The sequence below is a fragment of the Calonectris borealis genome, chromosome 6, assembly GCF_964195595.1.
Source record: "Calonectris borealis chromosome 6, bCalBor7.hap1.2, whole genome shotgun sequence".
Lineage (NCBI taxonomy): Eukaryota > Metazoa > Chordata > Aves > Procellariiformes > Procellariidae > Calonectris > Calonectris borealis.
Genome location: NC_134317.1, coordinates 32,901,095 through 33,189,452, shown reverse-complemented (window position 1 = coordinate 33,189,452; position 288,358 = coordinate 32,901,095). Strand labels below are relative to the sequence as shown.

Here is a 288,358-nt window from a genome sequence, read left to right as displayed (position 1 = left end):
CTAAATAAAGTGTTTGACTCTCATGCTCACGGAAGAGGAAGTCTTCTTCTGGGTGAAAGCTTACTTATTGCGGTACAGGCCTAAGTTCTGCTCTGTTCAGCAAAAATCATGGTTTGGTCTGCATTAACTTCCAGCAGGTGTTTATATTTTTTGCTTGTATTGCGAAAGTGTAAAAACAATGTGATTTGTGATACTTACTTCATTGCTTTCCTGAATGGTGCCATAATGCCATTAAATAAAGCTGGTTTTCACCAGTGCTTTAGCTCTCTGAGATTAGTTTCACAATATTTCATAACTGAGTTAAAAAGCATTTCCACAGAGTAATGGTATAACACAAAATCTGTTCATCTAATCTCCTGATCATTTGCAAGTATGACTGGCACTGCTAACACTTGCCAGAATAATAATAACCTTTGTTTCTCAGGACACTTTTAGTGTCTAAAACAAGGAATCTCAGCTTCTGAAGAGTTTTAGAAACATTTTTTTTTTCTTACAAACTTTTAGAAACAACACAGCAAAAAGGGCTGGTGTTTTTATATAGTGTGTGTGTCTTTCTGAGTGCCAATGGCCATTTATCTGACTAACCATGAATGGTAATTAATCACACCAATATTTTCATCATAATATCATCTGCTTTCCCTTTTTAATTCCAAGTGGCTTTCCTGGGCAAGATAAATTTACAAATATAAAAATCCCAGAAATTACAAAGCATAATTGCTCCAGACACTGAGCTTTTCTAAATCTGCTTATTCCTATGACTGTAATTAATAATAATAGTAATAGATATGGTGCCCTTGTCATTGAAGTACATTATTTCTTAAATAAAGCTCAGTGTATCTAAAATACTCTTTCAGATTCAGTACATGAAAGTACTGCTTCTAATGAGGCAGAGAATAACTATTGCAGTTCATTTTACTTGAACAATGCCTCAGCTCAGAATTAGCATACATTTCTTTTAGACAGCTAAATGAGATTACCTCAATATAACTAAAATCAGAATTTAGTCACACACAACAACGTGAAAAAGTAGAAGTTTGTTACCAAGGGTATTACTTGTTTTTATTTCATGTCACTGAACTATGCAGGCATCCAAGAGCACTCAAGTGTGATCATTAAGCACATAAGTAGTACTGAGTATCAGTGACTTAGGAGAAATATGACCTTCAGAGATACAAAAATTTGCATAAACCAATAGTTTGTACAAGATTCTTTGTGTTACAGAATGCCAGCAAACTGCAAATCTAGATATGTTTTTATTATGTAACAATCAACATTAAAAATTCCATTATCAGAGCTAATAGTTTTGTGGTGGATAAGGCATGGTTAGAATATGCTGTCTTTATTGTCTGCATTAATGTCATCTTTCCATTTGCTGATAATACTAAAACCTTTTCTTATTAGGAGATTAGGCAGATTTGGCTTGGAAGATATACATACACTTTGATAGGCGTGATATTGTTGAAGGTGCTTTTTCCTCCTTAAGTTTAAAATGTGTTTTTTCCCAGTAAATTCCCTGTGGTATATACATTTTTGTTTAAAACATGTAGCTGCTTTTCTTCTCTGAGGCAAAATTGCTAGGCAATTGCTTTTTGGTTTAATTTCCTTTTGGATAAAACCTTAATCTACATCTGCTAGAGGCACAAGAAGCTCTAAAGTGGGATTACTCGTGGAAAATTCTTTTGGAATTATTTTTTTCCAGAATAAAATTAAAGTTTGGGGATTTTGTAGACGAGAAGAGGCACCCTACTGCAGCACATCTTCCTCTTGTTGCTTTATACAAGCATATCAAAGTAATATTCCTTTAGCTTTGTTTTCTGTGTATATAGACTTCCAAAACACACCAAAAGTCAACATCATTTTTTAACTCAATTTTCCAGTGATAACAAGTACTGCATCATTCTTACTTTGATGGGTCTAGTATCTAACGCTATGCACCAACAGATGAACCTCAGACTTTTGTCAGTTAGAGAAAAATACAGGTAGCTCAAATCTTTCCTCTTTGAGCAGAAAACGCTGGGAAAGCCAGCTGTTCCCCTCAGCCCTTCCCAAAAGAAGTCCAGAGAGGTTCAGTTCTTTTCCTTTCTCTAATTCACCTGCATGAAGCTATTGTTGGAAATGACGCTCTGTAAAGAGCAGCAATGCAGGGACAACAACAAAGCACAAGGAAGGAGTATCACCTTAAAATACCATTGGCAAGCTGAAATTTATTAGAACCCCATTGAAGAATATGACTGAATTTGAACAGAAAAAGAGAGCTGGTAGTAGAAAATTAACATAAACACACTTAAGTCACTGTACCAGAGTGTGGCCTCTGTTCACGTAAGAAATGTGCTGTCTGGAGATCTTTTTTGCTGCATCTAAATATCCACTGTAGTGGCTGCTAAAATGTCACCTTCTTTCTGCAGAGCACCAGAAGATTGTCCTTTCTTATCGGACTCTAATTTGGCAACAGCGATGCACACACACGACTTTTAGGCTTGATTATTGCAATTCATTATAGCTAGGAATGAAGCCATTTGCCTTGAGACAGCTCCGGTTATATCAGCCCACTCATTCGGCAGCCAGAGCTGCCAGCTCCCTGCTATCAACTTCCCGCCGCCTTCCCTGCCCTGGCTCCCTGCAGAATACACAATCCAATTCCAGGGTCTGATCTTTCCCGATGGGCGCGGGCTGCCTAATCAGAAACCATCACTGAAGCTGGCGCTGACTGGTGCCTGCGTTGGCACCAGCTGCTGAGCGTTGGATGCGCCTGGAGATTGAGCTGACCGCTCCCTTACAGATGGGCTCTCTCCACCTCTTTTCTAAGCCAGCTCCTGCGTTCTTTGCCTACTCAAACCGCCCACTGAAATGAGGATGTTTTGCATGCACTCAAAATGAGCAGGATCCCAATCTCTTTCTTCTTCTGAAGAATATTTAGTTAATTAAGATGCTGAAACAGAACCGAGGCATTTATAGTTATTATCTAAATTATTATTATATGTCAATGTTTTTATCTGAAAATAGTATCTTATGTTATTGGGGTTCATAAAAGACTCTGCAAGTGCTGCTTGCCACTGTTATTATACAAACATAGATTCTGTGATCAGAGACTCATGAGGTTGAACTCACACAGGATGGACCAAAAGTCTCTGACAACAGCTCGTGGCAGATGTCTAAACAAAGAACGTTGAAATTGGGTAAGCATACAGTGACAATTTCCTTGATATTCCTTCCCAATTTCCTACAGTCTTTTCCTTAGGAACTTCCCGAAGGGATTGCCCATTTTTTTGTGTTTAATAGACTTTTGGTATATTATATATAATTTATATATATGTTCTAGAAAATGGTTATGAACAGTCATTCTCCTTGCCAAAGATGTGACAAGAATAGGTGTAAGCGTGAGACTACATTAGTATTGTAAAAACAAAAATCGAAGGGTCATCTGGTCCACAGCAAGCCAAACAGAGATCAAAACTTCAATTTGTTTTCTTCATGCTGCAGTCTGTATATGTTAGCTATCTTAAGGAATGGAAGCTCTGACAATTTTCAAAATCTCTCCTAGGAAGGAATAGCAGCGAGATATATTGATCCTGGTTACTCACACAGTTCAGCCATGCTGAAGCCAGAGCAAGACCAAGGTAAGCATTGCGTACAGACACAGCAAACCCCATTGTGTTAGTAATTAAGGAAGAATTTCAGTCATAATTCTATCACTAGTCTTGATATACCCCATATATAAATATCCTCTCTGTATATATCGCTGAAAATAGGAATGTAGATGGCTGTACTAGGTCACACCAGAGGTGATTTCTCTTCCATCTGTGATGCCACAGGAATAACGTAGGAATAGGTAGAGTGTATGTGTATGTAAAACTAGTATTTCCCAGCCTGCAGACATTTGCAGTCCTGGGGCATTTTGAGATTAGCATAGTTTTGGCAAATGTTTTCCACTTCTAGAGTTCTCTTTTTTGAGATGCAGGCACTAGAAGAGTACCTTCATTCAGTTTGCCTTTCTGACTGTTACTGAGCACTAAGTTGACTTTTTCATCCAACTGTCGTAACACCAAGATTTCTGAGTCATAATGTTCAGTTTGGAACTCATCATTTCATGCATGATTGCTGTGCATCATTTATTTAATTTATTTATATTCAGTTTCACCTGCCATTTTATTTGCCCGGCCATTTAATCTTGTAAGGTTCTTTTGCAATTCTGGCTGTGTTTTTGCAAATTACGCATCTCAGAACAGATAGGAAGTATTGTATGGACACTGAAAATGAAAAAAAAAACCATAGTAGCAATGCCATACAATGAAAAAAAAAGTGTATTTGCATTTTGGGAAATAAATGGAGATCATGTAAGAGCACCAAAATATCAACAGATTTTGACTGATTTATTCTAAAAAAGAGAAGACAGTTTATGCAGCATTACAAGAGGAGCAGATGTGATGCACTATGTTTGGATCAGCTTCTTTTTAAGCAGTAGCACAAATAGTTAAGTAAGAATCTGGTAAGAAAGACCATATTCTGATCACATTATAGGAAGAAGTACTGCAAATCTGGTGAATGTCCTGTCCCATTTTACTCACTCCACAGCCATTGAGCTTTAGATGGTTTATCTCCAAACCTTGGAGATTCTTCTATTACTAATTTTCACACTGGTTATAGAGGAAGTAAGCTTTAATATTTTAAACCCAACCTTTTAATAGCCTAAACAATCGTAGAAAACAAGTAAAGGACAAACAATGGGATCTTTTTTAATGATATTGTTGAATTTTAGCAGGTAGTACACTGTAAATAACTCCTTGGAAATGCGGCCATTAAAGGCAACTCCCTATCACAAAGCTTGGACAAACACAGTTCTAGGAATATTGCTTCCTTTTCACTGTGTAATTGGCATTTCTCAGAGCAAGGATTTTGAATCAGTGACCAAGTAGAAATGTTACTGTGACACCATCCTCCTCAGCTACCTAAATATAACTACCGATGCTCAAGTGAAACATGAGTTACCTCTCTCCTTTGACTGGACAGGTATTATTGCACACAAGCAGGTTAAAAGTCTCTTCTGCTGTTTGGCCCAATTTCAGTGATTGCTGGACTCCTGGCGAAGTCTCGCACCAGCTTACTCCCGAAGTATCCCGTATCGAGGGTATAATAACCAAAGGGTAGGCTAGGCTTGAGCTTGAAGGATAAGACTGCAGCCATGGAAAAGCAGCTGTTTCATCATTGTCTTCCTCAGTGGCTGACATGGAAAGGAAAAGGGTGTGGGATGTTGACTGCAGTAATAATAATCACTTAAAAGGAAAGCTGAAAAGTGTCAAGTGTGTCTGTAAAGTAGATAGAGAAAATCAAAGTGCATTTTAAAATATTAAAACATACATACTTAACATGGTTGGCTAGATTTCCTGCTGAATGCTTTGTAGAGATACTGGACCACCAGATTTCCTGGTTCATCATAATACTGGTGTAATTTATTAGGTTGCCACCTATGTTGTTAGTGCTAGAAGCAGGATTTAATCTGGAAGCAGTGTTCCTTTAAATTCGCATTAGAAATCAATATTCAGAAGACTTTTCAAGGCTAGAATATGATGTGGTTGTAAAGCAAACAAAGGAGCAGCAGCATGAATGACAGCTTTACTAAAACATTAGGCTTCACCTAAGGCAAAAATCATGTGTAAGTGGAATAAAATTGCCAGTAATGATCTTGGTCATTAATGTTTAATTATGCATTTTATTATGTAAAGTTCTTATTATAAAGGAGTTCATTACTAACAATTAGAGTGCCTCTCTTCTAATTTATATGCACCTGTTCTTAATTACCATGGTATTGAAATCAATACTGAAAAATGCTTAGGTACTTTACATTCTACATAACGTGCTGTATACAACTAGGATTAAAACACCTTCAATGAGCTCTGCTGACATTGGATATAACTCCTGCTGTTCAGCACCATACGGTTACTAGCTGAAGACAAAGTTAACTTAACATCTGCTAAAATATGTTCCTCTTTGTTCTAAAATGAGCTCAGATCATATCTTCCTGTAAAATCCAGGTTTCATAGTGAAGGCAGAAGTTACCTGAATGAGTGTTAAATTGATCTTTGTAAGCCATTTTAAAATAATCTTTTCTGTTTTCTATTGTTTTTAACTTCTCCGTTCTAGAGTCTCTGTCACTATTATATACCATTGCTATATATAGTATACATAATATAACTGTTAAGACAACTTTCATAGCATCCATTACCATATGATGTCCCGACAGAAGTAGTTGCTAGGGATAGTAACTATGTGCCAACAGCAAGAAAGCTAGCCTCAAACGTTTCATGTGAGATGACAGACTAAAATCCCATTATCAATTAACTGCGCACACATACCGGTTCGACTCTAAAAATAATTCTTATTCTTTGTAATTTTTCATACATAGCCAGACATCCTATATAGAAAGTCCAGTTTCTATAATATTTAACTTTAAATGGGTAATGGTGCTTTCTCATGTAATTAATGAAAATTTTTCTTGATATGTATCAGTGATTATGTTTAAGAAGCAACCCTTCAACAAGTAAGCAATCCTTAAAATAGTAACCCTTTTAACTTCAGCAAAGCATCAGTGAGGTTATAGAGCTGTGCCCTAAATTGCTCAGACACAGCAACAAACACAGGAGTAGAATGAGAACCCTCCCAAGTTCTCTTTTTCCTCTAGCATTTTGGTTTTGAAACCATATAGCCCACTGAGATTTCAAACGCGTTGCTACTTAAAGCCATTAAAGCTAAGAAATGGTTTGTGGTAAATTGAACCTCAAGCACACCGGGCACCTGTAGGAAGCCAGGCGTGGCTTTCTAGATTGTATCTGATTCCCTAACTGTCAGGCAGATACCAGGCATGCTCCAGGCAAAATGTGGCTTAAGGTGTCCTTCCAGGTACCAGACCTGTTCTGGTTTATTCTTAGGTGTACCTGAGTCAGACCAACCACGCTGCCTTTCTCTTTCTCTCTTCCCTGGCCATCCTCCCACTTATTCACGCTACAGCAGCATTAGAGCAATGGCTCTATGTGATGAATGGTCTTTAAACCACTTAAATCTCTGATCTGATCCATGTGGTCACTCACGTTCGAAGCGAAAGGATTTTGACATATGCTCTCTTTCACCTGTCCCAGAATTCACAGTATGCTCTTCCCCTGTAAAGCAAAAACATGGGAAGTGAGGAAATATCAGCACCAATATAGTAGTAGGAAATATTAGCAATAGTCCATGCAGCCTTTTTAGCACTAAAAAGAAAACTAACCCATGATACACTAATACAGGATACAGAAATAACAGGATCAACCTATTTTTCATAGGAACCCAAATGAAAGTTCATTCCGAGTTATGACTTGAAGGTATGATATGCCCATAATAAACTATAGCATCTTTTTTACATGAGAATGGAGTTCTCAGACACATTCTCTTACACAAATTAAAGTTTTTCACTGCATCCTGTGCTAGATGTACTAAACATTTGCTGGTATCTCACAGACAATTGCCTGTGAGATTCACAAGAAGGTGAAAGAGGGTGAAACTGTCTTCATAATATGAGTCTAGCAGGAGGAACCTTCAAAGAAAAACTAACTGATGCAACAAATACACAAAAAGCATAAGAACAAAGCAATACTCTCGATTGTGGGGAAGTTAGGATTTGGATCTGAACACTTCACTCTCAAGTAAACACTAACAAACCAAATTAGCACTGGCAAACAACAGCTAGGGCTTGCTTCTAGTGCAAATTAAAGGCTATTCTTTGGAGGGTTTTTTCTGAAATATGATTTATAGATGCTACATCTGCAAGCCATATCTTAATTGCATTGCTCTGATGGTCTGGCTTTAATGTACATTTTTAAACATGAAGCTGACAACCCAATAGCATTGACTTAAAGTGTTTATTTAAATTATTGTTTTGTATCCATTTCTTTATTTTTTTTTATTTAAAATAGCCATTCAAATGAACAGTCCTGAAAGATCACTTTGTTCAGAAGGACAATATCAACACTGCAAAAATGTCCGCAATATAATTACATTGTCAATGTTTTTTAAATTTTGCAGATAATTGCAGTTTATCTTCACAGAAGAATACTCTAGACAAAAATAATTGTCAGACGTAATCACAGAATCTACTTAATTCTCTTGCTCAAATATGGCAAGTGTTGTTTTAGGGCTTGTTTTAGTGCTTGTGGAAGACTAAGGAAGAGAAGTGAGTAACATCCTTGCACTGGACAAGCATTCCTGCTTTTACCCACCAGTGCACTAGAGACTGATTGTTTCTATTTCTGGGCCTTTCCTGCGTAAACTGCTAGTTATATTGAACTGTGTAGCAGTTTTGTGACATGCACAAATGACGTATCGGTCTCCCTTTCTCTTTGTACAGAATCCCAGCTTTGTGATGCAGTATAAGGCTTTTGTCTGATTTGGGATCAATCACTGAGACTCTGCTGCTGTAAAGCGGCTGGAATTGTTCATTAATCTTCCAGTCCAATAGTTTTGTCTTTCATGAAATAAAATTGATTTCCTTATCTGAGCTTGTAAAGAACTGGAATGTGCACATTTCTTGATTCATAGCTCAGGATAAGCAGTAATGGAGAAGCTATGAAAGCAGCAGCTTTTAGGACACCAGAAATGGCAGTTTTAGGTGCGGACTGCATAGGTGGGTGGACTGCATATTGCACAGTAACTAGATAGCACTTTGAAAATAGGAGAGTAGTTTTACTTCTGTGATGACAGAAAGTCTCTTCACTCATAAATGGATATTTAAATTTTGGGAAATGAGATCCTTGGGGAGCATTAGCTTTTTTACAGATTTGGTTTATTTATTCTCTGCTGGAGAGCTTCACGACAGTTTATATAGTACGACAAATCTCTTCAGTCACAAGAGGGATAAATTTATTCCACTGTGTTTTAATCAGCTGGGAAAATCAGAAGAAACTTTGAGTTTATCTACTGAGCAATTTATAGCTTCTTTTTCAAGAACCAGCAGACCCAGGAATAGACAGCATTTCCATCTGAATCGTACCTGTTTTCTGGCCAGATGGTAGCAAGAAGCATTGGAAATCTGATTAATATCCTGTGGTGTTTTTTACCAGCTCCATGGTTACTGACCTTTCAAATACTTCTCCAAACCTTTTGAGATTCTTCTGTTAGTAATATTAATACAGGTGGTAGCTGTACCTGATACCCCTTTGGGCCACTACAAAATGGAGTCAAATCTTGGTTCTCCTCTCTGATTTAACTTAAGTTCTGTGACAATCTCCTACCTAGAAATAACATTTGAGGAGCTATATTGTTTCCCATTCCTTTCCAATGTAGTCTGGGGGTGGCTGTACAATCCTTGCATAGCCACCAACACAAATTCTTGAATCAAAGCCAGAAAAAGAGGGTCTGTATTACTTTGAATTTAGTCTAGACTTTAACCTTTTATGTACCATCTACCTCATCTACTTTGCAGTAAAAATGCAAATTATTTAAGCCTAGAGTATAATTAGTGTTCCAGACCTACATCCCAGTTCCACATGGCTGCTCTTTGACTATGTTCTCATTTTGTCCATTTTCTTTCCACTGAGAAGATACTCAAAGCACTGCATTAATGTTCTGTGGACAGAAAAGAAACAGAGATAAATCAGCTAGGTATACCACAATTATTCCCTGATCTGCAAAATAATTGCCTTGATAGCCATTTTTCTTACTGTTTGCTCCTACTTTCAGAACTGTCTGCATTAATAAGGAGGCTGTGCATCTAGGTATTACTATAGCAGGGCATAAGCTCTGCTAAAGTAAAGTTTAACAATCACTGGCTGTGCAAAGATCATGTTCTCTATGGGTTCTACCCCCATGGTTAATTAGAAGAAGCAATAAGGAGTGTACTTGCATCTGTATTGCATCAATAAACAGAGCAGGGAATTTGTACGACTAATGACAAAATATCACACCCACAAAAGGGCAAAAATGTAACGGAGACCTTTGATGGTTCTAAATTCTATTCCTCACTCACGTTACATAGTCCTTTATCCCATGTAAATACTTGTGACTACAGAAAGATAAACATCTTACAGAGGTGTTACCCATGAGATGGTGGTGTCACTGTTTACGATTGTTTCCAGCAGCTGGAATCAACACCTGAAAAGTAAGTCAGACACTGGAAAACTAAAAACTTTGAAAGTGTGTTTTACTGCAGCTTGGAGTTGCAGCACTGGAATCTCTGACCTGTGGACACTTGCAATGTGGGGTCTCCTGACATTGTGGTTCTTCTGTAATTTCTTGTAGCATCAGCAGGACTTAGCTAAGCATGCAAGGAAGGAGCTTGAAATAAATAACCCTTCGTGTTCAACACAGCCAGAGTATGAAGGTCACCTTAGGAAAAAGGAAATCAATATATGCCAAGAACAAAGGACCAACACAAAATATAACATACTATTATCCCAACGCACAGTGCTGTACACAGCTTATTGTCAACAAATGCTCAGAAAGAACAAGAGAGATGGAGTGAAATCCCTCTTATCATAGCTGTTTGGAAAGCAAAGCCACGGGAAACAAACCCATTCCACCAGGGAGAAGTCTTGATCTCCTCCTACGACAGGGCTGACAACTGAGTTGTCTTAGACCAGGGCACAGAAGGGGAACCATAGAGTAATCTGGTTTTTACATTCCATAGTTACTTATTTCTTTGAAATAAATGCACATCATCTTATTACCATAAGATCTACTATGTGTATATTTTTTATGTTATAACCTAGTGGTGTGCTAGATGTAGTTTGAAGGATCTGTTAAAATGCCACTACATGTAGAAGACCCGAACAAGACGAGGTTATAATCAGTAGTGCCTTTTTCTGGATTACGTCTCATCTTCGTTTACCACATTCTTAACTGACTTTCAAATTGTGGTAGAACTGATTGCAGGCTCAGGTCCCCGCAGGACAGATAGGGTAAACAGTGCATAAGACATGAACTCATTCAACTCTGCAGGTATAGAAAGGCTTAAGCAACTGTGCCATTCAGAAGGCATTACCCAAATTCCTCTCAGAGGAGAACTGCACGGCTAATGAACCACACAAAATCTACATGAGATTTCAGAGTGCTAACTGCTTAACCTCAAAAAATCATGTTTTGGTCATCACTTCTGCAGGGATGAGTGAGATGGGTGCTTTTGGAAGTACTTTTGAACAAAAGAACAGATCAGTTGAGAAAATATAACTTTGGCATTTCCCATTTGCTTTGTCAGCTTAATGGAATCAAGATAGAATGAGATATTAAGTATCATTACTATGGGGCTAAAGTGGAAGGCCTTTATTCTACAAATGCCAGCATTAAAAGTGAAAGGAAATCCGACTACCAGTGCAAGGTAAATTCCTGCACAAGAGAAGAAAATCAATGAGCTATGGCAGTTGTCTGAAAACCTTATTAGTTCAATGAATCACATTTATATAGACACTAATAATTATAATATAAATAAGGCAGTCAGAATAATGTAAAATAGCCCATCACATAATACTCAGTATGTCAATGTTATTACCATAGTGTTACAATTACTGAAGTTTAATAGAGAAATATAAGACACACACAGAAAGTAATTGAGATAAAAGAGCACAGTAAATTGGTATAGTACTGCAGAGAGTGATGAGCCACAGTTATTAATTTCAACAATTACAAACTTACAGAGCAAGTTCTTCTTCTCGTATCCCAACGAATGATTGTGTTAAAGCAAATAGTCCACACTCCTAATATAATTCCCCTACTTCATAAATCTGGAAGGTTTGTTAAACATCCCACCTGGATTTTCTGCAACGCTGCGCTGCTTGTGTTTGAGTGTTTCTTCCGCAGCATTAATTGCAGATGGGGAAATTCCTGTAGAGTGCTGTAGAATGTCTCTGCACTTTGAAGTATCTGTCCTGAATGTAGCAGACATGCCATCAGCCTGCCTCAAAGCTAAGGACATTCATGGATCTCAAATGAAATAAACTAATTCTTTTTTGTGTCACCCTTACACTAAAAATACCTCTGCTTTACTACCCCCGGAGTTATCTCATGTGCTCCTGCCCTTTTGAGTGGCTTCTTCGGAGGGAGGTAAAGAAAATTGACTGGCTATCAAAACAGCATTAAGAAAGAAGAAAAAGAAAAGAAAAGGGAGAAAATAATCCAGTAAGATACAGGTAGTGGTCATGTTCCTACATTTCAATGAGAAAAAGCAGGACAGAGGTTTTGCATAACCAAAATAATTGCCCTTATAAGGAACAAGTCAAATCCAGAGAAATACTAGAAGTCTAGCAAGCAAGTCAACCTGACGGCACCTTGGCATGATTTATGTCAGACAACATTCCCTGGAGAAGAATTTCCATTGGAGAGGGACAGGGAGAGGCTCTGCTTGTGGTTTAAGGAGCAAAGGATACTGCCTGACTCGGTTGGCTTTGGAAGTCAGCTGAACGAGATTTTATGATTAATCAGAAAATGCACAAAGTGAAGTGCTTGTATGATAGGATATCCAGCAGAAACCTTGTTGAGCTCCTCCTGTGATAAGCTCCTCCTTGTTGAGCTTACCCATCCTGTGAGCTCTCTCACTTGTCCAGATGTCTGTGACTTTTCTAAAAGCCCCATCAAAACTCTCTGGCCTTATTGCATTACTGGTGTGTGAGTAGTTATCTGGTCTTAAAATAGTCTGAAAAATGAGGGTGACCTAATTTTCGACAACATCCAGCAATTGGTTCTTCTGTTCCCAAAACAATCTTCCCTCCTGCTAGTTGCACATGTGTTCCTTCTCCAGCTTCTTCCTCACGCCACCATCCTTAATCCCAGAGGGCTGCAGAGGATCCTCAGCCTCCACAAAGCAGGAAAAAATGAGAGAAGACAGCATAAGATTTAGTGTGTCAGTTGGGGGCTCAGGGAAAAAAAAAAGATGCGGGTATCCTGAGATACTTCAATGCTTTTAATCAATGAAATTGTACCGTGAATGAAATGCTTTCAAAGAGAGAAGGAAACCATTTTTTAAAAGTTTGCACGTTCAATTTAGTGATGAATACTCTGCATAGATACTAATGGGGGAAGAACTAAGGCTGGATGAGAGTGAAAATACCTGTTCTGAATTTGAATTTTTGCAGGCAATCAGAAAGACGATTAAAAAGGATAATGTGCAAATAAGGAGGGAAGATAACAGCTTGAAAATTCATTAAAGTAGAGCCTCAAAATCTTTTGATTTGCAGAAGCCCTTCAGTATAGTATTTAATAACTTTTGCAGCATTCCTAGGATTTACAGTTGGAAATCTTTAGACTCTGGGAAAGATCAGAGGTTTATGCCTGTTTAACAGTATCACCTATGAGTCTGAATATAAGGAAAAAATATGTAAAGCTGGGAAAGGGAATTACTGCTGGGACATATGTATGCATTTTCCTGCCACTGTAGGAATGTACAGATTATCAGTCTGGGTCACTTTGTCTCTGGAAGAAATTCAAGAATTCATCCATAGACCTTGTTTTTCCAGCTGCTTTTCTTCAAAGGTATCTAAGTGAGCTCTGTCAGCATAAATCTTTCCATGAAAGAGCAGCATCTGCATCCTGCCCCATAATACGCACACTCTTTTTCAGGCTGCTTCATGGGAGATTAGGTGTCATGTCTGACGAGGGGAAGGAGCAGTGTCAATTGCCTGCTGTATGGCTCCTCTGAAAAACTGTACCCAGGATGAGATATTTCACAAACACCAAAATAACTTCTTGCTGTTGTGAGGAGTGTCTTTATGTTTCTCTGCGTCAGCTTAACTAGAATGTGATAGCACTAGTTGCTACTGATAAAGCCAGATCTATCGTATGAAAAACTATAAGTACTATTCTCTTTTGATACAGACCAACTCCTAGGATTTAGTAGAGTAAAATAAAAAGTTGAAATATACTTTATATTAAAACAGAGTCAAAGTAAAAAAAGGCATTACAGTTTCTTAAATGAGCTATTTCAAGCCTGAAATTATTTTCAGAATTGCATTTCAGACACAGAGAATCCAAATCTTAATGTTTCACGCTAGTTCATATCCAAAAGGGATGTAGAAACCTTGAAGTGTTTCATATGATGGAAATCCTTTTCCCCTACTAGTTATACTTTAATCTGTTACTCCCCCTCCTGCCCCCCCCCCAAAAAAAAAAACACCAATAAAAGGAATTCATAATGTTGGTCATTGAGGTATTCATATAAAAATTAAAAAGGGACCTCAGGCTTTTATAATATAATTATGTATGCATTCCCTTTAAAGTCTGATCGAGTATCCACTGACATCAAAGAATAGTCCTCTTCTGGATAAGACTAGTCACTGATGAGATTGGGTGATATTAGTCACTGAAATGAAGATGCTATGTTACCAGACTCTCTGCCCATATTATGAATCTTAGGTGAAGACCCATTATTAGTTCGTGCTTACATCAAGCTTTACAAATTATCACAGTATTATTGAGTTACTGTCTTTAATGTTCAGATCTCTTCAAAATTCTCTCTCTGTTATTAAGAGCTATATGTAAAAATGCTGTTAGTTCACTATCAGGCTGCAAAATTTATACATAAAAAAGCATTTCTCTTTTGATGAAGCTTACAGTAAATTGGAAAAAACAACAAAAATCTGTTTACCCATAAAATTAACACATCGAACTTTATGATTCAAAAGAAAATGTCATAAATACAGAAACTTAAGACATTTGCATAACTCAGACAAGAAATTTCATGTAACCTACTGCCAGTTTTATCAGTGTTGTGTTAAATGGTCCTTTCCTGCATTTGCTTCATTAAACCCTAATAACATTTGTCTGTCTTTCTGAATTGAAATGGTGTTAGCATGACAAACACTAGAAGAGAAATCTGCTGGGTGATTTATGGGAATGATTTATGAGGAAATGTTACAGCAGCTTTTAACAATACCTAATCCTGGAACCTTAGCCATGACCTTCATTAACCAGAGAAATATTGCCAATTATTAAAAAAGATGAACTTCAAATTTTACTTAAAAGCACTAAAAGAAAACCAAAACCAAAACCAAAGAAAAGCAGGTTTGGGAAACAGGAAATCTGCTTATGGGGAGAAAAAAAAACAAATTTCCAAACCAGAGCTGAGTAATTATTGAAGGCCAAATTCTGGATGCCAAAAGCAAGATAAAAACCCCAGATGTGACATGACAGGCAGTTCCCCAGAGGTCATGTCACCAGCAGTGCCACTGTGCCCTGTCAGCTGGATAGCCTTCCTCACTGAGCACTGAAGTCGGGAGGCGTCAAGTGGACCAGAAGCTTTCTGTCCTGTCGGGTTGCTCCAGCGCCCTGCGGAGCACGGACTCAGACCTCACAGATAATATAGTCCTATTCTTTCATACCAGGGCTGTGGAAGAAGGGGGTTGAGATAGCACCCATTCAGGAACCTTTTTGAGAGGCACATCAATAAACTGGAGAATCCATGGGCAGCTAGATCTGTTCTTTTATATGGTGGATAGGTATATTAATACAATACGACATTAAGCACAGCTGTGGTCCACCAAGTCTTTGCAGTAAAGAAGGACGTTTCTTCTCCTGGAGAGAGAGAGATTACTTGGATAGTAAGTGTGGTGAGATCACTGGTTATAGTAGTTATAAGGTCTCCTCTTTCTGCAGGAGAAAACCACTCCTTATCATGCTCTGTGCTGACAGCCTGTGCTTCCTTGAGGACTTTGAACAAGAAGTATGTACATGGCTGCAAACCCAAAGCAGGGCCTCCCCCTCTCCTTGTGGAGGAGCCACAGATGAGACTATGGCTCTTTATTCCTTGGCTGCGACAGATTTGCACACTATCGTATACTTGCTGTGTTTGGTTGCTTTCCTTCTATCAAAAGAAAGATGTTTCAAAACTGTTGAGAGTAGAGTACAAATGAATCCATACTCCATATGTTGCTATTTATATTTATATACTCCTAGGACACCCAGCGGACCTGGTTATGGAGCAGGTCCTTGTTGTGTTCAGTTACTGTTCTGCTCATAACCACTTAACAGCAAACAACTAGATATTGTCGTGTCTGCACTTAAATCGCTCATTGTAATTTCACATCAGCTTCTGTTCTATATCAATTTTCTATGCAACATATTATAGTATCTGCTCATGTATTTTGTGCAGACTGTGTAGCAAGAAGCTTAATCTAAAACATCTGCAGCAAGACAAGATGATTGCATAAACATTATTTCTTGCAGAGGTTCTGTCTATAAACTACGCTGAAGAATGTTTCCACAGCATCAGCACAATCCTACCTTTGCATTTACCTTTTATCATCAAAATGGAGAACAAAGGAAAATAAAATACAAGGGGAAAAGTCAAATTCCCAGGCACATAATCAGTGTGTTTGGACAGAAACTGACAAAGCTCTGAAAATTATGTCCCTAATCTGCAAACCTGTTCAATAAACTGCATTAAATATCACTGCTGAGTATCTATTTATGTGCCTAAATTCCCAGAAAGCCATATGGAAAATTACTTTCTAATGTGGAATCGCCAGAGCTTTTTGATAGTGAAAACTCCCCACACATGCTAAACTGTTCCAGAGTAATTCATGTAGTCACCGATTTGCAATTTTCAGAGCCTAATGGATACAGTAGACACTTAAGGGATACCTCAACTTCAGCAGCAGCATTGTGCTCCATCATATTACCCTGCAATAGAAGCAATGGCACACAACACAGTCTCATAAAAGACGATATAAATCATCCTTGTAGTTGAGATTTAGCCTTGAAGATTGGTATCCATACCCAAGCAATTTCTCTTCAATCATGCCCTTTAGGCATTTTGCAAAGGAGAGGAAAGTTGCTCAGTATCAGACATGTTTCAGCTCTAAAGGTACTTATATGCAGTCTCATCTGCGTATAAAATATAATAAGGATGCAGCTTGCCATCAACACACAAATAGCTTTTGTCAGCAAACATGCTAATTACAAAAATATGTGTTCCAAGACTTTCCATGTTAGTTCCTTAATGGACTAAGCATATTAGGTGTTTTCTCATTACATCATTTTGGATATGAGAATGAATGCAAGTCCCAACACAGGTTTCAGGCACTAGAGAGTGCAAATTATAAAGATTCACCTAATAGCTGAAAAATTTCACAAACAAAAGAATCATTTTTACATAGGAAAATGCTATGAATGGAATATCTGTTAAACACTTAATGCATGCCCCTTGGAAGTCAATGGAGCATTTGGATCCCCTCTTACCTTGTAAGATTTTATTAATAAAAATCTACTCAGTTTGCATGATTTGTAGCCTCCTATTTGATCTTTCTAGTTCAGAATGTTCTTCAGCATCCTCAGTGGAACATAAGCAGAAGAGTTATATATTTGTACTTCTAGATGCCTACGAGGATTTTTCCCTTTTATTATGATCCACCAAACTGGAGTAGGATTTAGTTAATAAAACATACTCTTAACTCCAACTGGCCAATAATATGATAAGTCAGAATATCAGAGCCACTGGTGTAAATGCAAACAGGTAAAAACTTGAATGTCTGGTGACAAGTAATTCATTGGCTTGTATGATTTTAACCAAAATAAATTAATTTTGTGGGGGCAATTTCATAAGTTTTTTCCGAGCAGACTATAAGAAAAAAACTACCCTGGTTTCTGCTGCTCAAGTAGCAAAAGGAGTAAAAGCAACATTTACCAAACAGGAAGCAAACTCAAGGGAAGAAGGCTCATTTTCAAACCTCAAAACTTGGCTCTGTGTAGCAAAGTAAACTGAGGACGCAGTACTGTTAGCCGCTGGTGAATTCTCTTCTCTGGACTTCAAGAAGTCTGGGGATTAAATAACGATAAAAATCCATGGATGATGGGACAGCCTTTGTTTCACGTGGTTATGCAGGAGAAGAAACAGCCCTATGGTACTGAGTTCAATCTCAACTCAGACTGTAGTCAACGCTCCTGCACTTAGTGCCCGGGCAGACCCTCACTGCCAAGGAGAGGTTCCTGCAGGCACAGGCACCGACACGTCAGGTATAATCACTGCGGCTTCAGCAGGGGGAGGAAAGAACTGTGAGAAAAAAAACTTGAGGCCAAAAACTGCCTAGAGCCTAAACACTGGCAATGACTTCACTTTTCTATTTAGGACAGAAAGGAAGGTAGGAAGTCCTATTATGTGCAGGGAAGGAAAAAAGTCCTTGAGGCTCATTGGTGAAGTCTATGAATTGAAAAGTACTAATTTAACACATGGGTAGTAAGTGGAATGATGGCATCTCTTCAAATGAATTCATAAATTAAAAGGTATTTCACATTCTTAAGGGAACATTTTTGTTGGTTATAAAGAAATTAAGAAAACTGAAAACCTCTGAGTAATACATTGTAATTGGATTCACAGGTTATCGCTGAACGCTTGTGTTAAATGAGGAAAATAACATCTACAAAGGTTTTGAGCTTAAAATGAAAACTGTAGCAAGTCATTCTCAAAGACAGTTTAGTTCTTGGCAACTCTTCTAAGAACACATTGACTGATCTCTGCCCACATAAAAGAAGAGCCTATACTTAGTGCCTTCAATAAATTGAAGGTTTGGATATTCCAAGAGGGTGCGGAGAATATGGGGAAAATGTAGATTTTTAAAATAGATTTTTAAAAAATGCAAGGTATTTCCGTCTGTACGGTTACTGTGCTCTATACAGTGAAAGCTGGGTGAAATGCACTGCATATGGAATAGAAGTCAGACTGGGTGAGTCCTTCTGACCTTAAAATGGAGATATAACTTAACTGAGTTTTATGGGACTCATAGGGAACATAGGCATCTGGCCAAAACGAGTTTTGTGAGAGTATTCCTTTGCGTTATAGTTGTGTATTTAATGAGACTTCATACTTCTACTGTAAATTAGTATCTGTATCAAATGACTTTCTTTACCAGGTTGTTTCCCATCTGCTTCTTGTTCCTTTTTGCTTCGTATTTCTCTTCCTTCATATCTTTTCTCCAATTGCTTGTCCTTTTTCACTTTACTGTCCCCAGCTACTTACTTTCTTGCAGTTTTTACTTGCATATCACAATTCATTTCTCTTCCTGTTTCTTTCCATCATCATCATCAGAAAATAGATACTGATAATATGGCATTTTGCTGCTTTGCCTCCATTACTAAACATATTTTACGTCTGGGAGATTGACACAGGTAATAAATAATTTGCTGGTTTGCTAGTGTACCTTTAAAGTATGTGTCACTGCTAAAAACAGAACAGAGATCATCTGCATTACTGGACAAAGCCCTAACTTATAGAACATTTTTCTTCTTTTTTACAAAACTGAAAGAACCTTTATTACACTTGTAAATATAGCATACTCTTTCAGAGATATACGTACCATTTCATCAGCGAGAAGTCCGATAGAACAGTTTTGGAAGGCCTTTCTCTCATTCCCCATCTCTGCTTTTGAGAGGCAGCCACGTTAGATACTCTGCCAGTGTTCAAGTTGGTCAGTAAGCACACTGGCACCACTGCCATTAAATGGAAGTTCTTTTACAAAACTACAACACTTCTAAATCCACTCCCACCTTTTTCATACATTAGTTAAGTTTCATTTCTGTGGTTTTGTCCTCTGCGTTAACTTGTCGTGCCATGCCCCAAATTATGCGTCCAACTGGCTTCCAGTGCACTCTCTACAGAGGATGCAGAAGACACAGAAGTGTCTGACAGAACTCACTGATCACGCTGTGATTTATTATGAGATAATGAAGAAACTGATTGGCATTAGTTTCAAAGCTTTGAATCGGGTCCTTTGAGAATGGATAAAATTGGATTGTATGATATTATAAGCTAGCAGATTTAAAGAATCTTTAACTTTGGGTTGTATTACAAAAGATCCTGAAAATACTTTGTTTTAAAAAAAACCAAACGGCCATTCCGCTATTTGGGAAGGCAAGAAGAGCAAGGCAACCATTTTACAAAGCTGAACTACGCTTCTAGCCAGCTTCCTCATCTATTTTGTAGTGAATTAAATAATTGTTTATACATGTGACATTCTCACTACAGAATTAAATTTGTGATTATTCATTGTACAATTCAAAGTAGAAACACTCATTGAAAATATGAAGGCTCTAATCAAAACTATTTATAAATAATTGGTACTAAAGTAATTTTTCTGTATCAAGGAAACTTTCTAAATTATTTATAACAACACAATTAACTAGTTAATCAAATAATAATTCATTTGCTTCTTCTGTAACTTATTGCTGAGAATTAAAGTGCGTGGATATTAAGCACGGTCTTGTTTCATGGCGGTCACAGATTTTATAGTGCATGAGAAACTGTCTTGTTTTTAATTTAAACATTCATGGCATCTAACTTTTCACGTGAGCCTGCACAGGATCAGCACTTTTTTTTTGTATGGCTCTATGAAATTCCAAAAAGAAAGCCATTTTATTTTGTAAATGAGCATTTATTCGTCTTAAAGCAAATGGCTGAGGGTACACCTTGTTCATTAGTACAATTACTGACCTAGCCAGAATTAAATGAACTCTGCATTTAAACTAATATGCTGTAAACAGCAATGAATAAGGGCACCTAAAGAGCAATTTAAATGCATCCATTTTGGTGGAATGAATATTATAAAAGAGAGACTTTGTTCATATTAGAAATCATTTCCTGCCCATCTCAGCATCTTTATATTATCTCCTGTGCTTATTTACTTTTCATATCATTACCACTGTTGCTTTGCCAGATCTTTTTTTTAATGATAACATCAGTTTCTCTTAGCCAAGAATCTTATTTTCCGTAATTGCTTCTCATATTAGAAATTTTTGGAAATTAATGGCAATTTGGCAATTTGTTGAGGTGATGCTGAGGGCTTTCTAGAGATCCAGAACTAAATATACACTTCCAGAAGAAATAGGGGGAACTAGTCCCACTACCAAATGTAGGTTCCTAATTCAGCTGGTGACGCTGACCATCGCTAAGCCAGCAAGTCCATTCAGGGCATCTCTGAATTCAGCGGAGATAGAAAGGTTCTGTTCACTATTCTCCTCTGTGCGTCATTCAGGCATTCTTTCTGGTGAGACACTTGTGTGCTGCTCATTAGGGTTCATTCTCAATTTTATTTTTTTATATCCATATGATGACTCTTTAAAAAATTAGATTTCTTGTAAAAAGTAAAGGACACTGTTGTTAGAATTATATAACACAGAGAGTAAATCAGGATTTCCCAGAATGGCATTCATAACATTTTTGCAGTAAGAACTGACTTTTCAGAAAAGAGATCAGTTTAAGGCCAAATAAGGTAAGAAACAGTGATTTTACATTTTTATAACTATTGTACTCAATACTGCCTTTTTTCATACTCTGAACAGTCAGAATTCCGTGATGAATGCAATCACTTTTTTTAGAAGTTTAGCTTAACCTGTCATTTACTTTGTATAAGATGGAAAAGTGATCTCTTCATAGTTGGGATGGGACAGATGAGAGTTATACAACTGCCACAAAAGTAATTGCAGATTCAGAAGGCTGACGATGAAAAGACACTGTAGATGTGGAAAGTAATCCTACCATCCTCTCAGAGCTGTGCAAGGCTCAGAGTAGCCCTGAAAGTGGACTGGAATGTTATATCCATTGTACCTACTTAGCCATCTCCTCTCCTGACCCTTCCCAGATCTCTTCCACCTAGAAATATCCATGAAGACTGTAGCAGGTATCTGTGCTGGTTTTGGCTGGGATAGAGTTAATTTTCTTCATAGTAACTAGTTTTGGATTTGTGCTGAAAACAGTGTTGATAACACAGGGATGTTTTGGTTATTGCTGAGCAGTGCTGACACAGAGTCAAGGCCTTTTCTGCTTCTCACCCCACCCCACCAGCAAGGAGGCTGGGGGGCACAAGGAGTTGGGAGGGGACACAGCTGGGACAGCTGACCCCAACAAAGAGATACTCCATATGACATCATGCTCAGCATATAAAGCTGGGGGAAGAAGAAGGAAGGGGGGATGTTCAGAGTGATGGCCTTTGTCTTCCCAAGTAACTGTTGTGTGTGATGGGGCCCTGCTTTCCTGGAGATGGCTGAACCCCTGCCTGCCGGTGGGAAGTAGTGAATGAATTCCTTGGTTTGCGGTGCTTGCGTGCACAGCTTTTACTTTATCTTTATCTCAACCCACGAGTTTTCTCACTTTTACCCTTCTGATTCTCTCCCCCATCCCACTAGTGGGGAGTGAGCAAGTGGCTGCGTGGTGCTTAGTTGCCAGCTGGGATTAAACCACGACAGTATCTTATTTGTTCTCCTCTAAATGAGATGCCAATGGGCAAGTTGAAGCAACTGAACTAATATGACCAAATATAATTTAATTTTGCATGGCAATGCCTTAACTCAGTTCTGTCCTCAGTTACAGCTGTATAAAGCCAGAAAGGTTCCACTTACAAGAATCTGACTGAATGCAGAATTTGATTGATTATTTTTTATATTGAGTTAGGAGGAAATGGCACAAATGTGAAGTTCGCAATCAGTGTCTCCCAACAATCCTTTTCCCACAATGTTTCCTTACAAACTTAGAAAATCAGTGTTTATCTCTATTGGGTATAAACTGGAGGCTGGGAACACTGAAGGCTTCTGGAATAAAAGATGGTGAAGAAGGTTCAGCAACTATTTAGAAGCCCTCAGAAACAACACCTACTGAATCAAAATATTATTATGTTGTAGTACTGACATGTATGGGACACCAACTGGGATATGCACCAGTTCATCCTCAGACCCAAACCTCCCTTGAGCTCACATTGTGACTGTGTACTCATGGTCAAATACATCCTGTAGGTAAGCTTGAGTACCTGCTGCTAAAAATCCACCTATTGCAGCATAGTTTGATGGGCATGCTGCTCATCATATATTCCATATATTCTCTCTTACAACATGCACTGGCCAGTATCAGGAAGAGAAAATGTCCCTTCCTGGAGAAGAACTTGGCATTATGTGATGCAGGGCAGATGAGAGTTCTGGGCAGCTTCGGTTCAGGCTGCTGTTACAGCAACGTGGAGATGAGGTCCTGAAAAACAGCTGCTGTGCATCTAGTATCAAGGATGTGCAGATTCGTGTTTGGTCCCTGTAATCAATGAAAATGTAGTCTGAGTAGTTCTGAAAATAGCCAAGTATGTGTGGGAACACGGAGACATTAAAACCACCCTTCTTAAATTAAGCTGAAAATTAACTTATATTAGCATAAGATCAATCAGATCAAAATCTAACCCAGAGATTCTGTCTGGGAAGACTTTCCCTATGATTGCACTTCATGTTTAGGTCTGCTGATCTATGCTACAGAAATTGCATAACTGTATTTTGGGACTTTATCAGGTGATCCAAATTTCCTTGCAGCTCGGCTGTTCATTCTATAAAGTTATTCACATACTTTAGACATCTTGATGAGAAGCCCAAATGCAGGGGCTAGTGTTCTTAGGCTGTCTATAAACGTTGGCAGCGGGTGGGGGCTATTATAGGACATGGTTCAGGATAACATCTAATTTAGGTTCAAATGGTGCAGCATGAATATTCCCTCTTCCTTTGTGCCTCCCAAAATTGTAATTTAGATGGCACAGTCCAATACTGAGGGAGGACAAAGACAGCCTTATGTTATCCCTCAACTTTCAGGGATGCTCTAGGTACTAAAATGGCACCCCAAATACCGTAGCATAGGCCTAGAGCCGTTTATACCAACCTTACGCTGCTTTTGCACGGGTGGAATCCTGCCCCTTCAGTCCTGAAACCTTTCTGAAGTTTGTGTTCTGGAGTTAGTGACCTGAAGAGTCCTGAAACAGCACGACAGCTTCAGCGTGGTTCAGGGAGCTCAAGGCAGGAACCTCCAGGAGCACAGGTCACTGCAGAGGACCCGGTGGGGAACTGCCACAGGCTGTAAGTGACCCTCGCTCCTTTGACAAACAAAAGCGAAGGTCCAGCCGCAGAACAGCCACAGAACAGCTCTGCTGCTCATCATTCGGGGAACACGGAAGTGCTCCACTGACAGCATTTTGTAACCTTTGACAAGACAAATCTCTACTCGGTCCTGCTGGTTGCTTCACGTGGTAGACTCCTTGCTAGACTGCACTGGAAGTTTGGTGCTTGGAAAGACAGGGCACTTGCCCTGAAGAGCCCTTTGGAGTATGTCAGTGACAATGCTTTTGTAAGCCTGTCTCATTTATTCTTTATTAAGAAAGGGTCTAATATATTCCATGGCACTGTGTGGCTTAATTGCTTGTGTCTTTTTTCCCTCTGACTTTCAAAATGAAGAATGTTATTTCCATACATCCTCACAGGCTATACGCCCTTAATGATCATCCAGGCCACAGCTGTATATTTATTTCTGTGCATGATTTCACACTGTGTCTCTGAAGTCTTTACTTTTAAAGTCATTCATCTTCTCTTGAAAATGTGAATAAGAGGCCAGCTGATTTGTTCCCAAAGATAATCAAATTCTGCAAGAAGTGTCTGTGCTGCTTTTTATACGCTACTCTTGCCTCTAAGGACAGCAGTACTTTTTAAATCTAAGTGTTAAAGCAAGTCAAAGGCAGGAAGGTGAATCAACTAGGCACTTGCATTAGGATGAGATAACTCAATGCTTTCGTACTGCAGGATAGCTATTTCATGATCTTTTGCTTGCGAAGGGAAACAGCAGTTCTGATTAAACACTATTTTATCTGTGCTCTTTGTAAGCATAACTCAGTGAAGATGACGGTATGATATGGCTGAGTTTTGAAGGTTTGTGCTTAAAAGACATATATCTTTAAGGCTAGTACCTTACGTGGATTCTCTCCTAATTAAGAACACCTGTAGAGGCCTGACCAGACCCTGTGGTTCAGCAGCAAAACTGCCGAAGGGCTCTGAAAAGGCAGCAGCTTTGCGTTGTCTTTTAACCTAAATTATAACAGGGTTCAAGCCTGTGCCAAGCAGAGTAAAGCTATATAATTTATGAGCTATGAGGGCAGCTCCGGGCCCCTCTGAGGTGATTTTTATCAGTGCAGTAGCATAAACAGTTCTTCTTTACTTGAACGTTGGGAACAGGGAGCACTGGAAGGCCTGCCGTATAAAGGGGATCCAGCCTGTGCTGTACCTATGTAGCCCACGGATATTCAGGTAAGTCTGTTTGCATTCCTCTTCTGTTTTGAGCGATGGCTGAGGAAGAGGTTACGCTGAGCTCTTCTGCAGCGTGCTGGAGACCGAGCATGGGCTGCATGACTGTACGAGGGGCAGTTTGAAGGCAACAATTTGCTTTTAAAGTTTTCAGCCTGTTAGAGAGGATCTTTTCTACTTGGTTTGATTCATTGTCTGCCTTTGTTTTGGAAGGCCCAGTTGTGCCAAACCTCACCAGTGGTGTAATGGGACTACCCACAGTAACACAAGCTGTACTCAGCTGTAGTGATGGGTTTGGGCCCTTGCTTTGTCTGTCTTTTGAAGACATCTTATTCCTGTGCACAAGCAGGTGTTATTTAAGGACTGGTCCTTGAGTCAAGTCAAGATATAGATAGATATAAGCAGAACATATAAAGAATTATTTTATTTGTTTGCTATATATTATTAATGTAGTTGTATGTAAACCATAAAAGACGGTTTGTAATAAACTCAAAATGACTGTATAGAACAGAAATCAACGTATTATATTTTTTTCTGTCAGGGTTTGGGGGGCTTTGGGAGACTTAAATAATAAGCTATTACTGCAGCTGCATGTTCTTTTCAGCAAATACTAGGCAAGAGGTGAGAAAAGCCTAAAAATATCAGCTCACTGGAAACTGAACTCAGGCAATGTCCAGTTGACCCACCTCCAAAAACAACAGATAGGCTCCAGGAGCATCTGGCTTCTGTCTCAGAAGGTTGGCGTTTTTGTGGTGTGGAGGTTTTGGGGGGATTGGGGGTTTTTTGTTTGTTTTCTTTTTAAACTGTCATTTTGACTCTAATCGTTGTAGGAAAAGAGACGCCTTGAAAATCTTACTGCTTTTTGTTGTTGCATTTATTTCTAGTAGCTTTTGCTCCTTCGTTTGCATCTCCTGCGAATGAAGTTTACAGTAAAGTGAAAACTTTGAAGCCTTGTGTTGTTCAAAAGTGCATCTTTAAGTACATATAGTTAAAAGTCATGTACTTTTATCTGAACAACAGGGTAATCTTGAGAAATCTTTCTTGATACTAGCTGTTACTGGGATATTGATTTTCCTTGGGCATCCTGTTCTGAAAATTTACTTCTGGCCTAGCTGCTTCATGTAGGCACATAAAATGCATGGCAGAACCACCACTATGAGGCATGAGTTCAACTTTTTTTCCACAATGCTTGCTTTAGGAGGAGAAGGGAAAATCTGTTCTGAAATAATAGATCCAGGGCTTTACTCAGTGCTTTCCTTGTTTGAGGTTTTCCAATTTGTTGTGTATCTGATGAAGCAAAACAATGGAACCAGTTCTCAGATAGTGTAAGCACAGTGTCACAGTATATCAATGCGCTGTTAAGATGCGTAGATGTATAGCTGCACTTACAGGCTGCGTTTCTTGAAAAGAGGCTAATTTGATGTATTATTCCTGCCTCTGTAATGGGTCTCTTTCTGTTTCTCTGTCCATTTCCCACATCACTTCCATCCTCTCCCTCTTGGCACTAGAAAGTCAAGAACTTCCTTTGCTGTCTCTTTGCAGATGGGTAAGAACAATACCGCTGAAAGATAGGTCTAGACCTGTAAGTGGGATTACATGCTTTACTTGAGTCCCCATCGCAGATGTGAATTTTGAAATGTATGTTGAGCTCAAGACTTCCTAAAGGCGTACTTATAGTCCATAACATCTTTATCTAGCAAATGTAAGAATGATCTGTTCTGTGTTCTTTGCAAGAGCAACAGATGCAGATATACTGGAGCCCCAGGAAAGTCAGAGGAAACCCACCTTATTGAAGTAGGAAGTGGCTCCTTATTCTTGCTACAATAAATAAAGGCTGCATGTTAATTTTGACAGAGCTTGGTTTAGATGATTTTATAAAAGGCCACTTTGCTAACTGCTGCTGTTCTGTATTGTAGTAGCAGTCAGAGCTTTCCAGTCATGTCAGTACTGCCCCAGAAAGTCTGATTATGCCATCTCAGTTAGGAATAGAATTCAGGCACATTACCAGACCGTAAAACAGCCTTGAAGATCTCCTAATGAGTTTTGGATAACACTCTATGGGAGGTCTGTTTGATCGGGGTATAAGTCAAATATTCTTTAAGACAACACTTGGGACATCAACATTGCTAATGTGTATAGATGTGAAAACCGACTGAAACTTCTGAAAGTTCCACCAAAAAAGAAATTATTTCAGTGTAAGGAACCAGTTTTCAAGCAATGTAAATAAGCACAATTCCACTAATTGCAGCCTAGTGCAGGGGATCTACATTCTAGCATCAGTGGTGCACAACAAGGTCAGCTAGAGCAGGTTGCCCAGGACCATGTCTGGATGGCTTTTGAATATCTCCACAGCTGGAAACTCCACAACATATCTGGACAACTTGTTCCACTGTTTGACCACACTCACATTTGAAAATAATAAAAAAAGAAGTGTTCTCTTGTGTTCAGATTTCATTTCCTATTTTTTAATTTATGCCTATTGTCCTGTCACTGGGCACCACTCTAAAGAACCTGGCTCTGTCCTCTTTATGGCTTGTTAGCAGTAACTTCACCGAGAAAGACAGTGGTAAAGGAGATGATTAAGGCAAGCTAGCTGTGTGCTGTTCTGTTTTGTCTGGCAATTTCCCCAAGGTCCAAAGCAGCATCTGCTTCAGTAAAGATGACCCACTGAGTCCCTCTGCTGTGGTCCCCACCAAAGAGAGAGGTTTGAAATACCTACATCTTAAAGATGGCCGCCTATACGTCAGTAATTTAAAAGCTGTAAAACTTGGTTTCCTGAACTGACTTAAAGAGTCATCACATTCCAAGCATGAGCTGTCTTTCAATTACATGTTGACTCTCTCGGTGTTTGTCAGTTTAAAACCTTAGAAAGTTTGCAGTTCTGCCTGAATTCATTAGATAAGGGAAATGGGTCATCTAAATCTCGGCAAACTTTGGCTGCCTCAGAGATTCCCTATTGCATATCTCCAGCAAGAATAAAATGTAAAATGACCTTAAAAGCCTTTGTTAGTTTTGGTTCCTGGTGGTTACTGTTAAAACATTTGCAATAGTTGGTGTCTTAATTTAAATTTGAAAAAAAAAAAAAAGAAACCTCTTTGAAGTTGCTCTATTTTTTATTTTCTCTGTAATGTTACATGCTGACTGCTGCAAAGGGAGGGGTGGGGAGATACATTTCAGGCTCAGCTTGCCAGTTGCAGCAGAAGGGGACTTGTTATTTAAAAGCTTTTTCTTGATGAAAAGCTGGAGCCCTGCCCACATTAAGCGCTGTCAGTTGGCATAACTCTCTTGTGCTGCCCAGTTATGCCCCGTAAGTCTGGGATAAGAAGCACTTCTTGCTAAATGATTAAGAGGGAGACTCTTGGAAATGTTTTACAACATTATGTAAGAACTGAGTCAGGCTGTAGGTTGTCCTTGGACTTGAAACAACCAGGGCCACAGTTCCAGCCCAAACATGAGCTCGGTGCTCTCATCTTGGAGTTCTTCAAAATTTTAAGCCATTATGGTCTATGACTAACTCTGGAGCTTAGATTGGCACAGTCTCAAAGGAAGGTATTTCCCTGCATCTGGAAAAAAGTGGATGCAATCAATGGCCTTTTAAAGCATACTGCAAGAAAACTATACAACAGCTAGAGGCATCATGTGTAGGTCGTTTAATTTCTTCAGCATCATTATTCTTTTGATAGGTGTGTGCAAGTACCATAATTCTCCTTTCAGAAATCCAGTAGAAGACTAAATGCTTGGCTAGTTCAGGCCAATGACTTCTATGGGTTCTGTACTGTTCTTTGTTGTATATTTAATGCAATGGGTTTGTTCTGTAAACAGAAGATCAAGGTCAGATTTCTCTTGTAGGATCTGAGCATCAAGAAAAGTTAGAGTAGCTTTTGATTAAAAACTTTTAATATGTGAAGTATCCTATCTAATGCTGATAGGATTGTTCATAGTGTGATTGAATAATAGCACAACTTTATACAAACAACACCCTCAAAATATATATGAGTGTATAAAAAAAACATAGAGGGATGGTTTCACTGGGAGATTATGCAGGTCGTAACATCCACTATGGCTCACACTTCATTTTTGTTGTACCTTTCTGCTCATTGTAAGTCTGTTTAGCTTTGATCCAGAAAGCAAAATGAGCATTTGAAATAACAAACAGAAGAGAAAAAATATTATTAAAGGCAGTTTGGAAGTTTCCCTCTCCCCTGTTCCCCAAGACTAGATCTGAGATGGATATTCTCCTTTCTCTGAAAGGAGGAACAGAAAGTTGTGCCTTAAAGCAATTTAATGCTATATCAGACATGCTTTGTCCCTAAAATAAGGTATGCAAGTTATAATAGTTGAGGTGGTCACCTTGTTTATCACTGTGAACAAGCACAGAACACTGGCCAGATGAACCAGGCAGCATTCTCCTTAGATATTTGAAGGTATGTTGCTAGCTGTGGTGGATTTTTCTGTAATACCTCACAGGATGTCTCCCAGAAATAGAAGAATGTGGAATCTGATTCTTCTTTTTTTTTTTTTCCTACGTTGTCCATGTTTTGCCACCTGATGCATAACAGCAGTTTGTATACGGGTTTTCTGTTGCTTTGTGTAGGTCTTCGTTAACCAGGCAAATCTGCTGGTCACATTCCACGGTATGTATGGGTCAGGAATATTTCCTACTCACCAGGTTGTCTAATGTCTGTCTAGACATTGTCTGTTTCAGGATTTTTTTTTTTTTTATTCACATCATTGCTCACCTGACAATTGTGGTGGTCCTAGCACCTGACCGAGAAGCACGTAGATCTCGCTTCTTCTCAGCTTATTTTCGGTAATATTTGCATTTAAGACTCGGTGCTGCTAACAGAGAATTGAGTTGGAATTGATCATAACTAAGACCACTATCTACTGATCTCTACCAAAATGTTCTGAGGACTTTACACTTCAACAAAGCCTCTTCAAAAGGCTATTTGTGCGTAAAGTCAGGTTACTGTGTGAAATAGTTCTTGTCATAGGACCGGACAGTGGTGGTCTGCCAAAATCCTTCACGTCCTTCAAAAGCTTCTTTTGGAGATCCTCTGTCTCGACTTGGCGCTGGGGGCACTGTGTCTGTCTTGTTGGTCATTGTATTGCTGTAACTCTTCTCCAGATCAGACAGAACAAGTAGCTCGCCAAACTGTGCAAGCAAGCTCAGAAACACTATAGGAGACCTCACACCAGGGTATGTACTATAGGGAATATGCGTTCTGTAAAGTGAATGGCCCGCACTTGAATGACAAGGTAGTATCTGTCTAAGATAAGTGCAGTGTGTTGGTGAGTACAGAGGTAAGCCCACCCTGGAACAAAGCAGTGCATGGTGGGGTAGCTGCTGAAAGACTGCTGATAGCAGACATCAGGAATGTATCTTCACACAAACAAAATCCCTGCAAGTGAAAGTAGTGCCGTGACCTAAAAGGCCAAGAAGTCATGCTAAAAAAACACAAATCTGGAAATCATCAACTTGAATCAGTCTACGCTTTGAGGCAGGAAGGGCAGCAGGCTTGGGAAATCTGAGCGTTGTGTGCTTTGCGCTCCTTGTGCTGTAGGGCCTTCAGGGGAGGCAATAACTTTCCGTGGTGGAAGATGATCTGGCTGCTTCCTATAATGAGGTTGTTCTTGGCTATTTGAGCTACAATCACAGCAGGAGTCTTGAAGCTCAGGAAGCGGCAGCACGGTTACCAGGCAGGCACAGCATATCTTCTGTTGAACTTCTGTACCCTGTTTAATCCTTAAGAAAATGAGATGAAATATAGCAGTGCTTTTTAACTAAGAGAATTTTAGATGGCTAAAGGAAAAAATCCTGCTGCTAAAACAGGTCTTGCAGTAGTGAGGCGTCATCAGGAAGGTGCACAAAATCAGGACAGGCTGCCAGAACAGAGCAATGCCTGGTGTGGATGCTGCTACTGACTGGGCAGCTGCCTCCATTAGGCAAAGGGAAATCGGTAAGAAATCGGTGGATGGCTGGGATTATACATGTTCCTAGCATCAAAACCTGAGGAAAGAGGGCAGGAAATATTTGGGGATATGGAGGGAGGCAAACCCATTTTGCACGGAAACGTTTTTTGAAGAGAAAGCCTAAAATGGGCATTGTCAGGCATGGACTACGCAGGCACAGACTACGCAGCATGAAGAGGCATAGTTTCATATAGCACTGTATAGTTTTGGGTTTTCTTCAAAAGAAAACAATAGACAGCTGTCTCCTGGGTAACTGTTAAGGAGAGAGGAAAATGGTGCCAAAAGGACTAAAAAGAAGCAAATCCAAAGTGTGGATTTGTGGATTCTGGCTGTGCACATTAAACTCACAGTAAGCCAGCAATAAAATACGGCTTAGGTTGGCAACCTCATTTAGGGGACAGGGATTACTGTACTGTCATAATTGACTTCAAATGCAGCTTGGTTGATTGAAATGAAAGGACTAGGAAAACTGGAAAAAACTAATTGTATTCTCTGTAAGACTTCTATCATACTCGAGACAAATATTTCAATTTCAGTATTTCAAAATCTATGGATTCCTTCCCTTCTTTACTTAGGCACTTCTTGTATAAAGCTGCTACAACCCTTTCTCTTTATCAGTGTAAAAGTCTGACACTGCAAACTTGCTAGAGAATTGCTTTACCCACTTTCCCTTTCAGCTAAACCAGAAAATTGCATGTGCGTGAAGTAGCTTGTGTGTTTTACAGGATCGGAGCCACACCATGCTAGTGGCTTTAATCCCACAAACTCTTCAGTACTGCAATGGTCTATCTTCCTTGGACATTTCCATTGAGGAGCATTTCTTATTCACAGTAAGCTTCAGCACAGTTCAGCTGGAGCTGCTCTAGTTTTGATCCATTATGCAAACAGAAATGTCAGTGTACTTCCCTAAATGTTAGCTTTGATTTATGATTTCTTCTTAATCTGTGCTAATTTGGGGGCTACTTGGCAGTTATACATAGCTTGAAAAAGAGCATTAATGACTCAAATGTTGTTGCCAGGTTTCTGTGGTTTACTTTTGCCCATACCAAGCATTAAGCAATTAATCTCAAGGTCTTAGGCATGGCAAAACAAAACAACCTCTCAGATGTGGCTTACTGTCAGTTTGAGAAAACTTTCATTGGCAATGAGGAATTTGAAAGAAAGAAGAACAGAATATTTATAAACAATAAATATATGACAAAATGCTTCTGTAAGCAAAGACTAAACTTAGCATCTGCAAGATTTTTACCTGGTTTCTGAGTATTCTGAAGCACAGGTAAGCCATTTGATAGGTCAAACTAAAGGTCTTGTATGAGTTGTCTACAGTTCTTACACGTATGTTTTTACATCATCTTCCTGAAAACTACATGATTTTTTTTTTTCTTTAAAATATTTTTCTCCATTTGAGAAGGTTTGATAGACATGCCTCAGGTGAAAAGTTGTCTTTGAAATTGGTGCCAGGTATTATACAGATGAATTAAATTGCCTACAGCAAATGGTGAGTGAACAGTGGGTATACAGCATATGGCTATCCACACTTAATCAAAGTGACTTTTCCGTTAGTGGGTATAGATAGCCACACGGCACCTACAATGCTGGGAACATTTGATGAGCCACATCATGGTGCATAGCTCAAGCACTGTATTGACTGGTTTTTTTCATGCTACGAAAAAGGAGAAACTCACTGGAAAACAATAGAGAAAGACCACAAGAATTTTTGGGGTTTTCTTACTCTGCACCATCTTAATATGTTGCATATTTTTAATTATGTAAGCCAGAATAAACCAGCTACAGAACCATGTTCAAAGTGTCGGATGACATAGGACAGTAACTACTTGCATATCTGGGCCAGGCATGAACTTTCCAGCACTGCTGCATAACTTGCCTAGCCTATTTAAAACCAGGCTAAACTGTGGGACCTAATAGTTCTCAGGTCCACTAACAAACTCTGCACCGTGCTGAGCTCTGATACTGAGGACACAAGTGTGCGTGCGTGCTGAGGAATGAGTGAAAAGCTTTTTAAAACACTCCTCCTGACAAGCCTCTGAACTGCTCACTGCTGGCTAGAGTTGGGCTGGAGCCTGGCAGCACATGAATGCCTGGCACATGGGACACGGCACCTCTCACCTGAGACGCAAACTCGTGTCACTGGCACACAAGTGCGTGCCAGCTGCCTGTGCCCCGGTCCGGCAGCACAGCAACCAGACAGCTCAGCTGTGACCACAGGTGAACTGGGCTGGAGCACATCAAACTCTCTCCATGGCAAGCAGCGGATGCTGCAGCCTCTGCCTTTCAGCTGAAAGTTGTGCTTCTTCAGCAGTGGTTAAAGACAAGGGCAGCCACTCAGGAAACCACCTCATCTCTTCCATGTTTGCTGCTGAAATAAGTCTTTTCAGCCTTCATTTTGGGTGCACTTGGGCTTCCTCCCCTTCTTTGGTGAGGTCCCAGAACTCTGCCTGAGACCATGCTGAAGTATGAAGTGTGAATGCTGCAAATCTTCATGAGCCAAATCGCATCAGCCTCAAGTGGGTTTTTCTAATGGGTCAAGGTGCCCAAGAGCATGTAGAAGCCCACAGATAGACTGGCCAATGACCAGTGAAAATGCCAAGGCTGGGTGGCCAGGCAGCAGCTCTGGAAAGGCACTTCTCTCTGCTTGATGGCATTCTTTGCTGAGATCCAGGATGAAGTGTGTGTGTAGGTGACAACATATAAAACAAAGGGTATTTAAACCACCAAATTACATGAAGCAAACAAAGATTTTGATGTTACAGGTTGCTTTAAAAATATATCTGTGCCTTCAACGTAAGTACAAACCAGACCTGACGTTTCTCCTTCCCATCTGTCTAGGTATATATTCTGACTTCATGAGGGATTGGAAGGGTTACTTGTTTTTTGGGTTGTTTTTTTCTTCTGAGAAATGAGTGGGACTTAAGGAAAAATGTTTGAACAATACGCTGTTGTTACTGGAAAGCTTCCTAATAATGATAGTTCACAGAAAGCTTAGCAGAGTGTTAGCAGAAGTAATAAAAGGAAGCCAGGTAAAAATGGCTTTTGCAGAGAAGGTGGCAAGTGTTTTTGGATTTCCTGTCATGAGACATGCTTTCAAGTTCTTGTATGGGGAAATCAAAGAGACTGAGAGGAAACTCAACCATTTGTCAAATACTTTCAGTATTTCTAACAGGTGTGCAGAAGGAACATAATCTCTGCTACAGCTTTTGCAAGCTTCATTAGAATGCAAAATTAAGGACCTAAAATAATCAAGGTTTGTAGGATTACATGGTCTCGTTTTCCCCTGGCAGCTTTGGAGATGTTGGCCACTTTCAACCAAATTTGACAGGAGAGTTTTTAAAGATAGTGAAGTTCACCAAAGTTTTATGAGAGCCATTGTATGAGGAGGGAAGAGAGTTCCTATAGCTAGTGCTAGAGAAGTTGCCCATAGATACGTTAGGTGTTGCCCACATTGATCCTGATAGGATTTGAGACAAGCTGCAGTGTCTTCTCCCAATAAGCATGGTGTGGCACAAGAAACATGGGGGAGTAGGAGAAGCTAAGGGTGTGGGTCTGAGTATAAGAGTATGGCTTCTGTTTTTCTAACAGAATTGTTTTGTGCTGCTAATGAAGTAATTTTAAACCAGCTTTTCGTAACAGCTCACTAATGTACCCTGCCAATGCTGTCAACGCCCCAATTAACATTTTGAAAGTTGTGAGGATTCGGGACCGTCATAAGGGGAATTCCTAGCTGGAGACGAGCCTTCTCTCCAAAAAGCAAGGAACATACTTGCCCTGCTGGGGAAAGATCTGTTCTCTCTTCCTAACTGCTCTGCTACTATTTAACAAAGCAAAAATCCCACTTTTCTCCTCCTGTATGATGCAATGGACCCTGCTTTCTTACAGTCTGTCTGCACCACCCCTTTCCTACTTAATACACGTAACCCAAACAAAGCTCAGCTATGTTGTTCCCCAAACCCCCTTCCCCTATCTTCATGTTACCTATTATCATCATCCCATTCATTTTAAATAGTTGGTCTCTATAGTTACCTCTTATCTCTATCCCCTTAGGGATCCTATCTATCCTACACTTGTAGGCCCATTTCCTGTTCTGGTGAGCCCTTGGAGTCCTTTATACCTTTCCATGTACCTGTTTACAAGCTACTTTTGAAGGCCCAGCTGTCACTGTAAGACTAAAGACTGAAACCAAAATTAACTAACTATAGCTGTTCCAGAGGGAAGCACCTTTACTGATAAGGCCACCAAATTACAGGAAAAAATAGAGATGTAGAACATAAGTCCTGTAGAGCCAAGAGCAATTAATGGTATTCAAACAATGGCTTAGCCAGCTGGGTAACAAAACAAGGTTCAATGCAGCCAGGAAAAAAAACAATGCAGCAAACGATTTTAACTAAGTAGTGCTGTTCAGGCAGCCTTGTCTTGCCTCCTAGCTAGATAACTGAGATGTAGTCTGGGCTTTTGCCTGCTTCCGAAAAGGCATGATTATCCCTCAGAGAAGAAGGCCAGCACTGCGGATGTTGAACTATCAAACGTATGATGATGGTGGGTATCTGCTACAGGTGGGACAGGAAGGATAGCCGCTTCAGGAGCGGGCAGAAACTCAAGACGTTTTCCAAAAGACTAGGCTGTTCCTTTCTCTCAACTCTGACCCTCTGTGTACCCTCATGACGAGACACCACAGGGTCATGGGCTGGAAGGAGGGGCTGAGGTAGTCAACAAATGGCAGTTTCCATGTGAGGAATCTGGCTGTATCGGTAACAAGTATATCAACCCTTGAAAGCAGGGCAGTCACAGTAATGTAGATTGGCAAGGACCTCTGGAGATCATCTTGTCATCAACACTGGGTCCAATCAGCCACGGCTTTGTCTACGCAAGCCCTTAAAATCTCCCCAGGAGTGGAGATTCTGCCGTCTCTTTGGATAACTTCTTCTAGTGCTGCACAACAACCCTCCTTGTGAAGCTTTTCCTAATATCCACTTTTAATCTCCCAATCTGCAATTTGTGACCATTGCCCTTTGTCATACCATCTGCCGCTATTGAGAGTAGGTTTTTCAAGGGGGAGGGGGGGAAGCTATTATTTTCCACATGGAAAGCAAAGAATGAACTTGTATGTGTACACTGTGGATCACTAGGAAGTAAGAGCTAGAGTGAATAACATGCCACATCAAATTCACCACTAGTTGTGCCCATAATGGGCATGTACCTAGGAATCCCACCGCTCTCCTCCACCTGAATTCTTGATTTAAAACTGGGATCCTGATGAGGTAAATTCCACAGATTCACTCCATTTAATGGGGTTTGCCAGGGGGCAGGAGGAGGACAGTAAATGAAGAGTCAGGTTTATTTCTACAGCTGCCATTTTAAAGCAATATGGAAATGACAGCTGAAGTGACAGCCCTACAATGACTTGGCTGAGTTGTAGTGGAGAAGCTGTGGAAGGCCAATCATCAGAAAATAGACTGTAATAGAGATGCTAGGTAAGGACAATAAGCTGCAAGATACTATGAAGTCCACAGTTAAAATACCGGCTTGGGATAGGATGGATTGAATTAGCTGATGTGTGTTTAATTTTAAATGTAGGCACTCATTTGCATATTGCTGAGGTTAGGATAAGATTTAGAAAATAAAAGTCTGTACAACCCATTGTGCTGTTCTCTCTTTGTTAGCCTGCAGAGCTAGAAGGAGGGCTGGGATTGGAAGATATATACAGTTTGCATTCATCTTGCTGAGTGTAGGGGTCGCTCATATATTTTTAAGTCATTAGCATCAGGGAAATAAGATTTTCCACACAGAAAAAAAAAAAAAGAGGAGCAGGGAAGCTTGCAGACTGGTTTCCTACACAATTTTGCATGGGGCCTAGCTAGTACAAGGACTCGCTTGTTCACAATCAAATAGCTGATCTATTCTTGCAGACCCTTCCTTGACTTTCATTTCATTTGATCCCTCTTCAAAATACTTTCTGGCCTTCTGCCTTAAAACTGAAAATCTTTTTCCTCCTCTTCCTGAATGTCCACAGGAAGACAATCTTTGAGAGTTTAGGAAAAACTGACAGGCTGCTCCTGCTTTCAGTGCCTGCCCTCGTCCAATGTTAGCTTCACTAGGAATGTCCATCTTTGCCTCTTGACTTAGGGATACACTTTCGAGTCTGAAGAAATATGAATAGACCAAATCAGCTAGGAACTTAAGGAACCTGGGCATAATCAGCAAGTGTAAACCTATACCACTGTCAGATACTAAGATGCTGGGGCAGGGGTGTCCAAGTGGCATTTATGAGCTTCCATCAAAATCTTATAACTTGGCCAAACTTGGATGATTTCCCCCCCCCCCCCCCGCCCCTTGGAACACCACAGGATCCCTCCCTGATAAGTGTTCCTCTCATTCTCTCACTCCATTTTCATATCTGTAGTCTGCTGTGTGAGGCATAGGAAAAAAAATGTTACCATAATTCTTGGTAAATTGCTAGAATTGACAGAGCTTTACACACACACATTTAAAAAACAAAACAACAACAACAAAAAACACAAAAAAAACCCCAACCAAACAAAAAAACCCCATACCACCACCCAAACTCATCCATGCACTGGGCATGGAATATTTAAGCCCAAATGGCTGAAATCTTGCAAAATTATAAGCAATTGTAAATACATCTTGTGAGAAAGAAGTGATGAGCAAGCATATTACTACGTATTAATGTTACAAGCTTTGCCATTAACCAGATTATGCTTTATCTGTTGTGTTCACTTACCTGTTATGAGACTGGTTAAGTGAGAAAGACAAATGAGATTTGATTCTTGGAGGGTTTAAATCTTAACATCTGAAGTGCAGGATGCTTTTGAAGAGTAATTAGTACATATTGGAAAACATCATAAAACACTATCTGTTTCTCTGTAAGTTCGCATCAAATGTGATTAATCTCATAAAATAGTAATAATAAAGTTTTCTTTTAAGTGTTAAGCTTGAATTCAGTCCCAGAATTGAAAGCCAAGATAGGTTGCTTCATTCTGGTTTGTTATCAATAATAAAATGCATGTAGGTCTGCTGCTGGCTGAAAATAAGCAATTATCCTCCCAGCCTCCATGTTTTTGGTGTTTTTTAATGAAGAAAGAGGAAAAAGCAAGTCTTCAGCATATTCTTGGCTGGACCTGTAGAGCTGACAAGATAAAAACTCTTGCATTAGTAAAGGAAGCTGTTAACCTACCAGGATACAGAGTTCATCAGATGCATGAGCTGAATATAAAGGTGAAAGAAAGTAAGATGGAGTACTAGATACTCTGAAATGTGGTATTGCTATTGATTGGTGGTGTTGGAAATGCCTACACCAAATGGTGCAAAGGTAGCGGAGATAGTGAACAACTAGGCGTTAATAAGTTATAATCTCTTCATGTTTTAGAAGCGATAACATAGAGGCAAAGACCAGGAACTCAACTGGAAGTAATGTACTGGCTATATTTTTCTCAGTAGGTATATCAATAAACAACTGGATTTTTCCTAATAAACTCTCCGAAGGTAATCCTACTGGTCTGCATAACTACACTGTGTAGTAAGAGTCAAGAGGGTCAGTGTGCCTTGTGTAGATTTCAAGCCTCCAGCTATGCTTGGTGTTGCTCAGAGAACGTGGCTTCTTACATAGCCTGTCGAATCAAGAAATTACAAAAACTCTAACCATTATTGTTTGGGAAGTAAACGTTCATCTGCAGAAATGAAAACAGGATGTAGACGAGCACGCCTTCTGCAGCACAAAATGTGCTTACAGTAAAGATCCCCTGTGGGACTGTGCACAGCTTTGGGCTAGAGGGAAGCTTGATAGATGGAGCAGTTCGTTTCCCTTTCTCTTGCCAGTTCTCTGTAGGGGAGCAAAGCTTTGAGCGGTTATATACCGATCAGATGCAGTGGGGAGGACAGGAGATGTGGAAGAGATGTTTATTGTAAGAACTGGGTGTAGCTAGGTTTGTTCATCTCTAGCAGTACACTATCTCTATGTATTCAAATATTTATTAGCGATACAACTGAGCCACAGATGTTCGCTTTAAAATTGGTGTAAGGAAATTAGGGGCTGCAATCAAAAAGCTTCCATTTTACGAGTTTTGGGAAAATAAATAAGGGATAGTGGAGAATGAAGACAAAATTAGGCCAGTACAAAAGAGAGTACAGAAATCTCAGCACACAAGCAACACTCCAGGAATCTCATGCAGAGCAGGAAATTACCTTAAAGCTCTTGGGGCTCTCTGCTCCAGTGAAGTAATGGAAATGGACATGGGAGAAGTATTTGACCTCCTTGACCTACAGGTGATTTGAGCCTTGCTACTACTTCAGCTAGTGGTGATCTAGTGACATGAAGCTTGCAGAAGCAATGGTTCAGAGAGAAAGTAGACTTCTGTAACAGAAAGATAATTAAGTTCTTAAGGGGGTGGCAGTTGATGGTCAAGAAAAGGACAGAGAGCAAAACACAAGGCAGGTAAAGGAGAGAGTACTCTTATAAGTGTCCTGATGAAGGGAAAGACAGCGCTCTAGGTTGACATTAGAGAATCTAAATGAGTAAACACACCAGTGAACGAAATCTTATCAGTGCCCCACTGAAAAAGCAAATGCTTTAATCAGAGCCTGAAAGAACGACAAGAAATGGAGCAGTCAGAAGGGAAGAGTTGGCATATGTGAAATATTGAATCGTTCCCTCACTTTCCACCTCCTCAGTCAGATTGTTTTTCTTCTGTTTTTGCTTGCCCTCTCTCCACTTCCCTGTGAAACTCCTCCGTGGTCACAAATGATTAGTCAAGTTTCCTTAGTATCGGTCCTCTCATGATCTGATCTTCTTTTAATCTCGCAGCTGAGAAATATTAACATGGTGGGATCTCAAACATGTTTGGAAAAACAAACAAACACACAAAAAAACCAACTATGCACATGCAGACTATCCTATCTCACCTTAGTTCTGCTTGGTCCAAACAAAAATATTCAGCACTAGATAGGGCCTGATCTGAACAGTGGTGCATTGAATTTGCTTTTGATTCAGTCTCAATGTAACTGACAGGAGAACCAGCTCCTCTCCATTGATGCATTTTTATATCATTAGCATCTAGACGAGCTAGCTGAGATCAGACCCGTTTTTCTAAATATTATGCCCTACACAAAGCAAGACTGTAAAACCTTTGCAATACTAAGATTAAGGATAATCAACCCTTAAATAACAGTCTGTTGGGGAGTAGGCTGCTAGTTGAAAATCTGAAATAAGTGAAAGCAAATCTTTGTTCACAGACTGGCTGAACTGCAGTTTCAGCACACAATAAAATTACAATATTTTACAAATAGCTGCCTGCCAAAATGAATCACAGTAATAGTCTACGTGGACACTCTTCATCTGTCCCTGTAGTGAGGTAATGCAGCTTAGACAGAGCTTGCATGAAAAAAACATACTATGTCTTTGGAAGCAATCCACTTCAATGTAGAAACACATAGTATCAAGGAAGCTGAACAACCAACAAATCATTTTATTGCCTCTTCAATATAAAATTCAAAAGAGAGCTGAAAGTCTTAGAGCATCAGGGAAATAAATTCTGGTGGTCTTTTGACTAAAACACAAGACAAATACTGTGGCAGCGCCCCCAGGAGTGAGTTCTGAAGCTTCCAGAGATATGATACGAATTTTAGGATCAGATGATGTGTACAGTGAAAACTGAAAGTCATCTTTTAAGCTGAAAAATTTTAACTAGGTGAAGTTTATTTCAGTGCTTCTCTCCAGTGAACAAGGAACATACCATTTTACACTCCATGTGACAAATTTGGGGCCTTTAAAGGAATGGAGTGTACAAGGGACTGACGAGTGAAAATCCAACATGCTTAGCTGGGGAACAGATGGGTAAAAACTTGAGTCCATAACCTTTAAAGTCTTCCATGTATGCTTATTTTATGCACATAAATAATCTTTTTTATTTCGCTGGAGTACCTCATATGTAAAGCCAAGTAAGTCTGTGTGTGCAAATACAACGCCGTCTGCTGATTCTGCAGGGACTGACCGCCTCTGTTGTAGAGCGGAACTTCTTGCAAGCCTGTATTACTGTGTTTAATCCTCTGTGTGTATGTGCATCGTCATGTGAGAGTGTTGCGTCCCTGTAAGCATTCCAAAGCATTAACCCACTTCTGAGAACACTTTATTACTGACCTAATGGTAAGCACGCAGAAATGTGGAGAAATGAGCTGCTGATCTACAGGTTAAAAGATTTAATAAACAGGAATTTTCACAGTCAAGTTGCAATAAATATTGTGGGTCTTCAGTAACAGCAGATTGATCTTACTCTGGTGTGAAGCCTAACTGTAGCGTATTTTATCAGTATCATGAGCTATTATCAGCAGTAATTCTTGCTAGAGTTGCACTGAAAAAGGTAAATAAACTTTAGTAATGGGGCCTTTATTTGACATGTAAACATATGATTTAACAGATTGCTGGAACAGATTATATATTAAAATGAAACTGAATTGTGTTACTTCTTTAGAACATTAACTGGGGTTAATAAATGCTGTATGAAGAAAGTCCCCAGAATTCCCGTCAGCAGTTTAAAATGCATTCATCGCTAATTGTATGTGACAAGCATACAAACAACTAACTCTAGTTGGAACAGATCTAGAAGATGGGTTCTTGATTGTGTTGGCAGGTATCTAACATTGTTTTTAAACTGAATGCTGATCCCATGTCCCTGGTGTTGCCATGCTGTTATAAAAGTAAGGGCAATTATTATATCAAACTTATAGAGCATTTGTCAATCTTACAGAGCATTTGTCATCCTCTAGATATTAAAGAATTTTAGCAAGAGATGTGTTAGTTTATGACTTCAGGATGAACAAGGTATGAACTTGGAAAGAAATAAATTTAAAAGTACCTTCTAGCTTTTTGATTCTGAAGCACTTAAAGGAAGGAAACAACAACAAAAACAGTATCACGTCCTGTTTTGTCATTTAGTCATGTCTAGTGCCAATAGCCATTACCATTCCTTCAGCCTTTCTGTCCATATTCCCAGCTGCACTAATCATTAATTAAGCCAAACATGCTGGCTGTAGAAATAATTCAACCCTTAATACAGATACTTAATCATACCTTTGTTATTGAAACCAGTCTGTCTGCTGGAAATGGCATTGGTAACCAGACCTTGCTTCTCCTTTTTGTTCTTTTCTCTTTCTTTATCTCTTATATATAAATAGTTTTGGTTTGTTTTTTGAGTAGTGATACTTTATAGATATGGGTTGAAAAGTAAAAGTAATTTTAAATGTCAGGTAGAAAAACTTAATTCAAGGAACCAAATATGCAAATTGAAATAGTGCTGGGTTGGAGGGGTTGTTGGGGTTTTGTGTGCTTTTTTTGTTGTTGTTTTAAGTATTAAAATGCCCCATAATGTTTGGTTTGTATTTCTATTTCATGGGTAATGTTTTACTGAGAAAACTTAAGAGATCCAATAGCTTACAAAAGCATAATGCCCAACTGTATTTAAAATTGCTTGTATCTGTACAACAAAGTAGGAAACTCAAAGGGGCTAGTTTTTAAATTAAATACCTGAGCCATGTGATCTAGCAAAGCTTCCAAAGAATGAAAAGTATGTTTAATCTGGTAATGACTTGTTTGATCTCTTACTACCAAAGCAACATAATCGGTGTTGATTTCTCAAGAGTTTCTCTCTCAAATCCACTTAACTTTTTTCTCAGTAACCTGGAAAAATCCTCCCTTATACTTCTAAAGCAAAAATTTAAGGCTGAGATTTTTTTCGGAGTCCAGTGAAGCCCAGGTGCCCAATGCCTACTGAATTCTAGTGGAAACAAAACGGACTTTCACAAGAGGCTCAGTCTAATATGTTGTTTTCCAGATGTTTCATTTAAAGACACGTTTGACTTTACTGTGGCTGTAACTGCCATGACAGAAAGCTCTGATGTTTAAAATAGATCTCAACAATCTAGTTATTCTCAGCGTTGCATCTTCGTGCCACCTTGACGTTCTTCTCCCCTGCCCCCCCCCATTCTGCTGCAACCTCTGGAAAAGATCCAGGACATATGCAAAGGACTGGCATCTCCAGCCTATGGCCCATCTCCATGCAAGCGAGCGTAATTCAGCTCTTCTCAAGTATAGTGAACTTGGGAGGGAGCAATTGTACAGGCACACACTTCTCGTGCTGTGCCATACTTCTGTCTAGGCCTGCTGAGGTTTGGGGTTTGTTTGGTTTGGGGTGGGGGGTTTTGCCATATGAGAAACTTGCAGCCAGCGCTCAGCTTGGTGAGTTATCATTGGTACTGCAGTGTGTCCTGCAGAGAATGGATAACCATGGTTCGTCAGTGTTTGAACACCTCATTCCTGTCTTTAATTCACTAAAGAATTGGGGACGGGGGGAAGGTTTCCTTCGTGCTCTTTATCCGGCCTCTGTTTCAGAAGCTACTGTGTATGGTAACTGCTAGTGGCTGTGGTGGTGGTGCCTTCTGCATCGTAACTGATTCTGCCACTGAGGGGATCTCATTCTTAGTTATTCTTTGGTGGAGTTTTTGGGGGGTTGGTTTTCTTTTTTTCTTTTCTTTCTTTTTTTTTTTTCCTTTTTTCCTGCTGGCTTGCTCTCAGTTTCATTTATGGCCTGTAATTGGTTGTATATTTTCAGTAGCTTTATATGGACCTATAGTTAGCTTGGACTCTTTTAGCATCATAGTTTAAAGTATTCCATTCTTTGCTCCCCTACTAGTTTCTCCCGAATGAGTTCATATATATACGTCATTTGATAATTATATATAATATATATATATTATGTAAAGCTGGCAATATAGCCACTCAGAGTTTCTTCTAGATTCTTCATTGAAAATAGATTTATTCTTTGTAGTTTTGGGGTTGTGGTTTGGAGGTTTTGAGTTTGTTTGTTTGTTTGTTTGTTTGTTTGTTTGTTTGTTTGTTTTAATGATCCTGCTAATCTGTTGTTGTTAAATCCAGATGATGCTGGCACATCTGACAACCTCTGAATGTTAGTGAAGCTATTTCTGTGTTCTTATTTTACTTCCTTTCAGTTCAACATTACTAAAAGCTTGTAGTTTTCCCACTTATGATCAAATGAATGCAAAAACTTTTAAACTCTTTCCTGCTATAGGTCCTGCTCAGGTCTGAAATATGATATGCTGCCATCATAATAGTAGTTTGGGTTTTTTACTTGGGGAAATGAAAAGGTGGTATTCCATACCACTTTAACCCTTTCCCACACACACACTCCTGGTTTCCATTTCATATGCCAGTAAAGGCCAATACGAATCTGAAACATGATTTGTTGTCAAATAATAATAAAAAAAGACTCTAAGTCTCCTATTCTTTCCCATCTATGCTTACAGCCCCATTTTAGTTCCTTGTACACCTCCCTTCCATGCAACTGTTAAAACATTTGTCATGAAGATTTTTCTGTCTGCATTCTGGAGAAGTAATAGTTCAAACTCCAGTTCTCTGTAGAAATATTGGTAATGCCACAGGTTTTTCTTCATTAAAATAATATAGCAAGAGATCCCTTAGAATAGCACATTCCTCACGGAAATAAGGTGACAGAGCAATCATTTTTTTTCACATAGCTCTTTGTGAACAGTAATAACAACTACAGCTAGACTCTTCTACAACAGATCCTTCGGTGGCTCAGAAAATGTAGCAAGGAGTGGTGGGAGCAATAATTTTCCTACCTTTTTGACTGCATGACATAAACTTGCATTTCACTCCTTTCCTGTACACAGTGACCTCATCTGCAAAACGATGAGGAGAGAGGAGGAGGGAGAGGAGGAGAATTGTCTTCATTATCCACATGTCCTTTATTAGTACTGCCTTACCATGCTGTAACCTCTGTCCTCCCTTGCGTCTGTTCTCAATTGAGAGGATCATTACCATTTGTAATCAAGTTCAATAATCATTGATGTAGACAGTGAACATAATACCTCTGTATCTTCAGATCTGTAGCTTGATCCACCCCACACGTTACTTCCCACATAGTAAATGGTGCCCAGTCCTACGCAGAGCGCTTGTCTTCAACCCATCATTTCGGGCAACTGTTTTGAATGGTAAAGCTTCCTGTATTGAAAGAAATCAAATGATTCTGTGTGCATGTTTGTGTGTGGCTATCACTTGCTTGTTTGCTGTCTTGCAAACACACACATACGCTATATTAGATCAGGTTTTGTGTTTAAACATATTACATAAAATTCTCAGTTAACAATGGTCATGAGCTGCAGAGCTCCAATCCATAGCTAAGATTCACACACCTCATAGCTGAAGAGTTTCTTAGATTTTGTTTGGGCCCATCTCAAATAAGTCCATGCTAACAGCAATTTTCTGCCTTTTTTTCTGCTGCCACTCCCCCAAAGCATTTACAATACTTGCTTACCTTGGGGCTTGGGAGGGAAGCAGTCTTTCCAGCCAAACTGCTGTGTTAGCCTTTAATCAGTTGTCAGGAGGAGCCAAAGTTAAAACTTTTACTTTTTTCCTAGATTGATGACTTCCTGGCTTTCCTTCATTCTTTGTTTCTTGCTTATAATCCCAAACTTGTGCTTTTAGATCCTCTGAGCACCAAAGGTACGTGGGGCTTTGGAGGCCCATGCAGCAAAGACTGTTTATCTTTTCAACTTAGGAGCTAAAGAGAACAGCAAAGGCTAATCGGGAGCCCAGCTGCTGGACTAGACTGCTTTTATCAAAATGTTTCTACTCTATTTGTAGTGGAGGAAGTCTAAAACATATAAATTGATCAATAGATTTAAAAGCCTGATGGATTCTCTTTCTTTGAAGCTTTTTCCAAAACTGCCTTTCCCAAAAGCACAGGATAACTTTGGAAACTGCAGACATGCTCCCTTCAAGCTTGCTCCATCCAGTCTGCAGCAGAGCTAGTACTTGTGCTGTTTCGATCTTCTTTCTATTTTGGACATGCTAGAAGGAGATTGAGAGCCTAAAGAAGTGGCATCTCAGTAGAATTGTCAGCAAAAATTCCTGTGCTCCGACAGGGCTCTTCCACTACCTCTGAAACTGCCTCTCTGTGAGGATGACACTGTTTTAGCTCCAGCTGTCTCTTAGTAGCATGACAGGCATGACCTTCCTGTTGACAGGCACTCAGGCTTAATATAAGAAAGGACATAGTCCATAAAATGAAGATGATAGTCATAAACTAGGGGAAACAGCTGGGGAGGCGGGGGCAGGAGTTCTCTAAGTTAAGGGAAGAAAATGTCTTCTCCACTGGAAGATATTTTCAATTTTACCAGGAATCACCTCTCTCCTCCTAATCATTAACCAGAGCATCCACAACTAAAATCCATTGCCTGCACCGTCCTCTCCGTCCCCCACATCCAGTCACAACCAAAAGCAATGAGTCGCAGCTACTAATTCCAGTCCTACAGAGCCACGTTTGCCCAGCGACGCTGCCTTCAGTTCTGGTACTCGCCTCAGGATCCTTGCACTACGTTCCAGTATATAATGTAGACAAGTCCTCAAATCATCACACTGCCTTATCTTAAACAGGAGGCTTTTCCTGATTTACCATCATTGATTGCTTTGTCCTGAAGCTCTCTTTCATAGACTGGTCCCTTTTCCTAACTCAAAAGTTGGAAACGTTGTCAAGAGTATATTCCTGCAGAGAAGGACAAGGTAAGGTAACATACAATGCCACTAAATCTAGTGGCCTCTGTTAACGTCTCATGAACATATGCAGTTTGCAGCGACTGCTTTTTAATTCAGCTGATTAAAGAGCCTGCAAACAAATATGTAACACTTAAAACTGTGTATATATATGGGTGTCGATTTTAAGGATGGAAGAGAGCCTAGAAAATTCTTAAACGATACAAGCTTTTTAACTAGGCTTCACAAACTACTTTCCCTTTGGCCTCGAGCCCAGTGTAACCATATTATGATCTCTTGGCATGAAACTGTCTCTGATGGTTTAATTCTTCTGTGAATGACTAACACTTCACCAGAAACTTTATTTAAGCACAGAAGAATGGATGACCTTCAAACAAATCACTTTTCAATACCTGAGAACCTGGCTGGGAACTGTGCCGGAAGCGTGCGGAGCTGGGCATTGTACCGCGAGCACCGTCACTGCCTTTTATCTTGCACCTCACGTCGTCCTTAGGCCCTCTCTGATCGGTGTCACCGCAGCGAAGTATCTCCAGCTTATTCTTTGTGAGAACAAAGGGCTTCACAACCTGGTTGCAAACCCGATTACTTCTTGCAGCCTTTCAAAGTGGTTCGCCAGGTGGTAGTTCTCTTGCCCAAAGGGCCGCTAAGCGCAGCTCCTGGGTTCCTGTTGACTTCCAGACTCACCAGGGACTGGATGGTGCTGAATGCCCTCCAAGTCCTGAGTAAAGCAGAAAGATGCATCCTTGGTTACCAAACATTTATTGTCTCCATTACCCTTTAGCTGCTCATTGGTGAAATAGGTAAATGGCTGTAATGTTTGGGGGGAATGCCGAACAGGAAAACAAACATTTCCACGTTCATGTGAGCTGTTTCCTTGCTCACAAAAGCCTCAGTTCCAAATACGCTGTTCGCATGACCTTTTGATACTAACGTTGCGGCCTTCCGCATAGGAGTGAACTAGGCTTTGCATTACTGTGGGGAAATAGGTGTCTGGTCTGGAAAGGGAGGCAGAAGGTATCAGCAGTAACACCTACACAATTCAGAAACCCCATTTCTTCCAAACCGTCGATAACCTTGCGTGCTAGCAGCTTTCTCTGTCAACAAATCAACTTTTACAGGGACAGCCGCTGAGTGTCAATCAGCTCAAACCAGAGAGCTGCTGGATGAGAGGCGGTGGGTAAGGCATCCTCCTCTCCTTGAGAATCTGCTGAAGCCCCGATTTCAGTGTGGTGCTGCTGCTGGGCATCACAGCTCTGATTTGACTCCACTACATGCAATGAATTACTCTGTTCCCTTCCTTCAACGCTAATTAGCCAAACTCGGATGCAACGCTGCTGAGCGAAGCAGCTTCAGGTATAGGCTCTGTGGAGATGACTTTGTCCTCAGAAAATAGTCCAGATTTTAATCACACTGTGTAGTTGAGTTAAGGCCACTGTGTTCCTAATCTAGGTGATTAATATGGGCCACTGTTAGTCACCTTGGTGGGAGACGGTTCCAACAGCTTGGGATCTTACTGAACCTCAGTACTTCTGCTGGGGGGTGTCCGGTGAAAAACCGGGGAATACTTACAATTTTGGGAACCTTCAACACTGGGCTTCCTGGTTGTGAAATGCAGAGGTATTGCAAAAGGTGCACTTGATAATGAGTGTATTAACTATCAAATGCATACCCTGCAGCATGATGTTCTTTCCAATAAAACAGGCGGTAACAAAACCAGATTGCGCTGGATAGGGAGTGTTCAACAGCCCAAACTGGATTTTGGCAGGAAGAACACCACAAACAGTAACACGCCCCCTCTTGCAAAAAAAAAAAAAAAAAAAAGGCTCAGAAAAAGACATTAAATTGTTAATGACCATATATAATCAAAACTTTGATCTTGATTCCAAGAAAAGGCACCTCAAGCCTTTAGTTGATATCTCAAAAGCAGGCACAGGCATTGGTTTAATAATGGCACAGACAAAGCTTAATGATGCTGTCTGCTGCTGGTTGTCCCATTTTGCTTAGCCTATGCCTACCTACTTAATCTACAAAATCTAAGAGGCTGTTTGTTTTTTATTGAAAAACCAAAGACCCTTACGGTTTTTAAATGCATTCTACAAAACAGATTATAACCCTCTGTACTTCAAGAAAGCATGTTCCATGGTAGTAGGAGGCAGTATGGCTAAATTAGAGTGAATACTTGTTCTCAGCCGAGTTTGATACTGTCTTTATTAAATAATGCCTGTCAAACTTGGGTCGCAGAATTCCTATTGTGACTATAAAATCAGCAAATGATAAACAGGAGGCCATTGTTTCTAGTGAGTATTTAGCATTCTATAAATAAGCTTGGAAGTACTTGTGCGTACCTTGCAGAAGTCGTATCTAAAAACTGAGACCATATGTAAGAAGCTGCAGAATATGAAACCAAATAAATCTAAATACTTACTGGTATGAACATACAACTGCTGCCTGCCACCAGGAGTGAGGAGAGGGGAGGTGGGAACAAGGGTCCCTCGAAAAAATTGCTCAAACTCCAGGGGGGAAAAAAAACCCAACTTGTGCACAAGCTAGGATTTCACTGAGGAGAACAATTCTGGTGAAGAACACAGAATGGCAGAGCAGAGGGATGGAGGGAAGGGACAGAGAGGTCCATGGCCTTCCGAACAACAGAGATCACGATCTAGAAGGGAGCATGGGCAGACAACCCCTCCCATGTGAGTTACTAACAATAAAAGAGCTGACAGGGTGGGTCTGTGTGTGTGCACAGCATTTGTAATGCTCCGGTCCTTTTAACTCCACTGCCTTTGAGCAGTGACCTACTGGATCCAGTCTGCTGGATCCCCACGTATCCAGAGGAAGATGAGTTTATTACTAGAGCAACTTTATACTGACCAGCACAGTAAGAGCGATCAGTTGTACAGCAATGTGCTATCAATGTGCTGTGCAGCATGTGTGTAGTAAATCCAGTCCATGGTCTAACAGATTTCCAGCGGGCAGATGACTTGCGTGTGCACAGTACGCCCATCGGGCTCACTGCAGCCTGTACCTGAGGCTCGTGGAGGACACACTTCAGCCAGACTGAATCAAGTACACAAGCTTTAGTTCAAGTACCTCTAGCCAGAAGTGTTGGTGAAGGCCAAAAAGAGAATGAATGCAAAGTGACACCCGCTTCTTTTCAAAGAAAACCCAGAAGAGAAGAGAGAAGACTGGTGGAAGCAGAAGGAACACTTTGGTTTTATAAATATGAATAGCTGTCACCAGCCAAGCCATCCCTATAGCAAGCATAGAGCTCATGGGAATTGGTGGGGGAAAAAAGGCAGGTATTACCATATTCAAAGATTATGATCCTGTTCAAGTTAATGAAAGCTGAATAGCTCAAATGGCATCTGAAGAGTGAAAGTTTAAATGCCATCATAGCTATATTTAAGATTTTGTCCCAGATCATATAATCACGTGATTAACCAACTACTTCTGGCAATCCAAACCAGTAACTTGCAGAGAAAAGGCATTCACCTTTTTTTTTTTTTTATTCCATGTACACCAAATACATTCCATTTTCTATAGTCAAATATGCTGTGGGGTTTGGGGTGGGGTTTTTGTGTGTGTATTTTGGTGTTCAGTTTTTTTTTTTTTTAAAGTCTTTCCTAAGAAAATGTAAGATCAAGCTCTAGGTGCTCCAATCTCCTGTAGTTTTCACCATTCTAAAACTAAGGCAAATTGCTACTGCTTTTATGAGTTCATTTTCTTCATCCTTCTTTGTTTTGGTCATAGGGCCTGTCCTACTGATTTTTACAAGATACATGCTGTGTTCCTGCTGATTCGTTCCCCTTGGGGGAAAAAAATGTAGCATGTGTCCTCCTGCTCCTTACCTATGGGACGCATCTGGAGGGATGAATTGCAGGTCTCTTTCAGCCATCACTCCCCTTGCTTCCTAAGAAAATCTGAAATGATTATGCCAAAGTTTGCTTTCAAATAGTGAAGTTAATGGATAGCTCTGTTTGGGGGTGTGGGCGTTTTAGTCTTTTAGTGACATGTTACATGTCAAATTCAAAATGTTCCAAAACTGACCTTCATGAAAACAAATTAATTCTCTTGTTATTTCATATTGGGGAAAAAAACATGGTGAAACTGGACATTCTCTGGCCATCCTTCAGACAGCTAAAAAAATGGCTTCCAGGGCTGTGGTTTTAGGGTATGTGGTTTTTTGTAAAACAACTTCTACAGAACTCCTGTCAGCTGGCAAATGCTAGGTGAATTATCAGGGCAACTGAATGACAAGAAAGAAGGGAAAGATTCAACAGAAGCAAACTGAGGCCTTGAAATGACTGGCATTACAGTAAATGTAAAGTACTATGTGTCATTAGAATTCAGGCCTTAAGTAACAGTTTTGATGTTGATGTAGAGGGTTCCTTGCACAGTTGCTGTTTTTCTTCCTAAGCATTTTTAAATATATTAACATCTTAAGTCTATTTTGTGTTGTATTTCAGAAAAAGGGTTGTATTCAAGGGAGATCTTAAAAAGTATAAAATCAGGCCACTACTGTTGTTTCTTATGTAAGAGGCAATTCAGGCGTTTCTTTGCTATAATCCACCCTCATTACACAGTGATGTTCTCCCTAATCACTTTGGCCATTTTAGGTGTATCGTGAACGGAAGGTGTGTCTATTTTTATTTCCCCTGCACTCACATCTCTTTTGTTTCTTTCTTATCAGCAAATATCTATTCATTGGTCCTATCTCGTTGTTTTACATTTATCTGCATTAAAATGTGTGTCACTCATTTCCTCAGGGGTTGCACATAAATCAAAGTCTCCTGCATCTAGCAGTTTTATTCTTTCTGGTTATTGCATCACCTAGAAATAAAATTATTTTTCTTTATAGCAGATACTTGAATTTCTATCCCTTAACTCTTTCTTAATTCAGTCAGTCAATTTTTGCAATTAGATTATGTTGAAGTCCCGTGAGCTTGACAGAGTAATTGCAATCAGAACTTTCTTCTCCTTCCCAACTTGAGGGACCTAGAAATTGGAAAACCCACTTTTTTTTTTTTTGTGAAAGAAAGCAAACGTTTCTGACTCTTTTCTAAAAAGAGCTTTGAGAGTTATTTAGATGGAGAACTCATGGGTTTACAAGCCTGAGCTGTATCAGCCTTACCCTGTAATAAAAGTCCAGCAGCTAGAAGAAGTTAATATTTAAATGTGAATTTCTAGTGAGCTACTTGTTACTGTTTTCTGTCCTAGGAGTCTTCTTGAGAGAAAATCTTTGAGCAGTCCTGCTAACTGCTCTGTAATCATAATGATTTTTTTACTTCTCAGAGTACTAAAATACTCTGTATGTAGGTATGTTCACATTAATTTTTCAATATAATTTAAAAACCTTACCATACATAATGTAATTTCTTGTAATAGCATAAGATGTTCACAGCAAAACATTAAATTATACGGAGAATGCATTAGTGCAAAAATGAAAGGTAAATTTGATTATCTAAATTAGGTCTTGATAATTAATGCTGATCTGTAATCTTTGCCTAATAGATATGTAATAAGCCTTCCCAAAACAGTGGCATCAGATTTCTAGCATTTTATCCAACTAGGGGAACCAAATGCTACTATTATTTGACTCTATAACCATGTGATTAAACAACTCCAAAGCCCACTGATGCTCCGAGAAGGACTTGGATAGTCGAGCCTCTCGCACATAGCACTGAGACCTTCCTGGATGGAGGAACATCCTTTCCTCTGTGCCTCTCTTCTGACTAACAGAACGTGTTGCCTTTGGCCAACCACAGCTACTGTTCCTCCAGACTGACAGGCTGCCCAGTGGGTGCATCGCTTTCCACTGGTGTAGAGGTGAGGGGGATTGTTTATTCCTGGTGTGAAGAAAGTGCTGCTTGACTGGTAACGGCTTCTGGGAATAATGCAAATTTGACGGTGAAAACAACTTAAAACTAGATTAGGAGCATCTGAAAACAGACTTTAGAATTTGGCACAGAATAGCCTGATTTCAGTTCCCAACCATGTCGCGTTTCAAGTAAATATATAACTCTATCCCAGTTGAACAATTAAATATTTAGCACTCAAATATGGTTTTGTAATGGGGAGAGTTTAATTTGTTTCAGTTACCTGTACAAATAACTCTAATCTACAGATCAGTTGCCCTGGTTTGAATAATGTGCATGTTTAACACAGCAAAATACCTGTGTCTGAACTTAGCTTGCCATTTTGAAGCAACTTACTAAGACAGACAGATATTTGACATATATTTGGTATCTTAGATATGTACAACTGATAAGTTTATCATACTTATTCTATTTCGTTAAATGTGCAGTTTTTCCAGCAGAAACACAAAGAATATTAGTATCACGTCTGAACAAACTACCTGTAATTACTTCCTGACAAAATTGACGTAAAAGCAACGGGAAACAAGTTAACTCTCTTAATTCTTTGATATTTGATGTTCTATTGTTTGATGCAAGGAAAAAAAAAAAAGGAAATAATTTACTACTACCATAATCTTACTTCTGTAGCGCAGAAATTACTTCACAATTACATAACCACGTCCTTTGCACACTTTGGTGTCTTTTGTTTGTAAATCATCTCAAGGGAATCCACAAAGCTGCTACTGGCAGTCAGAGAGGCGGGAATTTTACGTAGTTTTCATGACAAGTATTTTCCCAAAAGTGCCCTGTTTCATGGTCAGTTCCTGGTAGCAGTCTCATTTGATAAACATCCTCCATGTTTTTTGGACCTCCTTGTCCATAAAATTTTACCCCAGTCGTCTTCTGTGACACTGCTGTGGATAAGAGGCTTAGGGAATGCTTTACGTATATTAGAGTAAAATCTCTGGTCTCTTTTTTCCCCCTGTGAAGACTGAGTCCAGTCATCTCCAGGATAGCCAGTAAGTATAACAGGATATTTCATTTATTTCTGTTATCCTAGCTGAGCAGACAGCATGTTACCAGGCAATAAAACAGCGAAATATAATAAACTTCTACAGAATTGTTAAGAAAATTGCAGTTGCAGAGCAAGAATTTGAGTCTGCTCTCATCTCCCTAACTCTAAGTCTGTAGGTGTAAACCTGAGGGCAGAATTTTGTTACTCTATTAAACCAGGAGTTACAGGAAGTAAATTAGCTTTTCCTGTCCCACCGACTGTTCATGAAACGTTGGGCGGGCAAAGAGAGAGAAGTATTCCTTCGGCTTGTGAACAGAAGCAATAAACATGGAAATTTAGGATTATATTTTTAGATTGAAATTTGTTGTGGGCATACAATACACTCTGAGGAAGTTGGTTCACAAGTGGGAACCATGCTATCAGATGTAATAATGACATATTGGACTATATCATGTATTACTTCAGCAGTGTTGCAAGTTTTGCAGCTTCTTCACATAGGAGGGTTGGGTGTTAAAGCTCTATGGTGAAGATGGTATGAAAGCCTGTCGCACACTAAATGTACTCAGCAGCTTGATAAATAGCTTGCAGCTGGGTTAGCAGTGTGTATCATTTATTTTGTAAAATAGGCAGTTTGATCAGTAAAGACCTGCTGGATAATCAGAAAAAAAAGAGTAGACACAGAATAAGCGAGGAATATAGCTGAATCAGGTGTGTTAAGCAGTGAGAGAAACGTGGTGTTAGTGGGATTATCATCAGTCTTTAATGACACATCATAACTGTTTTCCCACCATTCGTGTATAGAGTGTTAATGGCATAGGTTCAGAAGCAGCTCAAAAGAAACAATTAAATTACATAATTTCCTCTTGAACTGTTCTTTAGAGTTGTTTGAGACATTAAACAGACAAATAGTAATGTGAAAGTGGTAGAGCAGAAGGTAACTTAGCTTTCCAAAAGGATTCACCAAACGCCTGCATTTAAAAGGGGCTATGGTAAATTTACTACACTCTTACCAGGCAGTGAATGTTATATAGTGTGCTTAAAAGTGTGGGGTTTTTTCTTTTGGATTAAGAAATGTGTTATATAACCGAAAACTTAATTCGCCAGTGATGGATCATCAGTAACTAAAGCCAAGCAAGGGTTAGGGGTGCCACCTCAAGCTAGGTATCAAATCTAGGGGTGGCAAGATCATGGTGTCCCCCAGAAACAATTTTTGGAGGGAAATGGTTCGGGGTGCAGAAGGGGTCATCTTCCCAAACCCATTTTTACAAAATGCTGCAGTGTTTGATTTCAGATAAGATCTGATCTTGAATAAACTGCGAGTTATGCAATTATATCGAATAAAACTGGCAGGTTATGTATGCATGTAAAATATCAGGTTGCATGATAAGCTGTGTGAAAAAAGCATCAGCCTTGGTCTTGAATTCCTTGACAAGAAAGGGCGTTTTGCATCACAGCAGGTTAAAACTTTAGGGTTCTGGAGCACCATTAGCGTAATCTGTTTACTGTCTAGGCAGGTGGTAACTGCTCCCAGATAGGCCTAAGGGAAATGAACATTTTGAAAGCATAAAGAGGCGCTCAGTGGCAAGGAGGGAGGAATTCTGAAGTTACCTGGGACTGAATGAATATTAAGAAATCCTTCTCAGCAGGGTGGAGTGAGGAGGAAGCCTGAATCTTAATAACTCCCCAAGAAGGCTGTTGGTAGTACAAAAAAGGAAGGCTTCCCAAAGCCAGGCTACCTGTATCCCTCAGGATATAAGCTATGCAAAAGGACTGAATCTCTGAACATTAAGAATCTAACAGCATATTGTCTGGACAGAAGGGAAGTAGAAGAAACTTCTGGTCTTGCGATAAGTAGATTTTGTACGGCTCCCTCTCATTTCTGTCCTCTGTCTGTAAATGCTTTGTATGTAACTCAGTTATCTATTTTGGATTTTGTATAAACAATCTTGCTACTTGTTCTTAAATAACCTGGATTTTAATGACTTCAAGACGCCTAACTAATATCAAGGTATTCCACCCTTTACAGGCGCGATAAACTTTAAACTGGGATGCTGGACCATTTTCATAATGTGCCCACCCCACTCCCCTCCAATATCACCCTAAGGTATCCAAAGGATAACCAAGTGACCTCCATTAAGGTGCATGGACTACGGCAGAGATGACAATTCAGAGCTGTGGGTCAAAGAAATATCTTTGGATTGGCAGCATTAGCCAAGCAGCTCCTTGGTATACATTAAGATAGTGGGGCCTCTGCAACTAGTAATACTTAATGTTTCCTGTCACTGAATTTTGGCAGCTTTCTGCTTAGTGTGTCAGCTGCTATGAATGGTATTCCACAACGTATAGGAACATGGGTTGTATTTTAGGGAGAGGATACATTGACTTAGCCATTGAAACATTCACTACGTATATTCTTTTTGAGACTCTAGTCCTAGGTTATGTAGAAGCTTTCAAAACTGTTATCACCTTGCTTAGATTGTGCCCATGTAAATCTTTTTACACATTGACTTCTATATGATGAATATACAGGCTCCTAACCAAAACTGGTAACTAATATTGTAGCAATTCTACCTACAATACCAAAGGTACGGATTAATCAACAATACCCTTTTTTGGCAACTTTGAGGGGATTCAGGAGCAAAGTCATAAGCAAAGAGGGGTTTAGGGTTTTTTCTTTTCCTGAACTGGAACTGTACAAACTCAAATCCTAATCAAAATTGATCTTGATAAATTTTAAAGAGTGTTTCGCCTGTTAAAATGTCTCCTTAAGATTTCAAGTACTATTAGTCTTTCACTCTATCAAACTTGTTCTTTTAAGGTCACTGCACTTGTTCAGTCAACAGAACTTCCCCATGACTTTTTCCCTAATCACTTTTGCTGTCTCTTTCTCAGTTCCCTTTTTCTTTTCATCTCATATGTGCATTTTTAAAATCTATTTCTATTCATCCAATTTACACCCTCATCTTTATTCCAGAATATCCATTGCCTTTATGATTTCTTGGTCCAGCAGACTTTTTTTTTTTTAAAGTATTTCTGATTATCATCTCCCCTCTCCCCCCTCCTCCCATCATTTGGACTATTCTCTTCATTATTCTCTCTAACTCATTTTATTAAGCTTCCATTTAGACATTAATATGTCATTCAAGGTGCAGCTGTGTTAAAGAAGTACTGGCCATTAAATTATTTTAAAGTAATAGGCATGAGTTGTACTCCTTTCTTCTAAAGAAAATTAGGCTTTATTGGCAAGGAGACAGAGTGGAACTGACTGTCAGAAAGTCTATATTTTGTTTCCAGTTGTGCATCTGTCCTGGTACGTCACTTACTGGGATTTCTTGTGCTTCTAATTTCAACCACCAAGCCTAGGTATTACAATGCTTGTCTTAATTCTTGCTAGCGTACTTTAATTATTTGCATTCATTTACAAGTCTTGTTCCTCAGACCCGTAGAAATGATAATGCTAATTCAGTATGTCTAACTTTGAAGCACTAAGTGCACTTTTAGGTCCATACAGGAAATCTACTAAAAATCAAAGATAGTAAATTTTTTAAAATTTGGAGGTAGATATATTAAATGGCTTCTAGTTTTTGCCTCTCCTTTCTCATCACTGGTTTTTAAGTCATTTTTACTGCAGTAAAAATAAGGCTGCAGTAGCATCAGAAATGACAATGTGCTGTTCTTTTTTTATGTCATTGTTTACAGTGCAGTTAATATTAAATTGAAATGTCAAGTTAATGTTCATTGTCCAAAACAAGATCATCTAGATATCATGGGAAGAGAGCTCTAGAAAATCTTTTTCCTTTATGTTCCTGTTAGTTATGGCTCAGTTTTCCATTCCAATTAGGGTGAAAAGACATCATCTTTGAGGTTTTATGCAGGTTCAAGGGCCTGTCTGCCCAAAGCTGACTGTAAGAGGAAGATCTGAAGGACTGTATCTTCCTTTTCTTGTCTGGGGAGAAGTGGCCTATCTGGAAACTCTGTCATACTTCAGGGTTACTGCCTGCCAGTATAAGATGTCTGTGAGGACATTATTGCGAGGGCACCTTTTGCTGTGTCACACAATAAATGTGACACGTGTAGGGAACATCAGACTTCTGCACGTAAGCTGCAATAGGACGCCTGCTCAATGGATGCCACAGATTTCCAGACAAAAGCCAATCATGGGTGAATGAGCTCGTGCTATTGCATGTGTCTGCAATAACCGCACATGAGAACGAGCTCTGAAGCCTTTCACTGAGAACGGGACCATCATATGAAAGTTGTTCGTTCTTTCAAACAAGGTTCTAGCTAGGAGCGGAAGGCTCTTCTGGAAAGCATAAAAGTATCATTGGCCTGATTATCTCACACCAGTAGATATTCCAGTGGATCTCCATGTATGTAATGCATGGATATTAAGAGTGTTAGAAAGTTTGCCATTGCTGAGGTAATTCTCTATTGCTAAAGCAACTTCTTAAACCTTTTCCCAGAGATACAACAGTGGGAGAAATCTGGGAGCAGGAATCTTAATCTAGTCAGAGCCTGAATATTTGGAAGAGGGACGTATGAATGACAAATAGCTAGAACCGCTTTCCAAGAGCTTCAGGGACATTATTGTGCAGTATGAAAATTGCCAAAGCTAAAGATAAAAAGAATTTCTCATAACCTGTGTCACTTCAAAACTTGGTTAAATGTGTCAAATGAGCTACTTTAATGTTCTCAGACACTTCCTTTCAGGCATTCTTCCAGCTCAGTAATACCTTCTGAATTTTCCCTAAAATACTTCCAACATATCTGCCATCCACCTTTGCAAAGGGGGAGGTGGGAGCAGAAGGCTTTTTGACACTGCCAATTCCTTCAGGCACCTGACTCAAGTGCCACTCGTCTGTTCCAGATTAGTTTCCATTTTGCCTCTCTTCAGGTTAAACCTTTTATTTTCTTCTATTAAAGCAGTGAACATATAATCATGTGCATTTTCCACCTCTTTAATTTTGTCTGACCCTTTGGTTTTAATTACCCTGAGACAATCTTGAACTACATTTAAAAACCTTCTGTGAAGCAAGCCCATGCTGTACATCTTAATTGTATTTTTCAAATTGAGGATTCCTGCTGTACAGTCTTCAGATATACTTGAACTGCATCCTGAAATAGAGGTTTGTAGTTAACACCCGCCCCCTCATCCCCCCCCAAAAGTCTTTCTATAGAGCAGTATCTCCAGTTAACAAGAACCCAGTTCCAGTTCAGATGTGGAGTAGCTAGTAGACTCTCTCACGAAAGAAGTGAGGGCAAGGCAGTGCATCTGGTTAAGAGTATTAGTTGTTCACTTTGTGCCTTTCTTCTATTATGATTTTCAAATGTGTACCCATCGTTATAACCAGATTGGACTCATAAGAGCAATTAGATTAGCAGAATTTCAAAACTCGTGGCTTTTTATGACTGTATCTGTCTGGTCTTAGCCAAGAAGAATCATGGTTATAATTCAATCTGCATAAAGGATGCTTACCACCTCCTCAACAATTTGTTCACTATTTTCTCTATTGGTATGCATTCCCATACCCTCCTCCAATTATCACTGGTTGCAAGCTCTGGAGGAAAACGGCAAGAGGCAGGACTAACGGGAGAGTTAAATTAGCCCACTTTCACATGCCACCTTCAGTAAATCTGCACCTGAATAAAAGTCTTAGGTAGCCAGAAGGAAGAACAGAAGGTAAAACTTGTAGCCCTAGAGGCAAATCTGTGACTGACTCCTCAGATGAAGGGCATTGCAGGTATTCCCTGCAACGATGCTGTAAATCCATTTCCTCTCTTACTGCAGGGGAATGTCAGACCTGATGCTACTCGATCCATATCTCTTTGGCGTAATTATTGGCTTAATCTTAGACCTTCCTCTCTCATACAAAAGAAGAAAGCCCCTTGGCTTTGCATAGATGGAGGGTCAGTCCTCTACAGTGAAGCACTACTCCTGTTACTGCAAGAAGAAACCTCATGCAGATAGTGGAATTAAGCTAGTCTAAAAATACAACATCCAGCATCTTCTCTTTAACAGACAAAGGCAGATCACTGCTGGAATTAAAAACCCAGCTTTACTGCCTGAAAGGGTTTTACTTTTTCCTATATTTCATTGTGTGTCCAAAAATTCAATTTGAAAAACTCAGACCTTTAACAGCCTGTTGTGATGACCATAATAAAAGCAAATTTTGTGCTTCTTTTTCAACACTAAATAAATAAAATTACTATTTCTTCTATTTATTCTTGAAGTGTTAAGTAAACTATTATTAACCCAAATCTCTACGTTTGAAAACATTATATCATTGTCCCCCATAAGTAAATGGAAACCATCCTGAAGAATTCATAGGACACTGAAACAGGGGAAAAAAGCAGTGATTATTGTTATAGTGTAGATCTGTATATTTTGGGAAATGCTGTAGGCAGTGTTCTTGTGTTTTTTAAAGTAATTATAAATACTTAAAGGATATTTTGAAGGGTTTTTTTTAACAACACAGTTTTAAATTTGCAAAGTCTTTTCGGTGTGTAGCTTACAGCTGAATGTACAAATAAATGTTCTAAGTAAGGAAATAGAAGAAAATACCATTATTAATTTTAGTTAATGTCCAACTGTTGAGATGAATCCTAAAACAAACCAGTTACTCCCACAACAGATACCCCACTCTGGAAAGAGCGTGGTAATTTATGCTTGACAATACAAAGTTGAATGCATGTATTTTCCAGATTTATACCAGATAAATTGAGAGGCTATAATTCATTTTCAGATTATTGATCTTTAATCTATCTGGTAAAACCCCAACCTTCTAATAAAAAAACCTGATTGTATGAGAAGTGTCAATCAATGGAGACAGAGTCTATTAACAAGATGAATGCTATGTACCTAATTAGGTTTGACTGAGCTAACTGCTCTCTGAACATGTCTTCCTGTGCTTCAGCTAGAAAGCCATCCTCAGGGCACAGCTAGTTTTCTATTTCTGCTGTGCTGCCTTAATCTAGTAAACTTCCACCTCTGAACTCATTAAAATATTTTATTTCCTTACTTACAAGATGCTTGCTCCATTCTTCTGCAGGATCATTTCCCCTGATTCCATCTCTGCATTGAAATTTTTTAGATTTGGGCATATCTAAGCATTAGTGAAACTGAATCAGAATCCATTTTGACTGTGAGTTAAGTGGAGAGGTCTGATCCATGGAAAAGGAGCTGTGCTAGTTTGAGCTAAAGCTAATAAGACATTCTTGTAAGTCTTCAGACATTGCTGGAGTAGTGATGACTTAGATATGGAAAAGGTGCATCCCCAGATTAATAGTTTTTCCTATCAGAAGTATTATAAACTGCCTTGAAGACATTAAGCATAGAATTACAACAGCTAGACCCAGTCTTTTTTTTACCCAAATTCAAGAGAGCATCAGGTTTAGGTTTTTAGCTAACATTGTAACATCATGCAGTGTGGCTAGAAAAGTGGCACTGGGCTTTGATTCTTGGTGGCAAGCAGGGTCTTTGGGTATCGTAGTCTAAGCGTTTTGGTCTTCTGAAAATGGTCATGACTTCACTTTCTATGCTGCATAACTTCATTTAAAATACATTTTAAAGATTTCCATAAAAACTTGCAAAGGTCGGACTAAAATGGCATAGTCAGTCAGATGTGAGGCAGCTTCAAATATTCTGCAGTCCAACTTTTAAGTCTACTGTCATGGCTCAGGAATTCTATGAAACCAGTATCAATGGTTTCTGTTTAGTGTGCTGCACTGCTAGTTCAAGCAAGAAAACTGAGTAGCTGAAAACTAAATAGTTATCTAATATTTTTAATCTTAAAAATTAGGAGGGAAAGATGACCAAAAGAACTGGCTAAACAACGTTGTATTTAGTCTTGCAAAGATGAATTAACAGTGCGCTGCTTTTGCTGGGACTCAGGAAAAAAAGGAGAGTTTACCACCTTTGGAAGAAGGGGCAGGCAACTCAAGAAGAGTACAGGGATCTCGTTAGGTCGTGCAGAGAGGAAATTAGAAAGGTAAAAGCCCAGCTAGAACTCAATCTGGCCACTGTCATAAGAGATAACAAAAAATGTTTTTACAAATATATTAATGACAAAGAGAGAGCCAAGGAGAATCTCCATCCTTTATTGGATGCGGGGGGGAACGTTGCCATCGAGGATGAGGAAAAGGCTGAGGTACTTAATGCCTTCTTTGCCTCAGTCTTTAATAGTCAGACCAGTTATCCTCAGGGTACTCAGCCCCCTGAGCTGGAAGACAGGGACGGCGAGCAGGATAAACCCCCCCATAATCCAAGAGGAAGCAGTTTACGACCTGCTACGCCACCTGGACGCTCACAAGTCTTGGGGCCAGATGGGATCCACCCGAGGGTACTGAGGGAGCTGGCGGAGGAGCTTGCCGAGCCACTCTCCATCATTTACCAGCAGTCCTGGTTAACTGGGGAGGTCCCGCACGACTGGAGGCTTGCGAATGTGACGCCCATCTACAAGAAGGGCTGGAAGGAGGATCCGGGGAACTACAGACCGGTTAGCCTGACCTCGGTGCCGGGGAAGATTATGGAGCGGTTGGTTTTGAGGGTGCTCACGAGCCATGTCCGGGACAACCAGGGGATCAGGCCCAGCCAGCACGGGTTCATGGAAGGCAGGTCCTGCTTGACCAACCTGATCTCCTTCTATGACCAGGTGACCCGCCTCGTGGATGAGGGAAAGGCTGTGGATGAGGTCTGCCTGGACTTCAGTAAAGCCTTTGACACTGTCTCCCACAGCATTCTCCTAGAGAAGCTGGCGGCTCACGGCCTAGACAGGTACACTCTTCGCTGGGTAAAAAAACTGGCTGGATGGCCGAGCCCAGAGAGTTGTGGTCAACGGAGTTAAATCCAGTTGGCGGCCGGTCATGAGCGGTGTTCCCCAGGGCTCAGTACTGGGGCCGGTCCTGTTCAATATCTTTATCAACGATCTGGACGAGGGGATCGAGTGCTCCCTCAGTAAGTTTGCAGCCGACACCAAGCTGGGCGGGAGTGTTGATCTGCTGGAGGGTAGGAAGGCTCTGCAGAGGGACCTGGACAGGCTGGATCGATGGGCCGAGGCCAACTGTATGAGGTTCAACAAGGCCAAGTGCCGGGTCCCGCACTTCGGCCACAACAACCCCAGGCAACGCTACAGGCTTGGGGAAGAGTGGCTGGAAAGCTGCCCAGAGGAAAAGGACCTGGGGGTGCTGGTCGACAGCCGGCTGAACATGAGCCGGCAGTGTGCCCAGGTGGCCAAGAAGGCCAACGGCATCCTGGCCTGTATCAGAAATAGTGTGGCCAGCAGGAGTAGGGAGGTGATCGTGCCCCTGTACTGGGCACTGGTGAGGCCGCACCTCGAATACTGTGTTCAGTTTTGGGCCCCTCACTACAAGAAGGACATGGAGGTGCTGGAGCGTGTCCAGAGAAGGGCAACGAAGCTGGTGAAGGGCCTGGAGCACAAGTCTTATGAGGAGCGGCTGAGGGAACTGGGGTTGTTTAGCCTGGAGAAGAGGAGGCTGAGGGGAGACCTCATCGCGCTCTACAACTACCTGACAGGAGGTTGTAGCGAGGTGGGGGTTGGTCTCTTCTCCCAAGTAACAAGCGACAGGACGAGAGGAAATGGCCTCAAGTTGCGCCAAGGGAGGTTTAGATTGGACATGAGGAGAAATTTCTTCACTGAAAGAGTGATCAGGCCTTGGAACAGGCTGCCCAGGGAAGTGGTGGAGTCCCCATCCCTGGAAGTATTTAAAAGACGTGTAGATGAGGCGCTTAGGGACATGGTGTAGTGGGCATGGTGGTGTTGGGTTGATGGTTGGACTTGATGATCTTAGAGGTCCTTTTCAATCTTAATGATTCTATGATTCTATTCCTTTCGCAGATTCTCATGAAATCTCAGAGAACACATTGCTGGTTCAGGCTTTGTGTATCTTGGGGGGTGGGGGAGCGGGAAGAAAAAAAGGTATTACATTTGAGTTTCTAAGTAGTGTTTTGTTTGTAAAACCAAGTGCCTTTTCTGGTAATAGGCATTACTCCAATACCAGGACTACAGCACTGGGGCTGAAATTACATGTGTTACAAATACAAGTTGTCATAAATTTCTGTGACGCCAGTCAGCAGCTCTAAATGTAGGTTTTGCTTCCTGTAAATCTAGAACCAAGAGATTTTGGTGGATTTGAAACTTAGCAAATTGTTAACATAAACAGAAAGTAATGATAAGAAAATTATCTAAACTTCTGCAAAAATACAAGTACCCATGCTTTTGGACCTATCACAATCTCCCTCTGTATTTAGTTCATATTATTTATTCTCTTATGTATCCTTTTACTTTTAGTGGTATCTTGTTTGTTTATTTTACTTTGAACTTTTGGGGGAAGGGGCCTGTGCTTAATTTATTTGTAGAGAATAGGCTAGCGCATGTGGCTCAATGTGTCTGGAACCGCAGCTCCTGCCTCCTTGACACTATGGATGGTAGCAGCTTCATTCACCTGCTGCCCTTGCCGATTCCAGTTAGACTTCTTCAGCTGATCTACAGGAGTGGGCCTCAAAACAGCAAAGGAAAAATTTCTACAAAGTGGCAAAACAAGAAGAACTCGCTCTTAAATTTAATGTTTCAGCACAGAAATAGAAGGGGTTTTCTTGACAGAGAATTTTCATTATGAGTAAACTGGACTTAATAATCGTAGTTTAATAATATGAACATGAGCAAATGAAGACAAAGCAAAGAGGCAGTGTATTAAGGCAGTACATAATTTCTGGAGTATCTACGCTGCATACTTTTCTGCAACAACTTCTGGCAGTTGAAAGCAATGAAATACCTTACTGCTTACAATGAAATATACTCAGAAATGTTCTGTGAATGGCTTAAAGAAACTAAAAGCCAAAACAATTTTCTTGAAGGGGTGAGAGGGACGGGAACCTTTCTTCATGGGAAAGAAACCAAGCCATGCCATTTAATGATAGCTGTGCATTACTGCTTAATTGTAGATGTTAGTTTTATCTTTTATATTTTTCTCTTCCATTGTCATTTAAAAAATCTCTACTGAAACTGAAACTTGAGAAACAAAACTAACTTTGAAGTTTAATCCAGAGTTCATTGAAGTGAGCATATTAATTTTAGGAGATTTTGCATCAGTCATTTGGTATACTGCTTTTCTCGTAGAGCCACATAATATTTGGGAGCATATACATATATACTTCTCTGCATACTAGAGAGGCTTAAATGTTACTATCAAGTAGAGAAAGAAACAATGTCATCTTGGTTCATACTGAATTCAGTGTGTCTGAAGCATTTCATAAAAAAGCAGATTTGTTATTTGTTATGGTGGTTGTTATGGTGTCACATACCTGGCAGAAATCAAGACTTTTTTTCTTTTTTTTTTAATGTGTATGCAATGTACCTAAAGAAATAACATGGCTTTCAAAATTCCTGGCTTCTAACATCTAAGACTTCTCCAGAAATGGCAGAATCTGGAAAAGATCTAAATCCTTGGTAGTCTCACGGCAGGAAACACACACACACCCCCACACCCCATTCACGCGCACACCAGCTTCATGTCTGCCACGCTCTACCTTCCATAACAAATGCTCTTGTCCTAATTTGGTGTATGGTCACGACCACATTTTTCAGTAATGATTGTGACATGCAAAGGACATGATTCAGCAAGACCCTAAAGCATGTGCCTCACTCGTAGCACATTTACATTCCCATTGATTTGAAAGGAGCTACTAAGGAACTGAGTCCCGGTAAATACTTGCCTGGGTAAAGCCAGCAATATGTTTTAAAGTCTTGAATTGGAGCCTGATAAAGGGTAAGTACCGTGTTCCTTTATAAACTTGTTTTATCATCATTTTCAGGGAAAAAATTAAACGAAGCAGACTCCCTTTGAGTTCACTAGGTGACTACTGGAAATGATTGCTTCAGGGTAATAGAAACCAAATAATCTTTTTTCCACATTCTCTTGGAACTCCACCAGCCACAAGCACAATGGGGGGCGGAGGGAGGCAGGTCTTACATCCCGTTGTCTCCACAGGACTCACTGTTCCCTACTGAACACGAGTGTCAATTTTTCCGATGGCTTACAGATTTGTCAGATGGAAAGCATCTTTCTGCCAAAGATAATGTAAATGTTTGGAGTGTATAGGTAAAGAACAAAATTGTGTCACTCAGATATCGTTCGGTAATCATTCCTACCTTGTAGTTTGTGGATGCTTTGCAGTACTTAAGACTAAATTTATTAAATCCCATCTTCAAACATCTCAACAAAGTAGTATTGCTACAGGTATCACAAAATTATATACAACATTTTTTTTATACCTTTTTTTAAAGATCAATGTCGAAAGTTCTGTAAAAAAGCTCTAGCAGTCAGCTTTTTTTTGTGTGTGTGGGAGGTTTCTGGTGTCTGGTTTTGCTCCTCCTAGAATGTGGCAAAGTGAAACTAAAGGAAAACATTTTTTGCCTCCTCTCTGAACTTATATTAACAACGTGCATTTTTCCGAAAACAGAAGAGAGTTTCAAGACCATACAAATATTATTGCTATGCTTTAATCCCCTGAAAATAAAGTCAGGCTAAAGCAAACAAAGTCCATTGAGGAGAAGCTGTTTTTCCTAGGGCATTACCTTCAGGGCACTGTGACAGGCTGTTCTGGTGGGTCTCACTGTGCAAGCATCAAATAGGAAAGCGTTCTCAAGCTGCTTCTTCCTGTATGATATTGAAGGAAAACTGTTTTAAAACTTAATTCTGTGAAGATTATTCCTTATCAGTATCTCAGGAACAGAATACATATATATTCTATGTCCTCTACGTCACCAGGGCATGGCTGGCTGAGAGAGATGCTCTGTAATAGCAGTCAGTGGTTAGAGACTTCAGAGGCCTGCAGTGAGAAGAGTGACCAGGCAGTGAAGAGAGGTAGATGGCTGAAGTTTTACAGCTGAGCCCTTACCAGCAACGGATTTGTTTTTTCTTATTGATTCCTCTGTACTTGTCACTATTCAGTTACAATTCCACCTTGGCAAATGCTGTCACAGAGGAACCACCAGCCCTAGTTTAAGTACTATGTTTCCTGACCTTCAAAAAAAAAACAAAAAAAAAAACCAAAAAAACTCAAATGAAAATTTGGTCATGTCCTAATACCAACATGACTTTTCTGGAGCTGCATTGGTGATAGTAGGAGGAGAAATTGGAGGAGAGAAGAAGGAGTCAAAGAGGGAAGACTACTTCAGAGGAGGAAATCTATTTTAGAGCATCTCCTAGATTGGATATGTTTGGATGTGTAGCATTCAAAGGCAGTGGTCTGTTGTGAACATGACTGTCCCCATCTTGCACACACCTCACCACCAGCACAGACAACCAATGCATATTTTTTCTGGCATCATTAAAGAGAGAGACTGGTTGGGGGAGCGGGGGGGGCGGGAAGCACACACACAGCCAGGAGCCTGCTGTCAATCATTTCTCCTACTCTTCTATGACACCAACATCTTTTGGTGTCATAGACTGTACAAAAAAAAAAGTCCTGTTTCATTCACCCACGAGCCCCACCTCAGCACAGGGTGTTGAACACAGAAGTAGTATGCTGCTCTGCTCTGCTCTGCCTAAAGAGTAGATGAGTTATTATTTACATTGGGAAATGTTTTCCACCTGCCTCACAGATTAGGTTCTGTTGAAGTATACACTGTCAGAAAAGGACAGGGCAATGCTGTCCCCAGAAGGAATAGAACTGCTGGCCTGTTTCCTACAACTGGAAACCAGAATGTCTGTATCTTTGGGGCCTCTGCACAGATGAGATCATAAATTTGAGTCATGTTGGGAAAAAGAAGGTGGGCTCCTTTGGCTGAGATTCTTGAAAATACAAACTACTGCTTTATGAAGACTGAATCAACTCCGACAAGGTTTCTGTGGCCAAGTTATTTTCACTGTATCTGTCAGAGTTTAGGAAATTAGGCTTCATGAGGACAAGAGAGAGCAGAGTTGTGTGCTGTCTTCACTTAGAGGCATTATAAGCCAAAATGGCTGGTGACCTCGCTGGTGGTTCCAGCCAAAGGGCTGAACATGAGCCATAGCAGGACAGAAAGCTGTAGGATACCAGGGGAAGACAGAATTGCTCTGGGTGCAATGAATAGATAGAGATGGTTTGGGTCAATTCCATCTGCCTGTGCCAAATTCTCAGTGTCTTGTTATTTCTTCCCCATTCAGCTTTTTGAATGATTGCTGATCAGGTTATGTTAGCCTGAAGACTGACTCTCTGCCTCTTGCCCTCGGGAGATCATTGACCTTTGAGATGAATGCTGTTTCTGTGCTGTTTTGCAGTGCAATGCATTTAAAAAAAAATATGGAAAAAGTTGCAGTAATTTTGATCCACCCCACCCTCCCCTGCAAAAATAGCTTTTCTCTGCATTAAGGTTTTAGATTACAATTAAAACTCTCAGCAATAACCTCTGAAAAATAGGCTTCTGCTGCTTTTGCTGTTCGCAGTAACTGGGGCTCGTACGCTGCACACATCTCCGTGCTCAACAGTTAAAAGTTTTGTGCAGCAATTTGAAGTCTCCTTCTGTGAAAGCAGCAGAACTAGAGCACTACCATAATATTGGTTTTACTAGCTCAAGGTTCAATTTCAATATAATAATAAATAAATAAACCCCTGTTCAAACAGCTCCTTAAAAATACAGTAGTTTGAAAAAGAAACTGCATAGATAGCAACTATTCCTGTTGAGGGAAGTGACTACAGGCCATGCAGTCTCTCCCTCCTGTAAATGAGGAAGAGCAAAATTAGAAGAATCAGACTCCGCTGTCCTGAATGATGAAGCTGGCACTCAGCGCCGAGTAAGTGGGCTGATCTGTTCCGTAACGTGTGCGTGCTGCTCTCGGGAAGGGGGTGCATGCAGCAGTCTCAGGTACGTCATGGCTGGCAGTTCATTTTCTGATTCCCTGCTGTTTAGAAGCTGCATGATCAAGTCTGGTTTTGCCTAATTAGTGATAGCTGTGATACTGTCAGTGTCTTCTGAGATAATGGGGCCAAAATTTGTATACCTTTATTTTAGGGTAAGAAGTGTAGATTACATTAAAACCGAAGCCACCTTGGAAAAATAGCAATAAATTCTTGTCATTCTTATGCTATGAATTTGACACATCCTGTAATATAAATAATGTTAACCTGGAATCACACTGTCCAAACTAAGTACTTTTCGGTCATTTGAGATAAACTTAAGTAAAACTCCGTGAGCTGGTTTTGGGATGAGAATTTCCCAGAATCTGGCCTCTGCTTCACATGGGAATTTGGCAATGAGCCAGCCCAGCCCAGCCCAGGTACATGTGAGCCAGGGAGCCCCAAGCAGTCTCTTTTCAAGTAACTAGCTTGCCTAAAACATTCTTATTCCAAGCTTCCTTGCAAATTATTAGTAAGTATTGACTTTAGTTTTAGCTTCTATTTAGTTTTAAGAAACAATGTGTTGAAGCTCCTGTGTACAATTTCCTTCTTTTCATTATATATATTGATTTGCCAAAGGATATTATGTTGTGCTTTGGAAACTTACTCTCAGAATTTTAGCGAACTGGAAATTTTATAGATTACAGGCTTTCAAACTTCAGCTTTACTTGCAATTAATCCAGTGGATTTGTGTCTTGTATACTTAACATTTAATTAATAGAAAAGTAATTCTGAAAATGTGAATGAAATTACAGTGTTTACCCCGTTACAAAGACTTATACTAAACTATCTGCAAAAAATAGAGAAAGATGTAGTAAGTGCTGTTCAAAGTAAGGCTATGATTCAAACAGCTGTGTTAAGGTACTAGGGTTAGGTAACTACATAAGTGGTCTGATAGCCAAAAGCTGCTCACTTTTAATATATAAACAGGGTGAAGCACCTTCATGGGTGATTTTTCTTCTTTTAAGAAATAGCTAAGAAACCTCAGCAGTAACTTATACTGAAAAACCATTCAGAAGTTATACAGATACACTCTTTGCATGTTTAGAGAAAGCCACCTGTTGGAAGTAGTTCCACAAGACACATTTACTGAGCAATGGCACCATGATTAAATGAAAAAATAAGTATCAGTTCACTCCCAAGAACCTTAGATTTTGCCCCCACCTGTCCAAAAGGCAGTAGTATTTGTTTTCTTTTCCAATTAATTTTCAGCCTTGAATTACATCACTGTATGCTTGTGGAGCATTTTGCTATGGATTCAATAATGTAACCTGTTATAAAGAACAGCTTTTGCTGTTTTTTTTTAAATATCCTTGGAATGCACTGCTTTACTAACAAACGGCATGAACTCAAGCTCATATGTTTTTCTTGGAGAAGTCCACAAAAATTTCACTAGAACTATCATAGAGGCTTGTGTGAGTTTGCCCTTTGTGCATATGGGAATGAATTTTTAGTTATATTTATGAAGGGAGAGGTGAGGGATAAGAGAAGGGAAGGTTATCTGAGAGGGGTGGAAAGACATAAATAGTGTGAGTGAAATCAAGCATTTTCAAGCATAACTTTTTTTTTTTCTTCTCTTCCCAATTTCAGTGTTGACAAAACTGGCATTAAGTTTGTCTCAGACTGGTTTGCTTCCCCTGAGTTTGACAGTCTCAGCAATGTTAGTCCAACCCAACCATTGCAGAAATGGCTTTATTTTCCCTCTGCTTCTTTACTGGCATTCCCACCCTTGAGTCTCCTCAGAGCTCTCTCAATGCTCTAATACGTGCCGAACACATCACCTGACATGTCAGCAAAGACGCATGACCACATCCCCACTTCCACAAGCAGTCTCGCTAGTCCCGTGCTCGCTTGAGGAAATGCTTCAAAACTTCTCTTCCTTTTCTGAAGGATAATGGGATCTATTCAGAACCCCGTTACTTTTTTGCTTCTATAGCTTGCTCTCAGTGGAGTTACTACTGGTTTACAGCAACAGGCATCAAGTGAGGTTGCTAAGTCATGCAGCTGAAAAGTAGCAATGAAACAGGCCGCCTCATTTCTCCGCCTCTCTTCCCAGCTTCTAGCTGTGCAACATCCACGTGGCCTGTCTCTCCATGTAATTTCACTGGTATTCATCTCTGGTTTTCACAGTTCTTGTCATTTAGACCATATTCTATGTCTCCCTATGCTTCATCTTTTTGTGTATCAGCTGAAGTTTACTCTCTTCTTTGGAGCTGTTTATGCTTAAATTCACACTCCTACTTGTCATTAAAACTGTAATTACCATCCAACTGTGCAAAGCATTTTGGGGCAGCAACATGGAAGATAAAGCTGCAGCACTTGCTAGTATTGTCAAATGGTTGTAGTTAAAGATTTGGAAATCAGGGTGTTTCCTAATGTCATTCATACTCCTGCTGCCTCCTTATTTATTTTCTGTAGAAATGGGGGGGTTTAGTATGCTTTTACATTGTGGTATGGAACAAATACAAAAAATGTAAATTATGGGGAAAAACCCCAACAACTTCAGTACATGCCAACATTTCAAAGCCAAGGTCATGTACTTTTAACATTGATGGCACCCTGAAGGCCAGCATCCTACTGCTGCTCCCTCTAATTCCCATTCATGTAATTATCAGGCATGGAAGGATAAACATAGCTAAGCTTAAGCTAATTCTTGCCCTAAACTATCAGCCAGTCATCAATAATTTTGATTTTGAGAGCCTTTCTGTTGATTTTAGGTTTTGCTACTGGTACAGTTGCAAAGAAAAGAAACAACAAAGAAAAACAGAACAACAAAACACCCGTTTCATAATTTGCTTTATTTCTGCAAACAGTATCTTTGTTTGTTTTCCCTGCCAGTGCATATTCTTGTCTCCTGTCTTCTCTGTAGGTGTCCCTTTGAGGCTTCAGATCTGTGATAAGGAAGGGATGAGCCTGTACAACGTCCCTGCCCATTCATTCAAGCTTAAGTTACTGAAGCATGTCCACAATAGCCGATACTGGCTCCCCTTTCCACTGCTGAAATTTCATAGATGATCAGTCCCTCCTGAGGTATTCAAAACAGGTAGCCAGTAACTTAAGGATGTCTTGGCTTCCTGATTCTGCTGCTCATAATGGAGGAATTGCGGGCGTTCTTAAAATTTGTCATTTCCACTTTCATGTGCAACAGAGGTGAAAGAAATGGGGAACTTCACCCCAGCTGCCTATTAAAATCCAGCTTTAGAAGAGCTGTGCTTGTATTACTCAGCTAAGTCTAGGTCATACATAAAGACTGCCATTCACCAAACTAGTGGTTAAAAATTGGCAGGGACTGACATAAAAGATACTGACCTTCATTTTTTTTACTTTAATCTGCTCATTGATTCTTTCAAATAATGTCAGGGACAGTATCATTAAATTTTTCCATTCTGTTTGAGAAGAGGGCGTAAAACAAATTTCCTCAGCATGGAAAGAGATTACGTTAAAGTCAATATTTCCTCTTTGGTGAGGTGGGTCAGTTTTGGAATCGATCCAGTTTGCTTTCATAAGTGTCTTTCATAAGCCTTTAGAGGAATTGTCAGTTTACCCCACCCAGCCAGCTAACACAGCTTTGTTTAATGTTTTGAACCCTGCCTGGCTCCAGCAGAGAATATCCCGTATTTATTGATACAGAGCTCTTCTATGGATATGACCATAAGTTCTTGGTGCTCAACAATCTCACCCTGGTCACGTGCTGAAGGAAGCAGCTGACTGGCCTTTCCCTCCCATCATGACATTTTTACTGTGTTGTCGTAAAAAAAAAAAAATAAATAATCTCATAACCATATGAGATATCAATTAATCCAAAACCTACGTTCTGCTTGCTTGTTCTAAGAAGTGAAAGGCTGAAGAGGAAAAGGCGTGAGGGAGCAGTATCAACTATGCACGTGGCAAATCGTACAATACAGCATACAGTCTGGGTCATATCCTTTGGTATGAAGATGAGATCCTTCTGCAACCAGTGCATACAGGTGTTTTCCAACAGGCAGGAAGGAAGGGAGAAAAATAAACAAACCCAAGTCTGCAAGAGAGGAAGGAGGCTGTGACACGCTGTCCTCATTTTCTAATATCTTCCATTTTAAATCTTACCGTAGCCCTGCTACCAGCAAATCCTGTGTGTCTCGGACCCAATGAAAGGGCTTTTGGCTGCTTTAGACAGTAGGACTGGCAAGTTGTGTTTAAAACAAATAATAACAAAACAAAGGGAGACTCTAGTAAAGTAAAGTTTGCCCAGCAAGAGCTTTCCTGTGGATAAGCTATACTAGCATTTGCTAGCTTTGCAAAATTAACCAAAGATCTATGAGTCATATTGGCTTTTTCCATATTGCAGAAAAAAAGCTTTGTGTGAAACGAATACTTAAGTTGTTGCTGCAGCATCACGCCCTTTTGCTTATGTCCTTTGATGTTTATGTAACCTTAGGTCTAAAGCCAATGAAAAAGGTTTTAATTGTTTTTCACTAAAAATGTCAGCTTGTGTTTAAAAACAAAACCAAAAAGCCCAGCCCGTTCCCACAAAGAGGCCAACTCCAAAACTTTTGAAACAAAGATCTTTAAAACCTGTATCTTGTTTTGGCAAGTTTAAAAAAAAATCATGAGATTCTGTTTAAACTAATCTCCTGTCAATATTACACATAGTACCATATTTAAAATCATGCAGACTGTGTCATTGACATCAATACTTTTGCTTCAAAACCTACACATATGCCTATACATGTATATATACTGTCTGAACAGGGGAGTATGTACGTTGTTGTAAGAGAAGGGGGGCAAGTATTGTCTTAAAAAAGAAAAAAACCAACCAAACAAACAAAAAAAAGCTCAGATGGATTTCCCTTTTTGTCTCATGAGTAAAGAAACTTTCAAATTACACTTTCTAGTTGGTGCAAAACTAGCCAGATCTACTTTGAATTATCATTGGAATTTATACAGTTGAAGCCAATTAGAACAAACTAAACAAATCTGCCAAGCAAAGGCTTAAACAAGATCACCCAGTTTAGCAGGAATGTGAAAAAAAGCTTGTATAGTCTCTACTAAAAGTACCATTTTTATATATGGCCTTGCAGTTAAATAAACTCGGGCTTTAAATTCATTGCAAACAAGCGAAGTAGTCCTGAGGCAGTGAAATCGCCCAGGGGACATCACTGCCTATTTCCAAGCATGAGCTTTAATTACAGAATCACTACTTGCTTGTGGCGATACTTAAGCTCACCTTGATGCTTAAACACCTTCACTTACGTCCTTGCCATAAGCAAAGTTTTTGCTGCTTCAGGACCCGCTCTCAGTGCCCTCTTATATAGCCTGGGAATGAGGACATATCAAACCTATACCAAATAGTGAAGGTACAAATAAATCTGTACGATACAACTAACCACAGATGGTTATATAGGAAGTACATTGGTAAATTCAAAGCAGAAGGGACAACTGTCAACAGGTCATATTTTGGGATCCTGATTAGGAAATTATATAATGAGGAAAGAAAATGTCTTCTATATGATTTCCTGATATTTCACTTCAGCAGCTCTTGTCAGTGCTCTTCTGAGCAAAGCCGCCTGTAGTAAAGTGCTTTCACTCCTAAGGAATTTGCTTCTGCTTGGCAAGTCGGCATCGACAATAGCTGTGCCCTGCTAGCCATTCTCTACTCCTCGAGGTTAATTCTGCCACTTGCAATCTCCATTAATCTCTTCAGCAAGCTGAATAATACTTGTTGGCCGTTGTCAAATAAGAAATGGCATTTCTGACTTTGATTCAGGCCCTTAGAATGAATGAAAGGCAAGGACAGAAGCTAGAAAAATGTTTTAAAGAACAGGAAAGAAAATATACATGTAACATATACACCACAAATACAGCTACATTGGCATTCAAACTGACCTAAATTGATTAAATCTTTGGACAAGATGATTTCAAATGAAGGAGGAAGTTGATGTTTCAAGCCGTCATCTTGGCTTTTTCTTGAGACATCAATATTTCAAAAATAAGAAAATTAAATCGGGTTCTTCAACCGAAGTAGTTGAATTTGCCAGAGACTTGTGCTTTAGGGGGTAAATTAATAGGGAGTAAAAACTTGCTTCTAAACAAACTACTTTTGTGTGTATGTATATATGTCAATCTTCTATCCCTCACATGCAATAGGGTTGTTACGAGGGAGGATAGGAAATCAACGTATGAGATCTGTCAAACTGCCCAATCTCACACATCTTCTCTTTAGGCCTGCATCTCACAACTGAAGCACGACACTATATCCTGTCCTTCCTTTATCATCTTCTGTGCCAACACAGCTAGCTGACCTAAACGAGGGTCTGCTGATGAAATGCATCAGGTCCACGGGCTACTGGAAAGAGGTCATAGCACTGTACTGGAGCTGGAGATGTGCCTCTAGACAGGACCCCGTCTTGAGATGAGCCCTGCTAGGAGCCACAATCTGCTTTTGCAGCATTATACCCCAAGCCCTTCTATATTACTTGATAGGCTATATTCCCTTCCTGCAGCCCCATGTACGAGCGTGTACCGTGCAGTGTTACTCAAAAAGTGCGTGCCCTGTGAGAGGAGAGGGGAAAAAAAAGACAGTTCTGTTCTAAAAGTACAGTAACATATCGTTCTGTTTGAAGCTTGAAAAGTCAGTCTGGATTTGTTGCATGCTTTTGTGTTATCTCAAGCTATCAGCGCTCTTGCAGTGCTGGCTACCCTGCCTTGCTGTACCAATTTCCCTGCAGCATAGAAAGTTGTTCCACATGCTTTACAGGGGAGCATAATTCTCAGCTGCATGCTTTTCATAGTAATGCCCGATTTAAGTTTTTGTTCGGGGTTTCTGAAGCTGAGGTATAGAAACTCGTACTTTCTTTTCTTTAAGTATTGATGTGCAGGGCAGTTTGTGTACCAAAATATATAGTTAAAAACTACGGAGAAGTAACCTAACTGCAAGATACAATATACACCCATAGGGAAAATACTCTAAAAATATTCTAGATACATTGAAAAGCTTGTTTGTATCAAGAGAAAGCCATCAGCAGACTAACTGGGAAGGTTATAACCTAACTCAAAATAAAAATGAGACTCTCATTTCTTAACAGGAAAGAATACTCTATCTCATAGTGCTGGCAGGCCTACTGATGGTCCCTTCTGGCTTTAAAATACACAAATATATCATAGAGCGTGTAACAGCTGGAGAGGAGGACATCTCCTGCATAGAGAAGCCACTAATATAGAGTTTTTATTGGTATACCTTGTTTGGGTGAATCTCTGGAAAGTAGCTATGTGGCATCAGTACCTCCACAATAAGGTAAAGTTGCCTTCAGAAAAGCTTCCTTACCCACCTACCTAACTTTTCCAAGTTTTCTAAATACAGTAAAACTAGTACCAAATCAATCAATCCTGAAATTTCAAAGAACCTTTCTGTATTAAACATCTTAATTTCAATTCATCCACTGTAGGACTCTTACTGGAGTTCTTGATTTTGAGAGTTTTTTAATGAGATTTTTACATTATTTGAATTTTACTCAGAAAAACTAACAAGCCCCATATGCTCTATTTTATTACCGTGTACAATTCACTCAGAATAAACTCTGAAGGAAGAAGATACAGAACTTTACATTTTTTACATTCTTTGCACTCAGTAGTTTTCTTTCTAGACCAAACAGCAACACAAATCAGTCACGCCTAGTGATCAACACTGGCTATTGTGGTAGGTGTCTAATGACCGATGTCAGAATCAGATCTGTATTTTATTTGCTGTAAAAAACCCTGAGAGATAAAGGACCTGCTTTGAGGCAGAAATCATTCAAATCGTACAGATGATCTGGTGCAACACTTTGGTATAGGACCTCATAATCCCTTTTAACAGTCTCTAAAACTTGACCTGAGCAGAGGTTGTCAAATTTTTTGACTAATATGGTTTGTATTCTAGTGATTTATTCAGTAAGATATTTGGAAAAAAATGAGGGAGGGAATGTAGATGTTATGTTTTCCCCTCAAAATAAATACTAAAGAGAGAAAAAGGTGTTGGAGGAGATTTGAAATTGGAAAGTCTGTCACTGGGACTTGAAATGATAGCAAAAAAAAAAAAGAGTAATTGGAAAAGTTCAGTAAAGGTTCGGCATCACATACCAAAAGATTGGTGTAGCATAGCACACAAAGCTGACGTGGTCTTAGGTCCAGAACTGTTTGATAGGTCTACAAGTCTCTCTCTTTATCAGTTTGTTACATTATCTGCATATAATGAATATTTATCTTATCTAGAAAAGTTTACTCTGCTTTTCTTTTGCACTATGAGTTCAGTTTTATGCTTACTTGTTCTTTGGAGTCTTAGAGATACCAACTTTCCTTTGGTTCCTAAACAAACACTATTAATCCTTTACTTTTTTAGTATTTTAAACTGGTTTTGTTTTCTAGGGATATGTCACCAAGCAAAATTTCACGTAATGACTTTGGGAGCTATCAGGGTGGATAACCATGGGGCAAGCCTTGGATTGAGATAGGACTATGGACAGGATTGGATTCTGGCTCTGCCAGGTCAGACTTAGGGTAGTGCTGGTGTGAATCATCTGGTTTAACAAGGGACAAGTTTAGAAAGGACTAGGTGAATTAGTTCAGTAATCTAAGTGTCTAAAAGAAAAATGCATGTCTCCTTAAGAAATAGCAGGGAGGTTGGTTTGCTTGTAGAATGAAGCCTGCTATGGAAACATCAGTTATTTTTGGAGGAAAATGTGGTGAAAATTGTATGCAAATTTCTCAGGAAAAAAAAATGGAACAGCCTAAAACTTACTTGAAATGTTCATACAACTGCACTTCAGCCTTTGAACATACTTTCTATAAATAACCATTACAAAATAAGCTCATCTACTTCAAAATAGTATTTGATGTGAAAGACTCCTATGTGTTGTAGGTCTTATGTTATAAACCAAGATGTCCACTGATCCTCAGTGTTGTCCTAGTAAACGTTGCAATTTACGTAAGGTGTTTTTTTTTTTTTAGTTCTATAGTTGTTGTGTAGGAATCAAATGTATCGTGATGAAGGGCCCGACCTTGAAGAAGGGGCTTGTTTATCATCTAGATAAACAGGTTTTGCTTTTATTTCATGAGGGAGCCCGACAGGACTTTCTAGAGTTAAATAAATGGGGGGCATCTCGTTCTCGGAACGGTACCTCGGTACGAACGCCAAGCTCTACCCATGAAATATCCCTTTATTCCTGAGAGACCCCTTCTCCCCGCGCCAGCGGGAGCCCAGACAGCTCCGCGCCGGCAGACGCGGACGCGAAGGCCCGGCCCCGACTCCACCAGCAGGCCCGGTTCCGCGCCCAGCGGCCGGCTCTGCGCCGCCGGAACAGCGGCCCAGGCCGCCCTCCGCGCAAGCGGCCAACGGCGCCGCCGCCCGCCCTGCCGCCGGCTTCCCCCCCCCCCCGCCTCCCCCCCCTTCTCCCCCCCCGCCTCCCGTCCGGGGGACCGCAAGGCTCTTGGCCGGGGGCTCGCCCGGGCCCCCCGGCCGTTGTGCGACAGCCGACATCGCGGCAGCGCTTGGCGCCAGCTCTGACCAGCGCAGATGGCGCAGGCGGCACGGCTACCGCCGGCGCTGCTCGAAGCCGGGGGTCCGCCGCCCTCCTGCCCGGGGCCGCGTCCCGCTTCCCGCGCCGACCGCCTCCCATGGTCGCTTGAGTGATGAGCGCAAGCCGCCGCAGGGAGGGGAGGGGGGGCAGACACTCGCTACGCCATTTTCGTAGTCCGTGGTGGAGCAGGGGAGGGGGGAGTGAAGCGGCGGGGGGGGGAGGGGAGGAAATGGCTCCGCATTGGGCAAAGCGGGCTGCGGGGACGCGTGTGTAGTCCGATCCGCATGGTGCGTAGGGGTGAGTGTGGAGAGCGCGCCGGGGCTTGGCGTAGCCGTGATTGGTGAATAGCGTATCGGCGGCGGCGGCAGGAGCTGCAGGAGGAGGAGGAGGAGGCGCCGCGGCGGTTTGGTACCGAGCGGAGAGGGAGATGCACACGGCACTCGAGTGAGGTAGCTATAAAACCCCATTTGTTTACATTCCCTCCCCCACAACCGGCCGGCGCTGCGGTGAGGGTGGCGGCCGGCCCCGGGCTGGCGGCGGGGGGGCAGGGGTTGCGGAGGAGGAGAAGGAGCCGGTGACGATCGGCAGTAACGGACACCACCTTCCCCGGGATGCGGAGCGGCATGCGGGGGACACGGCGGTGCGGCCGCCTCATCACGTGGCGGCGCCGAGACCCGCCGTCGGGCCTGGGGCTGCGCGGGTGGGCGAGGGAGGCCGGCGGGGGCCGGGGGGGGCGGCGGTCGGGGGGGCCGTGCCCGGCCTCCCCCCCTGAGGCAGCGGAGCACGAGGCGCCGCCGCCGCGGCCCTGGCGTATGCCCCCACCCCCTTTCTTCCTTCTCCTGCTCTTGAGGCGACCATGCGGCAGGTAAATCCTCCCCGCCCCCCTCCCCTTTAACGGGGGGATTGGGACGTGGCGGCGGCTGCGGGGCTGCAACTGCCTTGGCTGTTCTGGGCGGAGAGGGAAGGGGGGGGCGCCGCGGGCCCCCGCTGCGGCCTGTGGGCGCGGGTGGCCGGCGCAGCGGGCGGCCCGGCCCGCGGCGGGCTGGGCTCTGTCCAGGGAGGCCTGTGTCGCCTCGCGGGTCCGGCGCGCACGTAGCGCTCTTCGCGTCTGCTCTTCCATTTCCCTTGCACCCTTCCTGTTCGGAGTGCGGTTTGGGAGCGCCTCATCCCCGCGGAGCCGTCTGTGCGCGGCCACGTGGAGGCCCCGGGTGTGGGCAGAAGGTGCTGTCCCTTCCCGTTTGGCACAGGGTGCTGCAAAGAAAGAGTCGCGTACAGGGGGTGAGCTTTGGTGGCGCGTTTGTGAAGGACTCTCGTAGTAGTTTGCTGTATTTGTTCGGGGGCAATATGGTGATCGCGGGTGATGAACAAGCCATGCGAGTAAATCTCGCTTGACTTGAAGTCCCTCGTTAGCGTTAACAACTGCAGCAATTGCACTCGGGCTGTAACCTGCACGTAACCTTAAAGGTAAGAGAGGGTCAGGAGACTTTGTCACTGGCTGTAGTGTACCGTACACAGAAATCATGAGTGAAAGGAATTGATTTACTGTTCTCAACCATTTCTGCTGTTTATGCTGCATCCTTTGGAAACCTATCCTTAACGTTGAAACTTTGGAATAAAATTACTCTTTAAAATCTTCAGTTATCTTTGTCTTTTTTGGGGGGCTTCTGTAGAAGTGTTCATACCTGCTAGCTCTTAAATTCTTGCCTCTGAGCAAGAGTTGCCCGAGTTAGAAATAATTCTGGTTTCTAGCACTCTAAACACTATGTATTTAACAACCACGATTTTTTTTTATTAAGATAGGATGTCATACCATAATACTGAGGGAACCTGTGATACGTGGAGCCTGATACAGCATTGAGAAATGCACACTGGAAGGCCCGGTTAGTTTTCAGAAATGTGGAAGCAATTGCTGTCTAACAAAAATAATTCCTGGGGTGTGCCAACTAGTATGTTCTAGTGTCACTTTGGGTAGTAGTAAGTAATACAATGACATGAAATAGAAAACTTTCTGTACGAAACAGGTATCCTATTAAGTTTTAAAAGTTCTATTTTAGAGAACACACTCGGATTTTCCTTCACTTAAGAATGTGCTTTCCATTAGATGCATAGGGGAATAGGTATCCTGTGTGGACTGGTGAGGCATACTGCTTGACTCGAAGAAATAGACTTAACTAATGGTTACTTCTGAGGCTAGTACTCTGGTATGATAATATAAGAAAGTAATGTGAAAAATTTCTGCAGCACTTCTTTTTAAACTGCTTTCAACACTTAAATACTTTTGAGGAAAAAAGTATGCAGCCATGCAATCTATTTCTAAAAGAGAATAGGGCGTGTATATAGGCTGTGAATTAATTGTGTATGTGTTTTATGAGATTTATGGTGGCAGTTCCATATGGAAATGTGCCTTAGTGTCCACAGAAGGTGGATGTAGAAGGATTGTACACAACTGCCTATCTGGAATAGGCAACATGAAAGGAGATTCTGCCTATTAAAATTCTCCAAAACAATGAGGTTTGTTTTAATTAATATTCCTTGCTTTCATGTAGGTCTTTGTACTTGCCAGGTTGTCTTAAATAAAAACCAGGTACTAAGTTTGGAGTATGTATCCAGTCAGTCATAAAATGTGCAATTATAGAAAAGTTGTGGTTTAAAATGGCGCAAATACGCTCACAGGCTTAGCTGTCCTAACGTTTGTTTCTCCCATTACAAAAAAAAAAACAGTGAAATTGGCATATTCCAGAAGGCTGACCTTTGTCTACTACAGTGCTTGGAAATACTCCTTTTTAATTAGTGATCTCAAGATTTATGTGACATTGTAACAATGTCCCATCTTCTGGAGTTGGATGGTGAAAAGTCAGCAGGAGAGTATTGAGTGCATATGGTACTTAGGCCTTAAAGTTAATAAACCATTCCTTTTGAATATTCAGTAGGAAACCTTCGTAAGATACGTACTTTTTGTGTAGTTGACTTGCACAAATAAGGTAAATGTATACACATGGAAAAATGAGTATATCCAACCTGGCATAGATTTCCTTCTTCACTAAGTCAGTCAAGCAGCTGTAATTTCGATACTTCTATTCGTAACACATTTTCTGCAAAGGAATGGCTGATTCAAGTAGGAAGAAACTTTAGGTAGTGCACAGATCACATGGACTTCAAGCTTGGGTGTATATAGACCCAAAGGGAGCATGTTTGGACTTCTTTACTTTGGCTGTCCAGTTTTAATGTCGTTTGACTCTCAACTGTCAGAACATCTGCTATTTTATAGATTGTTATTTTATAGAATGTCTTCAGAATTGTCAAATGAACGTATCCTGACTTTTTTCTTAGCCCATTTAAAAATGTCAGTAGAAATTTCAAAGAAGGAAAGCTTAATTGCAGTTATGTTCCTTGTGTAGGTATGCTTTTCACAGAACTGAGCTTTAGGTGCCCGGAGAGTTCTGTGAATACTACGAATTTATGCCTTTCAGGAGGCAGTTTTTGTTGTAATGTGAAGAAAATCATTGTAACTTCTTCTGGAAGTCCAACTTAATTTAGAAAGCAATTATTTAAAACAATTTTATCATACGAAAAGTATTCATCTTTGGGGGTGGGCTACTGAATTTATCTTAGCTTGCTGATAAAGGCCTGAAGTAACACCTGATGCAGAAAGAATTTAGATTATTTTTAGATCATTCTTAAATCACAACTGAGATATTATTTGAAATATACCTAATAAAGTCTGGTAACAAAACGTGTACCAATTGGGCAAAGCCAATAAAAACAAATGTTTTTTTTTAAGTTTCAAAAACTGATTTAAATGCTGGAAACCATGTCCTGCCTACATTGTAATCTCCTGAAGGAAAGAAAGGTACGTGCTGCATCAGGCCACTTATACATAATATTTTATGTGCTATTGCATCAGTGCCATTTCTCCAGTTTTTTTGATGTAATAGAAAGTAAAGAGAAGTAAAGACGTTAAAAAATAATTGTTTGAAGTCACTTGTGTTTTGTTACCTCTTGTGATAATCCAAACCCTGTACAGGTTTTAATACCCAAAAAGCTGGAAGCCAGCATGAATGACTGGGAAGATGGTGGTTTCCTGATGTCGGTCTCAAAAACTTTTGAGAAGAAGGGATGTTGAAATTATAGTTAGGGTCTTGTACCCATGCTGGGGGACACAGTTTGTTACACTGGAAATGTTTTCATCTTCTAGGTATCACATCGTGCTACCTCATCGTCTCTCCGTTTTCTGACTTCCTTCTCTGTTGCTGCAGAGGAGGAGTGACTCAGCTGTTGTCTTTTCTCTCTCAGCTGCTGATGACCTAAGAGCTTCATTCTCATCTGGCTATCACCTTTTCTATAGCTGGCTGCTTTCCAAAGCAGTAGGATGAGAGTGAAGAAAATCTGCTGGGTTTACTAATGCAAAATGAGACTGCTACTAAAACGGATGGACCTGTTACAGAATTTATACTGCATTGTCTATTGGAGAGCCTGAGTGTAGGTGTATTTGTCTGTTACTGCTGCTCTGTGAACAACATGAACAGATCTTGATCATCAGCAAGATGAACCTAGCAAGCTGTGGATCAGTTTGCTTGTGTTCATTAGAAATTTTTGGCAGTAGAAATTAATAAAATTAATCTCCAGGTTTGTGGGGTTTTGTTTGGTTTTGGTTTTTTTTTTTTTTTTTTTTGAAGAGTAGCCCTAAGAGAAATCTTGTTTTCACTTGTGAGGAATATATCCGTAGTCTTATGAAGTTTGCTATAGAAACCTCCCCCTCTTTTTCTTCTGTGTTGACAGTCATATCATCTCAGTATTAAACAAAGTATCAAGTATGTACAAAATGTGGAATATTAACCAGGGAGGAGTTAGAGCTCTATAGCTTCTGAACTGTTAAGAGGTACAGAAAATTGTATGCTGTAAGCATTCGATTTGGTGCTTAAGTGACAGACTTACTTTTGTAGTCGTTGGTATTACGTAGCTACATCGATTAGAATTGAGGTAAAGTCTGCAAAAATACTGGAAGTTAATGAATAACTGATCATGTCTGAAACTCATCAGTCAAATGAAATCCTGTAAAAGTATTCCTGTGGTTAGTCTTTTTGTAAGATAAAATGCATATGTGAGATAAAAAGCTCTTCAGATTAAGAATCTTCGAAGGAAGTTTTATGCAAGATTGCAGGATTTGCATAAAATTATAAATATGTTTCTCAACAGAGACTTTGTGTAGTGTTTCTGCATATAGGTTATAAACACTTTAGAAATAGTTTCCAATCACAGCTCCTAATGAAGACCACTATAATGAAATGTGAATTCCAGTGCTGTCATACAGTTTATACATAGATATCTCAAGATTACCTGACTTGTACCACATTCATAAAGTGATCTTTGTGCATTTTTATTACAGCTGCGTTTTTATTACTTCAGTGTGATGATTATTAATGGACAAAAATAATACCTTGAGTTCTGAAGGATAACTAAATGATAGTGGATTTACAGCTGGTGATTGGATATCTATAAATAGTTCCTCTTTTAGGCAAGCTAATTGCTGATGATAGCATGCAGCCATACTTAGGTTGGAGTATCAAAGCAAAACAAAGGAAAAATACACGTAATCTCCAAGGCAGTTTCCTCGAATAGGTGTTACTCAATGTGATTCTTGATGTGGATTTTTTTTGAGTAGTATTTATATCTTTGATAATACTGATTTTCATTTTAAGTGGGACTGAGTAGCACTGTATTCCAGGATGACTGGTTCTAAGGTTGTTCACGATAGGAACCATATGTCATTTGTACAACTGACAGCTGAGTTTAACTCAACTTGCAAAGTAACAATAATACCACAACTGAGTGTTTCCTGTAAGGGGAATAGTGAGCAGGTGTGCATCTAAGTCTGACTAAGTCTTACTTTGCCACTCTAGGCACCACTTCATTCAGTCCAGAAGAGCTGCTTTACCGTCAAGTGGAATATTGTACTGTGTGTTTTAACTGATGATTATATTACTTCTCAAGGCTCTCTGCAATTTCTGTAATCCATTCCTGTAAAGAAAGACCTCTTTTCATCAGGGCTCCACTTCCTTGATAAGTACTCTCTCTCCATGAAAGGCAGACAATATCATTTAGGCCATATTTATTGGCTAGTTCTGTTTGCAGAACATAGAAGCATTTTATTTATTGCTGACCTGAATGTCTGTCTATGGAAGAGAGTATCTCAGCCTAAAAGTACAGTTCTAAATTGTACTAGCTTACATTAAAAATTAAGAAATACGCTACTTAGCTGCCGTCCCAAATAATGTGGTAGCCTTGTATTGCTACATTTTTATGCTAAAAATAAAATATTCCCATTTATTTGATGTCTGATATGATACGTAAACAGGATAGACTTTCCGTCATTCCTGTTCTGAACTGCATATTGAGGCAGAGGCATTGTATTATATTAACAGTGCATGAATTGTCCAGTTGCTCTTAAGGCTTGTGCCATATATACAGTAAATATACAGTAGTTGCAGCAGGATGTATATACAAAATCTAGCTTTTTATTGTAATATTCCTATAGCTAATTTCTTGATGCTTGTAATATATTCCAGACTTATATTTTGTTTGCATGTTATTGAAGAAAAACAGCCTAAATTGCCTCCCATGCTAAAACTTTGTTTTTTACACAGTTACTATCTTTGTATTACAGGTAAGAAATTGAGTTTTGTAAAGTGTGTAGTCTAAATTTATGCATCTGCATCTTGCAGAGTAAGGTACAGAGTCCCAGCAGAAGTTTATTTTTAGTGGCTCTGGGCAAAATTTCTCATGTTGGCTTTTGCTCACTATGTATGTTCAATAGTAGGGAGAGGAATATGAGGGTTTTATGCTAAGTCTTAAAAGAATGGATTAGGATGAGATGCTTTAATAAGAATGCAGCAACAATAGCAAATTATTATTACTCACTTCAGTTTTCTACTTTGTATCAAACTTTGTGGTTCAAATTAATTGCAGTAAACAGTTATGCTAGGCAATGTAAAAATACGTTCACTGTCTTTGAAGACCATACTTTGTTTTCTATTCCCCATAGAAACTGCTGTTTTGTCAGTGCTAAGTGGCTGCATTTGTCTAATGAACGTGTGTATTATGGTACTTTTTAGCCTTTGATGCATAGGAATACATCTCATAGTTTAACTGTGGTATAGTTTAAGCCAAAAATCCCTTAAAAATTTATGGATTTAATATTTAAATAGGTTTTTTTGTTAATTGGACTATGGACAAATCAAAGTGGTGTTTTGGTATAAGACAATTTATTGTTGTGGAGTTCTTAAAATAGTAATAAAATTGAAGAAGGCAAATTGTCGCTTCTTCAGGGAGGATTCTGAGTTTCTACAGATAAATTCATTTACTGGAATTTTCTCTCTTACGGTAGCTTAATTGTTAACAGTAAATTCAGAATGTGGACATGAAAGGCGAAGGATTAATTATATTTTATAAACAAAATATTCTCAAAGTGAAACATTGAGAGGAGTACATTGTTCTTCAAATAAAAGGAATGTATTTTAACTATGAAAAAATACATTTTTTGCTGAATTTTTCCCATATCTTATCAAATTTCATGCAGTCGTTCCAAGCAGTGATTGAATAATAGTGAAATACTGAAATGATACCTCCTGCGCTTTGCTGTTTTCTATTCTGTACATAACAGTTACGGTTTGCTTTGGTTGTACTTTTCTTGACAATAAGCAAAGCCTGATCCTTAACATTTCTACCTCACAGTCCTATTACCAGTAATATACGTTTTAAATGTTACATTATAAATGTACTAGTACATTATACATGTACTAGAAAGTACATGTAGTTTGAGCAGAAATTTATAAATAGTGAACTTAGCTTATCAGACAGGAAAATGTTTTTTCGTTTTTTTGCTTATTTGTTGTGCTTTGCTTTGAGGATACAGTTATGTTAGCCAAAGATAAGATACATTGTTAGCCTTGCCAAATTTCTAAAAAAAAGGTATTTCAACTTTATTATTCAGGCATCAGGTTATAAGATTTCCCCCTATATTGAAAACTTCTCTGATCAGGGACTGTGGTACAGCATTAGCTAGATATGGATGCCAAATATAGGTTTAACTGTCCAATAGCCAACATTTATTGAAGTATTTCAGTTTCTTAACCTGGCAATGAGGTGGCCTGCCAGAAGACAGCATGTTATTCTAGGGACTAGATATCATAAAAACTTCAATGACTATGAAGAGAATCAGAGGATTCACAAGAAACTGTTGTGCATCTAGAAATAAGAAAAGTAAAGCCTCAGACTCTTTTAACAGCACACAAATGTTTAGGTATCTTCAGCTGTGGTTCATGGGAATTCAAAGTTTGTCTGTTCTCAGGATTAAACTCTCATACTGTTTATGTTTAATGATATTTTAAACTGAGCTATTTTAGATGTTAAAAATAAAATAGGTTTGGAGGCGTAGATGGACTGTAACTGTCTTGATTCTTAACCAGTTCTTCCAGTAGATTTTAATTTTGCTGATGTGTATCAGTTTGATAGATTTCTGTCAGTTTACCCTGGTGGTTTAAGCAGTCTTCTACCACAAGTCTGTTTTGCAGTCTGTTACTTAGTTAAACACGTAATTTGAAACACAGTAGTTTTAATTGGCTTGATTTTGTAGAAAAGATGTGCAACCCTGATCACATAATGCATTTACTTTGGATAGCTTTCATATGATCACAGTCAAGTATTTTGTAATATGACTGTGATGTGCTCAGCGGACCCTGGAAGGGGGTGATGTACTTTCAACCACCATAGCAAAAGGAGAGGGAAGGAGGGAGGATGTTTTTAACAAAAAATGTTGGCTCCGCTATCCATGGAACAGTAAAGCTTTTGTTACAGAAGCTCATGTTTACATTCTGTGAATCTTAAATATTTTTGAAGTTGAACCTGTGAAATAATGGTTACAACCAACTATTGAACCTTTGACTTTAGAGGTAGAGTCCAGTTTTTATTTGGTTTCAGCTATCACTGGTAAAGAGGATAAAACATTTTCTCGGAGAAATTTGATAACCCATAATTTCAGTGGTAGGCTGCCAAACCATTTCTGTTTGTCAAAAAGAGACAAATTACAAATATTTTAGACCACCCTTTGCGGAATGTGCCTCTTGATTAGTCAGGATGGTCTTGTTCTTCCAAAATACTGGATTTGTTTCGAGATACACTTACTGATCACTTGGGTTAAAGGTCAGAGACAGCAAGTAGCTCCCTTTTTTTTTTAAAAAAAAAAACCAAACAAAAACTGTTTCTTGTACCATAGTGTGACAGTAGAAGCAATTTTAAATTTTAATACTGAAAAAATCACAAGAAGTTGGTTCACTTGCTTATTAACTAAAATTGACAGGTTTCAGGTAATTGGGAGGATGTATCAAAGTAGTGGGTTCCTGATAAAAAGTGTTTCTTTACAGAAATGGCTTACAGAAATTACATAGAGCCTTGAGAAGTAATTCAATCATGTAAAATGAAGAAAGCCCCAACAGCAAGGGAAAACAATAATGAAGATGAAAGATGTCAGAGATCCAAGCAGTGACATAGGAAACATTAATGTCCTAGTGATCCCACTGAGAAGGGTGGTGACCATAATAGTATTGAATCAAATCAGCAGTTAGTCCAGAAAATCCTTATAATTAAAATTATAATGAAAGGAAGAAGACATGGTGACGCTCAAGGAAAATGATAGGGGAGCATCCATGTTTCAGGAGAGGTACTAGAAGAAGAATGTCCTGAATTACAGTTACTGTAAATGCCAGGAACTGATATTAGATCCAATTATAATGCTACACGACATAGTCTAGGTTAGATATATCTAATTGTAATGTAGTTTCAGAAAAACTAGTAACACAGTCTCACTTTCCATAGTATCTGTCCTTGCTTGTCTGTGTTGCTATTAGAATGTACCTGCACTTGCAAGGTGGTAGACACAGAGAAGTACACGTACATAATGGTATTTTTAAGATTTCAGTTTTAGCACATCAGTATTTTTAATTTGATTGGCTAAGAAGACATCTCCGCTTGCATTTTAGATTAAGGCTCTAAGGATTCTGCTTTCTTTCACCTTTTCTGTCTCTAATCTTGCAATAAGAGTAATATTGGGTGTTAAAAACTACATTTTCATTTGTTCACCTCAAAGTTGTGTCCCTTCAAAGCTGCTTTAATACCTTGTTAAGAAAGGTTAGTAGTTCATGGTGAGTGACTTTTGAAGCCAATCAGTTGGAATGGTTGCCTCGATCATCACACAGACCTGTAATGGTAGATCTTTAACAATAATCTTGGCTAAAATAAATGAGAGCTAGGCAATGCCATGACTTCTGTTGAGGTCTTACTTGGAATGTGATGGAAATAACACATTTTGGTTCAGCTGGGCATTTTCTTGGTGGATCTGCCTGTTGAAATGTGTACGATTATTTTATGTCACACGTCAGACTGGTTAAGTGTTACTTCTGAATCTGCCGAGATGTCTTTACGAACACTTTTGTCTCCCACAATTATTGAACAAAGACAGCTTTGGGAGCCCACTAACTCAAGATGTGAATGGTTCCAGTAGTTGCCTGTTGTCTCCCAAATTTCCTTTACACCCGGAGGAAAAGACGTCTGTGTTCTTGCCTAAGAAGAATAATAGTTCTCTTGGTTTGTACGCTGACTGAATATGCTAAGAAGAATTTGAATGGCATGTTGACAGAGGGCCTTATAAAAGTCTGTGATGGTGGTTCATTAATTAAATCTCCTATTTAAAAATACAGATTTGAATCAATGGTGTATGTTGTCAAGTAAAAAATTTGCAACCTCTAAATTCTAGAAGTGGACTTTAATAATCATAATCCGCCAGGCACTAATTTGGCATAGCACATGTAAAAGAAACATGCTTTAGTCCCATTTTTCAATGGACTTCTATACTTGATAGCTTCTGTAAATTTTTTTTTTTTTTTTTTTAAAAAAAGTGAGAGAAGTCTTCGGCTTAATAGTAGACAAGCATAATTCCTTTTTGGATTGTAGGAGTGATAGAGGGGTTTTTGTTGTAATAGTGTAGGAATTAAACACATATCAAAGACATGCCTTTAATGCCTTTTAACATATCGCAAGTATTTTAACATAGCACAAGGATGAAATAGGTATAGTGTTTTAAGTTACAGGAAGAATAAAAATACTGCAACTGGTTTTAACACTTTATTGCAAACATTGTGTTCTGTGTTGAAGGGAAAGTTGGAGGAATTATTCTTAAATGGCTTTCAATAGGAAATTTGTCCACTGCTACTTTTTCAATGTTACTTGAGTACATTTTGAGGTGGCCAGTTGTTTTATTTGTGCTATAGCCAAAATACTCTGGTAGGCTGCAGATCAACCAAATCCGTAAGCTGCTGTTGCCTCCAAAACCAAGGTTGCTCTTTTTTGTGTGGACTGTGGTGTTTGTGCAGCTGCACAGTGAACCAGATAGGAAAAGTAATCTGTCTTGAAAATAATCTTTTCTTCTTTTTCTAGGCTATTTTTCAGCAGAATCTAGTACAGCTGCATAGTGATCAGCAAACAAATGTGCTGGTATACAAAAATGGTTTTGTGGGAATGGGAATGAATGAATGAAGCAGTGGGGGAGGGCAGGACCGCTGCTTCAAGTGCAACACCATCTTAAAATATTTGTTGAGCTTCAACCTTAGTTCTAACAAAAACATTTGCTTACTCTCAGTAGAAAAATAGAATATTAAAATGCAGGTGTAATTGGTTCATCTTTTCAAGTATTTCATTCTTACAAGCACTGGTATCTTAACAGGACCTAATTGAACAGTAGAATATTGGCCCAAAATCAAACCAGCTCCCTTATAAATTTTGTGCATTAATAAGTGTTTTATGGACTACATACAGTTTATATATGAAAGGCTGAAAATTAATTCTTGGTAAGCAGAACTAATACTTACAGAAATTCCAAGTCTTTTGATGTTTTTATATTCTTTTGAGCTCTGAGAAGGATCGCGTACTCGGCATTTTCTTAGAAATAGCTGTCCTTTTGAAGAAGGCTGTCCAGGTTTTTTTGGTTCAAAATAAAATAAATGCCCCTTTCTGGATAACTGAGCGGGTAGATTGCTACTGTATTAGTTTAGGATAATTTTCTAGTATGCATGGGATTTGGCATTTCAAATACTTCACATTTCAGATTTTCAAAAAGTTTTCATGGTGTGTTCAGTTATGCATAAATGCTTTCTGTACTATTTAAGTCTTATCTGGTATTAACTTAGCAAATATGGCTTGGATCCATTAGTTAATGGTCTGTTCTTACAAAGTGCCCCTCCTACTGGGCTGTAGATTTTCAAATGAATGAGTTTTACTTAAATCCACAGACCTGTTTCACTGAAATTGAAGAGGGAAGAAAATACAGGAGATGGGTGAGAACTAAATTTAGAAATTGTTAATTGTAACTTTTTAGATCTGTAGCATGTTTTCCTATTTGTATATCTAGAAGCTAATGTCAGCGTAAGACTGATAAAACAAAATGAGATTATTATTTATTTAAATGCTTTTATGGCTTTCTTAAAGTGTCTTTTAATAACAGCAGTATATTAATTTCATATTAATAATTTTTTAAAATTTATCTTTAAAATGTGTGCTAGATTAATAGGACTTTATATTCTGGCAGTTGTTAAAAACTTGAAATTTAGGAAATAAAGAATAGGTTCATTTGGATTTCGAGATTCCAGCCTTTTTTTGAACTGAATATTATTATGAAATAGTGCACAGTTGCTGGAGTGGAAGGGGGGGGGGGCTGCAGGCATCTCTCCTGCATGTACATTGGAGTAAATACCTGCAGTATAAGAAAGAATTTAATTTTCAGGAATTGTAAGAAAAACTGTCTTTATGTAGTCAGTAGCTTTATTTCAAGAAATATTTATCTCTTCTCTTTTTAAAAAATTGCCATTTCTCATAGAGCTCTTACTCTGAGCAGTTCTTAATAGAAATGAATGACATAAGTGCTTAACTTCTCAGTGCTGAACAGAGAGGATATCTTAGTTTGGTAAGAATATTGCTTTGTCTTTATTTTTAACATCTTTTGTCTTTCTCAGCTCTCTCTTAGCTGAAGTGTGTGTTTGGTATTTTTGTTTGGTGTGAAACTTTTGGTTGCCCATGAAGTCTTGCTAAGGCACTTTAGTCATTGTGGCATTCAAGCTGAGTAACTCCTTAGAGGAGTCAGAGGTATTTTTTGAAGATCTCTTCTGCAGATAGAAAAAACAAAAAGGCAGAACATCCTTCAGAGAAATCAAGGAAAGAAAGTTGAACAAAAAGGGAGAGAAACTAAAATAACTTGGGAAGGAGCGTGGGAAGGGGAGAAATCCAGTGCATTTATGTTACATATATTTCAGATTATTAAAATTGTTGGGAGCAGACAGGAAAAAGGGTGGGGGGAAGAAAGTTGGGCACTTAAAATATTCTAGTCAGCATTGTACACGAACAAAAAATGCTGTAGTATGTGGGTTGCAAACACTAAAATGGTAGATGTGACTTTCAATTGAGTTTGAATTTTGTACGACTACATTATTTGAATCAAAGTTTCTTAAGTAAAGCCTGACTATTGAACTAGCTTTCTAGTTTCAGTGAAGCAGTTGGTGATAAACAAAAACATCCTCCAAAATCATGTTCATATTCCAGGCTTTAAATGAAGTCTTCTCAAAAATAAAGTGCTATAAAAGAAGAACACTTGAAATAGTAGGCACTGTGGAGAAGTTTGAGGAATCCAAGGGAAATCGAATGAAAAAGGCTGTAAAAAAAAAAACCCAACTTTCATCAGAGGTGCATTTAGTTTAATAGATGAAACACCATAGGCAGACAATGGTTTAGCATAGAGATATTGTGAGTTTTCCATACAGAAAAGATACCTCTTTGCTGACGTATAGCTCAGGTATTTTGACCTCAGGCCTCTGATTTAAAAACCTTGTATATGGATATGCAATTAGTACTGCATTTAGTATGAATGATTTGCTTGCACTGATGAATGAGGAGGGGAGGAGATGCATTTGGCAGCACTGTGCGCGTTTTCTGAAATGTGAGTTGGTGTGGCAGAACTATTTGTCTTATCCACTGTAAATGTACACGTTGGTTCCAACTTTGCAGCTTGACGAGGGGTGGGGTTGTCCCACTGCCTGAGTGCGTCCTGAAAGACTTGTCTTGTTCTTGTTTGCAGTTCAACCAAACGTAGTAGGTGCTGTTACTTCCAGCTCTGGCCGACGAGTGTTGTAGTTTCTTACCCAACACATAGCTAGGAGATGTTTTCCCTCATGTCTCCGGCTTCTAGGTGCCAGACCATCACTGAGCTATGGAGGGAAGGAGGGGAGGCAGCAGGGAATCAAATAAGGCAAAGGCTGAGAGCAATAATAGCCGGAATCTTTTTCAGCCTTGGTGTAGCCTTGTCCTCAAGCTGCCCTTCCATATTCTTTTGAAGGGATTTGAGTCTTAATGTTCTTACGCTGAGATCAGCTATATACAATTCTGTGCCACTGAAATGTATAGAATTTGGATTTCAGCTTTCCAGTATTTTACACATACGAATACTGCCTGACAGGTTAAAGATGGCAGATATTTATAATTGCCTAGAGAATAATGAAGCTTGTTTAAAAAGAAACAAATAAATAATCAACTCGTAATAGTTGTAATGTTTGAGACTTTTTATGATGGGTACATTTGTTTTGTAAGCATCTTTGTTCTGTAACAAGAATAACAAAAGAAGATACAGAAGATTATCTAATAGATTAAAAATATTGTGCTAGGGTTCTTACTATTTTAATTGAAAATAGTGAGACCTCTAGTTGATTTTGAAATTGGTCTGATAATGCTCAGCTCTTGTATTTCAGCAATGAATCGTGATCATAGGTTACAAATTATTTTAACCATTAGGGCATGGAGAAAAGGTACCATTCAAAGCTAAACACCACAATTAAGGATGCATGACTGAAGTTTCAAAGTAATGTATTAGTAGTATTGTATGAGACAGTCACATGAAAAAGATCATGAGGTTGTGAAAAGGATTATGATCATGCTTTAGTCATGAATTTTGTGGTAGAGATATTTTAGTCTGGATCGTGCTTGTTTAAATTAGAATAATTTGACTTCGCTTGTTCTGGTTATATTACCATTATGTGGCAAAGGGTGTCTTATCTACAAAAGTAGTATCCTTTGAGTAACTGAATTTTACTTAAACTGGAGATGCTGTTTTCAGAACTGAGAAACTGAAGTTAAAAAGATGCTGAACAATTTGCTAGAGCATTACAGTATACTGCATGTACTTACCTGCTGCTGCCGTCTTCTGTGCAAGCATATGTAAGTTCGTCTTTCTCCCAGGGCTTTCATTTGTCTCGCATGTACCTTAACTGCTTATTCCAGATCCTGAACCTGCTCTTCACATTAAGTAACATTCAACATTGTAAATCCTCAGTTGATGAAAATCAGCATATTCCTATAGAAATGTGGAGCTCTGATCTGTCACCAGCCGTACTCCTGACCCAGTACCTTTACTTACTGTCAGAATGTTGGGATGATGTAAGTCATAGAGCCCAGGATCTCAGCCTGTGTGACGAAGACCATATGTTCTTTATTTAAAGGGTATGGAGTGAGTTTCCAGGCAATCATACAATCTGAAGGTTGACTCAGTCCAGTGACTCTTAGATAAAGATTTGCAACCTGTTTCTTTCTACTCCACCAGTAACAACTCTGTACTTACCTGTTTCCTCAAAGGAGAATGGAAAAAGCTGCTGGAAGGTGCTTTGAGATGCTTTTAATGTTTCTGTACTAATCCCAGTGATGTATTTATAAGAACATTAAGGATGCCTTAAATAGAGTCTGTGAGTGAAAAAGACTATATGAAAATAATATCTCAGTAAATTTTAGGGATGAACTTATCATACTAAATTACTTGAAAAGGTTCATCACAGCCCTTAAATCAGTAACTGGAATGTAGGTGATTGAACTGGAGACAAACTGCAGTCATTCCAGACTGAGGATTGAACAGTTGTTTATAAAAATAGAACAGTAGTATATACAGTGATTAGCTATCTGATGTCCCTGGAATCAATTTTGATGCAGATGCCACATTTGACAGGTATTTTTCTGATCTTGCATCTGTAACTGGGTCGGTTACAAAGAGAGTTCTGCTTTTCTTTAATCTTGCAAGCATTTGAAGCTCCAGTGAAAAGTGAATTTTCATCTTTTGTATTTATAGAGCTTAACAGGAAAAACTTTTTCCCCAGTCTTCTGTCTTAACTCATTTATTTGCTATATAAAGCCATTAAAAGGTAGCCCTTTCCTCTTTTTCCTCTGATTCCTTTTCTCTGCAAGTATCGGAGCTTCCAATAGATTTTTTTTTTTTTTTTGGTGCAATAATGTGGTTGCAAGTGCTTAAGCGCAAAACATCAAGCTAATATTTTAGGAAATTAAAATGGACTTTAAATGTTTGTGGTTTGCTGCAAAGCACTTTCCTGACTGATTTCATGAAGCACGTTTTAGTTAGCAGCTGGGGTGGCCCTGCGAAGGACAACTAAATTTACCATTTCTGGTCTGAAAGTCAGCAGCGTTTTAGGATGTGTTGACCAGGTCACTTGCATCTTTGTGAATGTAGGGTCAGTCGCAGCTCTAGTCAAGGTGTGCATAAGTGTGCTTTCAGTGTAAAAAGAGATGAAAGCATACTTGGCCTGTTTCTCTATTACTTTACATCCTTGCACTCGCTGCAATGTTTTGGTAGCCTCTGAGTATACAGAAAGCAGGGTGGATGGAGTCTGTCCTCACCCTTTCTATCAGCTCTCATTTCCTTCTCCGTCATATTCTACATTTAACTAGTTGTGTGTAAAAGCCCTACTTCTGTGCTTGGTTCCTTTGTCTATTTTAGTCAACTCTGTTAAACTGTTCAAAACAGTCATTCAACTGTTCAGACTGATTGGGAAGCTCCATGCTCCTTTATTTTTGTGGTCTGCTCCTTTGCTGGTAGGAGGGCTTGATTATCTACTACATGTATCTAGCAGAACTGTTCTCAATGTTACACATTTTAGTTGGCTTGGTACCACGCAGAACGATTTAAGTGTTGCTAGAAAACGCTGGCAGTATTTAAATGATTTTTTTTTTAAAAAAAAAAACCATGTATTTTAGAGGTTATTCTCTACCCAAAACAAGTCTCTAGAAAACAGAAGTCCTAAAGTACGGTTCTTGGCTTACCTTTAGCTTTCTAGTTTGATAACACTTTCACATATACTTGATTTTTTTTTTTTCTTAGAAGTTGCTTTTATAATAATTATTCCGGTTTTACATATGTTTTTGCTAGCAGATGTAAACAAAACAAAGCTTGTCATATTTTGTAAAATAGTGAATTGTTTTCAACTCTGAACACGAGATAGACTTCTGCAGTGTCCTCTTCATTACCTGATGTTGAATAGTAAGTTTCTTACATTTAATACTAAATTGAAAACCACATTGTCTAAATGGTATAATTTCTAAAAATCAGTACTAACTACTTTGAGCTAGAGTGTGTCAGCATTAACAGCATTTTTTGAGTTGCATAAACAGATGTTTTCCATATAACCTTATTTTTAAATTAACATCCACGTAGATCTTTGAAATCAGTAAACTCATGTAAGTAAAAAGTACTAAAAATACAAACATTTAAGCAATACATTGAAGTTGGTTAATGACAACTTGTTTTTAAATCACTAATTACCCATCAAAATAAGGAATTGTGCAGTGTGTGTGTTTAGTGGAGATATTTTAGCAACACATAAGAGAACAAATGATGTGTGGGTTTTCAGCTACATTATCTGCCTGTCATCCCCATAAATAAAAAAATACAGACAGTATTATTGTTTTAAAATAATTTTTATTCTTTTGTAACTTGTATTTTAACAAGATTTTCAATACTATAGGTTATCATAAGCATAGATGCCTCTGAAAATGTACACAGAAAATGTACACAAAAAATGTTCTGTTATGACTGACTGTAAACGCTGATCTTTTTCTTGTAATTGCCTCTGTAAGTGTGGTATGTAAGACTGCATCTCTAAAATACACAGGGCCTATCTTACTGTTGGATAAGAAAAGTACATTAATACAATTTCTGCAGTACAAATACTGCAATTGTTATTCTGTTAACGCCAACATCTAAAAAGATCTGTGAGTCATTCAATTGGTACAAATAAGTACCAGACTGATACTCGTGTAGTACAAATGTTGAGATTGCTTTTACACCTAAGCGCTTCCCCTTGTGTTTCTTGTAGGAAACAGAGATGAAGGTACACATGCACACAAAATTTTGCATCATTTGTTTGCTGACATTTATCTTTCATCAGTGCAATCATTGCCATGAAGATGGACATGACCATGGTCCTAAGGAGAAACGCGTACACTACCATAATGACTATCAGATCTCAAATGCATCCTACTTCCAGAATGGAGGAACAGAATCTATGCCGAGTAAATTTTCAACGCTGGAAGCTGAAAATGAACAAAAATACTACATTGAAAAGATTTTTGATCGTTACGGTGAAAATGGAAGATTATCTTTTTTTGGCCTGGAAAAACTGTTAATAAGCCTTGGTTTAGGAGAGGTAAAAGTAGTGATGATAAATCATGATGATATTGGCCATGACCATGTTTCTCACTTATATGCTTTAGAAGTACAGGAAGGAAAGCATTCTCACTCTCATAACCATCCTCATAGCCACTCAGATTCAGAAAACCAAACCACGATCGGTATGGCTGCAAAGAGAAATCATAAATGTGACCCTGAGAGAGAGGCAGTAGTGCCATCAGTAAAAGATGATGGCAAACACATTCATGACCAGAGTCGCCATCACCATCATCACCACCCTCGTCTACATCATCATGACCATAATGGTACACATCATTCTCGTAATGATTCAGTTAGTCATAGTGAACATGGAGAACAGAACCATGAACCTTCAACAGAGACAAACACAACTCAGGATCAGCCAGAAAGAAAACAACGGAAACAGAAGAAGAAGCAGAAGAAGATCAGTGAGACTTCAGGAGATGCTACACGGGATTATGCCCCAGATCATGATCCAGGTGATCAGTATGAGCACAATCGTGTTCATAAACATGATCATGTACATGATGCATCTCACTTGCATGTACACCATCATGAACACAATAGTGATCGTTCTACTAGTCATGGACATCAAGATTCCAGTTTAGGTAATGAGGATGGACACCACCATACCAGCAAGCGAGAGGCACCTCATAAGCAGGTTAGTGTAAGAAAACATGCTGTTTTTTCAACGCATAGTCATAAGGATCATAATGAAGATGGACGTGATCGTGAAGAGGTGAGTATGAAATGGAGAACTGGTAAGTTCACTTTCACTGTTGTTACATAATAATTGAAGGTGCATACCCACAAATAACGCAGAAGCACGTTTGCAATCATTGTGTAATACAGGTAGCAGAGTGAGAACGTTACAGGTCACTGCCACAGTTTTGAGTTTACTTTATGGGTTTTCATTTCTGTCTGCCCATTAGCCATCTTTTCTCAGAGATCTATCTTCTTGCCTATTTATCTGTGTAAAGGAGATACTTAAAGCTTTCTGAGATACCATGCTTACAGGTGGGGTTTTGTCCCCTTCCCAATGTTCACGAATATTTTCCACATCCACACATTTTTGGGGCTTCTTTCTAAATCTAAGTTCATTAGCATTTTTGGAAACTGCACAGAGACTCTTTCCTAAAAGAAACAGCTGCATCTTTTCAACATGCTTCTAATTTCTTTGTCCTAAGAGATTGTGAAGCAATGTAGATGTAGCTTCTGTAGCACTGTGCTCAGTGTAAGGTCTTCTGTTTCTCCCTTCAGCATCTATTATTTCTGCCAGGACCATAAATGTACTTTCCCTTCCCCCTTGCAGTTAACTACAGAAGCAGGACATTTTGATGTGATGGTTTTAAACTAGAAGTCAGGATAGGAAAGGATGGGGGGAGTGCGGAGTTTGAGGTTTTAAACTGAATTACAAAGTGAAACTCCAAACACAAAAGGTTGGTAGGTAAAGAGAAGTGTGAGAAAACCTATTTTGGATTTATGTTCTTCCACTCCTTTCCTGTTGCTCTTTTTTCATTGCTTGTACTGTGTAATGGTAAAGAATATGGAAACTAAGTTTCATTGACATTTATCAAAAATTACATAGGTGTTTGGAGACTGAGTTTGTAGTGCAGATATTTTTACTGTTTCTTTCCCCTCGAAGCCACTTAGATCATCTTAGACATATTTTAGCACTGGTGGAATGTTGTGGGCCAGAGTTTCTACTCTCTGTTTGTGTTCTCAAATTATATGCTAAATTTTCCGTAACTGTAGTTTTTTAATGAAATAGTTGCTTTCATATTTAATTGTTTGTATAATTTGCTTGCAGTGCTTAAATGTTACCCAGCTGCTACGGTACTATGGTCTGGAAACCAGCTCTCCAATATCTCCTGAATTGTTTATATACATGTGTCCTGCTTTGCTATACCAGATTGAGAGAAGGCTTTGTATTGTACATTATGATGAGCTTGAAGATTTTATGAAAAGTAAAAATGCATCAATTGAGAATAAAGATAAAACAGGTGCATCAGGTAGGTGTGTAACATCTAAAGCCTTCAAAATTATTTTGCATTGTAAATATTAACTTCAAAGTTTGAAATGTCATAAAACTTAGCATTGACTGTAGAGTAAAGGAATGGTTGAAATTTAACATATTTACTAGAAGAAATTTGAGACAGCGTGCTCCTTTAGATCAGGAGACATAGCATCCTGTTTGGTGATATAATAGCTTCTCCTAAGTAACCATGACGCAGGGAGGCATACCTTCCTTCCTTGCACCTTTTTATCCTTTTTCATTTTTTTCACTTTTTATTTTATGTTTGCTTATTTTTACTTCTTTTTTTTGCCTTGTATCATTGAGGTCTAACGTCCTATCATTGGGCCTATGGCCCAGGCATTTTGGCCTGGATTCTTCCCACATATCTTTAGACGTTGGACTCTTTTGTAGTAGGAACATAGGCAAGGTACGGAATCTTTGGCAATAGAAGGACCTCTAGGGATGAGCAAGTCCACCCGCAGTTTGGATTATTTCCATTATTTAAAATATGTTATGTCTTTTCTCTTAGTGTGACTGAGGTGGTCCATATGTTTATCTCAAAGTTGAAAAGTTGCAGTGTTTCTTTGGCACAAATTTCTTAATAAATTTGACCTGGATGTATTCATTCAGGAATAGAGAACAGCACTTTTCCTTACAGTTCATTCACTGGAAAATATGATTTCAGGTGTTACTGTTTTTATGTTCTAGCAGTAATGTAAATTCGTAGAACAGACATCCAGATTTTTTTGTGAACTGAAGAAATATAAAGACTTAAGCAAGATGCAGGAGCATTTAAATTGCCATTTCTGACAACAGTTCCCTTTTCTAACTTCCAATGTCAATTATTCTATACTACTCCTCTCTTAAGCATATGAGAAGTATTCAATCAAAATCCTCTGTTGGCAGTTTTAATTTTTTTGTGTGTGTGCCTTGAGTAAAAATCAGTAGACTTCTTTTTCTTCTTACCATAGTTCTAAACTAAAAATATTTTTACCATTGTTAAAGCAGTTACTTTAAGGACAGCATCCATTGTTGTGATTTCATAACTGAGTATACTTTTAAAATATCTGTTTACCAATGCTATCTTTCATAAATTATAATGGAGCTGTTGACAGATGTTTAGCTGCAGTGAAATATTAAAAATCTAAAAAACTTGGGTACAATGTCCATGTTTTGAAAATAAAAATATTGGTAATTGTGAATATTGATTAGTACATAGGTGCTTATTAGCATCGTTAGAAATAAAGCTTGAAGTAACTACATTCTCATAGATGTTAATAACTGTTGGAAGCAATGCATTGCTGGTAATCTTTCTTAACAACGCTGGAGTCATTAAGATAATTAACCTGTTATACATAAATCTCCTATAGTGACACAGCTACTATCTTGTTAACTGTTCAACGATTGCTGTAAATGGAATACACTGTGTGTTTTATGTGGCAGCAAATTGTTTTGTGGGGCAGTCTCAGTCTCATTGGAGTAAGAGTTGACCCCTGCCTTATTACCAAGAGGATTTGCAGAGTAGCTCTAAGCATTTTCTGCCAATTAAAATGTTGAAACCATGTACAAAACTGTCATGTTTCACATGCTTTGAACCAGTTTAATTAGAAAGTTTCTACAGATGAGTGCTTCTTTTTAAAAGAATGCATTTTCTTTCTCTGTAATGAGTAAGGGAGTTGATGAATAGCTCAGCTTGAAGATCTTTAACATTTTAAGAGACTTAATTTGCAAAATTAGTGAAGCTTATTGTGAACATTTAACATGTTTTATGGCATCTGATATCTTGAGTATAAATAACACATTTGCCAGTTAATTGTAAAAAATTGGGTCTTAACTTATGATTTGGGTCTGAAAACAAACCTCTAAAACAGGTCAACTTGATTAGGTAATGATAAATCATTCTTCATAACAATTTCCTGCATACTGTTGTATTAACTACAGTGAGACTTCAGTTGATGTAAGAATCATTTTCCCTTATTAAGTAAGGAAGTGAATCACAGAATAACATATCTTAACTGGTATGTGGGGATTGTGGGAGGTGTAGGACAAACGTCAGTCATAGAGTAACTTAACCTGCAGGTTGGAGGATTCTACTAAAATGAAAATGTGTGCTTACCCGAGCTAATGTAAACATTTTTAGATCGCAATACTTGCCAAAGTTAGGAGGATGCAGACATTTTCAAAGTTTTAAAACTTTCCGTGGTTTTCTTTAGTTTTAATTGAAGCTTTCAAAAAAACTTAATAGACCAGTGCTGCTTCTATTCATTGATACGAACCTGTAAGGTTTCCATTAGTTATGATAGTGCAGTTTTCTAAAGCAAAGTCATTTAATTAACTGATGACCAAAAACTTGTGAAGCCATGTTGGGTTTTCTTCCTGTAATTTACAGATAGTTTTGTAACATCTTTTGAGAGAGGATTTTCAAGGGCTTATACATACAACTGAGCTTTCACAATGTACCTATTGGAAGAGGCGGCGTTGGTATCATTGAGGGCTGGTAAACAACAACTTAAAAGGAAAGGTACTATGATCAAGCTAATAGAATTGATACAAGTAAACAGTGAGCAATTTTTTTAAAGATGGAGACCAGTTAGAGCTGTTGATTAAAAGTATTTCAGATCAGATATATCTTGTAAATCTGCCTGTGCAGATGCCAGTGTTCCCTGGACCTTACAATTCCCTGAACCCAGGAAGGCTTTGCTTCAGTGGAGCCTTTCTGTTAGCTTGCTTGCTTTCAAAGCTTGCAGGTAGCTAACTGTTCTCAGCCTTCCAAAGAGTCTACCTTTCTACCCTTTTAGTCTGTTTTAATTTACAGATAGCTGTCCAAATCCGCTGCGAGCAGCTGTCTTTTGTTTGCTACCCACTGTTTGAACAGAGGTCCCTTACTAAAGAAATTGTCAGTCACCTCCCTCTTGGTTTTTTTCCGCAGAAATATTGTATAAGCCAGTGCATAACAACTTCACCTCATTGACCCAAGCTTTAGACAGTATTCCTAGGAGTGTTATACACCGAGATCTGCTATAACTTAAGAGCTCTTGCGGTGTTCATAATATTGCATATTAGTTCCTCTTCCATAGTATTGTAGTGTTTTGAACACTACAGTGGAATGAAATCCTGCAATAAAATTTTGTGTCAGAATTTTGTCAATAGTCCTTTTTATAGTAACTATATAATAGTTACATATGTGTAACTGTGGGGTCATGCACAGCTTTTGTATATAATATATTTTTTATCTTTGACTTGACAGCAACCTTTTGCTGATAATTTTGGTTCCATACCACTTTTTGAGAGTTTAAACAGAAACAGAAGCTGACGACCAAGATCTGAGAGATGCACAGATTCCGTATTCTGATTCTCATGTGCCTCATCTTAATCATGGTGCCTTCTTTAGATACTGTATCATTCATAAGAGTATGTAAGCCCTTCAGAGATGCGTTTGCCAAATATCTGCTATGACGTATGAAACTTAAGACAGTTTGCATAATCTCCTTTCCATTTTTCTCCATGTAAGGCTGTTGGTCATTTAACCTGGCATAACATCCGTGTCCAGATCGGAGATCCATTGTCCTGCCAAATGTCCGTGTAATTTTTATTTGGGCTACTTGTGCATGTGTGTATTGCATTACAAGTCCATGTATGCTGTTTCTTTCAGCAGAGCCTGTTAATCCAGAGTTCATGATCGAAGTGCTCTGGGGATGAATCAAGGCTGCATAGTGGCAGTATTTTGGTCGGCAGGGTCCTGCTTCCACTCTAGACCTACTTTTGTATTCCCATTTTCCAACTTCTGTTTTCTAGTTCCTGATCTGATGGCAACCTTTGCCTTTTCACCAGCTCTGTTTTCCTCTCGGTATCAATGTGCATTTCAGCGTCGCTGCATACTTCCTAAAGCTTTTTCCAATCAGTTTCTCCTGGTGGATGTGCTCTTGTACCCTTTGCGTTTGAATTGGATTATTTCCTTTTCTGGACTGTTGTGGAATGACAGCTACAGACTTCGTAAGAATGAATGTCCCAAACTAAAATTTAAACCAGAGATGTTGTAAGTTTTGGTGTTGTACGAGACCAGGCCTGCATTAGCCACAATTCTAGTGGCAAAATCTTGCCAAATCTGACCTATAGCATTTTTGGTACATTCTTGGGACATTTGTCTGCTACATTATAAAATTCATTGAGCAGCTACAACATATTTATTTCTCCTCTCTTTATTTCTCCTCTCTCCCCATCCCTCCCATTTCCCAGGATGTTTTCCCCCACTTGATCAAAAATGAGTGGACCTTCATAATTGTAAGGAAAGTCGGATCATGCACCAAAGTATGGAGATGCTAATGATTTTATATCAGGAGTTGTTAACTTTCATTAAAGTTGGCAAACTGTGTAGACATTTTTATTAAGAATGAAGCCAGGAAAAAACCTGGAAAAACCTGAAGCATTTAGGCTAAAACTTAAATAAAGAAAAAAAAAGTTCAGATTGAGGAAATCATGTTCATGAAAGATCTCAGGCCAAACAGTTAATGTTTGTCAAATAGGAGCATCAACTATTCCTGTCTTTGGGACTGTGAACCTTTTGAACTCTATTGTTGGAATTAAAAAGTTTGTATTTACTGTTCTTTGAAGTTTCTCTGACGGGAAGAAACAAGACAAGTGATAGAGAAGCAGAGAGGGAGGAAACAAAAAACCCAACAGTTTGGGTTAGCCTTACTGACGACTTGAAAAAGTAGAAGAAAAAATATTTTATTAGGGTGAGATGCTGACTGCAAGAGCCGTGCTTCTTTGCTTATAGGATCTGTTCCTTGTGTAATTCCTCCTTTTCCATATCATATAGAAATTTGCACGTTTTCCCTAATCAACAGGATTATGTTGAGTGTACCATATCCCATTATCACTTTTTCTTCTGATGACAACAGTAGAGGTTCTCAGAAAAAATAAATACTGCTTTTTGTTGGTAGCAAGTTGCTTTCAGCTCTTCAAACTCTTATTAGAGCATTTGATTTTAAAGTTCCTCTGTCAAAGGTTGAGTCTTACTTATTTCTCATAAATAAAAATGTATGTTTCAAAGCACCAGGTGAAGAGAATGGTGCCTAACTGAACATGTTACTCCTAACAAAGGAGGAGAAATATTGATTCCAGTTAAATTTTGCATCAGAATGTGTTAAATGTTAAATATGAATTAGTGCTCGTAGAGCCCTAGTAAGTTAAGTAGCAGAGATGTGTTTGTTCCAACAGGAAATCTTTTGCTTTTTGTATTTCATTAAGGGCCATAGAGCTAAGCCCGGAATTTACAATCAGGAAGAATTGCTGGGCTCTTTTTAGCTGATTGTCTTCTGATGTCTTTCACTGTATTGTACTGTACTATGAATAAGCCTGTGTATTTTTTGCTGTGGACTTCAGTACTGCCTTTGTGTTTTGCAGCACCTTTTGAACGAATTGTGAATCACACGATTTAGGTTAAAGGAAAGTAATCTTCTTAAGAGAGAGTTGAAAGTCATGAATCAGTCTGAAAAGTTTTACAAGTGTTGTTCTGATAACCTTTCTGTATTCATTTCTTCCCACAGCCTGGTTTTGTGGTATCATCTCTATCACCGTCATTAGCCTGCTTTCCTTGCTAGGTGTGATCTTGATTCCCATCATTAACCAATGGTGCTTCAAATTTCTTCTAACTTTCTTGGTAGCTCTGGCTGTGGGAACAATGAGTGGAGATGCACTACTCCATCTGTTGCCACATGTAAGTGTTGTTTCCTTACCTTTTATTCTTAATTGTAACTGTATATAGAATTTTCAAAGAATTATTTGACAAGTATCAACAAATAAATATTCACTGATGTGGATGTAGATTGACTTATCTATGAGGGACATCCTGAAACAGTGTTTGAGACTTTCTGTTAACAAAAAGAAAGGAAATGTGTGTTTCTTAAAAGGCAAAAAAAAAAGGAAAAGAGAAAAGTAGTTGTATGTTCATAGTTTAACTTCTGTCACATATTTTAAAACATCTAATGAGATCAACAAGTGTATTTTAAATTTAGCAGTATTACTGTCTCTTGTCTACTGATACTTGTCTATCAGTACCACCTAAAAGTATTTCAGGGGGATTAACCTTGCTGGTTACTAGCTTTTGGGGAGAAAGTAGCCTCTAACTTACTGAATCAAGAAGCTGTCCAAGTTCCTGGGAAGGTAAGCAGTTTTTAATTTGTGATGGTACACTGTAATTCTTAGAAGGGGAAATGTTTTCTAAAATTTTACCCCCCTTAATTCTTTTAGCAAAAAGACTAATGTTTACATGTTTTCTTTGTGTAAATTTTAATACAAATTTTCGGTCATGTATTTTTTTTGAAAGCTTGTATTTCAGATCAGAATTAAGGCTGTAATTGACTGTAATAGAAAAAAATCATGAAGTTTGGTTGCTAATGGCAGTGTAGGAATGATAATTGCTTGTGACATTTCTGAGTGTTAGTCTCATTATCTTTAGCAATGTGACAGAAAAAAGCTGAAGCTAGATTATTTCCCCCTCCCCGCTAAAAATTTCCCAGAGAAATATTTTTTATTGATTAGGGTAATGAATAGTCTAATGAAAAATTTCTATAGTAAAATGTGTTTGTATTTAAAAAAAAAAACAGCAAACAAAAACAAACAAAAAACAACCCACAACACAACTTTTAAAGTCTTTTTATGCTACTTTTCTGCAAGGTTACATATTTTGTCATCTGAGCTCAGAGCCGTTTCAGTCTCCTGATTGCACCAGGTCATGCTGTGTTATTATTTTCTCTCCTAATAGTCACATGGAGGCCACAACCACAGTCACCACCATGGCCAAGGTCATGTTCATGAACACAAGCGCTCTCATCGACATGCCCACGGACATGGAGTACGGACGGAAGGCTTTCTAGAAGAAAATGATCCAGTGCTTAAAGGTCTTGTGGCACTTGGAGGCATTTATGTTTTGTTCATCATTGAACATTGTATAAGAATGTACAAGCATTACAATAAACAAAAGGTACGCACTAAAATTGCATGCAATTTTAAAATATGTTACCTGAACTCTGAGTGTTGAGGAGTTGTCTGTGTGACGATCCATTATTCTGTGAACATAACAAGTGCTGCTGATCTGCATTCTGTTTGATTTTATGTGAGGGAACCCTTTTCTAACAGAGGTTGCTTTTCTTAGCAAGGTAATTTGGGAAGACAAAGTGGAAATCTGATGGGGGAGGTTGCAGCTTTTTGGCCAGATATATTTGGAGGTAGATCTAAGTAGAAGAGATTACAGCTTTCTCTAAAGTGCCATGATCTTTTTGCAGAAATATGAAATGCAGTATGTAAGAAAGAACTGGTAATAGAGCCAGACAATTGTCAGACAATTTACGAGAAATGTAACTGTACACTGTTAGCCAATGATGCCAGTGTAACAGGGGTATTCAGTTTTTCCACATGAGAAAATGCCAAAATTTGCAGACCTCCTGTTTTCTATAAAGTGCCAATCAAATTTTAACTTGTTTCTCTGAAAACGATTGGATTTTTAGGGCTGGGAGCATGCTGTATTCATGATCGTGGTATAACAGGAGAGCGAGTACCTCAGGGGGAGTGTGACAGTGGGTAGCAGTTCAAGCCACCAAAGAGCCATATTCTTTCAACCGTCATTATAAATACACTTATAACTTTTGTCTCCATCATTCGATTTTGAGGAGAAAATCATTTTGGTGAAACTGTAACTGCTTCTCCCAAAATGAGTGCGAAAAAATTTGAAGTTCTCTGTTTCATGTCAGACTTGCTGCCTCAGCTGGACAGGCAGCAAAAGATGTTCTATGTTGGAGGAGGCATTTCTTAGATCTTCTGATAAAGAGATAAAAGCTGTCACATTGAGCGTGTCTTCTTTGAGATTAATTAAATAATTAAATCCCCTAGGCTGCTTTGGCAAATCTATGATCTCTGTTGTATGGGCTGCAGACAGGAAAGTAGCAAGCTTTTCTCTGAAGGCAAATACAAGGAAGTTACAGGAGTATAAAAGTTGAACAAAGCAGAGGAGCTGTTCTTGCTGCATGCGTGCTTTCTTGAACAAAATAAGCAAGTATACTAACTCTAGACACGTGTTTCTGGGCTGCCAGAGCAATCCTTGTCATAATGTACTCTGTTATTCAAGTGATGTATTGTCTGTGTGTGTGTGCGTGTTTGTGAGATTCCGAGGTAAGAATTTCCACTGGCATGGGTATCGTTGCTGAGCCTTACAAAGATTAATATGCTGTAGTCACATACTTCTGTTAGGCATATTAAGAGAGAGTAATTTAGTCTATTTTGAAGAGATTTTTTGACAACATTTCAGTTTCTTTTATTTCCATCGATGTCCTTTTACAAACCAGACGTTATCTGTTTCCTGTTGCAGAGTAAGCAGAAATGGTGCAAGAAAAAACAGACTGAAGAATCGCCAATTGGAAGGAAACTTTCCGATCACAAGTTAAATAATAGACCAGATGCTGACTGGCTTCAGCTCAAACCCCTTGCAGGTAGGCATTTATTTTCAGAATTTTCTCTGATTACGAGATTCAAAGTAATGGCATGTAGCATGTAACCTCTTGTACAGTTTTGCTGCTATTATGCAAATCATTGTTAATAAGACTTAATAGGCTTTCCCTATTAAATCTTTTTTTATTTTGTTTTCCTTAGATCTGAGAGCACTCTGAACACTTCCTAATATGCTGTACAAATGGTTCTCAGACTTCAGAAGCAGTCAGGTTTTGGGTGGCTGTGGTTCTTTGGGGGTTTTTTAAACTTGTTTAGTTTGGGGGTGTTTTTTGGTTAAGCTGTGCCTGACGAGCTCAGCCTTGGCAAAAATTAGATCAAAAATGAACACACACAACCTGAAAGGGGATATCTGTTACACTTTGAAGATTCCAGCCTCTGACCAATTATATAGTTTGGCTGAGAAGGCTAAACAAAATTAATTTCTTTTCATAAATACCACAAGTGTCCCGAATATTCCTCAAGTATCCAAAACAACTTTCACATACTGTTCCTTCATGACAGTCTGAATGCTCATGCAGCATGTACCCAGAAGGAATGCCGTATCGCCCGTCTTGAAGGGGTGAGGGAAGGGGAAGGGCTTTGCTTCATAAGCTTCCCTTTCCATTGCCTGCATGGCTGCTGAATTAATTTGTTGATGAAGGATCCATAGGCTATATTTATACAAATGCAATTTTGTTAATTTGAATAGTTTGTAGAAGGGAGGGTTAGGACTGTAGCCATCTCCGCTCAAACAGCTTAAAATGGAATTTGGGACATTGACAAATAACATAGAAAGACTTTCAGCTGTGAGGATGGTGGTACATATATTTGAAATGTCTTCATTTTCTTTTAACGGGCGATCAGAGGAATTTTGCTTCTAATAACATGGAGCACGTACTGGTTTTATAACACTGTGCCACTGGAAGTGCACTCTTCTGGTCAGTAAATCATTCGTACTACAGGCACTGGAGGCCTATGCTGGATTTGAATTTTGAACTGCAGTGCCACGACCACTGACCTGAATGGCCATTCCATTTCTTTTTAAACAGCCTCCAAATGATGTTTAAGAGCCTGTTTATCTAGAACTCTTTGTCTGCTGCTTGGGTACTCTGGGCCTGCTTTTTTAATTCCGCTTACTGTTTGCTTATTTTTGACTCTGAAATATTTTTGCTGAATTATTGTGAGCTAATAACTTCATCATCCAGAACTGCTTTTTTCCCACAACGGTTTTGTTTCCTGGAGCATAGATTGCCAGTTTCATTCATTTATTAATACTTCAGAAATATTAGTAGACTTAAAATTCATGCATGTATGCCTTCTGCATTGTTTTCACTTTGTATTTCTTTGTAAAAATGGCTTTGATTGCTAGCAGGGTAATAAGCTACATTGAAGGAGCTCACTGTATGACACAAGTGTCTAACAAAGATGCATGCAATACAGAAACTATTTAAAGATCTGTTGTATCAGTGGCAGATCCTGGTATGCTTCAGTGAAGGCTAAGCTGTGACCTGTATGGGCATGCATAGAGAGCAGCCAGTTAAGGTTTCCTGTAGATTCCATCTACAGCATATGAGACATTATTATCATTCTGGCAACTTTCTTTTTCCAGTGTTGAACCACAAACTTCATCAGTAGCAAAATTACAGACACAAGCCTAGGTTGGGCTAAAACTGACTTTGTGTGCTATGGATACAGTGCTGTTGCCTTGTAGTGAAGACTTCTATATGCTGTACATGCAAATAAAAGAAAAAATGGGGCAGTGAGAAATACATTTTTTTTGGCTGAATGTTGACAACAAAGTTAGTAGATTGGTATGTGTTAAAATACTTCTTTTGCTTTCGCAAAGCAGTTAAATTCTTAGCTCAATGCTGCAGTAGTTGCTGGTGATATTTTAAGTAAGAACTAACGCAGTGTCTCTCCCAACTGGCTTCAATGTAGGAGCAGACGACTCAGTTTTATCTGAAGATCGACTCAATGAAACTGAACTCACTGATTTAGATGGCCAGCTGGAATCCCCTCCCAAAAACTTCTTGTCTGTAGAAGAGGACAACAATATGCACCATTCTCACAATGATGTCTCACACGCTGCTCAAGAGCATGATCTTCATGATTCAGAGTATGACAGCCATGGCGAAGATAAAATGATAGCTAGAAAACACGGTCACCACTGGCATCACAAACATTCCCATCATTCCCATGGCCACTGTCATTCTGGAAAAGACCTGAAAGATACTGGGATAGCTAATATTGCTTGGATGGTAATTATGGGAGATGGCATTCACAACTTTAGTGATGGCTTAGCAATCGGTAAGCAAAAGCACTGAGTATTTCTCAACAGTTTCGTCTTACTTTTAGTAACTTTGGTAATATTTTACTTATCAGTGATCACAGGTAAGGCTTCCAGTTAGCTCCTGTGGTTAGAGGCATTGTTTAATCTCCTTCAGAGCAGAAATTAAAAGGCCATGAGTTGTCATAGTCTTCCCTTTGTTAATACTCTGTGACTTTTTCCACCAAGATTGCTGTGTTGATAGTAGCAGTAGCAATCTGTGCCAAATAAAGATAGGTGCAGGCAAATCTCTGTATGAATTATGGAGCGCATATAATGCACATTTGTTGTTTGGGTCTTAGTATTTGCCTTTGCATAATAAGTAAGTTCCTATCAGTCTTATTTATAATGATGTTTATTTATAATAATAATAATAATAATATTTCTATTATTATTAATACATAGAATTATACTGTACTTGTAAATAATAAATGTACTATGAGTCAGGTTACTGAAATAATAATTAAAAAAAAGTACTACTAAGGATAATTTAATTTTTGTTTCAGCAAAGTATTGTTTTGGCTTATGGTCAGTATAGATTTATTTCTGGCCAAATGTAGAAGAAATTGAAGTACCAAACAGATTTTATTAGATTTATTAAATCAACTTTGATTCACATAAACCTCTAAATGTGATTTGAACTGTAAAACACATTCATTTGAATATATGTCATACAAGTCAAGATGATGGTGAGAGTACTGAAGTGCGCACTTTTAATTTTTTACTAAGGTAGCTACTAAGAGTGCACAGGGTTCTGAACTACTAGCAGAAGGAACATACCCATTCTGAAGGATGGGGGATAAGCTGCTTATTAACTGCAGTCTGCAGTTAACAATGGAATCTACTACAGTTTCTCCACTTTCTCCAAACAATTTCTAAAGAAACTAAACGCCATAAAAAAAAACTTTTTGCTTATTTTCACGTTAAACAGGCAAGGCATTTAGAAGTGGCTTCTAAGGCCAAAAAGGGTCACTACGCCATCTGTTGAGAGCTTCACTGTATTGAAACTCCATTTCTAAATATTCCTGTGTCAAGCCCAAACAGCTGATTCTTTGGTAAAATGTAGATTTTAGAAAAGCATGTTCATCTTTTTAATACATCAAGTTATGAGGAATCCAGAGGAAAGTTAAATTTCCTCTCTGTCTTCAGATCATGTCTTCTCTTTCTACTTTATTTTGCCTGTTTGGACTGCTCACTGCAGGCTCTTCTTGTGCCTTTCTCTGTTATGGCACAGAAATTTAATACCAGTTTTCTCATCTCAGAATTATTTAAGGTATGCACTTAAAGTTGATTGAATTAAATTAGCTTACACAAAAGTTACTGAAAGAGGTTTATGCCAATGTTTTTCTCATTTTTTTCCAGGTCTGGCTTACTAATGTTGCTGATATATGCTCTACAAATAAGCATAAAAGAATTAGAGAGGTTATGGGTTAAATACTAGTTTGGATTTCCAACCTGGAAAGGAGAGAGCTAGACTGTTGCTCATGTGCATTCTTAACTGTCCTGATGCACTTGAGTTCCTGAAAATGTAAAAGTGGTGCTATTTATTAGCTTGTTACCTTTACAGCTCAGTTTTGCTCAGTTGTGGTCTCCTCTCCCAGGATTTGTCTTTCAGATAAAGAGAGTAATAAAGTATGCAGTGGTAATGCACATCCAGGATACTTCCAGTATTTTCAGCTTATATACAGACAGGACACAGTCATAATGAAAAAATATTAGAGCGTGCATTCTAACAGAAGAGTGTCATCTCTGGAAAATCTGTTGATTACATTTTCTGGGTTGAAAATAGTAAAATATCATTTGAATCTTTTTTTTCTTTTTTCCTAGGAGCAGCTTTTAGTGCTGGACTGACAGGAGGAATTAGTACATCTATAGCAGTGTTTTGTCATGAGCTTCCCCATGAATTAGGTAACATTATATAAACTCAATGTGTTCAGTCTCTTTATGTGTACAAAATATCTATCTAAAAGCTGTTGTGATACTCATCCTGATAAGCATAACGCAATGCAGATGCTGCAAGGGTGACCAGAACTTCAGAGAGTAATGGAGCAATGTTGCTTCAGAGTACATAATGAGAATATTAATACAGGATTATTTTGGCAGGTATCTAGTTACAGCAGTTCTGTAAGCTTTTTGGACATGTTTTAAAAATGTTCTTAGGAGCGTACAGTTTACATTTTGATGTTATACCTCTGCATTTTATAGAGAGAGTTTCACACTACTCTGTGCGGCATTGTCTTACACAAAGTTAAGTTACATAAGTAAACATAAGTTTATGTAAGTAAAATTCTTTGTGGAGATCTTCAGAAGATGCTTTGTACCAATTGTGCTGAGTCCAGTAGGTGTGGATGACTGTTTAGGGTAAAGCCTGTAGGCATTGTTGCCGGTGCCATTGATTCTTCCCCCTAATTGAAGTATTTCTTCTTGGGATTAGCTAACCATGATGAAACCTGTTGTTTTCCTGTGAGCCGCAAGGCACATCGCATGAAAATTTAGTGCACCTGAGACTTACAAAAGAGCAGCTAGAGAGAGGAGGAGGAGTCTTTTTTGCCAGTAACATGAAATTGTGCTAGATTAAACTGTGTACGTACTCACAGCTTGTTTACTTGATGAGCTGCTAGCTCTGAATGATGAAAAAACAAGTACTTCAAAAACCCTTAGAGGTGATGAGTGAAAGCATTTTATATAGGCAGATACTAAGTATAAGGTAAGTAACGGGCACAGATGGGAAATAATAGAGCAGATGTTCATGGTTTGACAATGGTGCTATACAATCATTAGTTAAGTGAAGCTGCTGCAGTATATAAAGGAGTGCAATATATACTGGTGTGCTTATAACTTGCTAGGTTAACATGATTAAATTAACCTTGTATAAGAAGTGAGTAGTTCACTGTACATATTTTTTATGTTGATTCTAGGTTTCGATTCTAGATTGAGCAATTAATTTCTAGCATATCTGACATGAGAATATTATATTAATTACCCTCATGACTGTGTATCATCTTTCACTCCTCATATTCACAAGAGTTCCGTTTGAAGGGAGTAAAACTATCAGAGCTGATTACAAGATGAAAATTTAGATCTTTATAGAACATCTACCTCTATCAGCAATTTTAGCAGAGCTGTTCTGAATTAAAATAAAACAGGTTAACCTGGCATGTCTTAAACCAGCGAACTGATTCAGCATGGATGTGAAGTCATTCTTCCCGAATGTAACTCTTCCTTTTCCTAGTGCTGTTTCTCAAATTCATTGTCACCTTCTGTGGAGACTAATGCCTTGTTATCCTCCTCTTGAATTTGCAGAATGAGGTGTAGATAGCTAAGAGGAATTTTCACAGGTATTGATCAAAACTAAGCCTCTGTTTTTATGTTCCATGAAGAACTTCTGTGAAGTAAAGACAAGGCTGCATGCACAGATGTATGCTTTGTGGGAGGACCAGATCTAGACTCCTCCATTTACCTTTAACCATTAATCACTATTACCTTTCTGACAATCAGCGTGATGAATAGGCACCTTTGAATCATATTTTAGTCAAGGGATTGCTGCACATAAATACATTTCTTGTAAGAGTTGTCATATCCTGTTGCCCAGTCTTCCTTTGAGCCTCTGTAGCAGCATTTTTACTTTGGCAATGCCTTGGATTGGTGAGATAGTAAATGTAGGCTAATGTATCTACTTGCTCACCTGAGAAGCACTGATACTAAACCCCTGTGTTCTGTCTCCATTTTAGGTGACTTTGCTGTGCTTCTTAAAGCAGGTATGACAGTGAAGCAAGCTATTGTGTACAACCTCCTGTCTGCCATGATGGCTTACATAGGGATGCTGATAGGCACAGCGGTGGGACAGTATGCTAATAACATCACCTTGTGGATCTTTGCAATCACTGCAGGCATGTTCCTCTACGTGGCATTGGTTGACATGGTAAGATTGTTATGATTCTGTTCATTTTTGCATTCCATGCATAAAACCTAGGACTTGAAATGGCACCTACGACAGAAATTTTTTGTTATAACACATAAAATATCTGTAGACAGTAGATGCCTGTTTCTGTTCTACGACTTTTTAAAATGTTGCAGATGCTTTGAGAGATGTAGTGAAGTTTTATAGATGCTTGCCTGTTCGGGTTTCTGCTACCGAAGTCTGCCAGTGACTCCTGTTAAAATACAAAAACTGCAGGTGGGCTGGGAAAGACACTCTCACTTCCCACTAACAAACTAACAAAAATAATAACTTCCCACTAATAAAAGGAGGATGATTCTCTAGTTTTGTGGATTGGGCATTAGATGCTGGAGTTCAATTCAGTATTTAGAATTGTTCTTTGCTAAAATTTAATCTTCATATATTTAATTCTGGAAAGCTTAGTCTGAACCCTTAGCATGAGCAGCTGGTAATACATAGCTCTTGTGGTGATTAGCTTTTTAAAAAATTATCCGGTGGAAAAATGCTGCCGCTTCAAGGACTTAGCTATAAGTACATTATATTTAGTGTGTGTACACCGTAGATCCAGATCCTTCAGGCAGTAATGCACTTGTGCACATGGTATCAGTCCATATTCAATTCTGATTTCTCTCCTGAGCAGCTTCAGAGCTGCATTTAAATAAGCCAGTTTTCTCACTTCTTGTCTTTCCCAAGCCCAGTGATGATGACAGCAGTTTTCATTTTTGGGGTATTTTGTAATGCTCTTTCTGCTTTCATATACAGAGAAAAAGATGCGTCACTTCCCTGGATTTTAAGTACAGATCTCATATTGTATTTAATTATTAACCAATTAAACTAGAAACTCCAACCTAGTTAAAGCTTTAACTCACAAGGGTTCAGACACCTTTTTGTGGAGTGGCTCCCTGGATTTCAATTGCTTCATTCGCAAACTGCTCTTTCCTAGTACAGACATCTAAAGCAGAGGCAAGTTTCCTCAAAGCTGTTATTTTTCTCCTTAAATAGACTAAGTAGCCATCTACCTATTATCAGTAGATTGCTCCTTGGATCGCCTGGTGTGGCTACATACTGCTTATAGAGAAATACTGAAATGTAACTGGAGTTCTGGCTTTGAGTGATGTTCCAGTAGAGATTTTGTTTAACCTCATAGCATCTCCATTCCAGGTTACTGGAATAAGGACCAGCCTGTTTCAGTTTTCAGTTGTGGGTAAAATGGAATATTTTACTGTTCTGAAGTATTTTAAACCATGCATTTTCTTCAACTTTCCAAATTTCTTCAGAGATTTTGTTGCCATATCTGGTAGCTCTGTTAGCCTACGCTGCTAGTTCTGCTCTCCTGCATACGTTTGTGCTGACTATCCTGTTTTCCAACCACATTTTTTAGCAGCTTTCTCAAAAGTTAACTGGTGCAGGAATGAAATGTGTGATGTTTGACTCTCACTGGCTGACTTGTCAAAGCAGGCAGGCATCTGTCAGTTACTTTAAGCCACAGACACAGACTTCGGGTTTCAGCAATTATCACTGAAACAGCATCACGTCTTTGTCAGATCACTGTCTATGAGGCTGTCAGATGTCCGCTCTAGTGTGGGCTGATTGTATCATTTCCCTGGTGCTAACTGAAGCAGCTGACAATATGAAGATCCGTCTCCCCTTTGCTGCTGTGGCCAATGATTGCCAGTTCCTGGTCAGCTTGTGGCTCTTGAGTCTGGTTTCTCAGCCTCAGTGGTATCATTGAAGCGTTAGTGAAGACCGCTGAAAGCAAGGGTTCAGTTTCCGCTGAATTTCCTGGTATCGGCAGAAGCTGTCTTGGCCATTCTGCCCTCTAACAAATTTACCTCTGCAGTTAGTTCTGTGTTCAGCACTACTGCCACATTGGTGCTTAAGAAACTTGGTGCCAGTGGGGCTTCCATCTGGCTTCTAGGTGGCATCCTCCACATCTGAGAACTTTCTCTTAAACTCAGCTGTGGTTCTGAAGATCCCATGTCAGTCCCATTAGTGTAATCATCAAATGGGGGCTTGAGCACAGGACACAGTGGCGGAGGCTACTCCTGTGGCCTTCATCTCATTCAGTCCTGCTTGCCTTTAGGTTTTTTATGACTAGGACTCATGGAAGCCAAGCATTGGCCATCACACCATGGGATACTTCACTTTGTTATGGAGAACTTTAATTTGTAAATATACTCTATTAAATCTATTATAAGGTAAATAAGTCCTTTTCAGGGCTTGCTACATAAGAGTGTGTAGTTGAGAGTGATCCTTCATGCAACTTCAGATGTTCTACGTAGCCCATAATTACTGAAACATCACTTGCTTATAAGTCGTGTGGCTGATATTTATTTCCTGTACTTATTTTGACTGAAGACATCATGTATAAAGGAAAGCAGCATTTTCATTCTTTTATTCCTTGTCCTTTTCCTCAGTCATCGTAGTAGCAACCAAAGTCAAAGCCCAATGGTCTGGCTAAACAAGAGCAGGAAAGGTTCTTGGCAAGACACACTTGAAACTGCATTGGATTTTTTGTCTTGATGTTTCCGTAATCTGCCTCCCTCTCAAAGACCTTATTTTCTTGTTACCTGACACTTAATAAGAACAGATTTTGATCACTCCCTAGCTTGACAGAGGTTCTCTATCCATTCTTTACAACATCCCATTGAGAATGGACCTTTTGGTATTTTTGCATCCGATTGTACTGAAGTTTTTCTAATTACGTGTTTTCTAATGATAAGGATACTTCTCTTCAGTAGAAGATAAACTCAGGCCTTTCTAAATCCTTCAGGCTTTCCATGATTCTTGTGACATTTCATTTGGTGATAACTATCAGAAGAATAATCATAATATCCTCCTTCCTGACACTGCTGGTTTGGTTTGAATGGGTACATTGAATTTTCCTATATTCCTTCCCAGTCCAACTTGAATCATATCTTACTGGAAAATAAATTTATCATCTGTTATATTTTTCATTCTTTATATCTCTAGGGCTGAAGTTATAAGCTTTCAGCTTCAAGAGGGTGTTATTTTTTTTCTATTGACAGGACCAGACTCTTTATATGGTCCCTGAAATTGGTCACATCAACAGCTAATAAAGCAAAAAGTTTAGTAATCTTTAGACATGCTGTCAACGTAGATAACCGGCAGTGTTAAAGCCCATTATAGTAATGCTAAGGTGAAGCCTTTTTTTTCATCCAGAACATGTTCCACCAGCTCTCAAAAAACATCTGTGGCTTCTCTGAAAAATTTCTTCTTCATGCCTGCCAAGCTGCTATCTGAAGTTCTCTTTATACCTCCTTTAGCTGCTGCACCATTGCAGAGACATCGTGGCAGAGCTGAAGCAGTACTGTGTAGAGCAGTTGGGCAGTACCTGTTCAAATGAGGTACTTCAAGGCGATTTGCCACCAGGTAAACATGAATACTGAAGAGGTTCCTGCAGTGCTAATATACGTGTGGACTGTATCTCAAAGATGGAAGGAGGGTTTTTTGCCAGTAACAAGTTCTTGCAGTGCACAGCCTCCTTCCACCTTCCTCCTTCCCTCTCGGAGTCTTTCCAGGACCCTGTCTACGCAGGGATTCTGCAGCTGAGGGAGAACAAAGTGGCACTGGCCTGCTCTGCCTGCATACTCGGGCTCTGAGTACAAGAAAGAGGAGCATGATCACACCTGGCGACAGTAAAAACTAAATAAGTATTTTGAAGACAGTGATGGGGAGTGTCCCCATAGTACTGTTAAATAACCTTTTTTTTCCTATCTTAAAGGGGTCTTTTACTTGCTGTTCAGTTCCACAGTTTTGGGAATATATGACAGCTGTCATTATCCATAGCTATGGCTTCCACTTCTACCCATCATACTCTCCCTTTTCAGGTCCATTACCTTGGAAGTTATGGAGACAGCACTGTGCTCTTCCTAGGTTTTGAAACAGATGTCATTTATTCTTAATGACTTAACAGTACTTCGTAATCTGCTGTAGTGCTTGCTGTTAAGGTGCCTGGTCTACTGTATAGGTGATAAACATTTTTCACACCCGTATATTTTTTATATTTAAATACTTAGTGGGTCAAATCAATTGTCAGCTTTACATATCTTTTTGAAATACAGTAATACAAGATGGGATGGGTAATATATTTGGGGTTTTAGCAGATTTTGTCATTGTCTGTTTTGCAGTATTCAGGTACTCAGAATAACCAAAACTATTCTAGCCTATTTAGTGAAGAGCAATAAATAAGAGACTTGTGCTGTGTACTACCTGAAGTTTCCATTTTGTTCTGTATTATGTTTTCTGTCCTAAGTGTGTCTTGAAGGAATTCCTTCGTTTACCTCATGCTTGCTTTAACTAACTTCTTTGTAAAACATTTTAAGTTATTTCTGGATGGGTGGCTTTGTAAGAAGCTTCATAAGATTTATTTTTACATCTTCCAAGTCCACGATTATTTGTTGCTTTTGTCAGTACTATTTGACTTTTCTTTACAGGTGAGGAATATAAGGAATATCCAGAACTTTCAGAATTTTTTTATAGCTTCACACAGAATTTCTCTTGAATTACTTGTAGCTATTATTCCCATATTTAAAAGCAAAATGTATGTGAATATGTGTAAGCATATAACATGACAAATGAATGGCTAAGTTAATCAACAAAAAGCCATTATAAAGGGTATATTTATAGCAATGTAATTACTGTAGCAATAGTCAAAGCTTTTTATTATGTTTGTTTGAGCATTACTTAATTTTAATTGAGTAAAAGAACTCAAAAGAGCAGAACTTGAAGAATGCTGGATTGGTCCTTATCTTATCTTGAGGAACTTAAAGTTCAAGTAGATGTGTGATCCAGTAAAAGCTTAAGAAAAAAAAGTTGAAAGGAAAGGCATTTTTTGTTTGTTTTGTAAATACATGATGTGACCATGTTTTTATCAAATGTAGTGGTTAGGTAGAGTTTTACCTGTCTTAGTGTATTGTTTTTATAACTGAATCCTGGAGTGTTTATTCTTGACAATATCATCTTGTAAACTTGTCCGTGTATAAATGGAATAGAGGTGAAAAGACTTTCTGAATTGTTTTTCCTTTTAGCTTCCAGAAATGCTTCATGGAGATGGAGATAATGAAGAGCACGGTTATTGTCCCGTGGGGCAGTTCATTCTTCAGAATCTAGGCCTCCTTCTTGGATTTGCCATCATGCTGGTGATTGCCCTCTATGAAGATAAAATTGTGCTTGACATCCAGTTTTGACCTAATTCTGGTAATCACTGTGGTTACAATAATGTTACTGTATGGCTTTGAGTCTGCACTGTTTCACTGTATGCACATTGCTCAGAGGAAAAGCAGTGGCTTGCACTACTTACACAAGTACAGTATATTCTTTTCTGTGTAGATTAACTTCTGCTTCTTTCCTAATTCAAATCGGATGAGATTACCCAATGCGTCTTCTAAACTGAAGTGATCGACAATTAGGAAATACTAAATATGAGAAATAAATGCCAAGTTCAGTGTACTACATAGGAAGCACTGCTTGCTTAAGAAAGAAAAAGAACAGCGAATGACCTACTCATTTGGGAAAATACCATTTCATTAGTACATTTGAACAGAACCCAGAAAATGTTACAGCTGAAATTCATACCTCTGCAAGGAACTGAGTAAGCTTTTAGTGCCACGTAAGTCTTAAGTAGCGCATATATATCTATATATAGTATAGATATATAGACAGAGATAGATATATAGATATATATAGATGTGCATGCATATATATATATAGATATGCGTGCATACATACATATATATATAGATGTGCGTGCATACATATATATATATATAGATGTGCGTGTGTGTATATATATTCATTCTGTGCTGATTCTTCTGCTTAGTGGTGATTTGAAGTATTAAATCTTAAACAGCACGTGACTGGAAACCACTGTGCTGGTTTAAATTTTAAAAAAGAAACCCAAAACCTAAACACTGTTTAAATTCTTAGAGTATGCGTTAAGCTGCACTCCATCATTATAAACTTCATGTGTAAGAAGGCAGGCTGTTGCAATATATATGCAAAGTGCTATGTTCTGTCGAGGATCAGTTTGACGATGTTTTCCTGACTAAGATTTATTTGATGTTTGTTCCTTGATATTAGTAGGAAAATGCAAAATGCAGTAGAATTAGTGTTAGCTTGGGGAAGTCCCTGATGTTGGAGTTTTTGAGCTATTTCTGGTTCTTTTTTACAGATGCTAAACATGTATTGTGTGCCACTTGCAGCATAAACTACTGAAGAATTGTGGCTGTGAATTTGTGCAAACTCTTTTAACAGAGAACCCATATGGGAATTTCTCCATTTTTTTAACAATTATTTTGGGATGTTTTCTCCACTTCATGTTAAAACAATCCAAAGTGCAAGATGCTAGTTACTGAACCTGGGCACAAAGGTTAAATTATGCTCTGTGTATGTAGTACTGGTAGTTATTTACAATACTGTAATATCAGATCAAAATCTGTTTCTACAATGCCTTGATATCAGACATTGTAGCACCAGCCGTTTCTGGCCGTAGAGCGTATGTAAGATGATTTCTACTTCCAGCATAAAGGAGTTCATTTCTATGATATTTTTTTACAATTTGGGTATTTAAATTAGATTATTAAAAAGCAGATGTGATAGATACGTGGTATGTGTAATTTGGAAGGATAGACTGAAAATTTGGGCCTTATCTTGCTGGGATCAGCTGTCCTAGATCGGATTGTGCTGATATGGTTATATTGCCAGACATGAGTTAGTTCTTCTTGTACCCATCTCCTTAAAAAAATTGTGAGTTTGTGAGGAGTGCAAGCTGATTCTGTAGTACCAGTCCTAAGCATGGTAGTAGCCTTTTCTAAAACATACAGTTTGTCTTCTTTTATGTGTATGCCAGGTAAAAGCTGTATTTTGACTACGTGCCGTAAGTTTTGTTTCGGTCTGCTTGGTGCCAGTGTAGCTGCTAAAAACACCGATCCTAACGCCTTTAATGAGAGCCAGTTGGTATCTTCATTCCATTTCAAGTTAATGTGTGTTTCCTGTGGCCCTTTACTTTTTGAAGCTTCATTGGTCAATTTAGTTTTTACTGAGAGCAGCTCATGTATTTTAAAGATATCGGTTGGTTCTTGCCAGTATTTCTTCCTAATGCAGTATCAAGAAACAGTATTAAGGGTCCATTTCAAAGAAGGGCACAGTTTCTTCAGTGAAGAAGCCAAAAGCCCGGAGTTCAGGCATGCAGCCATTTGATGCTCTGAACTCAGGTTTTCTTTTTTTCTTCTTTAAACACGTTTACTGTTGGACCCAAATTAGCAAACACACTGTTGTTAGCTTCAGATTACTGAATTTCTGCAGTGTAAAGATCCTGGGTGACATTTTTTCATAGTGCCCATGTTAGGTCACTGAGTACGATTTTCAGAGACTTAACTCACTGGATACCTTCTGAGGATTAAGTTTAAACAGCCTATGTTTCTTACATATTAAACTGACCCTTAATTTTCCTTTTCTGTTATACTCGATAGAATTAAGGGGGTCATTATGTGGTTGAACTGATATTTTGTCAAATCATTTTTTAAAGTTTATTTCTTTTAATTCTTTTTAAATGAAGATTTCTATATTTCAGGTAGTATATTTACTTTTGTATTAGTTGGAATATGGTTATAGCTTAATACACTGCCTCTATAGGAAAATAGTTAACTTCCTTCCAAGACCATCTTCAGACAAGGGAAAAACATGGTCCTTGAAGGTAGGTACTGTATTTTTCATTAAATATGGGTTGTTTCCTTTTATTTTCTAGTATTTATTACAAGTTTTGAAGAGCAGTGTAACAGCTGTGACTTCTTCTATATGTTTCCACCAGTATTGAATTCCAAATGATTCTAATGTACGCTTTTGAGTCATGTTACAGACAATCTGAATTCCACTACATTTCTACTTGGCTTCAACATTCCATTCTGCTTGAATCCAGAGTCTCATTTAACTTGTATTTGTTGGAGGGCATAAATGTTACTTGTATATTACAATGCTGTCACTGTGTGACATCCCATATGAATTTTGATGTAGATCACATTGCACTCGATCCGCTGTGATTATGCTTAGAAAATACTGTAGTTGCTAGATGCAGTGTGATTTTTTTTTTTTTATTTTTTTTTTCTTTCCCCTCCCATTAACGATTGAGTCTATGGTTTAAAGTGTGATTATGGTCCCATAAAGATAACTTGCTGAGCTATCAGTCTTTTTGTTATAACTAAATCATTTTTTAAAATTTTATAAAGCTGGAAATGATCAAATGCTGTTTTGTTCATTGTCAACAGTGTTGTGTTCATTTTATGTATGTTCCTTATAAATAAGGAGCCTTCAGAAAATAAAATTATTCAAGGAGCAGATATTTTTGTTGGCTTTTATAAGGCTTTATTGTGCACTTTTGTATTTTAGTATTTTGTTTCAAGTTTCGTGAAACGCACAAATGCAACATTGTAAACAAACTCATTTTGATTTCTCTTTTTACGTGGCATTTCAGGACTGACGCACATCCCTTATAAGTGATCTGGAAAATGCACCTACCTCTATATATTGTGATAGGTTTATGAGCTAAGCTGACATAATAACGCCACACCACGTCTGATCCAGTGTTCTTGCGGTTTGTCTGAAGGGAGAGTCATTGCGATGACAAAGTTGGTGGAATGGCCTGTAGTTGACAGGATCCCTCTTCTCTCACTGGTCTTGTACACTGGGGCCAGGTAGCTGGGTCGCTGTGGAATGTCTGCTCTCTTACACGGCTTTAGCCATATCTGCAGTAAAGAAGAAAATAATGCTTTTCATCTCAGTTAAAAAAAAAACAAAGTAGGGAAACAGTCTTGGCTTGGCCAAAGTATTTTGACATTGTTGGTTTTTTGTTTTGTTTGCTTTTTAACAGATAGCCCTGAAAACCTGTTTCTTGTTTCCTCTTTTCTTATCAGATTGCTTCCTCTCCCAAAATATGCAAAACCAAACTTCCTGTCACTGACATTATTAGCAGAGGATTCTCAGCTCCTCTCAGACATTTAATTTCTATTTCAACACAAAACATTTCAATTTTTTTTTTTTAAAAAAGAATTATCCTGTTACTTCCTTCAAGACTAGAACTTAAGACTATTAATTCTACAGCGTTTGTTGGTACATAATACTATAAAATGTCACCAAACGAAAGATACTGACCACAGGTACTGTATCATAGAGGATTTTTGGATGAGATTCTCCTAGCTTCTTAGTTTGCCTGTTCCAGCGTGCTCCATCCAAGAACAATCCCTGAACGTAGACCCCTGAATCAGTTGGAAAAGATACCATATTACGCAAAAACTGAAAACGTCTTCTAGCTGAGAGCAGCAGCTAGTGCAACATACTTTGCTAACTGTCAGTTGATTGTGTGGGACTTTTTGTCAATTTTGTGTGTTGATGATCAAATAACTTTGAGTATAACACTATCTTATACTGTATTACAATTTATCATGATTAAAATTCCATAAAGATTTATAAAGTGACAATGTCTAGCAATATCATAGCATATCCAGCCTTTTTGAGTGATGGAGGTTAAAAATTATTCCAAAGTACAGGACACTATTTTTACAGTTGTCATTATTTGAAATTTTTCTCTATGTACTACATATTGTCAGCTTTAACGTTTTCAAACTTGGAGATTTGATCCTGTAAACAGTCTTTCACTAGTTAGTCTTCACATTGTTTCATTGCTTGTGTTTCAAATTGCCACTTGCTTATACGGTTCATATGCTTATACTCTAAAGTGTTCATTAAAGGAGTAAAGTATAAAAAAAAAAATAAAATCTTTAAATGTTTAAAAAATTTGTCCTAATGTCATGACATAATGACATGACAGAATGACAGCTGTCATTCCATCAGCTCTCCAGACGAAAACAATGAATTACAGCAACATTTGTTTTTCATCAAACTTGCACCTTCTTGCACTGTAGACCGAAAACTGTAACTTCTAAAACAAAAAATAAACCTGCCCCAACAGAAAATGAGTTGAAACTGACTGGATGTGGCTCTCCCAGGCAACCTGCCAAGCCCTTCTTTTTACACAACTTCCAGTCAAACTGATCCTCAGAAAACTGTTAACAAGAGTATTAAGAACAGTTCCGTTTAATCTGTCCTTTTTTCTGAGGAAGGGCAAGCTAACAAACGTATCTGCAACTGGAACCTAAGGTAAGTAATATATAATAAAGTGGTTTGATAAAATGTAGGGCTTTTTCCCCCTTAGCGCAGTCCCCTATTGCATATTGTGATCGCATCATAAGATATTTTTCTAGGGATAGTTAAAGTAGCACACCCAACTTCTCTACTAAATGTTTGGTTTTCCTTGGCTTAGGAAAATATGTGTCTTCGGACATATATGCTAACGGAGTGAAATAAAGGAAAAAAAAAAAAAGGCAAGCTAGATATCACTTGAAAGTTTGATCTGTTGTGGGAGATTTGGGGTAAGGAGTGTCCTCTGTTGGTGTTGTTTTATATCTGCATGCTAATCCAGGAGGTGGACTATCTCAGCAGTTCTTAAGGATTTAAATAGTATTTTGCCTCTTCACTTCTTGTGCATCTCATGGAGACCAGTGCAGGTGTGTATGTTTTCCAGCTGAATTCATTAGCTTAATCGCATAACTCTGAGTCTGCAAATTAATGTTAGCTTCTGAATACATCAGCAAAGGCAGATATTTGTGACATGCATTTACTTACCATCTTCAGGAGCAATTTCATATTCCTTATCTTCCAGCACTTCATAGTCAAATTCTAGTAGGTCTATTGGAATGGTGTATTTTCTGGCATAGTTCTGCTGGGCACCTGTTAAAAACGCTTGAGTGAAGAAGAATCCTGAAATCCAGAAGACTGGTGGATTTCCATTTTCATACCACAGCTGGAGCAGCAAAAGAGAGAGGAGGAGAAAAGAAAAAAACCTGCCTTTTATTTTTTTTTAGTATTTAGGAAAGCAATTATCTTCTAGAATAACAGCAGAAGTAATTTCTCCCTTTGTGAATCCAGGATTGTCTTTTCCTTTCCTGAAAGCAGTGGAACTTTGGATGGCTAGCATGTCTTTTTAAACAACTTGTTTAAAACGTCACTAGCTTCTGTTTAAAAAAAAACCACCAAACAAAAAAACACCCTCAAATGAAAAAACACACACAAAAAAAACCCCAACACTGTTGCCCGGAAATTGCCTCACTTAGTTTAAGTGAATGACTTAGTCTGAATAAGTCTGTTAAACATGCATCATGATTGTAAGTTCATCAAACGAGTGTTCAGTTCTCCTGCTCTCCCTCATTATTGAAGGCTGTTCAGCATTCACCTTTGTTTCTCTGTCAAATGATGGGATTTTTTACAGGCTGTTCCCTTTTTCAAAGGGTCATATTTCCCTTCCAGGGCCAAAGTCATGTATTGTAAATGTGTACAGCAAGTTGAAGGTGAGGAAGGATGATTTCCTCATGAGGAGGATATGTGGTCTAATTAAACTTCTGTTGATTTGGGGGGGGTGGGGCAGGTGTTTTTTTGTTTGGTTGGTTTTTTGGTTTTGTTTTGTTTGTTTTTTTTTTTTTTTTTTTTAATTAGCTTACACTGTGGAGGCCTCTGTATAAAAATGATTTTTTAAAAATGCCAAAATTCATTGGATTTGGTTGTAATATATGTGAGGTCTGTTGCAATGGTGAATATTTACTGCATGCAGGAAGACCTTTTTCTCATTGTTGCAAACATCAGTTATGAATAATGTCTGAAAAAATTTTGCTACAATTATCCACTGCAGAGCATTACAATGAAGACAAGTAAACTAGTTGTCTCTACTAGTAAGTAATTTTCCTCCCAAGAAATAAAAAATCATCCTCATAGCTACTGGCAGTTTTCCGTTTGTACAAGTTTAATTTCTGTCCTGGATTCTGTTCAAGAAATGGCACTTTTGTTCTTTACACATACTGCTGTCAGGCTTGCTACAGATGAAAGTGGAAGTTACTCAGGTGTGTGGACTGGGTGATGTGTGTCCAAAAACAAAATAGAGGTTCTCTGGAAATGCAGCTTTCGTGAATATTCTTCTAGACCTGAAACTGGATGCTGCTTTTGATTTTTTTTTTTTTCTTTTAATTTTTTTTTTAATTTACTTACAATTTTTGTTCCTAGATCTTTTGTCTATCTTGGGACCTGTTCTTAAAACAGGTATGGAGTAGGCAACCTGCTGTGAAATTGGTTTTCTTCAATTGATTGAGGTTACTAAGCCACAGAATGGTGCTGAGACTCTAGATACTACTCATTTAAAGTCAGTTTTGGGAATCTGCACTTTTACAGGTGAAGGAGCCCCCCTGATTCTCCCTAACTCACCCAGCTTTCTTCTCTAGCACTCTACTGAAAGCTTGCTATTTGACTTTAACATAAGATTTTGTGTTAAAGTGTTTTACTAATCTAAGTTTGCTCACTGGAAAAGAAACTCAACAGTAGTTTCCTCATTTTAATTAACTTCGTTACCACCACCAGATCTAGATGCAGTTTAAGAGGCCCTTAGTAAATTCACTTCAGAAGGCCAATTCTGTCATACAGTATTACTGACATACTGCAGCTCTCTTTGTGAGGTGTAGGGTATGTGGCAAAATGTAGTCCTTCGTTAGATGCTGTGATGAGCAAACAGCTATACGAATGCACAAATGAACTGAACTTTACCTGTCATTTATTCAGTGGAAGTAATTTGTGTGTGTGTGCACTTGTGGAGATGTCACCAGACATCAACAGACAAAACCAATAAGCAGCATTGAACAAATCTGTGTAAATGGGGTGTGCTCACCTCTATGAACTTCAGTCTATTAAGGAAGTCAGTCACATAGCTGCCCAGAGGCTTGAGGCTTGGGTAAGACTTACTCATCCATAGTCCTGGAATTTTGCCTTTCAGAATGCTGTTTACCACTTCTTCCAGTTCAGTGGACATCACTACTAGCCCCTAAAAGAAATTTTGGAAAGGAAGATGTCAAAGTACTTGGCCTAAGGCTTGCTTTAACAATTAAAAATTGACATAGCTCTCTGTCCAACAGATGTTACGAACTTCTAGCTAATTCAGACAGGAGCAACACTGAAAATAAGAATAATAGACATAATGGATTTCATAAAAAGTTACTGCGGTCTTCTGTCTGATCTGGTAGTTAGTCACTAGATTGGTCAGGGAGAAGATCCATAGCTGCTTTTGGAGAAAAGTGCCCATACTGGAAAATTCTCCCTTGACATCCTTCCTCAGAAACATGGTCTTCCCAGAGCACTTCTGAGTTTTACTTAGTGTAAATGCTCTTTTTTATTATTATTTAAAGTTTCCTCAAAACTTTGCAACATTGCTGCAAGTGCCTTATCCTAAAGTGGCAGACTTTTCAGCTTGTAGTTTGGCTTTAACAGGGAGAGGAGTGGTGTTTGTGGTTTGTTTGTTTATTTGTTTGGGTTTTTTAAATGTCTCATCAGCCTTAAGCTATAATAGGATAAATAAAAATTACCCAAACTGACATTTTCCTGCATTTTTCTGTATTTTGCACAGCTGTAGCTTTTGATTCCTACTGAGAACTGCCCTGGTTTCGGCAGGGATAGAATTAATTTTCTTCCTAGTAGCTGGCATAGTGCTGTGTTTTGGATTTAGTATGAGAAGAATGTTGATAACACACTGGTGTTTTAATTGTTGCTAAGTAGTGCTTACAGTGGTCAAGGACTTTTCAACTTCTCATGCTCTGCCAGGTGCACAAGAAGCTGGGAGGGAGCATAGCCAGGACAGCTGACCCAACTGGCCAAGGGGGTATTCCATACCATATGACGTCATGCTTAATATATAAACTGGGGGAGTTGGCCAGGGGGCAGCGATCGCTGCTCGGGGACTGGCTGGGCATCAGTCGGCGGGTGGTGAGCAATTGCATCGTGCATCACTTGCTTTGTATATGCTGCTATTTTTATTATTATTGTTATTATTTTATTTTATTTCAATTATTAACTTGTCTTTATTTCAACTCACGAGTTTTCTTACTTTTACCCTCCCGATTCTCTCCCCCGGAGGTGGGGGGAGTGAGCGAGCAGGTGTGTGGTGCTTAGTTGCTGCCTAGGGTTAAACCACGACAAGATCAAACATTGACTTTAGACTCTGATATCTTAACTGGAATCCTCACCGGCAGTAATTTGCTAATTTGAGGTGTTGAGGAGATCTGCTTTGATCTATAAGAAATTGTATGAGGTGCTTCAGTCTTTCATGCCAGTGAGGCAGAAAAACAGATGTGAACCTAGTTGCTGCTTGTCTTACTTGCTAGCAAATCTGTAGTTAAAATCTTCCTGTTTTGGTTTCTCTGCAGTAGGTGCAATAGTACTTTTATATTCCCTTGTACTCCTATCAGTTTTAAGATACGGATCAATAAATCAGTTTCGAATCTGGATTCTTTAAAGTATTTGACTGACCAACCTGAATCGGACTTCAGGGTCAGTTCTCTAAGGTACTTGCATTAATGGCTCACAGATTAAGTCTAGGTTCTAGGTATATGCCTTTAAACGTCATCTTCAGCTCACCTTTATTGCTTTCTGGATGTTAACACAGGAGTCCCGTATTGTCTGCAACAACTTGTTAAAGCGTCCCATCTCTTGGACAAGCACAGTATTCATGCTTTGAGCATAAGTGGTTGGATATCTTCTCATTGCTGCTTCAATGTCAAAATTTGCAGGAAGTTTGCTCAGGATGTCACCTGTGACTTCATTAACAACTTCATCTGTGGATTTTGCACCACCACCAGATGCCCGAGACTAGAGAGAGCCAAAAATTCTTATTTATTTTGAGAAAAAGAAAGAGGACTTAGGAGAGTGAGTAGTTAAAATGCAAGAAAATAGAGCTTTTATAAAGTCATTGTTTAAAAGATCATTACAGTCCCAACCCTCTCCCCCGTGATTGAAATTAATTTGTTTCAGAATTTCCTGTATTTTGCAATAAGTTTTTAACTTAGAACTAACAAAATCTGGTTTCCTACAGATTTATGTCCTCCTCTATTTTTTTTGCTGAAATCCTGCTTCCACTGTAAACCAATCTTTCTCCCCCCATCTCTGATATTCCCATCAGCACCATTGGCTGGCCAGGTGCTGCCAAATGGCAGAGAGCAGTTCTGTCTCACCAAGTTCTGTCTCACTGTCCCTCCGTGTCCCTCCTGCTCCCTATATTCAGCTCTTCATTTTCCTCATGAAGTTTACAGGAACTATAGTATCCCTAGATTGTACCTGGCTTACAAACTGGACTGATACTGGCCAAGAAGTTGAAAATTGTTAAAAGTTGGGGGGAGTAGAAGATAATGCAAACTGCTTGTATGATCACAGAAGCTGTGTTTCCTTAGGAAGACAGACAGGAAAAATACAAAACAAAAAAAACTTTAAAAGATTCTTAAATGGAACAGTAATTTCACCCGAATGGAGATACAACACAATAAGGTACAATAAAAACTGAAAAAAAATCTGAACATACTCATGTGGAGACAGAGTAGAAAGTTATGGTAAAATGGTGTGTGACTCTTACTCTTTACATACCTGTGTAAGAAGAATGTTATCAAATAGCAGTTGCGTTTCTGACTGATCCTTGGTAATATCAGCATTTGCATTCATTCCAAATATCTCTGGGGAAGGACTCAGTGGAAGTGTCTTCGTATATTCAATATAGCTTTGGTACTGAAAAAAGGGGAAAAAAAATACTCTGGACTTAAAAGGAGATGCAGAAACAGCCCATGACAGGCTGCAAGCTGTGTCTCAAAACCACTACAAACTTTCCTAGTGTAACGAATACAGTGTGTAAACTAAGATACAAAAGGAAATACAGGGGCTGACTGCCTCACAAATTCCTTTGGTCCATCCTCTTCCCCTGAAATCAGGATTGGCTTTCCTTAAAAAATTTCTGACAGCTGTTGGAAATTCTCTTACAAAATAAGATACCTAGCACAAGGGGCTGCAGCCCCTTTCTGGGCCCACTGCTTGCCAAGTGTCTGAAGGCATTTTGCTGATGTGTAACATAACCCTCCTGTGTGATAAATTAAGCTGATTACTATGTCCTTTCTACCTCCAGCAGATATGATCAACTAATTCTCTTATGCCTATTTTATAATGCTTTTAACTTCAGCAGGCTGGGTTTCTCCCTTATTGTCCCCTAAGTGTGCTGACTCACATAGAGCAAAGTCAATTTATTTGGTAGTAATTGGGGTGGTTTTTTACATCATTTCTGTTTCTTAGAAGTCACAAAATAAGTCCTACTAGAACGTGAGATTAAGCCACAAAAGTGAGCAATGACAGCGGTAAGCACTGATGCACATATCAATGTGAGTAAAGATCTATTTTTTTTAAAAATAATTCTGTTGTTCTGGGATACTTACATCTCCTTCAGGAGGAGCAAAATAGAGGCCACTTGGATCAAATTTATAATCTACATTTGTAATGATTTCCGAGGAAAAGAACATGTTTAGAACACTACGGAGCGTACGCCGATCCCAGTCATCAGTGACTCTGCCACCATAATTACATTCTCCAGTCATATAGCGAAGAGCATCATATGGCACCTCCTGAAAAAAAGCAAGACAATGATCTGAACTGCAGCCTAGCACTTCTCTGGACAGCCATACTGGTATCATTGTAATTTATTTGGAAGTCATCCAGAATTCTCTCTGGAAAGTATAAAAGCTGTTATTTACTTCTGCTAGTTCATGCTTGTACCATTGATCTCCCGATCTTCAAATACTTTAATAATCATCCACCAAGTCATCCAGCATTGCTTCTTTTGAAGAATAATGGCACCAAAAAATATCCATAGTAATGCAGGTGGAACTCTCTGAGTACGAGTTTATGGAAAACTTTTCCAAAATTATTTCTACTTGTTTGACTATACATACTTCTAAAATAAATGTATGCTGTCACAGGGCCATAGCTGTGCTCATAAATTTTATTTATTTTTTTTTTTTTTAGAAAATAAAATCAAACATGCTTAAAGTCTTGAGGTTGGGAGAAGCTGGACTCCTCTTAGGTGCATAAAAGGAACAAATTATGAATGGTAAGATTGAAATTCTTTCCAGGAAGTCAGGGCAAGAGTGGGTAATATGCTGCGAACTGGAATAAAGCAGACCAGTCAAAAAAAAGTACCCAGAAATCTGTTTACTACATACAAATTATTATATTTCAGGTAAAAAAAAATGCTTCCCTCCCTGCTAGGCACTACATTTGCTCATAAGCTTTGGTCATATAATGGGAAGACATCCCTCTCAGCCCCCCCCCCTTCACTCGCCTGCAGGAGAAGCAGCACACACCCTCGTGAAGTTGCTTTCTCATGCTAAAACGCAATCTACCTCTTAACCACACTGATAACCAAAAACACTCCAGGCTGACAGTGGTTTGAAAATAATACCCCCTTCCTGCCCCAGCCATAACTTGAACAGATTCTGGCTATAGTGGCTTGCTTAGGAAGCTGGAACATAAAGAAGAGTCACGCATTGCTAGCAAATTCCAGAGAGGCTTCCATGAAACACTGCCTAGCTCTGCAAACAGGGAAGGAAACACCATCTGCCAAATTTACACAAATAGATCAAGGTTGTTATTAATCTGCCACAGTCCAAGGTCTAGTATTATCCCTATCATTGAGTAAATAACAGTTAGCAATTAAGTGTTTTAGTACATTTTACAGCTTGCAGTAACATTGCCAAGAGCTGAATCCACAGCTCCTGCCTAAAGACAGGATAAGATTCCAATGAATAAGGCAACTATATATGGAACAAACACCGCTCTGTTTTGCATGGCAGAACTTCTAAATTATAATTTGAAAGTTTCCCACATTAGTTATATACTGATCATGGTACACTAACCACTTAAAATGAATGTGGTTAGCACTGTTGCCAGTATACTTTGGTTTCTAATTCACTGCCCCCACTAAACTGTTGCTGTGGCAGCACTCAGCCTGCGTTGGTACATGCACTAACAGTCCTAGAAAGTGCAAGCAAGGACCGGGACCCACTGTGAGAGGTTGCCCTACCTCGTACTGGTCAAGGAAGATGTGCAGCTGCTGCACACTGATGCGCAGGTCGGTCTCATTGAACTCGTATGGAATGTTCCAACCCAAAGGCCCAAAATTCCGTCTTTCTTGCACCAGCGCGTGGAAGAAGCAGAGGCCGTATAGCAATGTCTTGAACTCAGCCTAAAAACCAAATGCAACACCATTAATAATTCATGGCTGGTTTAAACGGTTTCATTTGTTCTCACGTCCTGCACAGCAGTGCTGTCTTTGAGTCACTCAAAACCCAGCATCTCCTGCCCTGGTAACATACTCTTTGTGAGTCAGGGGTAGCTTTTTCTTGACATACAAAGGCCTTCAGCAGGAAGTCATCAAATTGTCATAAGCATCAGTTTTAAATATGCTCTTAAACCAGTGTGAACCCTCAAAGCAATTTCATTTTTAAAGCTATATATCCATGTATATGTAATTAACATACATGACACATACAACTATGTGTATGAGACCATATATCTATGAATTTTTTTTTTACACCATTGTATTATAAAACATGGTTCATGCAATATTTCTGCACTTTTTTTCTCATCAAGATAGATTTCAGGCCTTTAAAGAAAACCTTTAGGTAGGAACTTTTGTTTTGTTTTGTTTTTCAGTTGTGACCATTTAGCAAAGTATATGATCTCATTTAGAAGAACTACATTAATTATAGAAAAATAACGTAAAATAATGTAAAATATGCTTGCAAAGAGACATCTAATTATGAAAAAAGTGGTTAAGATTTTTCCCAGTCTTACTTTTTTTTTTTTTAAACTAGAGAGCTGTATTATTAATGCCATACCACAAAATCTCAATTGTAGAAGTAGGAGACAAGCAATAAAACAAAAATTAAATTTACTTCACTATTGCCAGTAATCAAAACAAGTTTCATTGCGGTGGAAGACAACTATTTAATTTGGGAGGGTTTATTTCCCCCCCCAGAGCATACATACACAGTCATCAGGGTCTGCTTTAATTGATTTACAAAGTTACAATACAACATTACTAACAGGTTTTCTGCAGCTGTTGAAAAAGTCAGGATCAGAAATTGGATCCATCAGGTATGAACGAATTATATTGGCCCGTAAACCTTTTGGTGCTTCATTAGTCATCTTCACTCCATTCTGAAGTACAGACACTGGGAACGTGGCAGATGGGTAACTGGTGAGCCAAATTCGGAAATCTGGATGCGTTGTATCAGGGTTTAGCTCCTACAATAAACACATATAAAAACAGGCAACTGGAAGACACAATAGATTAATAAACACATCAAATGTTATTATTAAAGCAAATTTTTTTTTTAAGTGGGAAAATACACCCGTCCAAAGTTTAATTTCTTAGATGCTTATATGTGATTATAGTGAAAGTCACAGTTATGAATGACAACTTCCCTTCTACAGCTGGTGTATTTTTATTCAAGCCTTCAGTACTTTGAACTAAAATTTGTCCTCTCTGTGCACGTTTGTGGAATATACGAACAAAACCAAGTGCAGGCTCTGTATCACAAGAGCAATGGAATGTATACTTTGCCCATTTAGTGCATTTACTGTCATACAGCTATTCTGGGAAGGGCTATAGTAATAATATGTATACATCAGAAATGTGTTGAGTTTATTAAGGGGGGGGGTGGTGGAAAGGAAGAAATATACACCTCTTTGGAAATCTATAGCTGTTCAAGAGTAAAATTCCTTAGCATGCCTTTGCTTTTCTGCAGCAATAGACATATGATGAAAGCTCTTAGCCTGAAGAAACTCTTGTAGTGGCTGGGATTTACCATTCACGGAATGGGCCAGACCCACCATGTTTGTGAGCACTTTATATTTCGGCAGGCAGAAGTAAAAAGGCAGAATCAATGTGATGATTACCAATATATAATGGGAATCATCACGAAGTATGCTAAGCTGGGTTTCAGTTGCCTGTATGGATCAGACATGCCTTCCAAAGTATTTATAACAAGAAGATAATACTTATTTTTTACCTCACAGACTCTTTCCAGTATTGGCATCCATGAACTTGCTAGATGGCAATTTTGCAGAACTATCCATGTTCCTTCCTTTACTGCCTTCTCTATCATTTTCATGGCTATCGGGCCTTGGCCTTGACCAAGTGACAGAGAACTAAGCTTTTCACCACCATATCCCTGCATATAGAAAGCATATTATAAGTAAAAATAATATTGCATAAATACACTAAACTTTCTGGTACGAGAGTTCACATCTATATGTATTCTTAAAATATTTAATGCATAGTATATTTTAAAATACAGTTTAAATCTTTTTTTTCATGTCATTCCAGTTGACTAAAATCCGTTATATCTATCTTCCAGTGAAAAGCTCCAACTATACATCCATTTAATCCGGAACTGTAAAATTCTGACAGTTTAAAAATACTCCTGAAAACAGTATTGTCCTGGTTTCGGCTGGGATAGAGTTAAATTGCTTTCTAGTGCTGTGTTTTGGATTTAGTATGAGAAGAATGTTGATAACACACTGATGTTTTCAGTTGTTGCTAAGTACTCTACTAGTACTTAGAGTACTTAGGACTTAGAGTACAAGGACTTTCAGCTTCCTCTGCTCTGCCAAGTGCACAACAGGCTGGGAGGGAGCATAGCCAGGAGAGCTGGCCCAGCTGGCCAATGGGGTATTCCATACCATGTGACATCATGCTCAGTATATGAATGGTAGGCGTGGTTATCGGTCAGTGTGGGTGGTGAGCCATTGCATTATGCATCACTCATTTTGTATATTCTATCATTATTACTATTACTATTACTATTACTATTACTATTATTATTATTTTCCCTTCCTTTTCTGTTCTATTAAACTGTCTTTATCTCAACCCACGAGTTTTCTCTCTCTTACCCTTCCGATTCTCTCCCCGTCCCACTGCGGGGAGGGGGAGGGAAGGGGGGGAATGAGCGAGCGGCTGCGCGGTATTTGGCTGGCTGCCGGGTTAAACCACGACAAGTATGCTCTTTAAGGATACTTTTAAGGATGTAGACAACCTACTATAAAACGCAGGATACATTTGCAGCTTGGTGGTTGGAGACTTGAAGTATGTCTGTCATTCTCAACAGCACAGAATTCTGACAGAATAAGAATCAGGAAATGCAAGACATACATCTTACCAGAAAACAGCAACTTTCTAGTATTATAACAGTACTCTTCTACATAAGAACTGATTTAGGCTGTTGGGAATTTTTTGTTTTAAATGCCATAATGACAGTCAAAGCCAACAAAAATCCATATTTGAACTCTGAGGTGTAAATGCCACCCAAGATCCTAAGGTCCTATATTACTACAGTGTTTCTTAATTAAGTAATACATTACACATAATGCTTATTAGAAAAAAAAATACCATTTTCAGATAAGATTCCTTACAATGAACTTTTAAACCATTATGGTTTTGTTCCATTTTTCCATGTGAGATTACACAAACTAATTAATTAAATAGATCATGACACCACAACATTATAAAATATGCCAAAAATATTTAACATACAATTTCTTATAAACAATAGACAAATTATTCATTCCTCAAAACAAACCACTTGCATTAATTAGTGCTTTGTGTTAAAAAGAACAGAGAGATCAATTTTAACGTGCTTTTAGGCAGTTAAAAACAAGTTTTTGAGCTTACTTTGGCATTTCAACTTTTACTTAAATAAAGTTCCTTGCTTCATACAAACATATGCACGTGCGCGCGCGCACACACACACAAGCATCAACTATATTAAAAAAGAGGGAGATATTACAATACCTGATCATCAGCAAATTTAAGAAGGGCTGCCATGGGGTCAGCACCAGGAGAAAGTATAAATATCAGTGGTACGCAAGAATGACTATCAGAAAATGCTTTTGACAAATCAAATGGAGGTGGCTCAATAAATGGACGGCCCAGGTTGTGAATGATAAATTCCTGCACCATTGGTATTATCTTAAAAAAAAGGAAAAATAGAATTAAAGTATCCTATTTTTGTGTAAGCATTAACACATATTACTCTAAACATTTTAATATAAATTTCAAGGACAGTATTCCTGCATATAAAATTTGACACAATTACAGTCCCAGAGGAATCAGTGATTTAGCACGTGTAAATCTAGGCAAAAAAGATGTTCTAAGAGGGTTGAAATTGGAAGTCCTGTGCAAATGATCCTTAATCTTATTTCTGTCACCACATCTGGACAGACTAATGTGCTGGTATAGGAAGCGGGATTTTTTTCTGCACTTACTCCATCTGTGTTATGGAGAGGATTTCAATTTTCAAGTCTCATAATGCAACACCTTTCAAAGGTGTTAAGATCTTGGCTTAGAAAACTGTCGTGTACAGCAGTCTTGTACAGACTGGTGTTTAAACTTCCTACTGAAGTTAACTATGCTCTGTACCAGAATTAGAGACAATTTATAAAATGACAGCTTAATGCTTTGACCCTGTAAACCCTTACAGATATAATTCTTTTAAATATCACCATTCATCCTACCTCTGGACACACTTTGGAGTATCTTAAAATAACCACCTCCCCTTTAAAGAAATGCAACAGCATTTGCAAACACGATACTAAGATTTAATCTCTGAACACGAAATTAAAGAAACGCTAAAGGTTTCAAATGGCAATGTTAATTTAACCACTTTGGTCACAATCAGTATAATATTTTTTAAAATTTTATATGTAAAATTGCTGTATTCATAACTAGAGTTTTTAACTTGCATTTTTGACATTTCAATTATAAAATTTGTAATTTTCATACTGCATTAACATAGGTGCTTTCAGTTAATAAATACATAGTGTGACCGAGCACACAGAATGTGACACAGGGGAAGAAAAGTTCCAGCAGCTTCATTTCTCTTGATTGTCCTGCTCATAAACTCACCTGTGTTTTTACTTACTTTAAAACTTACCCTGCTTTACAGGTGCAATGTGTCACCAATTAGTATAATGCCTTAAATTTGAGAGCAGGACAGAGGCTCTGGGCTATACTAATTGCAAGCTTTTATAGATGGAGATGCTCTTGAAAGAGCTTGGTTTGGCTTCCAAGCTGTTGAGTGATTTTAAGGATATGTATGAATATGAGAACCGTTTAAAAACCTTCACAAACTGGCCTTTTATAGAGAACTGCAAGTGCACGCCGGAGAATGTAAGTCTGAAAATGGATATTTTGACTATTTTTTACATACTGTGCCTGAATGTGAAGTCATTGTTAAGTATATTCTTGTTCAAGAAGAGTTGTGAGATTCCACTAAGCTTGAAGATGAAAAGTTGAATACTCCAACTTTCCTCCGTTCCCTGCTCAGAAATACTGTCGTAGGATGACTGGCTTCTGCATGTTCAGTTCACTAGTCTAGCTACAAATTGAATCTAGTTACTCTTCTTATTTTCATTTTTTTTGTTCTTGTCACTTAAAAGTTAATTTCTTGTATTATGTAGTCTTTCTGATTGCAAATTTTCATTCATAAAAAAGAAGCCTACATTAGAAGAAATAAGTACACATCCAGCAGGAAGGATGAAGTAGCAGAATGACCACTACTTAAAATTCAGAAATTGAAATTATTTAAATTTTAGAAAACTTAATGAATATGTTCCTGCAGGCTTTGACTTGAGCATTAAAAAAAAAATCCACCTGACTTCTACTTGGCACACACATGAAAATTCCAGGCTGGATCTCAGATGAGTCATACTGCAAGAGTTATCTGAGAAGGTGTGAAGTTTGATAACTGAAACAAACTTACTGAATTTTTAGTGTTCTGACCAGATGTGATTCTAAAGTGACAGGAAAACATAGAAGTTAAAGATGTAGCATTTTGGTCACATAATTTATATTTAAAGGTTCTCTATGTCCATGGTGTTATGCTACGTTTTTTGTCTGAAAATACTTTCTAAAGTCCTGGCTGTGGAAGATGTCATGCACTGCTACTGAAATGCCTGTGTAGCATAGCATCTACTAGATGTTACCTGGTAGAACAAAGCCACTCCGTTAGCCTGCAAGTAACACAGCTATGCAGAAATCCATTCACTACTTGTAGCCTATTCCTTGTTCCTTTACTAGTTGCTTATTTATCTGCTTGCAGTCCTCACACTTAAAATTTATTTTTCAGCCTGATCTGTGCTGATAGACGTTTTGGGGAAAGGCATTATTTGCAAGCTCTCAGAAACTGTTTGCTAATGTGAACATGAGCAATGTGTTGGATGAGGCTCTAAACTTCTAAACTGTCACTTGCAGATGGCAAAGGCGGGCTTTGTCCACTGTCCAAATACAAATGAACCAGATGTGGTAAAATGTTTCTTTTGCTTGATAGAACTGGAGGGCTGGGAACCAAATGATGACCCATGGTAAGCACAGATGTAAAAATGTTCTTGAAGTATTCCTCCAAACTTCTTTGACAACATCGCCTTACTCATTATAAAATTACCAATTTGTCTGTAACAGTTCACAGAGTGAAGCCTACTGAAAGTTTATCTTACCCAGTAGCCTTGAAATAGTTCAACTAGCTTTTATCTGAGATCCACTAAAATCTATTTCATATGTTTGAAAGTATGAAGTATCTGTATGATACTTTTTCTACTGACAGTCTACTGACAGTAGAAGTACTGCAGAGACCTGTCTTGTTCAGATTTCTGACCTCTTGAAATGCAACTTTCATGGTTTTAATATCTGTTCTTATTCTGGGTTTACACTGCAGGGAGGAACACACCAAACGTCACAGCTGTGGCTTTTTATCCCTTAGTAAGCACTTTGATGACTTGACAATGGAGGAGTACTACATGCTGGAGATGACACGGCTGAGAACCTTCCTTGTAAGTGTTAACCAAACAATCTTAATATAAGTTTCAAAGCTGGAATGTAAACAAGAACTTCCACCTCTAAGATTTCCAAGCATCAGCAAGGAGTGATTGTGTAAGGCTAGAATATGACTTATTCTGAAGTAATGATTCATGTGCATTACTAAGAAATCTGCACCTAAACACTTTTCAGTGTAGTCTATTTCTAGCTTTTGAAGGAAAACCTGTTTCCTTTAAAAATGTTTTTCCAACAATTCAGTACAGCAAAAAAAATATCTTGGGTGCAATAATCAATCAATCCGGGAAGTTGTACAATGAACAGCTCTATCTTTCTCAGGAGGGATGAACAACACATGTGAAAAGACAAAATTTGACCAGATCATTGCTTCACATGTCCAGTTTTACATGTAAATCAGTCTATTAAGCTTTCAAACTTCAAAGCCCATTTCAAATGTTTTACAGTTATCCAGTTTTACTCCTCCCCACTTCGGGGATTTCGTGCATGCCATAGTGTTGACACATACAAAAGCACAAAAAACTCAGCTGCTTCAACTAGTTGATCAAGATCAGCTGATCTTTGATATATGACCCCTAATCCTAAGGATAGTAAGAATCAAGTGAACCAAGTTCCTTGATGAGGCACAGTAAAGGTTCTGCATCTTACTTCCTGGTGGGTTTATACAAATAAGATCTTTGCCTTGCTGATAATGTTCCAAATTGTGAAAATATACCTGGTGACTGTCAAAGTTAAGTATTTAAGTTCCCTATACAACAGACTCAAATGTATAAAAATAGGATCACATGCCGCAATGGGAGCAGTCTGATATCTTAAAAGGTGGACTAAGAGTGAGAAGATGACGTTGTTATCTAACCTGAACAGTGAGTGATTTAGAGCAGTGTTCCAAGATACAAAAGGGGTCTGGGCCATAATATTACTTCATTACTAAGTACAGCATATAAAAAACTTGAAGCTGCTGCTTTTGCAACACTTTGCCCCCAAGAATACTGTCACCAAAGCTTGGAGGGCTATGCACTAGGGCTGATCCAGAGCAAGCTGCCATCTTGAAGCACCAATATCCTAGTGCATCCCGAGAAGCGAGATCATGCCTCTTCACACAGCAGAAAATGAAACTGAAGTCTGCCTCCCTGATGTGATTTAAAATACAGCTGAACAGTAGGTTCATAACTTACTTTAAAAGTATACTAGACATATCCAAAAGTGGTCACTAAACTGAGCCCTTCTGGCAAGGCTGGTGGAGACGTTTCTGAATCAAATGGGGGTATGCATATGAAATATCTGCCAAACTGCTCTGCACCAGACAGCAGTATTGCTGACCATAGCCAAAAGTAGACTTCTAAGCTAGAATTAGTGGCAGATCAGTGGGTTTTTGAGGATCTAAGTTTTGAATGTAGTTGAACTGGACAGTTAAATTGCTCAATTGAAAGTCTCAATCTTTTGCTTTGCTTTAAGTGCAAAACTGGTAGAAGGATAATAAACTCTTTTGAAGAAGAAGTCACCGCAACTAGGCAGCGTCTTGTGGATAACTTTGTCTCCAAGCATCAGTATACACCACCGCCGCCAGTGCCTCTCCATGCTGATCCAGCTGCCCAACATTCTGAAAGCTCATACTGCCAGTCAAAAAAAATCCAGGAGAAGTGAAGTGTAAAGTCTGACTCTAAAAGTTTCTCTTCTTTATATGGTACAAACATTCATATTTTCATCTGAGTACTAATATAAAGCTAGATAGTTGTGTAATGAAGTGTAGAGAATTCCTTTCATAGGTGCTCTGGAACAGAAGTCATAACTGCTTATACTAACTCCTATCTTCGACAATGTGCTTTGTTATCATGGCTAGATGTGAACTAATAGTAGTCCCACTAATCTATGAATATATGAAAAATGTCTAAGCAAATACTTATATTCTGGTTTTTAGAAGGTTGACTTTTTTGGAATAAAGATTCAAAACTGTGAGCACCTATTGTGATCTGTGCCACATTCAAGCCTTACAGCTAGACAGACTCAAATCAGAACAGTTCTGCTTCAAACCACTTTCTATAGAACAAAATGGATCTGTGTGTCTGCAATAATAGCTACCTTTAAGCACCTACATTATCTACACTCCTGCTTACCATTAAATTATCTTCCTAGATCAGACAAAATTTACCATAGATAGTGACATCCATCAAAAAAGTAAAATAAGAAAAAATAGCAGGTGTAGTGAAAAAGGAAAGCCACGAGGTTTGTAAGACAGTCTTCAAGGAAGAAAAGCTCTGGGGATTTTGGTGTGTACACTGAAACTTAACAAAAGCTAAAGGCCTACCCTTCTGTTTTAAAAAGTTCCTTCATCACAATTTCAAACTTGCTGGTGTTTTTGAAATCTCATTAATTCCTATTTTCCTTTATGATAGACTGTAGAATGGTTGTAGACAACACACAGTTGAAATGCAGACTTGCAAATACTTTTCGTTTCTAAGATGGACAGACCTTTTTGAATAAGGTGGAAGTTTCGTACGTACTTTGTCAGGTCTCAGGCAGCGCATGATAAGCATCCTTTGGAACTCCCCCAACTTTTCTTGCCACTCTGCAGGAAAATCCTCGTGCTGGGGATCCTAAAAACATATGTATTTCAACATTCTTTAAAGCATTTGTGAATTACCTATAGTAAGAGTAAATTATCTTTTAACTTGACGCATCAATCCACGATGTATTTTTTCTTAATCTACAGAAATAGGGTTGACATGCTTAAAGCTTTTTAAACAAAAAAACTTTAAGTATATATTTATCTAAGAAGCTTCTCTCATAGCAGAGAAGTTATAGTAATTTTTAAGTGTTTAAAAGATAATAACGCAAAGTTCTTCTTTAGAAAGTGGAGAAGGAATAAAGTGGAGGAAACCTGAAAATGCATTTTACCTCCCTCTTTCTGTTAGAATTGAATTATGGTGTCAGTCTTCAATATTACGATGATATTACAAGGATAACCATATAATGAATGACAATCACATTACAGTATTACATGATAACTATGAGTTAGGTTGCATCTGAATGCAGAAAATGAGTGCAGGAAAACAAGAATTGGAAAATTAAGTCAAACAACGCACCAGAGAACTTAGTTTGTAAATGGTCTATGAATAATCCAGCTGTTACGTTATTGCAGTTATCAGAGTGGGAACAGCAGTCATTGTGTGGCATGTTAACTTCTTATTAGACTGAAGTACAGTGCCAGCTAGGTATGCCTTTCTGGAAACTGGTATTACAGCTCTGCTGGTGAGCCTCTTAGGCTTGCCTGTAGAGGGTTGGGCTCAGAGGTATGCAGACAGACCTGCACAAACTGCATTCTGAGCAACTTTGATTTAGCAAATCAAATCAAATCACTATGGAGCTCATGTTCTGCTAAGAATCTGGAGCCTGGCTTCCTCCTGACCCAACTTCTAGGCACTTAGTTTCAGATCGGAATCCAGAATACTGCATTATTTTTATATTAATATGTGGGAAAAACAGGTACCTCAGAATGACATCTATAACAGCTGTTGAAGAGTTTAGCTAAAAATTCGCAAGCTTTGTAGAAAACTGAGTGAATTAGGAAACACTGAGGAGTGAAGGCTGCACTGAAGACTCCATTGAATTGTGCCACTGTGCCAAAAACTCTTCACTTCTCCATGAGAAGAGATGCATCAGTACCTTTGAGATTAAGTCAGCCAGCTAGAGGAGAACTGAGTTTCAGTCCCTACTCCAAGATATGCAATACAACTTTAGATAAAATAGATGGAATCCTTGAATTGGGGAGTTGAAGTCAGGTCTCCCCTACTTTTGGAAGCAACCTGATCTACAGCAGTAGGAGGAGAAAAGTGCATCTCAAACTCCTTTGAAAAACATTCATATTCAGTGTATGGTTGCTGGTGACAAAGTGGCTCAAGCCACACTGATTTTGTGCCCTCTCTCTTTAACACACATGCATACATGCATGAAGCTACCCTTTATTTAAATTTGTGTATCACTAACAAGACAGGAGAAAAAAATGGTTGCATATTACTGGGGATAAACTATACTGGTGATTAAAAAAAAAAAAAAAACCACAGCTATCAAAAAGGAATCTTCTCCAAGACCCATTAACTAGCATTTTTGAAAATTCCAGTGCATTCCCATGAAAGTACTAGTATTAAAGCTAGATAGGTAACAAAAATGTTTTCACATAACAAGTAAAAGGCATAGCAACTCTTCTATATCAGGACAGTGATAGATAATGCCATTCCTTTTGATCTAGCGCTCAAGGTTCAGTAACTGAATGTTCCTGGCTTCAGTGTTACTGTTTATTAGATTTTTTATCAGTTAACTGATGACCTGATTCTATAAATCTCATTTTATTGAATGCTGCTTAAATGAAGGAATTTCTATTTATTTCAGTTTGGCTGTGTGAATGCACCACACAGCATGAAAGTCAGCACCTTTCATTTATATTAGGCATTGCTTCAAAAAGTTATAATCCCAAAGTGCATAACAAAGTAGTCCTCTCCCTCAATCTCTTTTTCAAATGCCATCATTTCTCTGTTCATTTTCAAAGTGACTATCTCCCAAAGAAGAACTAAAGCCCTCAACTTGCTGTATCTTTTTGTAAATGCCCAAGGAAAGCTTTATCTCTGCTATTCGCCTGTTTCCTGCAATCTGGACAACTGAAGAAGCTGCAGCTGCTTAGTTTCTTTCATGTCTCTCATCATACACTTATGAGCATTTCCAACCAAAAATCCATTCTTTTCCTTTCTGCATACTTTAAGCCCATTTTTTAAATAGAAAGGATTTCTAAATCCTTGACATTTACAACGAGTAAAACACACAATTAATCTTTTTGAAATGGGTGTAAGAAGTCCTGGGTCATTTGACTGAATATTGGTGATAAATTTTCATCATTTAAGTTAATAGTGAGAAAAGTGGTTCAATGGACTAGCACAAATGGACAGTATTATCTGAACATGGAAGTGGTTATGCTCAGATACAGTGCAAGTAGGAAAAAGGATAACTTCATTTGTTCAGGAGGTATGTGTACGATGGGCACTTTGCATATCAAGAAGCAGAAGGTGGGAGTATGAAAAAATGAAGGAGTTAATAGTAAGATTAAAGATGAAGCAAGTGCCCAAATGTGGAGTAAAATCCATCTAAAGAGCTTAGATTTTAAGTTAGATGAAGACAAAGGAAGTCATTAATGCATATATCAGGTCACTGTGAGAATAGGGAATCACAGGTCCCCCAAATCCCATTCTAGTTTCTCTACCTGGCAATAATTGGTTTTTTACACTTATGCAGGAAAGCAGCATGCTACATAAAAGCATGAAAAGGCATCCTCAAAGCATGGTAAACAAATGTTTAGACTGACAAGGGACTGGTTGCCTTAAGTTTAGCAAATTTCACTATCACCTTACCACTCCAGGTTTTGTTGCCTTTTTTCCATCCAAATTCAATTCAAATCATGACTTGCTATTCAGAAGCCACCTGACAAATTGGCAATAATCTACTACTACACAGCATTTGCTTCAATATTTACATTCATATATGTAAGAACATACCATGTAAAATGACAGCACTTTCTTTACCCTGAATAAATATTTTCAATGCGTTAATTAGCTTATGAATGCAAGCAATCAGGAATGTTAACTTACCAAGCTGTCATATACCAATTTCCATCCATCCTTCAGTCGCGTAAAATCCTTACGAATGTTTGTGAAGCATGGCAAATCTTCTAGTCGACAAATTTCATCCCATGATTTTGGAGGAAGCCAGGTACATGGATTAGAAAACGGATTGTCCAAACCTATGCCTCCAGTCAACAGAAATTTCCACTCATTGTCATTAATCTACAATGAAAAACACTGCTCTCAGGATTAAATAAATAAAATCTAACGGGTTTAGTACATTATGTAGGAAATCAATACATATCTGAATTCTTGTGTTAGTTGAAAAAGCTTCTATACAACTACTAAAAGCTTATTTCCAAAGTATTCAGTGTCTGGTTTTCAGTTAAACATGAATTTAAGGAATCAAAAAACCTAAGATATGAGCCAATTTAAAGATTCATCTGCATTCCTAACTTGGGGAATGAACAATGTTAACTGATTAGATTTTTAGACCCATTCTTCAAATACCAAAATGTTGAAGGAAAAAAATACTCAACATATTTCAGGGAACCATGCATTTTGCAACCTTTTCCTATAATGCAAGTCTAAATATGAGAAAGAAATATCAGCCTATTACATGGCTCATTCCTTTCTCAATACTCCTTTATCTCAAAATTTCTTTGATGGCTTGAATTTGTAAATTGAAGTCCCTGTGAATGGGAGAATGGTGTCCCACAATTATTACTGTCAGCTCTTGAAGTAATTCACCTCTCTGTATTCCCCAATATAAAAATTGAAAGTTTCTAAAATTTTAAATGTTTCCATATTACACTGAAAGAAACAATTCCAAGCAACCATAAGTACTGTTTTGCAGATAATACGGTTAAAATGCGCGTATTTCATTATGAATTTTTTAAATCCTGTAAAGAAATATTTTGTAAGAATTACTAGAAATTCATAGAATTCAGTTGGTACAAGTGTTTGATTTTGAGGAATTCTATGCAAAAAATAATCACATTTAGCACCTTAAGTGAAAAAGATAAGTAGTTTCTTAAATCAATGGTTACAATTTATTTTGATATGCTCTTAGAACTCAGAATACATTACAGTAAAATTTTGCAAAGTGTTCACTGTAAGAATAATATAAGCTGGGCTTTGGTTTCAGTAATGTTTAGAAAAACTGTTACCATCTCAGTTTTGCCATACCTGTTTGTTATATATTTATTTTATTCTAGAGAATCTTTTTCAATGCTTATAATTGCTTATTAAAATGAAAATAAAACACCACAAAATTGAGGCTTAAGTAATATAATTATATATAAACTTATTTTTCTATACTTATCCTGTATGTTCCTATTACTGATAGTTTGTATATGCAGTTTAATATATATCATATCAAACTGCAAATTATTTTTAATTACTGACCAATCTTTCATATTTCAGGAGATTCACAGTTAGACAAAAGGAGAAGAGCAGCTTGTCCTTTTCAAAGAGGGAGCGACAGACATTGACATAAAGTGAGTAAGTAAAATGATCCTTGAGAATCTTCAACCTACAGGTGTTGGACAAAAGAACAACCTTCCATTAATATCCCTCTACACTCTGGAAACCTATCACAAACCATTTAGATCTCCTTTGTTCTAATAAACTCTCTGGTCAATGACCGCAAAGCGATGATTAAATGCACGTACCATTTTGTGAGCAAAATAACATTAAAAACATTTAAGTGCAATTACATCTTAGTAACAGAGGAAGCGAGAGGTCCCTTTTGGGAGGGGCAGAAAAGAGCAGCAATTTTAAAATTCATTATGAATATAAATACCAGGGCCAAAATCAAAACAGTCCATCTTTAAAGATTATCTGAAATATGTTTCCCATTCTACAGAGTATTTTCCTTAATACAAATATATTTAAAGCTGTGATTTATTATCAATAATTTCCTCTAATTTTCATCTAATTTCATCTAATTTTCATCTATTGTTTTATAAAGATTTAAGTTTGAATATCTTGAATACCCAGTCAAAATAAGGAAAAGTCCATTCAGGTGGTTAGAAATGCAGTGTATGAATTTGCACAACTACTTCAAATACTTCTTTCAAGGTAGTAACAAAGATGTGGAGAGGTGCTATGGCTTTTTTCCAACTACCTAGGTCACCAATCCCTTGGGGCAGGGAGCTACTCGGAGGGTATTTCTGCAGTTCAGACATGGTGATCATTCAGAAACCTAAGTGTGATCTATTATAATTGAAAAGTGGAAAGCTTTTGAAAGAAGATCAAGATTGAGAGCAAGCTATGTTGTTTGATCTATGTTTCCTTTTCAGTCTTGTGTTTCAATCTATTTTTGTTTTCTTCCATTCAGCCTAACATTTTTAACAATATTACTGTAATATGTAAGTGCTCCTGGTTTTTTATTAGCATTTTAAGCCTTTCAAAATTACTCATTCCTCATCAGTTAAACGGATATACATACAATTTATACACAAAATACTGACACGAAGATGGCCATGGGACAAAAGGTAAACTTTTTTCAAGTTACAGTAGTAACAATGGTTTGCATGAGAAAAGAATGATTAAAAAAAAATCTCAGCACAGAGCCTGTAGTAAAAAATGTCTGACCGGTGAAGATAGCCCAAGACAAACAGTCTTATGTGAATTATTAATTCACAGAGAATTTTCTGTGAGTCTGTCTTCAGGGGGCAAAAATGATCAAAATGGGCTTACGCCAATCATCCCCTGGGAATGCATACTGTTAGCTGGGATTCAGGTCCTGTATCTTTCTATTTCTGCTGACAGAAAGGTTCTGAATCAAAACGAGATTATTTTATTTATTGCTTACTTTAATTTAGGCACACAGGGTTTTTTTGAGATATAACAGAGTAAGATTTTTAAGTCAGGGAGTTAGGTTTATAGAACACAGATTGCCTTATTGGGAAAAGGCTACCTTGAATGTAGTTTCAAATATGATACCAAAATACTAAGCTCTAACTTATCAGATATTGCTCTAATCATTTAAAACAGTTATGCTAGACTTAGATTGCCCAGACCTTGACTAAATTCTAATGAAAAAATAACCTTCAAAACCAGTATGCCACTAAACTGAACACTACACATTAAACTACATACTAAATACTACCTTACCAGGTACTACAACTTACTTGCACTTAAATAAAATATGGACAGTAATGGATAATTCAGAAATTTTCATTTGCAATATTAACTAGAAAAGTTTTCTATATACAAATTGGGAGAGTAGTTTCCCTCTCCCATCCTTTGTTTATTTGATGAACAAGCAAGTAGCTAAGTAACAGAAGCAATGCTCTGTGATTTGAAGATCAAATAAAGCCACTAAAGTAGAATTTAGTAACTGATGTGATAGAACACTGAAAAACTTTCATTAAAGAATCTCTGTGTAGATAATTCACTTCAAGGGTATATTTTGAATAATCCTAATGTGATCATAATAGTGAGGTCCATCACATGTAAAATAAATTCAGATCATTAAAGATTGCACAGTTTCTCCTGTTCTCATGAACAACCTGGAAGAGGGAGGGACACCTGAAGTATAAAACAATAATCAAACTGAATTAAAAAAATGGTTGGGTTAATAATTGCTGCCTTGCATACTCTACAGCCAAGAGCCCCAGTCACAAGACTTCACTCTCTCACACCAGTTGTGTGAAAAAGTTTCTTGTCTGTTTCTTGAAGACACACGAAGTCACTACATGAAATGAAATATAAAATCAAAGCAAGTGGACCATTTTTATCTAACTGATACTTTGTAATTTCACACACAACTTGAGGTAGCAATTACTAAATAGAAATAGTGGAATATGTTGCACTTGTAATATATTGTACCATTTTGTTTCTATGAATAAATTATTTTCCAGAAAAATATCTGACATATATATGTATAAAAAATATTTCAAAATGCAGTGCCTGAGACAATACACTTTGGAGAAATGACAGTAACATTTCTGGAGTAACTATGAATACATCACCAGTTAAAAATGGTGAATTATCACTCTTACCTTGTTTGTAAAACTTCTGATTGCTCCGAATTATCTATAGACATGATGAAAAGGTTAATAAACCACATGAGTGAATACTGGTACATTGGCTCAATGCTGGCTAGGTCAGCAATAGAAAAAAACAAGATTGACGAATGGATAGCAATAGGACGATAACCCATACGAGTAGCATCAATCTTCTTTTCTGTCTCTTCAGCTACAGCTTGCTTTTCAGAAATCTCATTAGCCAGAACTTTGGAAGAAGACAGTATCTTGATAGCAGTTTCATCCTCCAAAATATTTCCTTCTGAGGCTGAAAGAACTTCTAAAATCTTGTCTTCTATTTCTTTTAGCTGCCTAAAATAATATACAAGATTTTTCACACATGAAAATTACAGCTGTTTTCTGTTAGTTTCTATAAAATAAGACAACATGTAGATTCTATTCATGGTACGCAACTTACATAACAAAACCTTTTTTTCTTATTAAACATTCCCTTAAATTTCTGAAAAATGTATCCACTTTCAGGCTAAAAATGGATGGCAAAGGGAGGACTGCACATTTCATGCTTGGACCCATGGGGAAACATGCCCTTTGCCATGTACAAATCTAGCACATGATGAAAACACTTCTAAAACATAACCATTGATATCTAATCAAAATTTCCGAGGACAGCAAATCATATGCCAACATCATGGAAGGGATGCATAAAAACAGAGCACAGGATCAAGAGTTACATTTTGCAATTACACAACTCGTAATTCAGCTTTTTAACATTTTCTAATAATCCCAGAAATAGGAAACCATATCAGAAGAAAAAAAGGCACAACCAGTAGGAATATGAGTAAGAGCATGCATCTAAATCAGCCTAAAAACCAAACAGAAGCCTAAGTTTGGGATCTCAAAAATAGCAGTCTTAAATTTCCTGTTAAATCAAACAAACAAACAAAAAAGGTCTCTGAAATGTATTTTCCATGATTGTATTTCCTTAAACTGCAATCTGCTTCTACCCCTAGCAAGGGAAGTTATTTGATACCTTTTATTCTCAGCCCCTTGAAGGATGAGGGCTTGTTTTTCTTCTTCAAGATCTGGCCTTTCTCTTGCAACTACAATTCCAAGAAGCTGATCCTGCATTCCTTCTGAAGTTATCATGAAGTTCAATAATGTTACCTGTTAGAAGAAATATTTTTTGAAAGATAGCACAGTTATGGCCAGATGCAATTAAAATGCTTCTTCATGCACAAGATGAGGTTTGTATAATATCACGTAATATGCTCAACCAAACTTTGAGAGTAAATGAATTGCAGCTGAGGATTTAAGATTATGTGTTGGAAAGCTAACCCAGAAAGTTAACCATAAAAGGGATATGACAAGAATGTATAGAATTTAATTCTGTTCCTCAAAATTACACTGAAACTTTGAATATAAGTGCTTCAAATCATTAGTCTATATAACATGAACAAACACTTTCACATGCAAGACGGATCTACCCATTCGATACCTGTATGCATCAAGCAGCTTTCACAGAGAAAGGAGCAAAACATTTATATGAACGGAAGATTCAACTTAATGTACAGATTTTGTAAATAAATCTGGTATTGTTTGTTTTCCAGAATTGTTCCATCTGAACATCCCAGTGCAAATGGGATGCTGGCACAGTATTTTGCAAAAATATAGATAAAGACCAGGTAGATCACATTTTACGATGTTTAGAAACTTTTCACTCATAAAATTTTTGCTGTTTTCATAAAGTTAAGTGGTAACGTACATGCTGGAGTTGTACTTTAAACTACTATTGCCTCTGCCACATATGTTTTCTCTCTTTAATGGCCTTGTTCACATGCAATTTGTGTTATTATTACAGGGATATTTGTAGTCTAGAATTAGGATAGCATAATGTTCTCTTTTTCATTAGACAATAAGTGACTGGAAAAAAAAAATATTGTTTAAAAGAATTCCCATCCCATGACATATTTATAACGGATCCAGAAAAAAACGCGTGTTCTTGCTGAAGAAGTGGCAAAAATGTACAATATTTTACGTGAGAAAGGGAAGGAATACATTACCAGCAGAAGGCTAGAAAATAGTTTGATGCATGTAGTTCAAAACCAAGAAAATAATCTACTTATCAATCCTCAAGACTGATTAAAGTATTGGTTTTAATTAATTCACTAGGTAATAGTGACTACAGATTCTCTTTGGGCTTCTTTGGTGGGTACAGATACCATTGACTTGTGTTTCAAAAGAACATTCACCTTGAACATAGTGATCAGTTAGAATATGGAATACCTGTGAAGTTAATTTGTCTTGATCTGCTTCTGCCACTAATAGTATCTGAAAGTTGTCCAAACATTTGCGGCCTTTTTTTCATTAGTTTTGCTTGTAAAGTTAGGAGGAGTAGTATTTTAACTTTCTTAAAATACATCACTGATAGGTTTTTTTTGTATAATAAGCCTCAATGAAAAAAAATTTAGGAGCATGGATAGCATATTGCACTGTTCTTTCACACAGGAATTTTGAGAGGAGGTTCAGTTGTATATGACACTAAGAATCAATAAGATCTTCACAAGCATCATGGCCTATTTCTTCCTCACCTTTTTTAACAATTCTAGTAATGGGAAATATAAGAGGGACCTAATGTTTCAAAACTTCAAGAGCCTTCTATAGGCTCCATTTCCCTTCTTCAAAGTAAAAGGCTAGCTACAAACAGCATTATGAGTTAGCTTTCAATCAGAGCTGCCATGCTCTGAAAAGTTGGCCGGTTCAGACATCGGAACCTCTGAGGTCTAAGCACAAACTGCTGTCTACATTCTACATTCCTCCTTGGTCCCTGAGGGACAGAGTATTTTTTATGGACATGAATAAGTCACCTTTCCCCTCAGCAGTGCTGATAATTATCTGATTTTTTAGTGGTTTTTACTACATTTAATTAATAATGTTAGAAACAGAAAAAAGCTACTCCAAATGGCTAATAACTGCAAATACATATCTATGTAGTGTAAATACATGTAAATCCATGACCTATGTCTCTTTGCAGGCTTCGCTATGTAAATCACATCAGAATTCAGAACAATCATTTTCTGTGAAATATGATAACCATATCAATAACCATTTTCCCTGGACTCATTTCATTAGCTAGCACCTGAATAATCCTCAGGACAAATTCACCAATGGATGTTGCAATTAGCTTCAGACCAAGATATTTAGATATTACTTTTCTGCCTCCTGCTCCCTGTACATGAGCCACCTTAGTCAGCTAGCTCAGCAGTGTGTGGTGTAGCTGGGAGTATACCCAACCATGTCATGAAGCAACTGTTCCTCATTAGAAAAATTAACAAGTTATGTCTAACTGCATGGAACCCAACTAGAGAAGATTCATCTTTAGAAACTTTATATACGGGGGCGGGGACGACACGACAAGACTGTATTGACTGTTGATCGGCAACTAGGAGATTCTAATTGTTAAATAAAAAACTTTTCCTAGGAAATAATCTTCATATACCTTTTAAATGTATATGTACTCTGAGACTAAATCTTTTGGATGTTCTCTTCCTTTCATATTTCATCTTTTTTTCTGAACATGCAGCTCATTACCTTCTTTGATAAAAGATCAATGTCTAGGTGATCTGATGTGCATTGAAGTGAACAGAAGTTATTCCCTTTCATTAATTTTTGTCCATTTTTCCTGCATCAGAACTCCTTCATTGTTGAAACAATTTACTGTTCCATTTTACTGAATATCATAATAGTTTAAAAACTTTTGATTTCAAGGTTTTGTGTTTCAGTATAGTCTATGTTTAACCAAAGTGTAAATTTGCAATACTTTTCTATAAGCAGTTCTCCAAAAATAATAATAAATAAAAGGGGGAATACATCTCCCAAGCAACCTCAAAAAGACTAAACCACCAATTTTATTCTTTAAAGCAGGAAACCACCTTTTTTTGTCCTAACATAGAAAAATCAGAATAGCTATAGTTATCAAAGATATAAATCTGTAAATATATTTTCTGTCTGTTATAAACAAGGCACAATGCCAGGAATTGCTCAGACTCCCGTCCCTAACTATACTACAGATAAAAATCGTGACTGTAAAAGCCTAATGCAGAGTTTGCATGTGAGGTGACTATTATATTAAGTCCTTGTAAATATTTTTATAATAAAAGGTGACTAAATAGCATCAGGAGATACAGACTGGGAAAGGTGATAAAATAAAATAAATAAATAAATTCCTGACAGTATGAAAGAATGACAGTATTGCAAAGTGAAGCATTAGATATGAGAAATGTCAATGCTTCTAAGATGATACCAGTCTTCCAGCAGTGTAAAAAAAAAAAACAATGTTGGCAGGGGAGGAAGAATAAACAAATGCCCGAAATTCTTCCCTGGTTTTAGCCAAGGAGTCATTTTAAAATTAAAACAGAGTTGCACATTCACTTTCAAAATTCTCACCTTAACAGATGTTTCAGGAAGATAATGTGGATTTCTCAGCTTAGTTGTAATATAGAAGCGGAATTCAGGAGCATACTCGATAATGGAGTCTCCAAGGCAGATGCATATACTCCCTGACTGCTTAAATGTCTGTTTGAGCAGAAGTGGCTCTAGGATAGGATCAAGTTCTTCTCCAATATTCTCCAGCAGCACTTCAAAATAACATAAGAATTAGTACGCATTTCTTGGCAATTTCATTAGTAGGCAATTTCTTGGCATTTATATTACTGATTGACTGTTCTTTACAATACGTATGTATAATGTGTATTTAGAGTGTGCAAACAATAAAAATATTAATTGAGCAATATCTAGAGATAAGGTTAATGTTTCTTAGAATATTCAGCTGATTGATTCATTTTTTCAAAGAAATGTACCTTTAATTTCTTTTGCTAATATTATATCAATTTGCAAAAAAGCAACTAAAATGCTATCACTATTACTGCTGCTTAGAGCAGCAGTTTAAGGCTACCATTTTTAAAAAGGGAAATAACAACAAATTAAATGCCACATGCCACAGAAATAATTGTGGGTAATTAAGTCTGCTTCAGTTTTCACTGTTAAGCATATGAGTGTCAAAATCAAGAAAGAAATAATGGAGAATAAACAATCCACTTCTTTACTTGTAGGCCAGTTAGCCATTGAAAAATAGCTGGAGTTGAACTATGTGTTTTATTAATTTATTTCTATCTGACAGTGATAAGACTACTTGCAATAAAGATACTACAGCGAATACAAGAATCTTTAATGATCACAGCCTAGCAATCTGGTATTTATACTCTTGAAAAGCCAAATTAAAAAAAACATTACTTTTTAGAAATAAAATTATTGTAACATGAAAACAAAGAAATGGGAAATCTCATAAAGCAATTAAAAGATACAAATTAAACTGAGTATTATAATTATATTGTGCTAAGAAGTATCTTATAACCTGGGGTGAGGACTTCAATTACTATAGTAATTTGATTCAAAACGAGAAAAAAAATTCTCTGTTTTTCTTAACTATGAGAATATTTGATACTCACTGGAGTTTCATTTTTTAGCTAATTGTGCCCCCTCCAGGTTTTTCTGTAATTTACACTTTGTTTAGTCATTAACCTACCAGGACTGCCAAACTGAATGCAATTTTCCAGTGTTGTAACAAATTGAGGCTCGCTGAGTTTGATTATATGCAAATTATTGGCTTTTTCCATGTTCTTTATCCATTTATTTGCTTGACCCTGAGGATCTATCATCAGAGGCCATCTTCTTGCATTACTGAAGGGAAAAATACCAACTTTCAAATTGAAATATAAACTCTTCAAACATTTATCTCAAAGTACTTCTTAAGGCAATTTATTTCCTTCTGTCATTAAAACAAAAGCGCGTCAGTATGAAATCATAATAGGCACATATATAGGTATAATCCTTGATGAATTTAACAGGAGATAATCTTAAAGTTCTTTGTTTACAAAAAATAATTTTCCAATTTTGAAGAAAGTCCTTAGAATAAGACTTCTTACTTCCTAGAAAGTTTAATTGCATTTAATTTTATAACACTTTCAAAATAAAAAGATCACTCTAAGTTTTGAAACTTAGAACAGTTTTAATACAGTTATATGCATAAGTGAGTATTTTCAAGTGAAAACAGATGGAATTTTCCACTAAAGAGACATTTTAGAGTTAGTGTAAAGGGAAATATATAAGCAGATTCAAAGGTTATCTACCTTTTAATCCCTAATCCTTAAGCAGCAATGGACACAAAGAACTTCTGGATTTTATTTTTGGCAGACTTAGTAACTACTTCACAGATTTTTTTTACAGTATTCTCTACCACATGTAGTTACATTACCGAGATATCAAAGACTAGTGACACATTTCAATGGTCAATTACAATTACAGCAATAATTGCCTAAATTAGAAACCATCTAAGCAGGCAGAAGTGAGAATTCCAAAATAAATGTAGTCCTAAAAATTTGGATCAAGGGGCCCAGTCAGATCCAATAGGTTAGGAGATATAATACAGTCTACTACTGGAAGGAAGAAAACAGCAATACCTTTTTTCCCAGATTCAGCATAAAAAGAAATCTTTCAGACTAGTTCTATGGCCTCTATCATTATTACAAGTTAACTTACACACAATGACACTGGCAAATTATTTACCACTAATAATTTTTTTTAAATTGAACCTATCTAGCTTGAAAAGTTCTGATTCACAAATAAAACTTGCAATGTGAACGTGTCTGCATCTGTATTCTTATTTTCCTTAAAAATACTAAGATGAAATGTATGCAATTAAGTAAGACAATCTCATTTCTGTCTGATCTTCAAATATACCTTTTCTTAGAAAGAGTGACATTTTATGAAAGAGACATTTTATGACTTCCAGAAAGTGATAAGCCTTGAATTAGAAAAAGGTGCAGAGCAACTAGTTGTAGATAGAGTATAAAATCTAAAAAACAATGCTCAGACAAACTTAGTTCAATGTAATCTAAGTTCTTGCAGGCTTACTAGTTTCAAAATTGCTGGCAGGCAAAACTATAACACATTATATTCTTTCAAGAGAGTATTTTTAAAACAGGTAAAGCACAGTTTAAGAGAGAAAAATCTTTTATATTCTCTGTTACAATCTCTATTCCACAAACAACTGAGTAAGGACTAAGTGTAGTTGTAAGGCCTGTTTATACATGTGTGAATATACGAACGCACAATAACATGCATGTAACCCTTAATCCAAGGGTTCAGCTATCTGTGACTCAGACACAGTTCTGTGAAGTGCAGCTATGTGACTCTGGATTATCATTACTGAAAAAATATTTTTTTTTAAGCTGTGAGAGACTAGATAAGCAAAACTGTGTAAGATATAAAAAGTGAAAACACAGCTGAAAGGGAAGTTGGTTTCTTGGGAATAATACTCACAGGCAGTTATGGAACTTCGGAAAGAAGAAAAAAGCAGAGACTGGTTTTTATTTTTTTGGCAACTGATGTCAGATCTGGCAGCTCTGCAAGATCGAGAACCAGTCCTTTCCAAGATGCAACGGAGGCCAACATTTCCCCACCTCAGTGTCCGCCTTCCAGCTAGCACAAACTTATAACGTGTTCTTGATGCAGTTATGAGCAAACTGCTGTTTAGCTTTGTAGTGTTAGTCCTAACTATCATGTACGTGTATTAGTGAAAAAATAAGTCTGTACTCAGAAATCATGACTGATCTGGCTTGCAGAATCTCTGCACAGTAAAATGTGTCCAAATAAATGCAATCCCTTAGAAGAAGGAATATACATAGAGGTAGAAAGCACAAGCACCTTAGGTTCTTTGGACTGAAAATGGAGATTGTGGAAGCAAGATAGCAGAAGTTTAGGAGTGAAAGGTTTGGAAGAGAAATGTACCACGTGTGGCAGTAGCCTGAGATTATACATGGGATTCTACAGAGGTTCCTTCTGTGTTAGAGATCACAAATCGGACTTGGAGTGACCATTCATCAGCTGAAGGAGGACAGCTTTCTTCCCCCTTGTAGAATGATTTAGGAAAACAGGTCATCTGGAAGGGACCCTATCCAGCCTACCCATGAAGGAAGAAAGCTTTCACAGGTAAAATGCTTTGAGAGATTCAGGAAATGCATTTGTAATCCACCAGGACAGTGTGATATCTAAGCAGACATTAAGAAAGTTAAAATGTGGGCTTTGTAAAGTTGCAAGTATTTTGAATAATTTGATAAAAACCGATAAGGACAAATTTGGTAACACAGTAGGTCTAGAGAAGCAAACAGAGGATTTGAAATCTGAATAGTTGTCAGATGAGGCAGTAGCATCAGCAGTATTAGAAGACAATCTCACAGTAGGTAACACTGTTCACCAATGGATCCAAAGTGTACTGAAAGAATTACCGAGCTCCCTAATTGCTAGGTGGTTCAGTTGCTTATGAGAACCCCAAGGGAGACCCAAGGGATACATAGCCAGGTGATTTTAAAAGTAAGATGATACAAGGTGATACAGCAATTGCAAACTGTAAACTGAACACAGTAAACTTACATGTTAAGCACATTCTAAAACAGACAATATTTATGTAATTTGCTCATAATAATTTTGCTTGTTCTTATTTTAAAACAGCTATTTAAGATTTGAGAAAACCTCAGCCAAAACCTACAGTATGTATTTCTTTCCCTAATTACTTCAAAGTTTCATTCACATATTATTTTCAACATATCCCATTTCAGACTTGCTGTGTAAGACATGAAATACTTAAGACTGAAAAACTAAAGAGTGGTTCTCTAATAACAGCCAAACACAGACAGCTTTCATCAACGATAAAATCCTTCTTCATTGATGGAAATGCATAAGCAGTCACTGTGCAAATTATCCTTGAATAGCTCTCTAATTCTGCTTTTTAAAAAATTTGTTATCATAAAAATCTTGAGTTGCATTATATATAGTTCCTGGGGTCCTAACATAAAATTCATCTAGCCACAAACTCATAACTACAGGCATAATATATATCATCAATTTGAGGTAGACTCTATCTCACATTTCAAAATTAAAAGCTATCATTATTTAGTTTTAAAATGCTAATCATCTTTCCATTAGTTCAAAGAGAATTTTGATCAAAGCTTTATAAAAGTGAAGTGTTAGGATGTGCTATAGAAGTGTTGAATTCATTAACATTTGTCAACTGTTTAGCCTGAGTGATTGAATTATTAATACAGTAATTACTTTTAAAAAAGTTACATATACAATCATAATCCCAGCATATATCCTCTAACTTCAATAAGTAGTTTTGCTTCCAGAAGTACAATCAATGCCAATTTTTAAAGTCAAATGAAAGTACATTGAGGTTCTTTAGCTAGTGCATTATTTTTGTCTTATCTGTTTCATTTTGCACTTTGTCACCTATCCAGTTGCCAAAGCTGAAGTATTACCCACACGTCTATGCTTCCAAAGGTTAACCCTATAATATACAATTTCAGTTATGTGTGAAAACCTAACATTAATTCTACAGTAAAAGAAGTATTCATTCACTAGTGCTATACAACATTAGACTCCTCAAACAGTGAGAAGAATTTTCATGTAAACAGCAGCAAAAATTGAAGATTTATATTAGAAAGTTTCTGCAGTAGCATACTGTAAAAAAGATGCATAAATGTTAGGTATATGTTATCATAGACTTGACAACCACTAACCTGGCTATGGAAAAGAATTGTAAGAATTATTTATTCATTATACAGAAAAGAGAACAACAGAGATGAAGTAAATGGGTAGCAATCACAAACAGAAAAGCAGTTAAAGCAACATTGTTCCACAGTCAATTCAGCTTCAGCTGTGCTAAGAACAAAACCTAAAAGCTAAAAGTCAGTAGCAATGCATTGGCAAGCATACTGGACAGAACTGAGAGGGTCTTTGTTTACAGTCATATCAAACACAGGTCCAAATGAAAATCATAACTGCTTATGCAAGGTCACAAAGCTTAGCCTATTGTAAGCACCCAGCTCTCTATTTAACAAATCTGTCAGTGCCGTACGTATCTCAGTCATAAGTAGACACATTAATCTAAAGCTAATCACTAGTGAGTTGTAGATATTTCTAGATGTTAAAACATTAACAGTGAGTTCATTTTCATACAAATCACTGATGTTTGCTCTGACTGTGATATTGATACATACCAGATGAACTCTGCCCAGACAAACGTAATTCTAGTGACTGATGTGAGACACAGATGTGTATGTATTAGAATACCTCATAAGAACGTACAATCATCTTAAAAGTGAAAGGCAATATTATTAGATTTAGGGTTCGTGGGGATTCCTTTATATGAGGAATTTTGAGATTTCAGAATTTGTTTCACTTTTCAAATAAGAATGAGAATATCTTTAAATATGCAGAATTTTCAAAAATTTTTTAGATCAAACAATGTATCGTTAGATAAAGTCAAAGTATTTTATTTGGATGTAGCTTAAGATAATTACAAAAGGGAAATTTTTTTTTAAAAAAAGGGATTTCAAAATGAAAAAAATATCCTTCTTTCCTTATCAGAACTTTCTTCAACTTGTGATAAGGCTATTGTCATACTAACCACATCACAACAGGAAGCTACAATTGCAACTGCCAAGCTTTTAACTATAAATAATATTTAGTAAATTCCAGCACTCCAAAGATGTAATCAAGTCTCTGCTATGAATTCATATTTTAAGAATTTTTTTTTAAAGTTCTTTGAGGACTGGACTGGATGCGAAGACGACTTTGTGGCGCCCCATTCATAATGCCTACTAAGAGGTCCCTACACTAACCCAAAAACCGAAGCTCTCTTAGCTTTTGTCTAGGAATATGTCAGGTTGTTCTGCTCCTGAAGGGATCCTAGGAATGACTAGTCTGTATGAAGTATTGACAGTTAGGGGAATGAGGCCCTAAAGAAAAACAGACTCCAAATTGTCAGTACAGATATACCTTTTCACCTTTCATCCAGTATCTAAAACTATCACGTGGATGAGGAAGACCCATATCTAACTCTCAATGGCCTGACGTGATGTGAAAGCACACCCTTCTGAAATCAGAGGTTATTGAAGGAAAGGCCTATCTCACCTTTTCTTGTTGAAGTGTTTTGGCACTACATAGAATAAAAGGCAAGGAACAGGAAGAAACTGGCAAGGGCTGGTTGGGATCATCCTCTGTAAGAAAGGAGACTAGAAATTCTCTCCATTCTAACTTTTTGTACCTCCCTTACTGACTTCAGTAGAAGATATACATGGGCCTTTTTCTGTTGTTTTGTTACTGTGCCCTAGCAAAATAAAGATTCAGCTCATCAGTGTACAAACCAACACTTCCAAAATATCAGGGCTTTACACACTAAATATGTTACAAGCCTGGATGTTAAAATCTTCTATCAGTTGGCAACATAAACTGGGAAACTGTTTATAGACAAGTAATCAAGACATTATCTATAGTATTTCCAGTGCCATCTCAGGGAAAAAGTGTGTGACCCTCATAGAAAGATTAGCAAAATCATCTTCAGTAGCTCTGCAGAAACACCTCTTGGTAGCACCTGATGCCAGGATGTTTTTTTAAAATTAAAGAGCTTTAGCTTTTTAAAGGAGAATTACTTCCCTATCTACTGATTATACTACTACAAGAACAGTATTCAAAATTCTATTCCGGAAGCATTTTAGGATGTCTTAAACTGAATCCAGTGTGCAGCATGTTTGTTTAAAAAAAAAAAGGGGGCGAGGGGGAAGGTATCATTATAGCAATCCATAGGAGTTAAAAGGAGGGGAGTGAATTCACATATTTAAAAACTTTACATTATAAAGTTAAAAAGTATTATTAGTATTTCTTATAAATTTAAACATGACAGTCATTTTATAACTCTGGTTGTTAAACTGTATATACAGTAGAAAACTGTCTATAAAAATAATAACTAAAGAGCATGTTGAAAGAAGCTATTTAATGAAAATTATACATTGTACTTTTTTTTTTTTACTTACGAGATAATGATGCCATTATCAATAGAAAACGTGTCAGAAGGTAGTCCAGCAATATTCCAAGCTCTGATTTCCACTGGTTCTCCCAGGGTATTTGTTAAGGAAAAATCATCAGAACAGGGAATGTCTTTTGTTTTACATAGCAATGCCCATTCCTTAGTTTGCATCTAGATAAGAAGAAAACAAATATTAACTAAAGTTTTATCTATTCACAAAATTTTCAAACTATTAAAAAATGTATTTTTCAATCCATTTCCCGTAACAGTTGCTACATACAAGATCACTGTATCTTCAAATGGAAAGAAACTCATGCTTCTGTCTAAAAATGTCTCTAAAAATGCCTTTGTATGTGATTTCTATATATGAAATATAGGTTTATTTGGTCAGAGCCTTGGTATGATTTTATTTACCATTTCAGCAGTAGTCTTCTATACTATAAAATGAGTGTAGAACAAACGCACATATTCTAGCTAAGAAAAAAAAAATCTTCATTATTTAACTCTCGGAACACACATAATGACCACTTGTCAGGACTTAACCAAGCTCAACAACTTAACAATCATTTAGAGTTGCTTTTCACTATTCTCTGTATCATCTAACTCACTACAGTTGTGTAAACTATACACGTTTGTGTAGTGCATAATAATAATGAAGACACACTCCTTTAAATATGTAAACCAAAAAGCGTATTCCACTAGGAAGAATGCTTCTAAAGAAGGAGAATATATAGAAATAGTATGTTCATATGAAAGGCACAATCTTGTGTGAAAGCTATGTATGAGGTCAGAAAGTATGCTGTAGTATTCTAAACTAAAAATTAGCTGGCAAAGCCTCAAGCAACAAAACTCAGAAATGCAGTGTTAAAGGAAATGCTCTAACTGCTAGAGACATTCACAGAGGTGGTAAATAAAGGATTCACCAATTTGCATAAAACAAAGTTGATATTCCAAAAGATATCATAACTTTTTCTTTTATGAAAACTGCAGGGGAAAAAAAAAACAACATAACAGCAGATGAAATGAAGAACTGCACAAAAGTAATTATGCTATCCAACAACTTCTGAAAGAGATACCTAGCTAATATGTGTCTGCACAAGAATAAGCAAACAGGAATCCATACCTACTGTTGCACAGAGAAAGAAACTATGCAGTCAGGAAGGATGAAATTACACTAAACTTTTCAGATTAAACCACTATGTATTCATTTTTAGTGAATAATGATGTAGGTGTCTCCGCCTTTTATGAGTATCATCTGCACCTCTATCTACACTTGCCTGGAATACAGTTCAGCACCCCTTAAGACGTTTCACCAAAAGTACTCCTACCTACCCAGACTCAATATTATACACAATGCAGGCTTTAAGCATAAAAGGGAACACTCTCTCAAAAGTATGTAATTTGGAATTGTAAAAACTGCTGACTATTTACGCTACAAATACTCACACCATAAACTCTCACTCTATAAAGTTTTCAAATAGTAACATCACAACATGGACATTATGAAGAAAACAATAGTTTGAAAGAACAGTACAAAATTTTCTGAAGAAAAATGGACAAAGGAAGTACATTGAAGTAAAAGTGGAAATAAGGATTATATCCAAATTCTATGTTCAAATGACGTACATTGTTTTTTTTTCTCTCTTAATTTTTAGCAATTTTTGATAGCCTGGACGTGATTTTCAAAAGAGATGGACATTAATTTCTTCAGCTGAATTCAGTGGCAGGTTTTAGTGTTCAAAAACTTTCAAAGTCAGGCTAATTTTGACATCCAAAAATTGTTATATCTAAAATCAGCTGCCATGTCAAAATCTTTTTGTATTCAGAATTTCTGTTTATTTCACCAAGAGTTACAGACACAACTCTACTATGTTATTGAGCTACTGTATCTTTTGTCTTTTTTTGTACAGAATTACTCCACTCTCAGAATTTGCTTAACTGTGCTGTTGCTGAAATAGAAGCTAATTCTCTTTTCTTTGAAGTTAAGGAGAATTTAGCCATTGAATGGAATAGGAGTAACCAGAGCCATGAGGTATAAAGTTACTGGCAATTGCTTTAGAGAAGAAAAGTAACCAAATGACTCCATGCTTCACACAGCAATAAGTACTTTACAATAGAATGAAGGAAGAATTTCCCCCAAGAGTCTTACAAATAAAACTCAAAATCCTACAATACAGTTTCAGTTCCACTTACGAATTATATTAAAACATAATGTACAAATATAAACTTTATATTACAAGAAAAATTAATAAAATTTAGATTATTACAAAACACGGGGACAAAATCACTGTACATATTACTTGTCTGTAGCTGGATGTAAAGGCTCCTAGGTAAGCTACAATCCCTGATGAAATAAGTATATCTCCAGTCAAATTGATGTACTGCCTTCCCAGCTCCAAAGCAGTCTCATGCCAGCGAGTCTTCTCACCCCCAAGGCCACCAATCAATTGTTCTGCTCGCTGTAGTTTTTTGCTGCATAAGTCAACCTCAGAATAAAAAAAAATTGCTGATTATATTACATGACCACTTTAAAAACATTTTACAAATATTAAAAGCATTCAAGAATTATTTTCCAGTGCAGATGTTTTCTTAAGTAATTTCATCAAATAGAAAGAAAACATCTTATTATAATAGGAATCTTTGAAGAACAAAAACAATCTCAGTACCGGCACAGTAAAGTCTATTCAGTTGCATTTTCATCCAAATAAAGGAAGAAGACCAGTATAAAACATGCAATTCAAAATAGCTCTGCATGCAATATGGAAAATATTAATAGTCAAGGAAATGATCTACATGTCATAAGAGAAACAAAAAGACCTTAAAGAGATCATTGTCTCATAAAAGTAGGTACATTCTTTTCTGAAAAAAAACATCCTTATGAATACATAGTCTGCATTTCTGTTGTCGTTTTTTAACTAATCCATCTTTCCAGGCATGCTTATCATCTAACAAAAAAATATGGTTTAACAGGAATTTAATCCAGCTCTGTTAGAATTCTTTACTATCTAGTAGAGACAAATTTCAGCCACGGGATAAGAGGAAAATTATGCCAACTCTTGCTTCTGTTACAAGAAGTGTAGTTTATCCCTCCCTTCTACTTCCAAACTGTATCAGGATGCAGAAGAAACACACAAAAAGCTGAGTTTAACTACAGACAGGAATTAAGACTCCATTTCAAATTCCGATACTATTTTTGTAAAAAGAGCTCAAGATGAGGTACTGCAAACCTTAAAAAAAAAAAACAAACAGTCTTCTAAGTGTTGCCTATTGCTCTACACATAACAGCTACTTAACAGTCAGGAACAGAGTTTACCAAAAACATTCTCAAAATTGCATTACCACAGAAGGCATAAATAAACTTTCAAAACTTTAAATGTACTGACTTGCAAGTTAATGGATGAATCAAACTCTTACTACAGTCACTGAAAATTTATCTCCTCACAAGAAAGCAGATATGAGTGAGGATGTAGGAAAAGGATATCAGTTTTTAAATTCATAACATCTACATTTTCTATTACTTTAAAGAATTTATTCCCCATGCTTTGCCCATTTATAACCTCAAGACCATTACACCAGAATAAAAAGATGGTTATCTAAAAGTACAACTTGTTCAACATATTAGCAGTCAAAAGGAAAAATACCATTTGACAAAGAAACAGATTTTAAATAACTTTTCTAGATATCAGTAGAACAATACTTCATCTTTTGCATCATATACCTGTTTTTCTAAGTCAGCCTTTTCCTGTTTCTTGGATTCTAGTGTCTGTTGGAGTACAGCCAATTTATCTTGAACCTCCCTCAGGTCTGCTTGTTTCTTTCTTAGACCATCCATAGCAATCTTTAATTTTCCTTCAGCTTGATTCAACTTTAGCTTTTTGGGTGCAACATTTTTTGTCACTCTAAATAAAGTCAAAGAATAAATTAAACATCTGAAAGATACACCCTCACTCAAGGGCTACTATTTAAAAAATGAACATAGGAAAGATGAAAGGAAACCTCAGCAACTCAGTAGCTCATGCAATATTCTGTTTCATAATTTGATGATATCTGAAGACAATTGGTTTTTACTTCATTACTTGTTTCTTGCTGATACTGACTGATTTATGCAGTTTCTGCACATTTTTCTGTAATAACAGGTAACGATTGAAAGCAAAAAGGGTTATGCTTCCAAACTGTGTGTCCCATTTGATCACAATTTAGAATCCATTATGGATTTGTGCCATTAGAAACACACAGATAATCTTATATATTAAGTAACACTCACAGACACTATACACACACATGCAGCCAACTGTGTACACAAAATAAAAGAAAGAAATAACAGCTTTTCACATCCAAGGATCTATTTTCCAGTTTTGAGGATTTCGATCTTTTACACAGATATTTTGTGAGGAGAATATTGGAAGTAACATATAACCAAAAACATATTGTTTATCTTTCCAAAAACAACAAGCAAGAAAATATGCTAGAATGCCCCTATGCTCAACTGAAACAGTATTTCACAAGTATTAGCCTCATAATTAATGAATCCCCTCGCCTACTGGTGTAAGTTGCAGATCTCCTTTAAAGTCCACCTCTTCGTTAATTTTCTTTCTAACAATTGGTATTTCTAATGTTAAAAGTCATTCTCAAATTGAGAACTCTACCAAGTATGCATTTACTAATCTTTTAGTCAACTAACAAAATATCCGCTCAAATGAAGACATGCACTACTCACCATGACTCAACTTTCAAACTGCAAGCTGACCTTAGTCACCCAGTGCTGATTTATTGTTAAATGTGAGTTCCAGATGTTTCAAATTAGGAAATATTACAAAAAAAAAAAGCATACTTTTTCAGTGCATCAAATACAATGTGTAACAAAAAATATCCTTCGGCCTTGATGTGACTGTCAGAAACTTCCAAAGACATTTCAATAATGCCTCTATTTTGTGCAACGCTCTAAAAATAAGTTAACTTTATTTGTTAACTGAACATATTGTTGCTCCCATGCCTTCTTAGAAAAATTCAGAACCGAAAACCAGGCTCTACACCTTAACATCAGGTATCTTACATGAATGAATCTCTATGACTGCTTGTTTGCACAAGTTTCATACTAAAAAGAAGTAATTTTGCATCTCTCTTGGTGTTAAAATAAACTGATCTCTTTAATCAAATTTATTTTAACCTTTTATTTATTTTTATACATACTTACGTATCATAAAACTCCATGGCTATGACCCATTTGCACAGACCCTCTGCTGCCGTGGAAGCATTTCGAATCTTGTCTGGTACAAACTCAGAATTTGTAAGATACTGTTTTCTTATGACAGCCATGTAAGCTGGGGGAATGTTATCCTTGTCATATTCATGCAGAGACTGAAGAAATCTTATGTCACCCAGAAGTCTCTTAGCAGGACCCCAGAAATCCTCAATTTTTTTTCCAGAACCTGTTGGATCTGGAATCCTATCTGCTTTGATGCCTTTAAGGATGCATATAGCTTCCATTACAAGCTTGACACCAGCAGGAGGACTCTTCATGGACTTAACCACTGTAATATCCTTAAAATAATAATTAAAAAAACACTTTTTAGAGCTCTGAACACAGGTGGATTAATTCTTCTATTACAATAGAAATAGTAACCCTTTTTATGTCAAGATAATATTTTTCCATATATATTTGGTATTCTCACTCTTGATAATTTTAAATACACTATGACGTCAAGTTCATAGCACAAGCTTGCATAGTCCATACGTATATATATATAAAATTTTCTTTTTGCAAAATTCTTATTTCATTTTTTCCCATTCTTTCTTGTCCTTTCTTTAAGGTGTTACGCAGGCTAAACTAACACTGACATCTAAACAAAAATATCTGAAATCTAGTCAACAATCAGTTCAAAAGAAACAAAAAATTCTTATCTGTAACTCATTTTTAGTTGTACTTTTTCTGCTCCTAATTCAGTAGTGGGCATTGCACCTCAGTTACTGAGTTCAGATGTTCCAGCGTTATGCTCTACCCTTCAGTTCAGGCTCTAAACACAATTCTTCCAAGCTTACAGGATCACATCAGCAGTGGATTAGTAGATTTAAAACAACATAAGGTAAAAGTGGCCTTCAACCAAGAACTAAAGATCTATGCTCTCCAAGTACAGAAAATAAATCAATTAGTATTCTGGTCAGTTATTAAACTCCCAGACTGAGCTGAAGGAGGGAAGAGGCAACTGAAAGGAAGAAAACTATTGGGTAAGAAGTACTGACATTATAAGAAATAGCAGGAAATGAATAAGCGACGTTTTAACTGCAAATATAGAATAATAATATAAAAGAATGAAACACTTTTACACATATAAGTACAACTAATTAAGCAAGAGGTTTGTAAACTAAAGATTTATGGAAAATAATCTCTCTTACTCTTCCCAAAGAATAACTCTCCATGGTAATTCAAATATTCTTTCTAAGAGCTTTGCTCAGAGGATACATACTCCAATAAATTAAAGGATTTCTAGATTCTCATGTTTATTTTCTCAATTAGTGTTAGATTTTGAGAGCTTGTCCATGGTTTCTTTGAGGTCTAAAACCTTGGCAATTTGGATAGAAAGAGGTATCTTTTGAGTTCTGGGAAAGTTCATTTGTGCCATAAAAACAGAGAAATGTTAAGACTGGATGAAAAAAAAAAAACATAATTATTTCCTTGAAACTGTGAACTATGGTTCCTGGAGCTACAAGCTTTTTAAAAAAAAAAAAACAAACACAAAACAAACCAAAACCCCAACCAAAAAATGCAACCACACAAGTGTTCAGGAGAGGGAAACAAGAGCAGGTAAAGAAAGCCAAGGAATTTCAATGAGGCAGTCAGAAAACTGGGTGATGGGATCTGCAGGGAAGGAAGAACAATCAAAGTTAGCCAGCCATTCCAGGGAACAAAATTAAGGACAAATACAAATTAACTCAATACAACCATGGGTTATAAGCAGGCTAAACTCAAAGGCTAAACTCAAACTCAGCTGCAATTAAAAGCAATATGAAGTGTAACAAGAAAAATTCTGTAACTACAGTAATAGCAAGAGAAGCAAGAAAAGTGCTGGCTAGGTACTTAGTGAAAAGGGTGAGATACGAGTAAATGACACATAGAGTCAAAATGTTAACGCTCTTTGCATCTGATGTCTCTAAAAGGTTAACTGTGAGTAGGTGACTAGCACAATTGATAACATTGTCAAAACACAGCAAAGATTTGACCGAGGTCACACAGGTCCAGACCTATGCAATATTTTCATTACTGAAATGAATGATGGAAAAGAGAGAGAGTTTATTAGATTTCCAACTGATAGAAAGTTGAGAGTAAATGCAAATACACTGGAGTAGAGAATAGGAGAAAATTATCTTAATAAGTTCCAGAAATGGAAAAATATAGTAGAACTACTACAAAAAGGAAAAAAAAAAAGAAAGGGAAAACAATTATTATATAATAGTGATTTTCAGGAAATGATACAGCTGTTAGCATGAATGACAAACTACACATGTCAATAATCCTCCTCTACTCTACACAGAATTCAGCAAAACCACAGCTGAAATACTGTATTCAACTTTGGGCAATGCATGTGAAATGAACGTATGGAGAAAGTCCAGAAAGAATAACCAGAAAAGCTGATTTGATTTATAAGAAAAGACTAAAAGAATAGTGATTACTTAGCTTACAGAAGAGAAAACTGGAAGTGGTGAGATCGATCAGTACAGTCTTTAACTGCATAAAAGAAAAAGAACCATGTCCACAGGGAGCAGGACAGAAAACAAGGTTAAGTTGTAATGAGTAAGATGAACGTTAAACACCAGGAAAATCTTCTTAATGATAAATGTGTAAAGTGGAACAGATTACAAGTGGAAGAAGACGACTTCCAGAGGTCCCTTCCTAGTTCTAAATTTCAGCGTCTTCATATTTTTGCTACAAAACTTAGATGTCAACAGCAAAATAACGCTTTAAATTCTAATCCTTGCTGAACAATGAGCCACATGAGGTACACAGTTCCTTTTGACGGTATATAATCATTTCAGCAGTACTAAATTATGTATAGGTCTGTTTCTCCAAACAAAGCATTTAATCTGCACATTTATGTACATGGATTTATGGGCACAATTTGCAATATGTGTCCTGCTCTGCTTTCCATCAGTGGTGGCCAGGGTGAAGGGTGAATCAAAAACAAGAGTCCTGTACGGATACTCTAAGCTCTCCTACACACAGATTTTTTTGTGTTCATCATGCTATTTAACTGTATTTTGAGAAAAAAATACTCCGGTTTTTTTTCCTTTGGAAGTTCCTACTCTATTTTTTTTCCCCTCTTGTATTATAATACTCCCTGCTTGGATATACTAAGCATTGACAGTAGCTGAAGTATTACTTCACTAGCCTTCAAAGCCTCGTTCTTGTCTTGTTATTCACAAGTATAACGCAACTGCCTTGAAGTGACGACGTAGCCAGCTACTATTTTCACAAAGCATGTCAATGATCTGACAATGCCAGAATCTAAAACTTTTGATACCAAGCAATAGCTGTAGATAACAAACCATCTGCTTTCTATCTAAGAAGGTTTCCTGGAAAGTTTTTTAAAATCTTGTTTTCAGCAACAATAGCTGGAGCACATAGTCCATCCTCACTCTTACAATCTGAGAGACTTCCTTTCATCCCACCATGAGCAAAACACTATCCAGGCAAAGAAAACCTCAATATCCATAAAACCAAAGGTGGTTGCCTCCATTGTCATACTCTTACGAAGAGTGGTCCCTTAACATGGGGAGACATAGAATTTCAGTCTCAATTTCTAGATGCTGAAAGAATGGATATGAAAAGATTAGATGACAGGCTGGCAGGTTCTGAATAAGAAAGTAAAAAGCATATGTTTTCTAACTTCTCAATTGTTGAGTCAAAATATTTTTGTAACTATGAATTTTGAAAAGTCTAGAATAATATTTGATCTTGTAGTCCATAAAAGTCAGCGTTACAGCTTTTTCACTAGAAAATAAAGACAGAGTAACATTTTGCTTTTTAAAACTGAAAGATTTCAGGAAGTTTCTAAATTATAAAACTGTGTAAGTATAATATAAAATCTGAAAAGGCAGATATTCCATGCTTTTGTACATCTGAATACCTCTCCAGTGCATAAATATGCATTGTTAGCCATACCTGCGCAGTGAGAGTGTCAAGGGCAGCCAGAGCACTTTCTAAATAAGGCATGGCTTGTGCTAAGTCAGCATCACATTCATCTTTGATGGCTTTTGCAGCCATAGCCTGCTCGTTTGCCACTGCTTCATCAGCTTTCACGACTTTTTCAGTTTTGGCTACTTCCAAAGATTCTTTTTCAATAACGACCATCATGTCATCAACCTGCTTGCTGGCTTCCCGTAACTGAGGTTGCAGAGCCTCCAGCTCGGACTGCATCAAGGCTACTTGAGATGCAGCAGAGTTCAGTTTCTCCAAGCCAACTTCATATCTTCTTTTCCTTTTCATCACCTTACTGAAAATAAATAGTACTTTATTATAAAGATATTTAGTACTTGATCACTTCATTCATTGGGATCCATTCCCCAAATTTCTCACTACTCTGAATAATCAAATGATCTCCCAATCTTGTTTTATTTGCTCAACAAATAATAGGGATTACTTGGGCCATAGTCTTTAAGTATTCTATCATGTAGACTCAGAGATTGGGATATAGATAAATAGGTGATTACTTATAGATAAATAAGTGATTGTTAAGCTTCTGCCTCTTTGTTGGCAGGAGCTACAAAATCAAGATGGCACAGTAGTAACAGACAAGAAAAGGAGAGGGAAAAGATGGGGATACACTTATGAAAATTATTAGTTGAGGTGAGGTTGAAATAGGATTAATATAATTGGGGTAATAATTTTAGCAGCAGAATGTGAATGGCTCTGGGGACAGCCAACAGTGTCAGAATCAAGGAATTCCAAAGGCATTGGATCACTACATTCAAAAATGTATTCCCTTATTCCTGGAATTTCTTGCTGCATGCAGTGTTTCACACAGCTTGTTGATCAAATTAAGCACTTGTCTTAATTGTTATGGTAGTGTCTTATCAATGAGAAGGAAAGAAAAAGGAACTTTCCCTCACCAGCCATAAGAATAGAACAGATGTGCACATGCATACAGAGGTCCTTTCTGCCCAGGCACAGCACAGCTGAACCCTGCTAGCAAGCCAATGGCACCTAGCAACTTGGAAGGTGGTTTCCCAGATGTCACCCTCCCTACATCCTCCAGAGAGCCACAGAGTAAGCAGGGTGCATTAATTACTCTGGTAGCATAATATACATAATCAACATATAGCAACATCACCAGGAATATTAGAAGTGGTCTAATGCAAGTATATTTCGAAAGCATCAAGTCAGACCTTTTGTCCAATAAGCAAGCATGTGCCCTAAGAGTACATTTTATCCATCTACCATTCTGTCAGTTTAAATTAACTAAAACCAATTCACTTGTTTTGTTCAGATTAGCTATAAGAGATAGAAAATAATATGGTGAACTTGGGTTTCTCTAGAAAAGGTCACGTTATAAATCCTTACGTGCGTTTCTTTTCAAGTAGACTTTTAAAAGTGGAGATCAATTCCAAGTATGAAGTAGGTGTAACATAGTTGTGTCTTTGAAGCTCTGCATGGTATAAGTCAGATAAAACAATGGTAGACGTATGAAAGCTTTTACACATATCAATACACCCACTTCGAGTTTGTTTTGACATTTCAACATCTTCCAAGAAGCGAGAGGCAACAGCTTCTAATGCATCTTCAGGCCATGTCTAAAACAAATGAATAAATACTTTCCTCTTATTCAGTACTTCATACTCATAAATCTCAAAACATTTTTCAAAAAAGTATCTTCACCCCATTTCATAGATAAAGAGACTGAGGCACAGAGAAATTATTTCATGACGAAAAGATCATCAAATAGGACAATAACAGAACTGGAAAGAACCAAACTACTTAAGGATTCAGTTCAAGCCCACTGTCTTATTTCATCCAGTAGAAATACTGTTACTGAAAGGAAAATTTTGCATTTTTCAGTATGTCCACAGGTGTGTGTAACTGTCTCTGCTCTTCCTCTTCAAAATAACCTTTAAAGATACAGTACCACATTTTAAAACTTGATGAAATTTAAGTTCCTCAGATACTTTATATGATTAAATTCCACATCTTAAATATTCTGTCTAAGGTCTTTTGCATGTAACAGTCAGATAGAATATAGTTTTATTGCAGAGTAGTGGGGAAAAATATGGTGTTCTGCATCAAAAAATGTCTGTATTTTTGACAGGTATTTCAGTTTCAAACTTTTTTGGCACCCTAGATTCTGGTAGTCTTGGTAATAGAAGAAAATACTACATATTTAAATCTGTAATGTCTGCAGTACTATGTTCATTTAGTTATACTTTCATACCACAGTAAGACAGTTATTTTCTTGATGATTTTGCATTCAGCCTATACTGGCCTTTATTACAGACAGAGTGGTTCTAATGGTCTAAACTATTTAAAACATGACACTAAGAAAATTCAAGGTATTTTTCACTGTTAACTTGACCAAAGAGAATTACTTGCTACAAAAAGGGTTGAAGTCATGTTTCTATTGCATTGCCATTAGAATAACAAGCCCAACAAAAATTTTGGTTTTACCTGAAACCAGTCTAGTGTGCAGCAGTTGACAAGAGCTGGAAATCTACGAAGGCGTTTACGGAAAGCATCTCCAATGGGACTCATTGCCAGTACTATATGAAGCTGATTTCGACAGCGATCAACAAACATGTTAAAAAGAGCTATAGGACTGCCATCTGTCTGTTTTGTCCTGTCCCGTTGGCGATCTACTTGACGCATTTGTTCACAAATTTCTTGCTTCTCATCTACTGCAAAGAGGTTTGGCACTTCACCTGCATTTAGTAGGTTGTTCATGTCTTCTAAGAATGACTCCTTTTTAATCTGTGTATCTGTGAACAAGAAAATTCCCTGCATTTCCCCTTCAGTAGATTTTCTTAGTATGACTTTTAAGTCTTTATGCCACTCACTGATACCATAACTTTTAGTTATTTCAACCTGAAAAAGGTTGTATTCAGCCATATGGGCTGCTAATCGAGTAAGAGATTGTCGACCACTACCTCCAACACCAACAAGGAGGGCATGGCTGCGAGGCTGTTTCAGAATACGGGAAATTCTACAAATATGTTCTACAGCAAATCGGAACAAGACAAGCTGCATTGGCTTTTTGCTTATGTTATTAAACTCTTCAAGATGACTCTCTACAACTAATCTCAATTGATCCACATCACTAATCTCCCTGTATTTAGTGTCCTCTCTCTTAGGGTCATGAAAATCACAAAACATTAAACTACGTAAGTCATCTTCTTCCACTCTGCCATCATTGTTGAAGTCCAGATTCTGGAAAAGTTCATGAAAGTCTTCATGTAAGTCATTTTTCACTACTTCTTGGATAAATCCAACAAGCCAAGCCCGGTCAGGATTATCCACCAAGCGATCATAATACACTCTAAGAACCTGTATAATAAAAATGTAATTATTTTAATAGTTGCTTCTGCTCTTGAATTTATACTTCTTTTAAACAAGATAAAACAAATACAATTCTGAAAAAGGCTTCAAAATATAAACTATCTTAAACTTCACTACACAGAAAAAAACCAATAGATATTTAGAATTAATTTGAACAGTTGAGCCCAGTAATATTACTTCTGAATTAAACTGAAAATTCATACGAAAATACATATACACACACACACATATATACATATATATATATATATTTCATAAGCGTTATGACATAAATGCATAAAAGGCTACTGCAAGGAGGAAGGGAACATGTTGGTCTTTCCACTACAGCTAGATAGGACAAGTTATGGGTTTGTATTTCAAGAAAGAAGACTGCAGATGGATATTAGAAAATGTTTTTAATGAAAAAGATAGTGAAGAACATGAATAGATTGCCTGAAGTCAGAACATCCTTCATCCTTTGAGAAGTGTAAGAAATTTTTAGAAAAAAACACTTCAAAAGTTACTGTTGTTCCTTTCTTTACGTGATCCAGCTTTGGAGAAGGATGATGGACTAGATGATCGCCAAAGATCTCTTCCATGGTCACTTTATGCTGATATTTAAATAATTTTGCTGATAGCTAAATATTTAAAAAGCACAATTATCAATGACCTTGCTTTCTTTTAATCCAGGGAAAAAAACAAAGAGCAAATATCGCCTATATGGGGCTTTTTCCTCTTGTTTTTAACAGGGATGTTTCACTTGAGCTCTTTCAGTGTGTCTATCCTATTATGACTGAAAGACAGGAAGCATTTGCTGAAGACAATAAGCTTAAGAATTTCTTCTAAAGGAAGCCCAGAAGTAAAAAAAAAAAAGTAGGGACCAAACTTTAAATCACTCAAAATTTCCAGTGACCCAGGACTACTTGCTCTTCTTCTCACTGTTGATTTGGTTTTTTTGGAGGAAGGAGAGAAGAAATGGAAAGGACTGTGCAGGCATGCAAAGCAATAAACAGAGACTACATAATCACATGAAAGTGAAGGTATCAACAATCAACTTGTCTACTAAGATATGATTCATACTCTGAAAAAGTTTGATTTCTTCTGCCCATGCAGTATACAAAATCCCTTCTCATGAGTGTGATACCAATTTACTGCTATTAGCCAATAGGAGATAGCATTACAAAAAGATTAATACACAAATCCACATCTTTTTCTTATTTATAATAAATATAATTTCTTAGTATTAGGTGATTTACCTCATGAACCCAGAGACGTTTTATCATTCCTGCAGATTCTGTTGTTTCAGGCCTTGACAGACAAACACCTTGAATAACACGTGAAAAGTCACGGAGATTGAACAAATAGTGAGATTTGGCTGGGGTAGGAAGCAGATTCTTCATAGCTGCTTTATACATATGCATGGTTCCATTAATAATTTGCGGAGTCAGTTCCACATATTGTGATGGAAAGCTATAACTGGCAAGTTATAAAAGGTCGTAAGAACAGAATGATTTTCATAATTCCATCATACTAGCATGTGAATTAATAAATAATATTGTGTATGTATACTGATTTACTTGTAAGTTCATGCCAATTTTTAAGTTCTATGATTATACTTCCTCACAGGCAGTTTTACAAATCTTAGTTCTCTTGCTGGATTAACAGATTAACTCTGCAAATCAATCTAGTAACTGTGGAACATGCTGACAAATTTGGCTATGTTAGACAGCTAATTATACCCTTTCCCCCCCTTCATTTTTATGACTAACAACAGCAACAGGGAAGTCAGGTCAAATAGCCCTTGCTGTCTTCTGGGACCTCTCTCCCTCAAAGGGTTAGAAGCTGTGAAATCACAAACTTGGTCTGGAAACAGGATATGAGCATCTTTTGGGGCTTAGCTGTCAGAATGCATAGACTATGAAAGTTGAAGTCCATTCCTAATAACGGAATTAAAAATTATGCAGTGGTGAAAGGCCAAAGAAAGTAAGCCTTCTCAAACCACAGGGAATTTAAGAGCAGTTTCCAGTTCTATTCTTTGAATAATGACTAACCGAATTCTATTTTTATTTATTACACATCAAAGAATACTGTATTACAGAAATATCTCAACTAACAGAATTAGCCTCAGCTAATCTAAACCTCTGTTGGAGACTTCAGAACAAGAACTTTACCATTGGATTATTTTAAGATGAGCCCTACTTCTGTGAAGTGATAAGTAACTCAAAAGGCACAGGATATAAAAGATTATAATTTCTTTTCAAGAGCAGTGTCCTACAAACATATCTTGGAGATTTCCTAGTACCATAATTTAAACACTGACTTTGATTTTTCCAACACATAGAGGTCACTTACCATACTGTTAGATGCCAGTCTAAGATTCTAGAAAAAATTGTGTACATGGATTCATCATCAAACTCGTTAATAGTAACTGTATTGAAGTGTCGCAAGAATCGTGGTGTTACTGGGTTTCGACCACCGCCTAAATATTAGAAAGCATTAATACTACCACTAACAGAAAAATTTAAAATAAACCAGTAAAAGCCTAGCAAGTTTTTTTCTAATATTCATCTTTCATTCAGCTAGCAGACTCACATTGAAAAGTACCACACCTTGTCATAAACCTAATGAAAGCAAAATGCAGTTCAGGGTAAGTCTGTTCTCCTGCATAAAATACAGATCGAAATTATCAAGTTACAGATAGATAGATCTGACACTATTTTACCTATGCTTCTTCTGTTATAAAAGAAAACTTTTATTATAAACTCCAAACCCATGTTCTTGATTTTCAAAGCATCCCAATGAAAGAAGCCTCTACAAGTAATGCTGTATACTTTATTAAATTTAAATTTTATCCCAGTTCTAGAGTTAGTAGTTTTTATGTCCAGATTGTGATTTGGGCAATGAAGCTATGTATGGAAACAAGGGGACATAAAACAGAAATTTATTGGATACTTGCTACTTCTGTTTGGAATTCAGGGTTAAGCTGCTGCATGGTTTCCTTCTTACAGCAGCAAATCAGAAAAAAGTGGGCAATCTACCATCCCTAACACCAGGAGCATAGCTAAGGACAACCAAATTAGCATGGTACATTTTTTTAAAACACGTGACTTTGTAGCTCAGGCATGACCCTGCACTAATGAAACTAAAAGACTCCTGGCCTGGAGCTGTCTCACATTCAGCCACTTGAGACTGCAAGCAGAACTAGTGATTGCCTATATTTAACAGTGTATGCATTACTAGTATCTGCTGAGGAATCTCAGAATTTTATGCTAAATAGGCCAGTTATTTATCCTACTTCCTTCTACCCCAACTAAGGTCATCTCTCAGACGCAACAGTTTACAATGCTTACATGCACACTGATGGCAAAATTACACAAGCTATTGGGATAAAAATATTAATTCTACCCAAAAGATAATCCTTTCCTAATATAAATTTTAAACCTAACTTTAACAAAGTATCTTTAAATGTTCTTTAAATAGCTTTATATTTGCTTCAATAGCACTATATACACGTACAGATTTCAGATTTTCATTTCTTATTAGGAGAAAAAAAAATAAACACAGGCTGAAAAGCAGAATATAATTTTGTGAGTTCTGGAAGTAGCTCCCTCTACAAAGCTACTAAAATAAATTCTTCATTCTGAAGCTCAATTGTGATGTTTGACACAAATAATTAGGGTCATAACTTGTACATTTGATTAGTCCATTTTTCAACATTCAACCAGAAGAGTACTGGAACAAAATTGACTTCTCCCGGGAAAGAAAAATTTGACCCAATTTCAGAGCAGTTGAAAGTTACTTCTACACTATCACCCTGGAACAGGAACATAGCATGAAGGGATGCTTTACGGAAAAAGCACCTCCAGGATTTGGCTATTTCTAAAAAACAAAACAAAACAACAAAAAAAAACCTGTAAAATTAAGCTATGCCAGAACACAGTACAAGTCATGACTTCACCTAAGCTTTAGGAAAAATGAAGATGTAAAATTTTTAAATTCTTTCAGTTTCCTTTTGCTCAGTTATTCCACAGACTGATTCTTAGATAAGTGCTTTGAACTGTGGATGAACACTGTCTCTAATTTAAAATGATTGCAAGAAGCAGTTTTGCTTCTTTAGGAAACCAGATAGGTGAAACAGCAGTGGACCCCTATTCCCACGGGCATGTATCACCATTCCAAATGCAAAAGTAGTATCAGCGGAGAAGGTTCACTGGCATGTTCGTGTGTGTGTTTGTGTGTAAACACCTCTACAAAAAAGAAGGAAAGTCCAGGGAGGCTGAAGCAGAAAAGAGAAGGAAAGCACCAATCACAGCCTGATTAAACACTCTAAATGTACTCAGCTATGACAAACTGGTTAGGTGGTATATTAGAGACAAGGCTGTGAACAATTCTGTGAAAAGAAATTCTGTTACATGATTCCTGCTGTAGTGAAGGAAATAGATTGTATATATTCTTTAAAAGCAAACACAACAGCATCAAAGAAACATTAATTCCACATTTTAACTGATAAAATATGCCAGACTTAATTTTTTTAACTAAATATCTCATATAGTCAATGTGTATGCAGGTTATCATATGCTTTACTTTTTTTTGGCCAAATAAAGTAAGGTTTATGTGCTTAAGAACATCACTTAGTGCTATTTAGAAAAATTTTGAAGAAGAATAAAATTGACTGAAGGCCAACGGAGGGTCTCATTAGACCAAAGAGATTTCATAAATACTTTGTAGACACATTCTTGTCTTCCTGAAAAGCAGTATTTTTTTACTGGCAGGCTTATGTAGTCTCTCTGCTGCTCCTCAACCACTCTACTATGACTGCTGTTCATGTTTCCCGCAAGCAAAGGGTTTCTTGAGTCCTACCCCTAGCCATAAAGACCCAAATTGTAAAACTATGCATCAATAAGCATTCAGCCTTTGGAAACCAAAGAAACAGGAAAGAGCATATAAGACGCATCGCTTACCTGATGGTCCCATTGCACACACAATCTGAACATCTACAAGTTTAATCATTGAGCAGTCTTTAAGGTCATACCAATTCCAGTGATCTAACCACTGCCGTAGTAATTCAACAGGCGGTTGAGCACCATAGACCTCTCGTGCTGGCATATTAACATCATCTACAAATACAACCTGAAAAGAAAAACATAAAGAATTTTGCATTTATTTATTTTATTGAATATATGCCACCATTTTGCTTAATTCTGGAAACACTGCACATCAATTCACTCCCATTAAAATTAGTGGGAGTAATACACATAAATACATGCTTTTAAAAAGTGGCCGTAAGCTCTTAATGGAGTTGCTGCTGAGTTAAATAAAAATCAAACCTGAGAAGTAATTGTGCCATTCTAAAGCCATTACAAAACCTACCTATAGAGGAGAGAAAAACTGTGCTTCTCTTCTTATTTCTGAGTGTATTTAATGAAAGATGGTAAACTAATACTTGCTATTTAAACCTGACTGTGCTACTTACACGGCTTTTCTTGGAAAAAAAGATGGAGTCATGAAAACGCACAAAAATCTCAACCTTCAGTGAGACTATGGTTCTGGTTTTAAATCTATTAGACAACTTTCTTGGCCCTGCTGTTCCTGAAGTATAGGCCACTGCTGATCAGGAAACACCTTCACACAACTAACCTAATGCAATTGATGCAAGTTCTAGAAATGCATTTCTGCATTTTAGCCCCTTTTCTTCTCATTCTCTAACTGTTACAGAGTAGAAATTTGGTCAAAAGAAAGGTTAAATCATGGGCCTTGTATCTTATTTAGCACTGCAATTTGGGCAACATACTGAAATGTTCTTGACTAATACAGATCAAGACAAAATTTATCCCTTCAAAGTATCTCTACATTTTTAAGACTGGGCTAAAATACATCTTAAAAGAATAGCTTGGAGGGGGAGGCGGGGAAGACCTTAAAACACTAACTTTAAATGGTACTTCCTTAAGGAACTCCTAACATTAATACATTTTGCTCTCGACAACAAGCATTTATTAAATAATAGCTAGGAAATACTGAAAATAAGAAAAAAACAGGGCTACAAATACAAAAAGTCTATAAGCACCCTAAAACTACCAGTATTGCATCATACACATCTATCACTGCATTTTAAAACATAATAAGTTTTAAATTTTCCTTAAAAGCTAAATTTTTCCTTAATCTGAGTTAAAAAAAAACCAGAGGTAATAGACACTCCTTAGATTTCATTTTTCAGTCTCATTGCAACTCCTTGCAAAAGGATTTGCTCACTGCAGAAAAAAAGAGAAAAAAGTCTACTCTAATATCCTTCTCAAGCTTCTGAGTACTCAGAAGAGTATTGATTGATCCATTGATTCAAGTTGGAGTTCCATTGATCTTGAAGGGTTTGGCAGGCATCGGTGATAACAACATAAAAGATTAAAATCTCCTTTAACGCTTCCAAAACAAGTGAACTATCCAGGTTGGAAGGAACCTTGGAGTTCATCTAGTCCAACCTCATGCTCAAAGCTGATTTCTCAACACTGATTTCATACCAGCTTCCTAGGAGGACTTTATCTAGTCAGGTCTTGAAAATCTTCACAGATAGCGATGCCATAGCCTCTCTGGGCTGGGTTCCTCTGCTTAATTACCCTCATAGCAAATTGCTTTTTCCTCATATCCAGTCAGAACCTCCCTTGTTTCTGTTTCCAACCATTTGCTCTCCTGTTATGCACCCCAATGAAGAGCATGACTTCATTTTCTTAACAACTTTTTCATAGGTACTGGGAAGCTGCTTTTGGTCCTCCTAAAGCCTTCTCTTCTCTGAGTTGAACAAGCCAAGTTCCCTCTGTTTATCCTCACAGGGCTTGTGTTCCAGTCCCCTGGCGATGTTGGTGGCCCTCTGCTCAATCTCACAAACTCACATAATTGTTTAGGTTAGAAGAGACCTCTTGAGATCATCTAGTTCAACCCTCCTACCTGAGCAAGGTCAGCTACAGCAGGCTGACGAAGACCATGTTCAGTGAGGTTTTGATTATCTCCACGGATGGAGACTCTACAACCTCTGAGGGCAACTTGTTCCATTGTTTGACCAACTTCACAACAAAAAAGTGTTTTCTTGTGTTCAGGTGGAATCTTTTGTGTTTCAGTTTGTTCCCATTGCCTCTCGACCTGTCAGTGGGCACTACAGAGAACAGCCTGCTCCCTCTTCTTCATCCTCTCTCATCAGGTATTTATACACATTGATAAGATCCCTGCTTATAGATAGATAAGAGCCACTTCATCTTCTCCAGGCTGAACAGTCCCAGCTCTCTCAGCCTCTCCTCATATGAAAGATGCTCCAGTCTCTTAATCATCTTTGTGGCCCTGCACTGGACTCACTCCACTAAATCCATGTCTTTCTTGTACTGGGGAGGCCCAGAACTGTCCAAAGCACTCAAGATGTGGTTTCACAAGCACCGAGTAGAGCAAAAGTGTTGCCTCCAGCACAACCATCTGGTGTATCAGCCACTCCTTCCAGTTTTATACGAACTTGCTGAAGGTGCACTCTGTCCCAGCATACACATCCTTAATGAAGAGGTTAAACAGTATTGGCCCCAGTATCAACCCCTGGGGTACACCACTAGTGATTTAATCTGCCTGAATTATCAAAATTCTTCCTATACTGGAGGGTCCAAAACTTTACACAGTATTCCATTTTAATAAGCACTCAATAAAAAGGAGTAATCACTTCCCTTGGACTGGCAGTCTGCATCCACTCCTACCTTATCTTTTCCCTTTATGCAAAGGATCAAGAAGAATACCACCTTGGTTCCCACATCCTCTTCCTTTGCCCGCAGAGGTCTGTAATCCCTTTTGATATATTCCACATCTCTCTTCACAGTTCACTGATGCCCATGTAGATGAACAACAAGAGGTAATAATCTGAGGGCTGAACAAGCTTCTGTAATTTCTCCACAACATACGAGATCCAGGCCTTGAACAAGTGACAAACCCTACATGATCTCACTTAGAGATTTCTATAAAACTCTGAAACCACAATACTGTCAAGAGCTATGACGTCAGCAACAAGCTTACCCATACAGAACTCTTATCTCAACGATACTATCACAAAATATGGAGGGGAAAGTATGACAATGCTGTTCATAGTTATTCATATCATATATCACTTTTTCTTCTGTTGATTAAAACAGGATGCATATTACTGGGAGAAGGGAGAAAGAAGAGAAACATGAGGATCTAAATTAGAAGAATTAGAACTCTGACAGTTTGTTTCAAATTGAGCATCCTTTCTTGATATCAGCTGTGATCAGTTGAGAAAATAATGCGTTTACATATTTGTTTGCACTTAAACACTTATTTACATATAGAAATGTATCAGTTACCATTCTTTGCCCAAGAGGAGGTCCAAAAATTCCTCTTCTCCTTTTGTCCAGCTTGGACATTATAATATTCTGAGTCTGAGCTGCTGTAGTTTGTGCTGAAAAGTTAATGAGCAATGGCTTGTAGACTTCTTTATTCAAATTATTTAAAAGAAAATTCTGGAAGGATTGTGAAGAAGAGAAAGTTAAACTATATACATAGATAAACAAATTTTATAGCACTTTAGCAAATAGCAATCAGATAGACATTTTTGTGCCATTTTTATTTCATTTAAAATTATAAAGTAGTAATTTATCTCTAAGAGAACTCTAATAATCGTATTTCATCAGATAAACCAATATTCTTGAATAATTCAAAACGTAATAAACTTAATTTGTCAGAGAAATATTTCTACCTCCAATATAGAAATTTTCACATTTTCTCAAAAAAAATCTACCTATTGTATTATATAAATTCAGCATGTTAATATTTGGCACACAAAATACTTCACAGTACTAATTAGAGTTGATATATATTGCCTGTACTAATCCACACCCAAATTTGCAAAAGTATCTACAGGTCCAAATATTTATGCCTAGTGTTGAAGAGTTTCCAGGAATATTTCCTTTGAAGGGCATAGCAAGAATATCTAAAGATAAGCTTTACCATCAAGATTGGTAGTATTTTATAATGGTAACTACCTTCCAAAGTCCCTTACGTTAGCTGCAATTTAATCTCTGGGGGAAATCTGGATCAAAGTCAGCATTTCAAATAAGAGTGAATGGGACTCATTTCTTACCCACGTGTGAGTAAAACCACAGAGGGAAAATACTCTTCCATCCTTCCAGCAGTTGCTACAGAACATTATTGCATATAAAGTAATGTCTCTCATGACTAATCTAATCTCTGCCAACAGCTGTTGGGACTTTCCAGACCATACAGTCTTTTCAGCAAAAAGAATGTTTAATCTCTATCCTTGAAGGAAAAATCTGAGCTGCTGCACAAAAATATAACAATGAGAACTCATGGAAACTATAGAGCAATATGACTCGATGGCCATATTTCTTTTATTCTTTTGATCAGTTCTGAACTCCCAAGAAATACCACATTCTTAACTATCACCCCAGAAATGAACTGGGCAGTAGAAACTAGTCATATTCTTCATTATAAACAAATGTTTTATTTATGCTTTATTATATTTCTGACATCAATATTCCAGGAACAGTCTTTTATGAACAGATCCCCTTCCAGTCTTAGTATTTATTTTCTTAATATCTCTTTTCTTCAAAATTTTTTCAGAAAAGTAACTTAAAACCAAAACTAAGTTAAATAATCCTTAGTCAGTAACTTCACATTTAATTTTTATCACACAAAAGGAAGGAAAGATAACAGATTCAAGACCATGAAGCCAAATTTATTTTATCTGCTTACATAACTTTCAAGTTTTGCTCCTTCTGCAAAACAATGGAGTTTACACAGGCTTCAATGATGATTGCACTGGAGCAATCAACAGAAGCAAAATCCTCTACAAAACGACATACTGGTGGAAAAAAGAACAAATAAAATAAATTTTGTGCTGCTCAGAGGAACAGCTTCTTCCTTCTCTCTTATGATTTACTTAGAGAATGTCATTAGTTAAAAATGCAATAAAAGCTTTGCCGTATCTCCACTCACATATCCCCTTTTTGCCTCAAAAGTATACTTTCCCACAGATCGAGATGGAACCCAGTGAAAAATGCTGAATTTGGAAATTTCTGTAAGTGAACCTCAACAGCATGAACATTGTATTGGCACAGTTCCATTGCCTGTCAGGCTTTAATAGTCTCCCAGAAAGACTGATGGTATCAGGATTTAATCCACAGTATCTGTCAGATCTGTCTGAATAATTAAAATTTATGTAAACTTTTTAATCAAGACCATTAGAATAATTTTCTATATTACCCATATTGTTATTTTAATAACCACATGACAAAATTAAAATGAACAAAGCATCACTTGGTGACTGAAGATAAAAAAAGGAAATACTCTATCCCAAAATAATGATGACTCAATAATTTCAAAAAGATAATAAAGTCTGCTTTCAATTATAAAGTCTGACTTATCCCTTTAGACAGAAAAAATAGTATTTGTAGACATGGAAGGAAAAAAAAAAAACAACCAAACATTAATCTTGATCTCTTATTCTAATACCTGAAGTTACAATGCTTTTTATAAGATTATTCCCTTTGATTAGAATTTCACAAGCTCTAAGAAATATATTGCATTTGGCTGTACTAAGTCATTACTTACATTAAATGTTATTACTTACTATCATGTGTTTTGACTATCATTAGGCACACTCAAAACTAAGTATATCTTGCCTCTTTCAATATAAAAATACACACTGGTAACTTAAAACAGCTGTCAATGACTTGTTTTCTCTTCAGTGCTCATCTTATTTATTGAACAGAATTCAAATCATGTTCACAGACAAAATTAATAATTTTCCAACAAGCTTTTCTATGGTACACACCAGTACAAAGATATGGAAAGGTAATGGGCAAAATATTTTCCAGTTAGATATCTAACTTCAGATAACAACAACTTGATTTTTTAAGAACAGCACTTCTGCAAATCAGAATCCATGGATTCAAATCAGCCCTCCAGAAAATGAGGAACACAATAATTGCCTGTGAAAAGTTTGACTTAGGTGACTTGTCTACTGTTACAGAGGACTTCTATCACTGACAGGGACAGAATCCATCCCCCAAAGCTGCTGGTTTTCCTGAATTTACTGCAAGTTTTTGAAGCTCTGCAAGTGTAGCAGAGGTTCTACATAAAACAGCCTTTTTTCTTTTTTAAAAAAAATGTAAATAGACTAATACCCATAGTGGTAAGACTGGAATCCTACGGGGGGCGGGGGGGGAAGTGTATGATCATGCAATTCCAGAGTATATCATAAGGAATGCACAACAGATGTCAAATTATTGTATAAGGTAGAATTTATTAGCTTCTGAACTCTCTATTTTACTACCTTAATAATCTTTTTTGATGTATTGTGTGTATCAAATATAGAAATACGCAATATAACATTAGTCTAGATAAGATGGCTGATTTGAGATACCAATGTATAACATAACTTCTTTAAATATTAAACAATTGTTGACATTGCTACTTCCTAGAAAATGAAAGACTCATGTTGAAACGATTAACTGTTTATATCTAAAAAACTATCCTTTTTTTCCTTTCTACAGGAAGATTATATCCTTTAGGATTTTAGAATATTAAAATCCTAAAACTAGATCAGGTATTAGTATTTTGCCAAGATTTTGTTTCAGAAATAACAGAAATTGCGTACTGCCAAAAGCTAAAGTCAAATTAGATTATCATTATTATCTGTGCTGCTTCTTAATTTTCTCTCAAAGACAAGGATAAGACAGGTAAAGAATATTTGGCATTCTATAAAACAGGACACACAATTGTTTTGATTTAAAATTTATTTCTCTTGAAATGGGCAGCTGCTTTTCATTGTAATGACCAGATATAGCTAACTGGTTATCTAAAGAATACTGCCTGGGAAGATCTTGACTAGCTAATTCCCTTTCCCAATATAGCCTTTTTCTATAAATAATTATTTGGTTATATTGCTATTAATTTTTTGCCTTCATATTTCTTTCAGTGACAAAATTATTGTTTTTCCCTGTTTTCCAGTGCATGGAATTGCCATAGTAGTATCTGACTAGAAAAGGTTATCTACTAAACTTTTCCACAATAACAGAAGCACACATTTTTGATGCTTCTAACTCTAGGACATATGCTTTTCTTTTCTTGTTGTCTTGAGCAATCCTGACTGGATGTCTTATTAAATGGTTTAGTCTTTTGTGCATCAGTGTCTGTGTGGACTATTCCAAGTATATCTATAATCACAACGCAAAGTAAATCAATCCAGGAACCAAACTGAATAGTCCTGTTTGGATTCTATTAGCAGCTTATTCCAGTGGTGCTTCTTAAGAATTTAGTCTGGAAGTGCAAAGAAAACAAGAAACAAAATCCCAAACCCACCACCTTTTGCTACACAACTGCATTTTTAGTTGCCCGTAATTTCATTTCATAATATCCAACAATTCATGTCTCATTTTCCATTAAAAAAAAAAGTTATCAAATTATTCCTCATCTTATCCCTTTTATAACTATGTCTAATGTCAGTATTAAAAGTACTTACAGTAATATAGGTACTTTTGCCAGTTCCTGTTGGCCCCACAAATATAGAAGGTTTTTGATGCACGGCCAACAATTCCATCAATGCCATGTATCGAACAGTATCCAGAGTTGGTACAATTATTTCATTAAACATCGTATCTTGAGGTATAGGAGGAGCTGATTTGAGTGTTTCCACCCACGGTTCCCAAAATCCTGGTCCCTATTTTAATTTATATGAAAGTCATATATTTATAATAAACAAGAAAAAACAGCATAGAACCAATGGAAATAGAAAAATCAAAGTTCTATGACTTAAAAGATAAGGTTATCAACCAATTTTTAAAAGGATTAAAAAGTAATTTCATAGGTTTGTTTCAGAATGCAGTGCTTTCAATTGAGAGTACTTAAAATGAAACATAACACCTGTGCCTGAAGCATGCAACTACTGAAAGACAAGGACTTTATCTTACCTTTTATATCTGTACACATATTATATCTATATAATGGAAAAATACATATATTTCATATACTTTATCTACAGTATATAAATATGTAATAAAATAGGAAATTACTGTATAAATTTAATCACTAAAACTAAAAAAGCATCGTCATTTTCACAGATTCTCATTCATAATAAATACTTCTAAACTATGGAATTTGAGGGCAGATTAATTTTAGTGCTGAAGCTCCACAGCAAAGCTTTCTCTTTCAGATCAGCCTACTAGAGGAGTCTTAAAAGATGTCAAAATTCTCCAGTTTAATATAAGGATTAATTAATATAAGGATAATATAATATAATAATATAATATATAAAAATAGTATTAATAATAATTATATTATAATGTATATTGTTAATAATATAAGATTAATAAAAGGATAATTAATATAAGGAGATTTTAAAAAATTGTAAATATCCCTGAAACAACTGTATGTTCCATCCTACCCCAAAAAATTTCTATCTTGAGATAAAAGTAATGTGAAATTCCTAGAGATTGCTCTCTCCTTAAGTCCTTCTTAGAGGGGACATATTTCCACCACTGAACACAAAACCCCCTTTACTGGAAGAATATGTTTTTATGGGTTATGATCAGAAGACATAAAGCCTTTACTGCTGATTGAAATCTCAGCCACTTTCCTTGGCAAGACGCAGGAGTCATGCATAAGTTGAAATCTAGACAAAAGTAATCCTCATTGTACTGCAACAGGACTTCACAGGAATGACAAACTCAAAAAAACCATACATTTATTTTATCTTGGAGTCTCTGGAGCACACTAGATCCAGTGTGTCTGGATGTCTTATTCTCCACCTGGAGAGATGCATCATGGATTCACATCTTAATCCCAGGAAAAAGGGGCAGAGAAGAAGAGGCACAGAAGTAGCCTACTACAGTAATGAAAGAGTTATGGCCTAAAGTATATGTCCTGGGGTTAAACCACGACAGTATATTAAGTGCTTCCTCAACCTAAGAAAAGGGTTGAAACCCCAAAAAAAAAAATCTTGCAAGAAATCAAGAATAAAAAAATAACAGAAAAAAATAACTGGTTGAGATTTTCTGCAAACTTGTTCTGCCACAACAGGCAATTATTCTGGTAGCCAAAAAGGCAGGGTTTGGTACTACAAGTTCCAGCCAGAACACTAGACCATCACTAGCTTGCAAGGACAGATGCCTGGCCTATTCAGTGATAAAAGAAGTGATCAGCAGAAACAAATTCACAATAACAATACACACCTTGTAGCATTCATAAAAGATCACTTCAAAATGGAAGTCCACATCTTATTTTGCAATCCTCACCTTTTGGACAAACCGATAATCGTAGATTGTTCCTTCTGTTGGAAATGGGACTGTAAAAGCTTTTGAGGGCTGTTGATCAATACTGCTCAACAATTTATATCGTTCTTTTGTCTCCTCACTAATTGGCCCATTAAGCATTTCTCTCACAACTTTGTCAAATTTCAGTCGATCATCGTCCTTACAGCTAGCTCCTACAGACCATATCAGTGAAAACAAAAAAATACCCTAGAGTTGGAAAAAAACAAAATGTAAACTTCAGTACCTGCATATTACAAAGTTCTTATTCATTGAAAACAAAGAAATCTTTGCCACAAATCACAGCAGAATTACACTGGACCAACCTGATTTTATGTATATAGTATGGAACCATGCTGCTGGTAAAATAGAACACCATTTATGTTAACTATCAGCATCTGATCACCTTTGTTGTGCAGCAAAATGCCTGACCTGCTCAGTGCAGAGCCGTTATTTTGAGAAAGTTCAAGCGTAGGCTGCTTTTTATTCCAGAACAATTTACATTATCTTTCTGTTATTCAAAGGCCTATCTCATACAAGTGATGGCTATGTCTGTTAACAGGGCTTTCCTTGAACTGTAATCCTTAGATAGCATTGATCTAACTAGTAATATACTGAGATACCAGAAACTGGAGAATCATATACAATTTTGGCTGGTTAGTATAACATTCATTAAATTTATATCAAGAGATCAAACACATCAGAATCAACTATGTATCAATTATAAAGAAGGTAATAGTATTTTCCTCAATGGACATTACAAAATATGTATTCTAATGATGAAATATAGGTTTTATTGCTTGTGAACTCCATTTCACTAAAGCCTGGTTTGGAATTCCCTATTCTGTATGTTAAACAAACTGCCTACCTCAAGCCAAGAGAAAATGTCATGGTCATTCATAGCTTTAACTTTGGCTTCATCAGCAAATTCATCCATCATGCAGTCCATCAGATTCATTAGTGATCGAACTAAGTTTGTATCTGAAGTAGGAGAAAGTTCCTGAAAAGAAAGAAGAAATACTCTCAGTTGCAGGTGTGTTTTACTCACTGAAAAAAGACTGCTAGATGGTAGGGTCTTTTTCCTCACTGTGAAGATAAAAAAATACTGTAAGATAAACGTGTCCAAAATACATTCAGAAGCAAGGCGAACCATACACACAGAAACCTTGCTCACAGCCTTCATCTTAACAGCTGTTTTTAAAAATTAAAAAATATAAATTAATATGGTCCAAATAAAACAATTTGTTCCTTTGGCACTTGGAAGTGAAAATAATTCATACAGTCTTAGTTTCTCAGAAAAGTTCTTTATCCTACCTTAGTGTATTTCCTAATAAACTCAAGACAGAGCGGAACCATTCTGTTAAACAGGCCTGTTATAAATTCTTTATGCATAGAGCTGATTCCTGAATGCATTGTATTTAGCCAAGACATCATTAATGGCCTCCAGCCTAACATATGGGGCTCCATATAGACCATACCACACCTTGAAACCTAAAAATAAAAAAAGAAACAGGTGCATGTTATCTTATGCAATCTCCAAAGTTTTTTTTCCTATCTACAAGAACTTAAAATAATATTCAGTGTTATAACATACAGCTGCTGGTATAAAGTGTACAGTGGGGTTTTGTGAGCCCTGAGACAGAGGAGTTTCAAACCTCGCTTTATTATCACAAAAGATAATAAACTGACTACTAGAGTGCCTAACACTTAATTTTTAATTAAGTTTTCTATAATTTGTAAGTAAAAATTCCTCCCCAGTATGACCATGCAGATATTTTGTTCTGTTTATATTATTATCTGAACCTCTATTCATATTCAAGAGAAAATTTTTGCATTCCACAAAGTGCCATTAGAAAAAATAGGTGTGAAATAGACAGGTGCCAGAAATGCAGTGATTGTTGGTTTTACCAGAATTTGTCTGGGAAATTAAAGATTTTTCTTGTCAGGCACTTGCAAGGGCCAGACTCTGAGGAGTTACGGGGTTTTCTGTATATGCAATTTACATTACATATGTAAATATGTAGTTTTTCACATCATATTGTAAGATTATGAAAAATTTAGACAAGAGAACCAAACTACAATGTTTTTTACTTTACACATCTATCAAAGAAATACCAAACTTAAAATTATTATTCTCAGCTAAGTATATTTTTTAAAAATTAGAATATATATCACAATAACGGAAGACATTTGTAATCAGTCTCAGGTACTTACAGTAGCAGGAGAAGCAACTTCTAAATCCATTGGTTCAAAAATAAGGCTCATTTGCTGTGACATTGTGATGATCTCTCCACTCATAAGGCACAACTTTTTATTATCATCAAGCACAGTATTCATATTCTCAATCCATACTGCATCCACTGGTCCATCAAAAACCAGCCATTTCCTATCCGGAGTCTGGTTTGCAGAAAATATTTTTAATCAAATATTTGCAGTTTATTTTATTATGTTTACTGTAAAATAAATATTTTAGATCTAAAGTTATTTTCTACAAAAAAATAACTGAAAATACTCAGAGTACAGAGTTGGTATTCACAAACAGTTTCTGAAATCGCAATCTATATTCACAATTTAGTTTTAAAACTTTAAAGTATATACTGCAGTTTACTACAGAAGGTTAGTATCTTTGACTGGTTTCTTTCAGTTATACTTGCAATGCAGTACATTGCTTCTATCAAACTGCAATATATTCAAATACTTCAACTTATGAGACACAGCGAGACCATTAATACAAGTTACTACTCATCAGTAATACCTACTACACACTTACCAGGGAAGTCAATAGGACTAATTTAAGGAATATGGTAATATCTAAATGTAATCTGTGTGCTTTTTTACAATATAACCAAATAATCATACATATTAATCATATTTATTATAGGAAAATACAAAGCAGTTGTGCAGTTCTGCAAACGTTATTAGAGATGGTGAACTTCACACTGATCAACTTCAATATACTATTAGCTTATTTTATTTAAGTTTATAAGGGTAGAGAGTCCAATACTGCAATCACTAGTAAAAAGTAAAGTGTCTGTCAGGTAGATACATCTTCTATTATACTCAGTAAAAATACTTCAATGGGCTTTAATGGAAGGTCAGCCATAAGCCACACTCAGACAGCAGTTTCTTCCAAAATAAACGTCAAAATGCCCATATACATAAACAGCACAGATTTGGGCCATAATGAGACAAAATAAGGAATGACAATATGGTAGAAAGATTAAATATTAATTTATTTATAACGTATGCAAACAAGCAAACAAAAAACCCTGTATCTTCACATAAGGACTTCTGAAACACAAATCTTAATTCACCAGCATCCAAAATTCACCAGATTGCATGGAGCATACTACAATCAAGCCAAACTGCCGTCTCTGCATTCAAATGATTAAGCATATGAATCCTACAATGGTTGTGCAGACAACATGGAATTAAAATCTAAAATGTATAAATTGAAAAGTCATTTCCCAAAATGCTCTAAGCCTTTTAAGCACTTACTGGGGAAGAAGCAAATGCTCTGAAGCTCACTGCTAGGATGCCATCTGACCATTCATGTGACACTGGATCAAATTGTCCATATAGCTGACCCATTGTTATGGATTTGGGATTTAAAACAGTGATCTGAACTTTGTTTTCTTCCATCAGCCCCTGAAGACACAAAAGTAATAAAATCTGTTAACACCAAACATGCAATTTATTAGACCACTTGTTTTATTTTGACTTTTACAGTTATATATTATTAAATCTTCATAAAAACTTCATCAGTTTACAGCAGGAAAGACATTACACATATTACATTTAAAAGATGGTTTACTAGTGTCTAAAGATAATTATCCCAACTTTATCATATGTAGTTGGAAATCTAATTTTAATACTGAACAGTGGCTTGATAAATGAAAATGGAATTCTTTTCTTTTTTTTTTTTTTTTAAATGTCAGTGACTGGAAATTAGGCAGTTAAGAGACCCAAGTTCTATTCTTACACTTACAGGGATTACAACAGGCCAAACCCTTTTGTCTCTCTATCCCATTTTTCCCATGTTTAAGGAATAAATATGACTGCCTTGGTAAATTTCTGAGATTGATGTCAGAATGATGTTACAAAGTTGCTTTGGGTTTTGGTTTTTTTTTTTTACTTAAACCATGTAAAGATATCTAATTTTACTTTTTGACTGAACTTCAACTGATTCTTTCTTCTCTCCTTCTGACTATATATGACATTTAATACTACACACATCAGAGATCAGATGGCTGAAACCACTGTTCTACAGGAATGAATTACAAGCAAAAGTGACAAACCGCAAACACTCATTTGAACACCTCTTTATTATAGCCTTAAAATATAAGAAACGAGTATCCCTGATTTAAGAAAAAACCTCTTTCCTTCCAAAAGCAGTCCTATTATTTATGAACTTGAACTGAGAAATCAGGAGTTTGGCATCATTTCATGCCTGTTCTGACTGCCTTCCTCCCACAGATACACATAATCTTTGATTCCCTTCATGAAATATAAAATGCAGGAATTTTTATTATACTATTTCAAAGGAAAAACAAGTATGTTTATTAAAAAGTATGATTACAACTTCTTTTTCTGACAGTGTGTATTGAATTACAATTAATTCTAACATACTTTTTTATTTCACCGAAGTGAATATTCAGAGGGAAACGTTATTTATAGAAAGGGGAAAATGGATAACAACTTCTTGGAAAGAGTATAAGCTATGTAAACAGCAAACACACAAGCATGACAAAAATACAATTTAAAAAAAAACCCTGAGTACAGCAAATTTGTCACAGTTGCCCACCTAAAAAATTAACACGCTCTTGCAATGACATAAATTTAGATTTACAACCTTCAAGACTTGCAAGTACATTACAATTTTGTTTTGTATTATTTCTGTTAGCAGCTTCTTACTTCATCACAAATCTCTCCTTCTCATCTTACTTATCACAATGCCCCCCAGTTATAAAATTTGGATATAGTCCCAATACAGCTGCTAGAGTTCCCAGAACTAAACACTAATAGGTTCAGATCAATGAGAAGATTTTCTTCAAGATAGTAAAAATCCTCCAAAAAAGCAATTGTTATCATCATCAAAATGAAATTGTGTTGATTAGCTTGATACCAGTTCTTTTAGGGGAAAAAAAAAAAAAAGAAAAAAGCTCCAATAGGTGTGATGGCCATTAAATTAATCATTAGAGTTGATTGAGAAGCTGAGTTAATAGGAAGAAAATCATCAGATAAAAATTTCTTACTCTACCACATAACTTTTTTCCTTAACAAACAAAAATGGGAATGAGTAGACAATGATTCACTGAATTAAAAGGAAAAGCAGAAAGTTAAATATTGTTTTATTGGAGCGACAGGCAGGAACAGAATTTCTCCTACATACTAAAAGCAAAAGCTTCAAAATTTAATCTATAATATAGGAAGCAAATAAGTAACAGCTTTTAATAAAAGATCATAAGAATAGAGTTCCATCTGATAGCAATACCAATGTAAAAGTCTACCCAGCCTAGTCTTGCTGATATCCGCACAAAAATACAAGGTGCCTGCCTGAAAATCACCATTAAGGAAATGAAACAATTTTGCTAAAGTGCTTGGTTGCATGTTTCCAGTCAGCTAGCCTGAAGAAATCCAGTGTCCTGAAGATCACTTATGGTTCATGGTTATTCCTGTTTTTCTCTGGAGGTGCCTGGAGTTCACTGAATGGGCCAGTCACCTCGCAAGTCTCAAATCCTAAACACTTCATTTCAGAAACAGCTACAAAAGTTCCTTGTATTGGGTTTACATTCCATCCTGCAGATCAGACTAGACTGAATCTAGAGGTCCTTAGACCACAGAATACTAAAGACAGTAACTATGATTAGATTATTCTGCAAAAGCCTCCACAGCCCAAGTGGCAGGATTCCAGAGATCCCATATGAAACATAAACATTTTGATGGCTTGAATTTGAGCAAGATTTGGTATAGCTATACTACTGGACCACTTAAATGTTCCACAGATAACAATTATTACCCACTTCTCCAATGTCAGGTAAGAAGTTATTTAGCAGAACAGATCTTGGATTTTTTTCAGATCCAAAATTTGTCTGAAAAATTGAAATACCCCGGTTTCAAAAATAATCAAAATTTGAGACTATTTAGTTTCTGGGTTTATATGGGTTTATTACATTCTTATCAGAAAATCGTCAACAGTTTGTATAAGTTTATGAAGCAGATCCATTGTTTTGTGTAGTTCTAAACTGAATAATCTCTGTTAAAAGAGAGTTCAGTAGCTCTCATGTGAGTAAGTTGGAAATCCGGTATAAAACTTTCACAAGGAAGAGTTTATCATAAAATTTCAAGTAGCTAATTAATTCCTTATCCAATCCAATCAAGAATTTTGAGAAAATGCCATGTGTAGAAATGCACGAAATGTATGAAATATGTATATTTAAAATCGGGTCATCCTATCTTACCTAAGATTGGAAGTACAGCTGCTCAATCAAATTCTTTAGCTTCTCCTTATGCTTTTAAGTTCCTTAAAGTAAATTCTGTATTCAGTATAAATACTAAAATATATTTATAAAAATTGTTTGAAAATAGTTTTCACCATAAATATTTTATAAAAATGTTTAGATACCTTCTCACATATGTCTCCCAATGCTCCTGCCAGAACTCGATATGCACAGGTTTTTCCCCCAAAAGGCTCTCCAACTATCATAAAGCCATGACGCACAATCATCATCTCGTATATCTGCAGGATCTTCATAGTAAATACATCGGTCATTTGCAAATTCATAGCATCACAGTTTGTTTTGATGGCTTCCAATAGGTCATTGTAGTCTGGTTTTGGTAGCTTCACACCGGGAAACAAATCAGAAGTAATACCCTATCCAAACAATTAATTGTAAAGTACACTTATTTTCACAGTAATCCGGTTTGAAACTCATGCAATCAACCCTTTGTTGACACTAGGTAGACTGATATCTATTTTGAGTAAAATAATTATGAATTTCACATATCACTCTTGTCTGAGCCAAAACTTTGACTTTGTAATCTATTATTGATATTTATTTCAAGTCCCTTTTTCATGCTTACCTGAGCACATAGAGAAGGGATTAACTAAGCATATTCTTTCCTGATAAACATTAGCTTTTATTAAACTAGTTTATAAAACTTGAAGTTAGAAAGTGGAGAAAGCATTTACCTTTTTTCCTCAATAATTGAAAAATAATTAACTGAAATCTAAATTTAAAAGCATAGATCCTGCAGTTTTGCTTACAACAAAACAAGAAAGATACAGAATAAACTGAAGACATAACAAATGAGAAAAAGAATCTCTGGGCTATCATTTCAATTAGACAGAACTGCAGTATCAACTCGGAAAGCAAAGACTACTAAAAAAACATTCAAAATAAAACATATTCTTTAGAAATGACAATGACAGCAATTATTGGTGAACTTAGAATCACATTATTTTGACGTTTTTCCTGTTACTATGTATGTTGGTGTCCTTCTACTGTGTGCCTTTGTTTTCTTTTAGCACTGTTAGTTTGCACTGTTAACATATTAATGAGCATACCACATCCTGACCTCAAAGTGTTTGTTTTATTGAAATGTATTAAAATATATGTTTAACGTTCTGTGTTACCAGGGACATGTTTTACAATTGACTATGACAAAACCAGGGCTTTTCCAATGAAAATAATCATATTTCCCAAGTAGAAATATCAAGTGGTGTTCAAAGTGAGCAGCTTTTCTTGTCTGAAACACATTTGATGTAAAATTTCCATTGGTCATTCATCTCCTGCAATTTTTCTCCACACTCTGTTAAAGAATTAAAGATTTATACACTTGTGCTAGAATATGGTCTTTCTATGCCTACTAGATTTTATAACTAAGATAATGAGAGAAAGGAAAAAAAAAATTTGTTAATCATTTCCTTCTTACAAAATGGGTGACATAAATATGGGGAAATGGAGGAATACCATATTAAAAGAAACTATTTAGTGTCATAGCATAAGTTGTACTGCTGGGCAAAAGTGTCTTCTCCACAACAGAGCAGGAACAATTTTATAAACAAACCCATTAATAGGACTCAAAGACTTTATTATAGGATCACAGAATCATAGAATAGTTTGGGTTGGAAGGTCATCTAGTCCAACCCCCTGACCATAGGCAGGGACATCTTCCACTAGATCAGGTTGCTCAGAGCCCCATCCAACCTGACCTTGAATGTTTTCAGCAATGGGGCATCTACCACCTCTCTGGGCAACCTGTGCCAGTGTTTCACCACCCTCATTGTAAAAAATTTCTTCCCTACATCTAGTCTAAATCTACCCTCTTTTAGTTTAAAACCATTCACCCTTGTCCTGTTGCAACAGGCCCTGCTAAAAAGTTTGCCGCCATCTTTCTTATAAGCCCCCTTTAAGTACTGATAGACCGCAATAAGGTCTCCCCAAAGCCTTCTCTTCTCCAGGCTGAACAACCCCAACTCTCTCAGCCTTTCTTCATAGGAGAGGCGTTCCATCACCCTCATCATTTTTGTGGCCCTCCTCCGGACCCGCTCCAACAGGTCCATGTCTTTCCTGTGCTGAGGGCTCCAGAGCTGGACACAGTACTGCAGGTGGGGTCTCACCAGAGCAGAGGGGCAGAATTGCCTCTCTGGCCTGCTGACCACGCTTCTTCTGATGCAGCCCAGGATACGGTTGGCCTTCCGGGCTGCGAGCGCACATTGCCGGCTCATGTCCAGCTTTTTGTCCACCAGTAGCCCCCAAGTCCTTCTCGGCAGGGCTGCTCTCAATCCCTTCATCCCCCAGCCTGTATTGATAGTGGGGGTGGCCCCAACCCAGGTGCAGGACCTTGCACTTGGCCTTTGCTTGTTGACATAACCTCATAAGGTTCACACAGGCCCACTTCTCGAGCTCGTCCAGGTTCCTCTGGATGGCATCCCGTCCCTCAGGCGTGTCTACTGCACCACTCAGCTTGGTGTCATCTGCAAACTTGCTGAGGGTGCACTCGATCCCACTATGTCATTGATGAAGATACTAAATAGTACCAGTCCCAGTATGGACCCCTGCAGGACACCACTCGTCACCAACCTCCATCTGGACATTGAGCCATTGACCACTACCCTCTGGATGCATCCACCCAACCAATTCCTCACCCACCTGACAGTCCACCCATCAAATCCATACCTCTCCAGTTTAGAGAGAAGGATGTTGTGGGGGACCATGTCAAAGCCCTTACAGAGGTCTAGATAGATGACATCGGTAGCCCTTCCCATGTCCACTGATGTAGTCACTCCATCATAGAAGGCCACTAGGTTGGTCAGGCAGGACTTGCCCTTGGTGAAGCCATGCTGGCTGTCTCGAATCACTTTCCTGTCCTCCATGTGCCTTAGCATAGCTTCCAGAAGGATCTGTTCCATGATCTTCCCAGGCACAGGGATGAGACTGACTGGCCTATAGTTCCCCAGGTCTTCCTTTTTTCCCTTTTTAAAAATGGGGGTTATGTTTCCCCTTTTCCAGTCAGTGGGAACTTCACCGGACTGCCACGATTTCTCAAATACAATGGAAGTGGTTCAGCAACTTCATCCGCCAGTTCCTTCAGGACCCGCGGATGGATCTCATCTCATGATAGGCCCAATGCAATACATTACAAGGTAGTATTACAGGAAAATTTAAGTGTTAAAAATCAAGATTCAAAAATCTGGGCAGACTATAAATAATTTAAAACAAAGTGAAGCAGAGTTTTGAGCAAAACAAGATAGAGAAAGCATGTATCATTTGCATGCTCCTACGTAAACACAGAAGAGTTACTGTGTATCTCAAGCCAGATGTACCTGACTACACTGGACACCTGAACAACGAACAAACCAGCAAAATGAAAATGAATGAGGGAGGACATGGGTGTTTCCCCATTTCTCTCAAGCGTGATATATAAATTGAGGGAAGAAATTAATATTTCTCATAATAAAAATGGAAATAATTCTTAAAATAATATTTAAAATTTTAAATTACATTACTACTGCTGAAGTTAAATCTTTTCATAATTCTTTCTGTATCTGATAAGAATTTCAAACAAAGCTACTTTATTCCAGAACTAACAGAATTAGGCTATTACAATTCCCACTTACTCTAGGCCTAACTTACTGTTTACTCTTAAATCTATCCCACAATGGATAACTAATTACAGTGACATTGTGGCATCATGCTCATTTGTCAGTGTTTTTCCTTGTAACATGCATCTGTTCTGTACTGACATAATCATCTACTTTAATTCTGTTTATTAGCCTTACGTTCCTTAGCCTTCTTTTGCTGTTTACAAGTCAATAATGTGATACTTCCCAGCTTTAACTCATAAAATTTTTCCTGGTTTTGGGATATGCCAACAAGCAAAATATTAGTATGTGCAAGGCTATTTCATCTCTAAAGCAACACACATTTGTTATTCTATCAAAGTGAAAAACGTATAGTATTACTTCATAAATATACTTAGAGTTAATTTCTGTACGCTAAATTCTTAACATTGCTATTCTTATTCTTAAAGACTGAAACGTAGAGAAACAACTAGTGAAGATGCTTCAATTTTCCCAGACAACTTCCCTAAATTTATCTCCACTATTTCAAAACTTAGGAAGAAATAAAATCTCCCTTCATGCTTACGACTTGTTTTCAGGAACAAGTGTGTTATTTAGGTAGAATTTTAATTAGATTAGAGTGACAGTGTACAGAGACATATGTTCACAGTGTCTTATTCATTACGTTTTCATATAACTTTGGGCAAGGCCATAAGGCCATTACCTTTTCTGTGCTTCAGATTTCTAAGGCTTTTTCTTAAAATTCCTAAAGGAAAGAGCTTCCATATTACTTTCATGCCCTCATGGATGTTTTCTTATAGAAATTACCTCATTTTATTGCATTATGAAATTACACAAAAATAAGTATTATGTACTGAAAATATAATTGCAACTAATATGACTGCTAAAATATATCTATTACTATCCAAAACACCTCATGAGTGTTTTTGATGTTGTGAGTGTATAATTGCACACAAATTCCCATGGCTGTATATGAAGAAACAATTTTTTTCCACATAAGATCTTTCCACTAATGTTTAAAAAGGTACTCATGAAGGACAATGTTTTCACAGTTTCCAAACATATACCAGCCCAGATCCTTTCTTCTTCTAACAGGACACAGAAAGCTCACAACTACCAAAGAAGATTGCAAACTTTTCCTAAGAAAGTTGACAGCTCACACTTGTGTTAGGCACGTCTGGTTCAATCAGAGGTATATTAATCATGCATATCCTGCAGTAACACATTAGAAGTCCAATCCAAATGGCACATATTAGAACACAGACTGATTGTGTTAGTGCATCCTGTAAATCAGGGAAGCAAGTTAAAGAGCATTTTCTCCAGCTCAGTTCCATATTGAGATCAACTCAGCACAAGAACAAATGTGGGCCACTTAGTCTACTTAGTATTTTGCACGTTTTAAATGAAAATCCAAATTTTCTCTTATAAAAAGGAGACTATTAGTACCTACGTATTTCATAAGAATACCTATAAGGTACTCTGAAATCTTGAATACACGATATATAAAAATAGCATGTTACCATTTCAAGCGGTAGACTTGGAAGAAAATTTCATTGGTCTAAACTATCAAAACCCAAATGCTCGCTATATTTGCTAGGAAGGAACAGTTAAGACTAAGTTTTAAAATAATTATAGGCTAGATTAAAGAAGTTTTTGGTCCACCTCTCTGATAAGCCTGTTATATAATATTTTCATCAATTAGTATTTTTAGCAAGCTTTTTACATTACTAAAAAGCTGTATGTTTTCTACCTCAAAAAGTGGTAAATCATGAGACAAGAATTTAGGCAGGTTGACATCTGTAATGGATCTAAGGAGCAAAATTTCTTCATCTTCCAATGGATATTTCAGCTAAAAAATATAAAAAATAGTGTTAGTTAATTTTTATAGTTTCAAAAAACAGATGTTAAAATTGCCTGTTTTACTGAACAGTTCCTGTTGTGCATCTATGTAATTATTTTGGCAGGTTCAGGTCCACTGATAACAACATATGTTCTGTATGTATGTTTATACATTCAGATCAAAGTGTTTGTGGTAGGTTTCTATAGCCAGGCCAATTTCACTTTAGTTTATGCCCAGTGATGGGTGTTACTATAAATTTGATATGACATTTTTTCCTAAACCATTGATTTTTTGCTTTCTAAGATGTATTCCTTTTCTTCCGAAGAAGGATAATTTTCCCTACTTTGATGTAAAACAACTGCCTTCAGCAAAGTGGAAATTCTAAAAGCTTGCATATAGGTGTCTCTCCCAGGTTATTAAAAAAAAATTTAAAAAATATATGTGCCTCTCTTGCCACAATACATAGCTTAGTTATTGATTTGGGGGGTTGTAGGGGTTTTTTTTGTAATAGTAGGATTATACGTTGAAAAAAAATTGGAATGGAAGAGAGTTATAAATTATACTAGTCTACCTAAATAAAAATAACTGAATTAATAAAACAACAGCTTAGTTTCTTAGTAAAATGTATTCATTCATCCACAACGCAAGCCAAAACAAAATATTACATCATACACCATTTTTCTTAAAGATAAAAGTGTGATCAAAGTCACACGTGGCAAATACTAGCCAGTGTGTTACTGGAAAGTATTCTCATACAACGGCAAAGGCATCTGAACCTGCTAAGAAAAGCAGAGCAAAGCAGTGGCCAACATGCCAAACAACTCTGTAAACTGGCATTTCACTAGAATTCTTGAAAGATAATCAGCACGCTTAATAGGCACGTCATTGAGTGACAAGTGGCATGGTGAATGGCCTGGTAGCTTTATCTCTTCTTGACTTTCCTCAGCTTATGCCCTAATACATACCCTTTTCTTTTCATAGCTATCACAGGATGAAATTTTAAACAGCTACTTGTCATTATGTAGAATAGTGTACCTTCTGTTACGAAAGAGGCACATTACTAAGTTATTGGATGACAAAGAAAATTTTAAAAATCATTTACCTTCAAGTTGCCAGCAGCAGTAAGTACTGACTTCACAGCTCTCATTCCATAATCATAATGGTGCTGAGAAGACAACTGCTCTGAACACAGACGATACGTAGCTACAATCTTTACAGATAGAGGTCGAGCAGTAACAAAACCACAAGAATACAGAACAATCTCTGCAATCATGGCATAATCAGGAACCATCATAGCTACTGTTCTAAAGAGAGCCTATTAAACATATATATGAAAAATCACATCAGAAAAAATTATACCACATCATTATATACAACTTTTTTCTACAATTACATAAAATTGTATTTTTTTCATTATTTTATTAATACAGTGACAGCCAATTAAATTTAACTATCATAATTATGACTACAATATATTTAATGGCTTTCCATAAATGCTTAGAAATACTTTATTTTCCATTGTGACAATTCATGGTTGTAGGTCTTCTTCATTCAAGATTAACAACAAACACATAAAACACCACAAGCTCTAGAAGGAATACAGGAGTGCAATACAACAACCACAAGTAAGTTGATGCTGTCAGACTCCTACTAGCATTGTTTAGCTGCAGTCTATGCTTCAATTTTACCATTGTTCTACCGAACAAGCATCAGAATACTTTCAAACAGACAAAACTTTCACTCCTTTTCATATGCTACCAGAAAGTTTTTTAAATTATCCTCTCCCATCTATACAAGTAGTATTTTTGAATCTTGTATTCATACTATGTGTTAGTGAGTAAGCTTCCCAGACAGTTCTGGGAAATATTTACAAAGACTGTACTTTTCTACATTTTTATTAATTTATCAGTATATTTGCTCAGATTTCCTCTTCTTTCTATGGACACAGGACAAATGTATTTAAAGGGTAAGAAAGGATGTAGCACTCTTGGAACAATCATTCAATAATAAACTTACAAAGAACAGCAATCTCTTATATTAAAAACACCACAAGTCCCTTCAGATCAAACCAAATAATTTGTCAGAAAAAAACGGAAACTAATAAAACCCCACATTTTTATTCAATATTAAGATATTATTCACTGCTTGTACACTATAAAGTTTTCCTTTTAATTTTTGAACTTTCAGGTGCTTAGCCAAGAAACACATTAAGTTGGGGGGTTTTTTAACTTTTTTTCACCCTGACCGTCAAATCTTGAATCAAGCAACCACTTCCTGACATTTTAAAATTTAATTTATTCCTATTTTTCAATCTAATTATAATTTTTAAATTTCTTTTCTTCTGAGAGATGATTTTTACACTAGTGTAATAAAAAACTGAAAGTAACCAATATTAAATATTCTTAATAATTTCTATATTTGACAAAAAGTTGTTGTATTTTTTTTTTTACTTTCTCTATTAGCTATTAAAAGTAATAAAATGACAAGTGTTGTAATACCTTAAGATTATCAGGAAGCTCTGAACGCCCAGCATAACCAGGATTCATGGTAATGAAGACAGCACATGTAGGGTTCAGTTTCAGTTCAGTTCCTTCAAATACTATTAAATCAGATCCTGAATTAATGCCTATGGAGAAATAAAAACTAATGGCATTGCTGGGCCAGTTTTGTTGCATCTTTATTCTTTGTCACGTGTAAGTGAAAAATATGATTAAAATAACAGGTTACCTCTTTGGATAGTAAAAATCTGCTGAGCAACCACAGAGAGTACTTCCAAATCAATCCTGTTGAATTCATCAAAGCAAGCCCATGCCCCACAAGACAACAAACCCTAGAAGAGACAGACATATGACTAATTAATAGGTAATTACTTATTTTGGACGTGCCAACCAAAATAATTCTGCACCAAGAAAAAGTTTTAATGTGCAAAGAAAGCACTTCTATCCATGATCCAGAGCACTAACTTCTAAACAAAATCACTCCAGATAGAATTTGTTTCAAAAAGAATTACAGAAATTTAAAAAATGTTTCTTGGAAAAAAAAAAAAAGACAAAAAACCTGTACAAACTAATCCAAAATCCTAATTCTCTGTCATATGCAAAGTGCCTATCAAATACACACATTTTGCATGTTTTACCTTTATAATCAGTATTTTGCAACTGGACAAGGGGGAAGATTTCAGCACTAAAGAAGCCTCCAGAAAACCTACTCTTCTTCTGCATCTATGCTAACAGAGTTCACAGTGGAAAAAGGCAATGTAAGGACTTCTACACAGCTAAAATTAACCATTTGTTTATGGCATACCATGTTACCTAAAGTGCAATTAAAGAATAAATTCTCTTTTCCTATAGTTCTGGTTAATTCGTAGGTCTTTTCTGAGATATGCTCCCCAAATGCTACTGTACCATCTCTGCAGCACTAGTAGTCTTCCAATAGCATCTCATGCTTTGTTAACAGTAAATTCTAAAATTCCCATTCAAGATGGTATTTTGTTTTCATCATTCTAAATAAAAACTCTTAATGTAGCTTATTTTGGTGAACTTTCATCATGTTGAATTTTAAAGACAAATTGCATCGTTCCAAAGCTACCTCCGACTCAGAAGGTAAGAATAATGCCAGGGAGGAAATCATACTTGCTCTATTTTTGTATCATTTCAGTCCAAACCAGGACTCTGGGCTATAAGACAGAGATGTCCATTCAGGATAGATTTTCGTAATACAGAGCTGTCTACTCAGGCTAATACTGAAATGCTTGATTTGTATACCAGCTTATTTAGACTTTAGTTTAAACTTCAAGTCCCCTAAAATTTGCAATCAGCTATTAAAAATGTACTCATTGAAATAGCATCTATGTTGCCTATTTAAAGCAAATAAAATCATTATGGTATATTTCATTGTCAAAGCACAGAAAAAACATTTTGGTATCTTGGTTGGATTCTTACTTATGGTAAGACCTATCTGCACAATACTAGCATTATATAGCGGCCTGGAAGTGGAGGAAGATACATTTACAATACCTTAAGACAACTTCAAGTGCCAAAATAATTGAAGGGCTTTAATGTAATTGAGAATATGACCCTCAAGATTTATCCAAACCTTAAAAAATTTTCCTAATGCAAGGTAATCCAATCCATCCGAACAATTGAAAACCACACACTGTTTAGCTACAGCCTTTGCTAAATCTTTTGTAGTTTCTGTTTTTCCAGTTCCAGCAGGACCTTCAGGGGCACCTCCAAGATGTAAGTGCAGTGCACCAAATAGGGTTCTGAAAACAAAATAATAGAAAAAAAATAAATTGTACAAATTTTTATGCTATTTTTCCAGCTGCTCTAACTTTTACCAGAAACTTCAAAAAATTTGTTCCATGCCTGCATTTTCCTATGATGATACAGTTTACTTGCTTCTGGCCAGCTGTAATTTACAAATGTGTAGTAATGTATGAAGTTTACTAGAAGTTTACCATAGAGAATAGCTTACTTTCCACTTTCTAAATCTAAATCTTGTAATTTATCACTAATTATAGTGTCACAAAAGATTAATTTTATGACAAATTTAAATTAAAATGCTCATACAGGACCAATTCTATTGCACCAAAAGACATGTATCCTATTCTAATTACGCCTATTAGAACATGAAAAATACAATTCTGGAGTCATCTATTCTCAGGACTAATTAAAATATCTCAACTAAATAAATTCTTGCTAATACAGTACATTTAGTAACTTGCAGTTTTACCTGTAGCATCTGTCTGTAAGTGGAGTAATAACCAGCCTAGGGGTATTGCCAAGATATTCATATCCATACCTCAGTCCGGCATTGATCATCTTTGTTTCTAGATGCCCTTGCTAAGAAAAAAGGCATTAATTTTATAGATTAAAGAAACAATTTTAAAAAACTCCACACCCACAACTCAACACTATTTCTCAAGTTCATAAACAGGTCTGATGCTGTTAGAAACAACTACATGGCAGACTACTGATTGCTCCAAGACACTAGTTTCAATGTGACTCAAACAAACAAAAAAAATTGCCAATTAATAGATACTACTAAAGTATCGACACATTTTTACATTAACTGTTATCTAAAAAAAGATCCTACTAACCATATTGCAGAGTAAAACTGTCTTGTGTAGCTACTTAGAAAGTTAACGGATTTTCTAAAAGGTAAACAGAAGTAATCATGAACAATAGCTGTAGTTATGGTCAACCTGATGACTCTGATACGGCAATGTATGATCCCTACATATACATTTTTTTTAACTTCACATGCAATGTCTTCTGTATTATGGGAAATCTTGTCCTGATGAATGTAAAATATTGTATCCTACCACTATCCAGTATAAACATTGTTATTTTGCCAATGAATGTAATGCACAGATGAAAGAATATTGACAATGAGTCAGATTAAAACCTCTAATTGAAAATTGTCATCCCTATAGCATTCTCTATCCTGCAGAATCAGAAAACCGAAATACAGCCTTTGAGTGAACAAATTTTATCTGTAACCCCTTCCACAAATTCAACAAATGTAATGAGACTCAGCAGTGATGAAAAAAGTAATTTTAATTAAAAACTGTTTGCGTCTGCCTACTGGCCATTCTATTTAGCAATCCATAAAATGACTGGTTATAGGTATTCTCTTATCAACAGAAATTCTCATAGTAGTGAAACCATTCTCTGTGTCAGCAAGCAAGCAGAAATTGAAAAGCTGTGAACAGAAATTACCTTCTAATAGGATTGAGAGGTATCACTTACCTCCCAGTAGTACCTAAGCTGACTTAACCATTCAAAGTCACTCTCATCTTTGACTTTCTTGCTTACTAGAGATGCAAGAACATCCCTAGCATGAACATCAAGCACAACAAGTGCTCCTAGAGTCACTCGATTCTGCTTAGACAGCTTTCCTCGCACCAAGGTGACAATGTCCTCAATCTGTCTATTATTTTGTTCCAGAAAATCCTCTAGCGCCTGCAAAAATTTTTAAAAGTTAAGAAGTTGTATGTCTAATCTAAGGTTTGATTATTTTTTCTTATATTATTTTTATTTCTCTGTATTAAAAAGTTCCTTCTCACTATAATAGTAGTACAATGCCCTTCATTCACTGGTAGTTCAACCAGAGGTTTGGGTTTTTTTTTTTTTTCTATTTTTACAGAACCATATGTGAAACATCAATGATACATATCTGGAAACAAAACAGCATACACTATTTTATTCCTGGAACACAGGAGATGGTCCTTATTTTTATATATATTTCACATTAAGGAAAGGAAAATGCCACACATGTTTTAAAGATCCACTTATATGTATACAATACACTTTCTATGGTTAGAAAAACTAGAAAAACACCTTTATGTCCTACCACAGTTATAAACAATAACACATTTATAATTCAAAAAAGTTAACAAGAAAATGCATTTTTCTGCTATTTTTCAGTTTATTGACTTTTGGTTATAGTTTGTGTTCAGTTAGCTTAATCATTTCTTTTACACAGTAATTGATAGTTTCTTTCATGCTAATAAGTTGCTGGTAAACAGGAAAGGCCTGATTAAGGAAACCACTTGTATCATGACAGTACTTAGACGTGATGAAGTGCCTTATTGAATTGAAATATAAAAGTGGGAATTAACCTTAGCAAAACATTCACACCAAAGCATGTTTCTATAGAGGAATGGCTTCTATTTGTCTGGAGAAAAACTCACCTAGGCCTGTTTTAGATTTTTCTCCCTGATAGCCTGCTGTTCGTCTCCAAACACACTGGCACTGGTAACCCTCAATAGATTATGATGATTTTGAGGTGTCTCATCTCAACTAGTTATTTTCCAAACATTAAGTTTGGATAATCATCTTCTTAGTATGACTTATTTTTATTTATGAGAATAAAGCAGTAAACATAGAGTTCAAAAGCAGTTCAATTTCTACAGTGTTGCATTAGAAGTTCTGACCAGGACAAAATCTGAAATATCTCACTCAAGTCAGGGATAATAACTCACTTGCTTACCACCAAGTTTTCCTCAGCAAACATGAGATATCAGCTGAGGCACAAAATATGTCAACTCCTATACCAGTAACATTCCTTGGTGCTATCTTTCTGACCATATGACTGTATTTTACTGAGAATGCACATGGTCCACAAGACAATGCCCTCAAAATTTATGAAACACCTTTGTTTCTGTATAGCATCTTAGTTCGTTATTTGGTTTTAACAAGAAATTTGCACCTTTGATTTATGTACAACAGTCATTTGTTGGAAACAACTCAAAAATGTTTGAAAGGGAGCATGTGTATGCATGTGCATGCATGTGTGAACACATATTTAATATTAATCAGTGACTTAAATGATATTGGCATCCTGTCCCAGAAAACACTGAAGTGCTTCAGGCAGAATGCAGTACTTTTGGCCTCTCACGTGGTCACTGATTGTCTGCCATGTTTCTTATGCTTTAGTATACAACATAGGAATGGAAAAGAGAAAGAACATTGAAGGCTGTAAGACAGAGTTCTCCCTGCCACAGATTTGTGACAGATTGTCAGGAAATGCAAATGCCTCTCCACTGCTTCACTACATACAAGCCCCTTTCCACAGCAGAACGAAGATTCTTGGGCTGAAGCAAATGAGCAGAATTCCCACTACAACAGAATTTGAGTGAAAGCTACAGGAAGGACAGGTTTCCCTGCATGCCCACGTACACAAAAGGCTTGATACAGAGCAGCACAAGAGCTTTTGTCTAGGCTCAGAATTCTGTAACAAACATTCCCAAAACCAAATTAATTTAACACTTGCTTAACTTCCTCTTTTATTCACTAACAACATTAACTACAGACACCTACTACTTAAGGTGAGGTTGGCTTTCTTATTTTTTTAAAACTAAAATCTCTAAGATTAGAATTCCTGTCTCTCCTTCCTGAAAATCCTTCACCAACTGAGGATAAATGGTGCAGAGTATGTAGAAGACTTATTTCTTTCCCCAGGAAACTGAGGATCTCCTTTATTACTGGGAAAAGAAAATATTTTCAAATCTTTTTCAAATCTTCCAATTTGTTGCAATACAAGATTTACTCCTTGTATTAGCAGATAACGTCTCTTCTTCCTTTAGTTCTCTCTTCCAAGACTCTCAGAAGCTTCTTTTCCTTGAATGTCAGAAGTGCAGCTGCTCAAAAAAGCCACTATTACCAGGAGCTATTGCTTCAACTTGTGAATAAGCAGAAAGTGTTATACAGCCTTAAAGTACTGCTCCATGTATGGATTAAAGATTAGATAAAACTTTGTGTTTGTGGTACAGCTCAGCTATATATGAACAGGGAGAATCCAAAAATACAATACTGTAGAAGTTCTTTCAATTGATACCACATCATTGCAAAAAATAAGAATGAAAAGAAGAGAGTGTTTTATGAAGTATCACAAAGTTATAACTTTATGTATAACTGTGAAAAACTTCATGTTTCTTTCTGTCCAAATACTAGAGAGTGAAAATCTAGTTGCCTCATCTGATGGTGGCCATTCTGGAACACTTCCAAATACAACAGGTGAGAGCATTAAGCCTTAGTGATAAACAGAAGAAAGGTTCTACAAAACACATATCCTGAATCTTAATTCAGTACCTTAAGTACCTTTATTTCCACTAGCATTAGCTAACAGATTATAAATTCTGTACCAGTCAGGCATATGTATTCATTATTTGACACGGGTGAGGATGGTATATATCTTCTAATGCTAGTCCTAGCCCATCTTCATAAAAAGCACTAAACATTAATGAAGGTAAGTTAGAATTCTGAACCAGAGACAAACAGAAAAGCTATGCTAGTCCATACCACCTGAATATACCACTGGGCTGCTTTCACAGAAATATGTAATCAACATTAACTACAGACTCATTAAGGTGAGGTTGGCTTTCTTTTTTTTTTTTAATCTAAAATCTCTAAGATTAGAATTCCTGTCTCTCCTTCCTGAAAATCCTAAATAGAACGCACACTGACATAGTGCAGGAGCATTGGTGCCTATATCCAAACGGAAATATTAACCTCAAAGTCTTCAAGGATCACATTTCAGGTAGATCTTTAAAGTAGGTACTCAAGAGATTAACTATTACATTGAAAACCTGTTTATCCAAAAATGTTACTACCAAAGGTCTGATTTAATATTGCATTATATCAATTTGACGTAAATTTAAATTCAAAATATTCTTACCATTTGGCCATTTCTAATAGACATCTGCACTTGCATTGTCCAGAAAGTTTGGGATACACAAAGAACTGTTTGTCCAGGCCACTCTCTTACCCAATTAACACGTGGAGTTTTTGGATAAGCTTCAAGTGCATCCCCAATGACCTAGACAGGAAAAAGCACACTATAACTACATGTGAAAACAGGTAATGTTCAGCTTTAGAATTAATTTAGGTTAGGCTGGATTACTGAGAATAAAAAATAAATCAGGGTCTAGATTCAGCCTCAAATTCAACCCTATAATACTGAAACCTTGCAAGCAAATCTCGCAACAAAGCTCAAAAAACCCCAAAATGTCATAATATGAATGATCACACAAAATTTCTGAAAAGTGATTTCACAACACGTTCTAAAATTATTCTTGCCATCAGATACTTAAAATGTTCTACCTTCATCTACAATGAAACTAGAAAACAAGTACAAACACAATTTAGTTAGAAGTAATATCGCAAACTGAAAGTTTTTTCATCTATTCATTCTAGTAAAAACTCAGAGCTTTTAATTTTGCAGATCATATTATTTAAACTTATACCTAACTTCAAATGTATTTTCCAATAATAGAATAATTAACCTGGTTCTAGCGCCACTCAAGGATAATCCCAACGATTCCAGTGCAAATTTTTATTTCATTGGGATTATCCTTGATAACAATGCATACACACAATAGCATCAATAAAAAATACATGACACAATGATGAGACACTGTAAAGACTATAATGATACAATGTGAAAAGAAGAGTCAAGGGTCTTGATTAGGTAGTCATAATTAAGAGGAACATTAAAAAAAACCACGGGCAATCTTTCAGTTTAATCTTGTCCCTTAATACGACATCAAGTAGAGAACAATCTCTGGCAAAAGAATCCTTGGTGCAAACGTTTTTGACTCTACTATTTAATTTTAAAGAATTTTAGAGAATTTTACAACCAGAAATTAACACCAGAACTAAAAAAAAAAAAGATATAACCTTTAAAGACTGAATTCATTGTTTTAACGTTCCTGCTAGGTTCAAAGAATAAAAAGTGATTCCAGTATATGTCAATGTTTACTGAAGAAATCAATGCTGAATGACATTAGCCTAGAAAATAAGAGGTTAGGACTTGTTACCTTGTGGACAGACTTCAGCATAGCTGCCTCCAGTTCAACCAGCCATTTTTCAACTTGACCTCTAGCTTCTGATGTCGAGATTGTCTCTATGAGTTCCACAGTCTCTCCTTCACTACTTTTAATGTGTGTAATATCTAATACATCAGTAAATTCCACACTTGCAATTCCCTCAAAACACTTCTTCAAGTGAGGTTGTACTCTAGAAAACAAAACCAGTATTAAACCGCTTCTGACAATTTTTTCTTGCCAATACTACCAGAGAGATCTGATTTAAAAAAAAAAAAAAAAATTTACTTAAAAGTTTATTTTAAGTTTGTTTAAAAAAGTTTATCTTCAACAATAATTCTTGTGTACTACCCCCTGCAAGATGCCTACCACAGTATTTTTTGAAGATCATTTTAAATACGTAAAATACTACTTATAGTCTCTGTAACATATAAACTAGTAAGGATAAACAAGTATTCTTTCTTTAACTGCTAATCCACATACAATACATAAAATTCCATTATTTATATCTTCCCAGCAAACTATAGTAAACATTAAGGAATTTGAGTAAAGCAACCAAGTACAACCTTAAAACAATAGCTTGTAATAAATAATAAAAAAAAAACCTTTAAGATTTTTTTTCCCTCAAAAGATCTCTTGCCCTGCTCATTGCACTGTATGAATAGTTCTCTGTGACTGAGCCGGCATTTTATTATTAATTTTCGTTCTTATTTTTGCATGACCTTGCACTGCATTCATTGCACACTATCAAGTCTGGACGCATATTAGGAATGAAACCCCAGTTCCTCTGCTTATAGCAAAGGCTGTATTGCTTAACAAGATCGCTTCTGTAGCAATCTTCGTAGAGTTAATTCCACTCAGTATAAGTCCTTTTTGCAGTTTAATCCTGAATGAGGTTGGGGAGTAGAAATCCTAGTAGAAATCCTTTGCCGTTAAAACACGGCAAAAAATTTCTGAAATACTTTAATAAGGACTGCCTCCAAAAAGATAAAACTCAAGTCAGCTGTACACAGGTTCCATCTGATATTCAATTTTCTACTAGGAAAAAACGGGTATGATAATTTCACCATGAATTACTATGTGGACTTCTGATTCTTCTGAAAACCAGTGTATGGAAGGGTTACTAGTTCAGAAAACAGAACTGAATTTAATTACCCATATTAAAAATTACTCTGCATTCACCTACCATAAAAACCAAGTAGATATTTAATACCATAACTGTCAGTGAGAAAAAAGAGAGTTCTGGGCTCAGAGAAACAGTATGACAAGCCTATCTGCATGCACTGTGAGTCACAAATACATCTATTAAATATTACCATACCGAGTAGGATCTTTGGTCTCTGAAAGAATCTCAAGGAGTTCATCATTAGACAAAAAAAAGAATCTGGGGAAAAACAAGCGCTTTTTCTCTAAGTATTCATTAAGTCCCTTGAGAATTAGCTCCAGAAGTTCATTGCACTTCTTCAGTTTTTCCAACATCTTGTCTATTATTATTACTGTCAGCACATGTTTGTCCTGGAAAAGAAATTATTCCAGATAAAAATGTTAATGCCTTCTCAAGTAAATCACCACACAGCACTGCAGGAAGTCTTAAGTAAAATGAATCTTTATTTCAAATTCTGCTTTATTCAAACCATTGTCAGGGTTACAATTTACTAACCTTCTTCATTGCCAGGGTTCACTAGAAAAGCAGTTAGGCAGTTGGTATTAAAGTAAATTTTTCAAAACAAACTATTATTTTTGAAAATAATTTTCAAAACAGGATCAATTCATCAAACAGCACAACTCCCATCATTCTGTTGGAGCAACATTAATTTACATTGGCTATTCAATTGGATTATGTAATTAAGCAAGACAATTAAAACATTTTGATGGATTTTTAAAAATGTACTTTTATGACAACAATGCAGACACACATTTTAAGTGGTAATCATCTATCCGAGTTCAATGCAAAAAAAAGATCTTTCCTTCCACATAAAATATATAAATATATACACGAGATTATAAGTATTGAGATGGCAAAGTTGTACATAGGCAACACTGACACTTCCGTACTAACACTAACTAGTAATATGATCTAAAAAAAGGTATTCTCTGATCCTAATACGTTTACTAGCTAAATACATGTTTAAAGATTTTTGCAAGCAAAATGTGAAAAGTTATACTTACTTTAAGAATATAAATTTTTTTTTTTACGATAGCACCTGAATAAGACCTGTCAAGATACATTATGGGATAAACACTGGATTTCTTATATTTATACCCTGTGTAGATGACAAAATACATTGTATTGGGTTTGCATGGCAAGGTTTTGGTAGCAGGGGGGATTACAGGGGTGGCTTCTGTGAGAAGCTACTAGAAGCTTCCCCTGTGTCCAATAGAGCCAGTGCCAGCCAGCTCCAAGACGGATCCACCGCTGGCCAAGGCCGAGCCCATCAGCAACGGTGGTAGCACCTCTGTGATACATACTTAAGAAGGGGGAAAAAAACTGCTCAATTGCAGCCAGAGAGAGGGGTGAGAATATGTGAGAGGAACAACTCTGCAGACACCAAGGTCAGTGAAGAAGGAGGGGGAGAAGGTGCTCCAAGCGCCGGAGCAGAGATTCCCCTGCAGCCCGTGGTGAAGACCATGATGAGGCAGGCTGTCCCCCTGCAGCCCATGGAGGTTAACGGTGGAGCAGATATCCACCTACAGCCCGTGGAGGACCCCACATCGGAGCAGGTGGATGCCCAAAGGAGGCTGTGACCCGGTGGGAAGCCCACGCTGGAGCAGGCTCCTGGCAGGACCTGTGGACCCGTGGAGATAGGAGCCCACGCTGGAGCAGATTGGCTGGCAGGACTTGTGACCCCGTGGGGGACCCACGCTGGAGCAGTTCGTGAAGAACCACAGTCCGTGGGAAGGACTCATGTTGGAGAAGTTTGTCCACGCTGGAGCAGGGGAGGAGTGTGAGGAGTCCTCCTGCTGAGGAGGAAGGAGTGGCAGAAACAACGTACGATGAACTGACCGCAACCCCTATTCCCCGTCCCCCTGCACTGTTGGCAGGGGAGGAGGTAGAGAATTCCGGAGTAAAATTAAACCTGGGAAGAAGGGTGAGGTGGGAGGAAGGTGTTTTAAGGTTTGTTTTTACTTCTCATTACTCTACTCTGATTTGATTGGTAATAAATTAAACTAATTTCCCCAAGTCCAGTCTGTTTGCCCATGACAGTAATTAGTGAATGAACTCCCCCTGTCCCTATTTCAACCCACGAGCCTTTTGTTATATTTTCTCTCCCCTATCCAGCTGAGAAGGGGAGTGACAGAGCGGCTTTGGTGGGCACTTAGCATTCAGCCAGGGTCAACCCACCACATACATATTAAGACATATAGTGCTTTCCAAATTCTTTCTAGTGCTTTCCAAATTAACCTTTCATATTAAATGAATGTAAATGCTTAGAAAAGCTACTACATAAGATGAAAGTTACTTCAATTAATACAAATACAAAAAAGACCTAAAGGTTGCCAAGCAAAGAAGCTTTAAAGAAATACAGTTGTCTGAACATCAGGTTCCAGCATTTAATATGCCTTAGGACCAATTATTTATAGCCTAATCATCATTACATTTTTTAATCTTGTTCACCAAGTATGGGGTTTTGGGAGCAAATATTGAAAAGCAGGAAATTATGCAGATTTATGACTGAGGAAGTCAAACCAAGCAAATGCTTCTACTCAGTTCCAGTATGGTCTTGGGTTCATCTGTGACTGAATTTATTCTAGTTCAGTTCTAGTTCAGGCTCATGCCAGTACATTAAGTGACTTGTTAACCGTGAACTGATTCAAACCCACTCATGTTGCAATACATAATGTTCTATAATGACAAAGTCCTGGCAAGGAAATGGAGAGTGATAAATCCCAATTCCCTGCTCCACTTCCCAAAGTCTGGGAACACAGATTCTGCCATACCATCTCCTTTACCACCTAAATCAGACTGCATTTCCCCAGGATTTGAATGGGGCCAGAATGACTACAGGTGAGATGGCAACAGAGCTAACCAGAAATGTTAGGCAACCCTTAGGTCCCCTCTGCTCTGCCCAGTGAGTCTGCACCTGTAAGCACACAGCATAGAACACATATGCAGGATTAAAATAAAAAAAGACACAGGTATATCCAACCATAAGAAACACCCAGACTATTTCCACTAGGAACAGTTTTGTCAGAGCCCATTACAAATACAGAATGTCCCACTCAGAAAAACCCTGATAGGGTTTGCAGAACAAAAGTCTCACAGAGCAGAAGCATGGGTGACTCATGTTGCAAGGGACAGATGAGGAGAGACAGGCTAGACTGCTGTGCAAAGCCCAGAAGGTGCAAAAGGCATCTGTAAGAAAAAACCCCTCATAGGATGACAATGCAGATTTGACCCAGTAACCTGACTGCTGTCCAGCTTCAGTTTGGAGAATTTAATAATAAATTCCAAGTTCAGTTTCAGTTCAAAAACTCATAACATTTTGAAATTGTTTGCAATGTGCATTCAGCTTCTGTTCAATTCCCTGCTCATGTTACACATATACTTCCAATATACTGAAAAAAAACCAGAATTGGATGTTTATCTAATTGATCTTCATGGGGGTGCACCTCTCTAATACAATAATCAGCGTTCCTTTGTACATGAAATACATTTACCTTCTGTTACTTGCCTCTTGCATCATACCAAGCCAGAACAAACTCAATAACTACATATACTTTTCATCCATACATAGACAATTAAGCTGTCAGCATACAAACATAGTTCATAATTGGTTTTATAAAACAGTTTTTAATCCACAAACAACCATATAACTATATGTTGTCAACAGAAAAAGGTTTTGTTCCCTTTCTTAGCATATTTATCATCAGCAAATAGAAAAAGTGCAACTGGGAAAGCAAATCAAAGCTGTGTTGCCAGTTTTATAAATGGGATTATTCCTGCTTGTTTTTTCTTTCATATGAGAAAGAAGAAGTCAGGAAAAAAAATAATCTATGCTTCAACATAGATTTCCTATTTACAGTTCTGCTAAGACATGAAGAAAAAAGGGGAATGCCATCATTCTCAGTCATTCAAAACATCAGTGTAACTTATTTTGTCAGTGACACTCAGTGTCAATTAGGGGAAAAAACTGTATCAAGAAAATAGCATAAATCAAGTGTATAAAAATAGTTTTAATACCTTGTTAAAACACCATCACTTGCTTTAGCTTCTAAATATAATTTTTAAAATATCACAGGTTACAGCCTGGGATTTTTTTTTCTTGGATTTTTTTTCCCTTGCCTTTTTTTTTTTTTTTTTTGCTTTCTTCCCCACAAAAACAGAAAAGCTTCCATATCCTAGATTTTTTTTTTAAATTTATGGGAAGTGGAAATTAAACCACTAAATAATTTAAGCACCACTAAATAATTTAAGCAATGCACATTAATGAGGGTTAAATTAGATACTCAAAATGAAGGAATAATATATGATTATTCAAATTTGTGATGAAAAGCTAAGCAAATAAAGGAATTTTATAATACAGAGAATTTTATAATACAATGGCATATAAATGCAAAAAAGCACGAACAGACTCAAGTTTGCTTTATGCTTTAAGACCATTCACATAGACTCGGGAAGAGCATTCTTTTAAACCATGAAACACAAACATTGCATTTGCAGAAACAGAGTGCCATCTTCTGGAAAATAATGTCTACTTGTTTAGCCAAAACCAACTTTAGATTGTTAAACTTGTATTCTGGCATTTACACACTCCTGTACAAACAAAAGATTATTCTTTTTTCTGCCAGTGATAACATATATCACATTCAAAAGATACTTTGTATTTGACTAGCACTGAATATCTGAATTAGAAGATTTTATCAAAACAGATCATTCAGCACATAATGTTCAGAAATATAATACTCAACAAAATTCTGAAATTCTTGCCCTTTTTTATTTTTACCCAATTTCTTCCCCAAAATGAATACTATTGATTTCACAGCTCTATGGGATAAATTCCTGATTTTCTTCTAAATCAGAAGGAAAAAAAAACAGAGAAAAGGAGGGAGGGGAGTGTAAGACAGAAGGAGAAAGAGGGGGGGAGGGGGAGAGAAAGGGAAGGAGAAAGAATAAAAAGAGAATAAAAAATGAAAAATAACTTTATTTTTAAGTGATCAAGCTGAATTGCCAGGAAATTGAGCAAATGTTTCTTTTTGTATACTACACATTTTGTGTATTCCTACATTAAGACCATATCTGCAATTTGAAAAGAGCTCAGACCAAAAGTTTTTGGACTGAGTGAAGATTTTAGCATTTGTCCTAATGACATAATAGTCTCTGAAAGTTCTGCAAAGGCATGAGACGGATGAAAACAAAGCTTCTAATTTTTTTCTTCAAACGACAACCTTATGTCCCTACCCCGGAAAACAGTGGACCTCATAAATCTTCTCAAGTCTGTTGAATAGTTTAGTAAGCCCAGTTAAAAAAATATTAAAAATGCAACATCCTACTAGAAAAGTCCTTGATATTAGGGAACTTTTTCAGAATGAATGCAGTTTTCTCTAATCATTATGAGAATCATTAGAATTACGTAATAGGATTACCAGAATTACTAGGTAACTGGTTATTCCCTGAGGAACAGAATTTGTAGAGCATGCATTCAAGCCATTGATCATGTAACTGCTGAAGAATCAGCTGTGCCAGTTTCAGATACTTCAGATACTTAGTTCTTCCCTTACTAGTACCACCTCTTTGCTAGAAGCTATTGCCCTCCCAGCAGTCAGCAGAAGAGGCTGTAGGAGTGTTCTTCATTCAGTTAGGCTGGCAAATATAGCCAGTCTAACCCAACCCAAGGCTGAAAACTTCTAATTACTGAAGCAAAGAGCATTCATATAATCTTATCAATTGATCCTAAACAGTGCTAACTTCTGGAAAGGGTCAAATAAGAAGCAGATTGGCAAGAGAGTAACATTTTGAACTGCCAGACTGCCAGTGATGGGGTCTGACAACTGCCTTATGTACTGATTTATAGTAGATCAGAATAGTACTTTTGAAGCAAGTTAAATAACTAAACAGTTTAAAGTTATAGAGGCATCTCTATCATTCAATATGCAAATAAACAGCATTTTTCAAAAGGAACAATTGGTGTCAAATTTCATTGATTCATGTCAATTGACCTACAGTGCCAGGATCATCATTGCTATGTTACTTTGTTTTATATGCTGCTTAATTTTACTCACTAGAATGGCACATGGCCTAAGAGAAAAGGTTGGGAGAGCTGGACTTGTTCAGCTTCGTGAAGTGGAAATTAAGGTAGAATTTAACTGTAGCCAGGAACTACATGAAGGGTAATTGAAAAAAACCAGAGCCAACTTCTCAGCAGTGACAGTTGGGCAACAAGGGGCAACAAGTACAAATCTTTGCTTGGGAGGTTCAGCTTGGACATTAGGAAAAAAATTATTCACTAAGAAGGTACCACAGCACTGAAGCCTCTGGAGGTAATCTGCAAGAAATCTCTGTCCTTGGAGATTTTTGAGATTTGGCTAAACAAAGCTGTGGCTGACCTGATGTAGTGTTGGTAAAAGTTCTGCTTTTAGAAAGAAGTTAGACTAACTGAACTCCAGTGGCCCCTCCCAATCAATGCTTCTATGATTCTATGTGAAACAGTTCTGCAAAATAATTTTAAAAAGAATCTAAGAAAGGGGGCTAAGATGAAACAGAAAACCAATTACTATGTTATCAGAAGCAATTTTTTTTTTGGTACATACTACAAATTCACTCTATATTCTTAAAACAGCAGTACTTACCTGAAAAACTGATTTCATTAAGTCTTTCCACGTCTTAACCACAGTACTGAATCGTCTGCTTTCCTCAGGCATCTGAGCCATGATGTCAGGAGAACTGAAAATTGGCTCCAAATAAAGCCAAGTAGCCTGAACCTTCAGCCATTCATCCAGGATCTCCTGTACCAACAACAGCTTTCCTTCCCATTCCCTATAAAATAGCATTAGTTCAAATGCATTAATCGATGCTTAGAGTAAAACATTTCCAACAGACTGGTAAGATCTTTTTGGCAATTTGCATATTCAGCAGCAAGTGCAACAGGTATAAGTTTTAAGATTTCAGCAGAACATCATATTCACCTAGCCTGATTTCCTGCATAACAAACTCCACATTAATTTCTGCAACTGGATCATCTGTAAGGTTGATTGTAGGATTTCATGAACCAGGTTAATCCAATAAATAGACTAACAGTATCAGTGAATAAACGTAGCACTTACTTTAGCATGTAATAGTATCTGTGGACAAATTCACTTCAATTGAGTATGTAATCTGGTTTCTGGCATATACCAAAGCCCAGACTACTATTTCTAATTGTTTCCTGGGATAGACAGGCTGAGATGGCAAAAGACAGACATGAAACTAACCTAAATTACTAAATCAAAAATATGTAGATGTTGTCCTAAAAAGACACGTGGTCTTAATTAAAAGATTTCAATTAGTAGAGTAAATAGTCCAATGGTTAAGTCACATTTTATTTCTGACTTCAAATTCCAAATGTGGATGTTGAACACATTTGTCTGATAAAGAGTCTTTCAATATTACTGCACATCACTATGGGAACACAATATTATAATTCAATAGCTATTCAGTCTTTCCTTTTGATAGCTAAAAATTCAAGATCCTTTAGTCCATCATTTTTTCTCAGTCTCCTCAATTTTTCTGCATCATTTTAACGCTTCTTGCTATCTCACCAGTATCAGACAGGTGTGATATTATCAGTTCTCCAATGTCATTGGTATTCCTAATTCACTGACACAAGCAATTTGCAAAAAAATATATAAACATAAAATGCTATTTATAATCCTATAACAAGTACATATATTCTCATATATTCTTCTTTCCTGTATGAAAACAGTGAGTATCATTTTTCACAACTCTCATACCACTGGACAGTACAGACAGAATTATTACAAAAAGTGCATGCTGTTAAAATATATACTGTATAAATGAATCATGGCAATAATTTTCTCAACAGGACACTTACACATGGGCTGCACTGAGTTCTGTAAAATGATACATGTGAAAACATACTCAGCTTCTTCCTTCCTTTATTTACCTGCCACAGATTCTAAACAACAGCTAGCTTTGTTTGCATGTACCTTCTCCTCTACCCAAAGTCCCTCTTTCATCTTTTAGGTATTGGTACTTCATCTCCGGTGATTTTGCTTCTACCAAAAGGTAGAGAAAAATGCAGCTTTCCAAGAGGAAAGTTAAGCAGGTCAGTTCATTTGCTTACACCAAAAATACACAAAAATTAACACGAGGAATTTGGAATAATCGCTGGCAACAATCCAGAATTCTACATGCTTTGTTGGGTTATTGAGAAAGCAACCACTGCGTAATCGCCTAGATCTCAAAGACTGAAGCAATAGTAATACCTTGTATTATTACAAATGCTGTCAGTCACCAAAAAAACTGATGAAATTACCATGGTGTGCTTACTCTTTTTAAATAGGCAAAACCTACCATTTTACGTTCATAAGGAAGGAACTCTTATACTCTATAATAAGGAAGGAATTCTTATACTATAGTACAGTATTAATTGGAGAATTAATACTTATTGGAATGTACATGTATGTATATGTACTTATGTATTCATTATTATTCATTCATTATATGTGCTGAAATCTGAAATAGCATTTTTACAGGTTAATAGAAGTTTGGAGGTACCTATATAGCTAGACAGTTATAGCCAAACTTTAGATGAAAGATTTTTGGTTTTCCACAACATGGCTATGTTTGGGGGATTTAAGAAGCAAGAAAAGTATTTATTAGGAAAGAGACAAAATCAGATTAAAATCTATGCTTAAAGATAGAAGTATAGAATTTTTAAAATACAATGCTAAGTTTTGGAATTTAATTTTCTGCATTAGGGAAAAAAAAAAAATCTTTCACCACTTCCCTGAAATTTGTCTTGTTTTCATTTTCTTCATCTCCCTTACATAAGCCCTAACATTTTTAGTTGTTGAAGAGCTAAAAGATTCAGTAGCTTTATAATTTAGGTGGAACGTTTAGACTGTATTCTCTTAGTCTACAACCTTTCCATTTGTGCCTCAGATATGTTTTATCTGGTAAAACAGATAATGTAACATAATAAATGTTACAATGCATCTGGTACCTTAAGTACCAGAGCACGTTAAAAATGTTTAGCAACCTCTCCCATGCATTAGCACTTCCCATATCATTAATTACAAGTAAAAATCAGGTTTATGGGATTAAGTAGCATGTATCTGACAAGAGACAAAAGCTTTAGCCCTTTAAAATGAGAGTAATTCACTGCTTAAGGAGAATAAACAAAAGCATTCGAAGCCCCCATGCTTTAGATAAAGCAGAAAAGATTTCTTATTTGGTAACATTACTTGGTGACTTTCTATTAGAAAAAAAATACCTTATTCTCTTTTCGTAATGCTTAATGAATGGAGATCCTCTCATAGTCTGAGTTTTGACAATGTGGTCATCCAGTAACATCTGAATATCATCTACAGATGACAAAATATGGGTTCCTGTTTCTCTATAGGCAAGAAGAGTGAACTCCATTTGATCCCATTCAGAAATCATTTTTGTTAAAGCTTTCTCAAGTGAATGTTCTTTGCTGGCTGTGTCACTGATGGTCTCAAACTTTTCTAGGAATGGTTCAAGATGCAAGTTAATATATGACAAGACATTTGGGTGTTCAGAAGGAGACAGTGGTAAACCAGCAATTTTTGACATCTCTTCCCAGTGCCTTTCTTGCAAACCAGGATTGCAAATCATCTGGATTAGGGGAATGTGGCATCTGAATTCCTCTACTTTTGATTTAACCTGTCTTGTTATTGCTAATGCATTTGGAGAATTCTGGAAGGCTTTTTCTAGTTTATACAGTCCATGCCAGTAGTTTCCTACATCTACCTCTACTTTGTCTGGATTCACTTCTGTAAATGATCCCTCTGTCCAGTCTTTGTGTTTTCTGTTGAATTCAACAGTCATATCATAGAGACGAAGATACGGAGCAAGAGTATTCCGGATGTTTTTATGCTGAGGGTACTGAGATACTGGCCATCCGAAGGACTCTTCTTCTGAATTAAACTGCTCAATCTGTTGAGACAGAAGTGAGGTCTGAAATACAAAGGAAGCTGTCCATGATACCAGGTCCTCACCACAGGCATTAGGGAGGTTTTCTGGTGTCTTCAACAAGATTCAAATTAAGTTTTGAGTTACTAAACCAGTCTACTATGTAATTGCTGCCATTGACTGCAGTGAAAGCAATCTTTAACAGTAACAGCTCAGCATTCATGCTAGTCAATAGAGGAATATATATAGAGGTACCCGGGCATTCCTCTATAACTTGCAGTACCATGGAGGCTTTAACAGACAGGAGGTAATAATGAGCATCAAGAATTGCACTTCCCAAGAACATAAAAGTACAATTTCTACGCAAACCTACATAAACTTAATCCACTCTTTCACTATGCAAAGTGCTGCCATATTAACTCAAGACCACATAGTAACAAATCACTGTGCTCAGTAAATTTGCAATTTAAATCGCAAATCCTGTAAAAATATTTCATAGCTGAATTAAGAATTATTTTGCCACATCTCAGTAACTGCATTACTAAGCAAACTGTTGATTCTGGTAACACAAATATTAAGAGTTACAATTTATACTATTGGATTAGTTTAGACTATAATCTGTACCTTATCAGCAGCAAGATCCAATTTTGTGTTTAACGCTTGAGCTTTCTTCAAATACCTGTTGACTTCCTGAATATCTCCAAATGTGCTAAATTCTTCAACCTGCTTAGAGTAGCTTTTCAGTTCCTCAACAAATTGTTCACAGCGTATCTAATTAAACATTAAGCAAGCATATAATAATTTTTAAAAATCACAATAAATTTCTGTAAAAAGAAGAAATAACTATTCTGATTTGCTACAGTAGGACTCTTTATATTTGCAGAAAATCCAAGACATCCAATATATTTGCACATTAGTATCTATTCTACCCAAATTACAGAATTTGCCCTGAATCTTACTGTTACCTGCAGTGATTTTTTGGGCTAACTGACAGACGTGACTTCGGCTTCTATGTCATAGGATATAGTTGGACATAGAAATTTCTGCTTTCAGTGATGGACGTAGTCAGCAGGCTAATAATAGAAAGCTAAAAATTTCTAGTATATCTCAAATTAAAATAAAATAATAGGATTAATCAAATGACAGACAAAGCTAAACAGTTTCACAAGACAGCGGTGTCTCTTGTCTTAAAGCCTCACAGTTCAAGGATAGCTTTTTCCTTGTATATACAACTCCACAACACATATTTCACATTGAGAATCAGTAGTGGTCAATGTCTAACCAAGCATCTAAACTATACAAAGCAGTAACATGTTTCAAGATAACAGAGTCTATGCTGCACATTTATTTATAACACAGTAACACTTACCAGCTACTTCTTTAAACGTACTGCATAAACATAGAAGTTCACTATCTCAAAATATGTATGATCTAAGACAAAATGATGATGAGACTAAGGAGCACAAGAAAACCAAAGCAGACAGCTACACAGGCAGTAACTGTAACAGATCAGCAGCCTGGTAATTAGCAATCCTTGTTGAGAGACCCCATCACTTAGATAATATAACAAACTGTACTGTAAAAGCCTAGTAAATATAATAAAAAATTCTAACAGAGATAAAATACATATAAAGTATAAGAGATTAAAAAATAAAAACAAATAAACCAAACCTGAATCAAGATGCATTTATATTATAAAACTACCTTATTTGACATTATCCTAATAGCACAATCACACTTACATTAATGCAGATTTTTTTTTGAGCTATCATAGAAATTTCACATACTGCCATTGACTCCAAAGGGACTGCTCATGTGCACAAATCAAGCCATGTACATGAATTTAAAGGATCTATCTGAATTTTACTATTTCACATACAGACAACTTTCATCAACATCACTGGAAGTTCTGTAACCAAAGAGTTTTCAGAGTGCAAAATGTGAGATGTGGCTTGTCTTGCAGTACTCGTGGATATGTGAAAAGCACATGAGTGGAAAGCAGGCAAAAATTAGTTAATATCAAGAATAATATAAAAACACCTACTTCAAACTCCTTTTTAAAATATATGGGAAAATAAAAGAGGTTATTTCATCCCTTATTTCATGTCCCATATGCCATTCAAAATTAGTAGCTCAAGGATTTTTAAAATAGTGTCATTACAAACCTTAAGACCACCTTGAAATTGATCTGTTTTTTCTTGAATTATCTTTCTGTGCTCTTCAAAGATATCTGGCATTCGTGCATACCACTGAAAAACATTACTGTTCAGTCGAATGTCTGCTGGTGAAAAGTTGACGCATTCTATCAGGAAAGCAACACAATTTACAGCATCCACTAATTTCTGCTCCAATTCAAGCATGTCATATGTTTCTATTTTCTGCATACAGGCCTGGGGAATAGAAATTAAAAGGGAAGACATTTTTTATATAATTTTTGTATAATTTGATGCCAAAATAATGACTGAAGTAGTTAAAACTTAACTTTAAAAGCTTATTTTTTATGAGGAAAATTAAATAAAATTAGAAATACATATTCTGTTTATTTGGAATGGCATGGTATTAGCCATTTTTACAGCATATAACTTGTTAATACAACTGCCTTACTAGCTATTTTATTGACCTAAAACTCAAAAGAATGGGTGAAGCTGTATGCACAAGGGCTTGGACTAATGGAAGCCAATCCAGACAGCCTGTTGTAAGTGTTGCACGTTTGGGAAAGAAAGCGTGGTGCTACCAAGGAAAAATTAGTAAAATAACTACAAGAGAAAAGAAGGACAGATTTCAGAAAGGGAAGCACAGGACGGCCAATGTAAGAGTAGGTCTTCCCTAGCAGTAAGAATATAAGGAATATAGACAGCCACTGTACTGCTCATTGTGATTAAGATAAAAATTACATTGTTCTTTCAGATCTCAAGAGTTGGCAGTAAACTGCGTTGATACATGTAGCATTCTGTATGGTGCTTTTAACAGGACAGCAACACAGCCCAGTTTAAACAATAATCCATAACAAAGCACTCTGAAAGCCTCTTAATAAGAAAAGAGCTGTATTAGTGAAAATGTTGGCCAATTGGACAGATCAATAGTATACCAGTATATGTAGATATTACTTGATATCCATCAATTGAAGACACAGAAAAATTTAACATGATGACACAACGTGATATCACTGGAAACATTTTTAGGTAGGGATAAATTGTCCGGTAAATCTACACTTCCGCTCTTTTAACAGCAGTTTCTATGCTTCAGATTATACTCATTGCTATGGATCTAGAGAATATTTGGCTATTAAAAGAATATCCCAAACAAAGACTGATACACCTTTTCAGCAATGAGATGGAAGAACTATTAGAAGGGGTTTGATGCTGGTATAGTATTACATGCTACGCATGATAACATGCAATTTGTTTGCTCTCCAACACAAAATCATAGCATAACATCTACGCATTTCAAAGGCACGGTATTCTCAGACAGCACATAGTTCAACTTCCAAACATTTTACTTGTTACTTGAAAAAATTATTCCAGTTAGATCCTATCTTAAACTTCACTGTAGCAAAAGTTCAAATCACTCAGATCCAAATTCAGCCAACCACTCAGGCACCCAATTTATTTTAAGCACACACCTATATTCCACACGTTTAATATTGTGCACATACATCAGAACTTTGCTGAACAGCAAGAGACTAAGACATGTTACATTTCAAGTGTGAATGTAAGTGCTCCAGTGAACTGGAGCCCGAATACATCAAAGAAACAGCAGGGGTTTGATTACAGAAGTGGTATTCGTAAGTGAGGAGACGGGATTTTACAGTTATCGAACTGCAAACCCTACATCTGCTAAATTTTAAATGATCATTCAACAAAGGATAAAAAGGCAAAATTACTTCATACAACTTGCCAATGAGTGCGTTTTAAAGTTTTCTTGTGAAGAATTAAATACATATTGAAGTTCCCTACATCTCAAATTTCAATTCTTTGATTAGTTTAGGATATTGGGAATGGATATTGAGTCTTACACATCTAATTCGATTGCTTGAATTTAATTCAAGAGAACCAAGAGATATTCACTAACTACACTATCTGTTCAGAAGCCTGAAGAATGCACAGTCTAAATTTAATTCTACCGCCATGTTGCCCACACCGCAGAAATTACTTATCTGTTTACACTAGCTAGATGGGGATAGAAACAAAACCACGCACTTATTCCAAGCCATTATACACAAACTCTTTGCTTTGTGAAAATCAGTGACAAAACTTCCAGGTAATACCTATATTACTAACTAAATACCTATATTACTAACAGGCTCAATCAGCATTCCAGCCAGCCACACTGCTTGTTAGCATGCTCCGCTACAGCAGCGGTCTCCAAGCTTTCTTGATCACACATCTTATCAGTAAGAAATTTTCAAGCATGCACTCCCAATATATGTATATTTATTTATAGATTATACACATATAATATTGTACTAACATATTATGTACATAATAAAACATGCACAAAAAATAGAAATTAAAACAGGATTAAATGAAGATAAAATAAAAAATATTTTAAATAATTTTTATTAATTTTACAGAGAACTTTTTGCTTTCACTAATATTACTATTATTAATAATATTTTTAGTGAGAGCAATGAGATTGAATATGCTTCATAATCTTGGTTTAATACTTTGAGATTCAGACATTCAAAGGTCTGGTTCTAAGTTCAGTGTATTCAAATACTTCGTTTTAATAGCTGTCACAGCTTAAAAAAAACCCCTCAAAGATAGACAGATCCAAATGGAAAAATTGCATCATTGGCTGCGCTTAATAAATCATGATCCCATCCACCGATTATGCAAAGGTTTTAGTTGAAATTCATCTAGTAAATTTCCACCTTCCCTGATGTCACTCAGTTGTTCTTGCAACCTAACTGGAAGGTCTTGCATTTTTGCATTTTTAACAAATGTGTTCAAAACCCACTGAAATATTTTATAAGATTTTTAAACGGGTTAGAAAATTCTGTTTCCAAGTTTTTAAAGTGTACAGATATGAGAGTTTTTATAGGGGAAGACATATAGTTTTCAGCAACAAAATCACATAGCAATGGAAACATTTCCAAACAGCCATTTTCAAAATGCTCTCTCCATAACATGATTTTCTTCTGAAAAGCAGTTAATTTCTCACTCATTCTTAAAGATGCCACCTTTACCTTGAAGGAGAGATTAAGCATCATTATTTTACCAAAAATATGCTAGGAAGCATACTACTGACAGCCACTTGTCATCACAGAAAAGGTCAGCAAAACTAGGAACACATGTCTTTTTGTAAAAGAAAAATGCATAACTCATCTTTAAGTTCGACAACTCTTTTAAAGAAATTTTCCACAAGTTAACCAGCAAACCTCTGCATGGTACAAAAGATTTTCATGGTCACACCCCGTCTCAAAAAGATATTGTTTTATAAAATTAACCACATTGATAACATCCTGTAGAAGTTTATGCACTTCTGGCTCCGTCGTCTTTGCTGCCATAGCATGTTTATGAATGATGCAGTGAATGAATTTCATGTGTGGTGCTATCTCTGTAACCGTACCCCAGAATCCTTTTTTTATTCTGGTCAAAGAAGCCACACCATCAATGGCTACACCTGAACAGTTTTTCCATAGAGCATTGTTTTTATTAAAGAAGTCATTTACTGTTGAGAATGTATTTTCTCCACTACATCTTTCCTTTAGTGGCTCAGAAAAGGGTAGTTCTTCATGCATTTCATTATTGAAACAGAATCTAGCAATTACCATAAACTGAGATATGTTAAACATCTGTACTTTCATCCAGCTGTACAGCAAACCTCCCACACTGAATAATTTGTTCTAATACTTGTTTCTACAAATCTTCAGCAATGTTTTCCATGCACCTTCAACAGTATTTGCTGACAAAGAAATGCATTTTAGTTTGTCACCATATTGTTTTTCATGTATTATTTCAGCCATTTTTACCATAGCAGGAAGAACAAGTGTTTCCCCAATGGTATGTGGCTTTTTCACTATTAAATAAGGCGAGGCTTCTAAGTCTTCTAAGCATACATCATTACATTTTGTAGAGTACTGGATTGAGTATCACATGACTTGAAACTTCACTGAAAAAACTGTAGAGGTTTCTCTTCATGACCTGGATGCTTAGTTTTTACATGTCTTGCTAAGTGTGATGGTTTCATACTATCATTAACTAATATCTCAAGGCACAATAGATATTTCAGGCAAGGTTCATCATTAACAATAATGGATGTAAATTCATATTTCTAATAGCCTTCCTGATAATTCTGAATTTTTTTGGCCAACTTGCCAAATATGATTAGACCATCATTATTTTTACCTCATAATGTGGACAATGAACAGCTTGTATTAGGAATAGAAGCATCAGCTCTGCCATTTTCTTGTTGATCACTTGTGCTCACGTTATTAGTATTATCTTCAATCTGCAGTTTCTTTGAGGGAATCTTTTTAAGCCACTTGCCCATTTTGTGAGGGTTAGGTTAGTTAAAACTAGGTAATATAATCCATAAATCTACTTAACTGGGCACACAAACTGCAATACATAGTAATATGCTGAAAGCAAGTGAACAAGTGAGGGTGTCCCTGTGAATCCCTCTGCACTGTGGAACACTCACTCTTTCCTCAGGACACCTCACGTACGTATGTGACACAGGACCCTCTCACGTACAGACTGAGTGAGGGCACCAGTGTCAATCTGCATATAAATATTGGTAAAGCTTAATTTCTTTCTCAATTTTTTTAGATAAAAAATAAATACTATTTTCTTCACGTACTCAGTGGATCGTCTTGTGCACCCCCTGGGCTGCACAGCCCCCACTTTGGAGACAGTTGCCCTACAGGGTTTTGGTCCATGCCAACCAGCATTGTCGCCAGTAGTACCACTGTGTAGGGCAAGTGACAGCAGAGACAAAGGACTGTTCCAAATAGTCAGTCTGGTTGCAACCATGACGTTTTGGTGGGGAAAAGAGTTTAGCTGTTTGTATAAGAACCAGGCTATTACATTTAGCCTCATGGCCAAAGACGACCTGTCCTTTTCTATTTTGTAATACAGATACAGCACCAGTGATTTTATCAAGGCCAGAATCATACCTGTAAAGAGGGCAACATGCATATGCTACTGCTTAAGGCCAGAGCAATAGTATTGGTAGCTACTTCTTGCTTGAACTCATAAAAAAGAAGAGAGTACCTTAAATTCCATTAGTTCCTGTGTATTAGATGGAGTAGTAAGGGCTTTTTCTGATATTCTCTCAAACTCATCACATAGCCTGAAAAATATATAAAATAACCAGTTTGGCATGTGTGTGTTGTTTTAATTATCCTTATATTTATAACAGCAAAAATGAGGTCAAAGTATCCTTTAAGGATTAAAAAATTTCAACAGTGGAAACAAAATTAAGTATATTTCAATACACATTTTCAGTTTGAGAGTTACCTCACATTTATGTCTTGATGATCTTTGAACATTTTGGAAATAACTTTTTCACAAATATTATCTGCTCGCTTTACCAAAGCGCTTATTAATTCATCACAATGCAATTCAAACATTCCTAGACGGAGATACTGCAATACAAATATAACAGTTGTCAGAACATTGAATAGCTTTTATCTATTTTCTCACAGTCTTAAGCAGAATTTCAGGGATCTCACCTAGGAATTTAGTTAAATCATAAAATGCTTTTAAAACTTTAAAGTGAAGACAGGAAAGAAAAAGCTATTGTTGCAAATAACTGTTCTTCTGTATCTGCATGTTGAACTTCGTATAAATCTACTTCTATCACCTTTTACCTTGACAAATAATCCACTTGCTCCAAAAGGAAGGGCATCTACTGTCTGTAGCAGTGAATGTTGTCTGGTGAAATTACTGAGTTTGACATACATCTAAAATGTGGTAATCTTGCTTTACTGTTAGAGACAGGTGACATTCCTTACGATTAAAAAGGGACTCTGCCTCCCAGTGAGTCTCTGAATCTGATGCTTTCTTTGACTAGTGGGCAAGTGAGCTTGACTTTCACACACAGGAGCCCTCATGACAGGCCTGTAAGTACTAGTTTCTCCAGAACTGAGGTTTGCACTGAATGCTAGGAGAGAAACAACTTAAGGAAAACCACTTTAGCCTTCTGCATTCTTTTTTAGAATTGATGGACAAAGGATTCTTACCACAGGGACAAAAAAAGTGGTTCATGTTAAGGATCCTCTCTCTGCCTTAGATGCTTGGAAGGAATTTGGAGGTAGCTGGACTCACACTTTCTCTTACACCTTCACATCTAAGAGGAGCATACTCTGAATGCCTTCTGAATTCCCAAAACAATTTCTAGCAAAAATAACTAAGTCTCACTTAAGTATGGCAACTACACCCCAGAAATGCTAACTCTTGAAGTTTTCTCTTTTTCTGAAAAAAATAATTTTACTTCACTTTAATTATTTCACAGCTAATTATCATCACCTTTGACTGACAACATTCTTACTACAAAATCAACATTAAAATGATATCCATATCTCTTTATGAATATTATTATAATTTACCTTCCTAGAACTGTATTTTATTTCTTTAGCAAGTTTCTGGTACTTCATAATTTCCCTTTTCATTTCTTCAAAGGTATGTCCCTCTGTCAGGAATTGATCAATATCTTGTTCAGCTTGTTTGTTTATCAGGAAGCTGTACTTATCATACAGCTTGAGATGTTCCACCGGTGCAGCACTTTCTTTGATGATTTCTTCTCTGATTCTTTTCTTATGTTCATCCAAGATCTCATCTAGGATAACAGGCTTCAAGACAGTTGATGAGAACTCCCCTTTCGGCTTTGAAAAAAAACACATAAAAAACCAAACACATTTTCAAATTACAGTTATGTCTGTAGCTCAGTGACATCATAGAAGATAAACAGGATAGAAAAATCAACTAAATGTTACTTTAAAAATCTTTCTAATTCAAGTCTGATTAAAAACCTTATTTTGTATATACAGCTACTTACATTCTACTCCCAAATTTTTTTTTAATCCTAGCTTATGGATGTTTGCCTCCAACAAGTAAGAAATCAGAGCTGCTTCATTCAGAAACTCAGAAGTCCATATACTTATACACCCAAAACAATCCTATCAACAATTTTAAATTTAATCTACGTGGATTTTATTTTTCCTGAACCACAGGCACAACTTCAATTTTGCCATCAGCTGATGAATCTGTGACATTAGAAATATAGAAAACACTTTCCTGCAACCCCCCAGGGATCTAAAGCCTTGCTCTTGCGCATTTAGACATGCTTGAGATGCTTCTTTTAATTTGCCTTTTCACAGGTTATTGATTACGGCTTTTATAAAGTATAGCATACTCCTCAGGTTTCTGCTTGGTCATGTGTTCAAGCATATTAACAAAAATGTTGAAGGTTGGTATCTTTATTCAAAATTCAAGTTGCTGCTAAACAGAAAGGGCAATATAACGTCCAAACGATATTCCTTTAGGAAAAAACAAATGTTCACCTCGCACAGCTCTCTGGGAAATGATCAAAAGGCACCACAGGGCATTACTTTCACTCTCTCCATGTTAAAAACTAAGACTGCTGCACTGAAAGCAACATGTCATTCTAAACCAAGTAGGTGCTTTTTTTATTATTATTATTTCACAAAATGTTTTTTACTTAACTTGGATTGTTTCCTAACATTTTAATCTGGTTGAATGCATAAACCACCTAAAATATAAACTGCTTAAAAATCATGGTTTAGACTTTTTTTAAAGGATAGTCTACTCAAAAGATTCTATATTTAAAAAGACCATACCCTTTCCGGTATCAAAATAGAAGGTATTTTCCAGAATACTGCAGAAATGCATTCAAATGCATCAATTTTGTTTGTAGTACATTTGTAGTAGCTGCTGCAGAAAATAACTCATAGAGGAAACTAGGCGATTCTTGGCTTTTTATTTGCTTAGAGAACCGTGACTGGGCCTTTTATTAATAAAATTAAGATGATTTAAAAGTGTTCTAAATATTCTGAAAGAGGATTACAATAGTACTATGCGAGTTCTGACAATAGGGCTATTCATTAAAATACCTAGGAACTAAATGTAGCAACAATATAATGATAAAACAAAATCCACGAGGATTGTAATTTCTTACCCACTTAGAAAATAATTTGGTCTCAACTCTTGGTATATCACTGACAGCTTGAATCATAACAGTATAAACATTCAGTAATATATCCTCGTAGTCATTAAAGTCAGGTTCAAATTTAATACCGTCATTCTCAAGGATTAGCCTCAGGATGAAACCTGGGTGTTTGTAGGCTTGGACTGATTTCTAACACAAAAAAAAAATAAAAAAAGGAAAGTAAAATATTAGTTAACCTAACTCATGCAGGAAAAGTCAAAGGATCATTAAGAATTACTCCAGCATATGCATTTTAAATTGTCAGGACTTCAATTGCAAATGACATGCCATAATCCTAACAAAAATATTTGTCCAAGTAGGAAGTATGTCTCTGATAATTCACATCAACTGAAGCTCATTAAGATGAAATACAATGTTATTTTTAGTAGGCACAAGAGGCACAAGTAGGCACAAGGTATACACCACCCAACAACTTTTATAAAGTTGTTTGCACAGATTGAGGCAGAGTAGCTTTACAGTAGTAGCCCTCACAAGCGTAGCAATATATGAATCATTATGTGTACAGCACCACATGTATCCATCATCTGGAGCAGTCACTATGAATCTACCAACCTTAAAAAAAAAAAGTGGATATTTGATGGCAAGGTTGTATTAACAAAAAGCTGAACAAAGATCCAGTTGCACTCCAAGACTTCAAATATCAACGAGAAGTATGTACTTCTACAATAGACATTATGTGAGTGCAAAAGAGAAACTCCTTCTTTCTCACTTTTTTTCCCCCAAGAACAATTCTGCTAAAGCATGTAGTAGACACCTACTAATAGCAGAGAGAAGATAAGACTTCTTCCCCGATGGGTATTAGGGAGAGAGAGCCCTAGTGCAAGATGGAAACGACCTTTATATTAATAAATTTCTACTGTATGCATGTCTGACTGCAGTGTGTTCTTGAGGATACAGATTTAAAATATGTTGATATTTCCCTTCTTACACGACAAAAAACAAAAGTTATTTTAACTCTACTTAATAAACAATGCATTCCTAAAATATTATTCCTTTTTTTCCAGGAAGCACCTTGCCACCAGAGTTCATACTTTTTTCCTTTTTTTTTTTTCAAAAGAAGCAAAATAAACAGGAAACAAGTTGTATGGATAAACAGTGCTGCTAGTGTGCATATGGAAGACTACTTACGGCAGGTTGAACAATTAAATCTGTAAAGTCTTGAATTGAATGTAAAAGTAAATGTTGCAGTTGAAGAGTCATTAAAGCGGCAGCACAACTGAAGAAAGACTCTAATTTAGTGATGCTGGCATTGCTGGGTACTTGTTTTCGTTTATTACCTTGGTAGAAGATTTTCTGCACTTCTGGAAACCACCTTAAAAGAATACAATATTTTTAAGTTTTTCAAGTGATTAGCATTAATAAACCCGTGGTTTTAAGTTAATTGCTATAAATGCTTATCTTACATGCAGTCAAAAGATGCTGCAGTATACTTGGGAAACTATAGTTTAACTTAAGTAGGTCATATGGTAGTATCTTTAAATTCTAAGGAATCATGTCTCTGAAAATGTTATCTATTATTATGGAACCATATTTAAAATATAAGATATTATTATAGCCAAATTTGCTATCTTGCTTTGGTCTCCTATTTCTCAGACCAGAAAGGCTTCATAGGCAGCACACTTAAGTCCCAGAGGTTGTACAGTTCGTTATGGATCCTTGTAACCTCAGCAGATGTTAAGATGCGAAAACAATCCAAAGGGAATTCTGCCCAGTTGCCCTTAACCAAAACAAAATTGGCTCTGGCACTGCTGGGAAATAGGAAGGAAGAAAGTACAGAAGGGTGCAGCCTTCAGTTAAGAGCAGAAAGGTATCTTCAGGGTCAGGAAGAAATATATCTGAAAATGGTAAAGGCAATATGTAACAGAATCATAGACAAGTACGGAAATAAAAACCTTCAAGGTTAATAGCATGTAAAAACAAGTATTTGAGACTATAGTAGTCTCGACACTTGTTTTATTTAATTGAAACCTGAAATAATAAAAATGCAGTAATACATAACTGCCAGGAATCAAGCATTATCGGTTAAAGAAAGATCAGATGCATACAAACAATACAGTTTGGCCACAAATATCTAAAAAAGATCTAGCAATTTTGATGCTTTACTTGAAAACTTAACTGCAGCATACTGAGTGCACTCCAAGAAAACTGCCTTTCTTCTTTTAAAATATCTCAGATGGAATATACAAACACTATGATATCCAAACACTTTACTTTTGAAAATCTTAAGTCATAATCTCTAACATCAACGGATCTCATTAATACAACATTTTTCAGGTGACTCTGCCCTCAGAAACAGCTACAAAACTGAGAATATACAAATTGAAATTCCAAAATCAATAGATGTTCTACAGAGATACTGTTACTGATGTGATACTAGGTTAATCTTCCTATCAATGAGACACTTCTTTTGTGTGAAGTAGGGATGGGGCAAGTCTTATTATATAAGTTATATCACAGTTTATATTCTAAACTGTCATAAATTATTGATAGTAGTAACATTGTATTTTCTCATTTATCCAGCACAAATGAGTCCACAAAATAAAAGCTTTTGTCACAACAAAAACATGTATATTGTTAATGTCCCTCTAAGAAGTGAGCAAAACACATCACACCAAAATGCAGAATAAGAAAACTGCACGAATCACGATAACATACTCAATATTTACACAGCAGTTTTCGTTCATAGGCCTCAAAGCATTTCACAACACTGCATCTCTTTCTTTAACATGTATTATTAAAATGGATCATTCCTTCTCTCTCCAGAAAGTTCAGAGTTTCAAAAACAGCTGAAGAAAAGGTTAAAGATTTCCCTGCAACTTAAAAAATATGGATACACCGGATCATACTTCTTAGATAGAATCACTTTGCATTTTCCAATTTCCTTCATGACTTTATTCTGGAAAAATGAGAGTTCCTCAGCTTCGTGAAATATTTCTGTATCAAGAAGTCGTAAATTTCTGAAACAGAATATAACATGAATATTTTAGGAGCATATTCACTGTATCTTGTTTTTTATTCTTTTGTTTCCATAAAACTTTTTTCATATTTCACATTTCAAACATAAAGGGTTTTTAAACATATTTTGAACACTTAAAATAGTGTTATTTTCAGAAATTAGCTTCTGTTGTTTCAGAACAACCAAATATAAGCACGGCAGTATTGTCTGTACGCATGGTCTTAAATTGAAGTAGTAATTACTACATTTGAGCATATTAATAACTATTTTCAGAATCAGTTTGTGTATATGTTACTCATTATATATAGGATCAAACATTAAAAATTCTGAATGCGTTAAATAGCATTCCTTTCTAGGACAGGATGAATTTTTACAAATATTATAAAACAATGTAAAAATAAAAAAATAACCACCTAAACCTAGCTTCAAGATCTTTTTCCATTTTTATATTTTTAAAAGACATTGTCTGAATTTTGTCTCCTACTTAGCAGATACCACAAAAATTAAAAACAAAAACAACCCCACCCCACCCCACCCCCCCAAAAAAAAAAAACCCACAACACTCCTTGCAACTTGTTATAGCACCTGGCCTGGACAGGTCAGTTCATTCTCTTTTGTATCACCAGTCAAGAAATAAGCAAGCAGTTTGGTCTATTCTGAGAATCAGAAAATAATAACCTATCTAATGCCTTTTTCCCTTGTTAATCAGATAAGAGGAAAAAAGGTAACTGCCCTGCTAGGCAAGACAGCAACCCTTCTCTTCATGGGAGACAGACTGTTTTGAATATTCCTGACCTGAGAAAGACCAAAAAAAAGGTGTCAAATTTAAATAGAGATAAGAAAGTTTGACCTCTATAGAGGAAAAGTTGACAGAAACTCTTCAAAGCATAAAGTTAGAGGGAACACAGACAAATATATTTCGGATAATGGTTTTTGAACAGAGCCATCATATCGATGATCAGTGTCCAGATGTATATATTGTAGCAGTCCCAAATTCAATAGGGCAACTTGGAAATCTAAGATGTCACTGTCCATTACTTCCCTATATAGATTCTGAAATCATTGAGCAGTTGAAACTTAAGAGAGATAGATAACACTTACTTATATGAGGTCTCCCATAAATTCAGAACAGCAAGCATTGAAGGATTTATTGCATGCAAATTTTCTTTCATGTAACTGCATGCTGACAAGAAAGACTTGTTCCAAGGTTTTGGCACTACTTCTATTCTAAAAAAAAAAAAAAAAAACCACCACAAAACCAACAAGAAACAGTAGGATGAATGTAGCTGTGCTAAGAACCGAAATATTTATACACTTGTTTTAAGATAACTGTTCGCATCCCAGAAAGCACAGAATTCAGGAGATAAATCTAGCTTTCTGCTCATTATTCAGATATCAAAAAAAGTCTTCAAATATCGACCACTGTATAAAAAAAAGAAATAATGAGAGAAATATTGGCTAAATCCTAAGAGATCTGTAACCTATTCATGGTCCCTTATATTTAGCATGTAATAAAATCATTATATGTATATAATGTATTTAGTCAACTAATATGCAATTTTCTATAACATGTAGTATCTATGTTTATGCTTATCACATCAAACCTGTAAAAACTCAAATTTAGAGCCTTTTTGTAAACTCATTTGGTCTGCTTTCAAATTTTTAAAAACATTAAGCTATTTTGGTGGGGTTTTTTATATACTCATAGCCTTTTTTTGCTTTAAAAATTGTTGTCATTTTCTACAGGCAGTCTGATTTTACTATTAAAATATTAAGCATTGCAACTTCAGAAGTATACACTGCAACTTTTAGGTTGAAGGGAAAAGCAAAAACACTCCTGACAAATTTCTCATATATTTGTAATACTTTTGTTCCCATTTTCATAATGAACTCCTATAAAAAAAAAAATTTCTGATATAAAATAAAACTTTTACAGATTCACTGAGAAATGGATATTCTATAGGAGACAGAAAAACTAGCTACAGGAAGTTAAGTTGAAAAACTTGAAGTTTTTCCACATCTATCTTACATATTTCTTTAGAAGAAAGTTTCATATTTCAAAAACTGTTAATGGAATAAAACTGTTTTACCAATGATTATTCTAGGAGAATTTTGTACTTTTGGATTTGCATGCAAGTATGTCCTACACAGTTCCTAGGAGATATGGAAGATCTACAAAGAATCAGATGTAGGATGGCCTCTTACCCAGGGCATACAATAACAGCAATAAACTCATCACATATTATTTCTGTTTTTAAGATGCAAATTGCTTAAGTAACATCTGTCACAACCACCCCTTCTATTATATTTTAATGCCTACCATTTGATATTTAAAACCATCTATCTCAAACCACAGGCCAGAAATTATTCACAAAACCTTTTCTGTTTTTAAAATCACTCGGATTTTAATCTGAGGCCCAGGCCCAATACAGAGTCTGGTTGATATCAGTGGAAATGTCTGTTTCTGCAGCATTTGTAAGATTTCATTCCTCTACAAGGCAAATTTATTTTACCAGTTTTTAGCTATAACTCTGAAAGAGGTACCTCTTCACTTTCACATCTCGGGAAGAATTAAAGTATGTTCTAGAAAGTTGATACTAGGTAGGCTGATCCACACTGGACAGATGTATGATCCTGGGAGTAGCACTATACTTGCTTTTGGTAAACTGCAGACTTTTTAAGGCAAGTGTGAACGGAAAGGAGATAGGCCACTACTCTAAAAAAGGCCACATCTATCCACTCCAGTATGGAGGCTGCTACATACTGAAAAAAACAGCCAGAAAAGCTAGCCATCTATCACTGTTTATACTACATATTGCTGAATTGTTATGAGGAAGAAAACAGTCTGTATTTATTACATTCTTAAACCTGTATGTATTGAGCCAAACTGTCACAAACTGTAAATAAGACAGAGCTTCAGTGAAATCTGTGAAATCTGATTCACGTCTGTAATCAACATGACATTGTTCTGTTGATTACAATGCACTTTATACATAAGCATTTGGCCTGCTATATCCCATTTTCAAATGCTGTAGGATTAATTGTGAGACTTCTTACCAGGTAAGGACTGCTAAACAAAACTAATTCCAAACAACCTTTCAAAGTAGACACATATTTTCCAGAGTTTTTCCAAACGTGCTGTATAATCATTATTTGAATTTACATAACTAATAACCAAGTCTTATTTACAGCTGACACTGACTACCACTATTAAGACTGTTCCTTATACGTGCTATTCTACCCCACCGTTCTCTAGACAGTGTTTTTGAATAAATATATTTTCTTACTCTGCACGATGACGTAGAAGAAAATCTTTCTTCTTGTCTTCATCTTTTTCCCTGGTGTCTCTTAAAACAAAGTCAACTGGAAAAAAGTATAAAAAAATAAATACAGAAAAGCAAAGCCAAAATAAGCTTAGTGAAGGAATAGAATCATAGAATCACTAAGGCTGGAAAAGACCTCTATGATCATCGAGTCCAACTGTCAACCCAACATCACCACGCCCACTACACCATGTCCCTAAGCACCTCATCTACACATCTTTTAAATACTTCCAGGGATGGTGACTCAACCACTTCCCTGGGCAGCCTGTTCCAGTGCTTGACAACGCTTTTGGTGAAGAAATTTTTCCTAATGTCCAATCTAAACCTCCCCTGGCGCAACTTGAGGCCATTTCCTCTTGTCCTATCGCTTGTTACTTGGGAGAAGAGATCAACACCCACCTCGCTACAACTTCCCTTCAGGTAGTTGTAGAGAGCGATAAGGTCTCCCCTGAGCCTCCTTTTCTCCAGGCTAAACAACCCCAGTTCCCTCAGACGTTCCTCATAGGACTTGTGCCCTACACCCTTCACCAGCTTCGTTGCTCTTTGGACATGCTCCAGCACCTCAATGTCTCAACCAAAATGTCCAAATGCACAACCTATTGAAATGAACAGTTTTATCTAGCTATACATGAAAAGGGATTTAGGAGAAAGCTATACTATTAAATAGGGATTTATGAAATAAAATAATGGTTTTAAAAAGCGTTGAAAGATCAAAAATACTGAATAATATTAGCTTTGATCATTACAAGGGTAAGAAAACCTGAGTATTCTTTTTATTAAAATGGGCCTCTAACATCCAGGACAGCACTTTTATATCACTCTTCCACAATGTAGCTCTCAGCAGTGAACAGCACTCAACAGTGCTTCTGAATATTAGCAACTTAGGAGAAAATGCGAGTAAACTCCTAGGAATCTACCTATAGCCTTTTTTACACTCAGAAGATAGTCCTCTTTCATTTCATCAGTCAGTGAATGTATACTTTCATCAAGTACTTTCAGATGTTGTGGAATTAAAGCTAAGATGTGGTCTAGCCATGATTCATCCATTGGGGCCACATTTGCTGTATCAATTCCATGGCGAATGTAATAGTAGTATTTCTGCAGGATAAAAGAATAAGATGTATCAGTTAAGTCCAGTACTAGAAAGTCATTGCTACTACAGGTTTAGCTAGAGATATGGTCATCTTTAGTAAATTAGTACTAAGCACTGATTTATGTTGTAAATTACATGTACATCACTAAATTTGATGTAAATATCTTCATCAGCCTGCCAAACACCAGTCGAAAGAATAACGATAAAAAGCTGTCGAAATAGAAAAACAGGGTATAATGGCATAAGCCTCATTCCATTTCTCTGATAAGAGCTAAATAACAAAAATTTCATTGAAGAATGGACATAACTCATACAAATCTGGCTTTTGTTTTGGTTTTGCTGTTATAATTCTACAATTCTGGAAAGATGCCTCTCCTTTGCACTGTCCCCGTACCAATCTTTTCCTTAAATAATTTTTCGATATATCATAGAATCATAGAATCATTAAGGTTGGAAAAGATCTCTAAGATCATCGAGTCCAACCGTCAACCCAACACCACCATGCCCACTAAACCATGTCCCTAAGCGCCTCATCTACACATCTTTTAAATACTTCCAGGGATGGGGACTCAACCACTTCCCTAGGCAGCCTGTTCCAATGCTTGACCACTCTTTCAGTAAAGAAATTTTTCTTAATATCCAATCTAAATCTCCCTTGGCACAACTTGATATATAGATATATAGATACACAGATATATATTCATCTATCTCATCATTACAGTGCTGCCATTATTATCCATTCGCTTTGGGGCTAGACTATATATTAAAAAAAAAAAGCCATGCATTCTGCAGAGTTTTGTGTGGATATGCAATGTACAGCTAATGCATTGCTCAGAATATGAATCTATAACCACAAATAAGTACATCTGCTTGTATGCCAGCATTTAAACAGGCATGTGAAATCTGATTAAGAAAACCTCAGAGCATTAAAGGAAACATAGATGAAGAAATATATCAGCCCAAATTCAAAGAAATGCAGAATGGAATATCAACTGGAAGATTACCAATGTCAGGAAGTAACACATGGATCTATTTCAATCAATTTATCCCAGAATGAACTTAATCTATTTTAAATATAAATAAATCACAGAGCTGTGTATATAGTTGTGTCATACAAGATATCTTAAACCAGAATGAGAATGAAGAACATCCTAGCCCTCAGATGAGGGTAACCCAAAGAGAATTGTCTTATGGATTCTATCTGCTCGTACAAAGCAGTGCACCCTCCCTTGCAAGTTATTCTCACCTTCAGGAAGTGTAGAAAAGATTAATTTATTACTTCCTGACATTGGTTATCCTCCAGTTACTATTCCATTCTGCAATTCTTTGAATCATCCATACATTCCTAATGCTCCATTCGCAACAGTAACACTATAAATTATATAGTGTGTGAAACGAATAGTGGAAGAATATGTCATTGTCAGTCATCTCTCATTGTGTCAATCATCTTGCCAATATTTACAATAAATGACTGGCACTGTATTTCATTTAATACTCTAGGAAACAGTCTTTAGCTACCAAAATATCTTTCTCTATTGCTGTGGAAGAATCTGCTCTTGAAGGCTGGGTTCCACCAAGGGATGGAAGCTGTTCTTCAGTAAGGTCTTGCTGTCTGAGACAAAAAAAAAAAAGCATGCATCATATTCTTCAGATACATTTTACTGCCATAAGTAACATATAGCCATCCTACACGTCAGTTGTGAACAAACAAAACAAAAAAAGGTAACTGCCAAAACTTTACAATGAGCACAAGACATTCTGATTCAAAAAGAACACTGAAGCACGTGACCAAGTTTGTATTTTATCTGCTAAGGTTCAGCTTTTAAAATTGGTGATATAGTTCATGCTCATATACATACTTTCAATTCTCAATCGTCACAATTTTTAAATAATTTAATTTTAAAATTTGGTTCATCTATCAAAAAGGAAAAACACGTTATTCAAAGATAAGGAAACTCACAATATAATGTTAACCAGAGCACTTCTGAAACTTTTTTTTTTCAGATGACTGCTGCTCTGCGACGTAGAAGTTGATGGTCCAGCACCTGCTTCATTATCTCTAGAATCCTGTATTTTGTGTCTCTTGCATCTCGCCTTCAAATATTCTCCTTGCAGAAAATAAATTTTGAAATTAAGTTTAAAAAAAAAGCTCAAATATACCACATATATGTTTATGCTTCTGAGAGGTTTTCTTTAGTAGTACTAAAAATGTTAACTTTACCAGGTGAATACTCATTTTTTACAGTAAACTCATCTGACTCGTCATCTTTCTGTTCTTTGCTCAGATGGAATGAAGGACAAGTCTGCTGCCACAGCGGTTTAGACCTTGCCTGGAATAAATATTTTATATTTTAATTCTACACTTGTTGTAGGTGCTACTAACACACACACTTCAAGACTTCTTAAATATAGTAAATCAAAGAAACTGTCGCCTAATATACAGCAGGAATAAGGCAGCATAAAAATCATACAACAAACTACTATTTATATGTTGCCCTCAAATTCTAAATATCCAGACCATTAGAGATAAGCGTGTTAAACATATATGTAATATTTGTAAAGTCTCTAGTTTTATACCTTACTTAAATATTTTCAAACTTGTTCAAATACTCCACTTTCAATGTTTTCCAAATATTGCAATATAAACGTTGCTCCACATACAGCTATAATATACGTATCTAATACACATACGTAATGCAGAGAGAGAGAATATACACCTCAGCATATATTTGAATGAGAACCATGGTCTTTACATAACCATGCTGCGACACATATTTGAAAATGAAAGCTTACAAAAAAAGCCAACAAAACTACCTGAGACAACTGTGGTAGTAAGTTCACTGTTCTCTTTGCCAACTTCCCTTTGCCGCTTGGACTGGGCTTGGAAAAATAAAAAATGGAAAATCATAACTAGACATTTAAATGACTACTAATATTAGACTTCTGGGAATACTTAAACTTGTAATCGAGCTATAATTCCGTTTTTATCTCTTATATAACAATTTTTACACATACAATTTCATATCACTTCCCCTATTCTTCCTAGAGTGTTTCCATGTAGAATTCAACTTTCTCAAATGCCTTTGAAAAATCACAGCTCTGAAAAATAAATTTTAGGCTGGGAAGCATTTATGTTAGCTTTTTGCCAAGATATACATTAAAGCATTAAAAGATACCATGAAATAATAAAAATAAACAATTTTTTTATTCCCATTCTTCAGTCAACATTTCTTAAAACACAAAATGGTCCTTTTTTTCTAATCCATAAAGTTTCATTTAAGACTGCCCAGTGTTTTCTGCTTTTCCACAACACTGATCCCTCAGCATCAGACATCAAAGCCGTCTGTCCAAGAGCACCCTCTGACTATACCCAGGACTCTCCCTAGCACATTTTAGCAAGGTACGGCACCTTCCTAGAAACAAACAAGACAATCTAGTTGTAAAATTATTTAAAATCGTCTCTAACACAACTGCCTTCGGCTATTCTTCTAGTTCTCCTCTGTTTCACACCACCACCAATACTGCTGGCACTGCCCACACCACCTCTTTCCTTGCAGTAATACTGCATGTGTATGCTACAGCCGTCCTCTTTCTGCTTTGTGTCTTACGCAAAGGCTGGAGGAAAGACACAAAGCACAGAAAGTTTGTGTAGACATACCCGAGCTACCCTTAAACAAGTCAGGTTGGCTATCATTTGCAATACAGTTGCTGTGGTGTAGAACTCACGCAAGTTTTAGGCACTCAACTATTTACATGATTTTTGTAGTCAGGGATAAACTCTGGCAATTCCCAAGTGAGCCAAAAATCCAATCAGGCTCCAAGAAAACCTCCTTCAAAATACACGAATTTGATAGTGATAAAATATGTGTAGGCATACATTATCATTTGTTAGGAATCTCTTCATAAACTAATCTATGGTCCAGCTTGCGAAAGGGGAGCAAACTCATTCCAGCTCTAGGGAGTTCTTCCCCTGAATGTGATGGGGAGAAACTCCTTGACTACCACTAGCTGCAAGAGGGAGTCATACAACAAAATGTTTTAACTATCTTGTTTCAAAATCAACAGCACTACTCTATTAATGAACAAAAGATCCATCTTCCCCTTTTCTCTCCCCAAATGAGATTAAACACATTTGGCTTCCCCTTGAAAAGAGATCAAAATGCCTGGTGAATTAAAGTACTCTAAACACCAAGCAGGCCAATTTCAATATTTTTAATATAGTTTTTTGGCAATCACAGAAAAGGTGACTGAAGACTTTGCCACAATAACCACATAACTCTTTCAGTCCCTCATTTAATGCTCTTGCCAGTCTATCTTCCAGTTGGGCATGGTCCACGTGCAAGATTTTTCACACCTCGAAATTCTAACGCCCATACCAGTTTCATATAGACTGCAGTAACACAGATGATGAACTTATTTCAGCATAAATGAGGGAAAAACAGTATTATAACCAATACAGAAAGACGTACATGACAAGCCTTTTGTCTGGTAACCGGAGCAGTTGTAACTCTACTGGGAAAATATGAAGCCATTTATTTCTCTGTAGTGTAACATATTCAACTGCAAAAAGATTCTTACCACAGACCGCGTAACAGCTACCAGTCTTTTCTAATACTAGCATGAATACATTTCCTAATACCGTATCCGCATTGCATCATGAAACTACTGCCTACCAAGCCAATAGGCCTATAGGATGCAGTGTAGCCTATGGACAGAGTTTGGACTGGTTTGAACACAGCTCTATACGAACACACTATGATAGAATCTTAGAAAAAATCAGGCTGAAAAGGGCCTCTGATTATCCGCTCCCCTTCTCAAAGCAATACTAACTACAAAAAGTTAGGTCAGATTGCACAGGGCCTTGTCCAGTTGAGATTTGAAGTTCTCTAAAGCCACTGCCTCTCTGGGCAACCTCCTCCCCTGCTTAATCACCTCACTGTGAAGAATGTCATCCTTATGCCCAGTCAGAATTTCCCTCCCTGCAACTTGAGAGCATTATCTCTCCTCCTGCTGCTGCACAGCACCAAGAGGAATCTGGCATCGTTTTCTCTCTAGTTCAGGCACTGGAAGGTAGTAACTACATTCGTCTGCCACCTTCTCTTCTCCAAGCTGAACACACACAGTTCCCTCGGACTCTCCTCATACACCAAGTGCTCCAGCCCCCTAACGATCTCAGTGGTGATCTGATGGACTCTGGTTTGTCAACAGCTTTACAGCTGCTGGACCGGAGCTGGCTCAGGCAGTCACCTTAAGTGGTTCTGAACTTTGAGTATAGACACACTGCTTGTTCTCCGTGTCTTGCGTAATAAGACTGAAATATAAAGCTCATTGTTTCTCTAGCCCAGATTCTAAAGCAGATGGTGAATGCTATCTACTACCCTCTGAAGGGAACGGATGGGAAAAAAATCTTTTGTATAGGAGAAAATGGTTTTGAATTCCTGGAAGAGCATTATCTATTTCTCTTAGTGACAAGGACCACAGTCTTAAGTCTCAGATTCCTGGTTAGGAAAAAATAACAGAAACCTGGGTATTTTTACAAATAATAGGGCTACAAAAACGACTAAGACTATACCTTGTCTTCATATACAACATTACAGAGTTTTGTTTAGATTTTCTTTTGCTGAAAAACACAGAATTCAGCACCACAACTTACACCTCTGAGCTGCTGGTACTGATAAACTCAGTGTTGAAATTGGTTGCACTGAATACAGTAGCAATATTTTAAAAAACTATACTGCAAACTTACTACTGGCAATAAGATGTACTAAAAGGAGAGTCCTGACAATGAGGACTATCTCAAATAGTTATGAGCAGCCAACTCACACCCTCCAATATGCACCTCAAGAAGAAACACACCCGAAGAAAAATTGGTGAATTTTTAATTCACTGAAGGAAGTTCCTCAATGATTTAACTTAAAATATCTCACACATTTCATTAGAGGAAAACAAATCTGAATGAGGACATCAAAACCAAAAGAGACTAAAAGAACAGGATTGACTTAGTAACAGGAGAACAACGTGATTGAAGAGGGCAGACTCTTCCTTACAATAACATTAACCAACTACAACCCAATCAGGCCACTAGAGAAATAATACAAATTAGTATCAGTTAATGCCCAGTGATTTAAAACCACATTCATAGCCAAAAGCTTCTACTGGCATTTGTCTTCAGCATTTAAGCTTCCTGCAATTCTAGAAATAAACTGAATTAATTAAAATCTCTTCATGCTTCATGTTTAAAAAACAAAAAAAAATCCCAACCCAAACAAACAAACAAATGAAAAAATGGGGAAAGGGCTTATGACATAACACTTTGTACCAAGCTAAAGACTGAAGTTCGTTTCTGTGGTTTATAATGGGGTACCTTTAGGAGAGAGTTACTCTCTCTGAAAACACTACAGGAACAGCAGCCCAAACGTAAAATGTCTGTTTAAATTCACACTGTTAAAGTAATTAAAGGAAATCTGGGCAGCTGCAAGAAGGACTACGTTGCTTCTAAAAACCTGATTTAAGGAGTTCAGAGCACAGACACCACAGTTTAATTTTCCTGGAGGGTATCAGTCACAACCAGCCCGCAACTAACGGGACAGCATACTGAAGTCTTTCTCTACAAACACGGCTGCCCCACCAGGCCTCTGCTTACAACGTGCAAGCATTTAATTAGGTGTCAGGGGTAAAAAAGGTAATTTCAGAAGCTTAATTCAAGCTTGTTATTTAAGGTTTAAAAGAAAAACAATGCTTTTCATATCAGAACAAGCCCCCTTCCGGTTGCCAGGTGCACCCGAGCGTTCTGTTCTCTGCCCTGTGAACGGCTAGCGCCGCCCAGGCACTTCTCCTCGGCCAGCCCCCTGCTCCCCGGCACCCAGTCCGGCCCCGCAGCCCCCCACCAAGGCGAGGGCCGCCACGGAACCCCCAGCCCTCGCCTGCCAGAGCCGGGACAGATGCTGTCGGCTCCGGGCTGAAGGAGGCGGAGCGGCCGGGCGGAGGTCGGCCCCGGGACTGCCCGCTTCCCCTGTGCCCCGTCAGGCCCCCGTACCTGCTCGGTACCCATGTCTGCGCGGGCGAGGCAGCGCCGCGGTGTTGGGACGACGCCGTTACCTAGCAGCGTCGAGCGCGAGCGCGGCCGTTGGCCGCCGCCGCCCTGGCCGCGCGCACAGCGAATCCCAACGGCCAGGCGCGAGCGGCGCAGGGGGCGGCTCGGCCCGGCCCGAGGGACAGGGCGGGCAGCGCCCGCTGGCCCTCCGCAGCGAAACACGGTATAGCTAATTACAGCGGCTTCGTTGTCCTTCCAACGTGTAGCGCGTTATCTGAGCAGCAGAAAACTCGCGGTCCTGCTGCAGGGGAGAAGGAGAGAGAAACGTCCGGAACTGGAAGCCAAGCAACAGCTTGCTTTCTGCCATCGAGTTAGCGAACAGAGCCACGGCCGCACGTGTGAAGCACCCCGGCGTTTCAGCGCGGCTGCCTGCTCAGGTGTTACTGACTGAAGGCATGCCATTCACTAGCTGCTGAACAACAGAACGGATTACACCTGTGATGGTTGTTTTTAAGCTATTGCAATATATTTGCAGCTGCAGCAAGCTGAATCTCAGCTTTGCGGTTACTTCACTGAGATTGCCTTCCAGTAGAAAATGCTTGATACCCTCTTGAGGCCTGCCACTTTCAGGAAAATAAGGATAGTTAAAATTGCTTTAAGTAGCATGTACCACGCGCTGCTCTGTAGGCAGGGATTCCTGCTTACCTTTTAAATTAATGGATGTGTATCAATAAGTGAATGTGGCTGCTTGTCTTTAGGCGAAGCAGTGAGACCTGTGTGCTCCAACTAAACATGCAAAAGAACTCACCTGTGCTTGCAAAATCATTCTTAGTAAGCTCTAATGGCTGGACTGGGGTGTCTAAACCACAACAGCAACCACAGATTTTTCAGGTGCCACATCACGCATCAGCCCATCTTGTGCACAACAGACAGAGCATTTAAACAACCTGCCACCATTGTATTAAAGAATACAAGAAAATAGAAATAAAAATCTCTTTGTTTCATTGGTAGTCAATGGGTGTTCCCTGCATTATGAGTCTGATGCTTTGACCAATCTAAGTAAAATACCGGTATGGTTAGTAAGACTTATACTTCGCTGTGACCAGGTTTGGATTTCAATGGGATCTGAAACAGCCGTTGCCATGTTAGGTAGTTTGTGAATTTTAAATGAGAGGTTTTGTTACGTTTTCACAGTAGCAACACATAAAAGGTAGCACTGCAGTTTACAGTGGAGTTAGCCTGCTGGAAAATCCCTATAATGAGCTCTGATTCAGGCTTATAACCAACCTTGTGAACTGTACATAGAGCATTATAAGAGTCTACATATCGAGTTTCAAACATAAAAGCCCCTTTGTTAAAGTACCACAGGCAAAGAACCAGTAGGGTATTTTTGCTTTGTCCAGCTGAAGAAAATTCAACATCACTTGGAATTCCCAGTGCATTTTCTAAAAGAGTACCAAAGCCTGGTTTTGATTTTGAAATGAGAAATACCCTCATACTCAACATATCTTAGGGAGATTCAAACAAGCTGTACGCTGTACTGGCTATAATATATAACAGTCTAGCTGGAAAACACGCAAAGGGAAATCCTTGCTTTTTCTCTTTAGTACCGAGTCATTCAACTATTAGAAACTATCTACAGAAGGCAGTGGCACGTTCAGCACACATCACCATACACTGTTGGGCATTGCGATGCGTTTTGCTAGAAAGTGACATTTTGTTTTTTCATTATCTGATTAGGAAATAGCACATCTGCTTGTACTCTTCAGAGGAGGAAAGACACACAGTTAGGTTGCTAACATTAGGAACGTTACAGAGAAAATAAATTCCTGTGTATATAGTATTTTTCATTATCAGAAGAACTTTATTCTTATAGAGAACTAATAACTTATATGTTGCTGTTTATTCTTTTTCCCCATATTTCATTCTTTTCCTGCAGTGACCAGTTAAACACAATTTATTTACATAAACACAATACCAGCTGATTTTAATCAGCTTTTCCAAGGCCATAGGAGGACACAGCAGAAAAAATGGTTTACAACGCAGTTTCTTGCCTTCCTGTGTTTGGTTAACATCTCACTTTGATCTGAAATCCCATAGTCATAGCTAACAAAACAATCTAAATCTAATTTCAGAGGTAAAAATAAGATCAAAAGAATAAAATGGCGACAGGATGAAAAGAAAGAGCGAGTACACACAAATATGAAGTGAGTACTCCTCAGCACCTGTTTTAGAACTGTACTAAACGCAATTAAAAAAATGGACCAGACTATTAAAAAAGAAAATCCATCATTACTAGCCAAAGACAACAGATATAGGCATTCAGTATCATACAGTTCATATATTGTTAAGTAATAAAAAATTTAGCAAAGACTGGAACATCAGTGCCATAAAAAAGGATCAGTGGCGCAGTAAAATTAAATACAGGAAGGAAAAAAGGCCATAGGTAACATTTTTATCACTAAGTTTTCATCTTCTGAAAGATTCCCTGACATGGGGTTTTTATTCCATCTTGATGCCTCAGTTAAATTCTGGAGTGCCAGTAATCAAGAATACATTTCTTTCACCCTTGAAACAGAGGCAAAAGTATTAAACAGCAGATAACAACGTGGTTTACTCCATGGAATTAACAAAACTTAAGCCAAAATACCATGTACAGTGAAGTATTTTACTGACCTTAATGTGAAAAAAGTGAGTCTTTAATTTTTAACCAAAGTACTCACTGGCATGCTTTGTATGTTTGGATTAGAGCAAAAAATGATGTTTGAAAGTACAACAAATGTAGTAACTCCTGTGTGTACAAAAATGAAAATTCTCACATTTGGGTATTGCTTTAAAAATAATTTCAGGAAGGGGTTTTTTCTTCCCCAGAGGTTGCAAGATGACAGTCTGAAAAACAAAGCATGAAAATGGAACAAGATGTTTGAATGCAATGGAATCACAGCTTCTTAAATGCCTACAACTTGTCTCTCAAAGTTGTATTCCTAAATCACTCCAGCAGTTACGGCAATCTCAACTGAACACTAAGCGTACATACTGGAACTTATTCCCACATAATACCGTTTCTTGTACTGCACTTCGTCTAAAATCTCTTTTGTCTCTATTTTTTTTCTTAAATATATATGTGTACATATTTCTAAGTTCTCTCACACCCTTCATGGACTCTATAGTTGTATATAAAACAAGTAATCGATCTCACATTGTAAAGACCTTTAATGAAGCAAGCAAAGCTTTCTCATAGAGGCTTCTAATAGTGGGGAAATTGATAATGATTGATAATTGATAATGATTCCTGTAAAGGAAAGTTTTAGTCATCAAAATTCAAGTTTAAGGGTTTTAAATCAAGAGTTGATACTTAAACTCTGTTATGTTCATAGGCAGGACTTGAATTTTGGACAGCACTTAAAATGCAATTAGACACGATAATTATTTCAAAAAGATAATAAATTTAACACTTCAGCTCACCATGAATGGGGAGTCATTATATTTTATGCAAGTTTTCAGTGGGGAAAAAAAAAAGCATATATTTTTCAATTCAAAAATTTTTTTAAAGACAGAACCATGTCTATAATGTTTTCCTTGTATACCTTATTTTTCCGTACCTAGACTAACAATATGGAAGCACAAATATAAGTAGTGGTTTTGTAAGAAAGAAGTAATTCCTATGAAATCCTAGGAAATCTCCCCCTATTTCAAAAATTTTTTTTTTTTTAAACTTTATGATCTTTATTATGTCAGGTCTTGTTATGTATATCTTGAGTATGGAATAATTAATGCACGAAAATAAAACTGAAGACAGGACTAAAATAGTATTTTCTTCCCTAAAAGAAGAGTGATAATTATTTACATAATGTTGGTAAAAATCATTCTCAGAAACATGCTGAGCTATAAGAAGCATGTGTTTAGTCAGGTGAGTCTTCTGCTCATATCACAATGGAACTGCTGTCCATCAAGGAAAGATCACTTTGCAGATTGTTTTAGAACAGCCACCACAGTAACAGCACAGATGTACAACACAATCCTACAGTTACTGGAACACAGAAAAGATTCTGTTAAAGACAGTGAAGAGATCTGAGGTCATCTGTGTCAACAGAAGCAGCAAGTTACAGGCCAGAACTTGTATGCCTATTTCATCTTCACAGCCGCTCTGAAAGACACTAGAATGAGCCTAAGCACCTATCAGTGCCAGTTTAAAAAAGAAAAAGGAGTCTTCATTTACTATCAGGAATACCAGAATAGTAAAGGAAATATGAATACTTTGTGGTCAATGTAGGTATGCTGACTTACTGACTCTGGATGCAAATCCTGTGTGTCACAGGAACGCTCTGTTACACCCTTCTCAAAGGTGAAGTCTTCATTTCACTGGAAGGCAACAGTTTTGTCACAGGTGTTACTGGGTCAAAAATCATCCTTTATCTTCCTGTTGTGTTGTGAAAGGAACAAAAACTAGCACTATCACATGAAATGATTGATTCTTTGAATACTTTATGTAATAGTCTAGCCCTTATTTATTAGGGCTAACACTACACGGGCTAACCAGGTAAGAATTTTTATGTCATAATTCATGTACCTGCTTTTAATTAAGATATTTCCTTACACTCTCATGCACGGGTAGGTGACTCGGCAATTCAGCTTTGTAATGTTACCATTAATTTGGTAGACTTTCTGGACACTGACTCATTCTGTATCTTGCTCACTTCTCCGATGCCGAGTGGGCCAAGCAGTATTTTCAAGTCTGTCAGCTGCCAGGTTCTTACGGCACGGGATGATTGGTTTCTGAAACAAACAGACATTAATTGCATGCTTTTATCTTGCCCCAATTCTACAGTGTGTTTTTCCAAGCTTTTTCCAAGTAACTTACCTTACTTGGCAAGAGTACAAGCACAACTGTCCCAGTAAGACGATGATCAGGTATTATCTAGACAATGCATCTTTCTAGTTTGTCTCCTTCCTTAGAAGGCCTTTTGAAAACACAGAAATTTCAAGCTGTCTCAAACCACTACTAGTGTTAAACAGAGTCATTTGTTTTCTAGAGAAAAAAAAAAAAAAAAGAAAAAAAAGGCAGCATTCCTGGTAAGAACCTTCAATGCAGGAAATGTAAATACTCAGATAATTTCTGAACTTAATGCTGCAAGCAACACCAAACCAAGCACATGAATACACTATTTCTTTCACTAAAAAGAAAGCTCATTTGTGCATTTCTAACAATGAGAAAGCTTTCATTTCCTCAGTGAAATGCGCCTTTGTAGGGAACATTGTCCAGGCCACAAGGGGTTACCACTCTTTTGAGTGTAATTCCTTTTCTAAAGGAAAACTGTTATTTTTTTTAAATTCAGCCATCTACTTGAAAATGAAACAAATGTACAATAGTGCCCTAGGAGGCCAATATGTGTAACAAACATTCCATTTAAGTTTCCTTATATGGTCATTCAGCAAAAGCCATTAGAATTTAACATAAAGGTATCACCTCAGTAAATACTGCAAGACATTAAGACTATTACATATAGGAACATAAAACTTTAAAAACAGGCACATATAAAAGAGTTCTAGGAAGTTAACTGGTAAGTTGATGATTCATCAGGAGTAGTCAGCAGGGATTCACCAAGGGGAAGCCATGCTTGAGCAACTTGATAAACTTCTGTAGTGAAATGACCGGCCGGTAGATGAGGGGAGAGCAGTGGACATTGCTTACCTAGACCTCAGCAAGGCCTTTGACACTGTCTCCCATAAGATCCTCACAGTCAAGCTGTTGATGTATGGGCTAGATGAGGAGACAGTGAGGTGGACTGAAAACTGGCTGAATGGCCAAGGTGTGGTGATTAGTGGAACAAAGTCTAGTTAGAGGTCAGTAACCAGCAGTGTACCCCAGGGGTCAATACTCTGTCCAATCCTGTTTAACATCTTCATTAATGATCTAGATGATGGGGCAGAGCATACCCCCAGCAAGGCTGCAGATGACACAAAACTGGGAGGAGTGGCTGATATGCCAGACGGTCATACTGCCATCCATAGGAACCTCTGCAGGCTGGAGAAATGCGCTGACAGGAACCTCATGAAGTTCAACAAGGAGAAGTGCAAAGCTCTGCACCTGTGGAGGAACAATCCCATACACTGATATATGCTGGGGCCACACAGCTGGAAAACACCTTTGCAGAAAAGGATATGAGGTCCTGGTGGACACCAAGTTGAACATGAGCCAGCAGTGTGCCCTTGCCACAAAGGCAGCTAATGGTATCACGGGCTGCAAAGTATCACCAGCAGGTTGATGAGGTGATCCTTCCCTTCTACTAAGTACAGGAGTACTGTGTCCAGTTCTGGGCTTCTCAGTACATGAGAGACATAGACATACCTAAGAGTCCAACAAAAGGCCACAAAGATGATTAAGGGACTGGAGCATCTCTCCTATGAGGAAAGGCTGAGGCAGCTGGGACTGTTCAGCCTAGAGAAGAAAAGGCTCAGGGGGGATCTTATCAACACATCAGTATCTGAAGGGAGGGTGCGAAGAAGATGGAGTCAGGCTCTTGTCAGCAGTGCGCAGTGACAGGACAAGAGGGAATGGGCACAAACTGAAACACTGGAGGTTCCGTCTGAACATAAGGAAATACTTTTTTTTACTGTGAGGATGACTGAGCACTGGAACTGGAGGTTGCCCAGAAAGGTGGAGCCTCCTTCCTCGGAGATACTCAAAAAACATCTGGACATGGTCCTGGCCAACCAGGTCTAGGTAGCCCTGCTTGAGCAGGGGGGTTGGACAACATGACCTCCAGAGGTCCCTTCCAACCTCAACCATTCTCTGAATCTGTGAAGAAATGAAAACACAGAAGTTTTGAAAAAAGGCAAAGTTTATTTTTTTTTTAATATAAAAAGGTAATGAACTGCATAGAAATATGACTTCAGTCATCTTAAAATGTTACTCATCAATCATTTACACTTGGTAATTCCCAGCAATATGGCAGGAAGCAAGACGGGCTAACAATTGTCTACAATGTATGTATTTACATTCAATTGAAGTTATGCATGCACAATAATATTTTTAAATAAATCAAATGCACTCATCCAAACACAATTTGATTCAAGGTATATTTTAAGTTTACATAAAGTACAAATAAAGTCTTCAAAACTTAAGTTCCTTGGATAAGACCAATTTTCATTTATTTAAATTTAAAGATAAGTTAACTCCAAAAGTAGTAAGAAATGTAAACATCAGATACCATGATAAAAATCTTAAGGAATAACAACTTTGTCATAAAGTGCTGGCATATGCTTTCAGCTTTATTTTCCAGATGTTAAAAATAGAATACTAACGTATGAAGACTTTCACAAGCTTCCCTGTTGCAATTTCAGTTCAGTAATATTTTTGCAGAATTTTAAAATTCAACAATTTTTAAAACATTCTTTTCTACCTTTATCCGTTGCAGCTTTTTTCTTTATCTTCTTTATGTTAAGTGAACTTTAACTTCTGAGTATGTGTAAAATAGTTCATATTTTTAATTTACCCAGTTCAAATTAGACTCCATGCTGGTAGAAAAAACAAAAGGTTAGAAAAGACTCCAACTGGGAAAAGCCAAGGACTTTGAAAAGTAAGGGTATAAGGTACCTGAACACAATCCAACAACTGCCTCCAGCAAAGTCATTTTATAATAATATATATTATCAGTATCACTGGAAAAAGTTTTATGAGAATTAATACAGAGGAGACTCAGTGTGGTTCATTTATACCTAGGCATCTGAGCTTCATCCATGCTGAATACAGCCGGTACTTCATTTCACATGAGATTAAGTCTTGGAAAACTTTTACTTCTTCTGACAAACATAAGCTGAAAGATAGTCTTACATGCCTTACACCTGAGTCGACTTCTCACTTGTCGACATGAGTGTCACCCAAAATAAAGATAACAGTCCTGAATTCCCCCATGCATTATGGTGATACCTTATATTGCAATCTATTTGTAAAAAAATCTGTTCCTTCCTTGTGCCAAGAAAGATAAAATACAACCTTTTTTCCACTCATTGTGTTCACCTCTCAAACATATGTTGTTCCAAAACCTCAATCTGCCTAACTATTGACAAGTCCACAGGCACACTTGAAAAAGATTATCAGATATTTTATTATACAAAACAAACCAAATCCAAATCAAAGACGCTTAGGTCTAAGCTCTGAGGAGTGGAAAATCCCAGAAGTATTTTAAAGTGCCATTTACTTTCAACATATTTATAAGAGTTTTAATACATTCCCTACACAAAAAGACTTCCAGCCTCAGTGTTAGTGGATTTTATCTTGTCAGTATTAATTTCAGGCTGTTAAAGCATGACTGGTATTTGCTCTAAGTCAAAACTTGACATAGGCATTATTTCCTCAGAGCCTAGAAACAGGAAGTGGAAGGGATATAACTTAAAAAAATAACAAACCCGCTAAACAAACCAAATTTAAAGGCTTAGAACAACTATTAGGTAGTTTATCTTTAAATACTAACACACTGCAGTCCGTTTCTCAGAGCAGGCATGAAGCTAAGTTATTACGGCTAACAATAATTGACAGAAAGATGCACTGCATTAGAGGGGCGTAATGAAAAGCTTTTAACTGCAGCTTCACTGGCAAAAAATGGTTATTTTCAGTTTATTCAGTTATTGCTTTTCAGTCTAAAGAGGCTTTCTGTTCTAGGTTTTTTTGTGTGGGTGTGGGGTTTTTGTGGGGTTTTGTTTTTTGGGGTTTTTTTGTTTGTTTGTTTTAAGATGAGTAATAGGTCAATACAGTTAGACGATACTATTTCAGAGGTTTTATGAAAGCAAACTAACAAGTGTATCAAATATTCACATCAGCATGGGACCCTCATCCTCTTCAAATATAACTTACTGATAAGAACCAAAGGACCACTAGCATAAGGACTGACAATCTACCCGTTTTCTATTCAAGCATTCCAGAGATCCAACACAGGAAAAACACACAGAGTATGCATTATAATCCCTAAGTGGACCAGTTCTATAAGGCAGAAACATTTCCTTAACTACTAATGATCCTAGAGAGAAAGCAGTTTTCCAAATGGCCCCATCAGATGTATCAGATTCCCAAAACATACCAACTTTAGCTTCCATTTAAAGTGATGAGAATGGTGGTCACAAATAAGCCCAGTAAGACACCTAGATTCAGTTTTCCTGCTTAGACCAATTTCTTATTAGAGCGAGTCATAAAAGTGTGCATGTATTCAACCACTGTTTGGCAAAGGTTGAGTTTAAACAAACTCCTTTTCCAGGTTTTGGTTTGTTCACTCTGGCATCATTTTTGGACTAAAACTTGAAAAGTGCAAAAATACTTAATTATATATTCTTAAAAAAAATAATTCATTTTATTGGTGCAACAACCCCAATTTCTCAGGAGTTAAATCCATTGCCAGCAATGGATAGAAAAGGAAGCACCAGCATAAAAGAATCAAAGTGCATTTCCAGTATGCCAATGCTGCACGAATTGGCAAGCCATAATCTTATATTCGCCACTGGAATAGATTATGCTAAATTCATTTTATAAAAGTCTGTATCACACATTAACATACGAAGTCTGTCATGAAGTCTTGGGGATACTGCAATGAATCATCAAAACGGAAACGTTTGGAGACTGTACTGCTGTCCTCTGGAATGTTTTCTTTGTCTTCCTTGTTGCTACAGGTACCATTACAACTGGATTTTATATTCTGCTCTTCTGAGCATTTTGTTGTGTGTCCTGACATCGGAGAAGAGCAGTAAGTTTCTTCAGGGCTACACAAGAGTAGGAACTCCCCTTGCTGCAACCACAAATGAGAAAGACAGGCCTCTACTGTGGGTCTTTCCCTTTGAAAGAAAAAAGGGTAAAGTTGTTTAAGTTAATTTCAGAAATACTAAAAATGTAATTAAAATATCTCTGACACATGCTAAGAAATCTTAAGCAGAATTGACACTAAAGAGTCAATATTGCTGTTTTTCCACCACTACCACTGCTGCTAAAAAACACATTAGACCCTATTAAAGTATTGGCAACATGCATCTAAATTTTAGTTGACAGTTTCCCCTACTGCTGAGTGTCAGAACTGGTAAGCTTTTCATCAGAACAAGGAACAGGTATTTCTCAGCTGGTATTCATAGTCCCTTGGAATGTTTTCAACATTGTGTATATATATATGTGCATGTGCTTATGCTTTTGAAGTCCTATGTTTTATACAGACCATTGTAAACCAGGAGGCTAATGAATATTCAGTCATCAGGTATTCAAGGAGGGCCAAATAACGTCATCAACTCTATCTGACATTTTGCAGTGTTTTACTCTTGCAATTCATCATAAACTGGTGTAAACCCTTCCAAAATGTAGTTACTACCAAACAAAATACAGACTTACAAAATGGTTCCTTTGGATAACCTAGTTTAGTGCTACTACAGTTTTCATCACGTTTTGAATTGTTAAGTTCCACAGAACTTGCTGGAAATGCAATAGAACCCACTACTTGTCCTTAACTCTACCAGAACACGTGAATATTTTTTGGTCAGAGACTGTAACTTTACAGAGTTGACTATCTGAGGGACAGATTTTTCCTCTTAAGATGCAAGAAGGAATAGTCATTAAGAATTAGAACGGGGTGGGGGGGGAAGGTTATTGAGGATATAGCGAAGACTCCAAGATGCCTAGAAGCAAAAAAGCAAGTAGAGTAGTAACTGTGATGGAACGTCAAACATCCCGCAGGTCCCCGCTAACATTTATCAAAGCAGGCTCTTCATAATTGCTTCCCTCATGATACTATGGTTTTTGTGAGTTATTCCAGATATTGACAAACCCTCTATGTGAGAAGCCAAAATAGAAAGGACTGTTCATCCTTGATCTTGTCCAGACATGAGTTTATATGGAGTCCTTATTTAGTCGAAGTGGATATCATCTCCCATCGTCCCCTCCTATCAAAGAACCTCTTTTGCAACCAAACAACAGGGTCACTCCTGCTGGCTGCAGACTCTCTGAAGAAGACAGGGACTACCCTCTCACCACAAATGACAATACGTAGCACTATAATTGATAATACCTGACCATGCCTAGTAGAACATGACTAACTGACTTTACAATATTATTCCCCCCAATATACCTTTTAGGGTGTTTTTCTTTAGGTTCGTTGTTTTTTGGTTTTGGCACTGCATTTGCTGGTGCAACAGTTAAAAAAAAAATCCAGATTTAATGCTATACAGCAAGAATAGACACAGTTAATGTCTGTAATTCTCCTACTCTCAAAGACTATCTTCTCAAAGTTCAGCTGCTTTGAAAAGCCTTGATTAGAGTCTGAACTCCCAAAGAATGCAAAGTTATGGAAATGTGCCTTACAAACAAAAAGAAGTTTGTACTTTCGATTGAGAACATTTTTTTTGAAAGACTGAACATGGCAAAACACTATATATTTCTGAAGAATATATGCTCAGTCACAAGACTGACATGTTTTTATATAAAATTATTAAAGTAGATACATTAAAGATAAGTCAGGAAACAAGAAAGCACTGCATCAAAAAGACTGCATTTTGTCTCTCCAAATTGTGCAATAGAAGGTTAAATTATAGACAAGAATGTGACCTTTCTAGAATATATTTAATCAGATTTGTTAATAATCTGTCCTCTGAATGAAAACATAAACAAACTCAAAATACAAAACTCAAAGCACAAGCCTGATTACAATAATAGCCAGACAGTGAACCAAAGATCCTTTTCATATATTATGGAAAAGTATAAATCTACACTTTTAAATATCCAGCTGATAATACCAATGCATTGTGAAATGTCTGACTGATCATATCAGTGGTATTAAGCTCCCAAATTAACATTCACTTTTTCTAGGTGCTCCACAAACATAAAAGATAAGATTCTTGCCTGGAGGAGTTTGTTACTTACTCTGGATTTTTTATGAGAAGTTTTTGAATGAAGTCTTTGGCAGGCTGTGAAACTGATGAAAATGTTTCTTCTGAATAATCCACATTAACTTGAGATATATTAAGGTAAGTTTCTTGATTATCAGCTCCCACAAATGGAGATTCTTGTGTCAGCAGCATGTATGAAATCACACCTATGTTCCTGAGATAAGAACACAATGTATAGGATACCTAAACAATATACACCCCACATTTATTGTGCTGCAGATCAAACTTCCTGATGTATGCCACACTCAAAGAATTAGAAACATCATGTGACATCTCACTTTGATGTGATTGAAACATGTATGCACATGCAAACACAAGGAAAGCTATGTATGTATCTCAAGGAAGGGATTTTTGAAAATTGCTTACTTTCAGTATACCCTTTTCTTCCCACTGAGATTGTTAGGAAAAATACCACTTTTACACAGCCCATCCTTGACATATGGCAATTCTGGACGTTAGAACTGCAAAAAGATAGACTTTCTAATTTGCATTTAAATAAAAGCCATCTTTCACTGTAATTCTGGATGAAGTATCAAAGGCTGAGATTTAGTCAACCTTTCTGTACAAGCAACATTTGTGTTACAGTATCCTCTTGCTGAGATTTTTTTCCCTAAGAACATGAACATGAGTTCCACACATCATATGATTTATTATAAGTCTTAGATGGTTTCTTGATGCATAATAAAAATGGTTTTATGATCTGATAGATCAAACCTTAGTACTCATTACAGTGTAGAAACATGCAACTGCTGTGTTTGTCATTCCGAGTAGAACGCCAATAGTTTGTTTTCATGTCTTCCCACAAAAGCAAGCAAATAGCAAGTGGTTAAAAAACATTCAGGAACAGATTTAATTACTATTACGAGTTCAGAATTTCAAAGGAGTAATTAGAACACAGCAACTTTTAAAACTGAATTTTAATTATTTAGATGCTTAAGAAGAGCATATGAATATTTTATGTTTTTAAGAAAACATCCCTAGGCTAGCCTTTACACCAACATAGCTCATGAAATTAATAGGCCACAAAGTATACTTAATAAAGTTGTGGATTAGTTGAAGGTACTTGTCTCATTTTTTATGACTCATTCTGCAGATATTGCTCTAAAGATAAGAAGTAGAAAGTTAAAATACTTCTCATCATTTGTATAATAAAATTATTTAATGATACAAAAGTGGGGAGGGAGGAGTGTCCAAGAGTAGTTAATACCTGAAGCATGTCATCCAAGAGTAACTAATACCTAAAGTATGCTATCCAATCATTCTTATTGTTCCCTTAGAACAAATACCTAGACTCTGCATGCTCAGAAGCCATCTGCGTTCCCTACGAGATGTGCAACAGACCCATATTCCTGTAAGCCCCAAATTACATCCTGAGGGCTCCTTCCCCTGCCAACTTTCCCTCTTTTGGTCAGCACACCATTAGAAGGGTATTCTTGGAAGCCAGATAAAACTGCATCAGAGTCTGGATCTGGCCCCCAGATTGTTAAGTGGTCACGCCTACCTCAATAAAATGAAATAACATCTATTACCTACCACATATCTGTAGCTGTGGTAATAGGATCATAGTTTAGGATTTCTGGAGCTAGAGAAAGAGATGGGGAGAAGAAAAACACTTTAATAGATACATTATTCAAGTGGCCTTGAATCATACGCTAAATTTCCGGCAGTTTTCTTGCCAACCATTATTATGAGACTAAACATGCAGTTTCAATAATCGAGTTTTTTATTTTCAAGCCACAAGGGTGGAAAAAAGTTATTTGTTTGATTAGACACACCGATGCTTAACTGGTTCACACTAAAATGGCACTATATGGCCTGAAGTCTATTCTATCCAAGTCCCACGACATTTTCTAATCAGATGCATGCACATAAAAGATTCTTCTAAGAGATTTTCAAGTATATAGCTTTTTAAGGGGAATGCATACAGCCTTCAGCACGTTAACACTGCAAAGCCAGATGACCAAGCCAATTTTAGGATCAGTGGCTGTTAGCATATGCCAGATAGCAAGTTATTCACTACAGATTGAGGAGCTCTTAAAATTGAGTGTAGTCAGATCGTTAAGGAAACCTGCCCCTCAGAGAGGGCTCAGTGTTAATGGTAATCTTTCCCTTTCTGAGGAATATTTTCATCTCATTAAATTATCATCCTAAATAGCATTCCTAACTCAAAGAACATTTCTTTGTACATGCTAATGTTGTATTTCAACTCTAATCAAAAGAATTTAGCAGCCAAAATTTCTTGTTGATTTAACAGTCTGCGTCATAGCAAATGCTACAGCATGAAACTAGAGGTGAACTTATTGATATAATTTGGGATTTTTTTGGTGCAAATATTTGCTGACTACTCTAAAAAAAGAACAGCTTAAAACATGTTGTCTTGTCCTATCGTTCTTTCTCCAGTAATGACTGATAAGTTGATATGCACATTACAAGAAATTCTCTTTTCTCAAAACCACACATTAGAAATTGTGAAGCAACTCTTCCATACCTAGATACTCTGTTGTTCCCATGATCTGCCGCAGTTCACTAGAATTCTCAAGCTTCCGAGACATACCAAAATCTACAATTTTTACATCACCAAGGGGATTGACACTGCTCAGCAAAATATTTTGAGGCTAGAATAGAAAAGATTTAATTCTCAATTAATAAAATAGAAGCTGCAAAAAATCCCAATGTACTAAATGACATTTCCGCTTCTATCATGCAATACTTATTGCTACATTTTATTTTTAAAAATTATTTAATCTAATACACTGCTTTTTCTCTTCACCTTTGTTACGTATTTAGCAAATGACTTTGATTATCATAACAGTAAGCTGAAGATAAAGTACTAAAATAAAAAGTCTGCTGCAGCCTCACCTTTAAATCAAGATGAACAATATTGTTTTCATGCAAGCAGCGAAGTCCTTCAAGTATTTGTCTTATAAGTCTTATAATATCCCTTTCACCAATTCTGTCATCCAGATCTGGGACACACAAGTCAAATATTTCTCCTCCAGCAGCACTGAAACACATTCCAGAACATTTACGTATTAAGTTTGAATTTTCAAGCTTAAGTGAGGAAAAATTTTATATATAGTACCTAATTATATAATATATATTCATTTATCATATTCATATTCTCAGAGAGACTGGGAATATTGTTACTTTTTTTTTCTTTTTTTACACATACTTATGCGAAGACACATCATATAAGCAGTTAGAAAAGGAAAAAAAGAAAAAATCTGATGATGCTTTTTCTTTCTTTCTTCTTGTTGCCATAGATGGCAACAGCAGTTGAGACAGTGGAACAGAACTTTGTGGCTAAAAACCTCATAATGCTTTGGTACCCTCAAGCACGCTTTCCTGTAAGTGAGTGTGAAGATGACTTCAAGAAGATGAGTTCTATCATCATTCCCTAACAGAAGCAGCCTTTTTTTTTTCAAGTCAAATCTAAAATTTCTTCCATTAGACTAGTTCCATAAATAATTCAAAGCAAGAAAGCCCAGCAGTATTCCTATTCTCTGAATTGGGGAGTAAAAATCATCATTTTTTACATGATGTGGCTGTGGTGTAAATGTAAGAACTACAAAGCAACGAACAGCTAGAGTTGCTGAAAACTATTTCTGGAGTGAGAGGAAACTGCATACTTGCCGCCCTAGGTCCTGCCATTCCGATGGAAGACTAAAAATCAGGTATTTCTATCAGAGAGGTACCAGGAAGAAAATCTAGCATGCTGCTGCTGATTAAATACACAGTTGCCTAGCCAGTTAGTGAGCAGCATCTTCCAGAACTCTAGTAGACACAGAATATTCACAAAGACTCAGCTCTGTCACTTTGAAATCTACCATTTCCACACTAACAACAAAGATGAGATTGCTTTCACACAGCATCTCAAATACGTCTTCCTCAGAAAAAGGCTGTTGTTTACTTACAGAAAACCCTACTATTAGTACAGCATAAAGGAAGCATGGAAATAACCGTGTTGCAGATGGTTTATTAGTTACACTTTTACACTTTGACACAGTGTCAGTTCTTTCACACTGGGTTTGAAATCATCATTCAGCCTGCTCTAACTGCCTGAAGTTTCTCTCTCTTAAGGATGAAGGGCTACCTCAAAACTACAGATCAGTAAGCCTGAATTTCATTGTTAGCAAAATGATAGAGTCTATAAAAAAAGTTAGATAATGGACCACATAGATAAACACAGTCACTAACCTGCTGGAGCTATGCGAGCTATCAGTAATGCCTCCCCTAGTTGCCTTTATGACAAAAAGTAGACAAGGGGAAGAGCAGTGGATGTCATTTACTTCAACTTTAGCAAGCTGAAGTATGTCTGTCTCCCATAGTATTCTTCTATCCAAGTTACTACATTATGGTCTGGATGGGTGAACAACCAGATGAGTAAAGAGCTGAACAGCTCCGCTGAAAAGGATTTAGGAGTCCTCACAGACAGCAAGCTCCATGTCTCTCCTTTATTTACAAAATGTGCGCTTACACAAACTGGTTCTTACTACTTAGTTTGCAGACGACACCACGCTGGGCGGGAGTGTTGATCTGCTGGAGGGTAGGAAGGCTCTGCAGAGGGACCTGGACAGGCTGGATCGATGGGCCGAGGCCAACTGTATGAGGTTCAACAAGGTCAAGTGCCGGGTCCTGCACTTCGGCCACAACAACCCCAGGCAACGCTACAGGCCAGGGGAAGAGTGGCTGGAAAGCTGCCCGGAGGAAAAGGACCTGGGGGTGCTGGCTGACAGCCAGCTGAACATGAGCCGGCAGTGTGCTCAGGTGGCCAAGAAAGCCAGCGGCATCCTGGCCTATATTAGGAATAGTGTGGCCAGCAGGAGTAGGGAGGTGATGGTGCCCCTGTACTCGGCACTGGTGAGGCCGCACCTCGAATACTGTGTTCAGTTTTGGGCCCCTCACTACAAGAAGGACATGGAGGTGCTGGAGCGTGTCCAGAAGAGGGCAACGAAGCTGGTGAAGGGCCTGGAGCACGAGTCTGATGAGGAGTGGCTGAGGGAACTGGGGTTGTTTAGCCTGGAGAAGAGGAGGCTGAGGGGAGACGTCATCGCGCTCTACAACTACCTGAAAGGAGGTTGTAGTGAGGTGGGTGTTGGTCTCTTCTCCCAAGTAACAAGCGATAGGACAAGAGGAAATGGCCTCAAGTTGCGCCAAGGGAGGTTTAGATTGGACATGAGGAGAAATTTCTTTACTGAAAGAGTGGTCAGGCCTTGGAACAGGCTGCCCAGGGAAGTGGTGGAGTCCCCATCCCTGGAAGTATTTAAAAGACGTGTAGATGAGGCCCTTAGGGACATGGTTTAGTGGACATGGTGTGTTGGGTTGACGGTTGGACATGATGATCTTAGAGGTCTTTTCCAACCTGTATGATTCTATGATTCTATGATTCTACTACATCTTCCAAAGAACCCCACAAATACAATCCAACAACAGCGAAGACCACATGTAGGAGGAAAAATACGGCTAAATGGGAAATGCTTATAAACTATTTTACGAGTAAAAGACTAATTTCTTGCAATTCTTTTAAAGTACTGCTTCAGAGTTCTGATAATGAGAAACAAACAAACAAAAAATCTGTGTCTTCTGCTACAGAAGGACATAATTTAGAAGCGTAATCAGCCCTCTGCTGATCCCAATAGAACTAGGAACCCTTACTGTAAGACTTCTGAACACTACTACAAAGTAGACCATTAATACCAATATAGTATAAGGAAGTTGTTTCATTACAGAGCTTTAATAAGCAAGATGGACTTAGCTGAGCTGAAAAAGCAGCAGGAAAATCAGTATGGCTTTTATGTGAACTTGCACTTGTTCTTGATAAGAATTTCAGAACTTTTCATCTGGTCTTTGTCTTTACTTCTACATTATTTATTACTCTAGCGTTCTCAGAACAACAAATAATATGTTAGGGAACATCTAGTTCCAAGAAAAAAGGTGGTTTTTATGATTATCTAGCTACATTCTTTGGAAAATTTGAAGGAATTTATCATGGTGTGTGCAGACCATTAACAGCTCTTCAAATACTTTGTACGTGAAACTTAAATCCTACCTAGAGAGAGGCTTTCTGAATTAATTTCACTACTGCATTTTTGTTCCTTACATTCCAAACAAACATTTACACATACAGCAAATATGACCGATAATTCAAATTAGATTCCCAAATTAGACTTGTTTTCAGAGCTTGTAAGAAGCCACGAGGACATCTAAAAAGATATGGGAATTTTGGAGGAAACGGCTCCAAAAGCCAAAGAGTTTTAAAACAACAAAACCACTAAATTCAGAAGCTCAAAACCTGCAAATGAATTGCAAGTTTTCAGTCACCAAAAAGTGTCAAGCAGTGACTGAAGTTCATAGAACACAGACATGCTCAGCTTCTCTGAAATCTGTGTACTTGGTATCAGTGGCTACGGTTTTTTTTTGGTATGATTTAAGATGCATCAAAGCAATATGTACTTTCTATGGGATGCAAGGACATTCTCTCTGGTCAGCTTGCATGAAAGATTCTTTAAGGGGAAAAAAAAATAAAAATACAAACTACACCACAGAGTTTGTATTCAGGTTTTATATTAGGTTAGCCTGACCTGAAAATTGATCAGAGCTTTTTTTACAAAAATCCAACCAGCAGAACAACTAATCTGCTCAAATTAAACAGGCAAGTTTTAATCAGAATTACCCTCCTGACATAGTATTTAAAGGCACAAAAAATATTTCATTTTGAAATTGAGCAAAATTGCCTATGAAACCGAGTTATGCAGTGAGAAGAAAGAAGAATCTCTTTTTATTTTTTTATAGCTTTTTGTAAAAAAAAAAAAAAAATTCTTCCAGTCCACTTTTTAAAATTTTGAGTATAAAACTACCATAGATTTCAGTGTATTTTGTTTTATGCCTTATTCCATAGTTTGACATAACTCACTAGCTGTGGATGTAACAAAACACATGTACAAAACCAAAGATTCAAATTAACAGCAATTGATTCAACTCTTGCATTTACATGAAAATAAATCATACCAAAAAAGTCCCTAAGAGCTTATAAAGCATATCATAATGAAATATTAGCATAATGTATATAGCGTACTGTTATAATTCTTCTAGGTGTTCAGGCAACACATGCAAAAAGTGAGAGATTTGTAACTACAAATGTGGAACATCTGATGAAGGCATACTTACTATTCCAACACTAAGATGATTTCATTTGCTGTTTCATAGACTTCGTGGAGATTAACTATGCGAGGATTAGATTTCATTAATTCAAGCACGGCAATTTCATGAAGAATCTCTGCTTTGCAGTCTTGACCTCTTCTTCTTTTCTTTAAAAATTTAGCTGCATACTCTTGGCCTGTGGATTTAGCTATACATTTTCTAACTACAGCACATCTTCCTCTACAAAATAAAAGAGAAAACATTAAGACTTAAAACATAAAAACTATGTGAATTGCCATTAGAAATAAAAAGGCATGGCAAACAATAGGAAACTTAAAAAAAAAAAGTTATCAGGGGAATGCTATGTTTGACCTGTTCTTACGCTACTCCCTGAACATTCACTTTCAGCCACTGTAGGAGAAAGGACACTAAGCTAGATGAAGCTTTGGTGAGACCCAGTACAATTCCCTTTATACAGACTAGATTAAATCAGAGTATCAAGTTACATGGACGTTCTCACTGTAGGATCACAGAATTATAGAATAGCTCAGGTTGGAAGGGACTTCTGGAAGTCTCTAGCAAAACCTCCTGCTTAAAGCAGGGCCAGCTATGAGATCCTACCAGGCTGCTCAAGGCTTTGTTCAGTTTGGCAATATTATATTAACATTATAGCACCTACAGGATACAGTAATAAACAAAGCAAAACCCTGTGAAATGTAGAGAACGAACACAGAAAATAAAGCATATTTGTATGCTGGGACGGGGGGGAAGGTCTTCTGTGCAGAAAATTTTAGAGTCATAAAGAATTTCCCTCCGCAAATCATGTAGTACTGCTAAAAAAAAACCCCAGGTATCTGCAAAATGTTTAAAAACATCTTAACAGCAAGACACCCACTACTTAGCATTCTCTTTCTCAATTACAGTTAGACAAAGTGTGCTGCTTTATCTCCTAGCCAACTGTTTAGGTATGGAAACAAAAATGTATTTTGGCAAAGAAATGTTTTTAAAAGAAAACCACATACTGTAGTTAAAACACCAAGCTGACCTTTTAAAAAAATAGGGGGAAAAATGCAGTTTTTTAAGCCAAGTTATAAACTCCTGAAAAAACAAAGTTTTATAATCACAAGTTTTGCATTCCCAGAAATGCCTAGTTGCATACTGTAAAGTGTTTTCAAATGATACAAGAAACATGATTTAAAAAAAAACCAAAACTTGAAGGGCTAAAATAAATTGTGTAAAATTCTAAAAACAGTTATAAAACTGTGTACAAAGAACTAGATCTACACTTAGGTCTTCGAAAAAACGACGCCTTTCCATGCTTTTTTTTTGTTACCACAGCATACAGAAAACAAACTCGATGAGGAAGCTCAGTATGAGCTATCTGACCTGCGCTTTTTCAACTAAATTAGCTTCTTTAGTAGAAAAGACTATGTTGCCCTGCAGGCTTTGTCTTTCTTCTGGTTCAAAAAAAACAGTGCCTAAATGGAACATCTCTTTTTTTTTTTTTTTTTTTTAAAAAAAAAAAGCATGTCTGAGGCTTTTTTGAAAAAATCTAGACTTCAGTATTTAATCAAAAAAGGTATGTGCATCTCATGAAAAATCAGATTTCCATTTGGAAATAACCATATGTTAAATACAGTTTGTACAAATCTGACTAAATTATTAAACATGTAAAGTTGACCTTTAATCACACTGCTATCACTTATTTAGAAATAAATTCAACAAAACAGCTTCTCTGTCATCATTTATTTCAACATCAATTAGTTGTCAGATTTCTTTGTCCTTTTTTTAAAGCACTAAATTTAGAAAGGTAAGAGTACAAAACTCAAAAGAAAAATTAATTTAAGAGGTGAAAGTTATTTACAGTCTGATAGATGCACACTCTTCATTTTAGCAACTATTTGTAAGCCTGAAATGGCCAAGTCCTTTCCCAATTGTTAAACCAGCTTATTACTGCAGAGCATTGGAAGTTATTGAGCTGAATTTCATAACATACCAAAGTTTAAGATACTCCCCCACAGCTTACATTCTCGTTTTAACATCACATCACCCTGTCAACCGCAAAAGTTTCTCTAAAATTAAAAAAGGGGAACTGGTTGAGTTTTGTGAGAACAGCAAAATCTTCCCTGATAGTTTTTGCACATCTTCCTTCTAGTCGCTGTGGGTATAACAGTTTTGAGGGTCAGCAGTATCTCCAGATAGATGATGTAAGAATTTTCACTTGTTTATATTTTATTTGTAGTGTGCCAATTATTAAGACAAAATTATTAAGACACAAAATTGTTTTAGAGCAGTGGAATTTCCCCAGAAATGCAAAAAAAAAGTCAGATCTGAAGTGTGGCACTGAAGGAAGCAAAGTGGTTCCCACTCCTTGTTGCCTGCAAAGCAACTGCTTAACCATCACACTTTACAGCCCAGTTTTACAAGATAAAAACTGTTTTCCAGTTGTTTTCAGATCCCAAGTTATAAACCACAGAAATGCAACTAATTCAAAAGAAGCCAAGACATCCACACGCTGGGGACAAAACTACTTAACCCACTAAAGAGAACCTGCCTGCTTTATGAGTCAGTGTCTTAAATACCAAAGGACCTAAAAGATAAGGGTGTGGGAGGAAGAAATGGGACTTGGGAAGATTAAGCAGAGAAGAACAAAAGAACCATTTACTAAGTAACCTGAAGAGGAAGAAGAAAGTTGCAAGTGAAAAGGAAAGCATATTAAATCTTTTAGAGAAGCTACAGAGAAAGGTGGATTTTACATCACTTATGAAGTGTTGTAAACACTTAAAACATTAAAAAAAAACCACGCATACACACACTGTTAAGCCAGGAAAAGTCAAAAATATGTTTGGAAAACATACTACTCTGCTTCCGTTTCTTTGCATTTTGGCACTTACTTTGTATGCCTGGTTTTGCATGTACAGAAAGTATTAAAGACTGTGTTTTGGAATGCATGCAAAATCTGTACTTTCGTTTGCTTTAGACATTATCTCACAGGTATGTATTATCTGAAAATCCACCATTTTAAGAATAGTGGAGTTCTAGAGGATGGTGCATATAAATTGCTTCTGTACAGCCTAGAATTCAAAACTAGAGCTGACAAAGGGGTAAGAAAAGAAGAAAGCTATGGGTTGGCAAGGTACACTTTTTATAAAAGTGTACCAGATAAAGCACATGCCAGGAAAAAAAAAAAACAACAAGCAAGAGAACAATGAAGGCTAAAGAGCTTACAAAATCACATGTAGAGGAGCATCTTTGCTGACAAAACAAGCTACAAGTGCAAAGGATCGCTATGTAGCACTGCAAGGCACAACAACTGTAAAACTGACCCATGCCACTTCTGTTCAAGGAGCTTGGAAACATGACCATGGCATTATGTTTGTATGGCTTTACAGCCAATTCCGTGAATATTTTCAAAGTATGAATTAACCCAATGATTTCAAAAAAGCCTTAACTCAGATGTCTGAAACAGTATCATAAATACCAAGGGTTTTTTTTTTCTTTTGTTTTATTTACTATTTTACTGCTGCAAACATGAGCAAGGGAAACAGGCTGCAAAACTACTCTGAAACAGCAGGTTGTTAGAAACTTAGACTAACTGCTTGAGGGTGGGAGGGGGAGAGAAAAAGGTCTTTGTTTTCTGGACTTCAAAAAAACTCAACCAAACAACCGGAACAACCAACTCAAAATCCCCATTCTTTGTCTTGCAGTATTACCCTATGTCATCTCTTCTTTAGTTTATGTACCTGGAATGTGATGTGTGACTAGACAGGGTAAATGGAAGAAAAGGAACATAATCCCAGATCTACATGTCTATGAAAACAGGCTGAATCTCTCTGACATGGAAAAGGCTGGCAACTTAGGTCTCACTGTACCTTTTCCTGGTCCCTAGAGAATTTGTTGGATACTGCAAAGAAGGGAGTGGGGAGGGGGAGAGACACACTTCATTCCACATCTACTACCGTAAAAGTTTGCCAGAAAAGGTCTATCATTGCACAAAGAGTTCTCTTGCAGCAGAAATTGCTCTTACTGAAATAAAATAAATAGGAATAATCTTACCTTCCTAGCTCTTTTGATTCAAGCATATAAAAATTGTGGAAATTGTCTGTCTTAATTTGTGTCTGCAGAGATGTGGCTAACAAGCCAGGAAGGCTTTTATTCTCCAACTTTCTCCTCGACATAGTCAGGAATAGGTCTCTCTCTTCTACCAGTCACCTGTTAAAGCAAAATAATTAAAAGTTTTGGAAATCCCATAATTATAGTGCAGGAAAGTATACAAATATTAGAGTTTAGGTCTATCAGACTAGAATAGCCTTAAGTTTGTTCAGCAGTGACCTGAAAACAACACATTTAAACACTGTAAAAATAAAACCTGAAAGGAATACTAATCAAGACATGCTAAGAAAATTAATTGAAATACTTTTTTTTTATTTAAAATAATTTTAACATTTGAGATAAGGGTTTTTTTTTCCCCTGGAGCATATCCATAAAATATTAGGGATAAGCTTCAGTTCCAGTAAAAAAAGCTAGTAACTACTTAACTATTAATGATATGTACTCTCTCTCTTTTTTTTTTTTTTAAAAAAAGAAACTTTCTGAAAATAAGCTTTAACTCTTCTTTGGATTCTGAGTAAGTTCCAGCAATTCCCTTAAGTTTACACTTTTAACTGGTATTCCTGGGGGACTTAACCAAAACTCCTTCCTGTTTGTTGTCTGCAACACAGCAGGAATAGCTAACCACAGGAAAAAAAAAAAGTTTTTTTCCAGGGGGAAGATTCACATTTCTTATTAAACTCACTCATAGCTCATCCAAGTTTCATTTTAATGCTAGATTCATTGACAGAAAGCAGCATGAATGGACAACATCCTCTTTGCAAGTTCAGATCACTTAGAACCAAATGATGTAGTAATCCTGATTAAATTACCTTAATAAACCAGAAGAACGGCACATTATGAAGATATACCCACCCACATTATTTCTACTACTGTTTAAAAAAAAAACACACACACACACAAAAAAACCAAACAGTAAAAATACTGGGTTTTGGCATTCACTTTTATAGCCCTGAAGCATCTCTTCAGGTGAAATGCAAAAGCAAAGCAGAACAAGGTTACTGAAGGATAAAATAAAACATCAATTAAGACTTCTGCTAAGTTAGAGAGCAGGTTTACCTTTATTAGTGAAGGAAAAAAAAAATCACAATGCAAATTACAGTTCAGATACAGTTAAACTTACAAAAATACACTTTCAGTTTTCAAATGACAGAAGTGTACTACCAGAAACTTCTGGAGGAACACTTGAAGTAGTTATGATTCAGATATAATCCAGTACCCATCAAACATTGTTCAAATTATCAGTTCTTGGAACATGGATATTCATATTGGAACTACTTTGGATTTAAATCATGATTCATGCTTTAGCAGGAAAAAAAAATACTACATAGTTTAAGAATATCTTCAAAGTAGCATTTGATAAGCATGAAATAACTTCTTAAAAAAATTATCAAGGGGTCACAATACAATCTAGCATACAAATCTTTGAATCACCTTGTTTGTAACAAATATGCCTTCCTTTTCCCCCAATTATATGACAGCTTACCCTTTAAGAGACTGATTCAGATGTCTGAGATTTTACGTGACTCTCCTTAGAGCTGTACTCACTAAATACAGTTTAACAGTTAAAGTTATCTTTTTACTGCAGTACTTCAGCACAAAAAGATTTATTTATAGTAGACAATTGATCTAGTTGATTAAGAGCTTACTATTATCAAATTTATTATGTAAGCTTTCATTTTATATCATTATTCTTAAAGATTTATTATTAAGGAGTACTTTTGTCTTATGTTGAATTAACTGTTTCTCTGGTAAGAAACCACATCTCTTTTTAGCTTGGCATAATCAAGAATAGAGAAAAATATACTCATAGCAGGCAGAAACTCACAAACAGGCACATAATCTATTCAGGAAAATGAGATCCAATTTCAAATCCAATTAGCTATGAAAAAGGCACAAATTCTAATACATTAACTATTTCCAAAATTAAAAGTGATACCTGTGTTGTTACACATTGCACCAAAATCCCCGAGTAACAGATGTTAGAAGTATGCATCTCTCAGAAATTTGCAAGCTTCACATTAAAGAGAAAACTTCCCACTAAATTATCTTTAACTAGGCAAAAAGTCACATCATTTAACTGTTTGCAACAAAAGTCAAGTCCCTGCTGCAGGCTAGGAAGACGTTCAGCTTCAGCAGGACGAGCAGCACCAGGACACGACGCGACACCGCAGGGCCCGCACCTCCCGCGGCACCTCCCGGCGGAGCGGCGAGCCCCGCGGCCGGCAGCGTCCCCCTCCGCTCACCGCTAGCCCCAGGAGACCTCCCCGCGGAAGAGCCGGCTGTCCCCGCACACCTCCTCGCCTCAGCCGCGCTTCAGCCTGTCGGCGATGACCTGCCCCGCTCAGCAGCCAACGCGAAGGCAACGTTAGATGCACACGAGCGACAGCGAGGCGAAGGAAAGTACTCACGGTCAGCCCGGGCTCCCCGGAGAGAACCAGGAGGGGCAGCGGCGGACCCGCATCCCGCACTCTCGTCCCCTCGCACCAACCCGGGCCGGCCTTCCCCCCGTGAAAGGGCTGAAGGGGACGAAGCATTCCCTTCGCCTCCACCCTCCCTTGCTCCCTGTGCTACAGCAACGAGAGCCCGCGGGGGCTACCCGCTCCCGAGTGCGCTGACACCCGGTCGGGGTGGGCCGCCGGCGTCAAGGCGGGACCCGGCCCAGGATGTCCGCAGGACGCCCCAACTTTCCTCACAGGCACCCCCGCGCCGCGGGGTGCTGCCGCCAGCGCTCCCCAGGGCGGAGAGACGCGCACCGGCGAGCTCCAACACCGGGTGGGGGAGGCAGTAAGTACGACGCTCCCACCGCCCACCTAGTGCCCCACCGGATCCGCCCGCCCGCCCGCCCTCACCCGCAGCAGCTGAGGCCAGGAGCTGCAACCCCAGCTCAGGCACGCTCACCTCTCTCCGTCGGACTCCCAGGAAAACCCCTCACGGGCCAACCGTCGCCCCAACGGCCCGCACGCGCTGCAGGCCGGCCCGCGAACCCGCCAACCGCCGCGCCCGCACAGTTGGCGTTTGAAAAGCGCAGCCCGGTAGATGTGGCTGCCCCGGCGGCGCCCGCCCGGCCCGCCCACTTCGGCCGCAGGGAGCCAATCCGCGCCCAGCGGGGCGAGCCGTCTGCCCCGCCATTGGTGGGGAGCCCTCCGACCGGGGAGCGCCCCCGCCCGGCTGCCCTCGCCCCTCGAAGGCAGCCGGGGTGGGGCGGGAGCGGCGCGGGGCAGCTGCCGGTGGCGGCTGAGGCGAGCGGGAGCGGCAGGTGCCGCCTGCCTCAGCCGCCGCCTCGCCCAGCTCCTTCGTGAGAGCCGAGGGGGCGCCGCCGACGCGGCCGGGACGCGTTCCTGCTCTTCCCCCTCCTCCCGCGGTGCTGGGAGCCACGGCCTTACCCGGGGTCCGCTGAGGCGGACCGGCCGTCTACCCCTCGCCCGCGGTGCTGGGCCCGGCGGGGCAGGGCCAGCCGGTTGTTTGGGAGCCGGTGGGGGACCGGAGCGGGGCCGCGCGCCGCCGGCTGACGGCCCGCCCGCGTCCGGGGCAGCTGCAGGAGAGCCATTTTGTTTCGCCGCCTCGCGGAGCACAGGGCAAGGAGAGCCGCCGGTTTGGGTGAGATGCACCGATAGTGTCTCCTAGTCAAAGGGCTGTGTTTAATCTAAACACTGTAATGAGGCTTATCGGTGTGTGTGCTGTGTCCAGGAGTACTAGAACAGGGGAAAGGTTGAGGCGTTGGGGTATCGCTAGGTGCGGTGGTGTAAAGGTCAGCTGCACGAAGCCATCACGCGCGCTGCTGGTGCCGGGGAGGCCGCGGGCAGACGTGTGAAGTCTGCAGCCTTCTCTTCCTTCTCTGGTCTAGCATAGCTGGGGATCTGACAAAGAAACCCACAACCACAATAACAAAACTTATGTGCGCTTACCAGCAGTGACTGCACACGGTTACGCTTTTTATATCACGTTTATGACACAGCTTGCTAAGTCTTGGGCAATCATATTAACTGGCTAGGTCCAGTCAAAAATAGAAATTGGTATACCAGTTCTCACTGACATTTGCATATGCGTGTTCAAACGGGAACACAACTTTTTATTACTTTTATACAAGTACACATCTTGCGCACAGCCTGTTTGACAATCTCTTTTTCATGCACCTAAGTGGCAACTGGGTCTTCAGAGCCCCTTGCTTTAAGGAGCCCAAAGGAAAAAAAAATTTAAAAGACTTTAACTTGTGGTTTCAAAGACCTTTTTGAAGATATAAAATAGCCTAAAGCATGCTTTAGAAATAAGTTGAAATTAGAAAGAGTTCTAAAATAGCTGCAATTTGTTTGCCAAATGGATTTCCTCTATGAAGCAATCCAACCAGCTGCCCTAGAAATTTGCAAACATCCGTTTTACAATAGATTTGCCATAAAGGCAGTAATAGTAATGTAGCGTAAGAGTTTGAGAGCTATAAATTTAAATTTCAGCAGTGCACCATTAGTTATTGCGTTAATTTTGTTTATGCCATGGCACTGCCAATGCAATGGGTAATTGCTATGTGCATGGTGAGTGCAGTACCTAAGTCATGCTGTCACAGCAATGCTTATGTTAAGATTAGTAATAGTAGTATAAATGAAGATGAGATATCCAGTTTGAGAAAACTGAAAGTATTCTTGAAGATTTTGGAATATGTTATACCATGCAGCTGGCACAATAAGACATACCTACTAAGAACAAGAGCTGCTTTTCAAGTGTTACAACTCCTGCTTGCTTGACCTTCCATCTAGATTTTTAGCATTTTTAGCTGTGGATATTTTTGACAAAAAACGTCCAGAATCTTTACTCTCTCCCACAGAGTTCCACCATCTCTGCAGAGTTCCAGACCGTACCCTTTCTTCATTATAACATGATTTAAAATACATCTGCCAAATAAAAATACAACATGTAGAAAAGATTGGGTTTGTTGAGAAGCGTTCTTTGTGCAGTATGAAAAGCAAGCAGCATTCCGAACATACCAAATGATCCACAGGAGTAAAATTAAATGATGACTACAATTAAGATGTTTTAGGTTATTATAGCACGTGGTGCCAAAAAGTAAATGACAGTGCTTATGTTTGTCTCCTTAGCTGCTTGTGTGTCTTTACTGATTCTTTTCAAGGCCAGGATTTTCTCTACTCTCCCTTTAAGTTCTGAAAACCAAATACGTACTAAAAATGCTTCATGACATGCGTGTTATTGTAGTCTTGGTTATCTGTTTATATAACAGATATAGAAACACGTATGGCACTTGGAGAAGGGTATAATTGGCAGGACTCCACCCTGAGGACTTCGGAATTTACTTAGATACACCACCACAGAGAATGACAAACAAAGGGTGGAGAAGGGGGAATGGTAGGCTGAAGGTCACAGCAGTACAGGATCATGAACTATGCTTATTACTAATGCATGCACCTGGTCATTAATTGGTATTTTTTAATTGTCCTAAAGGTGTTAGCTTCATAATTCCCATTCTTAACAATAATTTCTTCTCTTGCTTGCTTGAATTACCTATCAATTACAAAGCTGGCTTTTTACAGTCTTTAGAGGCTTTCAGGAAAAGAACTATTTCTTCTTGATCAGTTAGCAATTTGGCAAAGCTGTGATGTACAGCTCACGTTGATCAGAGCCATAGGTGTTTTAGGAAGCTAACTTTGTGGAAGAAGCTCAGTTTGCTCAAGGAAGTGCTGATTCCAACTCAAACCTGTTATGGGGTTGATGTAGTTTGGACTGAAAAGACAGCAACCTACCCTTCTCAGCAGATAACTAGAGTTGGGGACAAGTGGCCAACATTAAGAGCTGCATAGACGGAAACTGAAAATGTCTGAGCTGCCTTCTCCAACTCGTTTGTGGTAACTTCTTTGACAAGACATTGACAAAGCAAGACCCTGACCTGTAGCACCTCAAAAAACATGGGGAAATGAGTAATTCCACCAAACTGTTAAGTCTCTTTGTGGCATCACCGTTCCACAGGGCAGTACATGGTTAAGTAACGTGATAGCACATGCAAAACGAAGTCTTACCTTAGCACCCTCAGTGTCCTGCAGTTGAAAAGTCATGGGGAAAGATCCACATCTTCTACATGTTGCCTTTACTACTGCAGCCTTCAAGAAGCAAGAGCAAATCTGCTTGCAAAGTGGATGATCGTTGCTGTGCAAAGTACCCACAGCTGTTTGCTTGGCAGAAGAGCATGGAGTTGGCACTCCAGAACACCACACAGAGGAGGCTAGCTGAAAAATGTGCTGATTCAGTGCATCTCAGATTATAGCATAAAGCTGCCTGTCTTAGGGGTGATGCTCCTATACTTACTGACACTGATTGTTGTTTCTCTCACTCTGGGGATAAAATGAGCAAAAAAACCTCAACACCCTACCACCCTGTAGAGATTATCTGTGTCCCAAACATCTACGAGAGCACTGTTAGCTGAAGCAACCTCTCTGATACCAAATGCCAACCTAAAACATGAAATACGCAAAGCACAGAATACGTTTTGAGATAGGTCCCTCAGAATCAGCGTGACATCTCCTGCCATACCTGCAACAGTCAGTTCTGGAAATGACCTAATCATTGAATACACAGATACCTGCCTCATCCAAAAAGAATTATCATGTTTTTATTTAATACAGGTCTTTTAAAAAAATCTGAATTTTTTTGCCTGTGCCAAAATCTCTGCAAGAATCCCACCACGTTTATGCATAGGAAGTGAGTAACAAAAGGCAATCCTCAATGCAATGGGCAAATAGTCTCTGTATTTCACCCAGTCACTGCTTACTAGAATTGCCTCAGCATCACCCAGCACGAGCTTTATACAAACTCCACTCTTTAAATTGAGGGAAAAATGCGCAATTGTGCAATACATGGCGTCAGTTATCAGTGATCTGGATGAAACTGTCTTACAAGTCTTAACATTGAGAACTATGACAGAGAACCGAGTCTGAAAGGGCTTCAGTCTCAAAGCCTCTTCTCTTTCCACAGCAGCTCCCCTTCAATGCTTTAGGTTAGCTTGCATCGCATTTCTGCTAGCAGCAAGATAACGCAAAATTACTTTCTAGAAAAAGTTTTATAATAATAGAAGTATCACTTCAATATTAGATTCTACAACGAGTTTATGTAACACACAGGAGAAGCAACAACCTGCCATTTAAACATTCTAGAGCAAAGGTCTCCTTGGACTGTGTCTCGGCGGGGAGAACCCTCACCTAAGTGCTGAATAAAGACCAGTATCTCTTACTGGAAGTAGTATAATCTGTTACAAAAGTAGGAGGAAATCTTTTGTGGGGGCCACCGACTATTATCAAAGACAGAAAAATATATTTTTCCCTGAAGATAATTCCCTGTGAAAATACAGTGCTTTTCTGTGTTACAGCCATTGTCGCTGCCAGTTCCGATGCTCCATTCAAAAGCAGAGACTCTTTCGCGAAGCATGGGCCTCTCCAACATGTTCGCTGTAGTATCTGGTGCTTTGTTCGCTTAACTTGTGATAGTCTTTGTTTCGTACATAGTTCTTGTTCAAATTATGTTGCGTATGGCTGCAGAATCCTTACCTTCTCTGCTTCCAAAATTATGATTTGTAAACACGCCAGGCTCTATAGGCCACCAGAAGTCACTTAGAAAAGGTGATGTAAGAAAGAGTATCTTGTGGTTTCTCTAAAGGTTTTAAAATGCTGCAAAGGACATCGAATGATCTAGAGATAAGAGGTACTCATTTAAAAAATGTTATGATATATGCAGAGGCACAATAAAAGAGTTGATTTCCAAAGTGGATTTTGTAAGAAGATTTATTTTAATTAAGTGATTTCATGATGAAACATGGTCTTAAACAAAATAGAGATCAGTATGAAAATAAAATTATACACAGAAAAATCTTTTCCCCAAATGTTTTTGAATAACAGGAAATACAATGCAACAGTCCCGTATTCAACTGAGTAGATAATTATGCAAATCTGTGAGCAGTCAAACATTATAGTACATTCCTTGAAGCCAGGCACAACGAAACACATCGTGTGGCCCTCTAACACACTAAACACATTTCATATCTGCTCTCTCTGGCTCAAAGAAAAAAAGTGAAATGTAATGCAATGTAAATGGAGAAAAGGACATACACCATCTTAATGCTTGAAGCACATATTCCCCATTTAGTGTTTTGTGAAAGACAGATACCAAATTCAGATGAAACTTAAACTGGCTTGTAGAAAGATAGAAAACCTTGGTATTGTATTTCATATACAGTCTTGTGAACACTTAACTGAGAAGTATGGAAAGGATTAAAAAATACACCACATGTGTTCTACTTAAAGCTTAGAAATAAATACGCACTCTGTATTCTCAGTGCCTGAAATTCTTTAAAAACAAAGAACTTGGTATAAAATTATATCAAGTAATTGTCAAAAATGAGGGAGATGCACCTATATACCTGTTAGATTCTGGATGCCTGCATCCCCACTACAAAAACTTGTAAAACTGTATGCGTTCAAACATGCTGAATAACCCAAACTGTAGCCTAGCAAGGGCAAGAATATTGACCGACTTGGGGGTACCAGCATTCCACACCCCATCCCTCATTATCTTCTTTTTCCCTACAGTTTTCCCCTTCCATGCTGTACCAGCCCTTACAAGTACAAATATTCAGTCACTTATACAAAAAGCAGCCTTGCTGATCAGGATGCATGGATGCCCTCAAGGCTATGTCATTCCAAGGGAAAAGAGAGTACAAAGAAAAAGCATCCTCCTAAGATGATTTACGTACTTAATATTATTATAATTCTTCCTCCCTGCAATGCTGATAGTAAACAGCAGTCTCCTGAGTGTTGTAGACTCATTGCAGAAAAATGTCCTGCTATATGGAACTATTGAACCATTATGGTCCAACATACTAGCTGTCTTCTAGTTTAGGACTTAAAGTTTATATAAAACTCTTACATCTCAGTTACCATGTTGAAGAAGAAAACTTGCAAGGAATTCTTCTTTTGACTCTTATACTGACTTATCCGATAGGCTTGGCTTTTACGTAAAGAACCAGGTCAGCTTTTAGGTAGATTCTTTTCAGAATCCTGAAATCTTCCTACCCTCTTACACAGTATTTTTTCTGATAATATCATTAGCGTGTGAATGGCGTCAAGACTTGCATCAGATTGGCCAAAGCTAACTAGACCATCAAGAATATTTTTACCACGTTAAATAAGCTTTAGAAATGTCCTATCAATTCCAGAATGACAAAACACTCTTTGTGGAAAGTCATGGTTTTTATGCAACCATAACACAAACCCAACCATCTAAAATAAACATCTACATTTTCACACATCTAAATTTTAGGGATTTGGCCCATCACATTTAAAATGAAAATCACCACTACCAAAGGTGACTTAACTTCTCATCAGATACTATTTCTGTTGCCAGATGGGGCTAGTAATAAACACAATAATTATTTGTACAAACAATAAGAGTAAAGAGGACTTTTAGACACAACCCTTATTTTATTTAGAAGCCTTAATTTTCCTGAGAGGAGTCCAAACAAAAAAAAAACCAACCCAAAACCAATAAAACAAGAAAAAACAACACAGAGGTAAGTTTTCTGATTGTGTACTTCAGGTTTTCAAAACTTAGTATGTCTTGCAGTGGCAGTAACACTAATATATTTCAGGATGAATAGACATTTTTCCTGGGTACATTATCATAGTCTAATTTTCGAGCAAAAAGTATCCCCTTTTGTATACCCAGCAGTCAGCACAGTTCACTGTCCTGTTCCCTATTTGCAAAGTGTAGTCCTTTTTCTGTCCCTACCCTTGCCGTCTTCTCTCTAGCACTGTTCCATGGTTGCATTTTGTGTGCTCTGTCTGCTGCGTGGAACTGCCGTATCTCACCATTACAGCACCTACAATTACATTCCTTCCTTAGCATTATTTATGAGCCTTCAGAGATTTATTTGCTTATTCATACAGTAATCTATTTTAAAATTACTCTGCTCCAATGTCTGACTGCAGTCAGCATGGCAATCAAATGTGATGTCTCAGCAAAATCTTCTTTCATTGACCTGATTTTATTGACTGCTAGATGAGCATTTCTAACTATAAAAATTGTAATTCTCATTTAAAATGAGAGCTGCTAAATAGCAATGGAGTATGTCAGGAGCTGCTTGTATTGCAATTAACAGGCAATACAGATACGAACGAGCTTTTGCAAGAAACCAGTTCAAGGGCCGTATGACAAAGCCTCCATCTGTGGAGGGCCCAGTCCTCACTAAGGTAATAAATCACCTGCTGCCGTGACTTCTGGATCAGCACTCGCCTGCCTCACTGCAAGAGCTACTCACCCTGCCAGCCAACAGCCTGAAGCAGCCCGTGGGGGCTCAGAAATTCTGGCGATAGAAAACACTGCAAGAAAAATCCCCTGTCTTGTTATTAATTTTGCAAAACCAAAATGAAAGGACATTCTACCCTTGGATACCTAACCAACTGTTTTCCAAAAAACTTCTATGACTACTTTTCTTAAACCGCTCACAATCTAGATGCCAGAGTAACTATGATCCTATCAACTCTCTGGACTGAAGGGAGCTGCTCTTGTTGCAAAGGAGAGCAGTTTAATTCTTGATGAAAAAATAAACAAACCCGCTCTGATACTATAGCTACAGTCAGCGTAGGTGGTCAGCAATTGTCTCTGGGTGATTGTAGGATTATGTGCAATTAAAAGGGAGAGGACGGCTGGCCTTTGGAAGGCAGCCCAGAATACGGAGACCAGAGTCCTGTGGAGTTTTGTAGGTCTATACATTTAAAAGCTGATTACATTGATGTCAGCACAAAACTATGGTTAAATTAGTGGAACAATATACCTCCTGAGTGCTTAGCAAAAGCCCTCGAAGTAGACAAGGTTTCTTCTAGTAGGGGCTGAGTGAGGAGTTTCTGACAGTTCTAAAAAAGAAACAACTGAAAAACAAAACACAATTTTCATTATTCGGAAGTTTTTAAAGGCAGGAAGGATTGAAAGAAGCATAGCTCAGCTCCCTTTCACATTCACCATAAGAGATTTGTCAGAATACATCTGAAGTTATATTTTTATTATTATTGTTCTGCAATATACACAAAGGAAAAAGTTCAAAATTCCAATTATTGACTTAGAAGGGGGCTAATCAATGAGTGTAAGTAATTATTTCACATAGTTCTCCAGAGATACTTTAATTGCATTTTGAATACATACAGATACTACAATGGACTGTAACCGTTCCAGACGAGTCCTTGACTGTCATCCTTTTACCTACAGTCAGGAGGAGCCTTTCTAAGCAGTGACCAGGAGGTCATCATAATGTCACTGATATTAAATAGAACTCTCAAATTAATCATGCGTTTACCTTAAAATACCTATGGCATAACATGGCTCTGAGCAAAGCCGATGAAGTAGAGCCCTAAATGAAATTTCAACCTGAACAATACCTTTCTTTGCAGTAAAATTATTCTAGAAAATACTAAAATGTTTGAATAAAAAACTTTTCATAGCAATGAACATTTTAAATAGTAGTCTTCTAGTGCTGAAACTCGTCAGTCTGAAACTGAACAGAAGCACTATGAAGCTTGTGGTCTATTTGAAAGAGATGCAAAACACAAACCAACACACACTGTGAAAACTCTGTGTTTATATGGTCAACTTTATAATTTTGCATACTGCTAACAAAGAATGGGTTGTAAAAAGGCTTTTAGCCTTACTGGCTTTACAAGAAAATTCTTCTTTTCCCCTGCTATTTACCTAAAGTATATTTATTTTTCCAGCAAACAAGCAATTTCAAATTCAACCCCCTAAACTCTTTTTTTTTATTGTAAAATATTTAGGCAAAAAGTTAGACTAGTCCAACAGCAGCCACTGTAGTTGCGCTAATAAAATTGGGAAGGATTCTTTACTTGCAATTGGTGAGCTAGTCAACCCGTAACATTTCTGCAGTTCCGTTTCGTACCACATAATTGAGCCAAAATGCAAACAGTTTAAGAAGCCAGGTTTGAGTAACTATTCCGAAATTTTGCTTGGAGTTCAATTTGCTTGCCCAGGGAAGGAAGGTGAGAAGGGGAAACAGCAGTCGTGGTTAAGTATTAATACTGTAAGGTTAACATTAAAGCTAAGTCTGTGATCTTAACGACTGGAGACCAAACTTATTGCTCAATTCCCATTAGTGCTAACAGGAATAAATTACCGCTCCACATAAAAACAATAGCAAGAAAAACATAGCTACTAGTATAACTTAATAATTTTTGTTTGCTGAAAAGAATTAACTTGGTTTATGTTATGGGAAATGAACTTATAGAGGCTATTCAAACACAGCTGCTGCAGAGTCCCCTTTTGTGAACAGGAGTTCCCTCAGTCCAGAGACAGCGTGCTTGCAAGTCTCTCCATAAACCTCTGCAGCTACCACTGCAGAAATTCAGTAAACATCTGCAATTAATACTGCTGAGATTACATTTAGCAACCAGATGATACCATTACGAATGCTTCAATGCTTCAGAAAAAAGCTTTTTTTTTTTTTTAAACTTTTAAAGGGATTAAAAATACCTAAGAAACCACAAAACTCTTTTCTTTCCTATAATTTTAAACTGAGCAAACTACCAGTCCAGTGCTCTGCCAGTTTAACTCATGCCAGAAACTTTGTCTGATGTCCTGCCAGCATGCTGCTGCCTAGATTTTCAGTTTCCCCGAAGATTACATATATTCACCATACATGACCCAAGGTTAACCGCTTCAATGTGGAGTGTACGTGGTGCCCAGCAGGCCTGTGTATGCAGATGGATTTCACCCTAGATACTCTCTAAGTCATATTCACACCTTTTTATGGTAGGTTCACAAGAAGGATAATGAAAATTATGTTTAAAAGCAAAAAAGGCAATAATTTGATGAAAGAAAAGAAAAAACAGCAGGCAGGGAATGGGGGAAAAGCTTTGCTTCTTGTCAGCAAAATCGTGTGTTAAATTGGATTTTATTTTGGACTGAAGGAAGGCTCTCCTGTGCTACCCCGCAAGGTGCTGCTGACGGTGTGAGGGAGGTAGCAGATGGCTGTCTCCTGCCTGCTGTGGGCAAAACCACTGCTACCCTAACTGCTGCTGGCTTGCAGATGTTGAACCGGTAACGGCTTGCTACAGTAGGTGCCGCATTGCGTAATTTTGTCGATTACAAGCTTTTCTGGTGTATTTAGGAGCGTCACGGTTAAACTGACTGCTAACAGCCATAGGTGAGCAAAGTGCACCTCCGCTTGGCCGGGATGTTGGGACCTGGAAAGAGGTGGGCCTGGCCCTGGGGCACCAGGGACAGAGGCCACTCGCAGGCGCTGCGCTGCCAGCCCGGCCAGGCGGGCTGCAGGGACCTGCTAGCTGCTTTTTGGCTAGCAATGCGTGGCTCTGCTTCCCGGCAGAGCAGGAAGCACGGGCACCTCACTTTAACTCTTGCGGGCACCTCCCCAGCCAGACTCTGTCTGATGGAGATGCTGCAGGTTAAGTTAGTACAAGCTGTCATCACACTGTAGCTGAAGGAAATCTTTTGCCTACTTCAGGTTGACTGGCTTTTTTTCCTCCCTAAATGCAAAGTTCCTTAGCACCATCTGGAAGAGCTCTAATGAGATACGGTTTTCAGAAAGGCTTCTCGGTCTTTTTCTATCTGGACCCTCTTGCCTGCCACAGCACCGTGGTGCAGTCATCTGCAGGACGTGAGAGTTGGCTTTCACTTGAGACACGTTTAATGGGAATGGCTTCCCGCACTGAAGGGACAATATTCCACGCAGTAGCCAGGAGATGTGGGTATTTGAGAAAGCTCAGGTTTCCTTTGCTATACTCCCTGCTAATTTCTTCAGAGCAGCAGCATCACTTACATCTACACAAAGAGCCGGCCCAGTGCTCAAGGCACCGTAGGCAGCCATATCTGGGCAGCTAACTCCTCATCACTTTCAAATAGCATTTTTCTAGAGTTCCCCAGGTGATGCTGGCAGCAAAGGAGGAAGGAGCAGCTTCTCCTCAGTCTCAATGCTACAGGGATTCTAGATTTTTTTTTTTCTTTTTTTTAACCTGACAGCTGCCCCACTGGTGACCCTGTCACATCTTTACAGAATACCGGATCACCGTGACTGATTTCAATTATTTATAAATGCATAAATACAGAACAAATGTGTGCAGTAAATATATTTAAATAAAAATTGACAAGATGCATTTATTGTTTTCGATTTGTACAAAAGCATAACTTAACAGGCAGACTAGTATAAACTTACTTTGTGTCAAATATTTGAACTTTTCATTCCAAAGAGTTTCTGGTTCAAAACTTGTAGATACAGTTTCCACCTGGGAAATCTCCTTTTTAGACCACAGATAACACAGTAATGTAAAATCAAAATTCTGCAGTCCTTCAACCAAGCAAAAGTTGCATTCTGCTTGAGTGCCAGAGTTCTAGCTACTCAGTGAATGGATCGTATGAAACATGAGCCGTGCTGGAGTGACCTGATGAAAAGTCAGTTTGCCTACTGCTCATTCGTGCTCTGAAAAAAGATGGGCATTACGATCTGTGACATGCAATCTTAGCAAAGACTGATAAATATATGTGTAAAAACAGGGTGACATGTTTGGATTTTTCTTTGCTACTTCATACCAGGAGGAAGTAGCGTAAGAAAACCTATGTTACTTAAGCGAGTCCCAGATGTCACGCAGAAGCTCAATTATTCCTGAAATAAAAGAATGCTTTCACTCTGATTTTGCAAGTGGGTTTTCCTTTGCACAGGTAACATTTTCTCAGTAAGCCTGAAGGGTTTTCTCCGTCTTTGCTGCCACCACCTCGGCTGCACCTGCCTTCCGACTTGGAGGGTGGAGTGGCAGTCTTTGCCGATGACATCTCCATAGTCGTTCGCCTCCGTTGGAAAAAACCTCCCACAAGAACAAGCAGGATACCTCCCTGAGATGCCCCTTCAAGAGCCTCCAAAGTGAGAATGTTACTTCAAAAGCTACTTTTCCCACAGAACAGGGCTTGCTTGTGCTTCACTGCTATCAAGAGAGCTACCGCAAAGCTAGATTCATGTTCTTGTCATCCAGTATCCAAGTGCAACTTCCTGGAATTTTAAAATGTGGTGGATGCACTGACAGCAGCTGTTTAAGAAATGGTGCGCAGCTGCACAAGTGTTCCACGAGACCATCTGGAGGAAAGTACCAAAAATAGATGCGAGCAAGCCCCATGTATCTCAGCAAAATTAAGCATAAAGAAATTGGTGTCCATGCAGTGTCTGATATGCCATAAAAACTCTTTCAAATAACATTTGATAAGAAAACTATTTACCAGTGAAAATATAAGCTTAGACACTATGAACAGTTTACATCATGTAGGTGTTCACTGATATGGAACAGTGGCATTATGACCAGTGGTTCCCCTTAAAGTAGGTTACTCATGGGTTTCCAAATGAGCTCGTGTTTTATGGTGCTGTACAAATAAAAAGTTGTGGGGAGCATATGAAATATCTGTATTAAACTCCACTGCATTAAGTTATCCAATGCATGAAAAATGACCCAGATGCATTTAAAATAAATGCATATTACAATATCACATATAGTATTATAAAATTATTACTATGTGCACAGTCCTGGTATCTATAGACATGGCACTGTGAAGAAAGCCTGGTTCCTAAGCATTTTTACAGATACTTGATAGTGATGCAGTTTGCTATCAGTCAGACCATAATGTCCCTTCAACTTTGGTACATTCAGTGCAAAATATTTTTGGGAGTTTTTTACTCTTATAAAAATAAAAGGCATTTTTCCCTTGAGAGTGCTTAAAGAATAAACACTAGCAGAATGTCTGCTCAAGCATGGAAAGTGACAAAAACAGAAATAACATTTTAGTTTGCTTGTTTCCTGTTTACACTCTAAGAAACATAATATAATGAACCTATAAAAATAAACAGAAGTCACTGTGTTAGGGTTTTTTTCCTGATATGCTGTGATAAATTGCTAGTTTCTTCTTAAAATAGTTTCCATGCAGTATAAAGCATAAAATCAGTCTTATTAAGTTATTAAGTTCATTGTAACAGCTCATCTTTTGTCATACACACCACTGGCAAACACATTTCCACAAACCTCCTTAATGCAAGCGGCTGTTGTTACATCCTTTGTGGCCGACTTTCCTTCCAGTTCGCTTCTGCCCCGGGAACTTGAGCTCTGTGGTGCACGCCACGCAGCCGCTCCTAGTCTTAGGTAAAGCAAGTACTGGATATGCTATTGTAACATATGGCATAAAGTAATGTACCTTCATGAATTCAAAAAAAAAAAAAAAAAGTATTGTATGAGTTTTTGATAATTTACTGGGTAGGTAAGGGGCTGAATGATTTCACATTTTGACTTGAATTTTCTATTCAACAACTTTGATGAAATCCAGTTTTCGGGAGCATGTCAGTTTTGCAGTAGCCAGGTTGATCACAACATGGGATCACGTTTCTTGTTTGCTCAGAACATAAACTTAAGAAGTTTGCCCATCCTGAAAAACCATGGATTGCAAGACTTCGTTTTCCCTGCACATCAGGCACACTCTAGTTTCACTGTAGAGAATTCTGCCACTACCACAATGCTTTTTAATTGCTTCAGAAGCTCTTTCATGGAACCTCATTATTTGAATTGCACCGTGAAACAATTTTCCTCTAGGAAATCCAATACAAACGTTCATTCATTCCTTGAGAAGACAGATCCACAAAAGTCCAATGAGCTGGGCACTGTGGTTTGTGTATCACTCAAGTCCAAAAGTACTTGTCTCTTCAACTGCTGTCAACAGTTTTTCATATAACATAGAGAACGATGGATAAGGGGGAAGGTCCAGACGATTGAAACAAGTGTGAGCCCTGAGGGGGGAAAAAAGAGGAGGTGAAGTAGTACATTATTTAAAAGTTCAAAAGAGAACACACAGACTGGTATGTGCTTGCGTAGAGATGGGCAGATAATGTTGTTTCAGAAGACTTTGTTCTGTCAAATGATGTTTTCCAATTGAACAGGTAGTGAGGTTTAATCTACTTTTTTCTAATTAAAATAAACCAGTAAGAAGCATTTATGAAGGTCTTTAGAAACACACTGACAGCCCAAAAGGCATGGGATAAATTTATCCGTTAAATGTCCATGAGAAAAGAATGATATAACATGGTACATTTCAAATAGTCTGTTCTGAAATCTTGGCTTTAAATGTATCTTCTGAGAAATATTTTCTTCTATACTGATAATACTTGAATACTGTATTTGTAATCATAAAAAAGATATTTCAGTACATTGAATATGCATAAGATATTAGATTTGATGAAATACTAAAAAATACTCTAGATAGACAGAAGACAATCCACAGTAGTAATGGATAGACAAATTAGATGCTCTTCCTTCTACGTTTCCTAGGCATATGGATCGTCTTTCTTGGGAAGTTACTACTTGTCTGATTTACGCTATGTACATATCTGGCCCTGCAAGCCAACAACCTTTAGAATAATACTTTTTGTAATTACACAAAACCATGCATGTACCTCTAGCATACCATCCTGCTTTCTTAAGAGGTCCACCACGTAGTTTACTTCTCAGTTTCCAAAGTCCATCTACCTCATTTTTATGACAGACTTGGAACTGACTCTCAAAACCTCCTCCAGGGAATGAAAAGGGAGATAATAAAGGTTTCTCCTCTTAGTAGAATAATGGAAATCATTGCCTGACCTCAGGGCAGGCTAAGGAGAATACTTTCTAAAACACTATAGTGGATGAGCCTGCTCTAGTGAAATAGATGGCATAACTATTAATGCCATGGGTTCTTGAGGAAGAAATGATGTGAAGAGAAGCTGGAGGAGGCATCTTTTCCACTTTGAAGCTTTGTACCAAAGCCTCACTTTAAACTGATTTTAGAGGATGAAAACCTTTTTGTAGTTTGGCAGGTCTCTGTTGACAAATACTTTATTCTTTTGCAATAAAACACATCACAGAGTTATTTAAATACAATTCTGCAGTGACCTGCCCTTCGTCAGTGTGACCCGTATCAAGTGTAAATATGTAACATAATGTCAACGGAAGGACTGAACAAGCTCTCTCCTCACAGCAAATGCAACTCCTCATTGAATCTAACCACTCCCAGAAATCTGAGTGTCTACAACAGACGTGCAGTGAGCTTTGTCTGAGCCAGAAAGTACTGCCTTCCGTGGGAGCAAATTCATTAATTGCCATTTTAAGTGGCTCTCAGCTCCCAACAATGGGGATGGAACATGGAGTGAAGTGGGTTAATCTGGTTTGTTAAAAACATGAGTCCATTACAAACCCTCATTGAAGGTGAAACACTCACTTAGTTACAGCCTTAGTGTCATAAAAATATCAGGCTGAAGAAATGTATACACAGTACAGAAGGTCACACTATTACTATAAACACAGTCCAAACATCAAATATGCAATCACTTAAAAAAGCACCGAATTTTGCACCCTCCCCAAATACAGTACGTTTAGAAGTACACTGCTAGTACATGCTGTATAGCAGAGAGGGCATTTCCCCACCCTGTATTCCAGGGTAAAATTTCTCCACCCTTCCATCCCTCTAAAGCTGCTGGAAGAAAGCTTTTTTTGTACTCCTCATTTGCCTTTCCAAAAACCTTACAAAGTAGTATCTGTGATATAGATTAAATTATTATTATTGCATTTCCCACACCTAAAAAAAAAAAAATTTCCCTTTTGAGGGAAGAGCCTGGTTTAGACCCAGCAGCAAATGGGCAACTGGAACTCAGTGATCCCTTGAGTTCAGTGTAGAGTGTGGAAGGTCTTAGGCAATTAACAGTCTAACCACATGCTTCTGCTGCATGGGGCTGACAGCCACTCATTAGAACTATGGATCATGCTGTGTGGGCCGTAAAACCACAAATTATAAAAGACGTAGTATATAATTAGCAAGGGATTCATTACAAACTGGTTTAATAGTAAGCCGGCATGTTGTTTACATTTATTAAGAGAACTGAGTTTTATCTTAATTTTGAGGGCAATTTTGAAAATGCAATCACCTACTTTGGAAAACCAAGTCATTAAAAAAGACAAAAACTTAAGATCTTTGTCTTCTGAGGGAATGCATGCCTTTCTCACCCTATCAAGCAACTTTGTAAGTCTTTGAGAAGAAAGGTTTTTTTTTCTCTGGACAGTATTTTCCCATTTCAACATTTCAGACCACGCAGGCACTAATTGTTCATCTTCCTGGACTCACATTTTATGACAATATGAAAAACTGTCTTGGTTCCTGAAGTCTAGATTCCCAATTAATCCCCCCCTCATTTTGATGACAGTAGCAAAATAGAGTGACTTAGGGTTAAAATCCAGCAGTCAGACATAAATACTATTTGCATGTGAATCATCACATGCACGTATATATAATGTACAGCAATGAGCCTGGAACCAATTTCTCAGCATCTAAGTGAATGGAAAGAGTAACAGTCCCTCTGCTGATTTAGTGTAATCTACAACACAGTGCGAAAAAAGGAAGAAGTGGCATCAGGGATAGCAATAGTTAACCTAAACCTGTAATTATCAATCTTTGCAGGGCCTTTTGCATGCTACCGACTCATTAGGGTAAAAAACAGTGATACAAGCTAGGCAACCTGACATGCGCCTCACAGAAATCTCACTATTTTGATTCAGCAGAACTGATTACACAGCAGTCAGAACAGTGGGAACTAGGCAAACATCTAGTGACTACTTTTGTGTTTATATTCACACCTGCTTAGACCACAATCACATACCTAAGTAACTGTATTAGTTACCTTCTGTGTCTCAAAATCAGGAAGAAGAGATGGGGACGGGTGGTATTCTGTGTTTTCAGCAGTGCAGTAGAGGAAGAAACCAAGTTCACTGACTTGTTGAGTCCTAGCTTTTGCCACCCTCACACCAAGTATTATCAAATTTCACAAGCACTCCCACTGAAATCAAAAGGGCAATTTGCAAAGTATAACACTGTTACGAGCGAGTGACGGTGCCTTAACACAAATGCTTTAGTTATCTGAGAATCAGTAAGAGTCACAGAGTCCTAGGGCAGCATTCTCAGCAGATGCAGCAATGTGTTTACACACGCAGGGCTTGTTTGGAAACCTCTTGAAAGTTTGCTACTCGGGGTTGTCGTTAAGGATGTCTTACCTTCAAGCCAGTACTACTTGGTGTTTGCACAGCAGGTCTTTGAAGCTGGTGAGACGCAGGCTGAAGCTACACTGCATGCAGGAACTAGATATGTAAAAATGTAAATACTGCTTTCTGCTTAGGGCTTAGCCCATTTAAGCATAAACATGGAAAATCTCTTTTTTTTTTTTTTTTTTTTTAAATAAGATCAAGGTTCTACATCTGAATGCCAGGAATTGCCAGGTCATGACAACTGTAGATGTCTGTCATACACAGTTGTTTTTATTTTAACAAAACAAGTGTGTTGTCGGTTTATTTCTCACACTTGTATGTTAAAAACTATCCAGACAGACAAAAATCAAATGTTTCCTAACCAAGGGAATCATAAATGAAATTTCAAGGGCATGATACATTCTCCTAAATGTGAAGAGTTGGCATTTCCCCTACACTTGCTGAACACCTTGTGGTAGCAAAGATTCTCGACGTGTTTCTCTATGTTGCGCTACAGGAAGCGGTTTTATTCTGCAGTTTGTTACAACCAGGGCTCTGCATAACCTTTTCAGAGGAAATTCTGAGCATCCTGTTCTGGCATGTCCTGACCTTTTCCACACTGCAAGCTGTGCTTGTTAGCACCTGGAATTCCAGTATTGGAGAATATATGGAAAAACTCCCACAATCTCTTTTCTTACTTAAACTCACAAGAAAATCTTGTATTTCGAAGTAACAAACTATTTTTTAAAGAATCAA

The 288,358-nt window shown here is 37.5% G+C and overlaps 5 protein-coding genes across 7 annotated transcripts in view; 2 read left to right on the top strand and 3 right to left on the bottom strand.

Annotated features, from left to right (window-relative positions):
• Positions 1–78,158: 78,158 nt before the first annotated feature.
• On the top strand, positions 78,159–119,520 carry SLC39A10 (solute carrier family 39 member 10). 3 transcript variants are annotated; one of them, XM_075153626.1, is made up of 11 exons: positions 78,159–78,363; positions 96,157–97,227; positions 98,299–98,500; positions 104,055–104,224; positions 105,272–105,490; positions 106,871–106,991; positions 108,928–109,296; positions 111,143–111,223; positions 113,047–113,237; positions 118,307–118,475; positions 119,449–119,520. In XM_075153626.1, exons 2-10 carry the CDS (start codon positions 96,166–96,168, stop codon positions 118,463–118,465), a joined length of 2,574 nt encoding a protein of 857 aa, XP_075009727.1. In that variant the 5' UTR covers positions 78,159–78,363; positions 96,157–96,165; the 3' UTR covers positions 118,466–118,475; positions 119,449–119,520. The 3 variants fall into 3 exon arrangements, with proteins under 3 accessions (XP_075009727.1, XP_075009728.1, XP_075009726.1); XM_075153627.1 differs by lacking the exon at positions 119,449–119,520 and having other exon boundaries at positions 96,157–97,149; positions 118,307–118,783; XM_075153625.1 differs by lacking the exon at positions 119,449–119,520 and having other exon boundaries at positions 118,307–118,783.
• A 1,863-nt stretch (positions 119,521–121,383) lies between these two features.
• On the bottom strand, positions 121,384–244,469 carry DNAH7 (dynein axonemal heavy chain 7). The gene is made up of 64 exons (XM_075153630.1): positions 244,359–244,469; positions 240,137–240,202; positions 239,544–239,652; positions 239,283–239,430; positions 238,841–238,934; positions 237,147–237,327; positions 236,194–236,269; positions 234,008–234,133; positions 232,797–232,907; positions 231,079–231,262; positions 229,900–230,079; positions 228,311–228,586; positions 227,220–227,347; positions 226,974–227,052; positions 221,922–222,146; positions 220,381–220,527; positions 219,095–219,780; positions 216,450–216,636; positions 209,983–210,176; positions 208,656–208,854; positions 207,515–207,655; positions 204,085–204,297; positions 203,066–203,175; positions 202,427–202,595; positions 201,059–201,161; positions 200,830–200,957; positions 199,434–199,646; positions 198,242–198,340; positions 193,030–193,278; positions 189,903–190,052; positions 188,619–188,801; positions 187,719–187,895; positions 187,273–187,404; positions 186,390–186,614; positions 184,619–184,816; positions 180,441–180,596; positions 177,060–177,228; positions 174,451–174,577; positions 173,355–173,574; positions 171,235–172,107; positions 170,137–170,366; positions 168,739–169,069; positions 164,776–165,122; positions 163,300–163,480; positions 161,882–162,067; positions 159,589–159,752; positions 153,243–153,397; positions 152,105–152,295; positions 148,692–148,825; positions 147,677–148,012; positions 145,074–145,200; positions 143,694–143,888; positions 140,562–140,654; positions 135,025–135,201; positions 133,244–133,405; positions 132,276–132,476; positions 131,251–131,412; positions 129,608–129,793; positions 128,775–128,912; positions 127,776–128,006; positions 126,037–126,189; positions 123,954–124,131; positions 122,424–122,527; positions 121,384–122,017 (listed from the first exon to the last, which is right to left on the bottom strand). The coding sequence occupies exons 1-64, from the start codon at positions 244,371–244,373 to the stop codon at positions 121,811–121,813; spliced, it is 12,015 nt and encodes a 4,004-aa protein (XP_075009731.1). The 5' UTR covers positions 244,374–244,469; the 3' UTR covers positions 121,384–121,810.
• Positions 136,264–139,704, top strand: LOC142083736 (baculoviral IAP repeat-containing protein 5.1-like). Its single transcript, XM_075153628.1, has 4 exons — positions 136,264–136,401; positions 137,485–137,594; positions 137,945–138,059; positions 139,516–139,704. The coding sequence occupies exons 1-4, from the start codon at positions 136,264–136,266 to the stop codon at positions 139,702–139,704; spliced, it is 552 nt and encodes a 183-aa protein (XP_075009729.1).
• Positions 244,470–251,179: 6,710 nt separating the features above from the next.
• Positions 251,180–270,545, bottom strand: STK17B (serine/threonine kinase 17b). Its single transcript, XM_075153623.1, has 8 exons — positions 270,420–270,545; positions 267,465–267,620; positions 263,436–263,648; positions 259,128–259,272; positions 258,757–258,883; positions 257,802–257,850; positions 256,243–256,422; positions 251,180–254,177 (listed from the first exon to the last, which is right to left on the bottom strand). The coding sequence occupies exons 2-8, from the start codon at positions 267,584–267,586 to the stop codon at positions 253,895–253,897; spliced, it is 1,119 nt and encodes a 372-aa protein (XP_075009724.1). The 5' UTR covers positions 267,587–267,620; positions 270,420–270,545; the 3' UTR covers positions 251,180–253,894.
• Positions 270,546–284,109: 13,564 nt separating this feature from the next.
• Positions 284,110–288,358, bottom strand: part of HECW2 (HECT, C2 and WW domain containing E3 ubiquitin protein ligase 2) — a 167,137-nt gene continuing 162,888 nt past the window's right edge. The window contains exon 29 of the mRNA XM_075153622.1: positions 284,110–284,346. Coding sequence (XP_075009723.1) covers positions 284,235–284,346 — 112 coding nt within the window. The 3' untranslated portion in view covers positions 284,110–284,234. The remainder of the gene's footprint in view (positions 284,347–288,358) is intronic.

Bases quoted from the DNA above. Each gene is read 5' to 3' on its own strand.
- LOC142083736 (XM_075153628.1), top strand. From the start codon at position 136,264: ATGGAGATGCTCTTGAAAGAGCTTGGTTTGGCTTCCAAGCTGTTGAGT. The intron at 137,595-137,944 runs GTAAGCACAGAT...TTTACACTGCAG, and splicing joins GAACCAAATGATGACCCATG to GGAGGAACACACCAAACGTC. The intron at 138,060-139,515 runs GTAAGTGTTAAC...CTTTGCTTTAAG, and splicing joins CACGGCTGAGAACCTTCCTT to TGCAAAACTGGTAGAAGGAT.
- SLC39A10 (XM_075153626.1), top strand. From the start codon at position 96,166: ATGAAGGTACACATGCACACAAAATTTTGCATCATTTGTTTGCTGACA. The intron at 97,228-98,298 runs GTGAGTATGAAA...ATTTGCTTGCAG, and splicing joins ATGGACGTGATCGTGAAGAG to TGCTTAAATGTTACCCAGCT. The intron at 106,992-108,927 runs GTAGGCATTTAT...GCTTCAATGTAG, and splicing joins TCAGCTCAAACCCCTTGCAG to GAGCAGACGACTCAGTTTTA.
- STK17B (XM_075153623.1), bottom strand. From the start codon at position 267,586: ATGTCGAGGAGAAAGTTGGAGAATAAAAGCCTTCCTGGCTTGTTAGCC. The intron at 259,273-263,435 runs GTAAGTATGCCT...AATGTGTTTCAG, and splicing joins ATCATCTTAGTGTTGGAATA to TGCTGCTGGAGGAGAAATAT. The intron at 258,884-259,127 runs GTGAGGCTGCAG...TTTCTATTCTAG, and splicing joins TTGTTCATCTTGATTTAAAG to CCTCAAAATATTTTGCTGAG.
- DNAH7 (XM_075153630.1), bottom strand. The intron at 198,341-199,433 runs GTAAATGATTTT...TATATTTTTTAG, and splicing joins CTGCTGCTGGCAACTTGAAG to CTGAAATATCCATTGGAAGA. The intron at 153,398-159,588 runs GTAAGTAAAAAA...TTTTCCCTTCAG, and splicing joins GATAATGGCATCATTATCTC to TAATGCAAGAAGATGGCCTC.